The sequence below is a fragment of the Cydia amplana genome, chromosome 5, assembly GCF_948474715.1.
Source record: "Cydia amplana chromosome 5, ilCydAmpl1.1, whole genome shotgun sequence".
In the NCBI taxonomy this organism is placed as follows: Eukaryota; Metazoa; Arthropoda; class Insecta; order Lepidoptera; family Tortricidae; genus Cydia; species Cydia amplana.
The window spans coordinates 11,722,573-12,010,930 of NC_086073.1; the positions used below are offsets into that span (position 1 = coordinate 11,722,573).

Here is a 288,358-nt window from a genome sequence, read left to right on the forward strand (position 1 = left end):
GAATTTCTAATTTTCTATAGGACGATATCCCTTCGCGCCTACATTTTTCAAATTTGCCGCCTTTTTCTACTGACAAGATTTGGTTGACCATCTATAACTAAAAATCAATGTGATGCAGAGAAGGCATAGCCCGATTCTTTGGATTTAATTAGAATAAGAATAATTTATTAAGAAAACCTTACTGCTAATGTTACATTATGCGTGAACTTTTACATATTACGTACATTGTTACGTGCGCCTGAACTAGGAATATAATCCTGTATCTGAGATACAGGATTATAAAGAGATAATATACTAATTTAATGATCAATATTAGCAAATTAAAATCATGAACAAGAGACATAAATAGGTATTGAGATATCTTACACTTTGTAACCAGGTCAATACCTGGTTGACACAGCAATCTGTGTCAGTATCTATAATATACAATCTATAAAGTAGGTCGATCGTGTTTATTTTTTTATTGCGTTGTTATTAGTTTACCTTTAAAATAGTTACGAGGCATGAATTACATTTTGATAGGTTTACGGTTAGTAGGGCAAATTAAACATAAGGTACCTATTGGTTAGTAAATAAAGCATTTATTGATGACAATTGTATACAAACATTAATTACTTAAGTATGAAAAACATTATCCATCTATACGTCGATCGCAAATGATAATATGTAACTACAAACCAGCTAGAACAAATAATGTTTTAGCATGTACTTAGAGCATATTTTAGCCCTCCCCATAATCAATAGAGTTGATGTAACGTCGTTCGGCCATTTTCCTGATGGGACAGTCAGGGTCCCCAGTTTTATGAGCATTGGGTTTTTTTTTTGAAGAGACTGCATGATGCGCATTTGGGATATTCTGCTTTAAGCGCACAATCCTTGTCCGAGTGCCCAGGATTACTGCAATGTCCACAGGTGAACTCTGGTTGTTTGCATGTTTTGGCAGCATGGCCGTAAAAATGGCACTTGAAGCACTTTGTAATAGTTGTGAAGTCTCTGACAGGACACGAAGACCAGTTGATGAAGGCTCAGGCTCGGTTCTGAGATATGAGGGCTCGTCGTATATAGGCTGGAACTTATATCACGTAGTTACAGGTCTCTGCATCTTTCTTACCCGACTTATGGTTTAATATGATAGACGCTAAGAAATTTTCCCGAGTTAGGTCTGGAAACTTGTCGGCTATATTCTGTTCGTATAAACAACTGTAGACCTCTTGTTCCCGTAGAGCCGATGGTACTCCTACTATTACGACTCTGGGCCTGCGCTTGAAGGGTTCATCGATGGTGAAATTCGGGGATGTGTTTTTAAATGTCAATTTCAATTTTTCTATGTCGTCCTTAGTGTCAGTGCTGATGATAACACCGCCATTTTTAACATTACGCAGCGCTCTTACGTGCAGTTTCATTTCTTCGGGATTAATAATTTTTTGTACTAGGTTTTTCGTTTCCTCGCTTGACTTCAACTGATCTTTAGGATAAATTGCGACTGAGCTCAAATTATTAGGACGAATTTCGTTTTTGTTACTGGTTTTCACCATATCGGCAAAAGAAAGTGCGTGTGTGGCCGGTCTGTTAGTGTTATCGATACTGTCCTTGAGGGCTCGGAAACTGTCTGATAGGTCTTGTTTTTCTTGAAGCGTCTGAAGAGTACAGTGGTTAACGAGTGCCTTTGCTTTAAGGCCTTGGTAAAGAACTGCCAAGTTTGCGGAACCGTGGGAAACCTTTCGGCAAAGATTGGGGATCCTGAGTTTTTGGTCGGAGTTTAATTTGCCTTCCGCCGATATGCTGCAGATTTCACTAAGAGATTTATCTATGGTGCTCATCCAGTTCTGAATCTCTGATGTTGGGACCGGGTCAAGGTATTTTGCGCTCGTTGGTTGTGCATTTTCATTTCCGGTATTCGGTGGCACTGGTGTTGATGGCGGGGAACGCTGAATTATGGAACTTCTGCCAAACGGGCTGTTATTAGCACTCATAATGAATAAAGTTGTTTAAACACTTTGACGTCATAACTACTTGCACTACACAAGCAAAGAACGTCGCATGACACAGTTTGTCAATGTCGAGGTCAATGCATATTGCACACGATTTTAATTTGTATATTATTTAATTATAATTTCAACACGTCTGTTCGCATCGATAGTCGGATGGATATTTTTTTTTCAGAAATTGTGACAAGAATGGCATATATTGGAAAATTTGGAAACAATTTAAAACAAGCCTTTGTGCTGTCAAATTTAATGTGATGTGGCTAATGTAAAATAGCCACAATAAAAAATATAGTTACACTCTAGCTGGCACACCCACTTTGTAAGTAGAAAAGGCGCGAGATTCAATTTTCTTACATAATAACATCAATAAATTGCTCTGATAATTAGCTTAAGATAATTTATAAGTACGTTACGATTCATAACTGCTTGTTGCTAGGCCTACATGAATAAAGTATATTTTGACTTTTGACTTTTATGGGAATGCAACCTTTCGCCTCAACATTTCTTTCAATATCAGTACTCTCGTCTATTACCGCGGTAGTCTGTTACCGCTTATAATTCCTCGTTAAAGCATAAAATTTCCTTTGACGGTTGTGCCATGGTTTACACGGCCAAGTAGGTGTCAAACTTGGCTTAGGGACACAATTCACTAATTATGCTAAAAAATATGCCAGATGCTAAATAGAAAATGTTGATGCCAAAGAGTGTGAAAATATGCCACATCTGGCATCAATTATGCCAAGTTGGCAACACTGTTGTCAACATGTCAAGCGGAAATGCGGAAATGTCAATTTATTCAGTTCAGTTCACGTTCTGAAGCAAGATACGCTAGCTATCCCATGCATACTCTTTGTAACAGAATGGGACGAGTAGCTAAAAAAAGTGGCAATCGTTCAAATACCTTTTAATTGTTTAAATTGACAGAGGGAATTTGGAGAGAATAATCTCATTATACTTTCTTTTATAAAATATAAATCACAATTAATAATAGTAATGTTTATATTTAATCGGCTTTTATCATACTAATAATAAATATGATTAAATGAAAGAACAAACTTATAAAAATGGCCACACCGCGGTGCGTTGTTTCTGTCTGTGACCATGTTTTGTCTATTGTATTGTAGAGACAAGACAACTTGTAACTTGTAATTTGTATTATTATGGCCACTGGCCTACGCACAGTATTTTTTATTTATTAATTTTATACAAACTAGAATGAATTTATTTGTGTGAATCGTGAATCAAGTTCTACAATCAAATGCTGCATAGCTTCTGAACAAAAATTCATTAGCATTAATTCAAGTTTTTCTTGAAAATTCCTGTTATAAATTCTTTACCATTCATGAATGAAATTTGATCTAGCAAAACACACAGATCGTGTTACTATGGATTATGAGAAGTGATTTGATACATATGAATGAAAGGAACTACAGGTGACTACAATTCATGATGGGAAGATTGTGTATTCTTCTTATTTTAAAAGTACTATGTTCACTAGTTGTTACTGAAACTTCACGTGTTACTGTTTTGCAAGGTGATTCTTTGCCTCACCATGGACGTTGCGAGCCGATTACAATTCCACTCTGTCAACAGATTCAATACAATCAAACGATATTTCCAAATTTGCTAAACCACGCGAATCAGAAGGATGCTGGAGCAGAAATTCATCAGTTCACCCCCTTGATAAAAGTGAATTGTTCACCGGATCTGAAGTTTTTCCTGTGTTCAATGTTTGCTCCTGTATGCACAATTCTAGATAAACCCATTCAGCCCTGCCGACACCTCTGTGAATCCGCAAGGCACAATTGTGATGAATTAATGGCTGATTTTGGATTCCCATGGCCCGATTACTTAGACTGCTCCAAGTTCCCAGTGGCAACAGATGAACACGTAATATGTGTGGGTGATAACAATGCTACACATGATTCTCGCAAGCCCACAGAGCACAAGCATCGCAAAGTTGACTATAAATCAAATATTGAAAGAGACCCAGCTAAGTTACCCGGCGCAAAGGATTATGGCTTTGTGTGCCCAGCCCAATTTGAAGTACCTAAAAGCTTTGATTTGGATTATTCCTTGATAGTTGGTGATAAGATTCAACCAGATTGTGGAGCCCCCTGTGATGGAATGTTTTTTAAACAAGATGCAAAGAAGTTTTCAAGGCTGTGGATCGGAATCTGGGCAACTTTGTGTGCATTGAGCTGTTTATTCACTGTGTTGACATTTTTGATTGATACTGATAGATTTCGCTATCCTGAAAGGCCTATTATTTTCTTGTCCGTTTGCTACTTGATGGTAGCCTGCAGCTACATCATGGGTTGGGGTGCTGGTGACAGTGTGAGCTGCCAGGGCCCATTCCCCTCCACACATGGTGGGTCAAGACTAGCCAACCCCATGCTTATTACTCAAGGAACCAAGCATGAACCATGCACCATCTTATTCATGGTTGTGTATTTCTTTAGTATGGCCTCCAGTATCTGGTGGGTGATATTGACCCTGACTTGGTTCTTAGCCGCTGGATTGAAATGGGGCCATGAAGCTATTGAAGCCAACTCACAGTACTTTCATTTGGCTGCTTGGGCTGTACCTGCAATCAAAACCATATCAATATTAGCAATGGGAAAAGTTGATGGTAAGTTTAACATAATTATTTTTGCACTAATTGTATTCATCTTTAATGTTCATGATACTAGCGGTTCCATGGCCTTTTGTCTGAAAATGTATGTTTCCTAAATATTTCACAGATATTTTCATAGAACAAAATGGAAAGTATTCCATAAACTATTATTACACATATATATATATATATATATATATATATATAATATATATATATATATATAATATATATATATATATATATATATTTTTTATATGTAATATATGTTTAGTATTTATGTATGTAGCATGTATTTTATTTTATAATAATATTTATGTATTTTATTTACTTTTGGACATTTAGGTTAGTTTACTTTTAAAGTGTTACTGTACATTCCGTAAGTTTGTCTATCTAATTTGAATTCTCCCCTCATCTACTCGAAGGTTAGCTGGAAGAGATCCCTTACAGGGATAAGTTCGCCTTTGTACCTTTATTTCTGTAAACATTATGTAAACCTGTGTTGTGTACAATAAAGTGATTACTACTACTACTACTACTATTATTTACCTTGTTCCAGAAATGTTGCACCTCCCTTATGAATGATAATAAAATTAATGGCTTTAAAATGTGTCTTATTAAGTTATGGTTTTTTTCTTTTTATAGGTGATGTCCTGTCTGGAGTTTGCTACGTAGGTATTTGGAATGCAGAAGCACTGCGAGGATTTGTTCTAGCTCCATTATGTGTGTATTTAGTCCTTGGTACTGTATTTCTACTGGCAGGGTTTGTCTCTCTATTTCGCATTCGAACAGTCATGAAACATGATGGCACCAAGACTGATAAACTCGAGAAGCTAATGATTCGGATTGGTGTTTTTGGTGTCCTATATACTGTGCCAGCTTTGATTGTGATTGCGTGTTTGTTTTATGAGCAAGCATATTTTGATAGCTGGATGGTGACCTGGCATAGGGATATGTGTTCTTCATCTCTGTATTCTATACCATGCCCTTTTACCCGCCAGGAGACTGAGCGGCCGAAATTTGAAATGTTCATGATAAAATATCTCATGACTATGATTGTTGGCATAACGTCTAGTTTTTGGATCTGGTCTAGTAAAACTTTAGTGTCATGGCGCCAATTTTTCGATAAAATTAAAGGTCGAAGAGTTGAAGCTTATGTGTGATAGATTAAATTTAGGAGTAAAATCGGTGTTGTTGCTTTTATAAATCAAGTTGGCAGCTAAGTGGCAGTTATTTCGTAACATAAGAAACAAGGCTGATATTTGTAAATACCTTTTTGTCTCGATTATGGAGATTATTTTTCATAATTATTTTTACTTTTTTAAGTTACTTTTTTTACAATACTTAAGTTAAGAATCATCAGTGTAATGTAATTAAAACGTATTTTACTATCATACCTGTTTTTATTTTATTCTTCTCCGGGGGAAGCCGTCCAACGAATAGCAGTAGTAAACAAATGGTTGGCATAAAAACACAAAGCGTGCAATGCTATTGTTAATGTGAACAATGAAAGACAGAAGGACCGAGCACAATCATACACCAACGACTACAATTCTTGGAACTGAAATTTGAGGATATAATTATAATTTAAAGCATTTTTAGGGTTCCGTAGCCAAATGGCAAAAAACGGAACCCTTATAGATTCGTCATGTCTGCTGTCTGTCTGTCTGTCCGTCTGTCTGTCCGTCCGTATGTCACAGCCACTTTTCTCCGAAACTATAAGAACTATACTGTTGAAACTTGGTAAGTAGATGTATTCTGTGAACCGCATTAAGATTTTCACACAAAAATAGAAAAAAAACAATAAATTTTTGGGGTTCCCCATACTTCGAACTGAAACTCAAAAAAATTTTTTTTTCATCAAACCCATACGTGTGGGGTATCTATGGATAGGTCTTCAAAAATGATATTGAGGTTTCTAATATCATTTTTTTCTAAACTGAATAGTTTGCGCGAGAGACACTTCCAAAGTGGTAAAATGTGTGTCCCCCCCCCCTGTAACTTCTAAAATAAGAGAATGATAAAACTAAAAAAAATATATGATGTACATTACCATGTAAACTTCCACCGAAAATTGGTTTGAACGAGATCTAGTAAGTAGTTTTTTTTATACGTCATAAATCGCCTAAGTAGGGAACCCTTCATGGGCGAGTCCGACTCGCACTTGGCCGCTTTTTTACACTAGCAAAAGGCAACCGAAACACAACAAACACTACTTTCCGTTAAAAAAACAATTGATGATATTGTGTATTGGGATTTTTTCGTAGGTACCTATCTTCAATATGTGACTTGAGTCCAATCACGAAATTCACGAACAACTACCCTCAATGAATTTATCGAAATAACCCCAATACACCTTACCTACCTATAGTCTTTAGAATGCTACAGCAAATACGAAACCCTTTATTGTTTCGCTATACATTGTCTGTTCGCGGCTTAGCTTTAGTGTCTCTGTCTATCAATGCTAAGCATTAATAAAAAAAATCTGATGAATTCAGTCAGAACCTCTTCCTTTCTCTGAGGTTGGATTAATTTCGACTACAAAGTAATTATTAATTTCGACTACAAAGTAATTACTAAGTATTTATTTGTGCGACAAGAGGGCAAAGTTAGATTTTGTGACGAGTGCTGATTTGGAATCGCGAGCAAGCGAAAGCTTCTAACTAAGAATCTTGAGTGTAGTGAGGGACTCTTAATAGCATACTACTTTTCCCCTCAACAATGGTACATATTAGAAGAAATGAATACAGTTCTGATTGAAATAAGTTGGCCTAAATCCATTCATAAATAATTTACGCAAAAACGAAGTCCATAGTCTTCCTCCAACTACCTATTATCTATTATTGTAGATTTGTTAGCAACATTTATAAATACAACAGCCAATACCTGGGTTACCAGCATTACATTATAAAGCTGGTCAAGCAGATCTTGTCATTAAAAAAAGGCGCGAAATTCAAATTTTCTATGGGACGATATCCCTTCGCGCCTACATTTTTCAAATTTGCCGCCTTTTTCTACGGACAAGATCTTCTTGGCCAGCTATAATAATCTTCCCAATCAGAGTACCCCACATTTCTAGTGGTCTTACCACTAGAGTAAATATAAAAAGCTGGAGGCACGATGGAAAGGCTGCTCATCCTACGGCACCGGAGCCGTCACGGAGTCCGAACGCTGAAGTCAAAGGCAAGTGAAGCTGCCTTAATTATACAGGTGCGAATTAAATATTGAATCTTAAAGAAAAGAGCTTATTCCCATCTTTAATGCCGGCAACGCACTTACAACCCCTCTAGTGGTGCGGGTGTCTATTAAGAGCGACGGCTTGCCATCAGGCGATTCGTCTTTTCGTTTGCCTCCTATATCATAAAAAAAATTGAACCTAGAACTCCTAGACAGTCCAGGGCCCAGCAGAGGGTCATGACTGTAATGGCAATTAGATAAAATGTTTACCACGACAAATCTGACGTGCTTCAGAAGCGCTGGAGCAAGAGTAAGGTTGGGTTATTTTGTCAGGGTTGGTCAGGGGCAAGAGAACCAGTATGATAAATCCATACAAGTGTTTCTCAATCAACATGATAGTGAACTTCACTACATAGTATAAACCAAAGTCGCTTCCCACTGTCTGTATGTATGCTTAGATCTTTAAAACTACGCAACGGATTTTGATGCGTTATTTTTTCAATAGATAGAGTGATTCAAGGGGAAGGTTTCTGTATTATTTGTTAAACCGTGCGAAGCCGGGCGTGTGGTTTAAACTAAATAAAACTTTGCTATGTTGACCTAAGGTTAAATCCATGGTTCAGCTTTACCAATTTACTAAAAAAGACCAATTGCTGTGTTATTTATAGAGGTTCCCATATAATAATTTCAGCCAAACATACACCAAAAACATTTTCATGTAAAATGTTGCCAAGACGAAACCATAAGGCTTGCACTGGCAAAAAGTTATGAAATCTCTTGTAGACCCAAGCTTCTAACTCTACAAGCCCTAACTTCTCAAACTCTACAAGGGCTACAAATTTCAAGTTTTAGAATTTTTTGTTGTTTGTTTACTAATACTATCTTACATACCAAATTTCAGCTTCCTAGGACTTCAGGAAGTAAGTTTTCATGATCATCAATCAGTCAGTGTCGAAATCGTGGTTTTTTAGATATTAATAAAATCTCAAGTATAAGAGCTATGGAATTGCAACTTTTTATGCTTAATAAGTCCACTATTGACATCACACCCTGAGAATTCTGTTTATCTAGTATAATCCAACCCCAAGTTATGATATCAAAAAAACGACAAGCGCTTCAAGAAAAGGTAGGTAGTGCACTTCGCTTTGCTCGTCTTTGGGGGCGCACAAATGGTTTTGTGTAATTAATTCTCCAGGTGGGTTTAAACCCCAAAAAAATTTGCAGAAGGGGCTCAAACAGAACAGAATTGTTTCTAGACTAAAAGGTAACAATATTATTGCATAACAGAAGATAAATAATACAACAAGTTTGCTTCTTACATTTACTTTTGAATTAATATAAAACATTAGATAAATAATTGATAATTAAACCTATCCTCCCAGTACAAGAGCACTTAACATTTCATCCATTCTCTCGCACAATTAAAGTAGAACTTAACATTAAGTTTACATATTATGCTCTGGTATATTTTCCCCAAATGTGAAGCATAAACACTGACGCGATGAAGAGAAGAGACATCACTAACACTGGAACTGGGCCACTGTAACAAAGACAAAAACACATTCTTAATATAAAACATACCTATTTTAGTTCTGCTTCCAGTGGGTATAATAGCAAAAAGTAGAACTGTTTGTACTAACAGTCTGAAGTATACTAGTATACCCTATGGTAGGTCTATAGTCTATACGCCTGAATGCTACATGACACACATCGTTAATAAATCTGTTGCATCCTAGATTTCCAAAGTTGAATCAATTTTTAATATTATTTTCTTATTTTTTGGACATGTCTTCATCAAGATTGTTTTTGGCATTTGGAAAGTTGAATATTTCTCACACCAAAATTTTCGTCATGTGAGGACCTACCTACAATGCAAATTTAGTTACAACTAATATTAAATGTATAGTCAGCAAATCTATTTGCTTAGTACCCCTAACCCCTGCAAACATGACATATTTATGCAGGGGTCTTAAGCTAATAGTTTTGTGACTGTAATAGCACTTACACTTTAACGCCAGGGGAATCATCAGTGTAGAATCGCCACATGCCACCGGAGCCAGCGCCTGTGGTGCGGCTCCTGGCTGCGGTGGTGGTCGTGGTCTTGCGTTGCCTCACAGTACCGCCAGTTGACGAACGAGGGGCAGCGGTCGCCTTGCTAGGGGATCGGCCTCCTGATCCAACATTCGTCGAGCTCGGGGATGGTGGCTACAACATGACACGGATAAATAATAACTATACCGTTATAATTATAAATGGTATTATATGAAAAAACACCATTAATATTTACCATTTTATTCTAGCTTCTGTGTATATCTCAATTCACAAAACGAAACTAGTTATCGTTCGACACAGATTGACGATTCACGAACTCTGGGTAGAACTTATTGGCCTTTCCAATGCGATTCCAATACTGTAGTAAACTGTTGGCACTTCTATTGCAACGCGTACAGTGAAAATGACACGTCGTCATCAATGTTGCCACTTTATGGAATTTTTTTAAGCTGGCCATACACACTAGGGTATGCCTGCACAGTTTTACCTGTACAGTTAAACTGCACAGGTAAACCCTAGCTGGGTGGAGCACATACACGGCAGCGGTAAACCTACACAAACTCTCAGTTGTGTAGCCATGGCACCGTCGTCAGCTGTGCTTGATGTTGACGCAGCACTATATTAACGTTATTGTTTTTAATTATAAAGCGCAAGAAAGACAAAAAATAACGACTTCGGGGTTGGTCCCATAAGTCGTTCAATATGAGTATGACCTACATTATCCACCCCTCAGAGTATGGTCAGACATATGGTACCAAATCACCATGTATCAAGTCTATGTATGTGTCTTCAAGTCTAAAAAAATTATACAAGAATAAAAAACATGTTTTATCATCAGGGGAATTAGGCAGGGCTCTGATTTATAAAGTTAATTTAACTCAACTAGCGTTTCATTCCGCTTACGAGTAACGAGACCGCGATCAACTGTGGCCTGCGCACTTGCGCAGGCAAACGCCACACACGCTCAGTTTTAACTGTACAGTTCAAGAGCACACAGGTAAAGCTGACCATACACGCTAGGGTATGCCTACACAGTTTTACCTGTACAGTTAAACTGCACAGGTAAACCCTAGCTGGGGGGAGCACACACACGGCAGCGGTAAACCTGCACAAACTCTCAGTTGTGTAACCATGGCACCGTCGTCAGCTGTGCTTGATGTTGACGCAGCACTCTATTAACGATATTGTTTTTAATTATAAAGCGCAAGAAAGACAAAAAATAACGACTTCGGGGTTGGTCCCATAATAAAAGTTGTTCAATATGAGTATGACCTACATTATCCATCCCTCAGAGTATGGTCAGACATAATATGGTACCAAATCACCATGTATTATACTTCAAGTCTAAAAAAAATATACAATAATAAAAACCATGTTTTATCATTCGGTCCAGGCAGGGCTCTAATTTATAAAGTTAATTTAACTCGACTTAGCGTTTCATTCCGTTTACGAGACCGCGATCAGGCGAACGCCACATACGCTCAGTTTTAACTGTACAGTTCAAGAGCACACAGGTAAAAAATATCTATTTTCATATTCGCGCAGGTCAACTGTGCAGTCGTAGAAAACTGCACAGTCGAATGCCACACACGCTCCTTTTTACCTGCGCAGTTGAACTGTACAGGTAAAACTGCGCAGGCGTACCCTAGTGTGTATGGCCAGCTTAAAAAATATCTATTTTCATATTCGCGCAGGTCAACTGTGCAGTCGTAGAAAACTGCACAGTCGAATGCCACACACGCTCCTGTTTACCTGCGCAGTTGAACTGTACAGGTAAAACTGCGCAGGCGTACCCTAGTGTGTATGGCCAGCTTTACAGACGAAAATAAGTCGCCTTATAAATTGCGCAACTGTGTAAAATATTCTCGAGCTACAAATTCAACTTGTGTGATTTAATATCACGCATTTAAGTGGCGCAAGCTACTAGCGCAAGTAAGATGCTCATGCTCTGAATTGCTCTCTCTGCTTCAGTTAAGGCGCTGGTGCGCATGATCCGCGCAAGTATTCCATATTAAAAGCCCCCTCCACACTCGCTTACCGCGGCGCACAGCCGCGATTCGCGCACGAGTGACATGGCAATTCATTTGACATTGACAGTAATTTTATTGACATTGACAATGACAATATATAATGGTGTGTGGCGAAGGAGCTAACCTATGCCGATGAAAGCAAATCGTGCAATGTTTTGTAGAATATTTAACATAGGACGAAAATTTTACTCTGGAATTGCTTTGTCTAAATCAAATATCATGAATACAGAACAGTGTTACTTTAGATATAATAAAAGCGAAGACAAAATTGATTTAACTTTTCTATTAAAAGTTAAGGAATCCGTGAGACAGTTCAATTTAAGCCGAAAACCATCAGAAAGCGTCGAAAATTTACTAACTCGCATAGGAGCAAACGTTCATAAAGTTGTAAGAAAAGGAAACAAAAAGAAAAGTACTAGTGAAACTGAAGAAATAAAAGTGAAAGTGTTTGATGGTGACAAGTGTTTACCTGAAAGTTTAACTTGCCTAGAATTATTTTCCTTGCCAGGGCCAGTGAAGTTTCAGATACAAGATCATATTTATGAGGCTGTGTTCAATGTGCCATGGATAGAAAGCTTGAGTTTGCCTCAAAGCATACTATCAGGGTTTGGAGTTTACCCAGAACACTTTTCTTTTCAAAACACTGATGTAAAGCAGTGTGTTTATAACTGGTACACTTGTAAAGCTGTTAATGACAAGGGAAATACTATAAGCGAGTTCCACTTGCAATGGGAGTTAGTAGGAACTGGTTATTGTTACATACCTACAGTTCAAGACATTGGAAAAAAACTAAAACTAGAATGTATTCCCAGTAAGTCCTTTAGATCTGTTAAAAAAATATATAGATGATGGTTGTTATTTGTACATTCAAATAAGTTTTTTATTTTTTTACAGAAAATGGCACAATCATAGGACCAGCTGTAGATGCTATTTCCAAAAATAATATTGAAGCTGGACCTGGTAGATGCCCATTTGAAACAAGGCATATGTTTACTAGAAATCTTCTATCAGACAAGAGGTGACTCTTAATTCTAGATGTGCTTATTGTTTGTTGTATAAACATGATCAATTGTGTGTAATTATTAATGTTTTGCAGCTTCCGTTGTGTCAGTTACAACATACTAGCAGACTTGTATTGTGACTCGGAATTTACTAGAACTGTGCTCCACCCTTATTGCCCACCATATGCTCTGCATATAGATTACAGAAAACAACTTATAATAAAGGAGTTATTAGGTAAGGATTTATTACAATGGCACTATTCTATTTTACAGATTTTAATTAATGAGCTCGATGAAGCTCAAAAATTTGGGAGAAAAAGAAAATAATGTTAAAATTTATTAATAACCAAAATAAATATTTTATACCTACAAAGGAAAAAGTGACCAAGGCCTCCAGTGCCCAGGGCTGGAACAAACCAGCATCCTCTGCAATTGCGGCAGGTGCCTATATACTGCTCGCTAATTTTATTTATGTTTACTTTCCAGGTTACAATGCAGACATTATATGCCTTCAAGAGGTGGACCAGAAAATATTTAAAACCGTTTTAGATCCACTGTTAGGAAATAATGGATTTAAAGGTTTATTTTATAAAAAGGGAAAAGAAGTTGCTGAAGGGTTGGCTTGCTTTTACAGAGATGGAAGATATGAGTATGTTCTCTTTGAAAAGATCAGTAATAAATAAATAGTATAGTTTGTTAATCTGAACACAAAGTCTGGAGCTTAATGATTGTAGTTGATGCCACTTCAATAACTATTGGGAATAAAATAAAATTGGGATACTATCTGTTTTAAAACTCTTGGAGAGCTCAAAATTGGAGCCTCAGATGATGAGGCCTACTTTTGCATGTAGATTATATGGTTTTATTATTTACATGTCTCTGATTTAATATAAACACTAATTCTTATTTTTAGGTTTTTGAGTGAGGAGCATATAGTACTTTCAGAGGCGCTCAAGTCAAACACAGATTTGAAACCTATCTGGGATGCTGTAAAACAAAACAGTAGGCTTGCAGAAAGAGTCTTAGATAGATCTACTGTGGCTAGTGTAACAATCTTAAGATCACTTGAGAACCCTAAAGAAATACTGCTAGTTGGCAACACTCATTTATACTTTCACCCTGATGCAGACCATATAAGACTTTTACAAGGAGGGATGGTTATTTATTGGTTAAAACAAATAAAGAAAAGGATGCATGATAAGGTAATACTAGGTTGACTGAGGCCATTAATCACTTCATTATTTATATTTAGTATTTTTTTTATTTCATGTTTTTTTCTTCAGTTTTCAGATCACAGGATGTCTTTAATATTGTGTGGGGACTTTAACAGTGTACCATCAAATGGTATTTACCAGTTGTATACTACCGGAAGTGCGCCTAGTTCCCTTCCTGATTGGAACTCAAGTATGTACTTACTGAAATGGTTCACTTCACTCTTCCCTCTGGTTTTAGTATTCGAAATTAAACTTACGTGTGACATATTTTAAACTAACACTCACTTGAATTTTTAGCCGCGCACGTTTCCGCAACTTGTGTCTATTTTAACGTGATACTTACCTACTATCTTAGGATTCTTAGGTCTGTAAATTTTAGGGCTACCCCAGATACATCTGTTGGGCTCAGAATCAATACGGGATGGTCCTGTCTTGGAGAAATTATGTCTTTTAAGTACGTAATTTGTACTTGCAGAGCCAGATGAAGCTGTTCTTGATCTAAATCTCCAACAAGACATTCTTCTGGGAAGTGCCTGTGGCACACCTCAATATACAAATTTCACAGCTGGTTTTGCGGATTGCTTAGACTACATTTATTATGAGAAAGCAAATATAGAAGTTGAACAGGTTTGTATTTGTAATTCTATTATGCTTTGTAACGTTCTCATAAGTTTTAAAGTCCTAAAGCCGCGTACTGGACGCACGCGACCGGCGGTTTGGGCAGCGGTGCAAACGTCGCCGCCCGTCACCGCCCCCGCCATCTTCTAGAACAAATTCATTCAAGTCTATACATTTAAATCGAATCGCTCGAACGTACCGCTCACGCCAGCCCGTTTGACTTAATCAAAATGACCAAGTGAACTGACTGAACTGAACCTGTGGGCCTACCGCGAACTACGTTCGACGTGTTGCCTCTCTATCGCACTTGTAAATTCGTACGTAAGTGTGACAGGGAGGCAACACGTCGAACGTGGTTCGCGGTAGGCCCTCGTTCCGGATTATGGCAGCGGGAGTAGCGGCAGAGACCATCGCACGGCCTGCTGCACGCTGCCTGCATCGCATGTCGGGTTGCGTCCAGCCTGAGGCACGTAGGTGTAGGTGAGCGCTTAGTAATCGGCGCTTACCATCAGGCGGGCCGCATGCTTGTTTGCCACCGACGTAGTATACAGGACGCGACTAGACAATGCAATCTCGCACCAAGATTGGCGATTCGAGATCTCGCACGAAAAATCTGAATCGAGATTGGGTGTTTCGAGATCTCGACCGAGATTTCACAAAGTAATTAATTTTGTTTGTTATTTTGATTAAAAATCTAAGAATTCCGTGTATACTGCTTATTTAGAGCCCCCTGTGCGTGAATCGCGGGCGAAGCCGCGAACGCGAGTGTGGAGGGGGCTTATGAACGACTGTACGTACCAGAGCGCACCAAGCTAGTGGTTCGGTACTTACGTCTGGTAGAACTTTTATAATGAACCCTATTGTCATTTCATTTCATTTATTCATGCTTTGTTTTTTCAGGTTGTTCCATTCCCCAGCGTGGAGGAACTACAAGCCCATACTGCTTTACCAAGCATAGTATTTCCATCAGATCACATTGCTTTGATTTCTGATCTACGATTTATCTCGTAACAATGTAAGATAATTTAATTTTATTTGAGTGTGTAGGTGCTATCTTAGAAGAAATTACTTTAATAATATAATTGTGTAAATAAACATTGTTGGAATATTTCGTCTTCGTTTGTTTCTGTGGTGAGGTCGCCACAGCTCCAAAAAATGCTTTTTTCACCACACTAACTGGTGAAGGGCTAGGGTCTCCCAAACTTATCGACGCGGAATCGGCAATGCCAATAGAAATGAAACTTTATGTCCACGCAATAAGAGCGAAATAGACGCCGACGCGTCGGCCGTCGACGGCCGAACGGAGCCGAACCGAACCTTACCTGTTTATGCTGTTTACTATCGGCTTTCGCCGAATCCGCGTCGATAAGTATGGGGAGACCCTAAGGCTCTCTTGATTGTTCAAAAACTGATAGAAAAGTTGCATATTATTCACATGTGAGCCAAAGTAATCAAATGCAAATTTTGAGCTGTTTTCTTATGTTTGCTGGTAGAATTGACTTTTAAATGATTTTCTTCAGGTTGGTGTGGTGAAAATTTTTGTGTTTTCGGGGGCAAATTTTGCTTTGAAACCCTCTGGCGCGGACGCGCGCAACGGATTTTAAAGCCCACACTCGTGCGTGAATCGCGGCGCGAAGCTGCGAACGCGAGTGTGTAGTCGGTGCCGCAACTCGCGCAATGTATTGAAAAACGTATGCGATTTGTTGCAAGGTCTATAGAGCCCTTTTAATGATACGGTTTTATTGGGTCTGTGCATAGATGTCATGGATGGAATGAATGGAATAATCTTTTGCGCATCTTGCTGACAGCGACTTCTTTGTCTATTTAACTTCGAATAACAAGTTTTATATAAAGTTTTTTTAGAGGAGTTTTCTAAATCAATAAGTTTAATATTTGGTGTCAGTATGTCTTATAATATATATTCTAAAACTAATTGTTACGTCCTGGGCAAAAGCTATCTGGGCAATACTTTCTTTGGTAAGCAATAATACATATGAATCTTGCGGTACATGTATGATGACCTAAATCAATTATTTACCGTTGGCGTTTCTTAACAGGTGGCACTAATCAAGTTGGAAAGGCCATACATATATCGACAAATTTGCGATTCCCGTTAGCAGCTGCTCTAAAGCTTCCGACTAATGTGGTGGACATCAATGCGGCTGAAATGGGCCGCTTTTCGCCACTGAGGGAACGAGACCTATCCGGTCCCGTCATTAATGCCTATGACAAGAAACAGGATTTCTCGCAAATTGATATAACAAGCCAACCCGACCCCCACATGAACAAGTATGATTGTCGTGGAGCTGTGAATCTTTGCTCTTCAATGCAGAGCAATGTGCCGAGCCCCTTCAGTGGAAACCACACACACTTGAATATGCCAGGCTCTCAGTGGGGACAGGGCTACAAATACTTGTCTGATCATCTCCATAGTGCTCATTATCTCACATTAAGGAATGAGTACCGGGACAAAGCCTTGAACTCAGGTATGGGTCATAAGATTACTTACTAATGCTTGATACTAACATCATCATCATGCTCTAAATGACTTGATATAGTTAATACATTCACTGCCAGCAACCCGCCAGATGGGCTCTCAGTTGGTAGACGCTTTATGTGTATACACATTAGGCCTTTCTTACTACCATAATCTTGTATTACTATCTAAATCTTGTATCAATATGTAATTCTATAACCAATGTTTGTGGGGCATTGTGCATACGAACATATTTTGAAACAGTTTAATGATGGAAAATATTTAAAGTTGTTTTAACACTGTTTGAACTTTTTCAAAGCATAGCTGTAATACTGGGAAGAAGAAACATGAGTACCGTTCCAAATCCACCAATGAGTGCCAAAGAAAAGTTGAAAAAAGCCGTCAAAGAATATGGGTCCACTGTGATAGTATTTCATGTCACAATCTCTCTGATGTCATTGGGGGGATGTTATCTCCTAGTATCTAGGTATGGTACTCTATTCTATGTGTTGACTTCATTTTTAAAACTTTTTTTTATTAATTTCATTTTAGAAGTCTTTTTTTCACTATCATAAAAAAGTCCTCTACAATATCACATATGCTGAAACTAATAGGCATATTGTATATGCGATATGTTTGTAATTGAATATTGAACAGGTGTTGCACCTATTTCCAAAACTCTTTGTGGACTTTATGGTATGGTAAACCTTTGCTTGGGCTAATTATTGTTTTTTCATATACTAATGCTATTTTATGTATCTCATTATTGAAAGAGCACCCATATTCATCCTTTGATAAAGATTCCATTTTCCCGACTAATTCTCTGGTAGTAATATACAGATACAGATAATATACAGATATCTGTATATTCATTTATAGTTAGTTAATTACAGAGATTTACTTAACATTTGTTATCAATGTTTTTTGTTTTTGCAGCGGCGTGGATCTAGTTGCAGTCCTGCAGAAGCTGAATATTGGAGAGGGAGTTTCAAAATTGGCATCATCAAATGCTGGAACTTTCGTTATAGCCTATGCTGTTCACAAAGTGTTTGCTCCAGTGAGGATGGCAATCACATTAACAGCCACACCATTTATTGTGAAATATTTAAGGAATATAGGATTAATAAAAAGACAAGTAAATTCTGGTGTTGGGAAGTAATATGGTATTTAGTATAAGAAAATGTAGCATTTTAATTGTTGGTATTAAATGGTATTATATAATAAGAGACTGTTAAACTCAAGATCATTCTAGAATATGACTCAGAATCAATATGTTATTGTGATTAACACATTTGGAATGTCATGGCGCAGTGTTGATCAATATGTAAATGAATTCAAATAACTGGTGGCATTGCAAGTGTCACTAAGCAGGTTGAGAAAAAACTACAATTTATATTTCTAACTTTTACAAATATAATAACTGAAAGTAAATAAATACATATTTATTTATCGCATTTGCACCCCATTGAGTTCTCTCATCTTAGTATAGTAAGTAACTATATGGCATCTTATTTTCTCGTTTGTCCCCCCTAAGGGATTATCCATAAATTACGTCACACGAATTTCTAGGTTTTTTACCCCTCCCCCCCTCCTTGTCACACTTGGTCACATTTTGCAAACCCCTCCCCCCTGGTGTGACGTCACATTTTAGGCAATTTTGTTTTCAACGAAATCGACAATATTAACTCGGCATTATTTTTTTAATAAAAAAATATTTTTGATATATAATTATTAGTAATTTTATAACACAACGAAAGTTACATCCAAAATCTCATTATTTTTAACTGTACAGCGAATAAAAAAATATAAATTAATTTTCGGTTACTGATGAAAGTGATGAAGTTAAAGTGACATCACAACGTTTGCGACTCCCCCCTCCCCCATGTCACATTTTCTTGACCCCCCCCCCCTCCCCCTAAACGTGTGACGTAATTAATGGATGACCCCTAAGGCCCTTTCTGATCTGTGGGTACATGACCAGTATAGTACGCAGCTAAGCATCCGCGCTAATCAGGTAGCAGTACCTACATACTATGTACTTATGTCACTCCGATTCCTTACTGCCAACTTTGAGGTTATGCTACTGCTGGGATTTTCGACTTTTTGAACTGAACCCTAATTCGGGTTATTCCCACTAGTTACCACCAAGTTGTTACCAGTGGTAACTACTGGGTTTTTTTTTACCACTGGTAACTACTGGGAAAAATAATTCCCAGTAGTTACCACTAAAGTTTTGTTAGAGTTATATGCTAATAAAATCAGTATTAAATAGTATAGTATAAATATAGAGTGATTTTGAATTACCTAATAAAATCACTTGAAAATAATGTAAATGGATTATTCAATTTATCCTTGCATATATTATAGTTTTTGTACTAGTACCGGTTAAACTGTTTCAATATTTTTGGTCACTTTTAAGGCAGTTTACTAAAACACGAATCGACTCATAATTATTTATTAAATCACGCTATATATGTACTATACTATTTTTAGACTGTTTTTATTAGTATTTAACTCTAACAAAATTTTGGTGGTAACTACTGGGAATAAAAATTCCCAGTAGTTACCACTGATAACAACTTGGTGGTAACTAGTGGGAATAACCCCCCTAATTCCCATAATTCAAAGCTCGCGCTGGCAGTGAATGTAAAAGATTTTGATGGTAACTGCTAGGAATTATTTCACTAATTTTTTACCACTCAGTACGCCGTGGTAACAGATGAGGGGTTATTCCCACTAGTTACCACCAAGTTGTTACCAGTGACTGACTGGGAAAAATAATTCCCAGTAGTTACCACCAAAATTTTGTTAAGAGTTAAATACTAATAAAAACTGTATAAATATAGACTAGTTCTGAATTACCCAATAAAAACTTGAAAAATAATCTAAATGGATTATTAAATTTATCCTTACATACATATATTATAGTTTTTGTGCTAGTACCGGTTAAACTGTTTCAATATTTTTGTCACTTTTAAGGCAGTTTACTAAAACACTAATCGACTTATAATTATTAATTAAATCACTCTATATTTATGCTATACTATTTGTACTGTTTTTTATTAGTATTTAACACTAACAAAATTTTGGTGGTAACTACTGGGAATTATTTTTTCCACTGCTAACAACTTGGTGGTAACTAGTGGGAATAACCCCAGATGAGAAATAAATCTCAGCTATAATCACTGCTAAGTAAGGGCGCTAAGCATGAAGAAATTCGTATATTCACCCGCCATTTCCTATCTCTATAGCACGTGCGCATATTGACCGCTGCGCCAGCAATACTCGTAATTACGCGCGTGCGATAGAGAAGGAAAGGAAATGGAGGGTCAATGTACGAATTTCTTCTTGCTTAGCCTTACTTTAACAGTAATTTGAAGTATTAGCGGGTTTTTGTAATTTATTCCGCTTGAAGTTACCCCAAACCATTTTACTAGTACTTTTACTTATAGGTACCTATCAATATTAATGATAATGTACCTACCCAATATATTATCACGCCAAGGACATGAAATAGGATAGACATTCAATAGAACTAATAAGTTATCACTAGCAACATTGTGAGCATATACCTATTTTAACATTTTCAGTTATTTTGTGGTTTCTGTCATCCGCACAGGGTCCTAACGCTACGATATTTTGACGTCAATAACCCAATTAAGATAATAAGTGTCAAACGTACATTCTTGTTTACACATAATGTCTACGTTTGATAATACACTTACACATAGGTATGTAACCGCAGTTATTGGCTTGAATGACTCGTATTTGTCAAACTGAGTGAACGCGTTAAGTTAAATTGAATTAATTTAAATCAAAAGCGTTATTGCGAAAATGTTATTTACCGGCGTGTTATTGATTTTGTTAATATCTGCAAGCGTTCTTAGTACCAACAGGTATGTACCTATATCGTATTACCTAAACACTTACTGTACTTACTTTTGTTGTTGTATTTTTTCTGTCTAAAATTATTAATATACCTACCTACCTAAGTAAATTCCAAAATGTACCTACTCTAGAAGTTCTGGAGCCATGACATACAGTAGGTACCTAAGCATGTTAAATAGAACCTTGTCACTTTTAAAAATTAAACGATCAGTCGTTTTAATTATAAAATAATAAAATCAAAAAACTACGTTTCACCTTTATCAAAGGAGGTTATGTACATAATGTTCAGCTTTATCTTCGCAGCTGTGCCTAAACATTTGTTTTTTGTTGGTCAGTCACATGCAAGCGCATATTTAAACAAATATTGCCAGGGGCCTATTCGACTTGTGAGAATGACATATCATGACATGGCTACCGCATCTGTTTGTTTATTGATTAGAGGTCGAGCTAAAATTACGGATGTAACTTCTGTAACAATACAATATTATGACACCAAGCTTTCTTGGTGATGGGGTCCGAAGCTATGGTTGAAACTCTATAATACAACAACATAGTCTGTGCGGAAAGAGAAGAGTCTTGGAACGTATGGAGCCCAATACATTCCACGACTCCTCTTTCCGAACAGACTATGTAATATCATTGTTTTCGGGCGCCATAAATCGTCTTCTACGAGTAGCAGGTAATATAGCTAGTTAGACGACGGCAATAAAACCTTATTTTGAAAATATTGTTTTATTTTATTTTAATAGCAATACGAACATCGTGAACGGTGAGCAATATATCTTCGACTTCACTGGATCGGACGGCGTGGACGGATGGCAGGAACAATCGGATACCGTGCGCTCTGTGGGAATGTCTAAAGCAGTTCTAGTCATGCACCAGAACACTGAATACAAACGAGCGATATTCTTCGCCCTGCTAAATCCTCAGACAAACGGAGCAGGGTTCGCTGGAGTGAGGGCTTTAAGGAAATATGATTTGACGGGGCACACCAAGTTGCAATTGCAGTGCCGAGCCCAGGGACAGTTCAACGGATTCAAAGTCGTCTTACGGCATAAAGACTTAAACAACGAGCCAAATTGTTCCTTTGAGCAGTATTTCCAAGTAAGTTATACAAAGAGCCAATAGAATGATTGTCACGCGTAAGAAGTCAAGTTTTCGATTAAACATTTAAATTAACAAGTATGTTACCCTGTTACGAGAAAGATAAGCCGGTTCGACCGGAATTCAACCGTAAGTAGATGGTCAGTAACACACAATAAAAAAAAATGAATGATGTACTTGTGGTATTCGGAATCACATAAAACTGACCACAATCTTATACCTTTAAACGAGCAATTCTTGTTTATTTATATATATATATATATATATATAATATATATCGGGGATCTCGGAAACGGCTCTAACGATTTCGATGCAATTTGTTATATGGGGGTTTTCGGGGGCGAAAAATCGATCTAGCTAGGTTTTATCTCTGGGGAAACGTGCATTTTTGAGTTTTTATGTTTTCCGAGCGAAGCTCGGTCTCCCAGATATTATAATCTACATTCAATTGATTGGACATTAGCTTCCAGAGTCTGAAAGCTAAAGCCCTTTTTGAGCCGACTTGAAGTTTTAACGGTTATTCCCGCTATTACTTACCCCCTGTCCGCTATACATACGACCGTGGTATTATAAAAATACTATTAATTCTGATTTGTTTTTTAACAGGCTTCAAAATATTCGAATAGGAGGTTCTCAAATCCGTGGAATGATTTTTAACTGATAAAACTTTTTTTTACAGGGTCCAAAGAATGAATTTGCTGTGCGTGATCTGCCCTTTTCAGAATTTAAAGCATACTATCGTGGCAAACGAGTTAGTAACGAGACCTTAGATATATCCCAAATAACTAGTATTGGTATTCAAATGTATGGAGGAGTGTACCAGCCTGTTAAACAAAAAGGTCCTGCAACTTTAGAGATAGATTGGATAAAGGCAGTGTAACAACTTTTAACTAAGAGTATAAATGATGAGCGATTGTAATGTAAATACATAATTTTTAATATGAATGTATGACTTAGTTCTTTCTCACACAGCGTCCCATTGTTTTAACTTAAAATAGCTTTTTATTATTATATAACTAACCCATATAACAAATTGACGGTTCGATTGCTCAATCTATCTGGTTTTGTACCTACTCAAACCTCGATTGGCCAATCAAATTGTAATTTCATATTTTTTTGGCACAGCAATAATAAGGCTAGCAGTTTTTTAAAATAGGCGGTATCTTTGTATAACGTAATGATAAAATTTAGTCGCCGAGATGTTACAAATACAAAAGCACGCTAATATTCATTAGCGCCAGTGAGGACCCCATCGATTAACATACAAAACGTCCATACTTGTACACTTTATTAACTATAATAACGTTGTCACCATAATAATAACAAAGTAGCAAATACTCTAGGTCGTCCACTAGTAAACGCTTATCGCGCTCGACTCGGCAGCAACAGCGTGAGCGCAGTCATAGCGTCGGGGAAAAGAGAATGATAGTTGACGAGCGGCACGTAGGCGGCCGTGATGACGCGGCCCGCGAACCAGCGGCCGTGCAGCGTGTTCACCGACGCCACCGCCGTGGCGATGGTGGGGCACTTGCAGTACACGTTGCCCTGTGGCGAGGCCTTGTCGACGTACACGTGGAGCACGCCGCCATGCTTGTTGCACTCGCTGATTACGTCGTCCCTGATTTCGATGTCCCAGTTAGGGTTGCTTTCGCTGTAATGAAAAAAAAAAAACAAATCTCATACTCGTCGCCGTTGTCACTACATAGTATCAAACAAAGTCGCTTCCCGCTGTCTGTCTGTCTCTATGTATGCTTAGATCTTTAAAACTACGCAACGGATTTTATGTACAATTTGTTAACCCGTGCGAAGCTGGGGCGGGTCGCTAGTAATATATATTACACGAATTACTGATTAATCAATGCGTAACACAATGTATAGGTACATAGAATGTACGCTGTGTACGTATACGTACCTATCATACAGACATAAGTAGCATGACTGTAATAAATAAATTTGATGATATATGCTTTTTTGTATGTAAATCAAATATGTATAACAAAATTACGTAGGGCACTTGACATATCCAGGCCTGTTGGCAGCGCAAATTAAAATTAAGTATGTATACTTGTCAACCAGATCTTGACAGTAGAAAAAGGCGGCAAATTTGAAAAATGTAGGCGCGAAGGGATGTCGTCCCATAGAAAAATTGAATTTCACGCCTTTTTTTACTGACAAGATTTGGTTGACCAGCTATATGTCATTATTTTTCGTCGATAGGACCATGCCGTCCATTAAACGTGCTTTATGGAGTCATAATTTTTGTGATTTAATATAAATTGTATTGAGGTAATTAAGAATTTACCCGGAAGGGTCAAACATGTTGTTGAGCATGAAACATTGGGTGGCAATGGGAGGCGCCACCTGGGGTTGTGGGGCCACTAGCGCCGAACCACTGCCCATGAGGACTGACGCTGCGGCTGGTGGAATCTGAAAATATAATCAGTTTTTTGGGTTCAATTATCGTGATTATTGTGATAACGTCAGAGTCAATAATGAATGCTATATTTTTTTTCATTTTTACCTCTCTGTACATATTAACCGTTTAAGTGCAGCCGTCGAATGAAGAAAGACGAGAATGCCACACTTGTTTACGAGTGAGAGAAGAGATAATAATTGCAAGTTACATGTTTATTTAAAAGCTTATATATTTATTATTATGTAAGTATGTATGTATAAACTATTGTAGAAACTGCAGTTGGCGTGCAGTTCCCATTTAAATTGCCTCCTGGTTGCGGTATTTCTGTACCGGCACCAAGTTACGATTCTCTAAGAATTAACATACCTGCAATCCGGTTCCTTCTGCCAATTTAAACATGAGTTGCAAACGACCTGTAGCGCCCAAATCAACTCCAGCTCTGTCCAGCTCATCGGCATCAAACCGCGTACTTGAGCCTCCGTCAGTGCGTTCGGTCACGTTTCCTACTTTCATGGGCCTTCCCGCTAACTCGAACCCATTTAACTGCTCCATAGCCTTTTTCGCATCTGCAGCATGATGGAACTGGAAAAAGATTTTGTTTTAAATTATAACTAGTAATAGTAGCCCTTATAACTTAAATTTAAATATCATAGACTGGAATCTAGAAGTACCAGCTTGACGATTTAATGTTCTCTTATCAACAAGGAACCCTTGTTTCGCCATGTCTGACTATCCGCGGCGATTAAATGAGAAACCTATTTTCAACATGTTGGCGTATTTTATCTATTGCCGTCATGAACATTGCTTACCGTCAAAAAGCCGTATCCTTTGCTTTTGCCACTTTCAGGGTCAGTCATGAGTTGGATATGATCTATTTTCCCAAAAGGTTCAAATATGCCTTTCAACATGTCTTCTGTGATGTTAAAGTGCAATGATCCAACATAAAGCCTGGTTGGCCCATTACTTGTCTTTGGTGCTAAGTTAGGCAGAGTGTTGCCTACTCTATTTTTTTCAGCTTGAGTATGTTGAACTATAATGGGAACGCCAAGCAGCTTTTGTCCTGTTAATCCAAGAGCCTGTAAGTTATCAATAAATTAGAATATTATTGATGTTTTCTTTACATTAAAATATATATTCATAACACCACCTTTTTGATGTCATATTGTAGTGCTTTTATTTTGATATCAATTATAAGTTACTATTTTGTCTGTAGATGGAAGAGGAAATAAGAATCATAATTAGATTGCATTACTTTGCTCAGAAGATACTGATATTATGTCTGTCTAGTCTTCTATCTATCTATCTAGTAGTTGTATCCCAAAATAGAGAATTAGTAAGTGAATATAAAATAGATAATCGCAAAAATAAATAATGTTCAAACATTGTTTCAGTACATTTAAATACTTACCAATGGCACAGATTCAGCATCTCTAAATTCGATATAAGCAATCCCTTTAAATCTTCTAGTTTTGTTACATGTAATGAGTCTCACATCTCTTACTTTACCAACAGAGGAGAAGAATTCCTCTAAGTCTTTAGCTCTGATTCTTTGAGATAGTTGCATACAAAATACAGTGCGTAAATCTCTTTCTTCCGGCGGCAATTCTTCAAGTTTTGGCTCTGTACCTCTAGATTTAGATCTGTATTCTCGTACATCTTTTTCTTTCTCTACAGATTTTTCTTTCTTGTGTGATTTCTCACGGCTGCGACCCCGATCTCGGTCTCGACTGCGCTCTCTGTCTTTGCTGCTGCGGCGCTTCTCTCGGTCGCGTTCGCGTTCACGGTCGCGATCCCTATCTCTGTCTCGCTCCTTGTCTTTGTGATTGCGATCTTTATCACGATCTTTATCGCGCTCTCTGTCACGATCTTTACGCCCACTGCGGTCCCTTTCACGATCCTTATCTCTCTTGTCTTCCCTGTCTTTTGAACGTCGAGAGTCCTTGTCGCGGGATCTTCTTCTATCTCTTGATCTGCTGCGCCTGTAAGCGCCATAGTTTGCATTAAACAGTGTATTTTCTTAGAATAAATTGCAATTATATTAATTTACTAAGGTTACTGGAAACTTCCAGCTCAGCTTGCAAATGAGGAGTAGGGGAAATACGGCAGCAGTCAAATCAACTCCCAAATATATTTAAAAAAAAAACCATCAAGTAAAACAGGTTTGAAAGTTTTTAACTATGTACTCATACACGGACGAAGTCACGCGCTAGAGCTGGTTAAGAGATAATCTACTACTTTTTTCACTATTCATTATTCCATTTATTTTTCACTAATAATACATATAATTTAAAATATGGAACTAAAGACAAATTTAATTAGCATGCATCCTTATCATTTATCTTCTGGACTCTTTAAATATAACAATACAGGGGTCCCTCCCAGAAGTCGTCGGCAACGTCAAGGGTCTGCTAGGCTTCCTGGTCGAGTTAGGTTGGCAAGAATAGTGCCGCGAACCCATCACGCAAAATAGGCGCAATAGTTAGCCGTCGAGTTGCGGAAACCAAGCCCGTGAGAACATATAACAATGTAGGAAATGACTACATGTCTCACCTTCGACTGCTCTCCCGGTCCTTATCTTTGTGCTTATCAGAGTACTTGTCCCGATGCTTTGATGAGGAATTGTTATCCTGTCACACAAAGCACAAGGTAGAAGCAGCGCCACAGCAACACACGCCGAGTGAATAAATAAAATTGCATTAGTTTAATTTGTAAAAACTTTGTTTTACCATTTCACCAGTGAAAACATGGCTGTCTTCACTAGCAAAATAGCTTAAGAGTTACTGGTATAAGTCTGCCTAAGTTGCTGGTGATAGAAGAGTTGCTTATGAAACAATCTGCTGTAGTCCGAGTCATGGTTGTTGCGATGCCCTCATCTAAACTTACCGTTTGATAAACCACTGACAAAGGATGCGCACAGCGCTAACATCACACAGGGATACTTCTGCAAAAGATTTATGTCCCATCAGCTTTCGTCTTGTTCATTACATCCATTTGGTAAAGATCATTTTCAGTACTGATTTATTTTATTTCCAACTGATTATATTTTTAAGGAATTGTACAATTTTAATAAAATAAAAAATAGTTAAGTGTATTGGATACCTCTCTGTCTGTTCAGGTCGGTGAAGTATGCTGGACTATTACCACAAAGTTCTATAAATACAAGAAATGATTCTCAAATGTAGTTTTGTCATAAGATTTAACCATTAACTGTTCAAAGATGTTGGAAAGCATTAAAATTCAAGGAAAATGGTAATAATAGGCATAATAACTTTCATAACAAAAACATCTTTGAACAGCACACCTAAGGGGATACTTGAAAAATGATTATAATAATGAGTTATAGTATCTATGGCTTCATTGTTCATGAAACATACATATCAAAGATATAGAAGTCTTCCATTAAAACAAGTATATTTATTTTGAATAGTATGAAGTCTTCATGTGAAGTGATAATAAGAAACAGTTTAAGTTCATATAATAAATAACACAATAAGAGCTGTATGCTAGATTGTATACATAAGTACAATAACTACACTAATACCAGAGGACACGCATCATTTTCAGTACTGTAACTAATATTCAATTATTGAAATATTGATATGTAATTTATCTAAAAACCCAAAGACTCCAAATAACATAGGACTAATGCTAATATCAAGTTTACTAATTCTGATATTAGATCTTAGTCTTTTGACATCTTGATTTATAGTAAAGCCATGATAGTTTATTAATTAGGTAACCATGCTTTTTCACACATCCCCAACAAAAAATTTGCTCTTGTCAACCCCTCAACAGGGTAGACGATGGTATTGTATCATATGCTGCTATCATAGGTTACAAATTTGTGTGTCATTTTAATGTGCAATTTCTTTTCATATTAATTTCTTATGTACAGAAAAAAAAACTTAAAAAACGTAATGTTACAAGGTTTTTATACCTAGTGGGTTAAGAACTTGAGGATATTGAGTACACATGTTAAAATCTAAACGTGTCCTATAGCATTGGTGATTAAAACTCAAGCACCCTTGTCAATGTTATCACCGAAAAGTAATACATCGTTACTAATGATAAATTCGGTATCTAAGAATAAGTCTAAAATATACCCAGGCACAAATGAAACTTACCGATTTATTATAAGGAGCTTCTAGCATAGCCTCCACGTCAAGATCTTCAGCCATTCTACAAATTGAAAAGATGGTATGTCAAATCAAAACAGAATGTTAGTTCCCGGACCGGGCGGGGCAGATTCACTGTTAATGTTAATTATATAAATAAAAAACCAAGCGTAGTCTTTTAGTACGTACTAAGCATAGAACATGGTATTAAGTTAACGTAACGATCAATCATTATGACAAAATGGCGGAGGGAACAAAACTTTTTTCGATGGGTATGTTAGAAAATATCAAGCAAATTCACAAGGCTAGGGAAAAAAACATACCTGAAGAGTTTGAACTAATACGTTATATCCAATAACACCTAAATCCTATTACAAATAGCAAGAATACACATCGAATTCACGTTTTGAATGATTTTGATTTTTACGCATACGCAATGGCGTTGCGATGCGAGTGCGAGTGAATGATTGATAATGAATGATTTGAATGAGATATGGTGTAGACCATAGACAATCAATTGAATGAATGTTGCCGATGCCGATTGTATAAAGGTCATGCTACACGGCTATGCGTCCAACCAATTTTCGAAGGTCCGACGGTCAAGAGGGAAGGCGTTCGCGGCTTCGCGCCGTGATTCACGCACATAGTCTGGAGGGGACTTTAGACAAATCGAAATCGACGCCACACTCGCGTTCGTGGGTTCGTAGCTTCGTGCACTAGTGTGAACGGGACTTAATACATCTAGTCTATGGTCTCCTACGTTTATTTATTATTCTGTGGTGGCTGTGGTCTTCTTGACTTTGATTGATTTGTAATTTTGTATAAAAATATTTCAATTATCTTTTTCCTCGTGCATTTTGTCCATTTGGACCATTTGTTTTGTCATCGTTGTATTACCAATTGAATTTTTTGGTTTGATATTATTTCGTCAATATGACTACAGCAGCCAGACCCACTTTTGATCCTGCCAGAGGGGGTACAGGCCGTGGTGAAAAAGATCTAAGTGCTATATCACGTCAATATTCCAGCAGAGACTTGCCAGGCCATACAAAACTTAAATACAGGTAACTATTGCTATGCTATGCGTTAAGTATTTGTCAAGAGCAATCGATGTCGGCAGTAGAGTAAATAAAAACATCATTCGTTTCTTTGGTTAAGTATTAGGTGGATTGTCTGGATTGATTACTTGGCCTAATTATATTGCACTTCAAAACCATATTAACATAGTAAGAAATTATATATGTACTGTTTTCAAAGTGCGGTGTAAGGGCAACCTTTATTTCGTGAAAGGTCTCCGGTGAGAGGCAGGTGAAAAGCAGTTCCTTCTGTATGATACGTGCATCCTCGCCCCAAAGTTTGCATTTCGTTTCGAAATAGTCGATAAAATTTTCAACTGCGGTATCGTCCGGGTTGAACTTGTCGCTCTTAAAGCCGCTGTAAACATTGTTTCTGTTACCGTTAGTGTTCGAAGAGCTGGGTGACTCCGTGCCGTTTGTCGTTGTTGGTGTGGGAGTCACAGCAGCTGTATTTTGCTGTTGATTGTAATATGTCTGAGATTTGTTTCTGTTGTGTAGCTTGCAATGCAAGGAATTTGTCAAATTGTTCACTGTTCATTTTGTGACGATTTTTTTTTAATCCTCGTCGCCACTGATGTAAATTAGTTATTTAAGCATTAATATTTATTTATATACGTTGACAATAATGTAAAGTCAAACATGACATATATAAAATCCAGTTGATGGTTCCCTATGATAAACTACGAAATGAGGTTGCAACAATTATTATGGGGAATTTTTATAAATTATTTCATATAATAGATAGATATGACATGAAAAAATTCTAGGGTTACTGTACTATGTAGGCTACAGTTTTATTATTAAGCAGGAAGTTGAAAATAAATAACTGGTTTATTACAGAGAGCAAGGTCAAGGCACAACTGATGAGCTGCGTTCCCGCGATTTCCGCAAGGATTTGGATGACCGAGAGAAAGATGGCAAAGCCCCTAGTGCTCGCAGACTAAATGAACCACCAGTTAAGCGCCCCAAAGTTGATCAAGTTCCCGCAGCCAGCCTGGATGCTGATGATCCTCTGGAGGGGGATTCATCAGACTCTGATGATTCCGATGATGATACTGCAGCACTGTTGGCAGAGCTGAACAAAATAAAAAAAGAGAGAGCAATAGATCAGGCCAAAAAGGTAAGTTATCATTGTGTAATATCTATCTGAATTTATTTCAAAATATGGTATTTACTATTTAAATAAAAAAGCTCCATGCAAATCACTTAGATGGAATTAAACTAAGGATCAATATCATGTAAATATGTTTAGTCTTTATATTGCTCCTTTTTTAATTTTGCCTTTGCTTTATTTCATATTTTTCATAGTGAAACTATTTCAGGAAGCTGAGCGGAAACAGGAGGAAGAAAGAATCCGCATGGAGAATATTTTGTCTGGAAATCCATTGTTAAACTACTCTGCAGCGGGCCAAAAGAATGACTTAAAGGTAAACATTATAATAAAATCTGAATCATAGTTAAATACGAGGGTGAATTGAAAAGTTTTGAGCCTGAGGTTGATAATGAAAATAAAAGGAAAAAATAATACTGTGATGTAAGACTTACATATTTTTTTATCATAATGCACTATCTTTTGTTTTTCTTCTGTCACAATTGCACATTTTGTGATCGAATTACTAAAAGAGGTTCGCGATTTCCTTTAGAATGGATAAAATTGAGCACCGTTCTGTCATGAAGTACTTACAAAAAGTCGCAAAGTGGCTAGGACCCCATGGCAAAAGGAAGGCGGGAAAACCCATAACAAGATGGTCCAGGGATATCATAGCCACAGCTGGAGAAAATTGGCTAATCAAGGCTAAAGACCGAGAAAGGTGGAAAGATATGGAGGAGGCCTATACCCGACAGGGGTCCTTAATATAGTAAAATAAACAACAATATTATTAGAAAACTTTTATTATGCAAACTATTTAAGGAAAAATAAAGGCTTAAATAAAAAATAAATAAATAACTTACAAAAAAGGGGTTAACGCCAAAGCAATTTTTTGAAGACATGAGCCAGACTTTAGGAGAATCCGCTCCATCATATGCCACTGTAAAACGATGGGTAGCAAATTTTAAACGCGGCAGAGAGGCAGTTGAAGATGAACCTAGGTGTGGTAGACCAATAACGGCTTCTACTGACGAAAATGTCAATATAATACTAGATATAATTATGAATGACAGGCGGTTGAAAGTAGTTACAACATCTGCATGAAGAAATTAAAACAAAAAGACCTGGTATGATAACTAAAAAAGTGTTGTTCCACCAAGACCTAGCTCCTGTAAAACTCCGGCGCGAACACGAGGTTTTCTGTGACTTTTAACGTAACTTATAGACCGCCGAAACGAAGGTGTAGCTATACGAGTTTCCAGCTTATTATTTGTCATTCCAAGGTCAAAACCTTTATGTGACTGGGTAACTAAGGAATCGCCAGTACGACGCTCAGACCGGCATGTTTGCACTTTAGTTCATGTATCTCCAAAACTAATGCAGATCCCATTCTCAAACTTTCCAGGTATTTTTGATGAACTATAAGCTACATTTCGAGGTAAAAATAAAAAAAATCATAACTACCGAACTTTATATAAATTCGATTTAAAATTTTCATTTCCGGTTTTTTGTATGAAAAAATTAAAAAAAAATCAAAATTGTTATAACTGCAAGAAAGAGCAATTAAAATTGTATACAAACCAATATTCGACTTATTTTTCAGTTTATTAAATAATAGCTGCATTAGCTTTTGAAAAATGCTCTCCTCAAATTTCGTCCATTTTTTAAATGCTTCAAAACCGGAAACGGTGCCGAATAAAAATAAAATAAAATAATGCGTATTTTTAAAACATCGAGTAGTATGATTATTCCAAATATCAGCAAATTCTATGACCTGACACTTTTTTCGCTGCCCGCTTGGCGTGAAATGCCCCCCCTTCTGATTATCATCTTTTCCCGAACCTAAAAAAAAACACTTGGCAGGACGGAAATTTTCGACGGATATTCAGGTACAAGAAGCTGTGACTGAATATTTCGATCACCTTGAAGATTATTTTTTTTTACAAGGAATAATGAAGTTAGAAGCAAGGTGGCAAACGTGTATAAGTAGATAGTTTTGGAGACTATGTAGAGAAATAAAATTGTTATAAAAACTCAAGTCTTTATTTTAAAGGTTAGGCTCAAAACTTTTTAATTCACCCTCGTATCTGTGTTTCCAGATTATGAAATCCATTTCATGTTTCCAGCATTAAATCTATTATAAAATGTTTGGTTCTGCATATATCGTAGATTCATAATAATATTAATAATACATCAGAAGCATCACTCATTCATCTCTACAGGGCCCGGGGGCTAGGGCAGCAAAGGCTGCAATTTGCCACTAGTTGTTACCAATTTTTCTTCCTGATTGTCACTAAGGCGCGTTAGAGGGGTGGAGCGCGCCAGTAGGGAGACAATCCTGACTTCGGACATACTCGGCTCTGTTCGGCACAGCATTGCTCCGAGCTATTATTAGGGGTGACACAACTTGACGTCACTTTGCGTGCACGACCACAGATAAGATAATGACTTGAGTTTTGTCAACCTTAAATAACCGAAGGGGATAGTGCCATAAGTTAGAAAGGGATATCATGATTCGATCCTGAATCGCTGTCAAACTTTGGTTTTGTAGGAAGTGTCCTTTCTGTACGGTAGTACCATTACTTATTCTGTGTCCACGCCAGACATACCAATTCCTTCCTTCCATGTAGGAAGCCGAAAGGGTAAACCCCTTTCTTAGACTCTAATAAATAATTGTTGTTATTAGATTTATTAAGCCATTGGATTTAATTTACTTGAATATTAGTTCTTCAACCCTTTTAGTTTTGATTACTGATTAAAATTTGGAAGAACATTTACTCACGTGAAATATACATGTCTTAAGGGCCCGTGAAGCTTTCGACGCTTGTTGCTGAAATGGCTAATTATTATCACTTAAGAAAAATTTTAAGTTCACACATGAATGTCACTAAAATTAGATGAACCTCAGTAGCTCCAACAAACTGAACAAAATGCTGGTGAGATGTTGAAATTCGTAGATATGTGCAACATGCGGCCAAACTATTGCTCCTCTTGCCTCAGCCCCTCGCTACGCTAGCCTACGCTCAAGATTCTATAAAAGAATCACGAGCGTTGCGAGTTCGCTTGTTCGGGACTCAAAAGTTAGAACTCACACCAAATACCAATTTTGCTGACTGCTGTCTTGTGGCATAAGTAACTACCGTCCTTCGTAGAAGTCACGACCGAAATCGGATTTCTTTCCGAAACTGAAGGTTCGGTTTGTTCTAGTTTCGACCGAAACCGTACATTCGGCCGAAACATGATTTTTATATGCTAAAACCTGCCGAAACCGAAACTTCGGTCGGATACCATTCGGACACTACTCATTACTAATAAAAACACATCTGGTTATATAAAACAAGGTTATTTGAGAGTGATGTATCCGAGTCTTACATTTATGTAACTTGTTATAATTTGATAAATATCTATTTTAACATTTCTATTAATATCTGTTCATTTCAGGTAAAGAGACGATGGGATGATGATGTAGTGTTTAAAAACTGTGCGCGCTCAGAACCTGAAAAGAAAGCCAATACTTTTATTAACGACTCTTTGAGATCAGAGTTCCACAAAAAGTTTATGGAGAAGTATGTTAAGTAAAATAACTCTGTAGTTGTAAATGTAATTAATTAATGATACGATAAGTAATAAATAATGATTGAAGTAACTAAAATGAGGCTTGACTTTATTCTTGCAAGTCTTCCCACACTTTACAAAAATGACTACGATACGCCAACCTCGGCAAGATTTACAAAACTTATTACTAGTTGGGCTCAATCAGTGCGCCTGAGCCGAGCTCCAATTAAGCATGTTACAAATCTCTGGATCTAATTATAACAGGTATTTTTTTGTAGTGAGTTGTGCATGTACCTTTGTTTGTATTCGGCATCTATTCTGGAGTGCGATTCCACACTGTTATTTGACAAGTCTTGACATCGCCGATATACCGCTAAATTCGTGTCAGTTTTTGTTCTTACCTGCTGTATTTTGAAGTCTTATCTACAAAGCCAGTGTAATTAATAAATAATAAACACTATATAATTGTAGCTAATTTAAAGCGCTAACTTAATAACAGTATAGAAATTATTTCTTCTAATTAAGTTTTATAAAATAGGTTAATAAAATAGGTATTAGGCATGCTCAAAATCATGCGTGCGTTCACAATGAATGTTACAGAGAGTGAGGTTGGGCTGAGCTGAGCGCAGCCGAGGGCCGCTCTTGGATTGTTTACGTTATTCATCATATTGAAAGTATGCGCCTAAAGCTCTGTTCACACTTCCTCCATTCGGTTGGCCCATACTCTGTTTGATGCAAAGAATACCTACGATGATAGCCTGATAGGTATAATACCTATACATAGTTGCACATTGCAAAGTACAAATACTTACAAAGGCACGAATGCACCGAGAGGCCTTATCATTGCGATAAACGTTGACATGCTATGGGTCAGAAATAGTACCTACCAGTGCCATTTGGCATATACTAATGACGATTGACGCATTGAAATTTAAAATATTCATATTGTTCAAACGTGCTCGCTCGCGCTAATCCGTAATCAAATATGTGCAGTAATATTTAATTCAATAGGGCATATATTGAATGCGAGCCCTTAAAAAAAGATCTTAGTTAATGTTTTGTTTTTGTCTCGTCGTGGAATCAATAGAAGTCGCAGACCGGTTTGTTATACTTAGGTACCGACTGTTGCTACAGAGGCTGGGCTCAGCTTACGCCAGTATACACGTAGCTTTAGTAGTGGGGAGAGTGGCGAGTGCGGCGGCCCACCTTGAGAGTGGGCAGGTTCAGCGGTTGATCCCGTCCGCGCCTCCGCGCTCCGCGCGCCGCACTCGGTCCTCTCGCGCCAGTCGAGCGCGCGCTTACGCATCATCATGGCCGGTACAGCGTGGCGATGTGTGTGTTTGACGTTGTTTATTGTGACGGCGGAGGCCGTTCTCTCGGGGTTGTATATCGACAACGGGATCGATCAGACCGTGATCCAGCATGCTATGACGCGGGACGAGCGGATGGTGGTGGAGCATGAGATCCTGGATCTGCTGGGGCTGGGCGAGCGGCCGCGGCGAACGCGCGCCTCGGCTCTGGACCGCTCGGCGCCCAGCTTCCTACTGGACGTGTACAAGCAGCTAGCTGAAGAGCATGAACAAGCGCGCCCCACGCGGAGCTCCGAGATGGCTCTCAGCGCCGACGAACATCATGCCATAGATGAAAGCGATCTCATAATGACGTTCCAGAGTAAAAGTAAGTATATCCTTCCATCTCGTTTAAGGAATTAACACTAATTTACCAACGGCGACTTGCGTAGGTAGACGCGAAGATTAGACACTTCGTTATATTTACAGCGTTTTGTATCCTTATATTTGCATAATTGTATGTTTAGCACTTTGTTATTGTAGCTACCTATTTTATAATTGATAGTGTATACGTAAGTACCTACCAGTTTATTAAGTTCCTTGCATTGATTGTGCCCTTATTTTGCAGTTTTTCAAAAGTTTTTAACGTACTAATTCTCAATGTAGCATTGATATGTTTTGGCATTCCTATAAAATCTCTGTAATAATTAATTGTTATGGTACCATCAAGTGCAGCTAAGGTGGTGGTAATAAAATCGTAGTCTGTGCGGAAAGAGAAGAGTCGTGGAATGTATGGGGCCCAATACATTCCACGACTCTTCTCTTTCCAAACAGACTCTATACACCTACCTACTTTTGAACAGAACCATACAGAACGAACAACTTATTCCAAACATCTCTGGAATACTTTTCGTTGAATAACATGACATAAGTGCCATCAACTTAACCCACAGTTAAGTCGGCGTTATCATTTAAAACATAATGAACCCAGGTAGTTAACGTCCAGGTAAAGGCATGACTCGGTAAATCGCATGCCGTCGTGATTCGATTGGACCTAACCTAACTGGAAACAGGGCGGTCCGGCGGTCCGGTGAAGGCCGGGCTCAACGAAAAAACTATTTTGTTTTATGATTAAGACGTCTACCCTGATGGATTATTATTAACAACATTTTCTGGGCACGTCTGCAGACAAGACTAGTATACCTATGTGTGACCTCTGAGTACGCATAACTGCTACGGAACTTAGGTTCAAGTTATCTTATATGTATATACCTATTCCGTATTTGAGACAGATTTATTAATTGTAGGTAAGTACCTATAATGTCATTCAATAGAACTTGCTAACTATGTAAACAAAAGTTACTAGTAAATTGACAGTCAAGTGTCAATTTTAGTATGGCGGTTTGTTTACATAGTTAGCAAGTTCTATTGAATGACATTTTAATAGTGTTGTTAGTTTTTATTGTTTAATAATTAGCTTCCAACTTCCTTTATGGGGTATGGGATAGTTCGGCCAGATACTATTATAATTGTAATCATTTAAATCAGACGGAGACTTATTATTTGCAAGTACATATATACTACATAGTATAGTCGATTCGAATTTTTGAGTTGTAATTCATGACATCACTTATAAGATGTTAATCATCATATGTTTTGCTGCCCTAATTACATATGAGATAGTTCACCACCCAAGGGCCAGTTGCACCAACCACACTTGACAGACTAATCAACATCACTCAGCAGAGAACTATGCAAATTCCTATACAATACAATTTTGCGAACGCTTTAACGGCAGCGGTGATAGACGGTTTGATGTATGCAACTACCTTAAGTACCTACACGAGTAATTATTTTAATTCGTTGGTAATTTGAACCTTGGTTTTTTGTGTTTGATTGGGCTGAATAAATATCAATACAATAGGCATCTTAAAAATAAACATCAAAATTTATTTTACTATTAACCGATTTTAAAAAGGAGGACTTAATCCAACTAATTTTGATTCGTTAGTTTTTCGTTTCGCAGTTAAACTATTTTTAGTTGACACTTATTATTTATAAGTATTGGTATCGTAAGTGCGTTCTTGAATTTTTAGTTTTCTGATTATATTACGTGTATACCAAAATATGCTAGTGTAATATTATTGTAGGTAATGCTAAATTATAAACAAATCGGTTTAGGTATCTACCTACCTAAACATCTGTTTTTGCCCGATCGTCTGAATTTCTGTTAATTTTTGTTGCCCGGCTAAGTAGGTACTAGTTTCTTTTACATAATACATTCTCGTCTTTTTTAGAAAGTCGGTTTTAAATGTTTTAATATACCTAGCCTAGGTCACCCCACCCAGGCCATAAAATCTAATCGATAAGATTTTGTGTAAGATATGTACTTTAATCATTAAAGTATCTTAAAAATAAATGAATTTGTAATCGAATTTTCAGTTATAGAATTTAAGGTAAATTTTTATTTGAGATAGGTATCGCTAATTGGCGGACAGTAATATACTAATCTCTCTCTATCACTCTTCCAGTTCCATATTAGTGCGATGAAGACATAGCGTTTCGTTCGCTACGGAGCGTAAATGATTGGCATCTTGGCTAGGCATCCTGTATGTATTAGTACTGTAGTAGGTAGTCGGGTAAATATACTAAGTAAATTATAGGTAAGTAGCTATAAGTATTTATAGCCAGTTAAATATACTAAGTAAATAATAGGTAAGTATTAGCTATAAGTATTTATAGCCTATACCTATATATCTATAAACAACTTTAGCTATAGAATGGATGTTTGTGTATCGGGTTTGCAATGTTTAGAACACAATCAGTTCAAGGAAAGCTTATCAGGTCGCTTCCCAGAATCTTTACTTGTATACACTTGTATAGGTACCTTTATTTATTTACAATCCACATTTTACAACAAGCATGATCTCAAAACTCTTTTACAAAACACGTTCAGCGATTACCTCAGTAGTTAGATAGGTATAGTATAGTTATTTATTTGACGCAATTATTATAATAAATCATGTTTAAATTTGGAATTCAAGGCGTGGTTAAGTAATTAATAAAGCAACAGTACGTACACGTGCATTGGGCTCGTGTTACACCCGCCGAACGACTCGAACGGACACCTGCTTCTGCCTCCTTACATTAGCATGCGAATAGCTTTTCCTATGAGCTATTCCACTAAATCTAAATTGTGTAGATAAGAACAAACAGCGTCGGTTGTTTACATTACATCCCAATATCGATACGTACCTATTACCTAATGTAGTTTCTAAAAGTGTTTGAATGCCGAGCCTCGGTTCAAAGTAGGGAATTGAGACAGGTTAGGCATTGCAATAGCAGTTATGCAAATATACATCGGTACCTATAGACCGATTGTGAATCTGAATGGAATATGTAATCATTATCGTCCAGACGTACATGTATAGTCTATAATGTCACACTACGAGTAGGTATAAGGTATACCTACTTACTGTAGGTACTCACTATCAAACTGCTAGTTCATAAGGAGTCGCCGGTACCCGGGCCATTTTATTCTAAGTTGTCCCCAACACTTTTTTTTCAAAATTGGGATATTTTATGTTATTTCCACTCAGAATCATGAGCTCTTTTGATTTTGATCCGAATAGGAGAAAAAAAGTGCCCCAAAATTTCCATACCCTACATTTTCTTTCTTCTTCCATATCTAGGTCCATTCCGTGACCCCCATACAAAGTCTATGAAAAATGGTAACGGTATGGGAACAAAACCTTGGGACACTTTTTTTCTCCTATTAGGATAGCTTGTGATTCTGAGTAGGTAGAAATAAAATAGACATTCACAAATTAAAAAAAAATTGTAGGAGACAACTTTAAATAAAATGGGCCACCTATGGTCAAACAAATCATGTCAGTAAAAAAAGGCGCGAAATTCATATTTTCTATGGGACGATATCCCTTCGCGTCTACATTTTTCAAATTTGCCGCCTTTTTATACTGTCAAGATCTGGTTGACCAAGTATACTTACTACATGATTTGCAAGACCGAAGTGGTCCCATAAGTAAGTGTTGCGTGAACAAAGTTATGTACGGAACACTAGAAATAATGGATTGTTTACGTCGAAATAGGTATGTACCTAAATCATTTTGTTTTCTAGAAATAATGGATTCCTTTACCTATAAGGAACAGTAAAGGCAGGTACCAATTTAGGTACCAATATAAGCTAGAAAGTGCTCTCTAAGGAAGCAAGTTTAACACCTTGACGTTTTTTGTTATTTTTAGAGCATCACTTGGGCGCGCTGCGGCATGAGCACGGCCGGCACGCGTGGTTCGAGGTGGCGGGCGCGCCGCCGTCCGCCGCGCTGCTCTCCGCCGAGTTGCGCTTACATCAAGCTCCGGCACACACCGATGACCCCACAGCTCTGTACACGGTGGTCGCGCATCGGGTCATCAGCGTCAACAGCTTGGGGTAGGTAACTTTCCTACTCCAACGACCTCGACATCTGATATTGACTTCGTCGAACTCCTTAAGTATATGATCTTCATGCCGACAATAAATACGACAGTGACAATTATGCATTATAAATAGGTAAAGTTACACTCACACTGTCGATTCTCCTGGCTTTGATATCCACTGGGTGTATTGTATAATAGATTCCTTTCATCACGGATGGACGTATGGATTTAAGATATTACGAAAACACGTGTCGCTTAGATTCGATCGGTTTATGTTTTCACCTTTACCAACCGCTCACATAAAATACCTCCACATAAATATTAATAAGAATTGCACGAACAAATGACAAACATTTTTTTTCACGTTGCAGAAATCTACAATTAGAGAAGGTAGCAGCAGTAAACACAAGCGCGTCTTCAGAGGGCTGGTTGGAACTGAACGTAACGGATGCGCTCAGCGCGTGGTTAACCGCCCCCGCCGACAACAGAGGGTTTTTCATTACCATCCACCCACACTCGCAGCCAGGTACACTATCATACGAGTATATCATTGTTACATGACTGACGCGGAAGGCAAGGGGTGCATTCAGCGCGTTGTTCGTCGCTCTCGCCGACACCCAGAGGGTTCTTCATTACCATCCACCCGCACACGCAGCTACCTAATCTATTTAGTCGCATGACTTCCTTGGAAGGTGAAGGGTGCACTCGTTGCGTTGTTCGTCGCTCTCGCCGACACCCAGAGGGTTCTTCATTACCATCCACTCGCACTCGCAGCCAGGTAGCCAGGCATGCTATGTAAGATAAGCACTGACTAAGAAAGTCACGGATATATTCGGCATGTTGTTCAATACTCGTAACTGCACACAAAGCTGCTGTGTCTGTGTTATTCAGGAATTATTAGTAAAACTTAGGTAGCCCATAAACCGGTTAAAATAATTTGCGAAAACTTGGAGAACTGCTAATTTAATAAAACAATGATATATAAAAACAAATTTCACCTAGGTATCACTAAAAATATTCGATTCCCAGTGAGGCTAAATAACTGTCGCTGTTTGAACTTCTAAATAAAACTAGGCCACAGTTAATTAACGTACCCTGTAAACTTCAGAACGTCACATGAAACCAGAGGAAATCGGGCTAGAGGAGCCTCGAGGAGCTATAGTGGAGGGCAAGCAGCCCTTCCTCGTGGCTTTCTTTAAGAGCGGGCCCAAGTTGAGCGCTGCAGACGCCAGCGGGCGGCGGAAGCGCGAGGCGCGGCGGTGGCGGAATACGGGCTCTTCGGAGAATTACCTGAGAAACCCTCTCACAGGTTAGTTGCCGATTTCTTGCTGGAGGTATGGGTATAGTCCGACAAGAAATTGTACAAAATGATTGAGGGTGCCACTTCCTACGTAACTGTCACATTTTTTACGTAAAATGCTTAAACACGGCAACAATTTAGTATGGAAATTTTTAGTTCCATTTTATTTAATTTCTACTATTTTATGTCGCACTATAATACCAAAAATATTTGTTGAATATCTTTCCCAATTAAATTATCACTAGCTATTTTACTAAAATGTTACTGTTATGGTATGCAGGCTAACGATTATGCCTACAAACAACAGAAATTATTTCAACAGTTTATTTTTTCACCGAAACGACAATATGCCATAACGAAAATCTGGCTCTGTACATATCTGTACTGATTATGTAAATTATTTAGTATTAATCCACTCCCGTAAGCACCCTTATATACTTACCATTAAAATTAAATAGAGTATACAGTCGATTTCATTTACCGATACGAAAAATTATAACGATAAAAATGGTATCTTCCCCGCTAACAACCTTAAAATTGATTCCAGACACATCACACTGGACAACTCGAAGTTGTGAAATTCAAACCCTGTACGTCAGTTTCAAGGATTTAGAATGGCAGGTAAGGATATATTTTCTTAATGATTAAATTGATTATGATGAGTGTTGTTACTGATGTTACTCAATCTGATTTGAGAAGTTGATGAATGTTCTTAGTTGTATGATCGTTACAAATCTCTTGACTCTTTTACCTGAGAAATGATGAGCTGAAGAATTACCAGGGTCATTTTATTTAAAGTTGTCCCCTACCCTTATTTTTAAAATTGGGATTGTTTATGTTATTTCTACTCAGAATCATGAGCTCTTTTGATCCTAATAGGAGAAAAAAAGTGTCCCAAAATTTCCATATATTTTTCGATCTTTCCATTCCGTGACCGCCATACAAAGTCTATGAAAAATGGTAACGGAATGGGAAAAAACCTTGGGACACTTTTTTTCTCCTATTAGGACAGAAAGAGCTCGTGATTCTGAGTAGAAATAACATAGAAAATCACAAAAAAAAATGTAGGGGACAACTTTAAATAAAACAAATTTTCTTGACCAAAGTTCCATCCGGTCACATTACATTAAGGCGCCCATAAAATACCTGGCCAACACCAGTACGGTTACCATCAGTTTGTCACTGACATAAACGCCGTCGAGAACGTAATTTACTTTCTATACATCTCGCTCGCACTCGCATATTAGTGCAAACGGGATGTATAGTAAGTAAATTACGTTCTCGACGGCGTTTATGTCAGTGACAAACTGATGGTAACTGTACAGCCGACTCCATACTAATCTATGAGTTTGTAGTTGGTGACTTTCATCTTTTCAAAATAACTTCTTGATCGTAGATAAATTCTCAATCGTAAAGAAATTACTAAATAGGTATATTTATACGTAAGCACAGTAAAGTATCCTTAAACTTATAAATTTACTATTAGCTGCCGCCCTTAACACCCCTAAACATTTGACAAACGATTAATTAAACACTTATACGCGTACAATATGATGGTGACGAATCGAAGAGAAAATATGGGTCACTTGGATTGAGACCGATATTAGCCCAATTATGAAGCTTATTGACTCGTCGGTCGGAGTACATATACCTACTTAGTAAAGTAAAGTATTTATTAATTGTAAACTGTGTACATAAGATGTCATAAACATGAGATGTCGAATCAACAGTTGCCCATTTCGAGCATACAATATGACCTTAAAACTACTAACTATACTAGCTTAATGACTAACTTATACTTAACAAACTGGTGATTCCAGAAAAAACTCATTTAGGTTGTAAAATACATTTTCAATTAACCAGTTTTTTAATTTAAATTTAAAGCGATTCCCCTCCAAACTCCAAAGTAAATTATATGTACTTATACGTATATACGTACATCAACAAAAGAACCCTTATTATGGCACTTAAGGTGACGGTAGAGGTGGGTAAATTTTCAGATTCTGTCAATTTACCCCATTTCACACACAAGCGCACTTCACGCACACTACCTCACTTTACTGGGACAGGTCACTGACCCATCAAGTTTTTTTTTAAGATAGCGTTTTGAGTTTAGTGGCCTCCTTTTAGGAAAAGCGTTCCATTGAAAGAAGAAAGAGAAACAATACATTTAATCTTGCTTTCCTTGTCTGTTCATGTCACACGTGACGTATTTAAATTCTAATAATTCATTTGGTTGTTGACAATTTTCTACATTATGGCTTTGTCGAGATACGCGTTTTCTAAAGTTAAACCGAATAAAACCAGATGTCATTAAGTCAGATGTAAAATTTTATTTACTACTCTATACGACTTTTCATAAGGCTCAAAATCAATTAAATGAGAATTTAAATAAATCAAGTTCCGGCAGGGTGCAAAATTTAATTAAGGCGGACAAAATAAAATTTGAAAATATATGGAAACAGTGTTGGCTAATGTACCCCTAATATCTTTACCGATTTACTTTTATGTGGTATATTCGCCTTTTGTTTCACTATTAAATTAATACAATTAAAATAAAAAATATTATACCGGTATTCCACCGGTATTATTTCAGTGCTGAAGCGATTATCTTCGATCGTAGCCTTGATAATGTAGGTGTTGATAGTTACTTACGGCGGTAGGAGCGGCAATGAACCCCGTGCAGAGTAGAACGTGAGGTGCGTTGGGATAAGTGCATATATCTACTTATAATTCTTTGGCTGGTTGGTAACCCTCTATATTTTATTTTTTGTTTTACTGTTATTAGGTTAAGGGAGTTTTAGGGAGTGAAAAAAAAATGATTTTCGTTTTATGCGCTCGCGTGATTGCCGATGGATTATAATTAGACAAAAGAACTTGTTTTCCACGCATCGAATGTAGATCCCTATGACACTTCCTCCAAGTCTTCTCCAATAATGTTTATACCGTATTTTAATTACCTACCTTAAATGTTACATTTCTAAATATTTTTTTTGTGCTATACATACTTCAAAAAAATCGCTGGAGGCCTAGCGGTAAGAGCGTGCGAATTGCAATTCCGGCTCGTACCAATGAGTTTTTCGGAACTTATGTACGAAATATCATTTGATATTTACCAGTCGCTTTTCGGTGAAGGAAAACATCGTGAGAAAACCGGACTAATCCCAATAAGAGCCTAGTTTACCCCCTATGGGTTGGAAGGTCAGATGGCAGTCGCTTTCATAAAAATTAGTGCCCACGCCAATTTATGGGATTAATTGCCAAGCGGACCCCAGGCTCCCATGAGCCGTGTCAAAATGCCGGGACAACGCGAGGAAGATGATGATGATGTGACACATACTTCCAAAAAAATCTACAAATATTTTACGTGACAACTGCTTATAAGTAAATATTATGTAGGTACACTTATAAAGTATAAAGTAGAAAATATCTTATAGGTACATAATATAAAAACCGATCATGTACGAGTAGGATTCACTATGGGTTCCACAGTTACACATTTTTATTGCATATTTTTTGTTTAAGACCAACTCACCTATTATAGGACATAGGTCTTCCATTAATCTTTTGGCGTTGAACTATTTTTTGTATATGTATTTATGTAATACAATTCTGAGTTAGGTTATGGTACATTTTTGCTCACCTACTTATAATTATATCTGATATGTCACATGATACCAAAAATCGCCGCAAAGTTAAAAGTTCATTTATTTACGTTACTCATCTTCGGATCACCGACTTACTACTTCCTTACTTGACATATGTGTACTAAATTTCAATTGAACTAGTCCAGTAGTTACGGTGAAAATTGGCTTTAACAAAATGGCAGACACACGAGTGATCTTATAAGGGAGATTATTTTCCTTGAGTGAATGGTATGCATTTACCCCAATGCACCTCACGTTCCACGCGGCGCGGCGTAATCTGGCCCCTATTTCACCACGGTGACAGGTACGACAAAAACATCACTGTTATTGACGCCATAGGCATCCATGGACTACAGTTACCGCTAACACTGATTTAAACTTTCACGATTTTTACACATTATTAAATTGTACAACGGAACCGCAAAACGTTCAAGCGGATAAACAAGACCAAGTGCGGGTAGTTCGAAAAACTCGCGCGGTTAGAAGATGCTGATGTCAACTTAAGCCAGTCTTCTCCGAGACCACGGGGACAACGCCGTCCTCGAAACGTCGGAGGTAAATCTTAAAACTTAGATACGCGATTAAGTCCCGTTGTACAATTTAATAATACAGTTACCGCTTACCATCGGGCGGGCCGTATTCGTGTTTGCCACCGTCATTGTACCTATTATTAAAAAAAAACTTTATTATATCGGATAAAACAGACATCTCTCTCGCGAAAAAATCTTGTGACAATTGTCACAAGATTTTTCAAAGAATTTTCGGTAAGTCTTGACAGGAAATGAGTTCTGTGTCGCAATTTCGATACAGTTGCCGTGTTTCTTGTGACAATTGTCATTAGCTTCGCAAAATAAGAATTTTTTAGTGGCAATATAATAAATAATAAAATAAAAATAAAAAATAAAATAAAAATAAAAAAATAAAAAAGCCTTTTATTTCAAGTCCAATTTGTTACACTCATTTCATTACAACAGTATAAGTTAGCATTTATTTATAAGTATTTATTTTAGGTATAATGTCAATTAGAATTATTTATTGTTATTGTTAAGTCAATTTTCACATATTATAAATATACAAAGTATTAATTATTTGTGGTGGACAAGAACCCCTCATCGGGTGAAGGCCTCCTCCAAGGACTTCCATCTATCCCTGTTTGTAGCTATATCTTTCCAGTTTATACCGGCTGTTTTATTTATGTCATCAGTCCAACGGCTGTTAGGTTTCCCGGAGCGTCGTTTGCCTGCAGGTCCTTTCCAGGTGGTAGCTTTCAAGGTCCAGCGCGAGTCTGACAGCCTGGCAACATGTCCAGCCCATCTCCATTTTTGTGTTTTGGCGTGTTCGAGAGCGTCTATTAGTTTTGTTACAGCTCTTATATTTATATGTGGTATTTTTTGAACTCTTTTTATGTTTAGCAGGCTTCTCTCCATCGCTCTCTGGCATGTAGTTATTTTTGATTTAATTTTTGCAGTGAACAGCCAGGTTTGACTTGCATAAGTCAGTGAAGGTAAAATACATATATCCATAACTTTTTTCTTGATTTTCATATTCATATTACTTTTCAGGATTTCCTTTAGGCTCCAGTATTTATTCCAAGCTATTTTTACTCGTCGGTCTACTTCTTCTTCGTTTCGTTGACTACTGAATGATATCTGCTTACCCAGGTAAATATAGCTGTCTACGTACTCTAGTAGCGTTCCATCGACGGTTATGTCCTTTTGAGTGCTATTGGTCATAAGTTTTGTTTTTTGAAAGTTCATTCTTAGGCCGACTTTTGCACTAGCTTCATGTAGAGTTTGTATCATGTATTCTAGCTGGGCGCAGTGTTCTGTCATTAATATGATATCGTCCGCGAAACGCAGATGGTTCAGATACTTACCATTCATGTATATTCCTATATTGTTCCAGTTGAGACTATTGATTACTGATTCGAGTACCGCTAAGAATAATTTTGGAGACAGCGGGTCACCCTGCCTGACGCCTCTGTCTATTTGTATGTCTGGTCCTAGTTTGTCTAATTGAACTCTACTGGTGCAATTTTCATAAATGTGTCTTATTATTCTTATGTATGTTGGATGTACATTGCACTGGTTCAGAGCGTCCCATATAGAGGAATGTGATATAGTGTCGAACGCTTTAGCGTAATCAATGAATGCTGTGTACAACGGTCTTCGGTATTCTTGATATTTTTCTATTACCTGCTCCAGTGTGTGGATATGGTCCATGGTTGAGTACCCGCTCCTAAATCCAGCTTGTTCGCATGGTTGGCACCTGTCAATTGCTTCGCTTATTCGGGATAGTATGATTGAAGAAAATAGTTTGTATGTGCATGACATTAGACTGATGGGCCTGTAGTTTCCTATGTCCATTGGGTTTCCTTTTTTATACAAAAGTATTATATTTGACTGCGTCCATTGTTTGGGTGCTGTTCCTGTTTTTAGGATGAGATTAAATAAATGTGCCAAGGGTGTCGCTAATAAGGGAGCAGCAGTTTTTAATATTTCATTTGTAATGTTATCCGGCCCAGGACTTTTTCCAGTTTTTAAGTTTTTAATACGTCTCATTATAACTATTTCATCTATTACTGGGACTTCACTTATGCTTGGAAGGTCTGTTTTTGGTGGTTCTTGCTCTTGACTACTGTATAACTTCCTGTAATAGGTTGTAGCAGTTTCAAGTATCTGATTTCGAGATAGTGCAGTATTGTTATCTGAAATTTGCAACTCCGGGATCCAGTTCTTATGTGTTCTGAGTTCTTTGTAGGCTTTTTTCACACTTCCGTCAGTGTAGATGTGGTTTTCAATTTTGGACTCTCTGTGCTTTTTATAGTCTTCTTTTATACTTTTACTTACTATTTTGTAAATGTCACTCAACTTTGATTTAATTTCTTTTGTTTTGGGTCTTATATTTTGGAGTTCCGTTCGCTTTGCTATTAGTTGCTTTGTGGTGTTAGATAATATGCCTTTCTGTGTGTTGTGGTTATTCTTTTGTGAATAGTTCAAACTTGTCTGGATGCAATTGATTAGCTTGTCATGATATGATTGTGTTAATTCGTCCGGCGCCAAAGTCATAAGTGGTTGTCTTTCTTCTTCGAGGCGTTTCAAGAAATCATTTTTTTCAATATCTGTCTGCAAGCTTTTTGTGGTCTTATTTCTGAAGTTGTGTCGGCTTTTTTTCGGCTGTTTCAGTAACCATGTTGCACGCACTAGTCTATGGTCTGACGAAAATTCAATTTTGTTGATAATTTCAATATTGGTTATACTTTGTTTTTGGTTTGTGAGAATAAAGTCAACCTCGTTTTTCGTCCTTCCATTTGGTGCGATCCATGTCCATTTTCGATTAGATTTTTTCATGAAATATGTGTTCATGATGGCTAGGTTTTTCTCAAGGCAGTAATCTATCAATAATTCACCTCGCTGGTTTCGTGAGCCGTAACCATGTTTACCTGTGATCCTATGCTCTTCTGGTTTCGGTTGTCCGACCTTAGCATTGAAATCGCCCATTATTATGACGTTTTTATCTGCCTGTTGGTATGCTCTTTCAACTATTTCATAGAAATTCTTCACTTGTTCGTCTGTGGCTTTTTCAGTTGGGGCATATACCTGTATAATAGAAAGATGGAAATTGTTAATCATTATTTTTAATAAGGCAACCCTCTCTGAAAATCCTTGAAAACTCACTATGTTGCGTTTCAATTTTTTTTTAATTATGAATCCTACTCCGTGTAGTCCTTGTGTCTGGCCTGTGTAGCATAGAATAAAATTGTTGTGTTCTTCAATTTCTGTTCCTAGTCGCCTGACTTCAGATAGGCCAATAATATCATAATTTATTAATTTTAGAGCTTCAGAAAGTTCTAGTAGCCTCTCATGAGATCTAAGAGTCCTAACATTGTATGTTCCTATATGCAGTACATTCTCTTTATTTCCGGTTGCTTGCTTAGAAGACAGTTCGGAGGTATTACCTTGAAGAAGGGATGTGCTCGCTCTTGTTGATTGAGTGGGTGTCCTTGGAGGGTGGTGGTCTAGCTCTCCCTCGGTGACCAGCCGTGGTGGGAGGCGGAGAGGGGTTCTTGTCACGCGTTTTTTGGTTCACTATTATGTTGATGTTGATTTTGATTCACTGGTGTTTGTGGTTTTAGCACTGATGTAGTATTTGGTACATTGGCTGAAGTTCCAGTGGTGCCAATGGGTGCCGTCATATAGTCTGTAATTATGTATTTATTTTTCTTTGGTGCTCGTGGATTAACTGGTGTAACCGGGATGTTTTCCTTGTCTAGAGTCTGATGATGTGGAGGCGAGTATATTGTGTTGATATTTCTTTTCTTCTGGCTATAGTTGATGTATTGCTCACTGTTTTGGCTTGATATGTTTTTATTTTTTGATATTATAAGCTTGTCTTGCCTAATTATTGCCTTGTTGCCCCTGTCTCGCTCTTTTTTGGCCTCTTCTTGGAGTTCTTTTCTCTTTTCAAGTACTTTTCTTGTGAAGTCTTCTTTAATGTAGTAGTTCGTACCTTCTAAGTTTTTCTTCTTTTGCAAAACTTGTATTTTTCTTCCAAGTGTAGTGAATGTGATGATAACAGGTCTGACGTTGTTTCCTTTCTTACCAAGTCTTCTAACGGATTCTATGTCTGTTTCGTAGCACTGCACTTGCATCGTATTATTTATAGTTCGTAACACAATTGTTTCCAAGTCAAAATAGCTTCTTTCTTTCTCTTCTAGGCCAAACAGAACAATATTTCTCTGTCTCAGCCGGCGTTCTATTTGTTCAATTTGGTTCTCTTGAAGTTCCAATTTGTTTTCCAGATTAGTTTGTTTTTGTTCGATTAAACCTAGTCTTGCATCTAGTTTGTCTAAAACTTGTTTCGCAATAGTGTCACCCAGAGACTTCATTTCTTCACTTTGTTTAAACTGGTGTTCTTGTATCGACTTAAGCAGTTCTTTCATTTCCTCCATGGTTGAGATTGAGTGGCAATATAATGGAGTTTATTTATTTATTAAAATGTTGGTGGCAAACAAGCACATCGCCCGTCCGATGGTAAGCGGTTACCGTAGCCTATGGAGGCCTGTGACGTCAGCAACAGTGATGTCGACAACTGTCGCACCTGTCACCGTGGTCGTGGTGAAATAGGGGCCAGTAAGTACCTAATAATCGCAGTGGTCTTAAGTGTCACAGACCCTACTGGCGCTTAAGTCCTTTATGACAATTTCTGCCTATTTTAAATTGTTCAAAAAAAAAGAAACCGAATAATTATATCGGACTACCGAATTTTCACGAGAATCAGTTGAGAAATGTGATATGCAAAGGAGAAGAATTCGGACATACGAAAGCATTTTTGCCCAAGTTGAAACGGAGACCTTCGCCAACGCTCGGTCAATGATGGTTTAGGTACAGCTAGCTGCAGAGAAAAGGTACCACCCCTGCATACAATATCTATATATATCTATCTGGTCGTACCTTTTCTCTGCAGCTGACTGTACACCTATAAAAATGGTTGTCCCTGCTGTAATTTTATACCGGTACCGTACTTTGTATTTCAACCGGTATAGTTTTACCTTCAAAACGAACCGGTATTGATAAATAATAACGGTACCATACCGCTTATACCGTAAAGAAAGCATGATGCAGTCTCTGCTTTGCACAATTATTGTGTGGACAAAATTCTTATAATCACCGAAACATACATACCTACGCACATAATGTCATTGAAATAAAACATTGTTATTTTATAGTAAATTTATATAATACTCGATATATACACATAACAATAACCAGACCGCAGCGGTATTAGCCTGTAAGCTTCATCTCTTGTCTCCAAATCCGCAAAAACTAGTTAGTACTAAATGCTGGTCTTGCTGTTATTTTATTCTTGAAGATTATGGCTTGTTTCTTGATTATTGAGAACAGCACGTAATCGCACACATATAGACGGAACGAACGGCAACAAAGTAGGTGTAGACAGACAGGTCAGACAGGTGTTGGTTCAGGTATTAAACGAATTACGCTTCGTATTAATAGGTAAGTAATATTTAAATGAATATATAATATTCTCTAACGTAAATACAAGATTACAATTGACATCAAATGTCATTGACGTACAGAAGTCATATACTTTTTTTTAATGACGCAAAATTGATACCAGCATAATGAAAATCAATCCCAATCAGTAAAACGAGTCTTTAAACTTTTTTCATTTTAAGCGGGTTTTGAAGGAACAAGTTACTTAAATTCAATTGTAATCGTATTGTTTTAGGATAGTTTACTGCTGTTTTCGATCGTTACGACCTGTAAATAACAACAAATCAAATTTTAAATAAATTTATTTACCCTATTTTTTGAAATACAATTTATCTACTGGTATACATTTTCGTATGCGTATATGATGAAATGTCTAAATAATGTCAAAAACGAGCTAAGACGACGTACACGTCTGCTTCGATCCAAGGCCAGCGGCCATCTGACTCGAAGAAGAATTTTGAGTGATGTCGTCAATGTATGGAAATTGTACGAAAGTTTACATTTGGGATTGAATTTCTGTGTTGTATTTGTGAGTAAAAATATAAGTAGATAATAATTTGCTACTTTAGTTATCTAGCTTTCAAAATCACACAACAACTCAATTACTGTTAAAGGCAAAACTGTAATGCGTGTTGCTCAAACGGAACTCCATATTTTGATTTTTGGATACTTTTAGTGTCGATTTGTAGAGAATTACAGCAAATAAAAAATATTATGCCGTGAAGAGCCGGTACACGGCTTCTTCGTGAACAAATTTACGTATAATTTAATGCAGTTATTAAACATTTCTTGAACAAATTGATTGCACAAAGTGAGCTCTAAATCGAAAACGTCATATACCGTCCCCTTAAGGCTTGTTGTTTTAATTTAATTTAATTTAATTTTTGATAATATTTTAGTAAACGCGACATTTTGTAACGTATTTTCTTTTGACATGCATGAACTATGTCAATACAAATAATTTTCACATGCCATAAGGCCGAACATATCATGGGTCAATATGTATACTTAATAACATCTACTGTACCATATGTTTTCGTGAATAAACTTTCATTTCATTTCATTTCATTTCATTTCATTTATATATCACTCATGAAATAGGGTAGTGATACTACATACCTACTAATCTAATAGGTAATGAAATTATGTATGGGCTCCATTACATTCCACGACTCTTCTCTTTCCGCACAGACTCTACTCTTTGTTAAACGTGAACACGATTTGTTAACTATGGAGTTTTTTAAGGGAACGCATTTTGTAACGTCATGTGACACAACAAGTCACCTCGTTTTAATGAGTTACTACCTAGTTGATTTTAAAACCTACTGTTGATTTTAAAATATTTGAAAGTGCAATTACATGTTTAATCTCGATTTTTCAATGTTTCCGCAAATTCGTTTTCGCGACCGCTGTGAAATATGTAGGTAATTGAATTTAGAGGAACTTTTGTGTCGAGTGGCGAATCAGAGTTTTATGAGAAAATGGCCCTACGGAAAGGGGTTTAACACTTCAATGCAATAAGGCAAAAGGTTAGCTACCGTAATGTTTACCTATAGTAATTTACGATTAATTGAGTAACAATATCTGTAAATAAAGATAGGTAACTATTATTTAGGCTGTTTTAAAAGTAATTTACATACATCTAATAGCTATAACTTGTTTTTTTTTTAAATTCATCTACGTAATAACAATAACGGATGGCTTCTTATCGATCAGGTATTTATTTTTCATAGTAAATATGGTATGTGCTAAATTGACATATTATGTAGAGCAATAATATATGTTGTTTGATTCTAGGATTGGATTATCGCGCCCGATGGTTACGGTGCTTTCTATTGCAGTGGAGAGTGCAACTTCCCCCTAAACGCACACAAAAACGCCACTAACCACGCCATAGTGCAGACATTGGTACACCTGTTGAACCCCACACAGGTCAGTATAAAGGGAACAGAAAAGCAGTTGATTTAGACTTGTACATTTTATTTACCTAATTAGGGACGCAGCGCCGCTTTAATTCAGATAAAGAAATAAATACATATAACTATTTCATTATAACAATTAGCTTCATCTCCGTTTGTGTTTGCGTAAGTAAAACTTACAACTGTAATTTCGGAATTGTATATCCAGTTACCCACCCCACCTTTTTCCTACCTTTTATGAAACTTTAATGATTTAAAGGTTGGTATTTTCCTAACATTCCAGGTACCGAAACCGTCGTGTGCGCCGATCAAGCTTTCGCCTATATCTGTTCTGTATTATACGGATGATGCCAACGTGATCCTGCGCAAGTACAAGAATATGGTCGTAAAGAGTTGTGGCTGCCATTAAAACTCTTTAAAAGTGTATTGCACATACAACATTTTCTTAATGCCTTGCGTTCTATTCGCATCGCCATTGTATGGCAAGGGTCGTTGAAAGGGTCCGAAGTAGTCTGTCGATTTGAAACTAGCCCCGAACGGCTTATCCTTTGTCTATTGTTAAGTGAAACCGCACGTGCTTCTACCTGCCTAAAAAAATAGATGGGCCGTTTTTACCGGTTATTGAATTACTACTCTATGGAGATTGCAATAAGGTTCAAAATTAACAAATGGAAAAATAATTTGTCATTTCTTGTGTGGCAGGGACCACCCAAGAACTACGGTTACTGAGTGCCGGCTTACACTTTTTTCGCAGGTGCGGTTTTACTTAACACAATATACAAAGGATTAGCCGTTCGGGGCCAGCTTCCAATCTACGGACTATACCTATAGTCAATCAGAAACGCTTTTCGTCTTCCTTAGAACTTTATGTTGAAATCGAGGCAAATTCGACTTACTGTAATGACATGGATAAATGTTGCTATTTATTAATCGAACAAGCCTGATTTTTTTAATATTGAACCAATTACGTTTGTCAGACAGCTTTGTCCATTTCACATGAGTGATGGACCTAAAATTAACGTTCTTTTTTCGATCCAAATGCAAATATGTGTATTGGAGGATCGACGCATATTAAAATTACCCAAGTCGTCTTTTGGTAGGTACACTGAATTGACAATAAAACTAGTAATTAGCTAAGCAATTTTTTTTAAGGTTACGTACCGACGCGTGACATTTCGAACCCTATTAATAAGCTTGCGCTGTCCGCCTGTTTGTTAGCAGAACATAAGTTATAGGCAGGCAGTTAATTATTTTTCAGATTGTGTATGTATGGATGCTGTAAATAAATTATATGAGTAAAATAAAATTTAAAATTGAGGGTTCACAACGATTTTCTGGTGTTTTTAAAGACATAATATTTGGCGGGCTTTAGCTTACTTCCGTGATAGGCAGACAGAATTTACACAGAACATTTATTTTTGTTGCGTGTTAATGTTACGTGTGAAAATAACAGCAAGTTTAGGTTTACTTGAATAATATTGATATGTATGCGACACATATGCGAAGACAAAAATGTCCTTACTGCGTAAAAGGGTACAAAGGGTAGGTACGTGGCACTAAATTAATATGCTGAAGTACGCCCAAGTTAGGCTTAGAGAGACTTAAAATATGCGTGGATGATAGTATCCTACAGGGTATGATAATAGTGCCAAATGACTTTCAAGCCTAAAATTTAAATTCAACTTTTAATCTAATAGTAGGTAGGTAATTAATTATTAGGTAATATGGTAAGTTAATAAACTTATTTACGTGCCAACCAATTGAAGTCATTTATTTAATAATGTTTTAGGTAGCTCCTATGTAGCAGTAAGTTAATTGTATTTTTCATAGATTTGCAATAAAATGTCTTCCTGGAAATATTGTTTTTATTTTAGGGTTCCTTACCTACCCAGTAAGTGCAGTGAGTATGCACTTTTGTCTCGGGCGATGGCGCTTGGCACGTTTGTTCCTTAGGTCAAACAAAGCTGATTTAGCCATCTTTATTACTAATTCTGTGCCCCACAAAAAGAAGGGGAAAAAAGGGTCGGTTCCCCAGGTCCAATCTATGCTAATTTTATTCCTTCATGCTCTTAGCAACTAGGGCAAGTTTAAATACATTTTCGTATAATTCAGGAACGAAGAATTCACTTTTGAAATAATTGTTATACCTTTTCATACAAAACCGACCCGAACCGGTTACTGAACCGGTGAGCTCTATCTCAAGCTCTGTCTTCACTTTCCATGAGGTGTGACTAGGGCCAATCGCCGACCAATTGGACAAGTTGGGTAATAATCCAATCGTCTTTAATAGCCTTAATTTAAATAGATTCTGTTTAATATTCACAGAATCGAAGTAAAATTTAAAACTAATATTATTTGGTTTATAATCTGAAATAGATATCATACACTAAAGAAAAATGACCAAGTCCACCGGTGGCCGAGGCGGGAATCGAACCCGGCCGGGTGCCACGGCGGTACCCTTAATTTGTCTGTAATAACTAAAATAAATAATAATAGTTATTGCATATATGGGAAGGTCAAACAAATTACAGTGAAACCTGGTTAAGTGGGAAACCTCTATAGCTGGGACTCATGGTGCGGCCCCGACACTTTAGCACTGAATTACCTCTGTTAGTGAGATAAAACTAACCTCTATAACTGGGATTAGTTGTTGTGATTTTATAGTCACATTTACCTCTATAATTGAGACAGAGAGTATATTTAACCTCTTTTACTGAGACTAGAGTCAGACCAAGAAAAGTCTGCAGCGATTTTGATAGCCCACGCAGTGCAAGTGTCATTTTAAACGTCAAACTTCTATGAATTTATGACTTCTATATATCTAGAACCGGTTACAACACAAGAGGTATTCAATATTGTCACTAAACAAAAAAAGTGTTGGATTTGACGAAATACCTACCACCTTGCTAAAAGCATGCGCATCCGAAATGACTATACCCTTAACGAAGATAATCAATCAATCTTTCGAAAAAGGAATATTTCCTGACAAATTAAAACAGTCTAAAGTAAAACCTATTCTTAAACCCGGAGGAAATGCTACAAATCCTGAAAAATATAGACCAATAGCGTTGCTGTCATCACTGTCAAAAATATTTGAAAAGTGTATGACAAATAGGCTATACAAATTTTTAGAAAAATATAGTATATTCGATAAAAACCAACACGGATTTAGGAAGCAGCATTCGACCACACTCGCAGTATTTAAATATGTCCAAGAGGCTCTACAGAACATAAATGAAAAAAAAAATACTCAGTAGGATTATTTCTCGATATGACAAAAGCATACGATAAAGTATCGCACCAAATCCTCCTAGGAAAACTCTATGGCATCGGTATCAGGGGAAATGCATACAATTGGATCAAATCCTACTTACAGGATCGGTCACAATATGTACAGATAGATCACTACAACGAAAACACTGGGGAAATACAAGCCGTGGTATCCAAAACGCGTCGCGTAGCAACATCGATACCACAAGGGAGTGTAATTAATGTATTCTCTTCTTAGCATATATAAATGATCTGCCAAAAGAACTAGACACTACATGTATAATGTTCGCAGACGACATTTCAGTGCTTATTAACTGCGTAGAAAATGAGGAATGTCACAAAAAACTAGAAAATTACGCTAACACAATTTTCGAATGGCTGCAAGATCATAAATTAGAAATCAACATAAACAAAACTAAGATCGTCCAATTTAAACCATATCAAAAAAAAGAACTAGAAATAGACTTCAAGCTAAATAACCAGACTATTGAACAAGTTGACCAGTTCAAACTTCTGGGCATAACCATCGATAGTGGAATGGATTGGAAACCACACGTACAAAATATAAAGAATAAGCTATCTACATTCATATATGCTCTTAGTGTACTCAAAACTAATACAAATTTAGAGGCATCGTTATCAGCATATTACGCATACGCCTAATCGTGGCTACGATATGGACTTATCCTATGGGGAGAGAGCACTGATGCACACGATCTCTTTCTTCTACAGAAAAGATGCGTCCGGATTTTAGTAAATATTCGAAGGAGAGAAACTACTAGGCCACACTTTTTAAAACATAACCTCCTGACACTGCCTTCCCTCTACATTTTGGAAGCAATCATGTTCGTTAGGAAACATTATAATTTATTCGTGCAAAAGAAAGAGATTAGTAATAATTACAATTCGAGGACAGGGTATCAGTTAGCGTTGCCAAAAGCGAACCTTGTTATGTTCAAAAAAAGTCCATATTACCGATGTGCCCAAATTTATAATAAAATACCCCCACATATCTTAAAACAAAATAACAATACCAGGTTCAAAAATATAATAATGAAAATATTAATACAGAAATGTTACTACTCAGTTGACGAGTTTTATAGAGATAATGAATTTGACATCACATTTAATAATTGACCTTAGTCTGCATTGTTTCGCTATTTTGTTTTTATGTAAATTTATAAAAATTATAGAATAGATTTGTTGATATGTAATTTTCTAAATGATGAATTTTGCGGATTATTTTTATTTTTAAGGTTTTATCCAGATTACTATACAAATACGATGTTTTAAATATGGCATTTTTAAGATTGTGCGTAATTATATAATATTCTAGTGTAAATATACTATGTACATACATCCTTGCTTTGCCCTAGGGGCCCATGTGAAACTGTTTATGATAATATTGTGTAACATCTATATTACCATGGTCGCAATAAAGTATTATGATTATGATTATGACTTAAATAACACTTGCACTGCGGGGGCTATCAAAATCGCTGCAGACTTTTCTTGGTCTAACTCTATTTATAAGATTACATTTTCCTGTTTAAACAGACATAAAAATTATTTAGGGACAAGGATTATTTTACCTTACTTATTTTTAAAGATAAGTAATACCTTATTAACCACCTCTATAACTGAAATAATATATATCCTCTATTCTCACCTCTATTATTGGGACCCTCTGTAAATGAGACAGAAATTTATTTGTACCTGGCTAACTGAGAGCCTGGGTAAGTGGAATACCTCTTCAAATCTGCTCGTCCCTTGAAGTCTCACTTATCCAGGTTTCACTGTATAAGATTATAAGTACCCCTCTTTTTGGCTACGCTTCTTATTGCTAAATTTTATTTTACCGTTCGTTTCAACAACTTATATAGAAGTTGTTGTATAAGTAAAATGGTTTTTTTAAACCAACAAATTTAAGAGCAACCAAAATGAATCAACTTATAAGTATGTAATAAAAACAGTTTTTGTTTATAGGTTGTACGAGTACGTACTTACTCTTATGATGAGCGCAGCACTTACATATAAACATTGATTCGATAAAAAAGTAGATTTAAATATAACTTCTGCGTCATCATTTTCCACTGTCGTGTTTGTTATCGGCTGCTGATAAAAACTCCTGAATCGATGTCTTTATAGTAATCGGATAATCTTAAGTTGACTCAATGTTGTGAACGTGAAATTGTGTCGATGAATAATTTGATTTAGTGCCGTCAAAAATTGCTCAGTCCATTGTTATTCGCTTCCCCGAACCGCGTGGTTTTTGTTAAGTTTGAAAGCACAAAAGCGGTGGGTGTTTTGCGAGGCAGACACGAAAAGGTCGGTCGCGCTGTTAGTTCAAGGGCGTAACAGCCTCCAGTGTTGGTCAGAGGCATCCCGCCGACACTGCTCCGGGCCACTCCAGTTTACGCCGCCGCCGCCGCCGTGCCGCGCTCGCAACGCGTCGCTCCTCGCCCGGCAAACTCGATTTATAATATAAACAATGCCCACGAATACGATCGACACCAACCACCTGTTGTGAACTATATTCTTTAAAATATTTTTAAGGATTGCAGACACAAAAATGTGGCTCTCCATTATGTGTTTATACGCATTAATAAGTGCAAAACCTGTTTCAAGTGAATTAACGCTATTTCATAAGTGTTGTCCTGAGAATCAAAGCCTCGTGAAAATTACTAATGTAAATGAATCTTCAATTTTCCAGTGTGAAAGTCGTGAATCCACTAATTTAAAATATGAAATATCTACCTCACCATTAATTATCTCTGATGATATAGAAGTAAGTTACGGCATGCCTGCTGAATGTGAAGAAGAAGATATAGAGGAACTTAAAACGGAGGGCATGGTAGTGTCAACTTCCCAAAACAATTCATGTTATGATAGAATAGTTTTAGAAATACGAGATGGCGAATTAATAAGCAACATTCCAAAAACAGTACTTTTAAAATGTAATTTTAATGAAACTGAAAACACGACAGAATCTGTGTTACATATCGACCGCATTAGAAAATGTTGTCCAGAAAATCATGCTTATGACACCATCAATAATGTTTGTACACGTATTAATGAAGATATTGATGAGAAATGGTTAGTAAGAGAAATTAAAAGCGCAGACCCTCGTATTTTTGAAGTTGACACTGGAATTCACTGTAAAATGACACAGTTTTCGATAGACTTGATGTCTGAAGAATTTTCTTTGCATATTTATGGCAGCAGTCTGTTTGCTTTAAGAAAAACGATGACCAAAGAACAACGTGTAGGAGAAGGAGAATGGTGTATGGATCGTAGAAAAGATAACACTGGTTTAGTTGCTAGAGTTTGTGCTAACGATGCAACGCTCTTCGGGGCATACCCTATCAGAAAGTGTTGTCCAGTAGGCGAGCACTATAAAGTCCGAGACTGCAAATCTACGAGGAGCGAATGTGTGCCTAATACCGATCACGCAATAACATTCAATATGTCAATATATCTGGATCCTTTGAGAGAAGAGTATAAAGATTTTCCTGGTAAGTAAATTTCTTTCGCTGTATCATTATCGTAATGTTGTGTTGTCGCTGAAGGCCCACCACGGATACCGAAGTTCGCAAATTGCGGGCATCTTTCTCTTTTAATCCATTAAGGCGTAATTAGCGTTACAGAGAATTATGCCCACTATTTGCGAACTTCGGTGTTCGCGGTAGGACAGAGGGCCTAGAGGGTAAATTCCTTAAAATGTCTAAGATATCTTAGACATTTTAAGGAATTTACTTACTATGACATCTTTTTATCTTTTGCCTCGGCGTTTTTCGGGTGGCATCGTAAAGTAGCCCGGTATCTATAGGGTGTCCCAAGAAGTAGTGATATACTGAAGCTGGGAGGTAGAGGACCTAGAGGGCTATCTGAATCACCCCCATGTATGTTCCGCGATTTTTCGTATTTTCGGAGTTATGATTTTTTTAAATTTTTCACCTATCGCCGAGTACGATGAGATTTTTATTAATGGTGACGTGAATTATTGCGGTAGATGCTTGATTTTTTTTGTGTGCTACGCTGATAGATAGGCCAATTCAGTATGGTAACATTTACTATCGTTAGATCTCTGAATGGAATTAAAAAAAAATTTAATGCCAAGAAAGATAAAATTACCCAGTATGTTTTATTTTTCTAAGCGCCCTTGAAGTTGTGTACATACTGGGTAATTTTATCTTTCTTGGCATAATTTTTTTTTAATTCCATTCAAAGATCTAACGATAGTAAATGTTACCATACTGAATTGGCCTATCTATCAGCGTAGCACACAAAATTATTGCGATAATTCACGTCACCATAAATAAAAATCTCATCGTACTCGGCGATAGGTGAAAAATAAAAAAAAATCATAACTCCGAAAATACGAAAAATCGCGGAATATACATGGGGGTGATTCAGATAGCCCTCTAGGTCCTCTACCTCCCAGCTTCAGTATATCACTACTTCTTGGGACACCCTGTATATATTATATACCTTCCAAGAAACCTCTACTACTTAATTTTATTTATTGTTGGAGAAGTCCAGGAAACATGTCAGGCCCAGAAAAACAAGAAAAAAAAATACGACATCTATTCTAATATGCCTACAACGCCTACAATAATACAAGATATAAATAAACTAGCTTATCAATGAAATAAAACTAAATTAAAACTAGTACAAAATAAAATTAAAATACACCTAAGAAATTGGGCCCCTCTGGAATGGTGCCGAGCTGCATGGCTTCTAAGCCCCTTCGTTTGATATTTTCGATTTTTTGAATAATTATAAGAGTTTGTTTTTCCATCTTATACTTATAATTATCAAAAGTATATGCTACTTTTGATAATTATAAGTATAAGATTTCTATAATGTTTTTTAAATACTTAACATATTTAAATAAATATTAACCCTGTATATATTTATATTTAAATAAATATATACAGTGGTACTACGAAACTAAATTAATAACTGGCTTAAATCTAAAATAGGTCCTTGAGGCATTGTACCAAGGATGCTGGCGGCATTTCCTCGCTGAATCGCAATGCTGATACGTAGTGCGAGGAACCCGCCAGGTTTTCGGTTACCAGTTATATTCTACAATGTTAATATCCAAAGCGGAAAAAATGGACTACGATTGTATGGAGAAGCGGTCATCCCCTTTTCTCTTAAACAGTCATTAAATTAACAAGAAACAGTCAAAGGTAACTTTGCATCGACTAAAGTGAACTTACAGAAGTTAGATAAACCTCAATTTTCACGGAAGTTTTGTATTAATTATGATTATCACACTTTGTCCAACTCTACTCAAATTTATCTTTATTAATCATAAATAAAACAAATGTAAGTAATAGTAAACGTCGGTATTTTTAAAGTAAAATTAATTTACAGCTTGATTTTAAATTAACGTTTGACTTATTATAGCTTTCTTAAAAAAACACATTACTCCCAAGGGAGTAAAATGGGCTATTACTCCCGCTAAACCTGCGTGAAATACACAACATCGCAACATCGCAACCCTAAAAAAGTAAAAATGCCAAAGTTAATTTTTTTACTATATTTTAATGTATTTTAATTAATGAAATCTATTATCAATTAACTAATTTTGTGTTTTATCCATTAATCGTGCTTAGTTAATTAAATTGTAATGTCTAGTCATTACCAAGTGTCGTTACACTTGGTAATGACTAGGCATATACTTATGCCTCCAATGGAGCATCAAATATTTTTGCACGGCTGCCCACAGTCATATATTTTTGCTGGTGACTGTACTTAATAAAACATTTTTTGCTATTGGCTATTATTATTAGTTACTTACGAAATATGTACTAAAAAAGGGGACCTTAGAAGTTATTTTCTCCCTTTAATATCTTTATTAATATTGATCCTAGCGAAAAAAAGTAGCATTTATTGTGTATGAAATCTCAAATAGATTATTTACGTAAAAAAAACCGACCTTAAAACAAATTATACGTGACTTTCGCTAAGTGATTATACGTGAATTGGGCGTAACAGGTTGCTAGGCAGAGTGATAAAAAATCAAGATCTTAAAATCTTAATGAAATTGTGAGTAAAATGCCCAATAAATCGTTTTTTTTTTAATACAACTGAAAATTGAAACGAGGCGTAGGTTTCAGTGCTATAAAATCATTAAATTACCACTTCTAAATATCTTGCATTACGAGTAGGTATACGTATACCTACAGTCAGTAGCAGAAGTTGCTAAGCGGGCCGTGATCAAAATGAGCTTGACGCGACTTTATTGTTAAGAATAAGAGTTTGTTGAGAAGAAGAGCGTGTCAAGGTAATTTTGAACACCTCGTCCGCTTAGCAACTTCTGCTGCTGACTGTATATTATAATATCTTACTCATGTTTTAAAATCATTATCTACTATAACCCAGTACGCCATAAATCACCATATTGTTTTTCTCTTCTCTTTCATTAGATTTGCTGGGAATTCGTACATCCATCTTATGTCAGATAGGGAAATATGTGACCAATAAAGAAAATTGGCAGGACCAGCACAGCTTGAACCTGGACGGTACTATGCGACAAATAGGAAACAGGGCGCAAGACAATTATTGCGTAGAGGAGTTCGACAGACGACACTGCCACGATGACAACCCTATCGAGGTCGCGGCTGTTTTTTGCTTCTTAGGGGCGGCTGAAATTGAGAAAAACTTCTACTTGTCATTTGTGGTAAGATACCTTTATATATGTCACCGTAAAATTGTAAACACTCATCATATTATAATCTCGCTAGTTACATTATAAACTGACGGTAGGGAGATTATAATCTAACCTAACCTAACCTACGTTAGATTATAAACTAACGGGTTCACAATCTTACGGTGTCATATACAGGATGTCCCAAGAAGTAGTGATACAACTGATCACAACTTCAAGGGCGCTTAAAAAAAATAAAACATACTGGGTAATTTTATCTTTCTTGGCATTCATTTTTTTTTAAATTCCATTCAAAGATCTAACGATAGTAAATGTTACCATACTGAATTGGCCTATCTATCAGCTTAGCACACAAAAAAAATCAAGCATCTACCGCAATAATTCACGTCACCATAAATAAAAATCTCATCGTACTCGGCGATAGGTGAAAAATTAAAAAAAATTCATAACTCCAAAAATACGAAAAATCGCGGAACATACATGGGGGTGATTCAGATAGCCCTCTAGGTCCTCTACCTCCCAGCTTCAGTATATCACTACTTCTTGGGACACCTTGTATATATATATATATATTATACAAGTTTCGTGGTCAAGCAGATCTTGTCAGTAGAAAAAGGCGGCAAATTTGAAAAAAGTAGGCGCGAAGGGATATCGTCCCATAGAAAATTTGAATTTAGCGACTTTTTTTACTGACAAGATTTGCTTGACCAGCTATAATATATACCTATAATTCTACAATTTCGTGGACATGTATTTTGTGTAGATGCAAGTAGCATTGTACCGTACTACACAAGATCCAATGATTCGTAATGTGCTTGGCTGGAGCTTTTTTTATCAACTGTGTTACTGAATACTTTTTCCTCATTCTGTTCAAGTTTTTATATAGACGTGAAGTAGGTATCTGATTTACGTATCTTAAGCAGCGTCGTAGATTTAAGTTGGCGTTATTTTTTTCTTACTCTCCTTCTTATTCTTATATATTCAATTAAAAACACTGAACAACACATAATAAAATTGTATTGTGTGTTGTTAATTGTTTTTAATTTAAAGATATTGCGCATATTTGTGGGAAAATGGTAACTGCAAGAAACAATAACCTCGTAAAATTCAAATAAATGGAACGAATATATCGAATTTGTGGATTTTGAGAATGATGTCCGAGAGTTTACTTGTCTAAAGGCAATATATATATACTTACACCAAAAAATATAACTATTTATTAACCAACTTGAATAAACGATTTTTTAAGGCTCAGGCTCATTTCATTTGGCATACGATAGAGAAAATGGTGTAAAAATATTTCGAAGAACTATACCTATATACTAAATTATTACCCAATTTTAATGTATGCAAATAAATGAAATAAAAAAGAATGATGTAATTTTTTATATACCTATATTATAGTTGTTCTTAGTATTTTTTGTTTAGTATCCTAAAGTAAAACAGAACTTTATCAGCTTGATGAAATAGGAAATTTAAAAAAAAAACATTGAGTAGGGGAGACTGGGAAAACATGAGCTTAGTGGAAACTTGGTCCCCTAAATTGAAGTCCTACAGGGCTACCACCATTTTGGCACTGACATAAACGCCATCGAGAACGTAATTTACTTTCTATGCATCTCGCTCGTACTCGCGTATCAGTGCAAACGAGATGTATAGAAAGTAAATTACGTTCTCGACAGCGTATATGTCAGTTTTGACACTGTCAGTGACTCATGGTACGGGCTCTAGTAATATTGAATTTAAAATGGGTTTAAAATAACAGTTCTAACTCTACTGCGTTGTTAAAATTAGAATATTATAGCGATTGGTTTTTTTAGGGCAATAATTTTATTTTTCACATATTGTCAATTAATTACGTTTTCATAATTGGTGACCAACTCTTTCCTAGGATCTAGTCTCCCCAGTCTCTCGCACCTAGGTGCATGGATGAATACAATTTAACTTGGTATCTTTAGATTCTGATTCATAAAGGGTGATTATTAGTTCGCCGGACGATATCAGCCTGTCAGTTGTTCGGAGCTGTCAACTTTTGCGTTTAACTGACAGGCCGATATCGTCCGGCGGACTGGTAATCAGTGGGCCCCTTAAGAGGTTATTTATTAATGCAATTTACCAACAGCTGATTACCATATCCGCGGTGTGCTTGGGTCTGACATTTGTGGTGTATGCCTCGCTGCCAGAGCTGCGCAATCTACACGGACGCACCCTCATCTGCCACTCCGGCACCATGCTGCTGGCATTCTCCTTCCTCGCCAGGGTTCAATACGACAAGGTGGAGAACCATCTTTGTGTCTTATTTGGTAAGTTGATGTGCTGATTCATAATATAATTAATGGATAACATATCATAGTACCTAGTACTTTTTAATTTTCTTTTCCTGACAGTTTATAATGATGTCATTGGTGAAACGAAAGTTGTCAGCGGTTTTTACAGCAGGGCTTTTAAAGTGAAGTGACGAGTATTACGTACGTGTGTTAAGATATTATTAATGAAATAATTAATCAAATTAACTACCTAGTGTGTAAATTCAATACGGGCGAATATTTAAATGGGGTGGTTAGCTTAGGACCTAAGAAATATAATAAGATAAATATTGCTTAGAAATACAATGAAAATATTAACCATGCAAAATAATTCGGCCCGCAATGTAAAGCAGCACACAAGTTACGAGAAACGAGCTTTTTATATAAAAAAGCTCGTATCTCATTATGTCATGTTATATGTTATGTCTTGTATTATATACAATATCTGGGTGAGCTCGCTCGGAAAACATATATAAACTCGAAAATGCCCGTTTTCCCAGAGATAAGACCTAGCTAGATCGATTTTTCGGCCCCAAAAACCCCCATATAGCAAATTTCATAGAAATCGTTAGAGCCGTTTCCGAGATCCCCGAAATATATATATATATATATATATATATATAAATATATAAATAAACAAGAATTGCTCGTTTAAAGGTATTAGATAGATAGATTAGATTTTCAAAAAATAATTACGGGGTCATAATTAAGAGTAACTTAAAAAAAAACTTCTTAATTAAGTAATGATTATTAATTACACGGATAAATTCTACATGTGGTTTAATTTATTGACCGTATTGGATTTTCTACATACAGTAAACCGGGGTGACTTTGAAATGCAGGGGCGACTTTGAAATTTCAGTTTTTTAGCCGTAACGTTACATATTTTTATTCGGAATTTTTAGTAGTAGGTAAATAAGAATGTATAATAATCTAACTTGTTACACAAACAGTTCGTGAAAACAATGAATAATGCTAATTTAGTGGCCGTTTTAAAACTATCAAAGTATCCCCAAAATTTCCTAAAGTCACCCCGTTTTATGTACTGTATTGTATAGACACATCACGGATGTTCGTGGTAGAGTAATAGCATACTTCCTTTTCAATTTATATAGTTGTATTGTATAAATAACACCTTAAACAAATTTTCCATCCGATTAATAAAAATAGAGAAATTAAGAATCTTACAATAATTCTTAAAAAGCCTTTCAAGTCTGGTAATATGTGTGTTTAACAAGCTAGGTCGTTAATTAATCATTTTGGGAAGTATCGGGCTCATTTAGACGGTGCGAGAACTCGCATGCGGGACGTTTGTAAATTGACGACGCCGTTTGTAAACGGCGGATTCTTACAAAATGCTTGCGACACATATACAAAGTAAGGAGGTATACTATAATGATTAATACGGAAAGCAGGATGGATCGATCGTAAATATAAGTCGTCGACCGTGTTAAGTATAACTAATTTATTGATCATTGTTCTAACAAATGCATTTAGAATAGTTCTACTAACTTCTAATGAAGCATTTCATTTACAGTGACGTACATGAGCTAATTTATTCGGAATATCATGTACACTTCTTTGCTAAAGCAAAGCCGAAAATTACATATCTAATATGTATAGCTAAGTAGGAGCATGCAAAAAATAACTCACACTTACCTCATCCGGCGTGTTCAACAATCATTCATAACGTTCTAGTTCGTAGCTTCATGGAAAAAACAAACAGGATCTGTTAATAGTTCAAGGGCTCGTATAATATAATATTAGTTTATGGATATATAGCAGGGTGCCTATGTGTGTAAGTGGAATCCCCAGCTGTTTTTTTGTTTATAATACTCTTCTGATAGAGTTTTGGTTTTCGATCATACGTCAATAATGCAAAAAATACTTATTCGAATTAATACAATGTCTAGCTTCATAAATGTCATATATAAGTACATAAGTATATAAGTACTCGTTTGTATAATTAATTCGTGGAAATAATCTCTAACGGTATGGAAAAAACCGTTTAAGTGCGAGTCGGACTCGCGTTCCAAGGGTTCCGTAGGTACATTATCCAATTTTTAATAATGTATTTTTTTATGTGGAACATGACATTTCGTCTTTAAAAACGTCTTTACTATTAAGACGAATAATCGATCTATGAATTCTATAATGATAATATTATTGATATTCGATGATCGAAAAATGGGACTAATGTATAAGTAAGTGTACACTTTCAATCAAAAAAATATTTTTGAGAAATGGTGGAGATCAACATAAAAAAACACAACCGAATTGAGAACCTCCTCCTTCTGAAATTTAATATAAACATATTAAAAGTTTATTCACTTATTCAGATAACAAGCCAAGATTCAGATAACAAGGGCGCGTTTACACATTAAGATACTAAACCAAAGTACCTACTCAATAATCAAAACCTAATTGTTAGGTATAAAAATGATTCAATGTAGTTTTCACACCTCCTATTCGGAAAAGAGCTTTTTCTTCCCTGCTAGGAGGGATCAAAGTGACACTTTTCCTCCATGCTAGGAAGGATCAAAGTAACACTTTTCTGTTCAAGCACACTATTTTTATATTTTTTTGTACATAATTTTTTTTGCTTAAACAATCTGTTTAAGCATCAGATTGTGTCAACACTAAGATTTTTTTATTTTCCTCATAGTTGGTGTGAAAAGCAGTATTTGGCACACGGTATCAAAATTATTTCGTCTTGGGCGTTAACACTTGAATCCCTCATTACGCTCAGGATTCTACTTTAGAATCCCTCATTGCGTTTGGGATTCTATTGTAGAATCCATCGCTTCATTCAGGATTCGATGTACCTACGCCCTTGACGGAAATATATCATTTTGATCCCTTGCGACACAAACTACTATTATATATGTACGTAATATATGTAGAATCGTTACTGACAAATACCAAGCCTTTAACAAACGACTATGTGCACAAGTGGGCGTTTTTTTTTAAGTTGTCCCCTACACTTTTTTTTTAAATTTGGGATTTATTATGTTATTTCTACTCAGAATCACGAGCTCTTTCTATCCTAATAGGAGAAAAAAAGTGTCCCAAAATTTCCATACATTTTTCGATCTTTCCATTCCGCGACCGCCATACAAAGTCTATGAAAAATGGTGACGGAATGGAAATAAAAACCTTAGGAGACTTTTTTTTCTCCTATTAGGATAGAAAGAGCTCGTGATTCTGAGTAGAACTAACATAAAAAATCGCAAATTTGAAAAAAAAGTGTAGGGGACAACTTAAAAAAAAACGCCCAAGTATGATTTGATTTTTGTTCAGGTTACATGATCTACTTCGGCTTCGTGGCTGCGTTCGCTTGGCTAAACGTCATGTGTTTGGACATCTGGTGGACATTTGGGTAAGTCAATGTTTATATTTTATATCATATGCGAGAACTTTGTATAGACTGTTTTTTTTTGTTAGGCTCGATTTTATAAAAATCGTTACTTATACCTTATTTTGTTAAGTACAGTCACGTAGAGTTAACCAATAACCATGTTGGTACCTACAGCATCTTATTCGAACCTTTAAAAACTACAAACGTGGATAGCCGCTTTATAAATGGATTTCATCTAGTTTCATATGACAGCAAATTCATAAGAATTAATTACAATTCATGTTGAAATTGATAGTGAAGTTCTTAATATTGATACCTGTACCTACCCTACCCAGTGACTCACACTTCTCGTATCTCGATCTTTACGAATTTAAACCGAAATGTTTCTAGTCATTAAATAAATAAACTGCATGCGTAGGTGGTTTCCTAAGCAATTGTGAAAATAAGATAAATACGTTAATATGAGTAGGTAAGTTACGTTACTTTCCAAGTATATTTGCATTCGTTCTTAAAAACCTAAAGAAATCGGCCTAATAATGATAATACTGATAATTTCACTATTAAAATGGTTTGAAACTGGCGATGTTGGTCGTGGAGTAGGTACCTATATCTAGAAAAGTGTGCATGCGTGTAGTAGGTATATATGCGTGTAGTTAATACTCTTTAATAATAAAAAACCGGCCAAGTGCGAGTCGGGCTCGCGCACGGAGGGTTCCGCACCATCAACAAAAAATAGAGCAAAACAAGCAAAAAAACGGTCACCCATCCAAGTACTGACCCCACCCGACGTTGCTTAACTTCGGTCAAAAATCACGTTCGTTGTATGGGAGCCCCACTTAAATCTTTATTTTATTCTGTTTTTAGTATTTGTTGTTATAGCGGCAACAGAAATACATCATCTGTGAAAATTTCAACTGTCTAGCTATTCACGGTTCGTGAGATACAGCCTGGTGACAGACGGACGGACGGACGGACGGACAGCGGAGTCTTAGTAATAGGGTCCCGTTTTTACCCTTTGGGTACGGAACCCTAAAAAACGACTACACAAAATAGTTCACTAAAATTGATTGGGACCACAATGCATCTCATAAGAATTACAATTAACTAAAAGACGTAGGTACCTAATTTACTTGTCGTTAAGGAGTTCCTTTCTGGTCTTCAACAGCAATTTCATCTCATTAAATATTAAATATCGCTTTTTGAATTAAAATTCTTGAATTGCTGACGAAAAAAAAACACTGTAAGTATGTAATATATGCCTATATGATCTGAGAAGTTCCCTCGATTTTTCATGGATCCCGTCACCAGAATTATATGTTTACAAGAATAAATACGTATGATACCAATCTGTAAGTCAAACAAGAAAATAATTCTCCAAATCGGTTGAGAAATGATGCAGTTCTGAGGCTTACCTTATGTTTCTTAAAACATTAAAAGAATCATGTTGCGACGACGAAAAATATATGTAAATATGTATTTTAAATATGGTCTCATGTCAGTGATGTTTTTTCTTTATGAGAATATATGTCTTTAAACCTTTAAACCTTAAAAACTAGTGGATCTGTGGGCTGTGCCCCTCGCGAAGCCCTATGGCTCCGCCATTTTGAAAAAATCCAATAAACGAATTAACAAAAAAAAAAAAACATAGAACCTGCTTACAAAATTTCATGAGAATAGGTTGATAGTTGCGACCTGGGGCCACGAAACTTTACAAGTGTACAATTCGACAATATTGTTAAATTGTAAACAAAAATATGTACCACAATAATTTTACATATGTCACATGTACAATTCTACAACTTACAAATATTTTGCATCTCAGGACCCGTAACATAAAACATAGAGGGTATGTCAAGATAACATACATAATTGTGGCAAATGTAAAATTGTATTTATTAGAATTTAGTTTTTCGACAAATATGTAATAATATAGTGACATTTGTAGAATTGAATTTATTACAGTTTGACAAATAAGTATTAATATTCCTCACTTGAGGGTATCTCATTTATATCGTTAAAAATACCTTACGAGCAGAAATAGCATAGCATATCTTTTTACGTTGTCATTAAAATTGGTTGAAAATGTTTATGCAGGATAAAATTACAGTTTTAAATTTAATTTTGGAACAAGAAAATATTATTCGGGAAGTTTAGTAGTAAATTGACTCACGATGATAAAAATAAGAAATGGAAAGAAATAGCAAGTCAATTGAAAAGTTTAGATAGGTATAAAAAGTACTGCGGTAGAATGGATCTACAATCATTGTATCATGCTCTTGACACACGCCGAGAGAATTGTCAACTTGTATTTACATTTCCACAAATATGTATAACACAAATTGTCAATTTTCCGGAAAATTGCTTGTAAATTGTAATATTTTGTGATACGGGTAATTGTACATTTGTCGCGACTATTTACATATTTATATAAATTTTCCATTACTTTTTTTATCATTTGTAAATTTTATGATATGCCCAGTTATACGAAATACATATTTGTAACTTGTCACTTGTAAATTGTAATTGTAAGTTTCGTGGTATAGGCCACTGTAGAGAAGAACAACCAGGAACCAGTTTGCCTGAGTCAAAACGGAGACCTTCGTTAACGCTTCGGTAAATAATGACTAATATATACATGATCCGTACTGTCTGAGTAAAAATACATATTCAATCTGTAAGAGGCGTAATAGCAGACTTTGAAGTTTCCATTAAATAAAAATATGTTCGGTGTGATGTGACTAATGTTCGTCTCGGCATATCGAATAAACACCAAGGCAGTGGGAGGCATGTTTTCTTACGTTTTCAACATATAATATATTTATTTCTGAATTGGCTCGATGAAACCCGCATGCCTTGTTATAAATCTATGTTAGTCAAATCTTTGTCGCAATGGTGATAAACGCAACTCGAGTTTTGCAAGTATTACTGGTATCAATCTGTTTACTTTACAAAACTATTTGCTCTCTACGTCCGGAGTGTTTGCGCGACGGCTCGGCTCATCCTTTACTTAAAACAATATGAACATAATCCACTTTGAATGATTGTATTTACAATTTTTCTTTATGTAGGTACCGTTAATTTTGACCTGTTTGATCTGTTTTGTTTTAAGACAGAGGTAACAACAGGCAGTCTTATCGCTAAAGATATAATAAAAAAAATTTAAAGAAGATAATTATTTTGGTACTTAATTATTTTTATTTAAATGATAATTTTACTTTTAATGATAAATGTAAAATTTGGATTTGATTTGTAATGTTGTACGATTAGTATTTTCTTCGCGTTTGTGTGGTGAAAAATGATGGGTGTTCACTAGGTAGTAAAGTTTGTTTAACCCTTTAACATTGCCTTGAAACCCTCCCAACGCTCTAGATTCAATTTTTCAGACCGTGGTTTTAATTTGGAATATTTTGCTTACTCGGGTATCAAATTGATAGTCACTATCAATATGAGCACAAATATGTAGTTAAACTACAACTTTTCCCGCTTGTAAAGCAGTAGTAGTTTGTGTTACAAGGGATCAAAATGATATATTTCCGTCAAGGGCGTACATTGAATCCTGAATGAAGCGATGGATTCTACAATAGAATCACGAACGTAGTGAGGGATTCTAAAGTAGAATCCTCAGCGTAATAAGGGATTCAAGTGTTAACGCCCAAGACGAAATAATTTTGATACCGTGTGAGTCGTGTGACACATACCTATGCTTTTCACATCAACTATGAGGAAAATAAAAAAATCTTAGCGTTGACACAATCTGATGCTTAAACAGATTATTTAAGCTAAAAAAATAATGTGCAAAAAAATGTAAAAATAGTGTGCTAGAACAGAAAAGTGTTACTTTGATCCCTCCTAGCAGGGAGGAAAAGTGCCACTTTGATCCCTCCTAGCAGGGAAGAAAAGGCTCTTTTTCGAATAGGTGGTGTGAAAAAGAGCATTTCATTGATGGTCCTATTCGTAGTGCTCACTTCGAGGATTATAACATACCGAGGCGAGGGACTGGATAGTGGAGAGACTTTTTTAACATGCCTATTCAGCAATGAAAACGTTACGAAAATGGAAGAGTCAAAGGAATTATTAATAAAATTAATCAAAAAGCAGTGCCGCAACATACACGCTCGTCCTTCGTGCCTTAGGCACATTTGCCGCATGGTTGCAATTATCCCGACTGACCTTGACCTTATATCCTTACTGGAGACATTCATTTAAGAAAAATATTAAATAATCATCGTCGATCGTGAAATGCGCTAGAGCATGAAATTCCCGGATGTACAGGGTGGCCAAATAAGAGGTATACACTTTATTTTTGAAATTTTATTCTATAAAACATAAAAAATATTAAGTATTCCATGTTAAATATAATATGTAGGGTCAGCAATTACACATGGAAAATAATGTCAGACAAATATCCACCTCTAGCAGCATTGCAGATGCGAACCCTTTTCTTCGCGTTTTTCATCACTTTTTCACACATTTGTGGCGTTATCTCAGCGACAGTGTTTCGAATATTTTGTTTTAATTGCTGAAGGTTCGTTGGCCTATTAGCATAGACACGTCCCTTTAGATAGCCCCACCGAAAAAAGTCAGGAGCTGTTAAATCAGGCGATCTTCGGGGCCAGTCAATGTCACCGTTTCTCGAAATTAATCGACCGGGAAACGTTATTTTTAATGTTTCTATTGTTTTTAATGATTAAAACACGTTGTTCCGTCGCAAAGCGCTCCATAATAAATTTGCCGTATCTACACAAACTAATGTTCATGCAATAACTGTCATATTTACCGCCAAAATAAAATGGCGGCAAAAAAAAGTTGTATACCTCTAAGTTGGCGACCCTGTATCATGAAGCGCCGCCATTTCATGATATGCCTAAAGCTTGTCCAAGCATATCACGATAAGTCCTTATAAATAATAAATAAAACGGCAGATCGATATATAAGAGTAACGTATACGTCGATAATCGAATTTAATTTCGTCTATTTCGTCTACATGGGACAGCCGGGACAGGTACACATGAGTGTGCCATTTCTCCGTTGTCTCCCCGCACCTATCTGATCTAATTTGGGGTAAACATTTGTATGTGTTGACTTAATAGCACCGATAACATTATTAGCTAGCACTATCTAGAAAAATATTGTGTTTTATCTTTAATTATATTTTTTGTTGGTTTTGTTTCGAATATAATATATGTATTTTCCTATTTTAGAACTCTTCACATAAATGTTTAGTAATATTACCTCAATTCTTGATTTAAAAAGGTATAATTCTTTCATTATTATCAGTCTGTATTTAGTTAAACTATTTAAGTAGAAAACTATTTCCCTAGAGTAGTGTTGGTAAGAATGGTAAGTCTGGCGTATTCTTTTAATTACTTACACATAGAATGACACGGTGTAAAATGACAGTAATGGTAAATAAGTACCAGCTATTTTAGAATAGAACGACACCATCAATAAACATCTCATTAAATTCACGCCCGCATGCGTCAGTTTTATTTTTGTACCTATTTCTGAATATAATTTGTAAGTGGATTAAATAGATATCAGTAATTTGCACAGGTAAGTACCTACCTAAGTGATGGTTTCGCTAATTTAAACGGACAAGGCCATGACATAACATAAATGTAACAATGTCTAAATTGACTTTTAATGAAAATCAAATTACCAGTATAAGTTGCGCTTCGTAGTTAATAGAGTCATCGTAGGCCAGTAAGGCGAGGCCCTAATTAGACCTCCCATATACCAGTCTCAGTGGGGCACGAACGTGTGAGTTGTGTCAGTTTGGTCAGACGCGTCAGTTTTGTATTGCGTTAGTTAATGTTATGTAGGTACGTACGTGTTTTCACAATATCCATTAAAGGTTGGGCATTACGGACTCACTATAGTAGTTTATGCAACAGTGATATAATAAGGGTTCTTAAAATTCAAGGGTCGAAGTTACAAAACGAGACGTAGTCGAGTTTTGTAAAAAAAGACCCGAGAATTTTAAGAACCAATTATGAGCTGTTGCATACATTACTTTTTCTATGACAGCTGCAGCAAAAAAAAAAATTATTAAAAAAAAAGAGTTATTATTAAAAAAAAAGAGTTATTATTTAAAAAAAATTGAGTTATTATTTAAAAAAAAAGAGTTATTATTGTAAATGAAAACATACCTCTTTCAATCAAGATGATCGGAACTTGTATCTTTAAAAAAAATAAAGCAGTTGTATTATACTCATAAGATGACTGCTAGCAGTCATCTTATGAGCCTATAGACAAATCATTCAAATGACATTGCTTTAGATATCACTGTCAGTCATTTAATTGACACATTTAAGTGCTGGAGTAGAAAAAATATCTTATTTAATTAGTAACATGTCACTTTTCCGTTTGTGTATTACATATTGAAATTAATTGTTTACAATAAAAAGTTGGTCAAGTAAAAGTCGCAGTTGCTTATCGAGATTTCGTAATTTTGCTTACTATCTTCTTCTTCAACCTAGCGTTTTCCCGGCCTAGCGATAGCGCCAGGGTCCGCTTTCCTGCTTAGTCTTCTCCACTTTGCCCGGTCTTCGGCATCCTCATGTGTGAGATTGTTCTCTTGCATGTCCGGTGTCACGACGTCCAGCCAGCGCTTCTTAGGCCTACCGCGGCCGCGTGATCTAGGGCCTTGGACAGTGAGATTCAGGCATCTATTTCCGACGTAGTCTACCGGTCTGCGGCGTATATGGCCATACCATCGGAGGCGACTTTCCTGCAGCTTATCCGCTACGTCACGGATTCCGAGGCTGCCACGGATGTGTAATTTTGCTTACTATATTTTATTTAAATCTTCAACTGTTGGCCTAGCGGTAAGAGCGTGCGACTTGCAATCCGGAGGTCACGGGTTCGAACCCTGCCTCGTACCAATGAGTTTTTCGGAACTTATGTACGAAATATCATTTGATTTTACCAGTCGCTTTTCGGTGAAGGAAAACATCGTGAGGAAACCGGACTAATCCCAATACGGGCCTAGTTTACCCTCTGCGTTGGAAGGTCAGATGGCAGACGCTTTCGTAAAAATTAGTGCCCACGCCAATTACTGGGATTAGTTGCCAAGCGGACCCCAGGCTTCCATGAGCCGTGGCAAAATGCCGGGACAACGCGAGGAAGAAGAAGAAGAATACCCCTGTTGAAGTTTTTTTTTATGTTTTATGGTCCATAAGTAATAAATGGTATATGATGGCATACTTAAATAGGTACACGACATTCATAGCTATTTTAAAAACCTATCAAATATTTTCTGTATAGGTTTTCAAACGTTTTTTAAAATAAATCCGATGTTTGACTATCATCAACGATTAAAGGATTACTCACGCTAGACCAGGCCGGGCCCGGGCCGAGGCACCCGACATGTAATTTTTTCTATGACGAGTATGACGGCTGATCGGCGATCACGTGGTGCTTTCCATAGAAAACGAAGCGCCGGAAGCTCCGGCCCGGTCTAGCGTGACTACTGACTAGCGTGAGTCATCCTTAAAACTTAAACTAGAGTAATATTATGTAATGTATGGTTGTGCTTTGTTTGTCAACATACTTGTCCTTTGTTTTATCAAGAGTTTTATTGTTATCGCTTAATTACTGCCATTATCTGATAATACGTCACCGAAGTTTATCCGCTATTAGCGGCTCAATCCGCCGTGACCTGAACAGTAATGGGAAGCAGTAAAATGTTATTAATGGTGTCGTATTCCTCATACATACCTAAATGTTTTTGCCGTGTTAATGGTTAGTGAAAGGAATTAATTTCTATGTTATATAGATTTATATAGATGGGTCATTCTCAAAAACATACTTACCTCTGCCCGCGACTTGCGTAACAGTTGTAAAACAGACAAAGCTATACCCGCTATGTACCCGCTTTGTAGTTGTACTCCCGTTGCTAATTTCATAAGCCTATTTCTCCATTCTGGAATGAAATAGTACATTATTGTCGAGGCTCGGAAGTAGGTACTTGCTGGCTGAGGATTCGTTTTAAACGGACGACCTTGGGAGTCCGTTTAATTGAATCCGAAGCCAGCAAGTAGCCTTCCAGCCGAGTCATATATAGTGCTTTTCTCAAAAATGGTGCAAGAAATAGAAATTATTTTTTATCGGAGCAACGGTCTAATTATCACAAAAAAAAGTAAAACCATTAAAAATATTTGCTTTGCCGCCTTTAAAAAAAAGAAGTGTATTTTTCTACTGAAAATACGCCAACCTATTTGAGACACCTAAATAGTCGCGGTACCAACATTAAAATAATAAGAGCTGATCATCTGTTTGGCTGTTTAATTGGACCTATGCCTTCATTTGATATGGTCATTTGAACTTTTAAAAAGTTTGGAACTCGTTAAATAATGGAATTTGTATGCAACATTGCAGTCCCGATATCGAGACTGCAATGTTTTTAACTTTTTAATTTTTTGACTGACCATAAACTACGCACTTCGCGACCAATTTTTTAACCGGCAACGTCGACTTTGCCGTCCATTTTTGAGAAAAGTACCTTTAGGTACCCTATACCACTTTTCAGATTATAATCTGCATGTAATGCCAAATGTCATCCAAATTCACGAATAAGAACCCCGAAAAGGTTAATGTAAAAAATAACTTTGATTTTTGAAACGTTTTCAAAAAAGGAGGAGGTAATCAATTCGACCGTATTTTGGCACCGACTTCAGTTGCTAGCGCATACAAAACGGGATGATTTTTTTATCCCTTTTGATTTTTTTAAAGATTAATTTTATTATTTTATTGGTACACTATATATATTTAACGGAAATAAACAGTTTTTTCTTAACCCTTGTTCACTCGGCAATTTCATTTAGGACAGTCAACTAGAAAATTACTTACAGTTTGAGTGAGCCAGCATATTTGGTTAGCAACCCAATGGTTGCCACCGATTGTGATCTCAAATAATATAAAGTACAAGAGTGTAAGTAAACTTTGTCAAGTTAAAAAACAACACTTACCTAATATATGTATACGCGAATAAATTATTTGACGCTTAGCGAGCATTAAATGTAATTGCAATCAGTCAAAGAAATAGAATTTCTTAGCAGCTTTAAAATATTACTCAACTCACTGGCTTCAATTCAAGACCTAAGAGCGGATTATGACTACTTAAATTTCATAAGTCTGTATAAATAATTAGATAAATAACGACGAAATTACGATAATAATCCCCAAGTCCAAGTTTATGTCAATAAATTTGAATGTTTTGACGTGACTTGGAGATAATCACTTCCTAGAGCGGTTACACAACTCTACATTTGGAGCCTCCAAAAGAGATGAGATGCGTACTATCAGAAAGGTTATCTTAATTTCCTTGAACTAGTGTTTTTGAAATAGTACAACACATTTATTGTATAATGAGTGTTATAAAATGAATATAAAACTAAAATTAACTACAACTAATAACTAAAGCTAAAAAAAATAAAAATACCTATCAAAATTTTGCGCCCTTGGTAAGGTGCCCATCACGCAGGCAGCGTTCCCGCGCTGGATTGCTATGGCCAATCTTTGCGCGAGAAAATGGTCCTTAAATGTAATGGTCCTTCGAACCGGATCTACAACCGTAACTTAAAGATTAAGATTAAAGATTATTTATTTACACAACATATTCCACATTATACAGAGCTGCATGGTTCCTATACTAGGCTTTGCCAAATCAAAAGAAAATGTTACAAATTACATAATAGCCTAAAAAGTAAACTCTTTCTGTAGGTACGCATTTGTATTTTTCTTTGTCTGCAGGAATGTCCGCACCGTGCATCCACTGCGTAAGTCCGGAGCGGACCGTCGCCGGTTCCTATGGTATTCCTTGTATGCGTGGAGCTTCGCTATCGTTCTGACGCTGACCATGTTCCTGCTGGACAAGTATCCCGTGGCTGGAGTCTTGGATGCGGACATCGGACGGCACTTTTGCTGGTTTGGGACAAGTAAGCCTTTAAGCAAAACTTCTGTCATAAGTTAGGTACTTAGGTGTATTTATTTTACATACCTAACAAAAAACAGTATCTATTTTCAGTTTTATGATATATTTAAAGTTAAAGATTTTACTTGGTAAGAATACTTAATTCTAAAATATATGTATAGGTAGAACAGAGTCGTAGCTTAGTAGCAGATCTCCGTTACAGAGTGCTTGGGATAATCATTTTTGATTGTTACTTTTTCAGTACAAAATTCTAACTCGGACTGGCCACACTACATTTTCTTCGTGATCCCTATGGGTCTGGTGACGTGCATAAACTTCGTGCTGTGGGTGCTGACGGCGCGACACTGCGCGCGCGTCAGGTCCGAGGTGCATCGGCTGCAGGCGGGCTCCGTCGGCGACCGCGCCAAGCGCCGTTTTCGCGATGATAGAGCCAAGTCAGTATACAGAGCTGAACTTATGTCACCTCTAATGGAATATTATGCCATTTATGCCCAGTTTTTTGCAACGCAAAAATATTCGTACACGTTTGCAAGAAATATAATTAATCATATAATAGAAATATCATTTATTTACAAACAATATATATACAGTGGTATTACTAAAAGAAATTAAAAACTAGCTTAAATCTAAAATAGGCCCTTGAGGCATTGTACCAAGGATGCTGGCGACATTTCCTATGATATAATATATTAGGACTTACAGTGTAGTGAATAATCCTTTACCCAATGATATTAGGGATATAACTATAGATAGGTTATACTCATACATAAGGAGCATAAAAATACTCTTCCAATAAGCGTATTTTTAAGTGCTTCAATTTTGGAACGCCTATCATAACCTATATCTGAGGGCCTACCGCGAACCACGTTCGACGTGTTACCTCCCTGTCACACTTACGTACGAATTTACAAGTGCGACAGAGAGGCAACACGTCGAACGTGGTTCGCGGTAGGCGCTCTGGAGTTATAATATCATTGCCTTTACCATCGTATTTTCACGGAAACGCACGAACGTGTTTTGCTATTTCAGTCAGTCTCGGTACAAAAAGTACTGAGGTTGACTGAAGTAGACTGACAAATACGAACGTTTTCGAGAAAATACGATGGCAAAGAATAGTTCACACTTGAAATTATATAAGTAAAAAGTCATGACGTTCCATATTAAGATTTAGGTGATACGTTGTTACAGATACATATTGACTGGAAAACTGTGGGTTGTGATGGGCGCCGGCTGGTTGGTCGAGATGCTGTCAACCCTAACCACGAACCCGAGGTGGTTATGGGAAATCATCGATCATATTAATGAGCTCCAGGGAGTCTTCATATTCTTCATCCTCATCATGAAGCCGAAGCTTTATTATTTGATCAGGAAGAGATTAGGTAAGGGTCGTCGAATTAAAAGGGCTGATAGCAATGGTCACTTACGTCTAAGGCAATCCATGATATGCCACAAGTTTAGTGCACAGAAACAGTTTGCAATCTTTCTAAGATCTCAGTCTGCACCAGTAGGTAATTGTTCTTATGCCTCTTAAGAGACCCGTTTCTTAGCATTTTATTGTAACCACCGATAAAAGTGAAAGCCTTATTTAACATCTTTTATTAGAAAAAACCTTTCGCTTGTATTAAAAGTTGATATACATTTTCTTAAATCTACGAATCATGGGTCCTACCTGGGTGATTATTGTGTTGTGATAAATTAATATAATATAGTTAGAAAATTTATTATGATTAAAGTTGAAAAAAAAAGCCAGGTTTGGAATATTTCCAGATTATCTGAATGTATTGGTTTAGCGATATTCTATCTGGCTATCAAAATATTGTCGATGATATGATTGATACCAACGTAGTTACTTAGGTATTCGGCGCTGATTTCAAGTGCCTTAATCGACAAATGAGTCGGATATGTAAGTGTACATACGCGGTGAATATACTGGTTATGCTTAATTATAAAACAGAGTATATTGTTTTTCAGGTTGCTCTCGGATACCGATTGATACAAGTATATATTGAATTTATTGTCGATTTCCTTATTTCATTTTCGTTACGTTAATAACGCTAGCTTGTAACTAAGGATTCAAGTAATATGTTGCTATAAAAAACTAACGCGGTTTCTTTGACTCCCATAAAATTATTGCTTAGAATTCAGAAAATCAAAGCGTCCAAGGGCATGTCGGGCAAGCTCAGTGTTCGGTTCTGTAATTGCTTGTGCGTCAAATTAGGCGGACTTAGAAAGATTTTTTTTGTTAAAAGAGATCTCTGTAGAAACGATTTTAAGAAAGTCTACCCAGTATCAGGGATGAATGCTTTATTTATGTCAAATTAACACTATTTGAAATAGAATAATTATTATTGTGTGATTAAGTTGCCGTGAGATGGTCAAGTTATTTACCTGTGCTGTGCCTGCATTACTAGTACCTATACACTTAGTTATACATACCTACCTACATTAGATCTCGGGCAATAAACAAAGTCGATACCTTTATTTTTATGGGAGTCAATATAGGCCCATATCCTAATAGCAGCTTACGCTTTTTTGTACTTGGAATACTAATTGAATAGGCTAATCTATTAATACTTCAGCACCACCAAAGATACATTGATTGAGTAGTATAGCGCCATCTGTTTTGGATGTCAAACTAAGGAGCACATTTATTTCTTACACTTTACCTACCTCTTTATTACAATCAATTCTCTTTGGCACCACTAAAAACTTTAATTATGTGCTATTCACATGTCTAATTTGCATAACTGTTGTTGTGTATTTACCACCTGAGATTACATCATCATTCTCTAACCGCCACTAATATTAACAGGACTGGAGAAACCCGCCGCGTTGAAAAACGGCACCTCGTCTTCCGGTCGCACGTCTTCCACCTTCCTCTCACGGACCATCAGCACTGATGAGCGCACTAACTTGAGGACTTCACTGCCCGAATGTGCTAAAAAAGCCTAGTTTGCCACACTCACCGATGTGTAAATTATGAACATAAGTATTTTTGCGCATATTAACTTGACTGCTGTTTACGAGTGAGTACATACATATAACAGAGATGATATCTGCCAGACAGTAGAAATCTGAATTGTATTTGTATGTCGAGCCGGCACCGGCACACTTCTGCCTCCTTTGAAGTTAAAATCAAATTTAATGTACAAAGTATCTCTGCCTGGTTGTCTGGCATACAATGTTAAGCGGCTCTAATGTTTACGTATGTCTTTAATCTGTGTGTATTTACTTATACATTTCAGTATATGATTTCTATGATTATTTGTGATATTTAGTAAGTATCTACTAGCTTTGGTCTGCAATTTTGCGCGCATATCGTAGGGTGGGTCATACCCATATTTTCGTTCGAATATTTTCTTTTCCATGAGTTAGAACATTGATTGGTAAAACAAATATCCGCTATAGGGATATTATGGATGTTGACATTGTTGACTGACAATTAATTAATCATCTTACAAGGATCGTAGCGTCATGAAAATTGGCAGCTGTATGTAGTTCTGATGACAATACAATAATATGGTACTGTCGAACTGATCTGATGATGGGGACTGGAGGTGGCCATAGGAACTCTGTGATGAAACAACGCAACCTATTTAATTGTGTTAGGGATTTTTAGAATTGTCTCGATGAGTATTAGTTGTCTGTCGTAAGAAAAGTACAGTCAGCGATAAAAGCTTGTACCAAAAATGAAATTTTTGCCAAAAACTTATTCAAATGAATAACATTTTCTTTGCGCAGTTCATTCAGATTTATTTCATAGAAATTGTGTCCATATTTAATTTTTCTGTAATTTTTAGGCGATATTCAGTTGCAACCAGAAATGAAGCTCCATAATTTTCGGAAAGAGTTGTTCCGCTTTTGTTATTTATTTGCGAGTGAATGAACTAAGACTAAGTAATATGTACTTCTGCATTTATCTTTAATTCTACTGATTGAAATAACCAGACAAATTATAATCAAACCTGTACATCTTCGTTCAATTTGAATTCTAGACGTAAAACGGACTAAGCATTTCACGTCTTGCGGCTTTGTAATACGTAGGTACCTACTTTGGACGGATAGGTACCTACCTAAGGTAAGTATGATAAAAATAACGTAGTTCTACTTAAACAAATATAAAAGATGCACCTGGGTACAAACTATAAAAATCATAATTAAAGAAGTTAAAAAACCCCGCCTTATACAGTAAGTATAAATAATTAAATACATTTTAGAGCCAAAATCCTCCATTTTACAAGTTTTTATTTAACTTGCCCTGTTAGTAGGTAATGTATGTTAGTTAGTGTGGGTCAAATCTTGGATGCTAAATTTGACCCTCTTCCCTATTTCCGATTAAGCTGAAATTTTGCATAAACATGTAAATCGGATGACATGGAGGTGATCTGATGATAGAAACAAGAAGTGGCTATGAGAACTCTGTGATAATGCAACGCAAACTGTGTTTGGGGTTGTTAGAATTGTCTTGATGAGTATTAGTTGCCTGTGGAAAGAAAAATACAGTCAGCTATTTAGATTTTTACCAAAATCATATTCAGTATTTTAATTTAAAAACTATATAACTAGGCAACTCCACAACTAAGTTGAAACTATTTAATTAAATGTCATATTACTTATGTTGAATATGTTGAAATCCGTCAATCGGCGTAGGCCGTGCTAAAGAATTAAACAAACATACTCGTACTTACATATGTGCGACAAACGTAACCCTCCTGCGGCGCGACGGACTGGTAAAAATAGCTATAACATTTTGAGCTATAAGTATTTAAATGAAACTTTTGCGTAGGTTTATGTACCTATCTAAGTATAGTTCAGTTTAGTAAATGTACGTTAAGTTACCCGTTTAATAATTATGGGTTTGACTATAGTTTGCCACAACTGCTTAGGCAGATTTTTGTATTTATAAAATCTAGGTATAACTTTAGCATTTACTCTAGTCATAATTTAAGTAGTTCACATGTAAGTGATTGTCATCTAGTAATTAACGTAATGGACCCTATAATGGACGTGGAACCGGTAATGGGACATAAAACCACAAATCCTCTAAAATAAGTATGTAAAAGTAGTTTATAAACACTGGCAATATTTTACCATAAATAAGAGTCATAGAGCTGTTTAAGTTTGACTTTTTATTAATTTCGGTTAATTTTTAAGAAATTGGCGCCAACCCAAAAGTTGTCGTGTCACTGGAAAAAATAACCAGTAAGAATTCTTAACAACTTCGCTAAGAGAGGTGAGTTCATATATTAAATTGTAATTAATTATAACTTGGTGTAAACTAGAATGTGTTTTGTTAATTGCATTTACCATGAGATAAGGTATACAACACATTATGTTGTGACTCTAGAGATGTATAAAAAATAGTAGTATTTTGCCCAATCCCATTATAGGAGCTGTAAAACTGCATACCTCCTATGATGGGATAATTTACATAATGATGCTTGCCATGGCGTAATTTCATGTTTAAACAATACAGAAGTATAATGTAGTTACTCGTACGAACTATGTCAGGAGGTCTTCTCGGACTTCGGATAAATTAATATCGTTTTTACAAAATTTTATTTAACTTGCCCTGTTAGTTTGTATACAGGGTGGATTTTCTTTTTGGGTCAGTGAGGGTAGCTACCAGATCCCGTGCTGCGACGAGAAAACGGTCTAAGAAAACCTTCCCTCGATTTCAAATTAATGAAGATTGGCTTTTACAGATTTTGGAAAAAACATACAGGGTGCGAGAAAAAGGTAATTTTTGACAATCTTTTTTTTGATGCCAATCGATCCCATTCCTATTGAGGTTCAAAAGCTTGTATGGAGCTAAAAAAAAATCCGGCTAGAAAAGCCACAAATCGAGGAAAACTTTTCCCATACAATTTGTATGAAAATCAAAACTTTTATTTTTCACATGCTATTTTTCTATGACAATTGATTCCATTCTTATCTAGTATCAATAGTTTCTTTGGGGTCAACTTACGATAATGTACTAAAAAGCCACAAATTAATAAAAACTTTTTCCATTGACCCCAAAAAAACTATTGATACTGGATAGGAATGGAATCGATTGGCATACAAAAATAGCATGTGAAAAATATAAGTATTCATTTTCATACAAATTGTATGGGAAATGTTTTCCTCGATTTGTGGCTTTTCTAGCCGGAATTTTTTTTTGTTCCATACAAGCTTTTGATCCTCAATAGGAGTGGGATCGATTGGCATCAAAAAAAAAGTTTGTCAAAATTACCTTTTCCTCGCACCCTGTATGTTTTTTCCAAAATCTGTAAAAGCCAATCTTCATTAATTTGAAATCGAGGGAAGGTCTTCTAAGACCGTTTTCTCGTAGCAGCACGGGATCTGGTAGCTGCCCTCACTGACCCAAAAAGAAAATCCATCCTGTATTAGTTAGTGTGGTTCAAATCTTGGAAATGGCATTTGAGCCACTTTCGGATTTCCGATTGAGTTGAAATTTTGGATACGTATGCAAATCGGATGACAATGCAATCGGGTGACAAAAATGACTAATAACTAGTTTTTTGCCAAAAACTTATTCCCTATTCCAATATCTTATACTGATAGGGTATGCCCATTATAGGGGGCCCATTACTGGATCCACGTCCATTACCGGGGTTCCATTACTGGAGCTTTGGTGTCCATGACTGGAGAAAAAAACCATACTTTTAATTAGTAATTATGTGGAAACTAACTGCAGTATCTTTGATACAACACGCCTGAAACATGAAAGAAGGATAGGATATTCATCTTTTAACAAGCTAAGCGGTAGAACTTTTACATGTATCAGGGAAATATCACAAATACTCCAAATTTCCTCTTAAATATCCCATAACTGGTGCCGTTACTATATATGTATTGAATTAATGTGTTTAGTTTAGACCTTAATAGGTAGAACTTGTGTTGTTAGTTATGTTATATATAATATAAAACGTTATGAGCTACGCAGCTGCAATTCAAAATAACAAAACTTATACACAGTGCTCGAAAACATTGCCCCATCACGTATGAAAACAGTATGTTACACCAGTTAAAAGTTCAAATTGGTTTTTAAATTACACAAATTTATTTAGCTTCAAAGCTTGTAACTGAAATATGAATGACTTCCTGGTGATTTTCAGTAGAAAGTGAGTGATTTTGATGGATTTGGAGTACTTCCTTAATTCCCATGACAATTCAACAGTCGGAAGTTAGCAAACGGAACTCCTCGATGGAAAAACACAAACACATCGAGTTTAGGTTCTTTAGTATGGCCTCGAGGAGTACTTATTACCTACTTAATAGTCATACAAATGAGAAGAAGTACAGTCAGCAATAAAATTGTGTGTTTATAAAATAAAAGTAACTTGTTCAATGTCACATATAGTTGTTGAGAGTGGTGGGGTAGAAAAGTTTTAATCCTTTTCCAGGCCGCACCAATCTACAAGGTTTTCCCACAAAAATCTTACCTATATATTCCAATTAATCCGGCTTTGATTATTCATTTGAAGACAAGACACATTTCCCGAAAGTGCAATCTAATTTGAATCTTAAAACGAAACGCTAAAGTTGAAATTCTATCGCGCGATGTGGACGATAAATCGTACTATGCCTGGAAAAGGGTTAAGGCTTGACAGTAATGTTCAGATATCTATCTGTGGACACCGCGCTCATATTTTGCTTTTAAATACTTATCTCTTTTACAACATTTTATGGCAATGGTTGATGCATGAAGTCGCGCGAGTGGCGGCAAGACTAGACGTCTTATTTATACTTCACGCATCGAATGACAGTTCCTCCAAGTCGCTTTTGAATAGGCTTAATTAAAAAAAAATGGAAGGAATATGTTTTACTGCATTTTTATTACTTAACCCTTTAACAGGCTGAGAGTTCAAAAATGACAACAGAATGTCATTCTTACTCATCGAAAATAGAACACATGTTTGAAGTGCCGTATGTGGGAAATATGTATCCCTTAGCCTGGCAAAGGGTTAAATGTTACATTTCTAAATAAATGTGTTATACTTCCAAAAAATGTCTACAAACTTTTTACGTGACAGCTGCTCCATATACTTACAAATGAACTGCCACAGCGATCTTCATTGGACGCGCGACGTATATCTTTCTAGTCATGACTCATGATTATGACATTAAATTTACATTAATTTATAGTTGTTATTATATTCTATCATCTAGCACAGTTTGTTAGAAAAATGTAGTAATACATTATAGTCATTATACTAACATGGTAAGTAGATGGCCTCTTATATGAATGGTTTACATATTTAGCATTAAAACATTTAAAACATGACATTCTTATAACATTATTTGCCTGTGGTATGTTGTTGTCGTATCGTTTAAGGAAGCAGCTAAATGTATGTTTTGTAATTTAAATTCTTTCAAAACTATGATTAACAAGAGGGATCCAGGAAAATATAACTAATAACAACAAGTGACGAGAGTGAGAAAGTTTATCCATCTGGGAGCATAGTGGTTAAGTTCAATAACTATACCGCACTATTATAATATGTAATTAGGCCACAATAAAGCTTTAGCTAGAATAAAAATGATTTTATTACTCCTTTAAACTGAGTCTAAAGGTGAGTGTATGTATAATATGAAGGGTAAACGGAAAGAACATGTCACTTTAGTAACATTTTGACTCTAATCTCATTTTCCGGAAAAAGTGACTAAAAAGACAGGTTCTTTCCGTGTATCCTTCATATAGACAAAGCAACAAAGCTGACTCCTGAAAAAGGTGGCTTTAAGAACAAATACAAAAAAACATACCCAGTTTCATGCTCGGATAATTTACCACCTTATCTACCATAAAAATAAAACTAAAAACTGTTTTCCATAAATATATTTCTAATTAGTTATTATCACTGTAATTTTTCCGTAGGTGTAACAGTTTAAATAATACTTACCTACAAAAACAAATAATACGAATTATATAAATAAGTACAATATGGTCCCATAACAATTTATAATTGGTATTGCCATAAATCTTCTATTCTATATCACTATAATTTAAAGAGTACCTACGCTACGACACGTATTAGTACCAAATGCATTAAAATAATTATGACTTTAATGGAGTTTATTTACAAGTCGGTTTTTGTAGCCATTTCTCAAATCACATTTTAATACTCACTAAATTATACATTATATGTTTTAAGAGCGTGATGAAATATTTCTACACTTAAATGTACATAGGTATTCAAATTGTGTTTCTATATTCTTTTTCATCTACAATACAGTTATGAATACCTACTGTGAAAATAGGTACTTCTACATTGGCACCTACACAGGTGGTTACATTTTTAATAGTCTACCTATACTTGATGCTATGTAATAATAAATAGGTAATATTATAACTACTTTATTCTTAAACTAAATAAACAGAGAGTTACAGTACTTGATGTCTTTAAACATTGTTAAAAGCGAGGTCTACATTTAAAAAATACATAAATATCCTTATCTTGTTACAAAAATAAAGAATTTACACACTTTTAAATATATGTATAGATATGACTCACACAACTAACTATCCATATACGTATGATAACTTCAAAAATAGTTGCAATAAAAATCTCTTTATGTTTTATCTTATAAAATATACAACATGAATTATTGTTTTTGTTTACAAGTAACGAATTAAAGGAATAATTACTTGATGATATAACAAGTGTAAATTCCAAAAATATGTTTCGTAGATACCTATATCACCATGCTTTGGGTATTTCCAGTCCTTACCAATCTCTGCTAGCGGTAAAACTGGCGACGTCGGAGTGGTAAACACTGCAAAATAATCCATCGTTATACAAATATACATTTCATCACTAAATGTGACCTCCGATATCGATCGTTCGAAAAAGTAGCAAAGTCAAGTAGCTATTTAGAGAGCGAGTCGATCGGTCATGTGCGGTTGTTGGGCTGGACGGTGATGGGCGCGGGCGCGGGCGTGCTGGCGGCCGCGGGCGCGGGGGCGGCGGGCGAGGCGGGCGCGGGCGCCGGCGGCTCCGGCGACTCCGGCGCGTCGGCCTCCGCGTCGCGCTCCGCCAGTTCTTCCTCGTCGATGATGGAAATGTCACGGATCGACGGACGGTGCGATCGTCGCCAGCCTGTTGAACGATTAAAAACGTAGTGTTCGAAGTTAAACAAACTTGTAAAAAAAGCCCGAAGGATATAATATCGCATCCTTTTAAAATACAATATAGACGAATAGACAGAGGAATAGCTGAGGACTTATATTGAAATACCCCGAAGGAGATATCGCATCCTTTTATAAAATACATATTGACGAATAGAAATAGGTAAGTAGGTATTAGACTATGATTGCAAGGAATGGCCGTGCACTTGGTATACCTAACAAAACAGAATGTCAGGAGCGGCTTACCTTCTAATACAGGCGGTTTCGTGGTCTTGGTGAGTAGTCGAGGGCCAGTGAGTGTGATGACGATCGCGCCGAGAGGAGCGGTGATCACGATCGACAGAATGCAGATATTCAGGACGATTTCCGCGTATGCCACCAAATCGGCATCGATAGGTGTACCCGCCAGTTCCGCCATCTTTTTTACAGAGTCCATAGCAACTGGTCCGAGCGCAGCCTGTTAAAGACAAACATATTTTGGATCTTACATTACTTTATTTTCCAGAATTTTAACTATTATTAATATTATTTATGTAAGGACCCACTCAAATGATTGAAAACGAGATTTTAGCGCTACCTACAGAGTCCAATTGTAAACCTGAGATCCAGTAATTATTAAGAACTTCAAAAAATATGTAGTATAAATAGGTATGTTGAGTTGACGTTGTACCTGTACGGTGGCTTTGGCCATCCAAGAAAGACCGACGAATATTTTTTCTTTCATGTTGAGGTTACTTCTCACAGCGCAGATGCTAGTAAGTATGGCGCGAAGAATCATGCATCCAACTAAAATGCCTCCACCGACGAACACCAAGTCCAGTTTCAGTTCTGCGATCTGTAAATTTATTAACGAAATTTGAGTATCTAATTACTATTACTAATCAGCGCGTTTGTTTTAGAAGTTAATTTGATGATTTCCTTTTAGCTTTATATCATAGCGATTGCGTTAGTTAGAGTTGAGTTAAAGATTTTAAATTAATGAACATATATGGGAGTATACATAAATATTTATTATATTACGAGTACATGTCAATATGAGAGAATTACACATCAAAGTAACTTAAAAAACCATACGATCTAAACTAACTAATGATAAAAGAAATCTTAAAAAATAAAATGCAAATTACTCTTAGACTCTAATAGGAGTATTGGGAGTGAATATCCACTCCCTAGAACCAGTGCCGGCCCGAGCCCTTGATCAGGGTAGAGCGAAATCGGGTTTTGGCGCCCTTCGTTGAAGTTTTCAAGCGTATTTTGAGCCCCCGCCACACTCGAGTCTTTTTACCCTCTCCCCAACTAGGTGACAACCCGTAGTATATATGCCAAGACAACGCCCCCCCCTCCCTCTATCTTACACGTTTAGTGGAGTCAATATAAAGTTAAAGTTACATTAATTGCACAGTCAAATGTTTCTACACGGGTGAATTATATATCATATTGACTACCCGGCTGCGAATTAACAACTTGATATCTGTTCCCGTTTTTGAGAAATAACATTTTTTTTATTTTATATTTTATACTACCTAAACAGTAATTTCACACTAGAGATTTTTTGAAGAATGGGCTATGAAGCTTACACGACTACACGGTCAGAATTTCTCCCGACAATAATATTAATTATAGATTTAATGAAAAAAACAATAACTTTGTAAGTTTTTCATGACCGAGAATATCCCACACTGAGAGAAAAGTTTACTATTGTGGTTAATAGTATTTGTTTCGATCATGTTTAATTTATCTGCCTGAGGAACTGCTATATTCGCAGAATAGCAGCATGATATTGGAAACAAACAGCTAATAATGTTCTACACAATTAATGGACATTTCTAGTTTTTTGACAGTAACTGTACAAGTTATTGAAGAATAACATACTTATTTTTCTCGCAATTATTAAATCAATTTCCAGCATAAAAAGTCAATGAAGTATGCTGTATTTCCAGGCTTCCACAGAGGCCAAGACAAACTTTGTTTAAGATGTCAAAAAGATATCATTTTGTTATCATTCGCCCAACCGTCTCGCTCGCACCAATACATATTTCATCTAGTACGAGTGAAATACACGCGCGAATTATATAAAATGACATCTTTTATAACAAAGTTCGAATTAGCATCAAGGTATATTAGGAAAATATACCTTATGACTTATGGCATTGCGTTAAGGTTTAATAATTCAATGCATAAAGTGTCTGTGTTTATGTGAAAAATGATAGGTGTCAATTTTTATATCTATTCACAAAACGTTTAGAATACAGGATGCACAGTCAGATATAAATAGACCCTTGAAGTCTTACAACTATCTATGATACTGGATCTCAAGCTTATTTGGTTAGTAAGTACCGTCCACCAAGTTATACTTCGAATAGCCACCCGGACAAATTCCAAAGCTAATTTCGAATTTTAAAATTTGACAATTCACGAGAAGAGTAACGTAACGTCAAAGGATATGTTTGTCCCTTTTCAACGATCCTGTCATCCGATGCTTGAGTAGAGTGAAACTAAAAGAAGCAAATGTCAGCAATTCGTAACGCTTAGTTTTTGTTAGCGTTAGCGCATCGCGACATGAGAACTAGTATGAGCCTGGCCCTCGATTACGTATAATTGCAAGGAAACTTGGGATCAAGTTATCTTAGTCAATTTAGAGCAGTTGGAATTCAACTCATTGTGAAATTTTTGAACGTTTTCAAATAATTTGTTGGATTAAGTAGTAAAAGTGTTACAGTGTGTTATATATTTGTGATCTACTCACAAGGCCCTTTCATTTGGTACCCCACATGGTATGTTTAAAAGAAAAATGGTAAAAACTTTGCGTCATAGCAACTACCCTCACCACTTTCGCGCTTGTCATCTCATATATTTGTGTTCAGGATATTATACTGAATGCACTGATACCAAATATACTCATATCCGAGACGACATGAGCGTAAATTTTTCTAGAAGACTTTTCGAGAAAAGGCCAGGCTACAATATCTTTACAGGTTGATTGATACTGAGTGTATTAACACCATGTTCACCCATATCCAAGACGATATGAACGAAAAGTAACCTAAAGCCACCCTACCAACATTTTCGTAACAATGAGAGATTATTTCTTGGAAATAATGTTGTAATATAAACTCCTTGTAGAGCACCTACCTGCGAAGAGATCGTGCTGTCAAAGTTGTTAATGATTTAATATAATATTGTTAATTAACTAAAGTTTTATTAATGCATCATTTCATTTTATACACCGCGGGATTTAATAACCCGAAAGATTTAAACCACGTATTTTTGACGACAGTACGAGTAAATAATGTTATATCAACATGGGTCCAATTATATATTTTAATTAAACTACTATTTCAGTACAAATTAAATCATATTAATTTACCGCTTCTTTGTGAACAAACCTTTATTCAGAGAGTGAGCGAGTTTAATTAATCTCAAGTAGAGAAACAGAGAGCGAGCATGACATATCATGAATCACTCCGATATCATACGATGCACGGCGAATGCAGTGACATGTGTTCCATGACAAGAATTGCCAAGTTATGTCTAGGATCATGTTTACGTTGAAATTATTTCAATTGATTGGCACCTCAAAATACCACAAATTGTATCAAAACTTTATTAATTACTACAACAGTAGGTACAGTGCAGTTATTATTGTTGAAACTTTGCGATAAAATCTTTTCCTTTGAGTGAGGTAACCAAAGCCATTAACCATGATTATATCCGAAAGAAATCATGCCTCTTATTGTTTTAACTCATACTACAGCTGGAAAGGGATGATTACTTGAATGACCTTTTGTTAAAATATCGATCATGCTTATCAGTACGTATTTTAAATTCTCGATGTGTTGATTTATACCGAGTAAAGTAAAATAAACAACTATGTTAAACAATTACGCTTTTTTATTAATTTAATGAATTAGGTTTTCGAAGTGTGTACCACCGTTTTCAGCACAAAGATTTAATTTTAAACGGATTTCATTATTTAGGTTTACAAAAGTGTTCTTTATTTCTTCGGAAGCCGTTCGAATTTTTATTAATAATTCTTCTCCAGAGTTCACTGGTGTTGAGTATTCCTTCCTTATCTTTCAGAGTTCCCCATAGAAAAAAACCAATGGCGTTAAGTCGGGTGACCGGGCGGGCCAGGTTAGGACGTTGCTTCCACGGCCAATCCACCTCTCAGGGTATTGTTCGTCTAGCCAATTTACGAACTTCTAGGCTGAAGTGGGTCCGTCGTGCCGGAAGCACATAGTTCTTCGGGTTTCCAAATCCGTACACAAAGTGAATATCCGCTAAATGAATTTTATTTATTACAGTCAATCAAATTTAAAGATGTTATCTTGCGCATATCTTGTGTGACATATGAAATATGTCATTTTATTGACATCAATTTCGTCATTTTCGTCAAACTATCAGCCAGTTATCGTAAAGGTAAATAGTTTGTACTCTCGTGATTGAGAACAGAACAAAATTTCGGTAGTGAAACCTTTTTGTAGGATATCAAACTTAATTAAGTGAAACTGGCTAATAACCATGTAGTTAGTGCGTCTGCGTGTAAAATTAGTTGGTGGCTACGTCACGCATAAGGGTGTGTTAGAATTGAGATTTTTTTACTTGTGATTTGTTTTAAATAATTAATATCTCTTAAATTAAGGGTTTTTGGACTATGTGTTATATAACTTTATATACTCTAATTAGGCTCTAAAATCGTTGGTTTAAATCTTTCGGGTTATTAAATCCCGCGGTGTATATGTCGCAGGGAAATGATCAAAACAGAGATTTGAACAAATCTCTAAGGGATATGATCAAATCACGCAGGATGTTAAAATGGCGAATCCATATCATCATTTCCCTAGAAAAATTCAGTCATTTGACCAAATCACTGACTCTGTTTAGTGAAAAGACAAAATCGGCCAATAAACGAGAAACGCTTTTTCATTTCACTAGATTTGTTTAGGAATTTGACAAAATCCCTAACCACGACAGTAAGTTGACGAAACGAACTCAAAAAGTCAACTAGTTTTATCATTTCGCTAAACAGGTTTAGTGAAATGATAAAGTCTCAACTGGAAGATGGTATATGGTGAATTGATTAAATCTCTGAACGGTTTAGTGAAATGACGAAAGCAAGTACAGAATAAAACAGTTTACTCTACAGTTAAGCGATTTGATCAAATCTCTGACTAGATTAAGTGAAATGGTAAAATAAAATGTCAATACTACTGTAGGTATCAAAGTTGTTTATTATTTTAATCGAATACAAGAATAGGTGATTGTAAACTGAAACATTATATTTAATTAATTATTAAGAGGGTTTGTCTTTTTAATTACTATAATTATACCATACTTTCTTACTACAATAGACAATGGTAAAGTTACCTTCTGATGGTAAAGTTGCCAGTTTTGACGGTAATGAAAAACGAAGCTACAAGTGCGTCAAACGTAATTTTAATTGAGTACTTTCCTCTACTTCAAATTAATTATTTCACACCGTGCACGAAACAAAGCACCAGATAATTATTAGAAAAACATAGACAGCAGTTTAAAATAACTGCTGTAACATACCTACTTTCTATTTAATAAATTAGTTCAGAGATTTAATCAAATCACCATATACCATCTTCCAGTTGAGACTTTATCATTTCACTAAACCTGTTTAGCGAAATGATAAAACTAGTTGACTTTTTGAGTTCGTTTCGTCAACTTACTGTTGTGGTTAGGGATTTTGTCAAATTCCTAAACAAATCTAGTGAAATGAAAAAGCGTTTCGCGTTTATAGGCCGATTTTGTCTTTTCACTAAACAGAGTCAGTGATTTGGTCAAATGACTGATTTTTTCTAGGGAAATGATGATATGGATTCGCCATTTTAACATCCTGCGTGATTTGATCATATCCCTTAGAGATTTGTTCAAATCTCTGTTTTGATCATTTCCCTGCGACATATATAATCCTATTACCCTTTGAATGACCTTTTTCACGTTTTCTACAGCAATGCAGTCGACTGCAGCAATTTTGAAGCGCGACATTGCTACCGACTGCATTACTGTGGTAAATGTCAAAATCGAAGTTCCTGTCTGGATTTTGGCGTCCATTAAAAATAAATAATCAAAGGAGGCCATCGATCAAATAGGCCGGAGGACAAGCCATCGTTAACTGGTAGAGAATGCCTTATGGCATTAAGTCCGCCTCTTGTACTATAAGGTTTTTCTTTTGTGCAATAAAGATTAACCACTTTATTCATAAACTTTACGGGCCTGATTTAGTTCAATTATGTTTATCCCTTACTTACAAATACATAAGTTAAAGTGACAGATAAGGACAAACGATTATTACTATTATTAGCTAATTGAGGTTTGTAGCGCGTTTATGAATAACGGGGGTTAAAGAAATAAAATAAATACAGATGATGACAGTAATTATATACGCATTTTATTACGGAAAAAGATTTAATATTGGGTGTAAATGAAACGGGAATTGGAAATATAAAATAAAATGATATTATATTATTCATTTCCGTAAGTCAAACCATCATCTTTATTAGCATTGACATAACGCTCAACTTCGCACAAACCGTATGGTTTTTCACTAAGGAGTGATATATTCTCTTTACGCTAAACTTTATGGTGGGTAGACAAGTCTGTATACTTGTTTGGAACTAACTGCCACAGTCTGTCATAGCCATGTCATAGCCTCATAGCTGATATATGTGACGTAAAGGAGATACCGCAATGCATGCATGCATTGCGCGTTTTATAGGAGCTTGGCCTGAGGTGTGTTAAGTAAGCGCGCAACGCATACCGATGAAACTGGGTAAGATAGTCATGGGAGAATTAACGGTCGACCGGATCGCGAACTCTCGGCTGTTGAAGCGGAACAATCGTCTGCCGCGAACATTGAAGTGAGACGGAGATATGGAAGTCGATAAAACGTTCTCTACAGTGAATCAGTACCCGCCATTTAGGGTAATTTAAATAGCTTGGATGATTTAATAATGGTTTTATTCCATACAATATTACATATACGTGGGAGATTTTTTGTTGTTACACTAACATGAGAAAGAGATTTGAGAAAGTGAAAAACAAACCCACTGTCCATTTTCTCGAAGCAACGAAAACATTTTCAAAACAAAAATGGTTAATAGTAATTAAATGGATTAATTTACGTGAGAGATTTTTTTGTAGGATATAGTAAATATACAGAGCTTAATTAACATGTAATTGTTATGTACACATAGTTGTTATTTTTATATAAAAAAATATTTTTAATAAAGAAAATTATTGGGAGCTGGTTTTGGTGTCAAGCTGGGAGAAAATATAAATACATAATGAGTATATGTTTGAGAACTGCATATTAAAAAATCTCGAGTGTCGGATTCATGTTTTGATATATTTTTTCTATTTTAATAATAGTTTGGATTTATTAAAACCATGTGACATATTTTGTGGAGATTTTTTTAAAAATATAGTATTTGCAACATAGGTTATCACATCTCAAAAAATCTCTAGTGTGAGAATTCATGTAGAGCTCTCATACATTATGAACTGTGCTGACCCGCCTAGTTGTAATTAATAAATTAAGTTTAAAAAAGAATAATTTACGGTAAATAAATACTGGGCGCGGTATTTGAAAAAGCGCGAGATTTCCTAGAGGATATTGTCTCCCTACCCTAGCCCACTAGTCTACCTTTTCTTTTAGGTTCGAAGGGCAGGGCAGTCAGAGCCCTAACAGTATTTCAAAGTTTTTGAAATATGATAGCCGAGGAATCGGTAGGATAGGTTTCGTCACAGAGAAGAAGTAAACATCTGAATAACATACGACAACTTGAGCGCCAGTAATGGAGAACAGCATGGGCTCGAAGAGCATCCAGAATATTTCAAAGGCGGTCGCCACAGGGTTGTCTTCCATCTCCCACCCCTGCTCCGACCAGTTCTTGCCGGCGAAGAAGGCAAAAGCGATTACCGCTAGGGGTCCTGCAATTTAACGAAGATATTACGTTAACACAACAAGTCGATTAAAATAGTTATTTACGATACAAGTGCGGAAAAGAGGAAATTCGAAACGAGTGGCGATAAATTAAAACACGACCTAAGGGAGTGTTTTAAATCGACATGAGTTGCGAATTACCTATTCGCACACGTATCGTACAATGTTTTACAGTACATATGCCCCTTTAAATATTTGATATAGCAAGGAAAAGTGCTTATTTACGCACTAGTGCGGGCAAGTAGTATATGTACTGTAAATAAATTTTTTGCTTTAAATTAAAGTTACATACAAATATTATTTTGTGCATTAACCTTAGCTTATCTTGCCAAACCAATCAATGTATAATTATCTTTAGGTACACAACATTATTATTAAGGCTTCATTTGAAGAAACACATTCCTTGAAGTTTTCTGTATTTATCTAAAAAAGTACGGATCTGTGCCTCGCCAAACAGTTCTGAACTAATAATTTTTTAAGTAAAATATCTGTCCTTCTTGACACTATTTGTGACGCCCGGATGCCCTTTCGACTGAATGGTAAAATTTATAAAACCGTCATGAGACCTGTCGTCATGTATGGATCAGAGTGTTGGGCCCTAAAGGTGAAGGATGAAAAGAGATTGCATGTGATGAAGATGACAATCTTGAGATGGATGTGTGGCGTGACAAGAATGGATAAAATAAGAAATGAATATGTAAGAGGAAGCCTGAAAGTTGCACCCAAAACTGAAAAGCTAAGATCATATCGTCGATCGTGGTACGGGCATGTGATACTGAGTGAAGAAGGTCATGTGACGCGGAAGGTATAAAAATTTAGGTGGAGGGATGTAAAACCAAGGAAAAAGTGGATGGATTGTGTGAGAGATGATATGAAAAGAAAGCAGGTGAATGACGAGATGACGACCGACACGACAGAGAGATATGGAGGAAAAAAATACGCTGCGCGACCGCAAATGATGGGAAAAGGGCAAGCCAATGATGATTTGTCCTTCTGACGAAATACTGACCTGCGCCACCCCATCCGATTTCTTCCGAACCAATCACCGAGACTATCCCGCCCGCTAACAACATCAGCACTCGAAGAGGCACGGCAAAGGCGTCGTTTTTTTCCGGCACTACCTTCACCAGGTAGCCGCAAGCTCCACCGAACACGATTCCAAGAATTATACTCAAGGGACCCTGGAAAGTAAAACACATATTAATGGCATAAAATTTTATCAAAGTTTATGTGATACGATTATTGCTAGTATACTTCGAATAGGCGATTGAAGGTTTATGTTATGGGTTATGGGCGAGAACAGAAGAACATTGTCACATAGGTACCAACTTAATTCAAACTTCGATGATGGTATAATATACCTGTACTATATAATTATTAGCTGTCGTTACAAAATATACGTAAATAATGTTGAACATGCGAATAGTTAATAAATTAGTCCTGTACGGATATGATGGTCGTTCTTGTCTACGTGACAGCGTGATAAAACGGTGCCCGTCACTTTCTTTCCCACGGTGTTAAACAGTGACAGTTATTTTATCACGTGGATAAAGATGGATAAAGCTATCCATAATAGGCTGGCTGAAGTGATACGTACTTGGATAATATTCATAGTCATGGAGGAACTAGAGAACATGATGGAGGAGACAATTCCGAACACGGCTACACTGGCAGCGTCATCGACTCCGGACACGGCGAGGACCAAAGTCGGGATGCCCTTAGATACTCCGTAACCTTTGTTTCTGAGTCTGAATAGGCAAGGCACAATGACGGCGGGTGACACGGCGGCTACTACCGATCCTAAAAGGAATGCTGTAAGAGAAACATCAGTCTATGAAAATAAGATTTTTAGTTTGATTTTATGTAACAGTGGATTCATTCTATGTACATATAATATGTTACAGGCAAAACCCGATTTTAGGACAAACTAGTTTTTCCTAGGCCAAACCAACCAAGAATAGGCCAATCCAGTTTATCCTGAAGTGTACTTATTGATATTAAGCTCAACCAGTTCAGCCTCAGGTTATACTAGTTTCTCCTAGGACGAACCAGTTTAGCCTAGTCTGTACCGGTTTTATCCTATCGCATAAAGATGAACTGGTTTGGCCTAGGAAAAAAATAGTTTGTCCTAAAATCGGGTTTGGCCGATAACATAAATAAAAAATATTAACAGTACATTTTAATCTGACAATTTAGTACCTTAATCTTATCTCTTTGCAATAAGGATCACTGAAGGAACACAAGTATCGATGATACAAATTATCACAAACGTAGGTAGTGGTTATAATTATTCTCTTTGATTATCACCGCCATGCCGGGAGTTAAGTTTTAAGGTAATAAGTAGGTACATATGGTAATATCAAAAACCTTCAAAGGTTTACATTTGGTTGAGAATGTTAACCTAAACAAAACTATAATTGTATAAATGCATGAAATTCCATTGAGAATTTGCTTAGGTTCATGTATTATTTGTAATGTAAAATCGATTGTATATCGAATATATTATTCATATGCAACAACTATCAATGATGTGAATGTGATGGTTGCTTTTATTGACTTTAGATCAAAGTATTTAAAACATTTTTTCTCTTTTTTACAAGTCCAGATAAGCGTGAGGCACGCCCTTGTATATTATGTATATGTTAAGCATGTACTTAAATTATTTTTTATTGTAAATCAATGAGTCAAGTAAACGATGCTTGTTTATGACTATAGGTACCTACATCTACATAATTACATATAACCCTTCAATTAGAAATCAAGTCTTTATATGGACTCTGACTGAAAGTAATAACTACAGCGTTTACACAAGGTCACTTACTGAGAAAAATCACTCAAGCCAATTCAACATTGGCATCGTTTAAATATAAATAATCCTATTATATTTTAAAGAGCCAGTCCATTTACTTAAATGTAACAATTCATGTTTTCAAATTTGGCTTAATGTCGTGTAAAAGATCTACGTAGTTTTTACAGTCGTGCAAATATTAGGTAGGTACTTAAGATTATTAGAAGTAATCATGACCGACGTACCCCAATCCCAAGGTAGCCCCAGCAAGAAGTGCACCAACACTGCACACAGAACACACTCGAAGGTCCACGGTACCAAGGCTAGTTTAATTACAGTAAAGAAGAACTTTTTCATGGCAACGGGGTCCAAATCCAGGCCGGCTCGTGTTAAAATTATCGTTAAAGCTATTTTCCTGCAATAAATGAACATGGGATAAGTTCTAATAATTTGTCTTTCAATATGTATTTTGTAGATAAATTTGATTGCTAATTCTGCCAGCGTAAATAATGGCTATGCAATATGGACAAAGATAAAGAAAACGCTACTTTCTGAAACTGCGTGATAGTATTTAAGAGACGAGTGCTCTATCTAAATAAAATGATGGTTACTGACGCGATAAGCAGGACCATATAAGATACGCCTGCCTAGTCAATATATTTTTGCACTGGAATGATTACCAATTTGATTACATAATGTTACGAATGCAGCAAAAAGATTGTTGTTTGCTAAGACTATTAACACTAATAGCAGGTAAGAAACATTTAACGAACCTTATATACGAGCAGACTTTTTGGTAATCTTCATCAAAGTGGACAAAACCAACATTTTTCATAATGATTCCTACGATGAGCATTCCTATGAGCGCCGGGAGCGTGGTTATCTTGACCATCAGCCAGCCGCCGAAGTAGGCCGCTATGGTGAGCACTGTCAGCGTGAACAGCTGCCCGCCGGGCGCTACGGTGTCGCCCATGATGATCCATACACCCGCCCACACCAATATACCTGCACAAAAACACTTATATTACCACCTACAAATACCCCACTTTCATACAGCTTTCTAAGTACATACTTAAGTATTAATCGATTCATAAAAATCGTAAATGTTTAATTTACCAATGATGAATACTGATAAGGTCTGCGCGAACTGCCGGTAAGATGGACATAGCGGATATGGACATATCTTCTGCCAATGAGGAGGTTCCCACGAGGGAATGCCGGAGTCTTCTTGATGGCACTTTGCACAACAAGCGTACCACCACGACCTAAAAGCAATCATAACGTTGTAGCCTAGAATCAAAACTGAGTGAGTGAGTATGAGTCACTGTTAACATTCACCGTGAAAATACGCATGCTCACCTTTCTATGTGTTCACTTTGCTGGGATAATGCTTTTTTGGAATAAATAGAGGATGTCGTTGAATATTTCTTGTATTTTCCTTCGATGTGCGTTGGGCGATCTGAGGAGCAGACACAAGCGTTACTCGAGACTAAAGCGAATACAGTGATGGCAATCGATACAGTTAATATAGTATTGTCGTATTGTTCATGTCATGTGAACCGTCAAGTGTCGTCAAAGACATCTGCTCGTTCCTACACCCGCAGTCGTTATTAACTCCAGTAATTCTCCGTTACTCGGAACCCGTTGTTTATTTTAAGAACGATTAAAACTTAGCATGTAAGCCTGTCTGTTCACTCAACTTTCGATTAAGTAATCGGATCCATTCAGTGAGATTTACGAGTATTATACATACAGGTTGTACCTGGCCTTTGGACATTTTGGACAGGTTTTGACTTGACTAGGGATTATATGAATAATACTGTACAAAATACTTAGGTAAATATTTAATAGCGTTCATATGGATTTGATTTGTATTGTTTTACAGTTAGAATTTTGTGGTGAAAAAGTTTGTCTCGTTAGGTAGCAAAGTTTGTTTAACCGGCCTTGTTCCTTGAAATCTTTGTAACATTCAAGATTCCAATTTTAAATTAAAAGCAAATAACGAATTAACACTTTGAACTAATATTGATCAGTTGATCACCGAGTAAGTTTAAGAATCCAAAATTGAACCACGAGCGTTACAGACACGAGAGTTACGGGCGAGGGAAATAGGGTGACTGCGATAGTTATTGGCCACTACAATCCGCGGTATTCGGAAAACAAGATCCGTTCTAGAAAAGAGAACGATACGACATGTATACTAGATACCTGATGGTAGTTTAGATTTCAACTAGATATCTTTTGCAGCTCAATTCGGGAAACCAATGTCACTTTAACGTTAAATTATCATAGTAAGATCGTTTCAAAATCGTATTGAGATCTAAAAATACATAACGAGACGTTTTAGACATTGTGGAAAACGGTCAAGAGTATCTCCAGAATCGCGGAAATGTCAAATTTGACAGGCTAGATCTTAAAAACATCGTTGTCGTATCAAGGTGATGACTAATAGATATCTAATAGATATCTAGTTCAAAATCCGAATCGGACCCATAGTAATTGGCCTTTCCTTACAAATCAGTAAGAAACAAGCGAAAAGAAGTCTTACTATTAAGAGTGGCCAATAACTATAGCAATCACCCTACTAGCTGTAAAACATTACAAATCGAATCAAAATGAAAACTAGGTATTAAATATTTATCATTCAAAGTCATCACTTGGAATTCTAGTTTATCAGCCAACATGAGGAAACAACTCAAAACTTGCATCCAATTACTTTACCACCGTTATCCACCAGGGTTGGAATTGCCATGCTAACAAATGCTTTTAAGATTTGGTTTGGCACCGACTTTAAACATAACAGTGCTAGCGCATATGAAGGGTACACGGAAAGAACATGTCTAGTCACTGACAACATTTTGAGTAATCGCTGTTTGAAAGGAACGATGTATTTAATTAACCATACTATTTTCGTGTGTGTCATAGGTGTTTTTAAAGTGAGAAAAAAGTAGTTTTATTTATAATTACAGAGGTAACAGAAGCTGTAACTAGTGATGTGCCGTTCCCGGGAATAATCCCTAGGTGGGAATATTCCTGGGCATATTCCCAGAAATATTCCCACACGAAGGGAACATTGGGGAATTTTGAAATTGTTAATGTTTACATATACATACATACATATAATCACGCCTATTTCCCGGAGGGGTAGGCAGAGACCACGGATTTCCACTTGCTACGATCCTGACATACCTCTTTCGCTTCCGTTACTTTCATAATATTCCTCATACACGCTCGCCGGTTTAGGGTGCTCTTGACCTGGCCTTTCTTCAGGATTTCCCCGATCTGATCGAAGAAAGTCCGCCGAGGTCTGCCCCTTCCAACTCCCTCTTCTACTTCTCCCTTATACACTCTCTTTGTCAGCCTTCTTTCACTCATTCTTTCCATGTGTCCAAACCATCTCAACATACCTTTCTCAATTTTTGTCACTACATCTTCGTTCAGTCCACACTTTTCCCTTATCACACTGTTCCTAATTCTATCTTGTAATCTCACACCACACACACTTCTCAACGCTCTCATTTCCACTGCATTCACTTGGCTCTGATGCCTCTTCTGCCATACCCAACTTTCGCTACCATACATGAGTGTAGGCACCAACACCCCTCTATGCACAGCCAACCGTGCTTTTTGCGACACCTTTTGGCTGCTCATAAAAGCGTTAAGTGCCCCATTCACGCGATTTCCAGCATTCACTCTCCTTTCAATGTCCTTATCATGCTTACCGTCCCTAGTGAACAAGGTTCCCAGATACACAAACTCTTTCACTTGTTGCACTCTTTCTTGACCAATCAAAATCTCACAGTTAGTCATATTTTCTTCCTTTTCAAATACCATTACTTTCGTCTTGCTTACATTAATTTTCATTCCTTTCCTTTCAAAAGACCCATGCATTCTAGTTACCATCTCCTGCAACTCCTCGCCCGATGACGCTAGTAGTACCAGGTCATCAGCGTAAAGAAGACATTTGATTTGATTTTGATTTGATTTGATTTAATGTTTACATATTGTGTTATAGGGGATTCTATCAAAACGTTATCCATTTAACTATTAACTGAGACATTAGACAGTGTAACTCACACAGGCAACTAAATTCCCAATGTTTCCGGGAATATTCCCAATATTTCCTGGGAGCATTCCTAATGTTCCCGGGAATATGCCCATAGTTTTTGGAAAAATTGAAAATAAAAACAAATTTTAGAAAATCATCACAGTTTAATTAAAAATCACAGTAAATTGACTAAATATTTTTTCTAGGAACATTTTTTATTATCTGTGATATCAGACACAGTAGAGTCCTGGTTTGGCTCTTGATATGGAATGTGAGAATGTGAAGAACCGCTAGGTTCACCATGCGATTCACTTGCAGCACTGCTGGACTTATTTTTTCCACGGTTTTTAAAGAAACACTGAACGTCACATGGTGTTTTGGCACATTTGCCTAAATGGCAGGCGAATTTCGTAGCATTTTTAAATAAATACACAGTATTGCAATATTTGTAACAAAACGTGACTTTGTTGTTAACTGTATGAGTAGTAAAATGTTCAAACACTTTACTTTTCGGCCTCATGACTTATGCACATCTACGCACGTGTTGATAGAACCAGATACGTTCGAAGACTGAGTAAGTGCACCATGGTGTATCTTTTTAGAAGAAGGGATACCAATATATTGAAAGAAAGAGATAGAAACATGAACTCTCAAATAACAAATAAACAAATATTGCACATAAAAAGCACCGCGAAAAAGATAAACGATTGTGTGATTTAAAAAAAGCTTAAAATTTAGTATTTAAAACATGTATAATTTATGTATCTAGAATAAAGACGAGGTTTTTTTGTGAACGTCATTTTATTTTTCAGGGTATTATACATATTTTAACAAACTTTAATTTAAAATTTGATTTACCCAATCTGAATTGTAATATTCCCTTGATTTGGGAATATTCCCGGAAACAAAGGAATATTCCCGGGAATATTCCCGTTGGGAATAATCCCGTTCCCGGGAAAATTCCCACGGCTCATCACTAGCTGTAACTAATAGTTCATTGACAGCTCTACATTTTGAGATTAAAGTCTCATTTTCCAAAAAAAAGTGACTAGACATGTTTTTCCGTGTACACTTCATAATAATATTTTATTTTATCCCTTTTAAAGCCGCTTTATTTTAAGGCTTATTGAAGAATAAAAAGAGCCTTTCCGAACTAGTATGGTGAAATAATATAATATTAAATCGTTCCACAAAATAATCCTAGTTACATGTTATTGAAGTCTTTGTTCAGAGGCTACGGTCGGCCATTATACGTATTGTTTCCGCTGTTTGTTATGTTCAGCTTCATTGGATATGGGTTTGTAGAAATTGATTTTATTTTTATGTTCTAAAATGTCGGACTTGTGACACATTTAATATTTGCCCATTTCTATTAAAATATACATCAATTCAGATGTATAAAGTGTTTCATTTAAGTGATATTATGTTTTTTTAATGAAGATGTCGTAAGAATTATTTCAAATTTTCGTTATTTTTTCAAATACATATCATTTATAACAAACACAGGAAATCCTAGTTCAGGCATTTGTATTTGTTATTGTTACAAAATAAAAATCAATGTATAAATCAATCAATCAATGTGTTGACATTTTAATGTTCTATTAGCGGTTATTATTTAAAATATTTAAATGCATAAATAAAAATTATTAAAAAATGTATTCAACAATGTCTCAATAGTGTACAAACTGTTTTAGAAATTCTTATTACTTATGATTAATATGAATGTTATGAATATGATTAATATGAATGTTAATAGCATATTAGGCATTGACAGTCGACTCCACAAACTTCTTTACAAGCCCACTTTCAAAAATATTTTTACACCCCTTCATAACACTGACAATAAGGTCGTGTAAATATATTTTACAGTACATATGGGGCTACTTTTCCGCACTAGTGCGTAAAATTGCACTTTTCGTGCGTATGTCGAAACATTAAAGTGCCATATGTACTGTAAAACGTTGTTCGATACACGTGCGAATAGGTAATTCGCAACTCGTGTCGATTTAAAACACTCCCTTCGGTCGTGTTTTAATTTATCGCCACTCGTTTCGAATTTCCTCTTTTTCGCACTTGTATCGAAAATAACTATTACACTACATATGGGGCTACTTTTCCGCACTAGTGCGTAAAATAGCACTTTTCGTGCGTATGTCGAAACTTTAAAGTGCCATATGTACTGTAAAACGTTGTTCGATACACGTGCGAATAGGTAATTCGCAACTGGTGTCGATTTAAAACACTCCCTTCGGGCGTGTTTTAATTTATCGCCACTCGTTTCGAATTTCCTCTTTTTCGCACTTGTATCGAAAATAACTATTTGGAATGTTGGTCTGTGAAGATGTTTGACTCGACGACGTAGGTACATTTCGTGTTCGTGTCATATAACTTTTAGAAGTCAGGTAAGTCCTAACTTGTTCATCTCTCTCTGTCTCTGCCTTTCACGTTAGCGTGTATAAAAATTACACCCAAAGATGCAATAATTTAGCTTAATTATTTGGCATCTGATAAAATGATTAAAGGCAGTAAGTAATTATAATTAAAAAAACAAATAACTTACCCCAAGATGTATCCATGTCTCCTGCCATAGCATTGTGGAGGTTGCTCTTTCGCCGCGATGGCCCCTCCGCTTGACTTGACACGCGGCCATTCCTTTAGAAAAGATACTTTTAATTAATAATTTTGTTTGAAAATGACAAGATAAAATGAAATCTGACGCATTTATTCTTCTAACATTTAGATAGTTCATATGTATGTATCTGGGGGCACGGCAGTGTCCCCGCCAAGTCGAGCAAAACAAAGAGGCACAGCCGTACCATCCTTTTCTCGAAGCGATATTTATAGGCAGGTAAAACAAGTTTTCGTAGGCGTGTTTTTAGGGTTCCGTAGCCAAATGGCAAAAAACGGAACCCTTATAGATTCGTCATGTCTGTCTGTCTGTCTGTCTGTCCGTCTGTCTGTCCGTCTGTCTGTCCGTCCGTATGTCACAGCCACTTTTCTCCGAAACTATAAGAACTATACTGTTGAAACTTGGTAAGTAGATGTATTCTGTGAACCGCATTAAGATTTTCACACAAAAATAGAAAAAAAAAAACAATTAATTTTTGGGGTTCCCCATACTTTGAACTGAAACTCAAAATTTTTTTTCATCAAACCCATACGTGTGGGGTATCTATGGATAGGTCTTCAAAAATGATATTGAGGTTCCTAATATCATTTTTTTCTAAACTGAATAGTTTGCGCGAGAGACACTTCCAAAGTGGTAAAATGTGTGTCCCCCCCCCCCTAACTTCTAAAATAAGAGAATGATAAAACTAAAAAAATATATGATGTACATTACCATGTAAACTTCCACCGAAAATTGGTTTGAACGAGATCTAGCAAGTAGTTTTTTTTTAATACGTCATAAATCGCCTAAATACGGAACCCTTCATGGGCGAGTCCGACTCGCACTTGGCCGCTTTTTTTTTAATGTAGGATTTGTAAAGGGCTTGTAGGGTTCTTGCTTGTTACTACAATTAATAATTATGCTGAAACTCCCAAAAGAAGCCCACGAATGTAAGTTTTTTCACATTAGTAGGTTAATCAGATTATTGACGACGGATAGTAATAATTAAATTAGTTCAATACGCTAGTGTTAATGTCCAAGTTGTAACTAAATACATCCAATATACTTAACATAGACATTAGGCACGTGCATAGTTAATCATAAATGAATTTATTTTGTATTTGTCGGAAAGTTGTATTATTCACTAGGTATCTAAAATTTCCCACGTAAAATACACGTGCGAATAGGGAATTCGCCACTCGTTGCGAATTTCCTACTTTTCGCACTTGTATTGTAAATAACTATTACAGTATATATGGTGCTACTTTCCCGCACTAGTGCGGGAATAAGCACTTTCCGTGCCTATGTACATGTACAGTAAAACGTTTTACCGGTTGTACGATACACTTGCGAATGGGTCATCGCAACTCGTATCACCACTCGTTGGGAATTCCTACTCTCCGCACTTGTGTCGTAAAAAAATAACTATTATTTATCGAGGGACAAAGAAGATACATATTAGCAAAAAGTGTATTTCTATAGAGTCGATTTAAGTTAACTCTGCAACGACTTTGACAGGACAAAGTGCAGAAGAAAAAAGTTCCCTAAAAATTAGACGTCCACCCTCTGCAAAGTTCGTGCAGAGATTGCTTGGTCTGACTCTAAGCCCTTGTAGGCAGCATGTAGGTCGTTGCAATAGGGTTTACGAATGGCCAGCTTCTAACAATTTTGCGAATATCGGTGTTCGGACCGGTTAACATTTCATGGAAACATTTTAATTTAGGGGTTCGGTATTATGGGAATCCTTTTTGATCGTCTGTTTATAAAATAATATAGTAAATGTATGACATAGGTATGATAAGTTAGGTGCCTCTAATCTATCTATATATATATATAAATGAACGTGTCCTGACTGACTGACTGACTCATGAACGCAGAGCGGAAACTACAAATGCTAGAAAGTTGAAAATTGGACACTAAGTTGCATTTATAAAATGTATAAGAGCTAAGAAGCGATTTTGAGAAATTCAACCCCTAAGGGGGTTAAAAAGGGGATGAAAGTTTGTATGGAGTACAAGTTTTATTTTGAGGTAGGAAATTGAAACTTCGTAAAAATATATAGGTATTATTAAAATACAAGAAAATGGATTTTAGCGATTTTGCAAATTCATCCCCTAAGGTGGTGAAAAAGGGGTTGAAAGTTTGTATGGAGATCGAAAAAAGTTTTGAGTGCGGGACTTGAAACTTTGTATATGGGCATATTAATAAAACACAGGAAAAGTGATTTCAGCGTTTTTAAAAATTCATCCCTTAACCTGTCAGATCCCAGTGGCTCCAATATGAGCCGGAATTGTATGGATTTGAGAGGTCCTGGGAAACGAGGGGTTAAAAGGGTTAAATAGGGGTTGAAAGTTTGTATAGAGATCAAACATTTTTATGTGTGCGGGATTTGAATCTTTGTATAAAGGCATATTATTAGAATACAAGAAAACTAATTTCGGCATTTTTGAAAATTCATCCCTCAAGTTGGTAAAAAAGGGGTTGAAAATTTGTATGGAGGTCAAACATTTATTTGAGTGCGGGACTTGAATCGTTGTATAAAGGCATATTATTAGAATACATGAAAAGTAATTTCAGTTTTTTTTTTTAAATTCATCCCTTAAAAGGTTTAAGAAGGGGTTGAAAGTTGGTAGAGAGTTCAAATTTTATTTAAAGCTAGGAACTTCAAACTTCGTGAATAGGTAGTTAGGTAGTAGGTTTTACTAAATAGTGGACTTGAAAATATGCTGGGGATTGAGAGGTATCGAGAACAATTTTATTCAGTTAGGGGCTTGAAACTTCGTAGCCAGGTTGTGTATAATAATTAACAAATGATTAACAGTCCCTACTGCTATCTTTTGCTGCATAATGTTCTAAGCTAATGTAGAATATATAACCACCAATATACAAACCCACGCGTACGAAGTCGCGGGCAACAGCTAGTCGAATATAAATTATAAAATTATTATTATTTATTTTTCAGCGGCCAGGCGAGATGATTTGTGATTTGCGTAATATACCTACTCGTATGTAGGAACTACATAAATAGGTATGAATTCTGACGTGGTACGAGTATCATCATTGCTCTTCTCATTCGTTTTTCGTTTATTTCTTATTTCGTATAAGATATACCTCTGAAGTTACCTTTTGACAACCGGCAATAAATGATTGTAAATTTAGAAGTCAATTTTTTTTTACAGTCTAGTAGGTAACATTCTGTAGATGAGGTAGTCCTATTATTTTTAACATATATATTCACTAGCTGTTGCCCGCCACTTCGTACGCGTGGATTTGTATATTGGTGGTTATATATTCTACATTACCTTAGAAGGCTTAGAACATTATGCAACAAAAAATAGCAGTAGGGACGGTTAATCATTTGTTAATTATTATACAACGCATGAGATTTGTCTTTCACGGCTACGAAGTTTCAAGCCCCTTACTGAATAAAATGAAATTACTTTTCTCGTATTCTAATAATATGTCATTATACAAAGATTCAAGTCCCGCACTTAAAAAAAATGTTGACCTCCATAAAAATTTTCAACCCCCTTTTTACCACCTTAAAGGATGAATTTTGAAAAACGCTGAAATTAGTTTTCTTCTCTTTTAATGAAATAACTTTTTACGAAGTTACAAATTCGTAGTTTAAAATAAAATTTAAACCCTATACAATCTTTCAACCCCTTTTTAACCCTTTTAAGTAATGAATTTTTAAAACGCTGAAATTAGTTTTCTTGTGTTCTAATAATATGGCTTTATACAAAGATTAAAGTCCCGCACTCTTAAAAATATTTGATCTCCGTACAAACTTTCAACCCCTTTTTACCACCTCGTGGGATGAAATGTTAAAAACGCTGAAATTAGTTTTTTTGTTTTTTTAAATTAATACCTTTTTGCGAAGTTTCAAGGTCCAAGCTTAAAATAAAATTTGCACCCCAAGACAAACTTTCATCCCCTTTTTAACCCTGTTAGGGGATGAATTATACAAAACGCTAAAATTACTTTTCCTGTCTTCTAATAATATCCCCAAATACAAAGATTCAAGTCGCGCGCTCGAAAAAATGTTTGATATCCAATTATCCATACAAACTTTCAACCCCTTTTTCACCACCTTGAGGGATGAATTTTCAAAAACGCTGAAATAAGTTTTCTTGTATTTTAATAATATGCCCCTGTACAAAAATTCAAGCCCCGCACTCACAAAAATGTTTGGTCTCCATACAAACTTTCAACCCCTTTTTCACCACCTTGAGATATGAATTTTCAAAAACGCTGAAATTAGTTTTTTTTCTTTTAAAATAATACCTTTTTACGAAGTTTCAAGTTCCTAGTTTAAAATAAAATTTGAACCCCATACAAACTTTCAACCCCTTTTTAACCCTGTTAGCGGATGAATTTTACAAAACACTGAAATAACTTTTCCTATCTTCTAATAATATACCCAAATACAAAGATTCAAGTCCCGCGCTCGAAAAAATGTTTGATATCCATACAAACTTTCAACCCCTTTTTCACCACCTTAGGGGATGAATTTTCAAAAACGCTGAAATTAGTTTTCTTGTATTTTAAAAATATATCTTTTTACGAAGTTTCAAGTTCCTAGCTTGAAATAAAATTTGAACCCTATACGAACTTTCAACCCTTTTTTAACCCTGTTAGGGGATGAATTTTACAAAACGCTGAAATTGATTTCCTGACTTCTAATAGTATCCCCAAATACAAAGATTCAAGTCCCGGGCTCGAAAAAAATGTTTGATATCCATACAAACTTTCAACCCCTCTTTCACCACCTTAGGGGATGAATTTTCAAAAACGCTGAAATTAGTTTTCTTGTATTTTAAATTAATACTTTTTTGCAAAGTTTCAAGTTCCTAGATTAAAATAAAATTTGCACTCCAAGACGAACTTTCATCCCCTTTTTAACCCCCTTAGGGGTTGAATTTCCAAAGACTTTGCAATTACTTTTTTTTGTAATCGGCTATTATGCCTTTCTAAGAAGTTTCAAAGCATCTGTAATGGATTTAAACTTTCAACCCCTTTTTAACCCTGTTAGGGGATGAATTTTACAAAACACTGAAATTACTTTTCCTGTCTTCTAATAATATCCCCAAATACAAAGATTCAAGTCCCGCGCTCGAAAACACGTTTGATATCCATACAAACTTTCAACCCCTTTTTCACCACCTTAGGGGATGAATTTTCAAAAACGCTGAAATTAGTTTCCTTGTATTTTAATAATATATCTCTTTACGTAGTTTCAAATTTCTAGCTTAAAATAAAACTTGAACTCCATACAAACTTTCATTCCCTTTTTAACCCCCTTAGGGGTTGAATTTCTCAAAATCGCTTCTTATCTCTTGTACACTTTATAAATGTAACCTGGTGTGCAAATTTCAACTTTCTATCTTTTGTAGTTTCGGCTCTGCGTTGATGAATCAGTCAGTCAGTCAGTCAGTCGGGACACTTGCATTTATATATATATAGACTAGCTGTTGCCCGCGACTTCGTACGCGTGGATTTGTATATTGGTGGTTATATATTCTACATTAGCTTAGAACATTATGCAGCAAAAGATCGCAGTAGGACGGTTAATCATTTGTTAATTATTAATATTACAACGCATGATACTTGTCTTTCACAACCTACGAAGCTTCAAGCCCCTAACTGAATAAAATTGTTCTCGTATAATCCCTCTCAACCAGAAGATTTTCATGTCCTCTATTTAATAAAACCTACTACTTAACTACCTATTTACGAAGTTTGAAGTTCCTAGCTTTAAATCAAATTTGAACCCTATACAAACTTTCAACCCCTTTTTAACCATTATAGGGGATGAATTTTTAAAAACGCTGAAATTACTTTTCTTGTATTTTAATAATATGCCCATATACAAAGTTTACAACGATTCAAGTCCCGCACTCAAATGAATGTTTGACCTCCATACAAATCTTCAACCCCTTTTTCACCACCATGGGTATGAATTATCAAAAACTCTGAAATTAGTTTTCTTCTCTTTTGATTAAATACCTTTTTACGAAGTTTCAAGTTTGTTTGCAACTTTACAAACTTTCAACCCCCTTTCGACCCTTTAAGAGATGAATTTTAAAAACGCTGAATTTACTTTTCTCGTATTTTAATAAAATGCCATTTTACAAAGATCCAAGCCCCGCACTCACAAAAATGTTTGATCTCCATACAAACTTTTTACCCTTTTTCACCACTTTGAGAGATGAATTTTCAAAAACGCTGAAATAAGTTTTCTTCTCTTTTAATAAAAGTTCCTAGCTTAAAATAAAATGTGAACCCCATAAAAACTTTCAACCCCTTTTTAACCCTTTTAAGGGATGTACTTTTAAAAACGCTGAAATGACTTTTCTTGTATTCTAATAAATGCCTCTGTACAAAAATTCAAGCCCCGCACTCACAAAAATATCTGATCTCCATACAAACTTTCAACCACTTTTTCACCACCTTCAGATATGAATTTTCAAAAACGCTGAAATTAGTTTTTTTTCAGTTTTAATTTAATACCTTTTTACGAAGTTTCAAGTTCATAGCTTAAAATAAGATTTGAAACCCGTACAAACTTTCAACCCCTTTTTAACCCTGTAAGGGGATGAATTTTACAAAACGCTAAAACTACTTTTCCTGTCTTCTAATAATATCCCCAAATCCAAAGATTCAAGTCCCGCGCTCGACAAAATGTTTGATATCAATACAAACTTTCAACCCCTTTTTCACCACCTTACAGGATGAATTTTCAAAAACGCTGAAATTAGTTTTCTTGTATTTTAATTTAATACCCTTTTACGAAGTTTCAAGTTCCTAGCTTAAAATAAAATTTGATACCCGTACAAATTTTCAACCCCTTTTTAACCCTGTTAGGGGATGAATTTTACAAAACGCTGAAATTACTTTTCCTGTCTTCTAATAATATCCCCAAATACAAAGACTCAAGTCCCGCGCTCGAAAAAATGTTTGATATCAATACAAACTTTCAACCCCTTTTTCACCATCTTAGGAGATGAATTTTCAAAAACGCTGAAATTAGTTTTCTTGCATATTAAAAATATATCTTTTTACGATGTTTCAAGTTCTTAGCTTAAAATAAAATTTGAACCCTATACGAATTTTCAACCCTTTTTTAACCCTGTTAGGGGATGAATTTTACAAAACGCTGAAATTACTTTTCCTGTCTTCTAATAATATCGCCAAATGCAAAGATTCAAGTCCCGCGCTCGAAAAAATATTTGATATCCATACAAACTTTCAACCCCTTTTTCACCACCTTAGGGGATGAATTTTCAAAAACGCTGAAATTAGTTTTCTTGTATTTTAATTTAACACCTTTTTGCAAAGTTTCAAGTTCCTAGATCAAAATAAAATTTGCACCCCAAGACGAACTTTCATCCCATTTTTAACCCCCTTAGTGGTTGAATTTCCAAAAACGTTGCAATTACTTTTTTTTTGTAATCGGCTATTATGCCTTTCTAAGAAGTTTCAAAGCATTTGTAATGGATTCAAACTTTCAACCCCTTTTTAACCCTGTTAGGGGATGAATTTTCAAAAACGCTGAAATTATTTTTCCTGTCTTATAATAATATCCCCATATACAAAGTTTCAAGTCCCACACTCACAAAAATATTTGATCTCCATACAAACTTTCAACCCCTTTTTCACCACCTTGGGGGATGAATTTTCAAAAACGATGAAATTAGTTTTCTTGTATTTTAATTTAATACCTTTCTGCAAAGTTTCAAGTTCCTAGATCAAAATAAAATTTGCACCCCAAGACGAACTTTCATCCCCTTTTTAACCCCCTTAGGGGTTGAATTTCCAAAAACGTTGCTATTACTTTTTTTTGTAATCGGCTATTATGCCTTTCTAAGAAGTTTCAAAGCATTTGTAATGGATTCAAACTTTCAACCCCTTTTTAACCCTGTTAGGGGATGAATTTTCAAAAACGCTGAAATTACTTTTCCTGTCTTATAATAGTATCCCCATATGCAAAGTTTCAAGTCCCACACTCACAAAAATATTTGATCACCATACAAACTTTTAACCCCTTTTTCACCACCTTGGGGGATGAATTTTCAAAAACGCTGAAATTAGTTTTCTTGTTTTTTAATATAATACATTTTTACAAAGTTTCAAATTCTTAGCTTAAAATAAAACTTGTTCCCCATACAACCTTTCATCCCCTTTTTAACCCCCTTAGGGGTTGAATTTTTCAAAATCGCTTCTTATCTCTTGTACACTTTATAAATGCAACCTAGTGTGCAAATTTCAACTTTCTATCTTTTGTAGTTTCGGCTCTGCGTTGATGAATCAGTCAGTCAGTCAGTCAGTCGGGACACTTGCATTTATATATATAGATATGCACACTATGAAAACATATTCAAGTTTTTCAGTATATTTTTCTATCTATGTAGTTTGAAAAATACTGATATTTTGAGCAAATGAGCAAGTAGGTAATTATAAAGTTCTCGGATTTATTCGCTATCAAGTTATTATATCGACCTTAGTACAGGCGTGTAGAGAGGAATGAGCTGGCCGCAATGATGGCGGAATGCCTGTTTTAGGCTTCCCGTAGATGAATTCGTTTTTCTGCGTGATGAAACAAAAACCAAACCAATTACAAAGAGAATACCCCTTCTAAAAACTCTGCCTGTGGCATGGACCCCAAGACACTGGCGGCGTTACCTCTCTATATCACAAATCGCAAGGGAAATACGTTGAGAGAGGTACGTGCCAGCCCTGGGGTCTCCTGTGGTGTCGACCAGCCGCACCCACAGTGCCCTCATGAATATTTTCATGTCTGCTGACCAGCCTAGTCAGACCAGGGACCCAAAGTCTCAACCGCGAGCGCCGCAAACTCATAGTCGTTGAGCAACGTCGAGTAGGTATTTGCGACGCTTGAGTACTGGGGCATGGTATTAAAATATATTGTTCTTCAGGGTGAAAGTATGTTGTTGAAACAGATATTTAGAGTCTCTATTTGTAGCAGATGACAGTTGATGGAAAAGTACAGTCAGCGATAAAAGCTTGTGTAGGAAATGAAACTGTATGCATCAATACCTACGATATTCAAATCGAGTTTCATTATATAAATGCAATAAATATATTTTGTTAAAATTTGTACACGGGATGGAAACCTGATTCCTACTGCAAAAATAGTATAAGTAATCGTGTACGGGGATCTTATGTTTTGCGATAGTCGCGGGTCGCGGCAGCAGCGGCAAGCCTCTGCGAGACGTCATGTGCTCGCTTGTGAATTGTTGATCCTATGTGGGTCACATTGGTCGCTACCAAGGCACTAAGTACTTTATACCTATGAACACGACCACACCATATACACCTTTAAGAAGCTTCAGTTATGGCTTAGATTATCTTTTGTCGCGCCATTATAAGTCGTAAATGTCATGGTTGTGCGAACGATTAATAGTTGCGTATTATTCGCATAATCGTTACAGGAAAATTCTTTTAAAATACATCAATTGAGATACCACATGAGTGATAAGACATTGACAGATTGTCATAGGAAAGTTTGATTACCAAGATTACGCAATAGTCAAACGCGTCTATGTTTTATTTTAATTGAACGTGCGTGCGAAACTTGGAGGATATAATCAAACGGAGACGCCATGTCTGTAATTTTCTGTACAAAACAGTCTGCCGATTTTTGCGGGGGAGGGGAACGTCAAATGTATGCGTAACGTAAAAATAGCCATGTCAGATAAACGTCAGTCCATACATTGTGTATGACCGTTGGCCGCCTATTTTCGACAGAGGGGAAAGCCTGTTAATGGCTACTCCGTTTAGTTGTATCCTCCAAGGTGCGAAACGATAAGGTACGATTTATGAAATGTAGGTTGTGAGTCATCATCATAAGCTGGACACAAGTCGTGATCGACGGGTAACATAGTACATAAATGAAATCTAGGTAAGCTTTACCCTACAACATTAGCCGTGCTTAAACTAGGTATATTTTAATTTCACATAAATAAGGCCATAACATAAAGCGTTTACAGTGGTTACGCGTGATATGGCACATACAATGGCGTAAGTATTCTACCTACAAAGTGAAATGCGCATTTTACATCTCTTTCCTTTTTTAACCGCGTCACATTTTTTTGATGGCCCAGTTCAAATTTACAGGCTACTTCGAGTTTTAGTTATTAGATCTCACTCCGATATGACACTGGCAGATCAGTATCATAGCGGAATGAGATCTATAATAAACAAAAACTCGAATTGATCTGTTATTTTTGAATCAAAGTAAGTGTCGTCCTACACGTGTTCAATGCATGCTCATTCAAGTCTTGGTATTTGGTTGTAATCCGAACCTAACAGAGCGCCTTAGTTGACCGCTTCGCTAGTAATACTAACACCTCCGATGTCACAATCTAGAAATCAAATTATACTTGTCCCTTGTGTTGCGTTTGACGGCCCGATTCGAACTTTAAGATACGCCAATTAATAGATCTAGAAACGATATGGATAAGACATGTCAGTGTCAAATGTGACGTTTCTTCAAAGAAAAACTTCACTTTTGACACGGACACATCTAATCCATATCGTTTCTAGATCTATTAATTGACGTATCTTAAATTAAAGTTCGAATCGGGCAGTGAGAAGTAAACGTTTTGTAAATATATACCTAGTTTTTGGCAGTTACCTAATTACAAAATCGAAATCATGATATTTACATACCTGGTCAGTTTCAACAGAATTTGGTTAACAACCAGAAATACGGAATTTAATTTATGAGCTCTGTGCAATTAAAGTATCTAGTTTTACACAACATTAGGTGGTTATCGTAGGTTAAGATTAACAATTGATTGCGTGTATAGGTATTCGTATTCAAAGGAAGTTAGTGTACGTCAGTAAACAAATAATTACCCCCTATTGTCATGTAATTAAAGCTTCATGTAATTAAATAATTTTGGGGAGTCCGAGCGTCGCCTGCAGAAGAGGGGCCTCGACCTCGGTCCGGGTCGTTCCTGGCGTAGAGGTTGTCCATCGCGGTTCAACGCGGAAACGTAGCAAGCGTGATGGGCACCTTTGAGTCGGGAGCTATGCAGGGTGGGTTGTTCAAGTAGTTATGTAGATTTTATAGTTTAGTTTAAGTAGGTTTAGTTTTATTTAGTAATAGTCGGTTTTGTATTATTATGTTAGAAGTATTTGAGTAAAATAATATTTTTTATATCTAGGTATGTATGTATGGTATATTATTATATTATATTTTGGTGTTGTTGTTAAAGTAGCACTGCCCATATTCTCTCTGCTTTGCCTAAAGGTTGACTGGTAGAGAATGCCTCATGGCATTAAGTCCGTATTTTATACTGTAAGGTTTTCTTTTGTGCAATAAAGGTCAAATACCTAAATAAATACAAGTAATGTCATCGTAACTCTAAACAACTTGATGTTTTGGTAATAAAATTAGTTTCAGATTACTATCGCAAATCGGATTTTCAACACTAGACCAAGTGATTGCGGTGTAGTATAATTACTAATCGAATTTCAGAAAGTTGTAATGTCAGTTATAATAATTATTATTTATGATAGGTATATGCAATCTGTACTTAATTATTTATTTATTTACAAACAGAACGTACCCCTAGTGTAAAATTCATTCGATATATCGTGACGAGCGTTCGCGTTTGCGTTATGTCTATTTCTGTATGGGATTTTGAACAGCGCGCCAAGCGGGACGTTTTGGAAACTCAAAATCCCATACAAAATGACAAAGCAAACGCGTACGTCACGTCACGCTATCAAATGAAATTTACACTAGGGGTACAGATAAGATAGTTAAGGGAAAAGAAAACGGGTAGGTGATCAGGTTCAATGGTAATTGAATTACAATACTTTTTCATAATAAATAAATACTACCCGTTTCTATGCTTTCTTGAATATCAAGCGTATTAAATGATAATCTATTAAATCAACAAAGGTATAAGTTAATTATTTTCATAATTTGTGTGATATAAATAATTAAATTTGTTTGTGGTTATAAAATGAAAAAGCTTATAAAACGCTTATTTTGGTAAAAATTATAAAACTTACCAATGCCGGTTAGTGAGAGCTTCTGTCTCAAGCGATGAATCGGATGGTAAGTAGCTGTCGTAGTGACAATTACTAAGGCTACTGTGAGACATCCTACATGGCACTCGGGGATTGTTCAATAGACGAGAGGTTAGCGGTAGTGTCGCGTGCGCGGAGGCATACTGTGGAGCCCAGCGCGCTTCATACCTATGGCGCAGCGAATGTGCATCTTATAAGCGAAGGTTCGGCTGCGGCTGAGCCGCCCACCGCGCCTCACCCCGGGCACGTGACTGCCGAGCGCAGCTGAATTTCACCGGCCGGCGGACCGGTCATTGGCCGACATGTAAAAAACTCACTTATGAACAACAGTGAGCCCTGTGCCATAGAAATTCGCGTTCGCAGCCCGCGGCTACAGCAGCGTTTATGCCGATACGAGGACGACGACTAAATACTTCGATTGTTGGCCGATACGCGGCGGAAGTCTGCTAGGTATATGTTGATACGAGAGTTCCAAACAACGCTCGTAAGTAGGTACCTACAGCAGAGGCTCCCGCGCCGCTTCGGCGAGGCACTCACTACCCACACCCGAGCACGTTCGCAACCTCGCGCCCTCTGACAGGACACGCGGTGTTTTAGTGCTATGAATCATGCGTTACGGTTACAATTCATTACTTGATATTTCTGATAGATTTTTACCGTAATGTGTACTCAATCGTTACAAACATCTTGTTAAACCTCTTTAGCTGTCAGAATATACAATATTCCATGCGGACTTGCGGAGGCGAGTAGTTATTAGGTATAAGATTTTTAATCCGAAAAGTCACTTTTATTCCAGGAAGTTAACATTACCCATTCGAATATTTTTAGGTCCATTCTACACTTATTAATTAAGTTATTAATAAAACAAACTTAACCTGCCAAATACTTGTTGTACGAGTACCTACATGAAAAAAAAACAAGAAAATTACATACAAATAGTCAACTAGGATCCCAGGGAGTTAAATCAATTGGTGTTTTGAGAAAGGGTAGATTTGGAACGCAAAATATCGTAAAACACCTACGTTTGCGAAATGAATGCAAAACAATATACTTACCTAAGTACCTACTTAATGTTAAGATTATTGTAATAAATGATAATTTAATTTTTAACAAGCAGAAACGTCTGCGACCGATGCTATTAAGCTTAGAATAAATTTAAAAGTGGAAAAATTACTGTCTTGGGTGAGATTTGAACTCACGGTACGGCCTCTGGATCGGTACTCCAGCGCCAAGACAGTATTTTTTTTCCACTTTTAAATAAATGATAAATCCCTTTTAGTAACAGCAAAAGAGGAAATGGGAGTGAGGAAGTAGATGTGTGAATTTCATCACGTGTTGAATATTATTTTAAATAGTTAATGAGTAAGGGTGTTTTTTTAGTCACCTGCAATAATTTACGGGGTAAATATACAGGTTATACTATTCGACAACCCCGAAATCGCGATTAAAAAAATGGACTCTCCCATACTCGTACATTTTGGCTGGCTGATGTTGTTACCTATTTTGTATGGGAGAGTAATTTTTTTGTACGCGATTTCGGGGTTAGTCCTATAATAAAATTTGCCCAGTATGATATGATCTATATACGTATTCACCCCGTAAATTATGGCAGTTGACTAAATTTACACCCTGTATATTTTACGGCGTGGTTTACATTTCATGGAGACATAATTCGATTTTAAACATAATGATGTTATCTCACTATCATTGTATAAGTGCGAGCGAGAATCCCAATCGTTGCTTATCATGAACAAGAACAGTGGCAGTTGGCACAACTCAAAATGAAATGCATTTAATATTCTACCTTTTACTGGTAAGATTTAAAATCAAAAGACATTTCATTTTGTTTTGTGCCACTATGCATGATAAGCAACGCAATGTCTTATCAAACCAATATCATATTTTTGAAATCTGAATATGCCGAAAGTAATATATTTATCGCATACGTTAAACAAATACATAGGTGTAATAATGCTTGAATACCGATATTAGTAATAAATCAATACTCTCCATGACGAAATAACTAAAGTGTCCGTGACGAAATAGACTGAATAGAGCGTGTGGAGTTTTTTTGTTATTACAATTTTGCTTTGTACGAATATTCACTTGACAATTATCACGCTTGAAATCATGTGACTCTGATACACAAAAAAACTGGTCATGATAAATGCAGGATTTGAGTTCTCATTCCTTGCTTACTCGTACATTTGCCTCGGAAAAAACCAGTGTAATTATGACCGCGAGATCCATGGCTTAGTACGTGATATATACTTTCAGTTTCACTGGTTACTGGTGAGCTCATTTATCTATTCATCGCCAGCTAGCGATCGGAATACGTGTAAAACAAGATCATGTAGTTGAAGTACTTACCTACCAAACCAGATATAAATAGATGATGCTCTGGTACCCGTTAAGAGAGAAGGGGACGGTCGCTTCTCGATACAAACGTAGTCCCCATTTTCCTCTCTGGATATTGACATTATGGAAAATATTTTTACATAATTAGATGTGCCCCTACGTTTAACTTAAAACCGGCCAAGTGCGAGTCGGACTCGCGTTCCAAGGATTCCGTACATTAAGTCCGACTCACGCTTGACTGCACATTTCTAATAGGTTTTCCTGTCATCTATAGGTAAAGAACTATTTAGTGTATTTTTTTTTCAAAATTTTAGACCCAATAGTTTCGGAGATAAGAGGGGGATTTATCCTAAAATGATAAAAAAAATATATTTGAGATTCTTAAAATGAGCTCTTTCATTTGATATGTAACACGATATAGTTTGAAAAACTTTATTTTTTTATTTTCTCATTTACCCCCCAAAAATGGCCATTTTTGGGGGGTAAATGAGAAAATCCATATTTAAAATTCATTTATTTACGTTACACTTCCATCTTCGGGTGACAAACTTACATATGTGTGCCAAATTTCAACTTGGTCCAGTAGTTTCGGAGAAAATAGGCTGTGACAGACGGACGGACAGACACACGAGTGATCCTATTAGGGTTCCGTTTTTTCGTTTTGAGGTACGGAACCCTAAAAATCAAACGTAAGGGCATAGCTGTGATATATTGATATACCTACTACAAATTAGATAGGAAAATGAGGACTATATACGTTTGTATCAAAAAGCAATTTCGCGCCTCCTCCGGGTCCTCCACTTTCGTTTCGACTTAATGCACTTGATTAGTAATGGCTTATTATTAACCGGGCAACTAAAATATTAAACAGTTACTTTCATTGGCAATATAATAATATAATTTGGCTGTGCATTAATATTTTAACGCCAAAAAAATTATTTTAGCCTCAAATATAAGCATCATATTATTAAAAAAACTGGCAGCAAAATCAAGCCACCTAAAAAAATAATAGGGAACTTAAAGTGATAGGTTGGCGTCTAAAATAATAAATTGGCAACTAATATTGTAAAGCGATCATAAAATTTAGTTGTCATCTAGTTGTTCACACCTACCTAAGTAATCAACTAATTATAACTGAGCATATTGTTTCAGCTAGGTAGTATTTTAACACGAAAGCAGTTAAATTGAATGAATATTGGTCACTTTTTACACAAAACACCTCAAATTAATTTACCAATACCAAAATACGTTAAAGTCGAAATTTCTAATCATGAAACGCCTAATGGCCATTATACCATTAGATCTTTAAATTTTTAATTAATAATTTCAATAGTTATCACTGTGTTCTGCTAGAGTCAACAGATAGGTGTGACGACGAGCGAAGCGAGGAGGAGCGTTTTAGGTTGACCGTGTAATGACCAACCATAATATTTTAAAAGAACTTCATTTTTTAATTAATAGATAGCCGTTTTTCTTTTAAAATGTGCTTCATAAATGGTCTCCAATATATTAATTCAGTTGCCAAATAAATACTTGGTACCTGCCTAAAAATAATCAAAAACTGTAACGGCATTAAAATACAACTCATATTGATATATTTTAAGACTCCGTTTTTGTTGCCAAACTATTAATTTTAGTAGCCATTTCAATTTTTTTTTAATACCCAAATTCGATTAATTAGTTGACCAGTTAAATACGTGCCATTAGTAATTCGACGTAAAAATTCAGATAGATTAAACAAAGTAGGTAAAAGGTGTTCGTACCATATACCATATGGCCTAGTGGGTAGTGACCCTGCCTATTTATGAAGCCGATGGTCCTGGGTTCGAATCCCGGTAAGGGCATTTATTTGTATACCTAATGAGCACAGATATTTGTCCCTGAGTCATGGATGTTTTTCTATGTGTTTAAGTATTTGTATTATATGTATCGTTGTCTGAGTACCCACAAAAAAAGCCTTCTTGAGCTTACCGTGGGACTTAGTCAATTTGTGTAAGAATGTCCCTATCCCAAATAATATTTATTTATATTTATTTTATTTGTTCATTTATATAGGTACATAGATGAGTATACAATAGATGAGTATATATTATAATTTATAAAATATAAAAAATAAGTAAGTATTTAATGGTATTTGATGGTGATGTTATTAATTTAATAATGAGTCTCAGTGTAACAAAATTCGTGTTTTTAAATATTGGCATGCGCCTGCTTTACTATCTTCCGCATTTTCATTAGGCAAAGCTTTGAATGACTTGCGGCGCGGAAAGTAGGCGCTTGAAGCAGGTGTAGCTAGGCGTCACAAACCCGGTTTCATCGAAATCGCAATACCCGGTTTTACTGTTTCACTAAAACCGAAAAACCGGTTTTCTAAAATACGCACGCCGCACGGTTTTGTGACCCTAAGTTGTAGCTGTAATCAGATTTTTAGAAGGAATCGTAAACCAGGGGACCTAGCCAAGTTGACAATCGTACGCAGGAAACTGAACGCTAAGTTAAACTAAGTAAATAATAATAATATTTTCAGCAAACGATTGTATTCTTGGTCAGCCCGTATCAGTGGTGTATATTGTCATTGCCCGTCCTAAAGAAAAGAAAGTTTCTATGCAAAAGGTGTTTGTTATCTCTGCAGCTCACTGTAATTAATTGATTGATGATCTGAAGTATTTTTTACCTTAATTACCTATGGCTTCATTTTAGTTTAATTGTAGGATGTGCTTCCGGTACTTGCTTTAATGTAGGTAAAAAAATTAATAAAGTTTTATACTAAATCTGTACCTCTATTAGGAAGACCCGGGTTTTTCTAAATCAGCACCGGGAGCATTCAATCACGTCATTGTACTAAATTAATTACTTTAGGTATTAGGCATCTATAACATTTTATTATTTTGAGAGACAAGGAAAAAAATCGTAAATAAATACGTTTGTTACCATCGATTTACAGAAGAATCTCCAACAAAATAATCGAGACGTGCAATGTCTTGCTATGTGGACATTGCTACAATAAACAAAATCATTTACTCTCTGAACAATCATTGAGTCATTGTAGTAACCTTAATACATAATGAGATGTCCGTATTGAGAAATAAATATAAACATGTGTCACTATCATAATATGACTAAATTAAATTACTTATACCTAGATAAACCTTATGTGAACGCGGCATAGTATTTTCATATTTTGAATACAAATAGCACGCCCAGATGATTAAACCCTCGATTCCAGCCGTGGTATTATGTTGAATAAAGGTTGTTTTAGTGTTGGGAGAGGTCTCCTTTAAGTGGTCCTTAGGTTACCCAAGGTAGATAGTCACGTGATGTGTGCAAGAGACGGATGACTAATTTACTGCGAACGATGCACGAGTTGCTAGTGAAAGGTACGCTATACATACGCGTAGGTATATTGTTATACTCTTTGGGTACGCTATTATAAAGACGCCAAGAATGTACTGGGTGCGTATCTCTCTTATTGATTAAAGGGGCCCACTGATTACCAGTCCGCCGGACGATATCGGCCTGTCAGTTGTTCGGAACTGTCAACTTTTTGTTCTACCTGACAGGCCAATATCGTCCGGCGAACTGGTAATCAGTGGGCTCCTTAACGCAACGGCGGACTAAAACGTACCGTATCCCTACGCCTCCTGCGAGACATTACCTAGAATCTAGATATAAGGTACCAAAATGAAGTAATGAACTATATAACCTGTGAAGTTCTTGGTTTTGATTGATCAACGTTAATGTGAAGCCTTGAAATGTGATACATTTGTCATTAAATTAAATTGTTTAAAAGTGATCCATAAACGTTTCGTCAAATTTCTATATAAGTACTTTGTACTTGTAGTAAAAAAATGCCACACTTTGTCGATTGATACCATGAAAATTATTTATATAATGAAAATTACAAATATATTACAACACATAATAACTATAATAAGACATTAGGTATTTTAAACATGACATTTAGTTCTTTTGTTCACTTGTATTATTTTTATCTTTATTTGACATTTTAATGACATACCTAACAGTTACAAATCATTTACGTTGACATCGACTTTAATGTTAACTTGGTTTATATTCAATTGTTTGGCATGTTTTTTCCTTGTACATGACGATCCTTATTGGGAGACACAATTAATCTTATTATTTTTTATTTTGATTTATAATGTAATTTTGACGATCATGATGAGAAGATAAACATAATTTTGACGAATATAGTGTAATTTTCATCTTGAAATAAAGAAATCTAAATCTAAAGAAATCTATCAGAATAGTAATATAATGAAAATTACAAATATAATACAACACATAATAAGACATTGGAGGGATTATTAGAGTAGTACATAATATCTTATTTATAGCCAGTGGTCGAAAACGGCTCAAACGATTTTGATGAGATTTACGGTCAATAAGGTACGAAGAAAATATATATCGATTTAGCTATAGTCAGTTTGAGAATGTCTACTGGCTGAAACAATCTAAAACTCGCTATACTTAAATAGGGTAATTCGCCAGTAACTGGCCAACCTAAACTAAAAATGAATTCTATTCAACTACATATAAACAGAATTCATTTTAGTATAACGTGGCTAGTTATTGAAGGCAGGCCAGTTATTGAAACCTTATACTAATAAAATGAAGTCTGTTTATAGGTGAATTCATTTTTAGTTTAGGGTGGCCAGTTATTGGCTGGTGGCCAGTTACGGGCGAATTAACCTACTCACATTTTTTCCAGAGTTTTCACGTAGGTACGCACACGCCTGTAGTTTTGATAAAAGCAATTTGGACACAAGTGAACTTGTAGCTCAATTAGATAATATAGTCTGTCAAACTAATTTGTCAGTAGAAAAAGGCGCGAAATTTAAATTTTTATATGGGACAATAACCCTTCGCGTCAACATTTTTTAAATTTGACCGAAATGGCTTGACAGACTATATATGGCAATGTTTTATAGCTGTCACAAAGACATGTTGATGACAGGTAAGTGGAATGAGACCTCCTAATACTTACACCATATTTAGAAAATATATTATTAGTTCAGACCAAGATTTTTAATTTTACAGAAAATTGACCACAGGTATAAAGTGTCATTCATTCTATAGAACTATGTAAACAAAAAAGCGGCCAAGTGCGAGTCGGACTCGCCCATGAAGGGTTCCGTATTTAGGCGATTTATGACGTATTAAAAAAAAACTACTTGCTAGATCTCGTTCAAACCAATTTTCGGTGGAAGTTTCCATGGTAATGTACATCATATATTTTTTTTAGTTTTATCATTCTCTTATTTTAGAAGTTAGGGGGGGGGGGACACACATTTTACCACTTTGGAAGTGTCTCTCGCGCAAACTATTCAGTTTAGAAAAAAATGATATTAGAAACCTCAATATCATTTTTGAAGACCTATCCATAGATACCCCACACGTATGGGTTTGATGAAAAAAAAAATTTTGAGTTTCAGTTCCAAGTATGGGGAACCCCAAAAATTTATTGTTTTTTTTCTATTTTTGTGTGAAAATCTTAATGCGGTTCACAGAATACATCTACTTAGCAAGTTTCAACAGTATAGTTCTTATAGTTTCGGAGAAAAGTGGCTGTGACATACGGACGGACAGACAGACGGACAGACAGACAGACAGACAGACAGACAGACAGACATGACGAATCTATAAGGGTTCCGTTTTTTGCCATTTGGCTACGGAACCCTAAAAAGTCACTAGTAAATTCATATTTAGTGACAGTTTCAATATGGCGGTTTATTAACATAGTTAGCAAGTTCCTTAGAACGACACTTTAGGCTTACTAATTATGAACGTCATCTTTATGATTTAAAGGTAATAACACAATCGGTTAATGGTCAAATAATTGAAGGGATGCGAAGGAATGAAATCTGCGGCGCTGCAAACCGCACTGCGCGCCGCAACACAAAATTTAGCGGTGCCGCGCTGCGATGTTGCGCTGCATAGTAGTAGTAAATTGTTAACCAAGGGATGAAAGGCACTCATTTCTGCCGATGTAGTAGTATTCGAAATGAAAAGTAGAGTGTTTAACTCGGGTGAAAGGCATCATTTCAGCCTCGGACTATAGGCGCTCTCACTGCGTTCGAAACTACCTCGGCAGAAATGAGTGCCTTTTATCCCTTGGTTAACAATCTACTATTACTATGCAGCGCGACATCGTACGCGGCGCCGCACGCCGCTCGGCGGCACCGCGCGCGGCGCTTCGCGTTGCTTTGCGGCACCGCGGGCGGCGCCGCAGCGCGGCACCGCTAAATTTTGCGGTGCGGCGGCGTCGCACCGCTGACATGTGACCGGGCCCAGAGAATCCTATTGTCTTTTTCTTACGCTAGTACTAGCACCCAAAAGAAAGAGTGGATCCCCTGGATGGTTCTCCTGTTTCTTACTGACTGACAAGTTATGTTTGCCAGACTATAAATGTTGACTTGCTATTGCATAGTCTGGCTACTGAAATATTACACAAATTTTTGGCGGGAAATTCAAAAAATCTTGGACTGGTCACACCAAAGAGTAAAGTAAGTATATAGGTAAAGAGAGCCCTCTTGGAGCATTTTATGGAAACTCATTTGAAAGCGCCATCTCCGATTCTCCGCCGAAACTAAGTATGTTTGTGTGCGTGCACAGCTACATATGCATCCATACGTGTACTTTCGTCCCACATAATATTAGGTCTACTTGAGCGGTTTACAAGTCCATTTTCTGTTTGGTTTCTTGTAACAAAAAACTTTAATTGTTTACAAGAAATCAAACAAAAATGTACTTGTAAACCGCCCAAGTAGACTTAACATTATGTGGAAAAGGTTAATGTTATCAATAATGGAATAAATAAAAAAACAGAATATTAAATTAAATATGTTTATTGCATACATGTTTTACATCACATTATCGCTAGGAAAGTACAATTTTAGGTAAACAATAGAAAAGAAAGCGAGTGTGGTGAAAAAGCTTTCACACACAAGAAAATACATGTTAAAAGAAAATTTGAATAATTTACTACGCACAATACAAGCACATAGTCTAGGCATTGTAGCAGATTTATCGATAGTGGCGTGCCTTATCAAAAGTAGGTACTTATTAGATACCTACCAGGAAATAAATTTACTCTAAAATAGCGTCCATATCGCACAAAATAACACAGAACTCAACGCACTTTCTGGAGGTTTTCACAACAGAGCATGGCAGGGCAGGGCAGGCATGTGTTTTCATTCGGGCTATTGGCAAGGTGCGCAGTCGGTGGAGGGGGAAGTGGCGCTGATCGTCACAAACACATGTAATATTATGGAATGTCCGCCATTAGTACTAGCGGCAGCCGCTTGAACTAATTTTACTCCATAAGATTTAACGTAGAAAGTCCGCCAAAATGAGGGCAGCACCAGTCGTGCACCTAGCGAATAATCTAATTTCCTCCAGCACCATAACAAAACCATAACGAAGAAAATGGCTCAACCATCACTAAAATATTTTTAATTTACGCACTTACTTTACTCTTTGATTTACGCTCTTCAAGTGACAGCTAAAAAATTGCATGTCTTGGCCATATACCTAGTACTATATACTTAGATGATATATACGCGTGCGCCCGTGAGGGACAGAACATACGCAATGCGACCAAATTAAAAACACGCTTTGACGTTCCTGACAACCTACCAAACACAACCTACGTAATTTGGTCGGGTTATTTCAAAAGCGCTTTCTCTGCTACTCATACTAAAAGTTTCATAAGTGCATCTGGTTCGGTCAACTGACTCCTCGTCCATTTCATCTATATATGATTGTACCTCTATGGTCTTGGCGGTTATGCAAGTGTTGCCAGTATAAACAAACAGCATAATCAAACAGCATAATTAAATCACATTTTAACAAAATTCTTATTTTTTCGCAAAATTAATTGAAAATTATAATAATTAAAAATATTAATTCGTACTTATTTTAATTTTAATATACTAAAATTATATGAATTTTATAGTGACATCTGGTGACGTAGTTTGTGTAGTCGGAAGTCAACTTTACGCAATAGTATGTTGTCGGGGGCAAAATATAGAAATCGCCTGCATCTTTACTGACGTTAACTACATTTCTAGTGTCCCCCCCCTGGGTCACACTTTGTGTAGTAGCAATTATATAATTTTCTTCTTCAAAATTATGGCTTCTGCCCAGTGGGGCAATTTTGCCAGTATCAAGGTCGTGGTAGCAAGGTCATACGTTTGAAATTGTACGGTTAGTATAATACAAGACAGTGTACGGTGGCTTCAATTGCTCTTCTTCTTTTTCTTATCCGTCTTACATATAGCACACCACCACATTAGTTTACTGTTTAATAAGCTATCGGTATTACGCTATTTACGCTTTAAACTATATTAATGAGCTAAAGACAAAGGAATTAAACGCGAAGCCAACCAGCAAGATGGCGCTCAAACCGGAAGTCCCTATATAATTTTAATACTAGAGAATATTTTTGATTTTTTGTGCACACGTAAGGTACCTAAGGAAATAAGTTAAATATATGTTGACGTGCACTCTAAGTCAGCTCACATAATTTCTACCACTATGTAAAGTACAGTCAAAGATAAACACATATGTTTACACTTTCTCACCATATACCATTGTAACAAGGCGAAAAATGAAATGTAGTGTAAATAAGACCTAGCTCGATACTACCGTAATTTTAATCCATCACCAAAAATTGTACTTATGTACTATGCTAAATGCTAAGTACCTATCAAAATATTTATAGAGCACCAACCTCCTAGTTGACATTTGTGTAGGACTTGTAAACATTGCAGTTTTTCGCTATACAACGCTATACGTCGACTTCGCACATTGTCGTAATTATTTACGAGCTTAAATACTAGTTTGCGGACCTCACTCAGTATAAACATTATTAATATTATTTAAATTAAACCCCTTATAAACCACAAACAATTTGAATTAATGACATACATTGACAACTGACTTTTAGCTTGTTTTTGAAGTGAAAACCAGTAATAACATATACTAATCTATGGTGAAAACTTCTTTAGTGGCGCTGGGCACTATTTGAGGTGGGGAAAATATGATAAACTCGAGACAGCGTAAGGCGATCACGTGACCGTAAGGGGCGTAAGGCGATCACGTGACCGTAAGGGGCGTAAGGTTTAGATGGCCACACATAATTTAGATGGCATTTCAATCAATAAAGAAAAACTCAATGTTATTTGACATTTATGTTGCGGACTCCTTTTCAAGACTCTTTACCTATGTTCAAATAATTTGACGTTGTCATGGCAGTATGTAAATAAACATGTCAATGAACATGTCAATGAAAAAGTTTTGTTAGTTGTAATTAATTACTTTTATTTGTAGCATAATTATTTTATGAAAAAGTGTGATCTTATTTGAGAATGATAATAATATATAATAAATAAATAGAATACCTCCGCTAAACGTATGTATCGTGTTACCGGGCGTAGGTAACATAGTGAGGTGAGTTTTCACTTCTATCGGCACTCCCGGAGTGCAACCGTTGTTGTTTTAATCATAGACAATTGGTGATACAACAAGGAAATATCTGTCAACAATTTTTGGCTAGACAGACTCTAGTAGATGTTAACGTTCTTTTTTATTTACTATATATAAATAATGGTTTTGTTTATGGTTGGTGTTAAATTACTGTCAATCGTGTCAATACGCAATACGCATCAAGATCAATATAGATTTTTCATGGCAATTACATATAAATTATTTAAAATATATAAATACAGGATGTCCCAAGAAGTAGTGATATACTGAAGCTGGGAGGTAGAGGACCTAGAGGGCTATCTGAATCACCCCCATGTATGTTCCGCGATTTTTCGTATTTTCGGAGTTATGATTTTTTTTAATTTTTCACCTATCGCCGAGTACGATGAGATTTTTATTTATGGTGACGTGAATTATTGCGGTAGATGCTTGATTCTTTTTGTGTACTAAGCTGATAGATAGGCCAATTCAGTATGGTAACATTTACTATCGTTAGATCTCTGAATGGAATTAAAAAAATAATAATGCCAAGAAAGATAAAATTACCCAGTATGTTTTATTTTTCTAAGCGCCCTTGAAGTTGTGAACATACTGGGTAATTTTATCTTTCTTGGCATTTTTTTTTTTTAAATTAAAAAAAATCATAACTCCGAAAATACGAAAAATCGCGGAACATACATGGGGGTGATTCAGATAGCCCTCTAGGTCCTCTACCTCCCAGCTTCAGTATATCACTACTTCTTGGGACACCCTGTATACCTAATATTGCAAATAAATAACTATTTTGTGTTATTATCTAAATCATGGAATCTAAAATAAAATAAAATAAAAAACCTTTTATGTCTTAAGATTTGACGAAGTGGTGCAATTAAAACTACCGAAATTAGAAAAATTGTGAGACAATTTTAAACAATACAAAAATAATGAATTTACGTAGAAATTATACAAAGATATTATAAGCAGTGCGAATTTTTAAATGACATCTTTAAGTGTGTGTGTATGTGGAACAGAAAATATGGCCGAATTAGGATGCCGGGCCTGCTTTGTGTATTACTTGTGTAAGTACCTATACCTAAAGATTATATAGTCTAATCCTTCAATAAGTGCGATGTAAAACTGTATTTTTGGTATGGTATTTGGAATCCTTGGAAGAATGTGAAACTAAGTTTTGCAAGCAAATAAAACTCGGACTTTTCTTTCGGAAAAAATTTCGGACTTTTTTAGATTTTGCAAACTTATAACTTTAGGATTTTTGTGTAAGATAAATTGTATTAAACAAAGTTATAGAAAATTTAATTACTTTTCATTTAAGGGCTCTAAAGGGTCAGTAAGTCCTATAGTTCTATAGTTATCACCAACACGGGTTTTGACTAGTACCTAATATCCCTATCACTACGCGTCTTTATTGTAGGTAGATTCTATAAGCGAATTTACAAATTGGCTTTCCAGACTTTAATTAGAATTAAGTTTTGGTCAATTTGGCATAGTATAGTTATCCTAGTCGTAAAATAAATAAAACTAGGATAACTATACTATGCCAAATTGACCAAAACTTAATTCTAATTAAAGTCTGGAAAGCCAATTTGTAAATTTATTTATTTATATAGTTATCCTAGTCGTAACCAAAATAGGTATATTCAATGTAAACATTATTAATTAAAATTACCATTACATTACATGTGTCATTGATAGCTGTTATGGCGTATCCATACCGTAAGAAATCAATCCTCATGGACAATATTAGCTAGGATTAAAAAGTGTGTTCGTGTTGTTGAATGGTATCAACCATACTCTAACAGCGCTCTGCTGCTATCGGGGAAGGCCGATAAAAGCTAATCGCTGCAGCCTAGCACCATGGTGAGCTCGAGCCTTTTTGCTGGCACACATAAACCATTTATTGTTTTATACCTTATTGTTTGTGTTTATTCGTGTTTGCAAATAAATAAAAGAATCTTCCTAATTATTGTAAGTAATTTTGCAATAACTTTGTTTATTACAAGTTACCTTAAAGCATTATCGTGTGCCGATATTTGACTGAAAATATGAGCAAAACTCAAAATTTCACTAAGAAGTAAAAAAACACATTTTTTGAAGCCTCATATCTCAAGAACTGTTAGACATACGGCGCTGCAGATAAGCTTTAACTGTTCTATATCTAATATTCTTTCAACATTACGAGCAAGCTATGACAAAGACCCCATAGATTTTTAATAAAACTGCAAATACTGAAAAAAGTCCGAATCTTTTGCAGTTTTTCTTAAACTACGCAGGAAGTACAACTTTATTTGCTTGCAAAACATAGTTTTACATTCCCCAAGTACTCCAAATAACATACGAAAAATACAGCTTTACATCACGCTTTGCGTTTTTGGGAGATTTTTATGTAAGATTTGACTGATTCAATCATCTATTTTATTAACCTATATAATTCAGGCCACGTGTCTATAAAATGAAGAAGATATATTATGATATGTTACGTTCTATTTACAAGTAGCTACGGCTTTTATCACTAAATGACGGAACTCTTGTAATTAATTTAAGTTGTTTAATAAAATAACTCAAATAGACGCAATAATCCCCCAAAAATCCTAAAACGTAATTATGAACGGAAACCGGACTTATTTTGACTAAAGTATAAAAAAAAATATGTTGTTACCTTTCGGATGGTACATTTTCTCTGTCTTTGCTATTTTCGTCTGCCATAATTGAGACTTTTCTCTTGTTGTCCGGGTTTGAATAGTGTGGGTTAGTCACGAGAGACGGCCGTAGCGGCAGCGGGGCTGCCTGCTGTTTGGGGCGCTCGGACACTGGCGGGGGAGGGTTAGCCTCTTGATTCTGTAGGTCGCTCAGGTCGAATGGATACTCTTTGATAGCAGTCATTCGGATGCTTGTTTTTCGAACCTGAAAGTGACAGTGAAAAAGTTATTAGCACACTTTCGACTACATTCTCCTATCTCCTATTGACTTATCTTCACAGTACCTACACCTGGGAATCACTCTCAAAAGAGTATGGGGCACTTATTATGGAACATATTTTTTGGAGTACTGAATTATTACTGAAACCTTTTGGGATTGTCAGCAATAGCCTATAATTTTAACTAGAAGTAAATTCAGTAATGCTTAGAGGCTGGGTCTACCATTAAACTAAGGCGGTTGGTAAAAAAACTACGTACACGGAGCGTAACATACATAGAAAATACGAACTTTAAGGAATTAAAATGTATAATATCTGGGTGACCGAGCTTCGCTCGGAAAACATAAAAACTCGAAAATGCGCGTTTTCCCAGAGATAAGACCTAGCTAGATCGATTTCTCGCCCCCGAAAACCCCCATATAGTAAATTACATCGAAATCGTTAGAGCCGTTTCCGAGATCCCCGAAATATATATATATAAATAAACAAGAATTGCTCGTTTAAAGGTATTAGATAAAACACCTTGACCATCGCGAGAAAAAGGGGCACCCCGGGGGGCGTAATTGAATTTCGAGCAATTTCGTCACTCGAAATTATTTGCAAAACGGCAAATTGATATTTTTAGAAATTGGGAATCTAGTGGTATTGACCACTTGCTGTGCACTCGTTTTCAATTTAATAAGTACAATTACAATGCCTAGAATTGGAGATATGTATAGGTATTAAAGGGAGCCACACGAAATCGAGCGCTCGAAATTCAACAATCTGCCCCCTGTAGGTGCGTTAGTTTTCGTCCAGCTCTAGATTTCGTTCATTTGACGAAATTTTAAACCTACATTGCACAAATTTGTATGGTTTGCAAGCCTTAATGTCAAAATAATATATCTACATAATAAAAACGATATTTCGCAAGTAGAAAGTAAAAAATCAAATATATTATTGGCTGATCTGTCAAGTGGACGAAAACCAGAGCATGGACGGAAACTAGCGCAATGACCCTATGTTAATTTCATGTTAAGTTTATATATAAATTTTGAAAATCGGAAACAGTGCATATTTTCTAGGCCATGATTAAAAACTTAAAAATAGAGCGCTGATTTTTTAATTTTTAAGTAAAACCTTCGTCATAATTTGGAAAAAAAAAACCGATAACCGTTTGTTGTGTTTGATCGGGTGTGGTTAGGGTGCAGTGAGTTCAGGTTTTTCTCCGAACGCAGCTCGCTGAGCACTGACCGGACGGCCGTGCGTGCCCGAGTTCGCGGATATCATATTAGTTATCGAATTGTTATTTTTAGTTTAAAAAGTCCGATCAAAAATAGATATTCTTCACATTGTTCTGAGAGCTGATATTAACATTTCATACAGTATCTCGATATGGCGATATATTCGGATGTGGCGAAACTATAAGGGTTCCTAGTTGACTACGGAACCATAAAAATGCAGTTGTTATCCCTAATTCCTGGCCTCAATAGAGATGAGATGTCTAATCGATTGTTCTGAGAGCTGACATTGATATTTCATGCAGTCTCTCGATAGGTTGGCGTCTCGACTGAACCAAGGATTGCAAAATAAGGATGCACCCTAGATTAACGAACTGATGACATTTATACAGGCTGTTTGGTTCATTGCTTGCCAAGTTAAAATGGCAGATAGGTTTGGTCCTTAGGTATCTTCTCAGGGCTCTAAACCCAATCGATCTGCCATTTTTATTTGGACTAAGATGAACCAAATACGATCTACTTATAAATAATTCTAAACTCCCCTCTAAGTTCTAACTTGTATATGGTATATTATTCGGTATATTATTATTATTATATATTATACCATACCTATAACTTTAACTATAGAATATAAGAAATTGGAATTTGGTTTTATTCTAAAGCGGATTGATAAGTACCTAAATAAAAAAATGTATTACTTTTTTAATAAATACTTACTTTATAACATTTTAGTCGAGTAGGTATTAAAAATAAGTAAGGTACTCATTTCATTAATATTTTTGAATGTTAAATCATAATTATTGACTAATTACATTAACTACAGTTTTACGCTATGTATTTTATTACGTTGGTTGACTACAATGTAAACATGTGAAGTACCTAAGTACCTATAAATTGTAGTCTCTGAACGTTGTATAGTGAAGTAAAGTAATAAAATTTTAGTTATTGTACAACAGCACTGTAGATAGTAATATACTTGGGAATGTTGTAAACCTATTTTTAACTTGTCCGATCCCGCGACCCGAAAACTAATTTTGTCGTTGTCTCCCAGTATGGCTCACATTTGAGCCGTGGGAGTTGAAATTTTGAATATGAACTTGGCTTACTACCGCTACCCGCACTATATGTGTACGAAATATGTACCTACCTTTGTCAGCAAAAATAAGCATCTCTTTAAAAAGGCAGCTGACCTGAACCAGCGTCCTCGTAGAGACCCTAACAGGCTCGTATTAGATGTTACTCCAAAACTAGCACTCTACAGTAAAAGCTGTCTCAAAATGTATGTTAAGTTTTTTAACAAATTGCCTGATCACCTTAAAGAGTTGAATACCAAAGCACTAAGACCAAGGCTCTATAAATGGCTACATGAAAAAACCTTGTATAATATTAATGAAATTTTAAATTGACGGTTCCTTTAATTAATTAAATTTCTTAGCATACATTTGAATTATGTTGTATATAACTGTCTATTTTGATTAATGTGTTGTATGTCCTAGAGTTTAAGGTGTAAATTTGCATGCTACTATGTAGTTAATCATGTGTTACCTAATAACAATAGCATAAGAACCACTGTACCATGTTTATTGCAAATAAATGAAATCTAAATCTAAATCTATAAATACGTGAACAGCTTTATTTATCACTATTAGGATAGTTAATATTTTTTGTACCCGATAATTCTGCTATATTATACGACTGAAAACCAAAATGATTACGCACATACAACATTCCCAAGAGCAAATAAAATTATGATAGGTACGCATAGGTTCTAAATGTTACGCATTTTAAAATAAAAGCAACGAGTGTACAACATACATTCCGGATTCCTTATGAATGTATCGTTTCAATCAAGTGTGATAAAATAAAAGCCTTCTCGATTTGTAAAACACATGAAGTTTCAGAGGTCTGTGTTGCACTGGACTGTCTCTTAATTCAAAGAGGAGGCCTATAATCCTTTGAGATCTTTGTTTTTGAATAAATATTACTACATTCTCCACAAAAACCTACCACATGTGAGAGACAAAAAAACGTATATGTAATTGTATTAGAACAAATTAAATTATTTTCAGAAAATATTTTAATTTATTTTTATTTATAGAATAGAATAGAATAGAATAAAATTTATTCAGGACGCTTATACAACAACATTTTACAAAAACATGTCACAAAAACGGTTTAAAACGTCACTGAAAAGGTTTCCACTCAGCTTGATGTCAAGGTATCTTATGAATACCTTGACGCTGGTCTTCCGTGGAAACCCTTCCAAAAATCAAGGAAATCTTGAAATCCTTCCAATCTTATTTCAAGTAGACACACTACTATATAAATTATAAACTTTAAATAAATGTCATATACTAAGAAAAAGTGACCAAGGCCTCCAGTGCCCCAGGCTGGAATCGAACCAGCGTCCTCTGCTATCGCGGCAGGTGCCTGTGCCATTCGACCACTGGGTCACAGGCATAGGTCGAATTTTTCCAAGTATATGCACTTCTTACTGAAGGCTTATGGCGCCCCCTGGCCACCTCTAAGGTAGAACAGTATGGTTCGACCTTTCTAACTGGTGATACCGAGTTCACGCCTTGGTCACTTTTTCTTAGTATATGACATTTATTTAAAGTTTGTATGTGTAATTATTTTTTAGTTATATATTTGGTTACTATGTATTTAATTAATGACTACTAATATTTTTACAAGGAACTTACTTGGATTTTACAAACTCATAACATTTTACAATCTGTATATAATCAGATAGTCATATTGTAACAACAGCTGTACATTTTTAGAGTATATAAATACTAAGTAAGTTTATACGATTTCAAAGTATGTAAAAACTTACTAAATAATTAATCATCATTTTTGCGAATTGCGAACTTATTTGTATTTAGTATATTTTAGGCACACAGGCGCATGTATTTAATGCGGATTCTTGTTTTGATTTTATTAATCGTATAAGATACATATTATTATATCATATCATCATAAATATTTACAAATTAATACGATTCATAAATCACCGTGTGTGATTATTATTTGTTGTTTGTTACGCACCTCATTCCATTTGTACCCATTTTTCAAATAGATTAGGTGTAAAATCCTTAATCACTACCCGCCGGTGTTGCGCGAACGCAATAGGTTTCAAAAAGCTGCGCGCGCCGCGGCCACGCGCGGTGTCCAGTTACAGACACAACTGTCTTGCGACTGAATTCGCATCACGCTTTCAGCCATGAAGCCTGAAGGCTTTGACTAAGTCATGACATGCCTTGACCGTCTCAGAAATAAATAATGTTTTATGTGCCTGCATAGTACGTTGTATATACAAGCTCGCTTATTACTTTTCGGTTTCGCTTGATTGATATACATTCTTTATCTAACAACTAATTGACACTACCTACTGATAAGTGTGTTTTACCAAACTTCTAAAACACTTATCAACTTTTTTCTGATATCATTGCTAAAAAAAAGAAATTAACGAATGGGATTTAGAGTAAATTTTACAAAAAATCGCGTTTGACATACCTACATAATTTTATTTCTTATCCCAATTTTCATTCCTGCCCACATTGTTCTGTTAGATATTTTGAGCCTAGAATTTTATTTCATAATCGAAGTTCCAAATTCATAACTGCTAAAATGACTCCGGGGGCTAGGAGAATCAATAAGAAAAGTTTAATTAATATTAGGGCCTGTTTACACATTCATTAGTGCTTAGTGTGAGTTTATATTACATTGGCTACTTGCGTTTATTAGCAAGCAAACTCGCTCTAAATACTACCTAATCAATCAGTAATTAATATGTATGTATGTATGTTAACCGGCCAGTAGAAATAATAATTAAGATATTGTAGCATTTAAAATAAACATCAAATACTTATTAAGCACTGCACGTTTTGGCCATAAACATAAATTGAAAAAAAAAACAATTATGCAATATATTAAAAATAACATAATTATTTTAAACATGTTTTAAGATAACTGGCCAAACTATTTTTAAATGTCACATCCACTATCACTTAATTAATGAATCGGCACCGGAATCGAAATGAATTTATAATTGCCCACCTAAATATATTTTAATAACAATGCATTTACCGAAGTCCGACAATGAATAATTAAACACTCAGATCACCATAAGCTCGGTATAGTCCAAAATCTCAAAGTACTGTGCAACGACATCTTATAAGTTGTTTCTTTTAACGATCGGCATTAAATTGAAAAAGTAAATGTATGAAGCTATTGACAGAAGTGGTTGTTGGGTAGCACTCCAGTAATTTATTTGCTTAAGTGGTCTCATCACAGTCATGTGATCGCTCACGAGGATCCGACCACGAGTCCCATCGGCTGCGTTGTGTTCATGCGCCCGCGCCGTCAATCGGCGCGCCACGCTTATCGCTCCACAACGACATTAATTGGATTGCTCACCCGAAGCTAGTTGTGACGGTTTACTTGTTGTGACACTCCAATTTAAACGTAAAAGGATAATGGCCCCTACAAGTTTCGGAACTCGAATACTTTGTTGTCTCTAAGAACTTATGAATAGAAATGTATGTAGTTAAAACATGTTTTTTAAAATTGTATATGTCGTAGGGAAATGATCAAAACAGAGATTTGAACAAATCTCTAAGGGATATGATCAAATCACGCAGGATGTTAAAATGGCGAATCCATATCATCATTTCCCTAGAAAAATTCAGTCATTTGACCAAATCACTGACTCTGTTTAGTGAAAAGACAAAATCGGCCAATAAACCCGAAACGCTTTTTCATTTCACTAGATTTGTTTAGGAATTTGACAAAATCCCTAACCACGACAGTAAGTTGACGAAACGAACTTAAAAAGTCAACTAGTTTTATCATTTCGCTAAACAGGTTTAGTGAAATGATAAAGTCTCAATTGGAAGATGGTATATGGTGATTTGATTAAATCTCTAAACGGTTTAGTGAAATGACGAAAGCAAGTACAGAATACAACAGTTTACTCTCTACAGTTAAGTTTGATCAAATCTCTGACTAGATTACTTAAGTGAAATGGTAAAATAAAATGTCAATAGTACTGTAGGTATCAAAGTTAATCGAATACAAGAATAGGTTGTAAACTGGAACATAATAATTAATTATTAAGAGGGATTGTCTTTTTAATTATTATAATTATACCATACTTTTTTATTACAATAGACTATGGTAAAGTTACCTTCTGATGGTAAAGTTGCCAGTTTTGACGGTAATGAAAAACGAAGCTACAAGTGCGTAAACGTAATTTTAATTGAGTACTTTCCTCTACTCCAAATTAATTATTTCACACCGTGCACGAAATAAAGCACCAGATAATTATCAGAAAAGCATAGACAGCAGTTATTTTAAACATAATTTCTATTTAATAAATCGGATTGAAATGTAATAAAGTATGTGAGTTGACCGTGACGTCACTATACAGGTTTTCATATAAATTCCATATTAGGAAATCGTTTTGACGGTTCCAAAAAAGTAGCTGATTTGACTAGTAGGAAAGTAGCCAATTATTTGTTAAAACATGTGTAGAGTGGCATCTTGAGTTACACATGACATTATTTTTTTACAGGCACATCTATTGGTTTTGCATTGTACTTTGGACTTTTCACAGGAACACTTCTTGAACCCCTGACCTCCAAATACAGATAACTTAGCTGCAATTTCACGTAGACTGCACTTCGTAGAGGGAACTGCTGCAGTAAATGACGTTGTGGTTGGCTGAAGTGCGTTTCTAGGCAGCCAGTCTTTTATGATGCCGACAGATGTACCGATTTGGTACAGATTATTTTTAATATTTAAAACAATCCCCGGTACATTACTTCCATCTAATGGACCTCTGTCTACCTTAGGGACGTCCACCAACACGCTTGATTTGATTAGCAACTCTTTGAATTTGTGCAGAGAAGTCTCTTTCATTTTTTCAGCCGATATTTTCAAAAATCAGTCTAGTCAGAGATTTCATCAAATCGCTTAACTGTAGAGAGAGAGAAACTGTTGTATTCTGTACTTGTTTTCGTCATTTCACTAAACCGTTCAAAGATTTAATCAAATCACCATATACCATCTTCCAGTTGAGACTTTATCATTTCACTACTCACGGCACGGTTCCATTTTTATCCACTATCACTAAGCCCGTCACTTTCGCACTTACATACTTGTTAGAACGTGACAGGCATGGTGATAAATGATAAAAATGCGACCGTGCTACTAGGGCTGTACGGATATGATGGTCGTTCTTGTCTACGTGACAGCGTGATAAAACGGTGTCCGTCACTTTCTTTCCCACGGTGTTAAACAGTGACAGTTATTTTATCACGTGGATAAAGATGGATAAAGCTATCCATAATAGGCTGGCTGTTTAGCGAAATGATAAAACTGGTTGACTTTTTAAGTTCGTTTCGTCAACTTACTGTCGTGGTTAGGGATTTTGTCAAATTCCTAAACAAATCTAGTGAAATGAAAAAGCGTTTCGCGTTTATTGGCCGATTTTGTCTTTTCACTAAACAGAGTCAGTAATTTGGTCAAATGACTGAATTTTTCTAGGGAAATGATGATATGGATTCGCCATTTTAACATCCTGCGTGATTTGATCCAGGGATGTTGCGGATGCCGATTTTTTGACATCCGCGGATACGGATGCGGATGCAGATTTTTAAAGGCTTACATCCGCGGATGCGGATGCGGATGCGGATGTCAAGATAGTACCATAAAAAACGTCAAATATTACATTTCAGTAATTTTTATTTCAAAAAACCGGCCAAGTGCGAGTCGGACTCGCATTCCAAGGGCTCCGTACAATAAGTCCCACTCACGCTTGACTGCTCATTTCTAATAGGTTTTTTGGTTAATGACTAAATTACCTAGCAGTCTAGCACTTACGTCGATGCTAAGATGTTCCTGTACCGACCTGTTCCACATCCGCATCCGCATTACATCCGCATCGATTTTATGCGGATGCGGATGCGGATGCGGATGTTGAAAATAATGCGGAAGTTCCGCGGTTGCGGATGCGGATGCGGATATTCGCAACATCCCTGATTTGATCATATCCCTTAGAGATTTGTTCAAATCTCTGTTTTGATCATTTCTCTGCGACATATATACCTAACCAATTTTCAGGAATCAACAGCACGAAGAACTAAATTAGTTTTATTTATTTATTTAACAATATATTTACACGGCATTACAGACTATATTAGACTATTTATGTCAGTCGGTGTGGACATATCTGTCTTAACCAAAAATTTCAAAACCCACGCGATGACTTTTGTTGAATCCGTAGGCAAGCTGATTACCTACCTACCTATCTATTCCTTAATATTTAAAAGGGGAGAAAAATATAACAATGTTTTCAAGCTAAATAAACAAAAGAACATGAACTCTGCTATTGTAACCTGATGGCGGCATATTGTTTTTAATTACAATATTTAGCCGCCAATGGAAGAATATATGGATCACTTTACATAAAATTACCTCAACCGTACATTTAGTTAATGGTTCAACGAGAATGCTAACCATTATTTACTTATGAGTACTATTTGTGTCTTCTTTGTTGTTAAATATGTACATGCTTTTACTGACTATGCAACAGTAGCTTTATTATTTATTACAAAAAAACACATTAAACACTTGAATGTATTTGCTTGACTTACCAATCTAGCCATCGAGTAACTACACCTACAGTGGAATCGTAGATTTTACAAGTCGGGGAAAGTCTAAATAACATTTTAGTGCAATTTAACACAGTTACTAACTTTTGTCTAGTTTGATATTGCAATCATTTATTTATTCCACTGGCTATTTTCTTTAATAAAAACCTCAAAAAACTGACTGCCTTTGCTTAAGTAGATAAATAAAGTTTCACCAAATGTGAAAAGGCAATAAGTACGCCAATAGCTTAATGTTTTATAAATTTAATTGATATTGTGTTTCTTTAAGGACAACTTTATTTACCTTCTTAACCGAAATGTACATACAAAGTACCTATTTTTAACTATACATATGTATAATATAGATATATTATTTTTAACTGGGTCCGGTGTGACTTTTATTATAAGATGAAGTTTTTTAATTAGATTTACCAGCACTAATGTTGATGACATTTGTCACATAATGTAAAATGGCTAAATTCTGAGAATGGACGTTAATTTTGTTAGGGTTACGTACCCAAAGGGCAAAAAACGGGACCCTATTACTAAGACTTCGCTGTCCGTCCGTTCGTCCGTCTGTCACCAGGCTGTATCTCATGAACCGCGATAGCTAGACAGTTGAAATTTTAAGGGGGGCTCCCATACAACAAACACGATTTTTTTGCTCTATTTTTTGTTGATGGTGCGGAACCCTCCGTGCGCGAGTCCGACTCGCACTTGGCCGGTTTTTTTAGGTTAACTACCACTGGGGGGACATGGGAGGCTGAGGCTGAGCTTGCATTACATAAAACTTTATTTACGTTATTTTTATACAAATTATACATGGTGAAAAGTATTACAGCTCTTATCGATGAAGCCTTTTGACTTTTGATATCGAGGCAAACATGCTCTAAGCAGGAAAAAACTGCCTTAACATATCCAAATTACACGTTTAGATTAATAGTTAGGTATGAAAAAAAAGAAAACTACTAGAAGCACAAGTACCTACAAGTCCTACAACACTGCAAAACTATAAGTACCTAACCAACCAATGACTTGACTAGGGCAGTGACTAGCACTGTGATGTCTACTCTACACGTAGTGATGAATAATTTATTTTATATTAAGTATTTGTTGTTATAGTGGCATAGAAAAATACAACCAGTGAAAAAAAATCTTCCATTCTATCAATGAGGATGAGCCGGTCTGGGAAGGAAATGATCATTAAGAAATAACTAGGAAGCATTAACTTCCTTAGCGGCTGTTTTATCCCTATAATTAGAAAAATTACAATTATCCATGTGATCCTTATTAAAACTACAAATTATCGGATTACGTTACCGGTCAAGTTGAGCCGGACTCACTCACGGAATCCGAAACTAGACACTTTACACAACTGCCTAAGCTACGAATGCATGCATGTTTAACTGCCCGATTCGAACTTTGAGATACGTCAATTAATCTTGAAACGATATGGATTAGATGTGTCAGTGTCGTGACATTTTTGTTTGAAGAAACGTCATATTTGACACTGACATATCTAATCCATATCGCTTCTAGATCTATTAATTGACGTATCTTAAAGTTTGAATTGTTGTGTAATGCTTAATATAATTATAAAAAAACTATCATACATTTGTTATAACGCCATTTGATATATTATTATACGTTATAATGTAATTTTTATTATACGTATCCTTTGTTTTATTGTGATTTCATCTAAACTGTCATTGATATAATGCCTATTGTAATATAATTTTTAATTAGTATAAATACATGTTTTATAATGACATTTGTTATAATATATATTTTTGTATAACATAATGCTTCATACAATTTTATCAAATATAAACACATTTTTTGTCATATTTCATTTAAGTGGTATCCAGACGAGAAAATTTTTCGCCAATCTGATGAAATTCTCCGATCGAATCAGCAGGCGGACACATAAATGCCAATTTTCATAGTAATTATCTATGGAATGCAAATTGGCCAATTATTTTCCTGATCAAATCGACTGATTTGATCAGTCCCGTCTGGACACCACTTTAATGATAACGTAAAGTTTTACAAACTTTTTAAGTCTTTATTATAGGGAGGTCGCAGTTCTAACCTAACCTAACCAATTTTTTCACGGTTTTCAATTTTGCGAGAGCCGCACTTCAAACTTATGACCAAAACCATTTTTTTGCTAGGTATTTTATTCTACGGAGGGTCAAAGTTCTAACCTAACCTAACACTCCTTTTGCTAATTAGTTATTCGTTTATGCGGAGTCGCAGTTCTAACCTAACCTAACCCATTTATATCATGCAACTATCATGCCACACAAATAATTATGTGATATCACTTGTTATAACAAATAATATGCTTTAGAGTATGTAATAATTATGGCAATGTATATTAGACGAAGTGTAAATATACCTTATGACCATTATACCAATAATAACATGATGTATATTGTTACTTAGGTATTGCGGTAGTATGCCATTTATTACGTTATTCAAAATAACGATATATCAAACTATAATATCTGAAAATTAATTATAAAATATGTAATGCACCCTTTGAATTGGGCCGTATAGCTCTATTATCTCAGCTCAGCTACTGCTTCAGAGCCCAGGGGCCGATACTCACGATCACCAGTCATACTTATTCATAGGGACTATTGTAATTTATAATTTTGGGATAACAATTAAAATAATTCTCCTTATTCCCAGATTGCAGTTTGGATAGATGAAATTCTGTCGGAGTCTGATCGGAATGCAGGCCAAGGTTAGTGTTGACTTTATTATATTTATACATTTGTTAGTGTACTTGTAAATATCAGTATTTTTCAGATTCGTATTTGACGTAACTTTCAGGGGCAATTCAAGCAAATATATACATATATCTATAGTATGATGCCCAAACATAGCGGTATTATTTTATTTATTATTCAAAAAGAGTCGTCAAACAATGGACAAGGTTGCTTACTCCCGCCGGAAAACTTCTTGAATTCATTAACGACGAACTTGCTTCTAAACCCAAGTTCGACTTGAATTGGAATTGGATACTGAATGACTGTAGGATAAAACTGGATAAACTAAAAAGTAATTTTTTCTGACTTGAAATAAATACCGGTATATACTGTAGCAAATTAATAAGTAAGATTCAGGAACACCTTGTATCCACATACATAATAATGACGATTGACTTTTAACGATTTTAGAAAAAGTACAGTCGGCGACAAATTTGAATTTAAAAAAACTTTTTAACGGTCTAATTGCCGCGACCCGTACAAAATGTAGGAAAAGAGTCGTGGCAAATATTATACGCAACCGCAATATATATTCTCAAAAATTACCCTTAGTATGAAAATAAGTTGAATTTCTCACATGCTCTTTTTTACGCCAATCAGTCCTCCTCTAGTGGAGAAATTATGAATGAATTCATTGTTAAATTCGCCATGCACTTGTACGGCTGATGGCACATATTACCTAATTAGTGTACCTATGCCTTATAATCCGGCTGTTTATGTTGTTTTGAATACGCATTCTTTTGACAGAAGGGACGTACAAAGAATATATCCTATAATAATTGATTTGCTGGCATAGCCACGCTTGCACAATAAAATATGAAACAGTGTTATTTGTCTCCTACTCATTCGCCGTTAGGTCTCATTAGTAATACTTTTAGGTACTAATTGTTTTATAAATACTTTCAAACATGATATTAACATTATTAACACCTAAGCATTAATTGATGTCATTATTAGTCGTGTGTTATGAACAACGTACTAATGTAGTAACATTTAATCGTTCAGCAGGGCGTTAATATCTCCCAGCCGTGGCCGTCAATAAACAATAGCGCATATTTGTGGGAGTAAATAAGCTTTAAAACCGAAAGGGTGTATGTCTTATGCAAGTCGTTTTGACATTCGACCAATTGATCCCAGGTATTGATGCGCTGGAGACATCATAAAGTCATTCGTGCGCCCAGCCTCTAACTGCGTCGTCACGACATTTTTATGTCAACATTGTCTGTGGATACAAGGTGTTACTGGATCGTACCTACTTAAAAATGTTCTATAGTATATACCTATACACCAGTATGTATTTTTAAGTCAGAAAAATTATACTAAATGCTTTAGAATCATAATATTATCTAAGGTGAAGAAACCTTAAGTGCATTAATTTATTTTTTATTCAGTATTTTATATTTGCTTCAAAGTTAAACATACCATGGAAACCATAAAAATATTCACTTCACATTCTCACCTAAAAGAACATGTGCAAATTTTATTGTGCTTTATCTCGTATTAAATAGACATCTATTAGATATCTTTTAGACATCACCAAGATACGATAACGATATGTTTAAGATCTAACCTATCAAATTTGACATTTCCGCGATTCTGGAGATAATCTTAAACAATTTCCACAATTTCCACGATTCGTTTTAAACAGACGACCTTGGGAGTCCGTTTAATTGAATCCGACGTTCTAATTTTCACAGATAAAAGTAAAAACATTAAAAAGATTTGCTTGCCGCCTTTAAAAAAAAGAAGTGTATTTTTCTGCTGAAAATACGCCAACGTATTTGAGATACCTACCTGAATAGTCGCGGTACCAACATTATAATAATAAGTGCTGATCATCTGTTTGGCTGTTTAATGGACCTATGCCTTCATTTGATATGGCCATTTAAAGTTTTAAAAAGTTTGGAACTCGTTAAATAATGGAATTTGTATGCAACATTGCAGTCCCGAAATCGAGACTGGAATGTTTTTAACTTTTTAATTTTTTGAATGACCATAAACTACGCACTTCGCGACCTATTTTTTAACCGGCAACGTCGACTTTGCCGTCCATTTTTGAGAAAATAGTTATTTGTACAACAAGAGATCAAAGTTTAATATTTCTTCGAGTGCTTATTTTGAGTCCCGTGCAAGCGAAAGATTCTATACTATACGTATTTAGAATCTTGAGCGTAGTAAGGGACTCAAAAGCGCACGAGATGTAAATAACTTTGATCTCGTGTAGTTCACAAAACTTTTCACCTCAGCAGTGAGAACATATTAGAGAACCCGAAAAATGTATTCCTTCTTCATCACTTACCTCTATTCACTCATGTTTTCTAAGATATACCAACAATTAAGTTTTCACCTCAGCAGCTCGAACAAGGGTACTTTGCTACTTAAAAACTCACTGTTTTTAAGTAGCAAAGTACCCTTGTTCGAGCTGCTGAGGTGAAAAGAATATTCTTGTTCAGCTTTAGGGAGGTATCTATATAGGGGCCGTAGCTTCAGAGTGTAAATATAACGGCTGTTAGTTAGATTATACGGTGTACCAGGTACGGTATCTAGACACACCCGGTCCACGCTAAACAGTAACCTGTGGACCAAAAACTGTAACAGTAAGTATATGTTACTTGTTAAATATGTTACTCGTACGTACTAGGGCTCGCGGTCGTGTCCGTGTTTCGTGTACACGTGTTCGGTACCCGTTTCCGAACTACACGTACACGGTTTTCTGACCCGTTCTACACGTGTAGTCGGGTACCCGTGTAATTAAGATCCGTGTATCCGTGTACCCGTGTACACGGTGAACGGAACATAAATACACGCGGGCCTAACCCGTCTTGGCGTGTAGCGGAGATTGAAGTAATGTATAGAGCTTTAAATAAAACAAAGATTCAGTATCAGGAGCTCCGACTGGAATCGAATCCGATCAGTTTTATCGGATTTTCAATGTTATTGATATGTATTATACTAATTTAATTAATTTTGTATTGCCTTTGTCATCATTTAAGATATGGGGATATTCATAAATTACGTCATTTCAAATTGGGGGGGGGGGGGGTCTGGACATCGGATGATGTAGAAGGAAACGGGGTCATTCGAAGCATGATTTTAGGGGGAGGGGGGTCAAAAAACGTCAAAAATCGATGACGTAATTTATGAACAGCCCCTATACAAAATAACTCGTTATTCAAGTAATAATTAGGTAGCTACACAAAAAACATGTACTTAAGGTTTAGTTCTTTATCGTCGTAGACGTAGAATAACATGCATAGATAAAATAAAGACCATACCGCACGTGATGAGATACTTTATAAATCTTAGGCACAGATATTATTCATTTCTTGCTGTCTTTGTCATTAGCAAAATGCTCTTTAGTGCCGCGTTGCAACAAAACAATGAGATAATTCTACCTGAATGATTAGTTTTTGTATTTTTTGCAGACATGTTAAGCTTGTTACAAAGAGATAACACCAAAAGCACCAATTCATATTGTAAAAACAACACGGTATATTGAATGAAACACCTGCACTTTGTTTATTGCATACCATATGGCCATTTTAAATACTTAATCCCTTTTTGTGATGAACTGTATGTATGAATTCTTGTACATTTTCTTCACGCTATTCAACATTTAGATAAAACAACACAGTGATAAATATTATCAGCACGATTGTAAATACACTGGAGCGGCGGCGAAATGATCGATCACGCTAATCGATGTAAGAGGGCTTTTAGGTTACCTAGTACCTACTTATGTTTGTAAAAAGGTCAGAGATGCGTGCTTATTGCCTTGTCTATCTTACGGTGCACAAACATGGTTCTTCACAAAGGACATAATAAAAACAAAAATACGTTCATATCAGCGAGCTATTGAACGAAGTAACCTAGGCATTAAGCTCAGTGATAGATGTAATAGCGAAAACATTCGCGAGAAAACTAAATTAATAGACGCAGGACAACACGCTCTACAGCTGAAATGGACATGGGCGAGACACGTAGCTCGCATCACAGACAGAAGAGGGACAAAACGGGTAACTGAATGGGCGGGCCCTATCGGGAAAAAAAGAGGCAAAGGGAGACCCAAAGACCGCTGGATTGACGAAATCCAAAGAATTGCTGGTAGAGACTGGAAGCTTAAAGCACAAGACAGAATAAAAAGGAAACAAATGGAGGAGGCCTTTACCCAAAGCGGGGCCATGTAAAGGAAAAACCGGCCAAGTGCGAGTCGGACTCGCGCACGGAGGGTTCCGCACCATCAACAAAAAATAGAGCAAAACAAGCAAAAAAACGGTCACCCATCCAAGTAATGACCCCGCCCGACGTTGCTTAACTTCGGTCAAAAATCACGTTTGTTGTATGGGAGCCCCACTTAAATCTTTATTTTATTCTGTTTTTAGTATTTGTTGTTATAGCGGCAACAGAAATACATCATCTGTGAAAATTTCAACTGTCTAGCTATCACGGTTCGTGAGATACAGACGGACGGAGGGACGGACGGACGGACGGACGGACGGACGGACAGACGGACGGACGGACGGACGGACAGACGGACGGACGGACGGACAGCGGAGTCTTAGTAATAGGGTCCCGTTTTTACCCTTTGGGTACGGAACCCTAAAAACGACTAAATGTAAATTTGCATGGAAATCAATGGCTATATTATTAGTATTATTATACTTATGTCTCGGGTCTTGATAGTATTATTATACTGGTTTGTTCAAGCATCAGAATTGCCCACCCTCGCGCTACAAAGGAAAATAATGGCATATCCGTTCGTGGTAGTTTCAGTAAGCATAACTAGCTACTTTTGTATTAGATTATCATTTAGGTTTACTTTCATTATCAAAAAACTACAATGAAGAAAACGAGCTATCAATCAAATCAACGGATACTAAGATACCTATTGTTAATTTTAATATTATTTAGAGTAAAGCTAAAAATATGAATTATTGAAACAAAGTGTACTTACCTACCTATTAGACATTACCAATCAATCCGGTAAAACTGCAAAGTAATCGAATTTTCCAATTCAATCGTATGTCTTCAAGCACGAATCTCCCCAACACGAGAGTGAAGGGTCGAACCCGCGGGTAAATAAGATCCGTGTACACGGGTACCCGTGTACACGGGTACACGAAATACACGGGTACACGGGTAAACGTTTCCGAATCCGGGCGGGTTCGTGTAGTTCGGGTTCTTAATACCGCCGGGCTTAAGAACACGGGTACCCGTGTCAGCGTGTAACACGTGTATCGGGAGCTCTAGTACGTACACTTTTGAAGCAGTTGGTTTTGACTAAGCGAATTTATCTATTTTTATTTCATTTCATTTATTTAACATTAAAAGTCATGTGCATTACAGAAGATGTTAGTAGAATGTAGTCAGTACATGACACCCGGGTAGGGCGCATAATGTTAGTACTTATGAGGTACCCAATTTCCTACTTATATATATATGTATTTTATTCTAGTGAGTATACCAATTACAATGCATGCATATCTAATTTAACTTAACACTTAAAATAATGTTCGAGAAATTAAATTCTGTATTAAATGTCATTTTCGGTTACCAAGGTTATTAATATTATACAAACACATATCTAGGTTTATTTTTAAATGTCAAAGTTAATAAGTACCTACTAATGGTTAATGCTTTGTGTCAATACGCAACTGGATCAAGGATTTAATGTCATTTTGTACTAAAATTATTTACATTATAAGGTCACAAAAGATGAAAGGGATCATATTGTTGATAGGTTATGTTGCCTTACGAATTAAATTCTAGCAAAGTATCATCATTTAGAAACTCGTTTATTGTGTAGTACGACTTTTCGATAAGTAGCTCTTTTAGTTTCCGTTTAAATAATTTATCGTCGGGCTCTTGTTTTAACTGTTCGGGTAGTTTGTTTACTATGGTGACGCATCGACAGTATGGACCATTTTTATACATAGCGAGTCTTGAAATTGGCAGGAGAAGTTGATTTTATTACGTCGGTTCGAGGTTACTTTTTGCAATGGGATCTACGCGAATCTATCGATTAATTTACTATACTTAAATATCGTATCGGTATAGAGTTAACATGAACGCCTCACTACAGGCAAATCAATGGGTAAGAAATGTATTAATCTGTGTACGAGTAGCACAGTATCACGTGTCTTGAGGATTCTTGTTGGTTCTTCATATATCATAAGTTTCATAACTTTCACAATTGGAGCGCTTCGAAGCTTTGATTATTTTTCGAGGGTTACCAATGTGAGCATGACTAACTGTTACTACTTCATTAAAGTGACCGAGTTTATTAAACATTTTGTTTATACAAGTTTATGCTTCCGATGGTTTCTTACATCAAAATACAGCAGTATTTTTTAGTTATTCGGTTTGACTTGTAACCGCAATTACGGTAATAAAGAATTCGAAAAGCTGTAACAATAACCTTATTTAAATAATAGCTGCCATTTTAGACTTAAATATTCTTTATTGTGTGGTTCTAATAATTTTATTAAAATCTATAGTTTTTATATTAGTCTTTGCCAGATTAGTTAACTGAAAAGCTGGTAGAAGAATAAGCAGGACAACTATGTCACAGTAATTAGTAAAAAATACGTCGAATGTCGAATAACAATGTCTGCAGAAAGATACAAACTTTGTCCTTATATGTATATGTAAAATAACGCGTTTTATTTAGGTAAGTTACAGACAATAAAATAAAATAAATGCGAAAAAATATTCTGTGAAAAAACAAATCTAATGCCTTTTTCAAGTAAAATAGATCTGCATTGTTTACCAGATTAAAAAAAAGAGTAAGCTATATACCTACTATGTACGCAAATACGATTACATATACGTGTCAAACGCTAGGATAATGATAATGTCAGTTTAACTATACATAATAAGCTTTACGATTAAACTACATCACACTCAATGTTATATGGATAGCATTTTAAATGTAACTGAAGTACCTACGCATGTTACATAAATGTGCCGAACATAGAAAACACTTACAGAAAATGTATACAACCGCCAAAGTAAACAAAACAAAACTGACCATTATGCAAGCACGTCGTTTTCTTCCTTAGTCACTGTCACTAGTAGAACTGTGGCCACTCTAAGTGGCTTTCTTTATCGTGCGTGTGCTACTGTTGTTATATTGATAATAACTATGATATTAAAAGGATAGTGCGCTGCACTGGCCGGCTCTACGTCCCTGCGTAAGTGGCTCCTACTCAACGTCACGCGTAGCCCGGCGACTATGTATGACAATGTCAATTAGAATACAACATCTCAGAACTGTAAATTATCGTATGAGTACTTCCAATCAATACCGCAAACATGTGATTAACACATTGCCGAACTCACCCAAGTTATAGCACTCGCAACAGTTTCTGACAATTTACCAGCATCTGACGTAAATAATATAAAATAACTAATAAGTTTTCTAGCACATTTTAAATACAGTGGGCTGGTAAAACTTGACAAATTTTAAACATGTATTTTTGACCGCATTTAGAGACTAAAATGTCATAAGTACAAAGTTTTCTGAAATCGGTCTTGTTTTAGAGATAATGACAGTTCTTGTATTAACTTTTGCGTCTGTAATAAATGTAATAACTTAGTGAAAACGCCTTTTTGGCTACGACGCTAACACTGTGACTTGCTTTAGACATACCTACTGACAGACATTCAAGTTTTAAAGGAAACTCGCAATTTTTATCTGGTAAAAAAAAAGACTTTAGGTACATAGGTACTGATTCGTAGTATTGTTTTTTCGCCCATAACGTGTAGTGCACAGAAAACGCAAAAAAAAGTATATGCATAATCCATAAGTATTAAGCGGTAAGCCGGAATTAATGTTTTTATGCCTAGATAATTGAGCAACAGAGGTCGAACAATTAATTCAAATTAAATAACATGACATAGAATCACATGATAGCAATAAGTGAGCAATGCCACTAATGCCTACGATTCCGCTAATACGAGTAATGCCTATTTGTTTTATAGAACTGTGACGTCAAAGAAATAAACGCAAAAATTGAGGATTGTGACGCAATGGAACGTAATGATTATTATAGATACGATGTAATGTGCACGCGTAAACTGTCTGGTAGGGCGGATTAATTCCAAATTCTATGTACGGTAATGACTGTTAAAATATATTAGGATCAAATCAATTAGGAGTAGGTAAAATAACCTACTCCTAATAAAACGATAATAGATTATTTTTATTAGCTTATATAGCCGGGTGATTGCTGATTGTCAATTAAGTCATTTTATTTCTTTAAAGGTAATTTTAAAAAGCCTATAACATAAAATGAGGCGTGAAATGTGGCAAAAAAGAATATCTAATCTAATAGCATAACCATAAGTATTAGCAAAATGAAAAATGGAAACCGTAATAGTACATTACGATACAAGTGCGAATTACATTTTCGCAATTGTACATATAACGTTTTACAGTACATATGGCCCTTTAAATTTTCGACATACGCACGTATTGTGGTAATTACCGCACAAGGGCGGTAAAGTAGCACTATATGTACAGTAATAGTACATTACCTACCTATGGAGGTGAATTCGTGAATGCTCCAGATCGCAGGTGTTTATAATATGCGATCTGGGGCTTTACGAATTACCGCCTGTGGTTTGTCTAAAGTTTTACGTCTTGCCTTGGCCAGGAATTGAGCTACGCGAGGAGAAAATCCCTATATATTACGCCTAGGGTGATGTAAAAAATATTACATCGCAGTAAGCGCGATTTTTTCATAACGCAGCATAAGCAGGAAATTTGACAAAAACACATTTTGCAGAGGGTTATTGGTCGTCCGTGATATCGTGGCATGTAACAAAAATGCATCATGTTATGGACTATCGTTAAAACAAGTAGAATTGTCCTTCAGTACGCAAGTCCTGTTTATCTACTTATGATGCGTGAGGCGTTATAATTTTTCCTCTCTAATTAATATTCCTGTACCGTGCTGATGTCACAGTCGCAGTGACGTTTTCAAGGTGATTAGAAATGTTAATACTTACGGATAATATTTTACAGTATAATATCAATAATCATAAAATTTAATATTCGAATTAGTATTTTTTATTGTATAAGTAAATCATTGATAAGCATTGTCAATTAAGTTGTTTAGATTTCGATATCGTATTTGTTATCGGTTGAACTTTTTTAAGAACATAGAAAAGTATAAGCGATATAGGGGGTTTTGTATTCAACACATTAATAGTAGTGAACTCTGCGTTGGCAGAAGATTTTCATCCACTTGAATCCTGATTTTTTGACTTTGCTTGATAGAAAAAAAACACGAACATAGGTCTAAAACGCACTTTAAAAATTTGCAATAATTTAGGCACAAACGCGTATACCTATTATGAAGTTTGCTTTTAAAATGCACAATTTTATTTTTGAGGTAACTCAGCAATTACAATTTCTTGTTAAAATTTAAAACAAATTAAAATCAAAAACATGATATCCGCGGTCCAGAGCACGCACATCCATCCATCTCGCTCACGCTTATGCTCGGTTAGAGGGAGAGAAGAATGCGAACCTACAACAGGGCCTTAAAATAACCCAATATGTAGACATGGTTATGGCAGTAAAGAGCCCTTTAAAAAATGGGTCACATACTTAGCATATATATTCGTGGAACTTAGTACCAGTATATAACATCTCTAGTAACAAACTATGCTAATAGACAGAATAACAAAAAAAAAAAACAACGGGTTGCACTCAGGGAGTGCCGGCAGAAGTGAAAACTCAATGACTAGTGCAAAATGCACTATGTATACAGTAGAATCCGCTTATAATGATATCGAAGGGAACTGACAAACACGTCATACTAACCGGATGTCATGTAAAGCATAGTTGTACAACTTCTTATTTTTGTTAAGTTTTCCAAATTAATTCAAATTCCTTTGTGAGAGATGAGTTTTATGAAACTTGTAACAAATATCAACTTGTCACTGAGAATCAAAACTAAAATACCTTACACGCCACGAACGCACCAAACGTCCTCGCAGCAGGGAAAGATGTGGTGACGGCCACCAAAACCAGCGAAGGTGTCAGTATAACCGGACATAATTTCATGGAAATAGGGTTTTTAGGTCATAGTAAGTGGTTTGTCACTATAAGCGAAGTTATCTTATCCGAATTTGTCACAGAGTTTTATATGAAAATCAAACTTCGCACAGTAATTACGTCATAGTAAGCGGTTGGTCAGTATAAGCGGAGTCATAATAAACGGATTCTACTGTAATTGAGGTTCACGCCATCTAGTGTTAACGTTAATTACTTGAAATGCAGCATAGCATGATGTGCTTGAGTTAGTACTCGAGTTATATTAATACCAGCTAGAGCGAAACTCACTAGATGGCATTTAAATCAATAAAGAAAAACTCAATGACATTAGGTACATGTAACAGTTTTTCATGTAATGTCATTGAGTTTTTCTTTATTGATTTAAATGCCATCTAAATGAGTGGCCATCTAAATCTTACGGTCACGTGATCGTCTTACGTTGTCTCGAGTTTAACATTTTTTCCCCGCCTCAAAAAGTGCACAGCGCCGCCAAAGAAGTTTTCACTGCAAAAATATCCGCACCCATTTGTATTGGTGATAAAATATATAGTAGCGGAATAATTCATTTAATTTAAAAATGCACAAACCGTTGTAATAAAACTGATGTTTCTCTAACTAATGTCACTTGCGTTATTTTAGTGTTTGTACTTGTTGATAAATTGATTGACCCAAGTCTTTGAGTATATAGCCTAAGGAGATGTGATAACGTAAACTCTTCGAACAAATTTTTTCACCACTTTTAGCGGGGGGCAAGGTAAACACCTACAGCACACCACCAAAAGATAAGTAACTCAACAGACACAGATTTTGCTGTTGCGACAAACGCACACTACAATAAAATTCAACACATCAAAAATTACACGCACACAGACAGAGTTTTCACATAACTATGCAGCATACATACGAACATAATAGTGATGGGTCACATCTGAAGAATGAGTCAAATCAGTTTGATGAATGAACTGAATTGTCTTATACTATTTATTATAAAATTGTAAAAGTGAAAATTCTGTACATTGAAGATATTAGGTAGCCAATAAAATGATTGTTTGTATGTATGGTTGTCTGTATTTATGTGTCTTTGTGTCTTAGCCCGCACGCACAGCTAAACTGTGGAATGAACTGTCGCCCGCGGGTTTTCCGGGTTTATAGAAAACTAGCTTTTTCCCGCGGCTTCGCACGCGCAGGAGAGTTATTTTAAATTTTGGACCCCCATTTCACCCCTTTAGGGGATGAATTTTGAAAAATCCTTTCTTAGTGGACCCCTAGACCTTATAAGGAACCTACTTGCCAAATTTGGACTTTCTAGTCCCAGCGGTTTGGGCTGGGCGTTGATTTAAGTCAGTCAGTCAGGTCTTTCACGTTTATATATATAGATTTGAATTTCGCGCCTTTTTTTTACTGACATTATTTGCTTGATCAGCTATATTAAATAAACTGCAGTGATTGAATGAATGAATGATTCATTCAATCATTCAAATGTTTAGTCGCTTTTTTGACTTTGTCACATCCCTTAAGACCGATTCGTCCCTGTACCACTGTATTCATGTTTACATTTTTCTGTCGTTTATGTATCGCAACGGTTTTTTCTTTAAATGGAGATTGTACTTCAATATACATTTAATAGTTAGTATAAATACTTATTTATGATAGGAAACGCAATCTTGCTGCGAATTTGAGCTATCAGATCACCTTTTACACGATAATACTGAACAAGTCACCATTTTTTAAGAGAAACGTCTCGATACACGGAACGATGCAAAATGGCGGTGAAGCGACTTCAAGTAGTTTTATATAACGTGTTTGAACAGTTGACCAATGTACTTTGCCGGAGGGGGTCGCCCGTGTATCACATCTCCTTAGGCTATATACTCAAAGACCCAAGTGGGTACTTTTCTATTCATCTACTTAAGTAGGTATTTGTTTCTCAAATATATCTTGTGAGATTCTAGTGATAAATGCGGAGGTCATCAAAACCCTTGAAGAGGGAAGTGCCCTTGATCAAACTTAAGAGGATACTGTCACATGATAGATAGGTAGTTATATCTCGTGTCCAGTCCATATCGGTAAGAACAATGCTTACGAGACAAAAGATCTCAAGAATCAGCTCTTATCTGTGTTTCTTATCCGAATAAAGTGTCTTATAGTATAGAAAAAAGAAAATAAGTTGCTGTTTGTAATTACAACGTAGATTAGATTTTCACTCATTTCGTCATGGTCACTTCGTTGTAAATAGGTAGTTTGAATATCATAAAAACTCGCGAAGTGAATAACTACTTTGATATTCACAATAAAATCAAAACCTATATGTAGGTACGGGTAAAATAGTAAATTTTTAAATAGAAATTTGGGTAGGTAATTCAATATCTTTAGAATTTATGGTAATATTGAAAATCGGGGTCAGACTGAACAGAGTCCATTTTCGAAAATATAGAACGAAATAAAGTAAAAACAATACACTCCTTTTTGGGGCAGTACGGCAGTAGTGTAAAAAATAGGCCTTACGTCTTAACAAAAAAAAAATATAAAAATCGGATCAATAAACTTTTTGAAGATGGAAATCTCACCGCGACACAAGTGTAAGTGAGGTATACGTTCACTTATATAACTTTGGTACCTACCTACCCTGTTGTCGGCTTAACCGATACGAGAAATGTAGGACATAGTAGTGTAGAGGCAAACAGTGTAGAGTTGTCAAGTGAGAATCAACAAATATTATTAATTCTATTAGAATTTGACATATAAACATTTAGCTAAAAAATATTGTAAATTAAATACAATTTATGAAAGGATAATATTTTTTCTGTCCTGCTGCATTCATTGTGGCAAGAACTTTTAAATCATCGATCAATCAAAATGTTTTTGGCTATTTTGGAGACCATTCCAATTTTTTTAATTAAGTAACAATACAATACAATACCTAAGTACAATAAAAATCCTCTATATTGAACAATCTCAACAAAACATAAACACAATGATTACCATGGCAATTTTTTCCAAATTTTGTAAATAATAACCAACGTTAAGATAATTTTTGGCGTAGCAGTAAAGGATCAGGTAGCCCGAATCAAAATCAGAAACCTTACTTAGAAGTTTCTTCATCATAATAATGAAGTAATTATAAACGTTAGCTTAATCGATAGAAGTATTTAATCAATGTTAATGAATAAAATGAAGGTTAATACTTTTATTCGATTTTTCCTGTTCTAAAATACCAATAGGGACTGAGAGTAAAATCTAATAAAGTCGCCATTAAATTCTGTAGTTATGAATAAAAAAAAGAAATAATTTGGTCACCCAGAGAAACATAACGCTATGCCACTTTCCATAGAGCAGTGTGTGTCAATAGTCATTTACCTAAGCGTAAGTGTGACGTGCTGTCCTACAGCCATATTCGAACTTTAAGATACGTCAAATACTAGATATTGAAACGATATGGGTTGGATATGTCAGTGTCAAACAAGTGTCAATAGTGACGTTTCTTCAAACAAACACGTCACTTTTGACACTGACATATCTTGGTGATGTCTAATAGATATCTATTTAAAAATCGGAATCGGGCCCCTATAAGATTTATTGCAGGTAGGTAAATCGCTCGTTAAAGGGGCCCACTGATTAACAGTCCGCCGGTCGATATCGGCATGTCAGTTAGAACAAAAATTTGACAGTTCCGAACAACTGACAGGCCGATACCGTCCGGCGGACTGTTAATCAGTGGGCCCCTTAAGAGGACAGTGGCCAGGTCTCCAGACACACGTTACACGTACGTAGTCCCCAATATTCTCCTTGATATTGACATTCAGGAAAACATTTTACACAGTTGAATATACCTTACCTTACCTTCGCTTGACTTTTTAGATTTTTTGATTATTACTCTCTTTATTTCTCTTCGAACTTAATAATTATTATAATTGTTAAAGCGAAAAACAAATTCCATACAAATTTTATAATTTTCATAACTTTAATAATAATTTTAAAATAATAATAGAATCAAGCGAAGGGGCATGGTTGTGGTACTTGTGGTTAATATACATCATTTTTTTTTAACTGTACTCGATATAATAAATAGTATTTAAGGTTCCGTACGTAGTCAACTAGGAACCCTCGTAGTTTTGCTATGTCCATCTGTCTATCAGCGTGTGTGTCGGTTTGTCAGATGCATATTATGCTCACAATAAGCTACAACGACATAATAATGAAAGTCACAATTATTTATAAAACATAAGCAAAGGCCCATTCGGCTACGATTGAAAACAGAGCAGAGTACAAAAATTTTACATAAACAGGTATTAAATTGCTAAAATGAATTAAAGAAAGCAAAGACCCATTCGGCTACGATTGAAAATAGAGTACCTACAAACATTTTACATAAACAGGTATTAAATTGCTAAAATGAATTAAAGAAAGCAAATGCCCATTCGGCTACGATTGAAAACAGAGTACAAACATTTTACATAAACAGGTATTAAATTGCTAAAATGAATTAAAGAAAGCAAAGGTCCATTCGGCTACGGTTGAAAACAGAGTACAAACATTTTACATATACAGGTATTAAATTGCTAAAATGAATTAAAGAAAATGATATTAAAAGGTTAAAAAGGTAAATACTATTATGAATAAAAAATTAAAGAAAAGGTGTTATTATTTTTGCAGTACATATTCTTACAGACCCGACAGTTCGTATACAAAAAATAAATAATAGCGACTAGTAACCTCAGTAATGAATTAATTAAAAATAAATGTATAATAATAAACCTTCAGATTACATTTACGAGTAGCTATTACTGCCTTGTAAAGAATGCATATGATATCCAAAACAACCGAAATTTGACTTCGTTAACTATTTTGGTCTAAACGCCTTTATTCCACGATGCATGGACTAAAAAGCAAAATACCTATTAAACAGATAAAAGCATAGTTGTTGTAGTAGATAGCTCACTTACCGTTAGTGGACGTTCCAATGTTTTGTTTTATCGATCACATCCATATAAACCTACGTGCCGCGCAAGCCACAGTGTGGATATTATTTGCGTTTTCGACTATATAACAGCAGTTGAAGTCGTAAATGACATTTTTAATGCGAAATACAATAAAACCGTCACAACACAATAAAGGCAGTATCTCAACTATCGCTGATTGTGATAGCGCGATCACCGACAGTGGTGGGTATCGAGGATGGTCTAGTCACGCGGATCAAGTGGCCACCGTTTCTCTTGATAGGGGATAAGGGCAAGATGAGAGCGCCACGCGGCTGCGGACGGCGGCGACTGGCGATATTGCGGCGGTTGACGGCTGCGGAATCTGACTTGTCTGTCATATACGTGACCAACCGACTAAGGGCATTTAACAATAATTCACGTAACTATTCATTCGTCGACCTCCAATTTTTTTTTTCATAAAACACGTGTTTTAACACTCTTCTACTCAAATATGGAACGGCTACCGATCGTGGAAATGACGTCAAGCATGTAGCAAATAAGGGATTCTCTTTGTTTCGTTAATTATACCGATAGCGTTAATGAACCACCGCCACGGGACTGAATCCGCCAATTTATGTTTAAAACAAATCCGATGCTCAGTCAGAGCGTTTGTTGGAGGAAATTTGTTTCTTTGCAACTTTTCCGTCTTATTTTATTTACCGAGTCACGTGCTCACGTGAAATTCATAATACTGACAAAAGTCATGAACAGTAAAAAGGTTATGGTAAATAAGAGAAAAAATTCCATAGAATACACACTTATTTCAAGAAGTCCTTGGCCCTAAATTGTTTGCAATGTATAAATGGAACTTGTTGAGTCTCTATTGCGCTAGGTCAAATTGGAAAGATTACCTGATAGTCAAATTACCTACTGTTGTTCAAAAGTGGACAATGAGTAGGTATATATACCTATAGATATACATATGTATAATATTATTGACATCACGAGTGTTTAGAACGACACCAATGTGACATGAATCCGAGGAACATATGTGGCTTTCCATTACAAAGGGGTCCTTATGCTTCAAGTGCAACAAGGATCTTTTCATCTGAAATTCCAACAGAAGATCTAAAAAAATGCTCCTTATTGCACGAGAAGCATAAGGACCCTTCTCTAATGGAAAGTCACATATAATGAAGAGACATTTCAGGGATATGAAATTCCGTAACTTGGAAATGAGGCGACGCCGTCTACGATAAAATAATAACGTGCGCTCAAGTTCTTATGGGTATTTAAAACCACATAGTTAGCAACGATTTCATGCAGTACATCTGTTCTAGTTGATTTACCAATACAACTGACTTAGTTAATATCCTTACGTATGTTATAGTCGGTTACCTATATCCTACCAGTTCAAAAACCCCGGCTCGTACCCAGGGCCGGATTAACCCTAAGGCAGAGTAGGCAACTGCCTATGGGCCCCGCCTCGGCTAGGGGGCCCCGCCTCGGCTAGGGGGGCCCGGCAGCCCCGCGCGCGCCAAAAAAAAATGTGTTTCATATGGCCAAAATTCATAAATATTTTTTTATGGTACCTACTTATACCTAATCTCCAATATCAGTTTCTCAGACACACAATCATCAAATGATTATGTAAATTATGTTATTTTATAGCTTTTAAAGTCTGTAAATCGAGCTCTAATTTCAGGCTCCCGAGGGCCTAAATCCTCATTAATGAAACTTCGGCCCTCCGAGTAACTCTTGTATGACACATATATTATTATTGAGTAACATTTGACGATTGGTTCGTATCAGAGCGCTGCTTTCTTACAGCTCGACCTTCGGCGTCGCTTTTTAACAAATTTAAACATTGATTTCAGAAGCTTAGCCTTTTGCCTCGCATGAAAGCTCACAAGTTATAAGTACGCTTCGGGCTTGTCAAGTACGTGAAGATTGCTGAGCTCGACCTTCAGCCTCACTTTTTACCTCAATTTTTGGTTCGTCTACCAAATCTCTTCTTCAGCTTAGCCTTTGGCCTCGCTGCGCCAAGCTCGGCCTGCGGCCTCGCTTTTTAATACAATGGACATTGGTTGGCGTCTGTGATCTAGCTGAGCTTATCCTGAAGCACGGCTTTGACCTCGCATGAAAGCTCGCCTAACTGGGTAATTTCGGATTTTTAGGCTTTTTTAACACGCTTTCACAATTTTTTCACAAAAAATGTCTCGCTCGCTGCGCTCGCGTTTTTAATGCTTTTTCCGATTTAGCCTGTACTTACTGTTTGACTGGTTAATTAATAATCATTTAAACACATGTAAAATATTTATTATTAGGTTAATTTTAATAATGTGGCTCGTATGGTCGGACAGTCGCTGTTCAGCCTCGCAAAATATTTAACTACCTACTTATTGAGAAAAAAAGAGCTCTCCCTACACTGGACGCAAGGAGGAATCGGCAAAAACTAATATAAAAAACCTTTATGTCCACGCAAGAGCGAAAAAGACATCGTTCGGCATGTTCGGATCGGCTCAACCGACACCTGAAGGTTGAAATTAAAACCGCAAACTTACTTCCCTGTACTGAACAACTGAACTTATGTATGCAGAATTAACTGTAAGGGGGCCCCGAGCATTGCACTGCCTAGGGGCCCCGACATGCTTAATCCGGCCCTGCTCGTACCAATGAGTTTTTCGGAACTTATGTACGAAATATCATTCCTGGGATTAGTTGCCAAGCGGACCCCAGACTCCCATGAGCCGTGGCAAAATGCCGGGACAACGCGAGGAAGATGATGACCTATATCCTACCAGTTTTTAATTACTTTTTAGGCATTATGTGTTTGAATATACATACATATAAAAATTCAGTATCTTGGTCACATTATGTATGAAGATGACTATTATGGTTTTAAAATAACTTAGTCAAAATGTGTTTCCTCGAAGGGACTGTCTTCGGTATGATAGGTATTGCTAACTGTAGGTTTAAATATCAAATATTTATCACCAGACACCGAAATCACCGATAAAATACTGTCGTTTAAATCGTACCTATACCAGAAACCCAATAGTACTCGTACGATTTAAACGACTAACAGGCGTATTCGAATTTTAAGTTATCCTATCTGTTTCCGAAAGGGGTCCCGTTGTTTCCCATAAAATTTTAAGTCATAATGTATTGTTTGTCATATTATCATTAGTCATAAAACTGAAACCGTTTAGGTTAGGTTTGTTTTATGTCAATCCTGAAAAATGACGAGTTTCTGAACCAAATGAATTAAGACTAGGGAAAATTCGGGCAAACAATAGAGTATGGCTTCAAATTATTTGGAAAACAAGAGACCCGTTTCCGAAATGATACTGATCTGTTAGTGTCAAAAGTGACGTTTGTTGAAGAAATGTCACTTTTGACCCTGACGGATCAGTATCCTATCGGAACTTATATAGATCATAAGTTATGTTATGTTATTATAGCTGGTCAAGCAGATCTTGTCAGTAGAAAAAGGCGGCAAATTTGAAAATAGTAGGCGCGAATGGTTATCGTCCCATAGAAAATTTGAATTCGCGCCTTTACTTACTGGCAAGATTTGCTTGACGAGCTATACAAACCCACATAAAAACTTAGATAAAATAAGACGGAAATAGTTATTTTCGATACAAGTGCGAAAAAGTGGTAATTCGAAACGAGTGGCGATAAATTAAAACACGACCGTAGGGAGTGTTTTAAATCGACACGAGTTGCGAATTACCTATTCGCACGTGTATCGAACAACGTTTTACAGTACATATGGCACTTTAAAGATTTGACATGCGCACGAAAAGTGCTATTTTACGCACTAGTGCGGAAAAGTAGCCCCATATGTACTGTAAATCATATTTTATCTCTCTTTCATTTGTTTTTGGCCCTATGCCATTTCTGGTCAGATTATCGAGGGTAATTTTTGGTGCTGACATTGGAGCATTGTATGGTGCCTCACGTATAAATAATTAGGTCGTTTAATGGGATATCTAGACGGGGTATGATCTAACTGGCGGTACAATATAGCCGATGCTCCCCTATCTATTTGAATTGGAATAAGTGATTTTATTGACAGCAACGTTAAAAAAAAAACAAGCAAGCAAGCAAGTATGTAAAAAAAAAATAGTATTTTTGTTCTTTTTTTTCTTATGCCAATTCATGTTCCAGGTGTTGTTCCATGTTCGTGGTTTCATGAGTTCCAGGAGGTTTTAATTGAACTAAAATAATAGAGGCTAAAAACACACATTAATTTTAAATAATTCAAAGTTACGCACATTCAATCGGATACATCACTTAACTCGTGTTACATTGTTAGTATAAATACACAGTAAAATATTTGTCAAACTAGTAGGTACATATATCATGGTTGCTGCCACTCGGCAGTTTGTTTGGTGTCAAGTAGGAAAATGACGAAAACTACGTGACAAGGAAATGAGTTTGAGTCGTTATGTATCGTCACGATCGAGTTGTACATGTTATGGATTATACCGGCTGTCACATGTTTACCTTATCTGCTGACAATTTGTATGATACTGGTAAATTCTGATATACTATAGGATAATCCAATAGAAAAACTACGAGTATATCTTACTTAAACCTTCGGTAGGTATGTATACTAAATTTCAAGTGGTTGTAAGCACTTAACCATTGCTGATATATAAGTATGTAGGTAATTGTAAATATGTTGGAATGTTTATTACTCAATCATCTAAATAAAACCCTACCCTAGCATTCAGATATATAGGGCGGCCACTAAGAGTGGCCAATTAATATGGAGGGGCCAATAGCAGTCATCACCTTAATATTGATTCGGAAATCATTATGTATATAAGGAGGTGAAAGTCGTCATGTTTTTTTCAAAGGATTTCAGATGGTATTAGATTTTGGGTGAGAATGAGATTCATGCTAGTTTTGACCCCGTTTGTAAACCACTAACCAGATGCGGTACCTACTAAATAGCATAAGTAAATACTTGGTAATAAGAAGGTTGGTATACGTTCAATTTATATTCTGTTGTCATGATTCTCACTGCTAACGACCAGTTACTAAAATCTTATGCAAATAATGCTAGTTTAATAACATCTGACAAGTAGTGTTGGTGGCTGTATTTTATTAACCGACTTCCAAATCTAAAAGGAGGAGGTTATCAATTCGGTTGTATGTTTTTTTTTATTTTTATTTTTTTTTTATTTTTTTTATGTTTGTTACTCCTTATCTCCGTCATTGCTGGACCGATTTTGAATTTTTTTTTGATTGCATGTATATGCTTACAGATTGGTCCCGTTTTTGCCAAAACCCAGTTCTGATGATGGGATCCATGAGGAATCGAGGGAACTCCCCAAATCTTAAAGGCATACATATAGTGATTTTTGTATTTTTATCAACAAATCAAGCATATACATTCAAAAAAGTGACATTTGATGAAGTGGAACTGCTGATGATGATCAGAACGGAACTCTTCAACGACGCATAGTACACGTTTGACGATTTGTCCTCTTCGTTATGTTTGTTAAGCAAGTTAAGTTTTTAAGTCACATTTTTATCAAGCTCGAGTTCTGATGATGGGATCCATGAGGAATCGAGGGAACTCCTCAAATCTTAAAGGCATGCATATAGAGATTTTTGTATTTTCATCAGAAAATCGAGCATTTTCATTAAAAACTGTCGCATTTGATGCAGTGGAACTGCTGATGATGATCAGAACAGAACTCTTCAACGACGCATAGTTCACGTTTGGCGATTTGTCCTCTTCGTTATGTTTGTTAAGCAAGTTAAGTTTTTAAGCAACATTTTTGTCAAGCTCGAGTTCTGATGATTCCCATCATGTGGCCACGAGGAATCGAGGGAACTCCTCCAATCTTAAAGGCATGCGTATAGAGATTTTTGTATTTTCATCAGAAAATCGAGCATTTTCATTAAAAACTGTCTCATTTGATGAAGTGGAACTGCTGATGATGATCATAACGGAACTCTTCAACGACGCATAGCTCGCATTTGGCAATTTGTCCTTTTCGTTATGTTTGTTAAGCAAGTTAGGTTTTTAGGCACATTTATGTCAATCTCAAGTCCTGAACATGGGATCCATGAGGAATAGGGGAACTTCTAAAATCTTAAAGGCATACGTATAGAATTTTATATATTTTCATCAGAAAATCAAGCATTTACATTACAAACTGTGGCATTTGATGAAGTGGAACTGCTGATGATGATCAGAACAGAACTCTTCAACGACGCATAGTACACGTTTTGTGATTTTGAATTTCGATTTTGACTTGGACTGGGCCCCGGACTCCGGACTCGGACCCGTACTCGGACTCGGACCCGGACTCGGATCCGGACATGGACCCGGACCTTGTCCCGGAAAATCACTATGGTACCTAAACTAAATATACCACTATGATTACCATAAAATGTATACATATTACCAAATAAAGTATAAGCGCCGTTAAGTGGGTCCAGGCTAGTAGTTAGAGAAGTCGGTTTTTTTCTATTAAAAATTATTTGTCTCGATTAGTCTTGGTACGTTTCGTTAGGTATTTACGTATTGTCAATAAGTAGTCGGACATGCGTTTCTTTGCTGATAGTATGTACAGATCTATTGCAGATATGGTACTTTTTGTACCGGTACTGACTGAAATAGCAAGAGACGTTCGTACGTTTCCGTGAAAATACGATGGAAAATAATTATGCACTACAACTGTAAACATTATTTCGAAGTATATGAACAAACAGACAAATCTACTGACAAAATTGCCAGTAAATCTATATTTATTAGGGCGGTCCTTATATGGCAAAAAAAATTTTTTTTCGATTTCTTTACGGGGCACCATTTCATATGATTATTTAACATGAAAATCGCTAAGTATATTTTTTTCATATTTATTGTACGAAAATTAGGGGTCGCTACCGCAGCTTGAAGTTTGTGAAATAAAATTAAACACACGTGTTACATTAAAAATCGGATATATTTAAAAGAAACTCTTTCAAGTAGTAACAATTGCAATTACTTTCTCTAAATCAGATATTCTTACAAACTACACAATCTAGTATCCGTTACACAACAATAACACAATGAGAAAATTATGATTAAAGGGTGGATTTTTTGGCGTTGGGGTACTTTTTTCGGAATTGTTTTACAATTAAAAGCAAATACTGTTTTTGGTCTTCATTAGTTGTTAGGAGCTTGTTGTACTCCTCCATCAATGCCACTCCTCGTTCAGCGATGTCATTTACTACCCGCATCGATTGTACAATTTTTTTTTCAGCTTTAAATTCTTCGTCGTCTTCCCAATTTACAACATCTTTGCTCAAAAATCCTGATGATAAGCCAAGTATTTGGAAGAACCTTAAAGAGTTGCTTGTCACAAAGTCTTCTATATTTTTTTCCATGATATGTTTTGCATCTAGACTTATTCTCTTAGGACAATAGTCCAGCCCATCTTTTAGTGCAATGACCATTTTTTTCTTGATTTCAATCGAAAGTTTGTCGTCGAAAAATGCAAATGGAACAAGTTCTTCACTTAAATACCATAAATGACCTAAAACCTTCTTCAACGCAACGTTAGCCATCGCTAGATTAATATTTTTAAAGGTTATTAGGTCTTTCAGCAGTTGTAAATCATTTCGCGGTGCATATTGCCCAGCAGGTGCTTCGAACCAATACTTCACGTATATGACGACAGTCAAAGTACAAATACGTTTTATCGCTTTTTCTTCTCTTTTAGTCATTTTAAATTGATGCCGAAACATAAATAATTTTAAACAGTACATAGCTTTTGCCATCCAGCGAGCACGGTGAAGTCCAGCAGGCGTTCTGAATGAAACTCCACTCTCAGGTATTCCTCCCAAATAAATTATTGTGATATTTAATAGCTCTCTGTAATCGTCACGCGGTTGGTATTCACGCAATTGATCCTGTCCGAAAGAAATCATTTTTGAAGATATATCTTCAACGTGTTTGGCTGACTCGGGATCAGAAATAACCGTCTTGTAATCCTTACAATCAATATTGGTCCAATCCTTTTTGAACCTTTTGAATATCAAAATTTCTGGGCCACTAGATGGACCAAGTGCCTGATTTGTGATGGCTTCTAACATAATTTCCATTATGTGATGTCGACAGGCGAGCCAAATCATATCTCTTTCCATTTTTTGTTCCAAAATAACGCAGCATCCGTTTCGCAGTCCAGTGTTTACTGCCGTTGTGTCAAAACATAAACATTTAATTTTGTCACTTAACCCCCATGACTGTACGGTTTCATGAACAGCAGAGGCACACGCTTTCCGCTATGTTTTCATTAATCAAAACCTTTCTACCTCGCTTTTGTGGTGGCGGTGCTGGAAGTGTTAAAGGCCCTGCTTCCTGGTTCATGTCAGGTGTTGGCGTAGTATTTTCACTGCTAGATGAAGATGAAAACTTATTTATTCCTCGCAGAGCATTAATTCTTTGTTCTTCGCGTTTTCGGCGTTTTTGAAGGTTTTCGTCTTTCTTTAAGTTCAAAGCCTCTCTCTGCAAACTTTCTTTGTCCACAGTGGTCATAAAACCTGCCCGATTTACTCGTTGTTGCAATAAGAATTGTTTGTCTTCTTCGATGGTCATCATATTTAAGGCATTCGCGTGCGCAATATCGAACAATTGGTCTATTTGTTTTTGCCACTTTTGTTCTTTATCGGCTGTTACAGCGGAGCGTTTTGAAACATTTTCTTTATTTTTTTTAAGTTTCTGCACTCTTTAAAGTGATATTCAATTTTGTCTATTACATGCTTCTTTAATCTTGTCGGTATTGCAGCTTTTTGCCATATAGCCAAGACATAATTGGCAGTGTCCGTCGCAGAACGTCTTACAGTTCTTTTCTCGTCGATTTTAAAGTAAAAAAACAAACTAAGCACTTCACGTATTGAGGGTAATTTTGTTTGCTTCAAATTTGGTGTTAACTGTCCTATAAGCCAGACGTTAGATGTATTTCGCGTTGACACGCGTACGCCACTACTTGTAGACGCCATTACGACACTTCAGAACGATACGCTTGAAAATTACGTGCACACTGTCAGAAGAACGAAAATGGACTGAAGAGCGTCCCGTGCGCTCGAGTCACAGGGGTGTGATAGGGGGGCGGGGGGTGCGTCAGTGTTTTGCTAGTAGGTTCCAGCACTAGATAATCATTTAACAAGTAAAAAATTAACAATGAAACCGCTTGAATAACTAGTCGGCTTGATTCATAACATTGTTATTTTTTACATATTTTTCAAAACTTTGACCTTCGGTAGCGACCTCTAAAACTAGTTAAAAAAATTAAATAAAAATAACGTGGAATTAACTCACACTAAATAACTATTTAAAGAGGTGCCCCGTTCACTTTTCAAAAAATGAGAAATAAGGACCACCCTAATATTTATTCAGGTCCCAGGTGCCAGGTATCTATATATACCTGAGCTGCAAGTGCAAAGTAATATACTGGGCAGTATAAGATTATTAGGGCTTATTGTGCAAATATGTTTATATTACGTAATTAAATCATTTATTCTGGAACACTTTCATTATAGGTAGGTACAGGAAATTACAAACTTATGACTAAAGATAAAAATTAAGGATATGCTAGGTTCAATAGGTACCCGGGTAAATGTGCCTAGCACGCTGCTGGCGTTGAAATATTACGTACGTATGTACAGGTAAATTCCAATATCCCAAAGGTTTTTGACAAATCTCACAATAGAAAATATTACGAGGTCCTCGGAACGTTACGTAAAAGTTATTAGGATACTATACCTAAAGCTTTATCGCTCTTGAGTTATTCTTATTTAAGATTCACACATTGGAAAGGTTTAAAATAGTAGATTGTACAACAAGGGCATAAGGTGGCCCATTTTCACCCGAGGCAATTTTTTGTAGACCAAAATAGTAGACGAGGGTAAAAATGGACATTTATGCCCTTGTTGTACACTCTGATTTTCACTTCGATTGCGAGGAAAATATACATACAAAAATATCCAATATTTTAGGTTATTTTCCCGTATTTATTCAAGACTAAAGAAAATTTTATTCGGGCCGGTCGGGGGCGCGAGGCACGCCGGGCGGGAGCGCGCCGGTCGGGCGCGGGCGCGCCGGTAAGGCTGGCAGTTTGTATAGCAGATTTTGGACTTTATTGCTAGGTCAATAAGGGTCGCAATAGATGATTTTACTTTATGCTCTAGAACATAATAAGCAACTTTATGTCGTCTACGCACGACATAAAGGTGCACTTTTTGAGCATGAGAAGTGAAAAAACTATTATAGTACAATGGGCTATTTACTTAGAAACGGTGATTATCTATCATTTGGAACTATCTCGAGAAATAAGATAAGTGAATCATGTGATGTGATCTGTGAGGATATCTTTCTATAGCATCATGAGACACCTGTGAATCACGAATACAGCACCTGCATCAACATACAGTATACAAATAGATTACACCGCTTCGCAAAATGTAACTAAGTACTTAAATTATTTGTTGATGTGGCTGTGAAAACATCTGTTGTAATGACTTTGCTCTCGAACTTTGCAAAAACATTTTAAGTGCTTAACGGGTCTGTGGAAATAATAATTTTATAACAAATTAACAAATTTACCGAGGTAGCTGAGCGGGATGATCGCCCCGTGCCCCCAGTAGCCTGCAGGTGCAATTTGACAGCTTCCACCCCAGACCGCTTGGCACGCGTCCGAGCACCTGAGTTTTCTGTATTCGCTGAACGTTTGTCCCCTCGAACATCCGGCTTCTTTCCACGGCTCTCTGAACTCACTCCATTGTATTGTTTTGATCCTTGCACTTCTTGCTTAGTCCCTTTTAGCTCTTGTTTTGCTCCCCGAGAGTCGTACTTTAATCGACGATCTCTCGTCTTCATTGTTAGATTATTTGAAAATATATAACAGATCCATTCAAATATCTCGTGATATATTTACTTACAGTAAATATAGAAAAATGTCATGAGAATAAAAGTACTTCTTGGCTGTTACAGATAAGATTTGCGTCGAAGGTGACTGGGAAGTGATAAAAAATAACACAGAAGTTGCTGCTTGTAGTACGTGACTCTGTAGGGTCTTTATGTTAGCACCTCGACGCGGTCACGTTAAGGCCTTCAACCGAAGTTAGGCCGTGTAGGTACCTCAGCGCAGGCGGCTGCGAGGTGGTCGCGAGTGCTCACACGCACGGTACGGCGGCTCGAGGGCGGAAGGCTCCGTGCCACTGTCACGAAGGAACCGCGTTTCAGTAGATCCAGTGTTTACACGAGCACTATTTACGGTTGCAGGTCGGTTGAGACTCTGTGTGATACACGCGAGTGTGCAATCGAGCGTCGGGGTCCGATCGGACTGCCGCGCGCGCGCTCCGTAAGCGGCACGCGGCTGCCATCGCTTCGTACTCGCATTAATTGAAGGAATCTTGTGATAGAAGAAGTACATATGATTCACTGTGTCAAGATCATTAACACTAATGTTTAGTTATTAGAACATTGTGCACATGCCTAGGTCAGTCCTGGTTACACAGGTGTAACTGTATTTTATTTATGGCAATTCATATAGAGTTGGGGTTCAAAAAGTTATCTACTTACATTAGACTAAAATTTCCATAATAAATACATACATATGTATATATATGTGTGTATGAGAAAAGAGATAATATGGTGATACATTACAAAAAATACCAAAAAATCAATACTTACGATAAAATAATTACATAAAATTGAATTATAATACATATATTATTAAGATAATAAAATCCAATAAAATTTAACATATTATAAGTAAGTAATAAATATGTCAAAAAAATTGCCATTGCCATTAATTTTATTACTAGTTATTATTTTAAAAAATATGTATGATTTATTAACATGGAACAAAGAAGGCGTGCGAGCTTTATTAATTATAATATGTATAATGTCATACACAATGTCTACAATTTAAGTTATTGTGTATACTGTATGTGTTTTAATAGGTATCCCCATATAGCACAAGTCGGATTCTCCCAGATACTTACTTACCTAATCTGAAGTAGGCTTTTGGAACACTTGGAATTATCACGCATACGGCGCATGAAGGAATCGGTAATACACAATTGTGAAATATCGCACTGAAACCGTCAAATCTAGTATTCGCAAACTCGCTTCAGCCATACAATAATGTGGCAGTGTCATTAACAAGCAGAAACTGTTGTTGTGTTGGCCACGCAGGGCGTTGTGGGCCTTCACTACATAGTATAAAATAAGTTTTTGGCAAAAATTTCATTTTTGGTACAAGCTTTTATCGCTGACTGTACTTTTCTTACGACAGACAACTAATACTCATCGAGACCATTCTAAAAACCCCTAACAAAATTAGGTTGCGTTGTTTCATCACAGAGTTCCTATGGCCACCTCCTGTCTCCATCATCAGATCAGCTCGATGGTACCATGATATTGCATTGTCACCCGACTTACATGTGTATGCAAAATTTCAGCTCAATCGGAAACCGGGAAGTGGATCAAAAACTTGCAAGATTCCATTACATAGTTACATACAGACCTAGTAAAAGCGTGTTAACAAAGTCGCTTCCCGCTGTCTGTCTGTCCTTATGTATGCTTAGATCTTTTAAAGTACGCAACGGATTTTCATGCGGTTTTTTGTGATTCAAGAGAAAGGTGTACCTATGTATAAATTTGTTAACCCGTGCGAAGCCGGGGCGGGTCGTTACTTTTAGTATATTTCTTCAACAGGCTATATAGAAGGAAAAGAGTTTACATAATTCTGCATGCTTTTTTTATGATATAGGAGGCAAACGAGCAGACGGATCACCTGATGGTAAGCGATTACCGCCGCCCATGGACACCCGCAACACCAGAAGGGTTGCAAGCACAGAACAACGGCTATCGCGCGCAGTTAGTATCGGAACCGGTGTCGCCGCTCGTTCCTCTCCACATTTACTAACACTCGCGCTACGGTAGTAAAAACTTGTGTGCCTGGTGAATGGATACGCCTCCTTTAGACAAATTTGATGTCTGGCTTCTTAATCTGAACGATATTGTGGCGCAAAAGGCATGTTTACGTTTTTCGGTCAGCGCGGGCGAGTACTAGCATGCGAGCGTTTGCTCATAACCGGCGGCGACACGTACCCTGCTCGCATCGCCATTCTACTTGTTCTGTGGTTGCAAGCGCGTTGCCGGCATTTAAGATGGGAGTACGCTCTTTTCTTGAAGGTTTGAAGGTCGTATTGGTCCGGAAATACCGCAGGCGACAGTTCATTCCACAGTTTGGCTGTGCGAGGCAGGAAGTTTCTGGAGAAACGCACAATGCTTCCAAAATTGTGACACTCAGGGTGGATTTGATCTTAGGTTTAACCGTGCCATATACTTTCTAGCGGTGACATGGTATCGTACGTGATTCAAACTCACATCAAAAAAAAATACGGGAAAGTACGAAATTGTACGCTAAATAAAATAAATGTACTAGGTACACGTACTTACGAGAAATCATATACAACTTTCAATTTACTTTAGGGCGCTATCTATTTCATTATGTAGCGGTCGAGTTTTCAACTGTCTTGTGAATCAAAAATATATATATCTGACTGGTAGGTATACTGGTAGGTATACTATACATGTAAGTTACTCTATGATCTACTCGACGATCTAATCCCATCTCCTATGACGGCTATGACTTCTCAGATATGATTAGAAACAAGGTAGGTACCTACAAGTGTTACAACCGAATACAACGTATTATTGTTTAATACTGTTAAATTTATTAAATTTAAATAAGGCTCTTTTTGTTGCCTTAGGATTTCCGACACGTTTGGATGCCGTCTTTACCCAGCAAAATTTTACATAATGAGATCAATACAGTATGAATTTTTATATCAAAAAGTACTTTGTGTCAACTTCATTCTGCAGGATTTACCTACTATAGGTAGGTAGGTACCCCGGTGGAGTAAGAGTTAGGTACATATATATTTAACTAGGTAAATCTTATTTTCCTCCTTTACTTTGTGTAAGGTCTACACGAGTCAATTTTGAGTTTTTAACGTTCGGAAACCTATATATTCCCTAGACTGCAAGCCGACTGCAAGTTCTTTGGGAACTGCACGCCGACTGCACGCCAACTGCAACGTCGGCTTGCAGTTCTCATACAAGTTGCAGTCGGGTTACAGTCCATCTGTACCGGCCCTAACGTTCAGCATTCATATGCACAGTTTTAGAAAATTATATCATCTTACCCCGCCCGCCACCATTCCAACTTCCTCCAGTCTTTTTGCTAATAAATGCTTTCCACAAAAAAATATTAACATGACCAGTTAATTGAACCATTAATGAGTTTATTCCAAAAAAACTTCTCTTCGAGTATTGCTTTTTATATCATATAAAGGTAAGAATCCCTCCATTATGCGTGGCCCGACACGCCCTTGGCCGGTTTTTTTTATGACATCGCGACAAATACCCTCTCTCATAAATGAATGACAACGCGTTGTTTCAAAGCTAGCTATTTGATTCGAGTAAGGAAGGTACTAATTCGTTCTTTCTAATTTTTACCCGAATTAATACCTAGATGGCGTTGATTTCTACTGCAGTGCCATCCTTGGCGCTATGTAGTTATGCAAGGCTGATGTAGATGGCGTTGTTTTCAATATTTTACTGGCAATTATAAGGTAGAGTCTGTTCGGAAAGAGAAGAGTCGTGGAATGTATTGGCCCCCATACATTCCACGACTCTTCTCTTTCCGCGCAGACTCTAGTATGTGCCTAATTGCCTATGCACGTCATTCCGCCTGTGGCATCTTAGAAAAAAATGTCGCATTACAGTAAACATCCCAAACTAATTACTGATTTATATCAGAATGAATTGAGGTGACAACGTAGGTAACTACTGTGTTTACCTCAAAATAATTTCTTGTTTCGTGAAATCTTGCTATTCGCCAGCCTTGCTCTTATACTCCTAATATGCTCGCTCAAATGTTATGTTATGAACTTTTCATACATACTATATGGTCCAAAGTTTCAAAGTTTTTATTGTATATAAGAATCAGGTTACATTGCAGGTCGAAAATACAATTACACATTCGTTACACTGAGACTTTACCTTTTCAGGTGCACATACATTTGCAACATATATATTTATATATAATACCTAAATACTACAAATACTTATGAGTAACTTAAATAGTCATTAACACTGTAAAAACATTTTTCAATGAGCCACATTTTTGTGTTTGACTTGAGTAGTTTGAAATCCAATAATCTTTAAAACGATCAGGTAACTTATTATAAATTGTGATACACATAATATAGGCGTTTTTTTGCAGTGAGTGACAAGTTTACATACTCGTATGGCTTAGGCAATCTGTGTTTGTATTTAGGTCTAGTTATAGATATTTATATTTGTGGACGAAAACAGAAACTTCATAAATATAGAGACTGGGAAAAGTAAGAATGTTATGTTTTATAAAATATGGACGGCATGAATTTCTAGGATGAACTGAAAATATGGCTTTAATGCAGCGCTTTTGAACAATTAATACATTATGTTTATCAGTGCAGTATTCCCAGATTATTATGCAATACCTTAAAATTGAATGTACATATCCATGATATGCTATTAACGATGCTTGAATGGAAACAGTTTGACTCAGTCTTCTCAGAGCAAATACATTGGAACATAATGTATCTACGTGATCTCTCCAGCTTAGTTGATTGTCAATAAAAATGCCTAAAAATCGTGCAAGCTGTACTTCTTTGATGGAAATATCTTCATATTGTATGTCTAACTGTAGTGCGTTGCCTTTATTAGTATGGAATTGAATGTTTTGTCTAGGTTTATTTTTAAGTTATTTCTTTCTAACCATTTAATTGTTAGAGCTAGAGTATTGTTTAGGTTGTCATTATAAGTCGAAAAATCTCTACATTTCACAATAATTGATGTGTCATCTGCAAACAATAGACTATCATGTGGCAGGCTTTTGGGCATATCATTAATGTAAATTATAAATAGAAGAGGGCCCAAAATACTGCCTTGAGGCACTCCATAATGATTGTTGATGAAGGATGATCTATAATTATTTAGAGATTTAGTTACCGGACAGTATCTGATAGTCTCTACACATTGGGTTCTATTACTAATATACATTTTTATCCATCCTAGAGCTGGACCACGTATGCCGGATTTGTACAATTTTACCAACAAACGCTTATGATATACATAATCTAAAGCTTTGCTCATGTCTAATAGTAATACAGTGACAGGAATCTTATTATCTACCGCATCTAGTACATTTTTTATTTACTAGTTTAAAAGTGGCTAAGGAAGTACATTTTGATTTACGAAAACATGGGTTTCGATCGGTATATCGGTTTGTTGATCGGATATTATATTGTATTTGTCAAGAAAACTTGTCCACCCATCCATGTTCATGCAGATTTTCGCCTTAATATACATATAAATTACAAGTACTTACGATCAGCTACAATTTACAATGTAGCCTTTAAACATAATAATTTGTATGTTTTCCTATATCAAGTTCATATTGTGCTACTAGGTACCTACATATAACATCCCAAACACACACAGCTTATCAGTACAATAGAAATGGAAGTATAAAGTCAACGGTTTCATTAGTTGCCATAAATAAAACTAGATAAGTGCAAAGTAAATGATTTATTGCTATCAGGTTAATAAATAAAGACAACATACTTATATAGGTAATGTAGGTGAGTCGTATTATACCTATTACCAATAGGCTAGGAACATTTATTAGAAAATCACACGTTTAATTTTAAAACCGTTTTCAATTTATTTCAATGCATTAAGGTGAAGAAACATAGGTACGGTCAGCCAAGAAAGTGGTCTACCACTTTTCGACTCTATCAATCAGATGATAGAGTCGAAAAGTGGTAAACCACTTTTTTGGCTGACTGTACCTTGACTGCAGGTTTATGTTATGTCAATAGATAGCCCCTGCAATGGGCATTTAATTATACCTATTTACCCAATAGTGACCTTGATAATGATTATTAGAAAACAGTATAAACTAATAAGTATTCTGTACAAAAGTGCAAATATTTGCCTACGTGCTTATAATAATGTTTACCTTCATGACTAAATAAATCCTTACGTCTAATAAGTAGCAGATACTTCCTACATTACCTAAGAATCAAGACTTTGGTATATTTTATATTTATATTCTAAATTGTTTACTTATGCTACCTCCTGTCTCAGCTGGTTAACGTATTTTGGAGAATTTATAAAATTAATTGATAATAATACATGGAGTATATATATATATAGGTATAAATAATAGGTACAAACATACACAAACTAACACATCAGTTGCTAGCGCATATAAAAGGGATAATATATTATTTAACCCTTTTTGAAGTTGTTTTTTTTATGATAGGCGAGAAATGTGAATGTTGAAATCAATATATAAGTCATATATGGCTCCAGAATGTTTAAACTATAATTTTACACGTACATTTTGTTAATTCATACATAGTAAACATAATAATTCCTTCCTTTCTTAGTAGGTATCTAATAAGGCCGCGTAGCCAACATGCCAATCGCTAACGCTCCGTAGCGAACGAAACGCAACTGTCACTGTCACACTAATATGGAAGAGTGACAGAGAGACACGAAGCGATTTGATGGCGAAGTGCAAGCGATTGTCACCTTGGCTAGGCCGCAAGTTCTATCTATCAATTTTTTTAACAAAATTTTGGTGTAGGGGAAGCTGTTTTACCTCGGACAGTTTTTTCTTTTATGAATTTTAGAAAAAAAACTAATGGCTGTAGAATTATTGTTTATCCGAATCTTATAAGATACATTAATAAACTATCTATTACGATATAAAACTTAAAGATCAGTTTATTTATTTAGATGGCATTCGTTGACGAAAAAAAAGGGAAAAGTGTCCAAGGAACAACACCCCTGATGTACCTTGGTCATTTCCCGCTGTACCTCGGACATGATAATTTTAATTAACTAATTTATAATTTAATCATAGAAAAAATATTTATGTATGAAAACACAGATATTTTTAGCATATTTACGCCATTGAATAGATTTTTCTAGTACAATTACCTTCGAAAAATATACTTAGCAATGGTATTTTTTTTATTTTTACTAAAACATTTTATGCATTGTTTCTAAAATTGATTACTTGGTAACTTATAACGCATATAACTAATAATTATAAATACGGCAAATATGAAACCTTAAGTTAAAAAAATATATTTTCAGTAAGTAGCAAGTACGGGCCAAGGTACAACCTATTTTCGTTGTCCGAGGTACAACAAAGCAACTTTTTGGACAAGTAAGCTTGGTAATTAGCAATTGAGATTAGGCTGAAATGATCCTACCGTCGAGTACCTAATTAACTTAAGTTTAACTTATTATATTAAGTTTTACTCAGTGGCGGATTTCCCATAAGGCACAGTAGGCTCGAGCCTAGGGCGGCGAGATATTAGGGGCGGCAAATTGTGACAAAAAATTCGCTGATTATAACAAGAAATAATTCAAAATTAGGCACCGAATTCTCAAAAAAAGGTACCCATAGAGGGAAATGCTTGGAAGTCTTGGAACACAATTTTGGACTTCGTAACTTTGTTTGAACTAGTTAGGAGGTGAACATATCAAAAGTCCCCGGCCGTAGCCTTTGCTGAGCCGGGGGAAAAGGGGGGTTTGAAGGTCCCATTTTTTGGTTTTTCGCTTATATCTCGGAAACTATGCGTTCTAACGACAAACATGATCACTATACAAAATGAAACCTGATTAAATTTGCTACAAGTTTTACTCAGTCAAGTTTTTCGATATCTTGAGGGCCCTCTACACTTGTGCGCGAATCGCGTCGCGAAGCCCCGAACGCGAGTGTGGCGTCGATTTCGCAGTGGCTCTTGAAATATTGCATTAAATTTTCTTCAATAATATTGACGAGGAAAAAGGAACCCGAAAATTTTTAACAGTTTATTACTGATCATATTAAATGACTAAAATGTCCTTTCAACTTCTCTGGAATTCGCTGGAGGCCAAAATAAGGAAAAAAAATGTTATATGAGTGTTTATAGGTGAATTTTGGCAAAAAAAAAAGATTTTCTTATGTTTCTTTTTAGATTTTTTGAATGTTTTTGTACATAAAAACTAGTGTTATTGGTAAAACTGTCACTTAAAATGAATAAGTATTTGCTTTTTTTCGTAAACCCTATTTTTTTTGCAAATCGTTACTACTTTCTGACATTTATCAATAAGGATAATATGTAGACTACGTCGCATAGTGGCAACATCGCCACCGTAAATGCATTCTAGATGTTTTGTTTTTTAATTGGTAATAATTCTGAAACTAGGCGAGTTCTAGAAAAGTTTATAGGACATTTAGTCTTTAAATTAAATATGATCAGCGGCGATATCATGGTCGCATTTTTATCACTTGTCATGTTATGCGTCACTTTCGCACTTACATACTTGTTAGAACGTGACAGGCATGATATCATAAAAAACCGACCATCTTAGCCCTACAGGAATACACTGTTAAAATCTGATAGGTTGTACGTAGTTGTACCGTAAATATTTACATATTATGTATTGAAGGACATTTAATGCAAAATTACAGAGAGCGGATTTCTCAAAAACTAAACAAAATACCTATCGAAAAACTCGACTGACTCGACTGTATAAAACTTGTAGCAAATTTAATTAGCTTTGATTTTGTATAATGAATTTGTCACAAGGACGCATAGTTACTGAGATATAATAAGCAAAAACCCAAAAAATGGGACCTTCAACCAAACCCTCCTCCCCCTCTCAAGGGGACTTTTGATATGTTCACCTCCTAACGAGAAAGGGGCGGCTACAAGGCCTGGAGCCTAGGGCGGCAAAGATTGCAAATCCGCCACTGGTTTTACTATCTATTAGCAAAACATGAAATAATCATCCTTTATGTAAAGTTCGAAATACTGACTTTTCATAACACAATTTTTTTTTTCAGTTCTAAGTATGGGGAACCCCCAAAATTTATTGTTTTTTTTCTATTTTTGTGTGAAAATCTTAATGCGGTTCACACACAATTTATATTTTAATTTTTTTCTTGAGTTACCAGCCCCTCTGAAGTTTCGTTGATAGCTTGTTTTTTATACTTAATAATAACGTTTCAAATAATATAAATGAAATATTTCAATAACCGTGGCAATGTGGAAATATTGCCATCTGTCCGAGGTAAAACCATGTCCAAGGTACAACAGTTTCCCCTACCGAATACATATATGCATTATTTAATCCAAGCACAAACAAATCAACCAAGAGATTCAATTATTCTATCTGTTTATAAATATTTAAATTAAAATGTCAATTCCATTACTTGGAATTGTCGTATCTGTACATATAAAACAACCCAAGACTATATCAATGTACTTACTTACTGCACATCTCGAGAACTATTCCAAAGTCATAATATAAAACGTAAACAATATTAGTACTTATAAAGAGTAGATACGATACTTTTTACTGTAACAACTATATGTACCATGGTTTCGCAATAAAGAATTCTATTTTTACGAGTAGTCTTTAGAATTATGCTAAGTTTTTATCGTCACAGGATTTCTTTGGTATTTTAAGTAATTTTGGCCCTACATGGTTTGTAAGTAGGTACCCTATGGGGGTGGTGATGACTATGGCTTGAACGAGGAGTCGCAGGATGTTTACTGCGCACGCCAAATCGTTGTCGTAATCCGGGTGGGGCCCCCGCGAGATGACCGCCGCTAGAGCCGTTGGCGCCAATACAGCCTGGAAGCAGTTCGTTGGATAAAATTAGATTCCGTCTATGCTAAGTCAGCACACCAAATCCTAGGTTAAGAGGCTAACGCAAAGTTGCAAATGTCATAAAAAAAAACTCTGAAACTAAACTACAACTACCTACTACTATGTAAGTACCTAAATACATGCTTATCTAGTATGTATGTAATTAGATAGCATACTAGTTTTACACCTATCTTCGCCCGCATAGCCGAAGTCCAGTCCCAGCCTGTGTCATTTCGGGGTCAGCGGGTAGATAAAAAAACTACACTTAGTCCACATTATGAATATGCATGTCTTCATAAACTGATCAAAATATTAAAACCTACCTCGACTATGGATTTGGGTACCCAGGTGCAGCAAACGAAGAGTCTTTCCTTGAGGGTCATGTCCCAGCAGACGAGCGCTGCCGTTGTTAGTCTCACAGTCAAACATATCAGTAGAATTGCTAACCCAATTAACATAACATCCCACAGATCGTTATCAATCTGGAAAAAATAACATGTAGCTTAGTCTATTTAATGTAATTAATTTTCTTCATTTTTTTTACACGAGATCTAAGCGGTATACTGTGTTATCGGTGCGGATTTCAAAAAATACCTATATCATCTTTAGATATTTGCCGTGAAAAGTCAAAACATAGGCAGATAGACTAGTAGATTTCGTATCTATAATTGTATGTACCTACTACATACATTTTCTTGACAAAGAGCAAAAATAACCGTGGCCTTGTTTTCTCCGTGTACGTTTACGCCTACGTAACCTCTGAACGTTTGATTATTATGAAATATTGAGATATATTAGCCTTTTATAATCACATAAGGTGCAGGAGGGCAATTTAGACTGCAGGGTAATTTAAACTAATCGAACTATCTTCCATGTTTTACATTATTAACTAGAGTGCCATATACCTATGTCCAGATAGCGAAAAAGACGTGTTGTGTGCGACTCTAGTTAATAATATAAAACATGGAAAATATTTCGATTAGTTTAAATGGTCCCGCAATCTAAATTACCCCCTTGCACCTTAACCAATTTTGAAAATGCCAAAAACTGACGTTAAAAAGTTCTTTTCGTTTTCTGAAATATTCAAGGAAAAGTCGTCAACGAAACAAAAAAAACCTTCATTTGTTTCCAGTTTTCCACATTATACAAACAGAACAAAACAAAACGCACGCGTGGGTAATAAAACAATAACCGGTGTGGTTTTTCGTTCATTCAATTCTTCGATTGTTCATTCATTGCTTTGTGTGTCAATGTTGTGAACGGGTGGCTTACTTGCGTGATTGCCGTGATTGGTGCTTATTACGCGCGGCGGCGCTCAATTAGCTGTGGTCGCTTGTTCAATAACGTTTTCTCGATATGACCTTTGCCGAGCTATCTTTAATAAAGATTATTCCTATACATTCGAAGATGATATGCGGAAACACTCAATTCAAATTTAATAAATAATTAAACAAAAATGTTTTCATAATTGAACTATATGCAGTTACGTGTCTCTTAAATGTCATATTACTTTATTTGTTAACGACTTTACTAAAATGGCCTTTGTTTTGTAAAAAATAAAAAAAATAAGAGTCCAAAAAATACAGAGGCGGTTAAACGGAGTCTTCAATAAACTAGCAGTTTTTTAACCGATTAATATATCCATTCCATTAGAGAAAAGGGTCCTTATACTTCATGTGCATAAGGACCCTTCTTTGATGGAAAGCCACATATATTTTCCATATAAAAAGTTGGTGGTTGTTTTGTTTGCTGTTGTGACCTACCATAAAAATATTTAAAAAGATGATTCCAAGTAATAAATTAAACAGATAATTTTGAGTGGCTCTAACACCTTGAATACCTATTATGTACGTTAGAAATTCCTTGAAAAGTTCTCTATTATGCACCTGAGCATGTCAGACACACTACTTCGAGGAGCCTGGAAACTGCAGATGCTGCATGAATTTAAAAATACCGGTTAAACCATTTTATATTCATATCAGACAAACACCAAAGTTTACCGGAGACCACGGATGCTGCAAAGTGTGGAAAGCTTTGGGAACTAATAACGAAGTCAAATTTATTTCGCAAAAAAAAGAACTCGAGCTATGTGCGTTGTAGGGTAACACCCACAAAAAGTACTCAATCCGAAACGTCCTTGTCCAATTTAGGAACATTCCTTGAAATTTTTTGCACATTTCGTTCAATTTATATTTGTGTAGGTACTAGAGTACTATGAGTGAGTTCGGACGAATGCTGCTATTGATTTATCGTATTTGTAAAACGAGTTATAAAAATAAATGTTGTACACAACGGATATTTGCTGAATTGAGGACCATTTCGTTCGTGTCGTTTCGTTTGTCTACCTTTCGTGTTGAGTTGTTATGCGATGTCCCAAGGTGCGAAAATGTGTTTGTTAGAAAACCTGTCTAATGTCTATGCTATGTTTGATGATAGTTGCCGTCATAGTAGGGCAGGGTCATAGATATAATATTTTTAAAGATAAAGTCTAAGATATCTGTCACCGTAGCCACACACACAGACAAATTGTATGTAGGTTTAAAGATCTTTATTTCTCATAAGAATACATAATGTATGTAAGTATGTACGATTAACAATGAGGAACCAGAGGCATGTCCACCCACGTCGATAAAGTCATATCGATAAACTATACGGCCTTTTTACAATTTAAATTTTACTTCAAAGGATTTTAACTATCTAAAATGAACAGATAACCATTATAACACAACTTTATATAAAGAGTGTAAATCCAATACGGGCGTTAAATTAAACCAGATATAATTAATCCTTGTAATCATGAATTTAGACGTTTTTTTTTAAGTTACTTAGGTACTCTTAATTATGACCCCGTTGTAACTATTTGAATTATTGTCTAAAGGAGGCATGGAACGCCACATATATAAAAGTTACATTAAAACCAAATAAAATATGTTTTTCGCAATAATTGATTTTATTTATATTATAAAGTATTCATTATCCATTAGCATTTCCAGGACGTTTATTTTTAGTGAAGATATCGAAGCTTCAGTCGCTATTCCGTTCCGCTGTGTACACAGCTTGCCCACCACCAAAATTGCCCATCACTACGGTTTGAGTATTAAATTTTGTACTTAGGACCGACAACGTTGGGGCATTGGGTAGGATTTATTTTTATTTACACACATATCATATACCTTCTACGAGTATGATGCGTTCAAAAACCGAAAATTACGGCCAGCATAAAGATAATGTTTTGTTTAAATTCGATTTTACAATAACATAAATTCAGATTTGACCTTTATCCCAACATGTCGTGAAGACGTTTTATTCGAATGAAACAGTTTTGACAAATCTCGCATGTTCCTCGGTATCGGATGATGTGGCTGTTGAGGCCGACTAGTTTGTGTCTGAAAAACAAAAAACTATAATTGCGTGAAAAAATTTTTCATTTACCGTCATGTGACCTTTAGTTTGAATTGTCGCAAAAAATAGTTTGTTTTGTTATTTACGTATAGAAATTAACTACCTATTGCACCACTTTGTGTAAAATATGAGATCATTACCGTTTGATCAATCAGTGTAAAAGTGAGCGGTATTTTAGAGAAGCTTCCTGATATCCGCGACGGAGCAACGGTGACGCAATGCCGGTCGTAACATGCGGTTCCTGAACACATCATAGGTTATAGATAAGTAGTACCTATAGACAAAGCAGTGTATTAATTTTGTAGCAGTATTATTATGTAGCAGTCACATAAACTGTTTACTGAAACTTACCACAAAGAAAGTGCCCGTGTATGCAAACACAGCAGGCTCACAGGCAGCCCAAAACACCCGGTAGGCTGTAGACGCGGGGTTGTTGTTTAGTTTCCACCCGTCTCGCGCCCAGAACATCGCGGCTGTTACGTTGCAGGCTAACACAGCGACTCCAGCTGAACATTCAAAACAAACATTATTTATAACTTGACTGCAATTCAGTGAACGTAGTTATGCTGAATGATGTAGATATTTGTGACGTATTAATCGCACTAGTGCGGTAAAGTAGCACCATATGTAATGTAAAATATATGTAGTTATAATATTACCGCTACAATATTAATTTAAGTATTGATTGTAATATAATAAAGTGCGTAATGAAACAACATACATATCAAATTATAAACATTCGATGTTTTGATTTATTATTTGGATGTAGGTAGAAAAACAAACTAGGTACGGTATATTACAGGAGCACAGAAGCCTTTGGTAACTTTTTATTTAGTAGGTATATGACATCTAAATCAGCTTTTGATGACTTCATAATAAATTGTGAAATTGATCCGAATTTAGTTCTATTAAAACTAGTTTTCACTGATTGAGTACAAGCGAGCTACACTGATTTTCAAATATATATTCCTTACATTCTCATTGTCAAAATTTTACGAAAAATCTAGCGATTCAAGAAGTACATACCGGTTCCAGCCCATCCTAAGCGCACGAGGATAAAGTTGGCGAAGAGTCCACCGACCAGCACAATGAGAACCCGGAGCTCCGCGACGTAATAGTCGCGCGAGTGTGGTGCTAGCCCTGCCAGCATGCCCCACGCTACTCCCAGTATCACGCCTACGAACAGGGTCGATCCAGCCTGATAACAACAATATAAGACAACTGATTTTACTGGCTACTGGCTAGTTAGGCATATTTTATTTTTGCAATACTGATTCATTTCACTAAGTTCCCATATCACATTTTATAATATTTTAAGTTGTTAACATTTCACTATTCTTGTATATAAGTTACAACTTAATCCCTAGGTACATACATTAAAACAGTCCTAAAAGTTAACTTTTAGAAATAAAATCTGAAAGGTAAATAAATAGGTACCTATACAAAGGAATCAAGTCTAAGAATTTTGTATATGAACCAACCACAACCGACGGACTGATCAATATAACTCAGCAGATAGTTATGAAATACCCCAATATTCAAGCAGACGTAATAAAAATTACAGAAAGTTTGGTAATTAAAATAATTTTGCATGGAAATTTATATGAAATGTGATGTGACCAGTTCCCATTGCTCTTTAGGCGGGGGAAGAAAAAATTTTGCTTGCATTAATTCGTACAGTTTCGAAAGCTTTTTCTAATCAATATTTAGGGTTTACAGATGCCCACGATACGATTATCTCCAGTACCGTAATTGAGCTCTTCATGAAATTAATGACCCTAGGGTCAATATCTAGAACACTATACAGACTAAGTCATACAGTCGGGATAATGTATCAATTATATGTCTTAAGTTAGTTCATGATTAATAACAAAGAAATCCCGAGAGTTTCCTGTGAGCTGTGTACAGTAAGCTCAATCTATAGTTTTTTCTTAAATAATCGATATAAATGTAACTTAAAAATTCCTACACAATTCGAAAATTTGATGATTAGGTCATAATATTAATCTCAATTGATATGGAAATTTGCACCACTCGGATACCGTGAGATCTATTTATTATGATTTTTTATTTTTTATTTTATGCTTAAAAAATATGTTTCTTCATCCTACACTCGAAAATTTTATATTTCTACAATTATCTGTTTATTTAACACGTGTTATCAAAAAAAATATTGGAATAATAACAAGTGCTTTGCGAGAAATCAAAATAAATAACAAATAATTTGAGACCAATACTTTTAAAATTGCTACGCTCAAAATAGCTACGTTCAAAAAGCCAATATTAATAAAAAAAACGTCACCTTTCTCACTTGTTTGACCCTGACATATCCCATCCATACAAGTGTCAAGAGTGACGTTCCTTCAAAAACGTCACTTTTGTCACTTGTTTGACACTGCCATAGCCCATCCATACATGTCAAAAGTGACGTTTCTTCAAAAACGTCACTTTTGTCACTTGTTTGACACTGACATAGTCCATCCATACAAGTGTCAAGAGTGACGTTTCTAAAAAAACGTCACTTTTGTCACTTGTTTGACACTGCCATAGCCCATCCATACATGTCAAAAGTGACGTTTCTTCAAAAACGTCACTTTTGTCACTTGATTGACACTGACATAGCCCATCCATACAAGTGTCAAGAGTGACGTTTCTAAAAAAACGTTACTTTAGTCACTTGTTTGACACTGACATATCCCATCCATACAAGTATCAATAGTGACATTTCATAAAAAACGTCACTTTTGTCACTTGTTTGACAACGACATATATCCCATCCATACAAGTGTCAAAAGTGACGTTTCTTAAAAAAAAAGTCACATTTCTCACTTGTTTGACCCTGACATATCCCATCCATACAAGTGTCAAGAGTGACGTTTCTTCAAAAACGTCACTCTTGTCACTTGTTTGACACTGACATAGCCCATCCATACAAGTGTCAAGAGTAACGTTTCTAAAAAAAAACGTCACTTTAGTCACTTGTTTGACACTGACATATCCCATCCATACAAGTGTCAATAGTGACGTTTCATAAAAAACGTCACTTTTGTCACTTGTTTGACACCGACAATCCCATCCATACAAGTGTATTAGTGACGTTTCTTAAAAAAAATTCAGCTTTCTCACTTGTTTGACCCTGACATATCCCATCCATACAAGTGTCAAGAGTGACGTTTCTTAAAAAAACGTCACATTTTCACTTGTTTGACCCTGACATATCCCATCCATACAAGTGTCAAGAGTGACGTTTCTTCAAAAACGTCACTTTTGTCACTTGCTTGACACTAACATAGCCCATCCATACATGCCAAAAGTGACGTTTCTTTAAAAAAAGTCACTTTTGTCACTGACATATCCCATCCATACAAGTGCCAAGAGTGACGTTCCTACAAAAACGTCACTTTTGTCACTTGTTTGACACTGACATAGCCCATCCATACAAGTGTCAAGAGTAACGTTTCTAAAAAAAACGTCACTTTAGTCACTTGTTTGACACTGACATATCCCATCCATACAAGTGTCAATAGTGACGTTTCATAAAAAACGTCACTTTTGTCACTTGTTTGACACCGACAATCCCATCCATACAAGTGTATTAGTGACGTTTCTTAAAAAAAATTCAGCTTTCTCACTTGTTTGACCCTGACATATCCCATCCATACAAGTGTCAAGAGTGACGTTTCTTAAAAAAACGTCACATTTTCACTTGTTTGACCCTGACATATCCCATCCATACAAGTGTCAAGAGTGACGTTTCTTCAAAAACGTCACTTTTGTCACTTGCTTGACACTAACATAGCCCATCCATACATGTCAAAAGTGACGTTTCTTTAAAAAAAAGTCACTTTTGTCACTTATTTGACACTGACATATCCCATCCATACACACTTGTATCTTGTGTCTTGACACTTCAAGAGTGACGTTTCTTAAAAAAACGTCACATTTTCACTTGTTTGACCCTGACATATCCCATCCATACAAGTGTCAATAGTGACGTTTCATAAAAAACGTCACTCTTGTCACTTGTTTGACACTGACATAGCCCATCCATATATGTCAAAAGTGACGTTTCTTTAAAAAAAGTCACTTTTGTCACTGACATATCCCATCCATACAAGTGCCAAGAGTGACGTTCCTACAAAAACGTCACTTTTGTCACTTGTTTGACACTGACATAGCCCATCCATACAAGTGTCAAGAGTAAGGTTTCTAAAAAAAAACGTCACTTTAGTCACTTGTTTGACACTGACATATCCCATCCATACAAGTGTCAATAGTGACGTTTCATAAAAAACGTCACTTTTGTCACTTGTTTGACACCGACAATCCCATCCATACAAGTGTATTAGTGACGTTTCTTAAAAAACTTTCAGCTTTCTCACTTGTTTGACCCTGACATATCCCATCCAACAAGTGTCAAGAGTGACGTTTCTTCAAAAACGTCACTCTTGTCACTTGTTTGACACTAACATAGCCCATCCATACATGTCAAAAGTGACGTTTCTTTAAAAAAAAGTCACCTTTGTCACTTTTTTGACACTGACATATCCCATCCATACAAGTGTCAAGAGTGACGTGTCTTAAAAAAACGTCACATTTTCACTTGTTTGACCCTGACATATCCCATCCATACAAGTGTCAATAGTGACGTTTCATAAAAAACGTCACTCTTGTCACTTGTTTGACACTGACATAGCCCATCCATATATGTCAAAAGTGACGTTTCTTTAAAAAAAGTCACTTTTGTCACTGACATATCCCATCCATACAAGTGCCAAGAGTGACGTTCCTACAAAAACGTCACTTTTGTCACTTGTTTGACACTGACATAGCCCATCCATACATGTCAAAAGTGACGTTTCTTTAAAAAAAGACACTTTTGTCACTTGTTTGACACTGACATATCCCATCCATACATGTAAAAGTGACGTTTCTTTAAAAAAAAAGTCACTTTTGTCACTTGTTTGACACCTATATATCCCATCCATACAAGTGTCAATAGTGGCGTTTCGTAAAAAACGTCACTTTTGTCACTTGTTTGACACTGACATATCCCATCCATACAAGTGTCAAGAGTGACGTTTATTCAAAAACGCCACTTTTGTCACTTGTTTGACACTGACATAGCCCATCCATACTTGTCAAAAGTGACGTTTCTTTAAAAAAAAAGTCACTTTTGTCACTTGTTTGACACTGACATATCCCATCCAGACAAGTGTCAAGAGTGACGTTTCTTAAAAACACGTCACCTTTCTCACTTGTTTGACCCTGATATATCCCATCCATACAAGTGTCAAGTGACGTTTCTAAAAAACGTCACTTTAGTCACTTGTTTGACACCGACATATCCCATCCATACAAGTGTCAAAAGTGACGTTTTTATTTGAAGAAACGTCACTTTTGACAGTTCATGAACGACCAAAAATCGTGATGTTAAATAAAATTATCAGTTTCGTACGGTAGTCCCCACGCTAGCCCAATGCGGATTGGGGACTTCACATACACCTTTGAATTTCTTCGCGGTACGGTAGACTTTTTAAACTTAGGTCAGCTAAACGTGGGACACATGTCGTTACAAGTTTCGCAATTTATACATTTTAAACTTAGGTCAACTGGACGTAGGAAAAAAGGTCGTTAGTATTTTCGTGCACTAGCAGACATTTAATTGCTGGTGACTGTACGCGTACGCTCGTATAAAACGCTACTCTGTAACCGCCCTAAGATACCTTCATCCTATCCAATCCGTTGCTTTGCGGCCGTGCGGCCTTGAGGTATCGCCATCGCTTCCCCTCCCGCCCCGCGCCGATCATTTAAATAATTTAACGATAGCCATTTTTACAATTGTGACAAAAGCTCATTGTATTAATAGGAGATTCTTTGACGTTGTGATAACATTAATTACAGGCTGTATGGTGCATTAAAAAAATATACTGTAGAATTAATGCGCGTGGGGTAAAATACGTTATAATTGTTTAAAAAATAGTAAAAATAAAAACCCCTGGTTTTTTATTTTATTAGATTGAGTAGAATAATTGGCGTAACAATATAGTGGAAAATCACCAAGTGTTTAATTAATGTTGTATTGTAATTATTTATTTCAAACATTTTTATTGCTCGTGACGTATGCACCACTAAAAAAGTGGTGCATATTTTACTTACAGTGTAAAATATTTAGTTATGCCTTTTGAACAAAAAATCGCTACTGTAGAATTTGATGTTTACATCTTTTTAAAAACTAAATTTTTAAATTTTTTTTTTCCAAAAATCTCAATACATTTTTTAGAGATTACTTTACACATACATTCACAAAATAGTGTTCTATTATATTCCAAACACAAATATACTGTAGGATATAATGTGATGCTCTCGAACAATTTAAAGTTTAGTAACCGGCCTACTTGTGTTATTAAACTTAGTGCTGATTTTGAGATTGTAACAGGTGAAGACCAGAAACGGTATAAAATAATACTTTCAATTTATTACTTAAATTATTTTCCTGGAATTGCATTCAACTGCAGAGTGGAGACGAGGGAGAATTATTATTCGTAGACCAACCGACACAGTTCGTTTAACGCTGCGGCTTACCGCTTACCGCCTGCAGTTATAAAACGGCTTAAAATAAATAGTCTATCGATTCGACTTGTCTGTAGAACCTATACTGTAGATATATTTTTAAAACGTCACTGGCATGCAAGTTTTATGTTGTAAATCGGCAGAAAAAATGCGTGTTCCATGAGTAGCATTCATAGTCACTGTTGGCGACTGGCTGGCGCGCGACCTCCTTCGAACATATATTATTTGTAAAACCTTTTGATTTATAATTGTCAGGTTAGTCTGCCTGTCACCGTGATAATATCAACATCTTTGTGCTTTATTTATTAATTAAAATAATTTATTATATAACGTGTTTCCATCATCTCATCATCTCATAATACAGTCCACCCCATTAGCTATCATTTTGGTCCTTCGAGCCGGATTTAGCCACGAATAACGAATGTGCTTCGGCATTGCCTGGTAGTTCGAACATACAAACAACAGGCGACATTGCAACCAGCGTGGCACAACCTAAGCCCGCTGCCGAACGCCCAAATGCTCGAACTAGCTCACTTACGCTCGCACAAGGCGATGTCAAGGCACCAACTGAAAGCGCTTCTAGTGTTCACAGTAAGCAATCACATACCATGCGCACACAGTCAACGCGCTCTTCAGCGACCGTCCGCGCGCAGAAGCTAGCTTTTGAAGCGGACCTCATGCAGCGTCAAGTGGAGCGCGAGCGCGAACTTGCTCGTCAACAAGAAGATCGCGAGCGCAAGCTCGCAAATCTCGAGTTCGAGGCGGAACAGATAGAGCTGCAAGCAAGAATCGCCGCTCTGGAAGCTTCAGATAAGTCAGCCAAATCTCGTAGTTCGTATTTTTCTGATCGAGATGCCGAAAGGCGCACTACAACTTGGGTATCTGAACAGAATGCTAACATGACTACAGCAACTCATGGAAATATGCCTGGTGAGGCACCGGTTGTCACCTCGAGCGACGCTCCAGGACTTCATTTTCAGCCGGCCGCCACCGCCAACTCGGTATATTTCAACGTGCCAAATGTCAAACTAGCAACTCTTTTGAAACCTACCCAAGCCGCCTTAACTTATAACTACGACACAGTGGCACCACGACTACCAGTATCATCTGAACATTCCTCCTCGGACCCCATTACAAAACTCTCCCAAGCGATAAACGCACTCTCACACAGGCCAAAGAAGCCCGAGCTAATTACGTTCTCGGGTGAGACTTCACAATGGATGGCTTTTAAAAGTAGTTATGAAAGAACAAAATCCAATTTTTCAGCTGCAGAGAACTTAGATCGTTTGAACCATGCAGTCCGCGGTCAAGCGTACCAGTCCGTCGCGTCGCTCATGTGGACCTGCGGTTCGCCCGACGACATCGTGAAGGTCTTGGAGCAGACGTACGCCCGTCCGGAACTTCTGGTCGCCCGCGAGGTCGCCGACCTCCGCAACAGTCCAAAGCTAAGTTCTCCTCAAGATTTAAATGGTTTAGCAAATAAATTGCGTAATTTCATTACAACGCTCACATTACTCAAACAAAACGAGTACTTATCGTCTCCAGAGCTCCTTCGGTGCATTTTAGTTAAAATGAGTGAGCACACTAGATCTCGCTTTACAGACTACGCATCGGCTCACGCGCTAGAGCAACAAAGTCTAACAAAACTTGAATTGTTGTCACAATTTCTCTTAGCCGAGGCTGACAAACAATTAAAATATAATTTTGTTGCTGACAGTACGATTAAGACGCCGACGCCACCAATGCATTCAAATGTGCCACGTAATGCTCCGAAGTTCCCGTTAAAAAAGGAAACAATACATGCTACGGTATCTAGCGGGAATACATCTGAGCATTGCGCATATTGTAAACAAGGATCTCACAAGATAAAAACATGTAAGAGTTTTTTAAAGCTCACATTTGACGACAGATGGCGCTGGGTCCGAGAAACTAAAGTGTGTTACCGTTGTCTCAAGTCGAACCCACACACGTGGAACAATTGCCGCGCGAAACGTTGCGGTGTCGACGGATGCCCTAGACGTCATAACGCGCTCCTCCACGGCACAGGGACATCCGACGCCAATCTCGGCGCAGCTCCAAGCGGTCAGAGCATCTGTCTTCAAACTTCCTCTGTCAACCCTAAATGTCCTGTCAACATAAATACTGAAATCGAACCTTCCGACAAAATTGCGAATACTACTGATTGTTCAATTAATGCAACAGGATCCTCCCCATCGACTTCACGCCCACGTCCCCGCGGCTTGCTGAAAGTGGTTCCGGTCATAGTCGAGGGTCCTGACGGCGCGTTCGAGACAACAGCGATGCTAGATGACGGCAGCGTGTCATCTCTCATTGACGCCGAAGTGGCAAAACGCATCGGCGCGAAGCCAACCTGCTCGGAGCGTCTTCACATTGAAGGTGTTTGTAATATGAAAGCGGAACTTGACGTAAGTTATGTTGACTTTTATATACGCGGTCGCAACCGACCCGATCGCTACCTAATCGAACACGCGCGAGCCGTGGAACCCCTAGGGCTTCGCGCACGATATCCAGACACGATTAATATCACGGATTACGATCATCTGTCAGGTGTAGCAAACGAACTTGCACATGACGGTACTTATCCCACCGTCCTAATCGGCGCGCCTGATTGGTATATATCCATAAGTCGCGAAGTGCGGTGCGGAAAAAAGAACGACCCTGTTGCCTCCAAAACCTTATTAGGCTGGGTACTCCATGGCGCACACTCTTTGTCGTCGAAGCCTTTTGAATTTATCCATCACGTCACGGAAGATTTGGATACACTTATAAAATGCCAATACGACATCGACGCCTTGGGCATCACAAAAAAGGCCCCACGTCAGAACAACGAGGATCAACGGGCCGTAGACATCATGGAATCATCCGCTCATCAACTTGACGATGGCCATTTTGAAGTTGGCCTGCCGTGGAAGGAGGGGCTATCGAAAATCATACCAGATAGCTACCCACAGGCACTCTCACGCTTCAAGGCCCTCGAACGACAGATGTCAAAGGACCCAGCGTTTGCAGCAGCTTTTCAACAATTTATAAACGACATAATCAGTAAGGGCTATGCCGAAGAGTGTGATTCGAAGACTTACCACCATCGACCCGCACCAAATGCCTCTTGTGTCAACCCAGATGGCTCCATTCGCTGGTACCTGCCTATCTTTGGCGTATATCATCCTCAGAAGAAGAAGCTGAGAGCAGTCCATGACGCGGCTGCCACAACAAAAGGCGTAAGCCTCAATAGTCTGCTTCTGCAAGGTCCTGACCTATTGTCTCCCCTACTCGACATCCTGTTCCGTTTTAGAGAAGGTGCGGTAGCCTTGAATGGCGATATCAGGGAGATGTTCCCCCAGATTAAGATTACCGCAAGGGATAGGGATGCTCAACGTTTTCTCTGGCGTGACAAGAACGGCGACCTCAAGGAATACCGCATGTCTTCAATGATTTTTGGCGCAGTTTCGAGTCCTTTCATCGCCCTCTATATCAAAAACAAAAACGCGAAGAGGCACGAAGTCGACTATGCCGCCGCCTGCAAAGCAATTATTGACGACCACTATATGGACGACTACCTTGGGAGCCACACAAACGTTGCTGACGCAGCTCAACTAGCCGTCGACGTTGTCACTGTGCACAAGAATTGTGGTTTCGAGATGCGAGCGTGGACGTCTAACCATCCAGAGGCACTCTCTCTTGTCCCGAAAGAACTTCGTAGTGACGCAACTTCTGATGTTTACCTGCCTCCCAGTAGTGACGTCGGCGTCTTGGGTGTTAAATGGAACCCACGCCAAGATTTCCTAGGGTTTCGCGCCGTACCCCAGATACCAACCAGCACTTTGACAAAACGCATTCTTTTATCGAACGTCATGAAAGTTTATGACCCTCTTGGTTTATTAATGCCGGTCGTCATCTGGGGTCGCATTTTGATCCAAAGATTATGGCGGGCAGGCGTTGGCTGGGACACGGACTTACCTGAAATGTACGTAAGCGAATCCAAAGACTGGTTCGCACAGTTGCAGGTTGCGGCCAATATAAAAATCCCTCGCTGGTACATGGTCAGGTCAGACGTGTCGGACGTCCAGCTGCACGTAATCGCCGACGGTGGCGAACAAGCCTACGCCTGCGTCGCCTATTGGCGTTTCACTTACAGCGATGACTCTGTATCGGCAGCCCTCATCGGTAGTAAGGCCCGAGTCTGTCCTTTGAAACCGGTTTCCATCCCAAGAATAGAACTACAAGCCGCACTCATCGCGTCGCGTTTTGCGCAAACAATTTTGCAAGCTCACCGTTTTGAGCCCTCCGCAACCATTTTCTGGACGGACTCAACTACTGTTCTAAAGTGGATCCGGAGTGACGCTCGCGCGTTTAAACCTTTCGTGGCACACAGGTTGGGAGAGATATTGGAAACCACCAATCCATCCGATTGGAGGTGGATCCCTACCTCTCTCAACGTCGCTGACGATGCGACAAAACCAAAAAGAATTGACTTTTCCGCAACTCATCGGTGGTTCACCGGCCCACAGTTCCTTGTTGAACAGTCTTGCACTTGGCCGACCGAGCGCGTCACTGACGAGGGAGAGATCTCATCAGACCCTGAGTTAAAATCTAATCTGATGGTTCTGCTCCTCGACACCCCACTCTCGAATTCGTTACCTGACCCAACGCGTTTTAGTTCCTGGCTACGTTTACTACGTGCCACAGCCCGTCTTCTCCAGGGCGCACGCCTTTTCCGGCTTAAACTGTCTCGACCAATAGATCAAAATTCCAAACTCTACATTGACAACACCACGTCTCCCCACCAGCTTCACGCGTCAGACATGATAGAAGCGGAGAAGATGTTGGTCCGTCAAGCTCAAGCAGAGAGTTTCCCTGAAGAATTAACGAATTTACGATCTTCGAAGCCAGTGCCCAAGAATAGTCGAATTAATAAATTGGCGCCTACACTTGATGGAGAAGGCCTAATGCGACAAAACACGCGCATAAGTTCAGCACCGGGAGTGAACGACGAGATGAAATCACCCATGATTCTCGACGGCCGCCACTACATTTCACGACTCTTGATCCTCCACGAACATATCAAAGCCGCACATCAGTTTAATGAGCTCGTCCTAAATGAACTTCGGCAAAGATATTCGATCTTAAGAGCCAGAGGAACCATCCGTAGCGTAGCAAGCGCTTGCTTGAAGTGCAAGAGATGGAACACGAAACCTATCCAACCTCAAATCGGCAACTTACCACCAGAACGTCTTGATCACCACAAAAGACCTTTCACTCACGTAGGCCTTGATTATTTCGGCCCGATCCTGGTGACGTTATATCGACGGAGCGAGAAACGATATATCGCCTTATATACGTGCCTCACAACCAGAGCGCTTCACCTCGAAGTCGTGAATTCACTCACTGCAGACAGCGCTATAATGAGCCTCAGACGTTTCATTGCTCGCCGAGGATCGCCCACCACCATATTTTCCGACAACGGGACTAACTTCGTTGGCTCTTCTCGCGAACTGCGCTCCCTACATGACAACTCGGTCGTAGAGTACGCCACCAATCACAAAATCGACTGGCGCTTCATTCCACCGGCATCCCCGTTCATGGGCGGCGCATGGGAGCGACTTGTGCGGACAGTGAAAGCAGCCCTCAGATCTTGCCTAACAAATCAACCACTGAAGGAAGAGGTCTTGACAACACTCCTACTCGAGGCTGAATCGATAGTGAATTCCAGGCCACTTACATACGTCCCGTCTTCCCCAGATGCACCAGAGGCGCTAACGCCATTCCATTTTATCCTCGGCTCCTCATCAGTCGTTCCATGGACCACGTCGCTGACAGACGCAGACCTATCCCGACGATGTGACTGGCGGAGAACCCTGCGCTTAGCAGATCAGTTTTGGGCACGATGGCTACGGGAGTACCTACCGATGCTACGTACAAGGGGACCCAACAACAACTCGCTGAACCTTAGTGAGGGTGACGTGGTGCTAATCGCCGATCCTGCCCTTCCTCGTGGTTTGTGGCCACTAGGAAGGGTAGCAAAGGTCTACCTAGGACCCGACGGAGCGGTCCGCGTGGCAGACGTCCACACCAGAGGGGGCATGCTGCGCAGACCGGCCCGGAAACTTATCCTGATGGAGGCCGCGCCTCAGCCAGTAGCCACCAGTGGTTAGTGTTCCACTGGGGGTCCGGTATGTTGGCGACTGGCTGGCGCGCGACCTCCTTCGAACATATATTATTTGTAAAACCTTTTGATTTATAATTGTCAGGTTAGTCTGCCTGTCACCGTGATAATATCAACATCTTTGTGCTTTATTTATTAATTAAAATAATTTATTATATAACGTGTTTCCATCATCTCATCATCTCATAATACAGTCCACCCCATTAGCTATCAGTCACATCATTGTAAACGAATGAGGAATGAGTTGCTTGCCAATGCCGGGATATCCCAGAGGAATACAGAAGGCAGTGGTGTGCATATAAAGCCCTTGCAAGCCTTGGAGGATATAATCAAACGGAGACGCCATGTCTGTAATTTTCTGTACAAAACAGTCTGCCGATTTTTGCGGGGGAGGGGAACGTCAAATGTATGCGTAACGTAAAAATAGCCATGTCAGATATACGTCAGTCCATACATTGTGTATGACCGTTGGCCGCCTATTTTCGACAGAGGGGAAAGCCTGTTAATGGCTACTCCGTTTAGTTGTATCCTCCAAGTTGCAAGCCTATGAGGCACGTCTTGCCTTGTCGCACACGACTTTGTACGTCACGTTGCGCTTTATAAATGAAATTGCACAAGACAAAGCAAGATGTGCTGTGCAGGAGTTACAAGAATCTGTGCCATTGTCATCAACATAGCGTACAATACCTTGATATATTTATACAGTTCGTTTTCTCCCGTGAATATAAAGCTGAAGATGAGTCCGTAGACGCCGACGCTGAGCGCGGTGTCGGCACCGCCCGCGGTGCACACCAGCTGCGCCCAGTTGCGAGACGAGCCGCGGGCGGCGGTTAGTCTCGCGACGCCCGGCATCACCACCGCCCAAGACAACGAACAGTATACTGAACCGAGTAGGAAACCTGGGAAATTGTTTACTTAAATAATAATTAAAGACAACGAAACTGAAAATGGTTGAAAATGGGCCCCTTTGCATATAATTTGCCTTTTAGTTGCATTTTCCTAGTCCTAATCTTCATTGTATTTCACATGTATTTCTGTACACTAAATAGCTTACTGCTAATACTAATTTGTAAACAAAGTTACCTGCTTTCCTTTGATTTGAGTGTATTACTGAATTATTATGTAACTCTTAACGATGTATGTATTTAGGATTCTTCTGACTTCAATTTTTTATACTAAATATAGCACGTGTAATACGTGTATACATATAGAGATTTCTTAGATAAAATACAAAAAAAGTAACAAGCTACATGTCATTGTTTTTAAACATGGAAAAACAATAAAGGTACGATTTTTTTATGCTATGTACCTACTACAAAACTCAATAAATCAATTTAACAGTAACAATTTAACAAACATAGAAAAACAAACTGGATCCTGAAAATTCATTCATTACGCTACTACAATTTGATTGTCTGTGCAGAATTCAACGGGCTATTTGCTGGCGACAGTTTAAAATCCACAAAACAAATTGAAGGAAGACTTAAATGTGAAAATAATAAACGAACCGAGCATTGAATGCTGTTTCCACATTGAGGTTTTGTTTGTAAATCGGGCCTGTAATTGAGGCAGCAACGACAGGTATGAGTTAAACGTGTGCGCTTTAGATACGTTATTCGCAACGCTTATCGAGCGTCAAGCCACAACGTAAACGTAATCTCTGATTTCAAATTGTTATCACAGCGCTAGATATCAAGTTAAACAGGGAGGAACTAGCAGTTAAGACTAAGTTTCTTGTGAATTAGGTAGTAGAAGTCAGTCCTGAGTACAAAGAGCGAGCGCAAAGCGAGCCTGAATGCCAGCGCTTCTGCCGCCTTCAATAATGCACGCCATGCGGTGAAAATGCATTCAAACCCCTTGCAATACGAGTCCCGCTACAGATTTTATTGAATTGGCTTTGTACCGCACACTACGCTCCCCATTGTGTTCTGCGGCCGTGACAAATTTTATTTTATTACTCTGGGTATATGGAGTGTGACATTCACTAACGATCGCAAATCGGAACTTTATATTGGTAATTTTGCACAGGCGGAATGTTGATTATTAAATAATAATATTCACCTACATGGTTTATCTGATTCTGTTTGTAGGTACCTCATCAACATCATTTTCCTCGCGTTTATCCGGCATTTTAGCCACATCTTCTGGGAGCCTGGGTCCGCTTTACAACTAATCCCAAGAATTGGAGTAAGCACTAGTTTTTACGAAAGCGACTTGTTAGTCCGATTTCCTCACGATATGTTCCTTCATCGAAAAGCCTGTAGGTACCTATTTGTGTTAATAGTATTTATGTTTTTTTATGATTATGTCTGTGTATAAATATATGATAATTATACATCATATTTTATACTTGTAATTGTGTTGTTAATACCAACAATATAACAAGATGTTAGATGTTGCACCGCCTACAACTTATTTGCTTTGCCTGAAGGTTGACTGGTAGCTAGAGCACGCCTTCTAGCTTTGCGTTTACCTTTGGTACGACATTTTTTTCCTTTCCAGTGCCCCAGGCTGGAATCTAACCAGTGTCCTCTGCTACAGGCACCTGCCGCGATAGCAGAGGACGCTGGTTCGATTCCAGCCTGGAGCACTGGAGGCCTTGGTCACTTTTTCTTAGTATATGACATTTATTTAAAGTTTATAATTTATATAGTAGTGTATCTACTTGATATAAAAACAAATTAAAATATTTTCTGAAAATAATTTAATTTGTTCTAATACATTTTTTTCTTTTGACCATAAAAAATAAATAAATATTATCTTGACTGAATCAAGCCGATAAAGAATTCTAAATTTGACTAAGAATGTTAAAAGAATTGTAAATCATTAAACAACAAATTTATTTAATTGGTGCAGATTACCTTGAGAAAGGTAACGCTACGCGCATGTAACACCTCTGGAGTTGCAGGCGTCCATACGCTAAGGTGACAGCTTATACCATCAAGCGGACCGTATGCTTGTTTGCCATCGACGTATAAAAAAACAGACTTACCCCAAATCCACGGGAAGTTTAGCAGGAAGTGGGAACACGTCGCCACGGCCACCACCTCCACGAGCCACGGCACGCCGCCGAGCGTCGCCACCCGCTGCCAGTTGCTTCTCATGTAGTCCACATTCCATCCCAGTGAACCTTTCCCAAGAACCACTACTGGATATATTTTCCTGCAGCATACATTATAAGTTATTTTATTTTCGATAGGGCCACAATATTTTACGCCTATATACGCTTAGGGGCTGTTCATAAATTCCGTCATCTATTTTTGACGATTTTTGACCCCCCCCCCCTAAAATCATCCAATAATCATGCTTCGAATGACCCCGTTTCCTCCTACGTCATGCTACCATCATCCGATTTCCAGACCCCCGCCCCCCTAGGTAGTTTCCTTTTCTACCGTAGGTAATTAGAACCGAACCAAAACAAACAATATTTACTTTTAGGTCTTACGAATTTGAGTAACACTTAGGTACGAATTTAACTCGAAGGTCTCGCGTTAATTACTGGCAGTCGTTATTATTTGAATTTGGCGACATACAATCTGTGGTGGCTGAGTAGATCAATAAAAGAGAACATAAGATCAATTGAAACTAATAACGCACCAACTCTACACATTTACAAATAGACGGCAAAGGTTAGATGCACTTCCATTGCAAGCACTTTTTCTCTATCTGAATAACTACAGTGCGACAATTGCTTTTATATCATTACCATAGAGAAAAAAATACATAGAGTGCTCACTCCATACATCAGTTTTAGTACCAAAAAGACTATTAGCATCTAGCATCGAGTAGCGGAACTTTCAGTACTGCTACTTGACAATAGATGTAGCACCGACCGGAATGTCTTATGCTGTTGAGATAAGACTTTCCGGTCGGTGCTACATCTATTGTCAAGTAGCAGTACTGATAGTTCCGCTACTCGATGCTAGATGTAGACACTGAAATTAATAGTCTGAACTGATGTATGGAGTGAGCCCTCTATGTATTTTTTTCTCTATGTCATTACCCACTCGTATATATTTCTAATGCATTTATTTATCTTACCAATTACACAAAATATAAGCAATGTATTATAAGTCTCCTATAAGGGTTTTTGCCACACTAAATAACCACTGTTCTTTGCTCTTCGGTGCTCATCGTAACTATAAATACAATATTCGTAAAATATAATTACACAAGAATAAACTGAGACATTATGACTAATGACTAACTAACCTTAAAAATCCATCTATTTCAATGTAGTCGCGCATATCAAGAAAACCGATATTTTGAGCAAGGATGCCAGTGAACAGGGCAGCCAACATGCCAGGCATAGTTGTAAGGGCTTGAAGGGCTTGTCCACTGCCCCAGGCTACTGCTGCCACGAGGCCAATCCGGAACCACTTCCCGCTCCACCCCCAGCCATCGCCCCACTGGCTCCAGGCCAGACCCCATGCCATCAACCCTGTAAACAGTGCCATGTCATTAACACCATAAGACAGTAAGCATTTATAAGGGACAATGATCTACACCGTGTTTTTTAGTCCATTAATTTTAAGGGTGCATTTCTGAGCTAAAATTAAGTTACTTTCTCAAAGAAACCGGTGTTCTAATTGACTCAATTTTGGAGATAATTACCCGTGTTACGTCACCGCTATTAATTAATTTTTACGAAAAATAAAAAATAAATTGAAAATAACTTCATTTTCCTTTTCCATGTACAAAACAGCCATACCCCGAAGTTAACCGAGTTTAAAAAAAACACCGTGTAGGTATATTAATGAATATAAAAACGAGCAACACTATGTAACCGAATAAAATGTAAATGTAAGGAATAAATACTAAGCTTAAGAAATAAAATAATTAGTACTAGTTATTTATGATAAACACATACACAGGTAACTAGGTAAATATTAAATTAAGTCTATAAAAGACATCGGCTAGGATGGAAAATATCTTTATTGCAATTCTGTTAGTTGAAAGTTACCAATTAAAGTCAATTTAATACATGTATTATAATAAGGCAAAATCACTTCGAAAAGTACCGAACTATTATTTTAATATACACGCTAATAGCAAAAATAGAAATTTGACGTTTGCGGGCGTAAATTGTATAAGATTACCGAGTTCTCATATAAAAATACTTAACTAATACTTAATATGAAATTGTCATTACTTACCAAGTATTATTAAAGTTAAGAATTGAATACATAATGATGCTGTTGTTGGCTGGTCAGTATTTGATTTGGTTTCCACAGTTTCTACACTGTCATTTTTATTAATTTTCTCTGAATTTATAATTGGTGGAAATTGCGGCCCACTGAAAACAAAATACATTAACAATAAATAAATACAATTCATAGTTAAATGAAATTCATAGTTAAATATAACTCTTGACGTCGCCCCTTAGTTAGCTAGAAACCATAACTTTTCAAAAACTATGTGGTACCAATCAAGAAAATTCTTACTATGAGTGGCTTGAACTCGAAGCATCGCCTTCCCTTGGCCTGGATGCCATTATTACTAATAATCGCTTGTCTTCATTCATCAGTTTTAATTGCTCGGAGTTATCTCGCTATCAAACAATCACTTAACTAGCCATTTGGGACCGTATTGAAAACAGGTAGAATGGTACATATACTTACTCACGTTTTAACTTCCTCATTCAGGCATACTGTGTATATACCGTTATCGATGACTGCTACTGTCTCCTTATCTGGAGTAATTAAGTTATTATCAAATCTGAGCGCGTCATTGTACATCACAGCATCTTTGAATCAGTAGCCTGTTAAGAACGTAAATTGTCCTCGCGTTCATAGAAGCTCTTTCATTTGCATAATTTGCGCATTTTGATAACAATTTATAGTACATAACATTATTTAAAGAACTTATGCCTGATGGATTTATGTAGATTTTCCAACAATTAATCTTTGGAAATTTAGTTATCTCTTACTTTTCCACAGAGGGTTTTAATATATTCAGTAATTTTATATTTACCAAACTTTACATGCAAATGAAACCCCCGAGAATGAACTGTCTCGAAAACATCTCCAAGGTCATATTTTTTATAAATTAAATGTACTTATATTAAATAACTTTGAAGATTATTAAATTATACAACGGGACTTAATCGCGTATCTAAGTTTTAAGATTTACCTCCGACGTTTCGAGGACGGCGTTGTCCCCGTGGTCTCGGAGAAGACCTTTGGACCTTTGGGTGGAACTTTGAAGATTCCTTGTGTTTTAACGAGGAAAAAAAAATATTGAAATAATATACCTACAGCTATTTTTCAAGGCGAAAATAACGAATAACTTATTTTTCATGTTTTCTTCATACAATCTGGCGCGCGTGGCCGGTGACGTCACAGATCAGCGGTGCACATCGTCACATCTTTTTTAACAGTTTGGAAATTTCGGGGGTAGCAGGTTTATACGATCATTTTAATTTTAGGGGAAGTAGAATTGGTACATGTTACTATTTCAACGAAAATGTTTCCTCTTATGACTGCAGATAATATACAAGTAATACGAGCCGCAAAAATACAATAATAATTACAAGCGTGAACGCTCTTAAATAAGTTATATATGGACTTAGGTAGAAAAATCCTTGTGATTGCACAGTAAAAATGTGAAAGTTGTTCTGAACTGTTTAATGTAGGTAAGCGTTGTTTCTTGGTCCGGTGTAACGAGGATATGCATGTGGTCCTCTTTTATTTTGGAATTTACTCGTAATGTCAATAACGTAAGTGACGTAGTGCATGCTGAGGTGATTTTTTCAAGATGATTATAAAAATATGTGACTTTATCAGGTGTAAGGGAGCTTGTGGACGCTTTATATATGTCGCCGCACGATCCTAAAAGCAGTATTTTTGCATAATCACGAGGGGTACGCGAGCGCGGATTATCTCGTGCGTAATGGTTTGTTGAAAAATACGACCCGCACGGGTAAATTGGTAGAATTGGATATCCACAGTGTCCACAACTCTGGGAAACATTTACTACCCAGTGTCATATAACAGAGACTCGCCAAAAAGATAAACACGAACAAAACGGTAATATTGTTCTAATAAAATCTTGACTTCGTAATAAACAAAACATGAAACAAATGGCAGCATTGTAGAATGCCGCATGTAAAAGTCCTTACATGAAAGTGTTTTAAATTTGCTGATGCCAAGTTGTGGAATTACCACCTCTCCGTGAGCCTATTACACACACAACACGTGCATAAACACATACACGCATTATCGCGAGCATCCCTAATTATGACTTATTATTATATTTATTATGTTGTATGTTATAATTAACTTTTGTAATATCAAATTATCTTAGGTGTCGCTGAGATTAATTAAGTCACGGCAATTATATTTTCTGTCGCCAAAATTTTGATTTGATACTAATTTGTATGCCTTCATATAATCTCTATACCCATATATTTGGCATCACGGTCTCCAAATTTGAATAACCAAATTCATGCAAATGTGTATCCTCAATAATACTTTGATCCTGTGAATGTGTTGTTGTGCCATACTATTCTCCGGCCATTTAGTTTGGGACTGGGTATTTCGGCCCAGCACACGCTGAGGCATTATTTTATCTGGAATTAATCTTTCGTATGCTCCTGTCAAAAATTTGTCATTTATGTATCAATCATAATAAATACATGTTTAAGTTGAATAGATATGGGAGCAGATCTGCTCCTAAGCATACCAAAGGATAATAAACGTTTTTTTTCCTACTGTGTAACTTGTACTTTCATTTCATGTTGTTATTATGTGGCGAGAAAGGATTTACAAATGTTACTATGATGTCACTGTAAATGTTATATAGACTTGTGAAAGAACCTAAGGTCTACTCTACATTTTTATTAAAGGTTTGTAGTGTTTCTAATATAAGTAAAGGCTATACCTACCTATTTCTTTCATAAAACTTATATTAATATTAACTTTTATTAAATTTTAATTTCAATTAAATTACACTGTATTGTAAACAAAATTTTTTTCCTCGTCGTTTTAGTTGTATTGTTACGACTGTAGCCGCAATATATAATTGTATACAGGGTGGTCCAAACCTTGACGTCCAAAAATTTTTTTTAGATTCCTCACGTCGTGGGCTATCAGTATATACCCCATGTATGTTAGCCGATTTTTCGTAGGTTTCGAGTTATGATTTTTTTTAACTTTTAACTTTTGTTATGAAATTCCGGGGTTCCCATACAGGGTGGCTAAAAAATAACTACATTCCCGTTGCCAAGGAGGTTTTGGGATTTACTTAATTTTATCTGTGGTAGAACACGGTGTTTTTTTTAATTGAAAATACATCACTATACATTTTCTATACCGCTCGTCAAAACTACTCGATTAAATAATCTTTATAGGAACGTGCATGCTTATAATGATGAACACTGGCCACTTATAAAATAAAAATTAAATTAATTGGACAAATTGGATTGCTTTCCTGTAATCCATTATTAATCTAATACCTTTAAACGAGCAATTCTTGTTTATTTATTTATTTATTTATTTATATACATATATATATATAACTAAATAATAATAAATAAATAAATATTATAGGACATTTTTACACAAATTGACTAAGCCCCACGGTAAGCTCAAGAAGGCTTGTGTTGTGGGTACTCAGACAACGATATATATAATATACAAATACTTAAATACATAGAAAACAACCATGACTCAGGAACAAATATCTGTGCTCATCACACAAATAAATGCCCTTACTGGGATTCGAACCCAGGACCGCGGCTTCACAGGCAGGGTCACTACCCACTAGGCCAGGCCGGTCGTCAAACGTCTTATCTCTGGGAAAACGCGCATTTTCGAGTTTTTTTATGTTTTCCGAGCGAAGCTCGGTCACCCAGATATTTAATGATTATATCCAATAAATATTCGAAGTTCATGTGAATAACAGGCACAGAGGCACTTTTTTTTTTAATTTTAATTTTATAAGTGGCCAGTGTTCATCATTATAAACATGCTCGTTTCTATAAAGATTTTTTAATCGAGTAGTTTTGACGAGCGGGTATAGAAAATGTATAGTGATGTATTTTCAATTAAAAAAAACACCGTGTTCTACCACTGATAAAATTAAGTAAATGCCTTTATTTTGTAACATATTAAAGAGGCTAGCATTGGTGAAAAATTTGGAGGTGTCGCTGACGTGAAAGTAATAATTTTTTTTTTTTTAAAGTAATTGTATTTTTTTTTGTATGACAACATATCCTATAATTAATGCCATATAATTGTCTTTACTATATGCACATTATACGTGACGCACGTCGAAATCGGCTGGCTAGAAAAAAAATATTGAAAAATATCATATTTCGTTTTTTATTTTATTTTTTAAACTACAAATTTTTGGGGGCTCAAATTTTGCATACTTGTTACCAATACAAAGCCGAAACATCATCGAAAAAAAAAATACAAGCCAAAACTCGCTGGGGGCAGATTCACTTAGCTTATCCTGCCATGGCCTTTTATAATTTAAATTTCATATCTCATCTTGTAGGTTACATGTTTGATGTTTGTATTTTTTATATAATTATACTATGATTCTAACAAGAATTATGAATAAAGGGAATAATATAAATAAATTAGTATTGCTTACCACGAGGCATTTTCTTGTATATTACAATTAAAACACTTTTTTTAAACTAATACATAGTATTGAACTATAGTAAATAAATCAAATAAAGTATTAACTTTTTGAAAGAACATGGTACTATGTTCGAGATCGGTGTACGAGAGGTGATTTGACACTCGAGCACAAGACAACGACTGCGCATGGCGTTCCGGCGACAGGAGTGTCGTGGACCGAATCAGTAAGTAATTGTTATATCCCGCCTCTGCCTTAGTTTTTGCCTTATTAAATTGTACAACGGGACTTAATCGCGTATGTTAGTTTTAAGATTTACCTCCGACGTTTCAAGGAGGGCGTTGTCCCCGTCGGTGAGTCTTCTCCGAGACCATGGGGACAACACCATCCTCGAAACGTCGGAGGTAAATCTTAAAACTTACATACGCGATTAAGTCCCGTTGTACAATTTAATAATGTGTAAAAATCGTGAAAGTTTAAATCAGTGTTAGTTTTTGCCTAATTGAAAGTACAACACTTACACTATACTACATATAGTAGAGTACTCTAACAACAGTTTGTTCCCCAAAACTGAAAAGTAAGTACTTATAGTGTTGGCTAATAAAGAAACATATAGGAGGTATCTAATTTCGATGGGAAGATAAAAAACATAACTTGAATACGGCTACAGCTTGTACGAGCTTAACTTACTAAAAATACCTCAGATCATAGAAAAATACTAAGCTCTAATTTATAATTTATTAGACCATTGCCACCGTGACCAAATGTTGTAGTCAATACTGGAGAAGCGGGTTTCCTATCTTATTTACGACAAATTCTGCCGTAGGACAAAATTAAATAATATAACAAGTAGTTACGACATATGTATCTACAAGTATCTAACAAGGGAACCTTAAAAGGAAAGTAGGTACATACTTAATCCTTTTAAAATTAAATCGGTAGTCAATGGGTACTAACATTTTAATTAAGTTAAAAATCCAATTTACATTTGTTACTCGTATGTATATTGTATAACTAAATAAATTTGAAACTGGGTACTAAAATATAGGTAATATGTAGGTACTTAATGTTTATAAAATATACAAAATTTACAAATTAAAACTGAGTATAATGTACACATTATAAAATGGAAATAAATGTTTACTTTTATCAGGTCCTGTAAATCACAGAAAGATAGACAAATATAGATAGATACTCTAACCTTATTATTTTGTCTGCGAATGGTTTTGTAATTCTATCCTGTTATTGTAAACTTTGCACTTATTCAATAAAAAATACATGCCTTAACAGAGGTGGTAAAAAGGTAAAAAAATGCTTTTTCACTTTTTATGATCGTAAGGTTCAATGTATGTATGTAACTATGTATTACTTTTAGTTACTATGTAGGTGGGAAATAAAATGTATATTTAATTAATCACAATTATAAGTAGCCTGGTTTGTGCGAATTTAAGAAAAAGTGTATGTTTTTTTTTTGCGTAAATACCCGCTTTTGCGTTATAATATTAACTGACTGTTGATTTAAGAAAATATAAAAATGTCCGAAAAGAAATCGTCAGACCGTCACAGAGGTAGTATAGGTACCAGACTATTTTTTTTGTTTGAAAAACTGGGTAAATTAATATAATTTTTTTTATTCTATGGTCTCCGTGTTTCTGAGTAATAAACAACCAAATAGTTAATTTGATGAGAAATAGTAATTGGTACAGTTTATCTTGAAAACCTTTTTATTTTGTGTAACAAAACAAGCATCTAGCTTAATTTTACAATCTTAGTCACAGAATTTCGCCATATGAATGAAAAAGTTGTAACAATGGGGTAAAACAGTTCTTTAATAGTGACCTTGTTTTATATTCAGTCCTAGTAAATGACACGTCTATGGTTGATAATTAAAAGAAGAGGTATTTCTTGTAATGAGATCCGAGGACCGAAACGGCGTCAGGGATTGTCTGCTGGATGTAACTCTGTAACAACGGATAAGTAATTTTAATACCTTTACAACAATTTGACAATGTTATACAATGGAGTATTTTATACTCCCTTGTGCTCTTAATAACTTTTTATTTTATTCTGTCTTACAACAATCGTATTACTAGTTATACTGACATGATTTCTTAGTAAAAAAACTGACAAAAGCGTATTACGTCAAAATCCATAGACTGAATGTTTCATTATAGAATAAGTGTACTATATTTATTGTTGTAGAGTTTGATAGATAGGTACATTATTCAGTTAAAAATAAAAGATACCCTCAGGAGCAACCCTCGAGTCCTTTGAGAGTAGAATTGGTCCTAAGAGAGTCGTGAGCCCTGACCCTAAAGTCGACGTTATTAGTATTGCAATAATGATGATATTTGAATGTTGCTCCGCAATCTTCTTGTCTTGGGCGCTGCTATCCTCCCATAGAGAATCTGTAGCCACGCGAACCAATACAGCCTGAAAAAATATTATCGTTCAGGGCATATCATTATTTACAATAATATATTTGAATCTGAGTTTTAGCAGCCTGTAGGCACGGAAACGGAAGAATACAACGAGTTTTTACGGCCGATTGCCGTATACTTTGTATTATTGATAACTAAATACGGAAATCAATAAGTGATTCTGACACATACCTACTATTAACTGTAAGTAGACGTAAAAAACCTTTGGAAATGGTTATGCTGTATTGGTGTTTTACACAATTTCTAACATGTTTTTGTTTCTCTTAAAACATACGGGTTTTAAGTGAAGTATGAAAAAAATATCTACAGATTAAATAAGCAAAGAACATAAAAATTCACCTTAAAATATCTAAAGAAAAATGTCAAAACTAAATATGAATAGAATCATGTACCGTCTTTAAAGATGCAAATAATCTTAATTACCTTATATCGCTAGAGAAATATGCATTAGGTAACTTGGGTTTATTGGTTATGTCATGGCGCACTACCGCACTAGTAATAAAGGACTTATAAAGGACTTTTTAAACACTGGTGCAAGTAAGAATAAGAATAGTTTTTTTAAAGTAAGTACCTATTACAAACAATAGTATTTACCAGCGACCTACACTATTCAATATCAAATGCATCATAAAATTGTTAACTGCATAACTGCCAATTAGTAAGTCTTACCTAAAATAACGGTGTACATTTCATGGTACTGTAGAATCCCCTCATAGAATGATAAAAAATGGATTCGCAAATTTATTATCATAGGTGGAGAAAAAGTCTCGTATATGTAGTGTGTTTTGCAGATTTAAAATAGTAGTTTATGCAACAGTGATATAATAAGGGTTCTTAAAATTCAAGGGTCGAAGTTACAAAACGAGACGTAGTCGAGTTTTGTAAAAAAAGACCCGAGAATTTTAAGAACCAATTATGAGCTGTTGCATACATTACTTTTTCTATGACAGCTGCAGCAAAAAAAAAAAAAAAAAAAAAGTTATTATTAAAAAAAAGAGTTATTATTAAAAAAAAAAAGTTATTATTTAAAAAAAATTGAGTTATTATTTAAAAAAAAAAAGAGTTATTATTGTAAATGAAAACATACCTCTTTCAATCAAGATGATCGGAACTTGTATCTTTAAAAAAAATAAAGCAGTTGTATTATACTCATAAGATGACTGCTAGCAGTCATCTTATGAGCCTATAGACAAAGCATTCAAATGACATTGCTTTAGATATCACTGTCAGTCATTTAATTGACACATTTAAGTGCTGGAGTAGAAAAAATATATATTTAAACAGTAGCATTATATTAGGTATAACATTTTAATTTTTGGTGATACCTTGTCATTGGAGCAACACATAATCTATCTATTTAACCTTTTCCACGCCGTGTCAAACACAAAAGCTGTCGCTCAGACGCCACATCATTGAAGTGTCAAAACTGAAGTTGAACTTTATGTATATGCACGTAGGTTGATGTTACTCTGTGGTCTGTGACCGATTAATCGGTCTTTGACGTTGAACCTACGGTGCGGATATATCGGTCATTGGCGTCCAAAAGGTTAAACCGATATTGAGTTATCTAATACAACGTCTTAATTTCAAAGATAATTAGTAACTTTGGAACTTAAAAACTTGATCGAATATTTTGTGACCAAAATAGAAAGACGTGTTTCGATATGAATATAAATTTGTCTAAGCAAAATACAGATATAAGTAGTGCAGAGCTGTTACTGGCAACGTTTCACCACAAGTAAATCAGTATAACTATGTCTCAGGCCTCTACTGCCGCATAGTTGTTATGGATTTAAAGGCCAAATATACTATGGACGTACTTGCAGATGAGCATAAAACGTTTTGTAAATGGCTGAGCTGTGAGTAAGAAGCGAGTGCCGCATTTAGGGTAACGCGACGATAACGCCGAGGCGCTGCCTTAAGTCTGTATTACTCGACCCTGCGCAATGCGGTTGAAGTTACGCGTCCTCATCTTTAATACACTTAAGTTATACTTGAGGCCTTTTATACAAAATTTGTTTAAATAGTATAAGCGACATAATGAAAGATTCTGTTTGCTTACTAAAAGTACTTACTTTTTGAATTTAAATACCTATTAAATGAAAACAAAGATATATGTTTTATGAGCTGAATCTTATTACTTTTTTTATGTACTTAACTCTTACTGTCTCATCCATATAAAATTCTTTACGTCCAAATAAATCATGAATTTTATATTATACTCGACTATATCATTATACATTAAAATTAAAACAGTCAATTTGAAAAACGGCCCATAATGGACATGGCACCAATAATGAGACGTAAGCCAAAAATCGTGCAAAATAAGTTAAGTATTTAACATGAGTTTTTAAACGCGCAGCATTGTATCATAATATTCATAAACAAGAATCATATAGCGGCTTAAGTTTGGCGTTGCTTGTTTTTTTCTGTAGATACATGCAGAAAAAAATCCAGCATTACTATATTAAGAGAAAATGCGACAACCAGTGTAATAGTTTGATTTGCTAATATTGATACCCGAGCAAGCGAAAGATTCCAAATTGGAACAATCAAGAGAGCCCTTACCAGCTGGTGTGGTGAAAAAATATTTTCTATAATGTCAATACACAGGGAGGAAAATGGGTACCTACTACGTTTATATGGAGAAGCGCTCGTCCACTATCGTCTGAATAGAAACGGCGCCATACTCTCTGTGTCAGGAGAAAAGTTAGGTGTCATTCATTAAATACGTCGAAAGCATAAAAGACGAACAGGACATTTAGGACATTCAAATTTTCATCGCATAAAGCGGTAGAAATTTTACGTGATGTGAAAAATCAAAAATGTCTCATGATTGGTACCGTTACTTTAGGTAAGTTTTTATTCGTCCTTATGAATACTATAAATTCACTATCTAGTAAAAAACGTGTCCAAGGAAACTTCCTACCATATGAAAAATTAGGAAACTTGGTCAAAAAGGGGTAAACCCGGCAGCAGGAAGTTAGAAGTGAATTAAATTGAAGTCCGTTGGCCGTTTGGCGGTTTATCCCGCACTAGTTAATGAAAAAGATCGCTTAAAAGTTATATTAGGACGGTGACAAGGCTGGCGCGGCGGCGGCGGGAGCAGGCGGGGCATCACTTGACTATGATTAATGACTTTCACATGTAACTAACGGACCGTTTACCATGCAAATATTGGCCGATCGATTTCCTGAAAACACCCGATTATTGTTAAATATTTATAGGAACATTATGCCGTCATGTTTTAGAAGGAAAGTGAAAGCAACTATACTTTTTGTGTCTAATAGGTATATTATACCATAGCCGTTTTTAAAAGGATCGACAACATTTTTGATATTTTAATCATTCTTGCACTGATACTAAACTCCAAAAATATATTTACACGCACGTCTCTAAGTCGCTGACAAAAAGGTCATATAATTATGTTTCTGGGACTTTGGCTTGTAAAGATGTTTGTGAATTCGACGACCATACGGACTTTGTACTTCCCTTTAAAGGATCATGCCGAATTTGGCCTACGATTCGATAAGCATGCTATATATACGATAAATTTAATAAGATTTCTTAGAATGTCATACATATACCTATTAGATTCCAACGGACACTTCTTAGTAACGAAAATAAGTTAAAGAGATAATTAAACCAAATCAACACATCCCACATTACATAGAATGAATTACATTTTATAAATGGACGTCTAGAGCCAAAAAAAAAGTATGGCAGCAAAATACTTTTCTACGACGTTCCTGTTGATGGTTATTACCATCACGCTCACTTCAGTAAATAAACAGAGGTCAGGGGTGTTGACTAATAGGAATTGTAGTTTTATTTCATCGCATCGGACTTATATAAATCCACCTTAAACTAAAGAAACTTTACAACTTGAAAATCGTACTGATATCAAATAGAGCAAAATGTGTGTACAAAATAGATCAAACATGAGAAAGCATAGATTCCGTATATCACTTAATTCGTAAAACACAACAAAGAAATGCTCAACGTAATTACATATTTCAACATAATACAGTAAGTATGCGGGTGGAGCGACTATTAATAAGTGCGATACGTGATAGTAATATTAATGAATATATCACCTCAACGATGGCTTTGGGTATCCAAGTGACCGCCACGAATAGGCTCTCCTTCAGTGACAGCTCTCCGGCAAGGGCTACCAGGAATGCCGTCAGCAACCGCAAGAAAAGGGCCAAGAAGATGCAGGCAACTATTCGCCCGAATTCTTCTAAGGTTATTTGTGATACCTGCATCAAATATCATAATAAAATTAGATCAACCGCAAACTAGTTTAAGTAGGTTTGTTGAAATAACATCGTATTTTATTATGACCACCTTTGAAAATACGAAAATAGTAAAAACAAGGCACGAAAATAACTCAACCTAATGTATTGATTAATGATTTTCACACATGGAGCGGAAATGTGAACCATTAAGAGCAAAGAAAGGCAACGCTACATCACAAGATTCACAAGCTTTCGAGATGTGGTTGTGGTGTTTGAAGTGTTGGTACTTGTCGGTATTTGTTCTTATTGCTGGAAAAACCATGTTTTAAAAATACAGATATGCTGTCTATAATCTACGAGTCACTTTTCTTGGGCTGCTTCAGCCGTTTATGGGAAGATGAGATGAAAGCTAGAAAGTTTAATCGTTATTGTAAATACTAAACTAATGTAAATACTAAACAATGCATAAAGTTAGGCACAAAAGTATAATGTAGGTATCTCTAGAGCCGTCAAAACATACAATTAATTATTTGTGATTTTTCTGTTTTGTGCTGCCATCGAATAGGATCCAATAGATGGTGGTGATTACAGATTAAATACACACAACACCAAATTCTTGTTTTTTGTTAGTGGATATAGTCTTTGTTTACGTAGGCATCTATGTGGATATTCAAATACCCCTATGTTGCTATCAAAAAGGATACTAGGACAAATAATGTGTTAACACCCGACCCGGGTGCTTTTTTTACTTTGTCTCCGGATAGTCATTGATAGGATACGACAAGACAGATTGTAAAAACGATATATATCGCAAAACCCCATACTACAGGCGTCTCTATTAATTAAGGATTCGTATAAAATTGCCATTTCACTGAAAAATCTATAATAATCAGCAAGATACTAGAAATTAAAACCGGCTTTGCAATCTTTATTTGAAGCTATACATATTAAAACTCGGCCAAGTGCTAGTCGGACTCGCTTCCCGATTATTCCATACCATCACACTTTTATTAGTTGTTGTGCAGTTTCATTTTTTTATCATAATTATGACGCGTTTTTATGTTTAACAGTCATACTGTACGATATGCCAAACCAAATTTACAATATAATAAACAATGACTGAAATGTAATGATGTGATATATTTTTAGAATCGGCTCAGAAAGCCCCTTCGTTTAATACCACACACGATAGGTTTAAATTTTTTTTTATTCCATACAAAAAAGGCGTCATAAAGCCTCTCCTTTTTTTGGTGCTTCGAGTCAATTTGATTCAAATGTCCTAAAGATCAATCGTACCGATTTTCATAGCAGCATTTTACTGAATTTCGCGGTGTACCGCTATCACAAAAATAAGTTAAATGTTTCCTTTTGTTTTTCATTAATTTTTATTTTTTTTGTTATAGCCAGTAGATAGAAAAACACGCTCTGAGATAATTTTACTATCTATATCTGTTCTTGAGATAGAGCTCGCTGACAGGAAGACAGAAAGATGGACGGACTGACGTCATCGTAAGGTTAGTAATAGAAATCCGATTGCCAACCTTCGGGTACGGAACCCTATAAATGACAAACACCAAGAGCGTTAATCTATCTAGGGGATATTTATAATTAGAAAATATTTAATTATTAAAGAATATTATTACCTCTAAATAGTAGCCACTGAGAGTGAAGAGCATTGGCTCGAGGATTCGCCAGAGGAGCTTGTATACTTCTGATACGGGGTTGTTGTTGATTGGCCAGCCGCGCCGATCCCACCGTGTTGCGGCGGTGACGGCACATACCATGATAGCCACTCCAGCTACAGAATATTTAAAAGACTGAAATTTTCTTCTAATAATTCTAAAGCTGATATCGTCGGTGCGTACAAAAAAATCGCCATGTATTTTTTAGCTACTTTACAGGAGACAAAAAAAAAACTGTTTATTTTCCTGTTTGTAATATATTTGTATGTATTTTTTTTCTGGTATGTAATCATCTGGTATATGATATGTAATCATCCTTAACACAAAAAAAGCTTTGTATTTTGTTTAAACGAACGTGTGATGCTTGTACTAGTTCCTAAACTTTGCTCGAAGTGCTAAGTCATCACTCGATCTCATGCATTTAAATTTCAATATCTATTAAAAATTACTCGTTAAGGCTTGGCGACTAGATTTGCAAGAAAAACACTGCAGCGCCACATACAATAGCAATAGCAAATACATTTCTCAATATGCATGTGTCTTGTTAATTATATTAATTAAAATAATTAATCAAACTGCAATAATTGCTAAAGGAAATTCCCTTGAAATAGATCTAAAAAAAAACTAACGTAAGGTCAATGAGGGCATTTCCATCATAGTTTTTTATAAGTTCACTTTGGCTGGTCATAACTACGATGATATTTATTTTTTAATAAACCTGATGGCTGTAATAGATTAAGCATTTATTTAGCTATATAAAGGTACTCATATTAAATTGCTAGTACTGCTGGTTATTTAAATATGATTTTTTTTTAAAGACATGTCAGTTGACGGATTTTTCCTAGGATTTGGGGCATTTCCGTCAACCAACGATTTTTCTTGGATCATGAGGTACAAACATATACGTCAAGTGAACAAATACCACTATACTCTTAATCGAAACTAAACCTTAGCGAACTCAATTTAAAGTTCATTTTAGATTTTATTGCCAAATATATTTTTTTGGGGCAATTCCGTCCTATTTTTAAATTCAGGGGTAATGAACATTTTTAAAAACTTTAAAAATAATATTTACTTTTTAATTTTAAATAATACAGCACAGATATAGGTTGATCTACGAAAGCTACGACGAATTTATATGATAAATTTTACAATTCAGTAAGAATATCGCATCACCTCTCATGAATATGAGTTACACTTAAGTGAGTCAAATCAAAAAAGGTTGGCAATATATGAAATAGGGAAATTCCGGCACATGACGATTTTTCCCTTTTCGTAATTGACGGATTTGTCCACTCGCTAATTTTGTAAACACAAATTTTAACCACCCATAGTTTCTCACCAATTGATTATAACGTAAAATGGATAAAGAGACCGATAAATATACATATCGAACAATATAATAAACATACTCATTAAGACCAAACTTACATCGTCTCATCCCAACTTCACAAAACAGAGCAGCATACTCAGCTCGATATCGAGTTCGGAGCGCACCTGAACTTTTAATAGCGTTTTTTTTTTCATTTACTGGCGACTAAGCGCTATCTGTTTTTGACTACTGGTATTAAATATGCTCTCTGCTTTATCGATCGAGTCAGCAAGTGCATACTGTTGTTAGAATAGCCACAAATGTTGTTGGACGGATTTGCCCCGCTGACGGATTTGGCTACCCTGATCTTACACCAAAGTTTCATAATTTTATTTAACCTATTAAAGTACATTGAGGACTAAGTAAAGTAAAAAAACTTTTTGAAGTGAAAACTTCTTTAGCGGCGTTGTGCACTTTTTGAGGTGGGGAAAAAATGTTAAACTCGCGAGAGCGACGTGACCGTAAGACGGACACGTGACCTGATCGAAAAACTGTTACATGTAATGTCATTGAGTTATTCTTTATTGATTTAAATGCCATCTAGCGAGTTTCGCTCTAACTGGTATTAATATAACTCGAGTGCTAACAGTGATGTGCTTAGGAGTTTCAAGCAATGCGACGAAATAACGCTAGATGGCGTTAACCTCAATTCAATTATACTGCATTTTGCACTAGTCATTGAGTTTTCACTTCTGCCGGCACTCCCTGAGTGCAACCCGTTGTTTTTTTTAATGGTTTTTAGTATCTGAACTTCCTGTACATGCAGTATCTTACCAAAACATCGGCAAAGAGTTCATTCTACAGCCAGAGCAAATCAATAAATTTGCGCGTTCGAAATGTTAAGATCGTGTTGCGTCTAGGCACAGGGTTGAGAGAGAAGAAAAGTACCTATGAGGCAAAGAGAAAGTCGAAGAGAGTTATAATCTAACTAGCAACCAAACCGTTATAGTATTTTTATGTAACCGTTGTTTAAGAGGGGTCAAAAAAGGCGAGTGGCGTGAGTAACAATTTGAGGCGGAGCCGAAAATTGTTAATAAAGACGCCACGAGTATTTTTTGACTCAGTTAAACAACGTTGCATACAATACTTTTTCTACGACCAAGCACTTTGAAAAAAATATTTCTCATTCAACAAAAATAATACTTTAAACAAGTGGAATCATATAGGACATATATGTAGGTAAACAAACCAAAAGTATACAGCTAAGATACGCGACCCGACCACCGCGCCCCGCGCCCCACGACCGGTTGGTCAGCGACACCTTCTTGTAGCTCATGAGGCCCTGGTACTTGCTCTTAGTTAAATTACAATTTTGGACAGTTTTTTTCTCGATTTTGGCCACAGTAGCCTATGGAGACTAACAAGCAACGCTAAGCGGTGTTCGTAGTCTATGGATCTTGCTATATTACGGGTGTCACATGCGCGTTTCTGACTTCTGAAGCAATTTTATTGTTTCTACTAGTTAGTACTCATATGTCAGAGATGACAATTAAAATTAGGTTGGTAACATTTCATACAATATTTTTTAAGTGGTGATTACACGAAGTATCGTAAAAGTACCAAAAAGATACTGCGTGTATGCACAAATACTTTTCTGGGGAATAGACTAAAGACTTGTCTTGACAACTATAAGATAGGGGTTTAAAGGTGTGTGCACGACCCTTTAAATGACAAATAAAAGTACGGTAGTAGAAAAAAACTATTAACCAAATTTTTACTCCGAAGCTCCATTTCATAAGCGTAATGTTGCAAGCCTAGCTATGAATCCTTTGTCTTCATCTGTCATTTTGTCTCGTGTATTTGTATGAAAGGGATAAAACACAATTTAACTAATTCAGTCTCGTAAAGTTTTATGAATAAGGGGGTTAGTCTGTACTTAGTCTGTCAGTAATTTTTTTTTATTGTCAATAAATGGTATCATAATTTTGCATTATTCCCTATCTCTAGACTTAAGTATAGGTATGCCCATTTTTTTTATTACCACGTCGGTGGCAAACACGCATACGGCCCGCCTGATGGTAAGCAGTCAACGTAGCCTATGGACGCCTGCAAGTCCATGGATTTTTTTTATTGCAATAAAAATAAGTAAAAATGGCATTCTCTACCAGTAAACCATAGGGCGAAACAGAGATCATCGAACGTGTACTCGCTGTGCATCTCGATGTACTGAAGTAAACCATAAAATAAAGGCTTTGTTTATAATGTTCCACTTTTTACCGATCTTTTTACGAATTTTATGTCATATAGTTTTTATTATTCCTTTCTAGCCCATATCAGTACATACTTAGAAGGGTATCTAATACATTTAAGTAGATAGTAACTTGGAGCGGCCTTTTCTTTTTATTTCTAGAAAGATGATTGCGACGTCGGTATCCTTTTAGCCCTCGGGCGCAAGGAAAGTGGTTAGATGCAGTTATCTTGCGGATTACGTAGGTGTATACTATAACTATACAGGATGGAACCAGTACCTATAATAGCCGCAAATAATTGAAACAACTTAGAAAATGCACGCTGTTAAGAAATAAAATGGGGATTCATCCGTCTCATAGATTCGGAGGAAAAAAATAAAATAGTTTTGGGGTTTATCGGATATTGCGGACCCCCAGGGGGTCGGAGGGGGTTGAAATGTTGTGCAAGTATTAGCTTCTTAAAAGGCATCGTTTAATTATAGCTTCGAACTTAAAGCTCTGGGGGCAATTTTTCAAAGGCACATACACCCTTTAAAGGGCCATAGGTACCTACTGTAAAACGTTGTACGATACACGTGCGAATAGGCACTCTCTCCCTTCGGCCGTGTCATTTTAAAGTGAGAGCGTCAATTCGATTCTATGCCGGTGGCTATGTTCTTGTAACTCTTAAAAAAATATTCAAATGTGTGGGCCGTTACGGCATACATACATGCAGTGTTGGCCGAAAGTTAATTGCAATTGACCATTAACCAGTACAAATTGAACCGTAAACCGTAACGGACGGTCACAGTTTACGGCTCAATTTATAATGGAAAATGGACAAAAATTGACAATTGCGTTAACGTTTCGGCCAACACTGCATACATGCACATACATGTATCATCTCACTACGCGTTTGGCTTATCCTGCATTTTTTTCTTGGGCGGAACGAGGTTATTAACGCTTCATTCCTGGCGTACCTAATACTCTTGATTGAATTCGATTGAAATGAAGGCTGACTAATTATTAAAGTGGCTCTTCGTCTTCGTGCGATACTTAGCACGATTGTCTTTATGTAACAATTTTAACGGTTTACAACGCCACTATATTTTTATGTAAGTTATGAATATGATATTTTACTAAAATTGAGGGAGTAAATAAATTAACAAAAAAAAACAACGGGTTGCACTCAGGGAGTGCTGGCAGAAGTGAAAACTCAATCACTATTGCAAAATGTCTGCATCACTATGTATAATTGAGGTTAACGCCATCTAGCGTTATTCTGTCGCATTACTTGAAACCCCTAAGCACATCACTGTTAGTACTCGAGTTATATTAATACACTGAAGTAACAGCTTTTCGATCAGGTCACGTGTCCGTCTTACGGTTACGTGACACCTGTTACGAGTTTAACATTTTTTCCCCATCACAAAAAGTGGACAGCGCCGCTAAAGAAGTTTTCACTTCAATAAAATACACAACAAATAAAATTATTTTATTAAATATTTTTATCCGGCCTTCACCACTGAAGGACTTCGTCACTTTTTAGGGTTCCGTACCCAAAGGGTAAAAACGGGACCCTATTACTAAGACTCCGCTGTCCGTCCGTCCGTCCGTCCGTCCGTCCGTCTGTCACCAGGCTGTATCTCACGAACCGTGATAGTTAGACAGTTGACATTTTCACAGATGATGTATTTCTGTTGCCGCTATAACAACAAATACTAAAAACAGAATAAAATAAAGATTTAAGTGGGGCTCCCATACAACAAACGTGATTTTTGACCGGAGTTAAGCAACGTCGGGCGGGGTCAGTACTTGGATGGGTGACCGTTTTTTGCTTGTTTTGCTCTATTTTTTGTTGATGGTGCGGAACCCTCCGTGCGCGAGTCCGACTCGCACTTGGCCGGTTTTTTTGTTTAATATAAGATCTATTTCAGTTTATAAGAAATAAAGTGGTAAGCATAGAATAAGAATAGACAAGAACAACTGTCAATCTTCAAAAGTGCGACCAAAAATGAAATGCAAGTGTGTGCGTAAATTGTCTATGTGAGATCAAAAATAGTGATGTCATGTTACAACATATTAATAATCTGTCGGTGTTTGATTGCTTTATCGACTACTTTTTCAAATGTATTATTTTAAACGTTAAAATTCTACGACATTATGATGTATAAAATAAACTAGAGATGCCCCGAATAGTGGTTTTGGCCGAATAACGAATACCGAATATTCGGCCCCTCTCTCGGCCGAATACCGAATATTCGGCATGACATGCGAACATTTTGAGTCACAATTATTATGAAACCTGATCGCTAACAAAGCTCAACGTTAGATGACCAGCTAAGATATATTTTTGTTGAAAAGCATTAATGAATAGAGTCAAACAAAACAGACTCATGATAAAAATGAAATGTTTTTTAATCAAGAAATGCTCAAAAAAGGGTCCTCGTATTTACCAACTTTCCAAGAACACATTATAAATATTCCTACATAGTTTTTGGTTATTTTTATTGTGCAATTTTTCTTTTTAAGTAGGTGCAACAGATATTCGGTATTCGGCCGAATAGTAAGCAACATTCGGCCTAATACCGAATATTCGGCAAAGTGTCCGAATAGGCCGAATACCGAATAGTAGCCGAATATTCGCGGCATCTCTAAAAATAACACCTGCCCTAGTAGCACGGTCGCATTTTTATCGTTTATCACCATGTCTGTCACGTTCTAACAAGTATGTAAATGCGAAAGTGACGGGCATAGTGATAGTCGATAAAAATGGAACCGTGCTGAGCCCGCTGCACTGCGTGCGCTATCAAAATCGTTACAGCCTTATCTTAGTCTAACTCTTACTGTGTTGGAAAGTGAAGTTTAAATTTACTGCTAAACACCTGCACCTTCAAAATGGTATAACAATCGTTATTATTTGAAGTCGGTTATAAAGGTTAATATCTTAGTTATGTCTTGTGAAGAAATGATTACATAGCTTTTAATATACCGACAAGTTATTGATACTGTCATCTGAACATTTTGTCAAGCCCTAGCGTAAAGTAACAGTTTATGTTTTTACACAATATATTTTAAATTATTGAGTAATATGATAAAATATTAGCACACAAAGGAAGAAAAACTTATAATCAACTGTATAAACCGGCTTCTTACACTTTTTATGCTGTTAATTTGACAAAATATCGTTAAGAAAATTTCGCTCGGAATATCATTATTCCTCTGAAATGAGTATTTGCTAGGTTTATTTGGCCCCGTGATACTGAAATCCGGTACACTACAAGACACTATCTTCATTGTATTACTTTATCAAATAGTTTTCTTCCGAATTTGTGTATATTTTTCAAATTGAAAATTACGGTGATACGCTCTTGGCCGTCCGCGGCCGTCGTCAAACTCAAAAATGGTCACGCTTTCTCATTTGTAGTCTAACTCTTTCGCACTCGTGCGATGTTCATATACGTGATGGCTTCCCTTTCGCACACTTCAGCTGTCTGTCAAGCGCGAGCGCGAAAATGACAAGTCTGTGGTGGTAAGGGTAAGGTATTCGAATTTGGATATTTGCTCTGTAGATGGCTGATGTCATTATCACTGAATTGTCAGCCGTCAACTTTGAGTTACCGCATAATAAACGGAACCCCAAAGTGCCATCTACATTTACTGTTAAATTCAGAGCACGAATTTGTTTTAGCCTTTACAAATCTATTACAATTCAAATTATTCTTGGAATACTTAGATATTTAATTTAATTTATTTTATATTTTTTAGTACTTATGTAATGTTTGACGATCATGATAAGAAGATAAGTAAATATAATTTTGACATTGAGGCAAATTTATAGTGTAATTTTTATCGTTAATTAAAGAAATCTAATCTAATCTATTCGATTTTACGGATAATTTATACAATAGGGTCAATAGGCGAGTGTAAGACCTAATGATCTGTATCGACTGTGGAATAAAATAGCGAGTGTTTTTCTTTTAATTTTAGTCGGTTCGATGCCCGGTCGAGAATTTAAAAAATCTTTGAATGCAGTTACCTATGTTTCCTTTAAAAAATTACAGTATGTTTCTTTTTACGCAAAATGAGCTAACTTAAGGTTTGAAGGCACTTTCCCTCCAGGGCCCATTATTTTTTACATCCTGTATAGAAACTAAATATGTTATGGTTTAAATTGGTCTCTTAACAAAAATGGTGGATCGTATACATATACGTAATGCACACGAACAACTTTGCCCTGCCTCTCTCATAAGAGTTATTAAGTCGGATAATATATGAATATCCGCAGATACTTACACGTGCCGCCCCATCCAATATATCCTCCAACGTAGCTGAGTAGAAGACCTCCGGTGAAAATTAACAAACTACGGATGGTTGGTGCGTAAACATCTTTCTGGTCCGGCAGCCAATCCACCAGAATACCCCAAAATACGCCTAGTACTATACCAACTAATATGGCTAGCAGCGCCTGAAACAAAGAAAAATTCTTAACGATAAAATGCAAAACGTTTATTTTATTTGTAAGGTAAATGTACGTCCAACTGGCTCTTATGCAATTGCAGTAAAGTTTGAAAATTAATTCAGAAATTGTTAAAATAATAAAAACCTACATGCATGCCAATTTTTATGCTTTCTTCCGAATGGGACTATACTTTAGAAAGTTAGGGAAATGAGCTGGTCTTATTCATTCATTTCTTATTTAAATCATTGAGTTACTTATAAATTCCTTTCATTTTATACATCACCTTTACAACTCTGTATGCCAGAGGGGATGCGACGAATATGGCACTATTTATGACGCCAAAAACTCCTTCAGTGACGGCGGTGTCCAGTCCACCCGCATTGGCCACGAGACTCGCCACCTGGTTCTTAGTACCTAAGCCTCGCCCGTGAAATGCCATGGCAGTGGGTACTATTACAGCTGGAGATACAGACGATAATATGGCACCTAGGTGGAGACCTAGAAGAGAGCATTCGATTTAATTTGATCTGTGTTTTTTTTTTAAATAAATATTGCCTATAATCGATTGACGAATCTATCCGACTTCTGAGAAAGTCTTAAAAATCATTCACACCGAGGTTAAAATTATTGTGCGCAATATGCCACTGTAGGCATTTAATATTACTTTTTGTTAAACTTTTAAGTAGGTACTGATTACTACGACAATGGAATGGTCGCATAGGGACTACCCTATGCGACCATTCCAGATTGAGCACAGCACACAATTAATTCTCTAAAAGTAAAAACGACTACGTAAACTATCATCTCAAGTTTGAAGGTTGCCCTTATATGAATTAGTTTTAACACAGGATAATTTGTCGTATATATTTAGATACATACAAAATATAGTAGAAGTATTAAGTAGCTAAATTGTTTGTATTTCCTTTACACGCGAACTCACCCCAATACCAAGGATATTTGAGAAGCACATGGGCAAAGACGGCCGTAGACAAACACTCTACGATCCAGGGCAGGGTTGCCAATGAGAAAACTTTTACCGAATTATATTTAATATATTCCCAGTTCCAGCTGAGAGGCCCCTTCGACAAGATAATCACGGGATAAATCCGCCTGAAACAAAAGAATCTCCTGAAGCACTCTTACTCTAGCAGCATAAACCCCGAAAATTGATTCCTACCGGCGGTTATCGAGATCCCAATTAATTGTTTAAGCATTCGAGAAAATAAAACCTGTTCTATTGTTTTATGGGGAAATGAAAAGTACTTTTGTTGATTAGAATTTTAATTAGCGCTCTTAAGTACCTATTCCCTAAAGTGGAATTGTTTTCCTGCCGTAAATAAATCCGAAGAAAATATAATTGGGTAGGTATGAATAAAAATGTCGGGATGAGTAAGCTTACTGTGTACAAATTGTGATTATATTCAAAGTCCATTAATAAGTTTATCATTTTCATTCTTATGTAGGTACGTATGTATTCCTTCAACCTAGGCGAACCCTACACGTCAATAAATATTGTGATAATTATCATGATATTTATTATGTATCTTGGGCCGGATAACAGCACACCCTACACCATCAATACGGATCGCGTCAGTACGAAGCGTTCTTTGTACGAGGCAGGTACGCGATAATTATCAAACGCGACACTACGCGCAAGATAAATATCACGATCCAGGATCTAGGATCAGATCACAAGCATTTCCAGAAATCCAGCGAAATATTGTGATCCGTCAATACACTACCCTACACGTCAATAAATATCGTAATCCGTCAATTTGACGGATCACAATATGGATCTTGCGTGTAGGGTTCACCTTACCTTAAATGATAATCCAATGCATCCGCGGCAGGATTTTGTAAATAGTTCTCCGTTCCCAAGTTTCTATACAATGCGCCGATTAATGTCATTCCTACGACGGGGTTCAGGGTGGTGTATCTCTCCAGAGTGTGGCCAGTGATGTACCCCGCCGCCACCACGCTAGCCATCTTGAACAGATACCCGCTAGGGAGCACGGCATCTCGCAATAAAAACCACGAGCTCCCCCACAATGTCACTCCTGAAATATTTCATTTAGTATACATTCTACTCACGCCGTCACTGGAGATATTTTTGCTACAAAAAATTCTGGATGTTTCTGTTATTGCACTAGGTTTATTCCAACATTCCTACAGGGGACAAAAAACGATCACTAATTATTACATTACATTACATACTGATTGTATTTCCATATGTTTTATAGTTCATTATAAGAAGTTGATTGTCTGTTGATCCTAATCTAATCTCGTCTGATCAATCACGGTTTTATATTATACTAATATTTATATAAATTTGCTACATCATTATAATAATGTACCTAATATTTTTTCAGCGTATCAGACGTATGAAATCAATTACAAATACGAAATAAATCGGCCACGAGCATGTCGGGCCATGCTGAGTGTAGAGTTCCGTAGTTACAATTCTGTCAGAATAAGCTAACCCAAAAATTGGTTGTTGGATACTTACTCGTATTCGGTTTAAAAGACCTATCAAACGATACCCCACACCAATGGCTTAAAATGAAAAAAAAAAAAAAAGATGTACGTACCCTAAAAAATTTTTTTTTTCAAGTTTTTATTTTACCTGTCGGTCGCCATGCATGATGTATGTAACCATGAGAAATTGCAGCTAGAAAGCACTAACGATCACAGACCAAAGCCGCGGAAGGACGGAAATTATAAGGGTTCCTAGTTGACTACGCAACTCTAAAAAAAGGCATGGCATATTGCTTTCAACTGTTATACATTTTATGACAAAAGTCTTCTGTTACAAAAAACATTGAAATATGTAAAGTACTTACCGCATATAAAAACACCCAGGTATTGTTTCAGCTCCGTAACAGAAGGGGCCGCATTGACTAGCATCCCAGAGCCTCCTTTACTTGCATTGTTAATATGCCCACTCCTATGTAAGTACTTATATTATATAACATTATACAAATAAATAAATTATACAATGTCTAGTTACATCAAGATACACCACAAGAAATTACACTAAACGGGAACCTAATTAAATAAACGATAATAAATATTTGAGAAATATGATTAGTGTATAATTATCATTTTTGCAATCGTAAGGAATTAAATCTGTTAATACTATTTAATACATTTGTAAATATAATACAAATTAATACTTACTCACGTTTTGGAGCGTTCCATCTCAAAACATGTCGCGTTATTACTCCGCGTTACATTGACGTTTCGTTTGCCTGCAAGTTATTCTTTTTATTTGATGTAGTAAATATATATCTAAGACATCTCAACATTGACGCATAACAAAATGATTATTTGCATGAAAGAGTTGTTTATGTATGTTCTAGTTAATAGTTAGTACATAATGCTAAGGAACCCGATTCAGATTTAACATTTTGTTACCGTTTTGATCTTATTTTGATACGATCTTGAAGATCGCGCACTTATTGGTGCGACATGCGAAATGAAGTGAAAGTCGTGTGTAAGTTGCGCGCCAATCACCAAGACGATCGTCAAGGTCGTACCAAAACCAGTTCAAAAACATAACAAGTTCTTAAATCTGAATCGGGCTCCAGGTCTCATAATTTGAAGGTTGTATGGGTCAATTTATATTATGAGCATTAATTTCACAAACAGCTACTTATTATCGGTGTAGGTTTATGTAGGAACCGGAAATTACTTGTGCATATTCATTTTATTTTTTTATCTTTTGTTGTCTAACTTAGCGTTGGCTTTTATGAAAATTGAACATTCCAGAAACACTTCGGGTAAGTTCTTGTGATACAGAATATAGATTCTGAAATTATAATCGCACCCCTATTAGACGTACTTTACGCCATTAACTAAAGCGGGTCTAATGGCATTCGTTAGCAGATGTGCATAACGCCAAAGATCTTGCAAACTTGTGCCTCCTGCTCTACTCGTGAGGGTTTGAGAACCTGCTCTTTATGAATCACCAATTTACCAAAAGTCAAGAAACTTTTGATTACTAGCTAGTTCATCATTCATCAAGAAATAGGTATCTATCTATCTAATACCTTTAAACGAGCAATTCTTGTTTATTTATATATATATATATATATATAATAGGATCTCGGAAACGGCTCTAACGATTTTGATGAAATTTGCTATATGGGGGTTTTCGGGGGCGAAAAATCGATCTAGCTAGGTGTTATCTCTGGGAAAACGCGCATTTTCGAGTTTTTATATGTTTTCCGAGCGAAGCTCGGTCACCCAGATATTGTCGTGTTATGTGTAACATGTGAACAAATAAAATATGCCTTAATCATATCGACATCTATTGACAGTTTTCACTGAGGGCGTCCCAAATTCACATAAAGTGGTCATATTATTTATGTATTTGTAAGCCACCGTTCATTAAAAATAAAATTCTAAATTTTTCTCATTTGTTTGAGTTTAATTGGTTGTTCACATTTTGCAAACTAATGCTATGCACCAATAAGGGCACTAAAATATACTTAACAAAAGATACGCTTCAAACACACACGATATTAGTGGCTTTATGAAAATGCTTTAACTTAAATCCCTTCAGTGGAAGATGCCAATTATTTTACAGCTCTTAGTCGCAATAAATAAGTACGTAAAAGAGATACTTGCCAGTTTTACGACTATCGCCACTCATCTTTCCATAGCTTAAATACGAACCGTTTCGTACATACGCTATCACTTTTGCTTCACACACACTAATAAGTACTAAATAGTATAATACTTATTAATCACTCAAGATCACAACAACTCAACTCAGTATAGTCCGTCTCTAAGCGGTCAGTATAACCGTGTGATCTCGTTTAACGTCCTTCTAATAATAAATTTCGTCGCATGCGCACTGTGTTCAATTGCCATAATTGAAAATACATTAATCACTTGATGTCGAAGTCATCAAGTGAGGCAATACAATTGAAGTAGTTTTGAAAACAGCAAAGAAAGTTATTCAACATGAAGTGTAACGACACGGAAGGCGCAAGGTTCATATATGATGTTGCCTTGTATGACACATTAATGCAACACTGCCCACATAACATAGCTAACTGTGCCTTTACAATTTTTACTTAAGTGCCTATTTCTTTTTAAAACGTTTAATGTTGCTTTTATATCATTGTTCGATTTCAACTTTTACCGATATATAGTATGCCGTAGGTATTTTCATAGTTAAAACTAGTTTTCCGTAAGGCCTCGGTTAAAATTAGTTTTCAATAGACGATGCACATAATTAACATAAAAAAGCTTGTTTTTCTCTAGTCTGTTCTAGTGGAAACGCGATTTCCCTAGTCAGAACTAGTTTTAACTGAAATTAATTTATTTTGAATAATTAGTGAAATTTTTCACTAACTAAATATTTAGTTTTCACCAAGGCACTTTGCGAAAACTGGTTTTAACTAGGGAAAATGCGTTTGAATTTAAAACGCGGTGCGGTTTTTACGGTTACATATATACTTAGGGTCATAAATGTCACAATATTTTAATTACATGTATAATTTACTTATTTGAATTGTCTATATATATAACCGGTCTATTTATGAATAATAATAATCTTCAATTCAATAAAACTAATATTATAAACGCGAAATAAACTCTGTCTGTCTGCTTGTCGGTCTGTTACCACTTCACGCTTAAACCGCCGAACTGATTTAGATCAAATTTGGTCAGGAGATTAAATGAGGCCCAGGGACGGACATAGGGTAGACAATCATCATTATTCCATGCAGACGAAGTCGCGGGCAGAAACAAGTTATTAATAAAAAATGTAACACTGATGATTACTTGAAATAAATAGGCACTCTCTAGAAGTAACATTTATAGTGTTAGCATTCATTCCATGCCTTATTTTGTGTAATTTAGCTAGGTATCAATTTGTCCTGTTCAACGTAGGTAGGTAAGTCGAGCAATAAGGCTTCTTGTACAAATTTCATTACTTTAATGGTTTTGTGCAATTATACCTAACGATGGCGGCTTATATGTATAAACACAGACGCTACGAGTATTAGGCGGTAATGCTACTCCAATAGAAACACATTTTCGAAAAATATGTCTGCGGGCTAGTTGGCGTGGCAATTAGACGCAACCACAGACATATTCTCAGGGAATGACCCAGATAATGTTTTATGGCCATTAGTGAAATATTATAAGATGGCATTTAATCACAAAAAATACAACAAATCCAGACAGTTTACTCCGTAGTTTCGCTAAACTTAACCTTAGCCCAGGTTATGGCTCCTCTACACGATGGGCCAACGCCGGCCACTCCAAGGGACGCAGCCATGCGGTAGAATGAGATAGCAATATCACTTGCTCCCTCTAACGCATAAATGCGTCCCTTGGAGTGGCCTGCGTTGGCCCATCGTGTAGAGGAGCCATTAGAATTGTCTACTTGGCACCACTTCAGTATATGTATGTATTATTAGTTTTCAGCGACAAGCGTCTGTTTAAAAATAGTACGATCTCTCAATTTAAATGTTTGTTCTTTTTAACTGAATTTGTGCTTGTTAACAGATTCAAATCACAACTTGGAAGGAAGTATAAATTTAAAAGTGCAAGAGGCAAATTCGAACTTACATTTTGATTACAAAACATGTAATGCCATTTTGTTATTATTCTCGATATCATTCACAACTGACAATAACAATATAAATCCCTGACAATCTATCATGTGTAATTTTAAGTTGTATATTGTGAGATAAATAAATCATACCATATCATATCATATCATTATCGTATCATTTTTATATCGGAATGTAAGTTCGAATCGGCCTCCAATTCGCAATCGACTCTGCTAGTTATTAAAATGCTCGTCGGATTTCTGAACTTTTGTAGTCAACCAATTGATTCCTAGATCCTTGTCGCTTTAACTACTAGAACAGTTATATGACATACATCACTCAATAACCACTGTCGTAGAAGATAAACAAATTGGATAATTATGACAAGGTTCAATAGTAGCCTAGGAATCATCATATTGATTATTCATAAAAAATAACTTCTGAAAAAAACGTACTTATATCATAATGATACCACAATAATTATATATATGTATATTTGTATTTAGTTTATTTTCTTAGAGTAGGAAAAGTTTAACGATTAAACTGTTGCATATTCTAACTATAAACGAACGTAGGTACTATAAACTTGTGGATACGGTACATTCAATGCAAACAGTTGTAAGCTAGGCAGAGAACCTAGATATCTCATAAAGCGATATGCCATTTCGCTCTGTATTAATGGATATTTGTTCGCCAAGGGTAAAAGATAGCTTTCAGCAGTGCAACAACTTGGCGGTCTCTAGGTGCACCAGCAAAAGGAAGTCATTCCGGCAGTAAACAATAACGCACGGTCGGAAGCGTCTTTCACGCTACACCGGCTTCAACCAAGTTGGCAAACGCGAGCCTCTAAAGAGCGGGCAATTTGCGCTGTAACACCGCCGGATACTGGCTGCTCATTAACTATGAACGCCGTCATCAAGATGCTTCTTCAGCAGAAAAAACGGCGTTTAACAGTAGCACTCTCCTCGAATAAACGCTCCGGCTGCGAGGTGCTTTTGAACGCCCACCGCTACAAAGTGCATATAAATTGCACTGCGAAATTGAAGCAGAGATATGAAAAGGGACGCCGGGGTAAACTTTTGAAAGACAAGCTATGGGCACTTTAGAATCCGCAAGCACTTTAAACGGAATAAAAAGAAAGGCCGAGATGTAACTAGTTATTACTTTTTTCTAAAGCATTTTAGAGTGAAAATAATAATCATGAATTACAAAAAGATAAACTGTTGTATTGACCAATACTTAGTTCAAGAATTAAAACGTGGAGTGGAAGTAAGTATGTATGTATATTATATAAGTAATAGGCATATTAGAATACTGGATAAAATGTTTTATTAAATTCATATTTTAGCATACTTTCTTTATTCCAAGTATCGCATAAATTGTGTGTGAACACATTGTATACATTGTGTAGGTACACAAATGTATGTATATTACATATTATAAGAAGGCCTCTGAAATCATTTATGAGCTGTCAGAGTCGCTGTAGGGAATGTTTAATCATATCCTCATGAAACAAGACGTACAATTCCAGTTCCCTTGCATAACATCGCAAGGATGTACCGGCAAGTACAAAAATTTTAATACTTTGTGCTGAATAACATAATTTATGTCAACCGACAATCCGGTGTCATCTTTGAACGAATTCTGATTGATCAAAAGTACCCTAAGTGTCCTCCGGCTGGTATTTACATAGGCGACCAAGCGGAGCACATGAAATGTTATTGATTTCGAAAGTAGTTTGCCTGTAGGTGTAGGTACTTTGTGAATCTTTTGTAAGCCTTGTTGAGGTGCGTGCTCTATGTTCAACGAGCGATGATATCCTGTGATATCGAAAAACTTTGAGTGTTTACCTGACTTGTGAGTTTATTTATTTTGCTTTGGCCTGGTTAATAAGTATTAAATAAGTAGGTATAAGGACTCTAAAATAATCACGGATTGATTAATGTAAAAACTGGACACGACGCGCGTAATATTTAAATAGTATAAGTAGGTAGTTGTCAAGTTGTTAATAAAGTACATAGTTTTTAACAACTTAGCTAGTAATCATGCCTAACAATTACCTATGTGTTGTTTGCGCAACGGCTTTTACGTCCATTATAACTACCTGTTAATGGCGGGCTGCGGGTCATCTTTAAATGTTTAAAGAATGTGCCGTACGGGGTGCGCGAGTCGCAGGGTCGGTGGGAACGGAACCGCCAATTAAAGGTGCGTTCGGCGGTCGCTCATTGTTTCCGCTCTTGTGTTGCGTCGAGTAGGTACACAAAATAGCCTGGAAATGTTCATATATCTTATCGGAGGATATTTAAGACGATTGTGGAGGGCCCGCGCGAAATCACCTTTACATCCAAACGTAGGCCTCATTTTCCTCTCTGGATATTATCATTATTGAAAATGTTTTGACGTAATTTGTTGTATATCAACCACAATTATGCCCCTACGTTTGATTATTTTCGAATTTCTAATTATTATAATAGACGCATTTCAAAATTAATATACATCAAATTATGTAAAATATTTACAAGAATGTCAATATCCAGAGAGGAAAATGGGGACTATGTTTGTATGTAGAAGCGGCCGTGTGACTGCTTAAAAAATCGTAATATTTCATAAAATAATTTGATTTGTTCCCTAGTTGTATGAATTAAAATATTATTACATGAAAGGTATTTCTAATGTACACTCCGAAAGCTCTTAAATCAAAACTATGCAAATTAGGCGCCACAGTGTTTTGCTGAGTTAAAGAAATGCAAAGTGTTGAGGGGCAAAATTTGAGGCTACGCTATAAACATTAACATCGGTTGGTTTCACCTGACGCGGCTTCGCCCGATTTAACTTTGGTTCAATCCCGAATAATAAGTTGCTAAATAATGTCAGTCGTATTATATTCCACTTTTGATATATACTTCTTGTATTCATGTAGGTACTTACGTCCTATCCATCCCTTCCCCCAACCCTTCTCCCCATTCCTTACTATTTGAAATAATAACAAGAAAAATCTTCTTAAAAACATTTATGCTTAGGTACAACGTAAAGCAAATTGGCAAAGCATGGTAAACTAATTCACGTAATCTGTCCATTTTTTTTACTTCATAGTATATATGTCCAGAATGAACATAACTTTAAACCCGAGCTATAAATGTTAACATAAGTACAGTTAATGTATTTTTAATGTTCACAAATACACATATTTGAGACGAGTTTACCTACGTAAAGTAAGTTAAGGGGTGGAAAGCTAAAAAAGTGTGTTCATTCTCACTGCGATAAAGCATTACTTGACAGAAAATAGGTAAATAGCGACCAGCGGTATTGCAGTGAATTCAGTCGAATAAATAGTTACCGAAATTTTCAAGTAAACCTAAATTTGATCACCAAATATATTATATTTAACCGCAAACATGTCAAAGTGAATAGGTAAATAAAGGACCGACTTCCAAATCTTTATTCCCTCCCATTTCTATCAAAGATAATAACTAAATATACATATGTTATTCGATATTTGTGTGAACCAAATATACCTTGGCTGTATTAATTTGAAATGTTTCGTAATGTGAACGTACCTTTCGGGGTTATAGTTCGAATATGAATAGAGGCATTTCTATTATAGCTTATAAATATTCGCAGAAATCCTTCAGGGTATCGGCGACTCGCAGGACCGCCAGGGGTTAGGTAAAAGGCATTCATATCAAAGCCTCATCATTTTTCACATTCTTTGTTAGATGAAAACTATTTGGAAGAGGTGTACTTACCTTTAATTAATGCCTACAGTTCATATTTAATACTAAAATACTTTTCAAATAAAAAGATTACCAACAAGTGTTGACACATTCCCTACCTAGGTACTAATATTATTTATAAATGCGAAAGTAAACTCTGTCTGTCTGTTACACTTAAACTGAACCGATTTTGATGAAATTTGTTATAGAGATAAGTAATTGAGGCCGGAAAGGAAATGGGATAGTTTTTATCAATCATCATCATCATGCCACGCGGACGGAGTCGCGGGCAGAAGGTAGTAGAACATATGTGTGTCATTATAATAAAAGAAATATACTTTACTACTTTTGTAATTTATTGATAACGTTGACGTATATACGTGTGCTTACATAATAAGAATATCATATTAACGAAAAAATGGTCAAATAAAAAAGGGAAACTATTGATGGTGGACAATGGTCGTTAATCTAAGTGAAGTTTACGATATTTTGGATCAGGCCGGCTGTAAATCGTGGCGCTCGGAACGTGCCGTCTACAGTCGCAGCATCCGAACCGGCAAACATACTAAATTCGTAGATTATTCAGAGCTCGCTTTCGCGTAACGTAAGCAAACGCTGGCCTTTTTAGAACAGAATGTAAGGAACAGGTTGACTTTCGAATTGGTACTAGCTTAGAAAATACCGAACAATAATATACGAACATTTTTTATTTTTTGTACATACTATCTTATCGGAAGGTAATGTACGGATCTGATTATAAGATTTATAAGTAATATCAATGTGATTTTCTTTTCTTAAAAGATTTACGTGTCACTAAGATTTGTATCGTTGAAATAATCTACTTAAACGTTAACTAGCAATTAAGAATTATTCTAAATTAACCTAAGTATATTTAGCAGTAACACTTATTCAAGCGTTTGTAGTTCAAAGATAAATGTTTCTTTAGGTCATATCACCAATTAGTTCTAATTAAAACCAACTAAGTATCGTTTTAGCAAGACACTAAATTGACTGTGACAGTTAGAGTAATAAAGTGTCCGATTAATGATGATGTCGTCATACATATCATGTGCGTGATTATTTAGGTACCTTTTTCTTTATTTTCGGACCAAATATTTTTAAATATTTACTTTATCATTCTATGAAAATAGTTTTTTAAAGGCACCTATTTTATTAGACTTTTTAGAAAGCCATCGGCATTGCACACCATAGAATACTTATACGATTTATTCATTATATTCTTAAAAAATACACGCCAACATTAGAAAATAAATTATTATCGACATAACATTTGTCAATGTCGAAGAAATACATAACAGTAGGTATAAAAAGTTTTATCAATAAGCCATTTTCTGAGTTTTTGAGTAAAAGCAAAAAGGAGAGTTTAGGTGAACGATAATATTTTTAATAAAATATTGTTTTAAGTAGGTATACCTACCGGAAAAGATAAAATTAGAAAAAAATTGAGATAAATTCTAATGCAGTTTGTTTTCAATGTTTAATACGGTCATCGTCATAGGTAACTCGCCTAAAACTACTTAATTTGAAATTCAAGGTCAAAAGTAATTAAATTCTAACAAGTCTCAAACAGCGGTCTAAACCAAGTCCCACCACGCCTAAGAGCCTTCACTCTAATTTTAGAATAAGTGCTATCTAACTTGCAAGCTGTTTGAAACCCGCAGTGCAGCTAAATAAGTAAATACGTGGGCTACAATTCAACTTTATAAACCAGACTTAAAAGTTTAACCGTAGCATTGTGACGGCATAAGTATGAAGAGTTATTTACATTTATTATGATATAAGCTGGTGAGTATCCGGTACCTATTACTTACCATGCCAATATTGCGTTTATTGATTTCCTTTAATGTGGTCGATATAAAATTCACTTATAATAGTCAAGATATCGAGAGCCAACGAATCACGTGTCATTTTGTTTTTTATGCTCTTGTATATTTTTATTAGGTACTTTTTCGAAGAGGATTATGTGCCTATACCAACGTATATAATAATAATTCAAACGAATTCGTACAGTTGTGAAACTGTATGCTAACTAGTCATAAAAGAAAACACAATAAAATATGTTTCGCCATACCATCTCGTAAAGGCTTTCTTTATTTTTCATAAACTGATGAATTGTTACATAGAAGAGGGCATAAAGCCGGGCCGGCTTGATTCGGTTGTGGCTGATCGTCACAGTAAGTAGATAGATCAGTACTTATTAAAAAGTGGCATCTAAAAAAATCAATACTGACATCCAGGTCAGCAGAAACTCTAAAGTAATACACGAATGTCGAGCCAAAAGCAACTAGTGTACTATTTTACTTTACATTGGAGTTTACTAAAACATAGCTCTTTTTGGCTACACTCCCGGTCCGTACACCAAAATATCTAAACTTACCAATGTATTTTTTCTACAATTATTTCAAGTTTATTGTAATATCACAGTTTTTGTTTAAACTGTAAGTAGTAACAGCGGCAATAGAAAAACGCGACACTCTTGCCCGTTAACAGATAGACAGACTGACGGATAGCGTTAGCTTATTGTTAGTAATAGGGTTCTTATTGACATCCTTCGAGTAAGGAACCCTAAAATTTACTTTATTGTTTAAACCTAGGTATAAGATGATTATAATAGGAATATTGTAAATTAATTACATGTAACAGATAAAGTTTTATAGAAGATATTGAAAAGTCTAATTTCTTCATGAAAAATTAAAACAGGTAAAATACCTAAATATACAATCCTCTTACAGCGAACGAAAGAAGGTAAAGGAATGGGTTCGAATTAAATGGACCTTTCCTAATTGGGCTTGCAATTTTGATGAGTCAAGCAGGCGGAGACCTTTAACGATAACACGTATTATGTATATTTATTTAGAAATACTCGTACAACTTGCTTGTACTGTACCGTGATATAAAAATAAATCTATAAAAACCAATAAGCGTGATTTTGTACGGTTCCATATTCAACTAGTGACCCATATAGTTTCGCCATACCTGGCTGTCTATCCGTCTGGGGCTTATTTCAGTACTTAACAGTTCTATTATTACATATTAATCATACCAAGAAAGTAGTAAAATAAAATCTAAAGAAAAATTACAGGGATCCCTTATACGTTACTTCGTAGGGAAGGCTCCTTTTCCATTTAAACTTTTCAACCAACAACAACATGACTCCTCGCAAGTTCTTCGAATACTAGCTTCTTACCTTTGTAGTCATATGTAACTGGATTCGACATCGAGATGCTGTTAAAAAGTTTCGTTCTATTGTAGTTCTCGTAATACATACTGGATGCGGGCAGTGCATCACGTTTAGCGAGATTAAAGCAGGAGGCGTGCTCGGTGAGAAGGACTTTCCTGGAAACCCATTAATTTTGTTCAACGCCTCACTACTTACAACGGGCGCTAAGCTGCTTGCCTTCCCGGGTTGGAAAAAGTGTAGGTATTCAGTAGCCGAAGTTGGATTACAGTTCAGCATAATAACTCACAATGTAGTGTCTGATGAAAGAATTACTACATACATACATACGTACATATACATATAATCAGTATAATCACGCCTATTTCCCGGAGGGGTAGGCAGAGACCACGGATTTCCACTTGCTATGATCCTGACATACCTCTTTCGCTTCCGTTACTTTAATATCATTCTTCATCAAATAATTCGCATAAAAACTTTAGTACGTAACACTCATTTTGCTAAATAGTACGGAGAATTGGTCCTATATGAGGATTTGGTGTCACGTTTGGTGGATGCAACCACGGGTGACCAAAGGGTTGGCCAGTATTTTTCCCAGAAAATTAGCATCGCCATTAAACGGGGAAATGCGGCCAGCCTGCTGGGCACACTGCCTGCTGGCGGCGAGTTAGAGGTTGTTTATTAGGGTGTCCCTTATTTTGCGGTTTTTAAAATTAACAACGCATACCCCCTAAATATAACGATACTACTCCAAAACACCCTATATTTTTTTTAGGATATCCCAGTAACAAGAACCCGTGCCGACTTACAACTGAAATTCCCATACAAATTACTATAGAGTAATTTGACCAGACGCTAATTTGATAATTTTTCATTGGTTTTGTGTTCGCATCGAGATTTTTTTGTTAAATAAAGTTTATAAATAAGGCAATATTATACAAAATCGATATGAAAAAAAAAAGTCATTTTCATACATTGTATGGGAAAATCTCATGAAAGTCGTCACGGGTTACAGTTACAGGAATGACCTGAATATTTTTTTACATCAGAGTGTTTTGAGATAAAAGAAACTGATTTAGGGGTATTCGTTATTTATTTCTGAAAGTCGTAAAATAAGGGACACCCTATTGTTTATATTTGTAGGGTTTTTTAATGTATACCTACTTTTAGAGTAAGTACTTAAATTGACGAAGGGTGTTGCATATTTTACCACTGTATTGTTTTGTGACGAAGCCTGTAGCTGATTGTGAGATTGTGTTCACCTGACAAAGCCTGCGTTGCGGATATAATTAATTATGGTTTCTGAATAAAACTTCTTACTGCGGAGAATTAAATGTTGTATATGTCTCTCTCTCTCTCTCTCTCTAAGTATAATATGTACATATATAAATATCTTATGGACACCACGTTACAATAAAATTACGATTACGGCTTTTCTCTTCATAAATTATATGTAGATAATTGTTAAGAGATTCGAAGAGGAAAATGCTTAGAAAAGATTACCATGATAAACATATGTATCTACATAATGTAGGGATTCATTTTTTGTCCCCTTTTAAAGCCATAATTCATAATTCATAATTTATTCATTGCTTTTATGGGTTTTACAAGATTTTATAGTATTTACATGTTCCAGCATAAACCCCGTTGGGGCACAGCAATATACATAAAGACTTAAAAACTAATACTTATAAAACTAGCACACACTAGCAATTAACATTATTAAGACTTATAATTAAGATACTCCTTTATATTGTAAAATGAGTTTTCAACCAAGAACTTTTTTAGTTTGTTAAAGAATGTTGAATCTTTCTCTATATGTTTTAGTTCTAACGGTATGTTGTTATATACTGTAACTGCCATATGGTAAGGACCGGAATTGACTATTTTTAGACTTGTGAAAGTGCTAGCTAATTTGTTTCTTTTCCGCAGATTTTGATTCCTTGGAAAGTTATCTCTTGTTCGCTCAAATAAATGTTTTTGTTTTTTAACTAATTTACACAATTCAAAAACGTACAGTGAAGTTAACGTTAATATTTTCATTTTTTTGAAATAAGGGAGGCAACTCTCCATGTCATTTATATTTGCTAGTATTCTTATACACTTTTTTTGTAGCAAGAACAACGACTCTACGTTCGTGCTATTCCCCCATAAAATGATACCATACGATAACCAAGAATGGGCATAGGCATAATAGGCATTAGTTGCAGCTTTTAAGTCTGTACATTTCTTCAACATGGAGAGGGCATATGTAAATTTGGATAATTTTATCGAGATTTTATCAACATGTGCCTTCCAATTTATGCAGGAGTCTATTTCGACACCTAGCAAAGCACCATACCACAACCAATCTATTTATTATCGTCCAACACAAGATGAAGCAGAGGTAATAAGATTATATTGATATTTAAGGCACCACTCACAGAAATAGTATGCAATAAAATTATAAGGCTACTTTGTATGCAGTTAATAGTTTTTAAGACACATAATGTAGGTAAAAAAGCAAGAATGGGAGGAAATTAAATGCAGCGAGTGTCAGGTTGTTGGCTTGTCTCGGAAAAATTAAATTCCTCTAAAACACTCCCCGTCTCGACGCCAAGTATTCCCCGCGTTTGCGGACTCAGCACGGTTCCATTTTTATCGATTATCACTATGCCCGTCACTTTCGCACTTACATACTTGTTAGAACGTGACAGGCATGGTGATAAACGATAAAATGCGACCGTGCTACTAGGGCTGGATGATAAGCCCGCAATCTTTGCATGCACTTAAGTTATCAAGTTTTTAATAGCTCAGGAGACGGTGTTCGTATTACATATAAAAATGAGCTTAGATACTGATCTAATCCAAAATAAGTAGGAATAATGTCACCACGATATTTCATAATTTGTGTGGGAAATCGATTCTTCCCGCCTACATTTTTCAAATTGCCGTCTTTTTGAACTGGTTAAGCTGGCTTGCTATAGTATGTAATACGCTGCACATAAAAACATAACAAGCACGATAAGAAACAACGTACGGTAGACAATCTAAGGATGCAAACTGAGCAATATTAATTTTCGCTACCTTAAGGTTGTCTGGAAGAGATAGAATAACTAAGACTAAATAGATAATTTGATTACTCCCGTTAAACCTGCGTGAAGTACCACGCTTTATAAGCAAGTGTGATGAAATAGATATTTTCGATACAAGTGCGAAAAAGAGGAAATTCGAAACGAGTGGCGATAAATTAAAACACGACCGATGGGATTGTTTTAAATCGACAGGAGTTGCGAATTACCTATTCGCACGTGTATCGAACAACGTTTTACAGTACATATGGCACTTTAAAGTTTCGACATACGCACGAAAAGTGCTATTTTACGCACTAGTGCGGAAAAGTAGCCCCATATGTACTGTAAACATATTTTTCAACTTTTTCTCATGCGAAAAAGATCGGTAACAATTCGTCGCATTTGTGAAACCACGAAATCAGCGCGTATCGTTAGTTTATCAATAGGCTATCATCAGGACAACTAAACGTATTGTGTGCTCCATGCCCTGACCGCAGAGCCAGTGAATCTGATGCTCGCGACTATACGCGCCTCCATTTATAAATAATAATTGAAACCGCAAAATGATGTTAACCATAGCGATTATATAAGTTTAATGCCAATGAAAACTGTCGATCGGTTGAGCCGTTTTTGAATTTTCGTAAAAAGTGCCATCTTTCCGAGCGATGGCGCCATGTCTTTGGCCTATTTGCGTGTAGATGGCGTCACTTTTTGATATTTAACAAATTTAACACATGTCAGTAAAAGAATAAGGATCAAAGTCAAATAGCGTTCTAAAAGTTTTAATCATCTGTCGAAAGATGGCAGTACATTTACTGTGAGTACAAATTTTACTATGACAATAACTCTCTATTACACTCTATTCTCTTTGCTAGTACTAAACTGAAATATCAATATCGCGAGTAGCTACCTCCTTATTCAGCCGTTTAAATCAGACAGGTTTATTGCTAATTTAATCTATTGGTTAATCCCGTTATGTGTACTCGTAGATGGTTAATTTGAACATATACCTACGCACCCACGTAGTTATAAATGTGTTGTACTCTAAACTGTGTTGTGTATCAACAGCAATCAGAACACTAAAAATAATGCGTCTAATAATAAAGCCATATTAATGACTAAGTACATAGCTATACTTCGTTTTTTTAGCATTAGAAATAAGGTAAACAATCTTGATGTGTCTTTTAATTGAAAAACACATTTTAAAAATAAGTTACGGTAAACATGTAACAATTATGAATCTATTACGATCTTTTATAGTCTTCTGCTTTCATAAGTAATAGTTATTGATTTTTAAAAAGTGTTTTTCAATTAAAAGACATGTCAAAATCGCTTACCTTCTTTCAAGTTCTTTCTAATGCTAAAAAAAACGAACTATAGGTAGTAGCAGTTAGGACTTGCTGTCATGGTATAATAATATACCCCGCCTGGTACTCTCTTTCGACTTGACCTTGACCACGTGACTGACACAAGCCTACGTCATCATGCGACAGCGCTATATGATAATATGCGATAGCGCTATATAAAGTGGCAATGTTATTGTGACGTAGGCTTGTGTCACTCTGGGAAGAGAAGACCATGTTTTATTAGACTATGCTTGCTGTAATGCAGCTGCAGTTCCCATCTGAACGACTGAACGTCACCTTTACTACATAATGCAGGCAATGGCACTTTCAATTTCCTTGATAAATTGTGTTGCTGTCGTTACCGAATTGCTGTCACAATTAAAACTTTCAATCCGTCACTCATTTTTTAAGGAAATGCTGCTGCAGTCGCCATCTAAATGTCACCTTTAGGCAGTGGCGGCCGGTAGCTATGTATTATGGGTGTTCACTCACAATAAAAAACAAAAACTAAACCTACACATTCAATTAACCGTCGCAAAGTACCTAGATGTCGGTTTCCGTCCACCCGGTCATTGAACTCTCTCATAGATTTTCGGTATTACGAATATCTTGACGACCGATAGACGCCAACTGCAGTTCATTTTACAAATGGATATAATGTTTTTATTTCAATTTTATGAAAAGATGTGCTATATTGTTAATAACACACCTGTTTCGCTCCAAACAAACTCACCGCACAGCCGCAGCCGTCGCTCGCGCCCGCGCCAAACACAAAACATATACTTAGATAACACGAAAAACAAAATAAGCTAGTTACTTTTATGACATTCACACAACACAACCACGGTGTTTTTGCATATTGATCTGATTTAAAAAATATATAAGTTTTTGTTTTTGACTAACATTGCTACGAAAGTTCAAGGTCGTCCATAATTTAACTCGAGTCGATTTTGTAAACTTTTTCACATTCTCACGTTAAATTCATTAATTTTTAAACACCTCACAACAAACAGATTATGTGCTTTAACTGTTTAAACTCTTGTTTCATTATTTAGACTGAAAAAAAGCCCAAATTGCATTCCCGCACATAATTTAAAATTGACTAAGGTCTGTTTAGAAACACGTGACAACATCAACATGGCGCGCGGGATGCGCGCGCAAGGTCAACCAGGCTCGGAGCGCCGCACCGATTTTGCCTCTTCCCTCATAGAAAATCTTCCGTTTCACGTGCGGACCCACAGTGAAACTTCTCTTTCGCTCTTATTGAATTTCCTATTGATCGAATGTACTAAATCTTTTTCCATAGGAGCGCAATCCAAAGCGCTCCGCTTCGCGCGTTACCTTTGATTTCTATGAAATTATAGGAGTACGCCGTGTAGGTAGTGGTGAGCTGTCTATAAACTTATAATGAATAAAGGTTATTATTTAATTGGTATTGAGTTTTTTACGATCGATCTTAAATAGTAATATATTAAATAGGTACCATAATTTCATTTTGATTATATATGGGAGTGCACCGCACAAGCGCACCTTAAGGCGGGCCGCGCCTGCCTTTAGGTTCTGTTTTATTATCTGTAGGGACGTAAAAGTATAATTTTAGATTTATTTAGGGTTAAAAGTTAAAACCCTTTAGTTTTAAGAAGGATGTAATTTAGTTTCTTTATTTACTTGAACTCTTAGGCTAGGTTATTTTATAATATGGCTATAAAAATAAAATACAAAAACACTCACAAAAACAATACAAAATACATATAAACATATTATAAAAAACCTAACCTAGGGTGCCGCCAGCAGCGGGGCAAGGCCCAAGCTGCCGGTGGTCAGGGCTGCAGAGAGAGGAACCGGCGGACTATCCGCGCCGTGTCCAAGATCACGTGTCATAATTTAGTTTTATTCTTACGTTTATTGGGTTTTAATAACAAAACTTCCGTGAGACACAGACATATTAAATATATTAAAAACGGGTGACTCGCGTATTTTAAGTCGAAAACGCTCGACATGTTTCACTCCGTACCGAGGTGCCTCATCAGGAGCTTCATAATAGGAGGAGGTTTATTGAGTTCATAAGTAATTTGTATGTTTGTCATGATGTTATTTCTTTATTCAAAATAAATACTAATAGAATTTAGAGATGCCAACATTACCTATTCTTAATTTTCGGGAACAAAAGAAATAACGTATTAGAACAAATTAAATTATTTTCAGACAATATTTTAATTTGTTTTTTATTTCAAGTAGACACACTACTATATAAATTATAAACTTTAAATAAATGTCATATACTAAGAAAAAGTGACCAAGGCCTCCAGTGCCCCAGGCTGGAATCGAACCAGCGTCCTCTGCTATCGCGGCAGGTGCCTGTGCCATTCGGCCACTGGGCCACAGCGGCATAGGTCGAATTTTTCCATGTATATGCTTCTTACTGAAAGCTTATGGCGCCCCCTGGCCACCTCTAAGGTAGAACAGTATGGTTCGACCTTTCTAACTGGATCATCTCAGGTGATACCGAGTTAGCCTGCCGCACCTGCACCTGCCGCGATAGCAGAGGACGCTGGTTCGATTCCAGCCTGGGGCACTGGAGGCCTTGGTCACTTTTTCTTAGTATATGACATTTATTTAAAGTTTAGAAGAAATAACGTTTGTTTTTTGCTCTTATATTGTAGGTAAATTAAGTGCCCCTAACAAAGGTTATTAATTTACTTAACTTCATTTAGGACTAGTATGTTAAAATAATTATGACTTAGTCACTAAAAGTAAACACCAACACGAGTAGATACCTAACTTACATACTTGATAATTAATTATAATTTCGTTAGATGAAATTTGAACTGTACATACTCGTATATTCATTGTACGTACTCGTATTTTAATAGTAAACACAGTACCTAAACTATAGAAGCGTTAATTTGCAAGTATATACCTAGTTAAACTTTGCGTTTTGCTATGCTCATCTACTTACAATCAACTCCGAATACAAACACAGTTCACCAGTAAAGGTACGATACGGAAATTACTTGGTTTAGTTTTACTTAGTTCCAAAGCTATTTGCGGGAAATTTGCTTTCACAGCGCAATTACCCGACGGTGATTTTCTTGGAGCGGTGATTAAACAAGCTGTTGGATACTAATTTTGTGGTAAGGGGATGAAAGGATACGCATTAAGATTCTGTGATTTTTGAGGACAACGCTAACGGCTTATACCTAACATTATAATTATAATAGACATTTGATAATGTAAACTCCGTATATCCACGATTTTAGTTTATTTATTAGTTTGTTTTTAACTTTTTACAGCCCCAATTAATGTAAACTTCAGTCGCATTTGCCGTAGTTACTACTTTTATGAACATTAGCGATTACATTAATTCCCATCGATTTACCGTCTTATCGGGTTCGACAAGCCATTCATTACGGGCGAGTGCGGGCTACGAGATCTGTCAGCAATTTGACGCAGCCACAAGAAATTAGGTTATGCAAATTGGATGGTTATTGAGCCTCCCGTGCTGTCATTCAAGTAAAGCCAATAGATATCACTGTTAGATAAATACACAATTTTCTTTGCGATAGCTGAAATTGGAGTACGCTTTATCGACAGATATTCGCAAGTTTTCTACAGATAAATTCGATTTTATTGTGTCTGTTTTTAATAATCATTTTTATGAAACTAATATTTCTTTATTTTCAAAACATAATAAATAACACCTTAAATAATAAAAACTTATCAAAAAAAATTGCCCTAACTTGTAGTCGCTCGGTACTCTCGGTAGGGTACCCAGAAGGCTGGCCGCATTGCCCCGCTGGATGGCAATGCTGATTCGCCAGCCCTCTTCTTATAAATATAGGTATTTTAACTTAATGTCAACATTAAACCCGACATGGTTGGGTTTAATTCATAGCTTGTATCAATCAAGTATGTAGATTCATTATTATTTTACAACAGCCGATTTAACAATTTACAATTTTCACCGTCTTAATGTCTTTCATACAATACGTTAGCATGAGTAATTTGAATGGAATTTAATTAGTATGGTATAATTAAGTTCCTTCTGCTCGAAGCGCTTGTTTAAAACTCACCCTAACAGAAAGCACTTTCCTATATAAACACTTCCCCTGTTGTTTATGGATCAGATAATTATTAGTTCGGAGCTTAATAATGTAATGTGCGCTGTCCTTGACTACGTAAAGACTAAACCTTTCAGCTTTGTCTGCACAAGTTTACCACCCATGGCTCAGATTGCAGGTGAACAAGTTCCCTAATCACCCTAACTGAGTTGTTTCCTGGTGAGAATTCTACGGCAGTAATAGCGCTAGTGGAAGCAAACTTCAAATAAAGAGGAGTGGCAGCTGGCACTGGAGAATGAAATTGGAAAGTAGTTTCATTAATATGTATGTATGTATGTCACTTTATTTCACTTAAATATTATTACACGAAAAAAATACAATAAGTAATATCAAATTCAAGGAATCGAGTGGTTCTTTATCAACCGATTTGCTCATTTCCCACAATTTGGCCAGGAAAGAATTTACTTAAGTATGTTATTAGTATTATTACTGTCTGATAGGACATTACATATCCAGCTCATTTCGCCACAGTCTGATAAATAAGACAAAGATCTGATTTGGATCCTAGATCCTATGTAAACCGTATTATGACAAATAAAATATTGATTGATTGATTGATTGATCGGTTTTTACAGCACATTTATAACTCCCGTAACTATGCCAACCTTACTCTGCGTGGTACAATTACTGTCGGTGGCGACACGAGCACGCTCGATTAAAAATTGCTGGCGGTTAAAAGGTTAATGACTCTTTTAAAATAGTTTATTTTATAAATTAAATATGAGAAGCAATTACATAATATCAAGAAAATAGTGTAAAGAAACTGCCTGTTCTCATTACGCCGGTTGTATGTAACATTGAAATATTTTGCCATAAAGTAACCGTTGGGTTCGCTTGAATGCTAAGTGCTCCATAAATGGGTTTATACAGAGATTGGAAACTACACTTTACGATTTAGAGTTACGGTTTTAATTTCAAGGCCTATATTTCCAGTTTGTTTTGTCAGCTCACATTTTACTATGTTCATTTCATCTAGTGCATTCCGTTCATATTAAATTATAACATTTTCATTTATTATAACATTAATAAAACATCTTAAACAATTTTTGGTATAATTTTAATAATACAATTTAAATAATAATTATAACGCCCAATTTTCTACCTAATATTATTGACTGTTTATTGCCCACCATCCAAGTACCTATATATCTACCTATAACGAAAAAATGCACAAAGAGTATTTTAGCACAGAGAAAGGTTTTTAGAGAGTAGAACCTTCTTTTTGATAACTAGTTTGTAGTTTGTAGTTTTAAATTTCTCAAGTCTACAACTAATTATTCATTGACACATGGCCGCGGAGAACCATTGTCCCCTGTACGGAACATATGTAGGCGCTGGCGCTGGCGGGCTTCGTCCATGTACCTACAAATACTCTTTATGTACTAAATAATATTTCCACCACCGGAGATGTGTTAGAATATAGTGAAACAACAGTGTATTGTTCCACTATAATGTGCGGAAATGCAATTTGTGGCTCATTGCATTCACAAGGCATTGTGATCAAAAGTAATGCTTAGAGCTCATACATGCAATGACTAGACACACTTCATACGTACAATACAATCATGGTTCCAAGTTACATCGCACGATGTCGTTAGTTTGAATTGTCGAATTACATACCTACTGCAACATAAGGTACCGTAAAATGGGGTGAGTAGGGTTCGCGGGAAGAGAGTTGGGTTATAAATAGGGAGAGAAGGGGGTGAGATGGATTTTTAAGGCTACTGCTACAAAAATAATGTATTCCAATTTAAAATGGAGCTATAATAATACTCATAATAAAAAAAAATCGATCCAACAATCTTCCATAATCACTTTTGTATGAAAACCCAACTCACCCCGTAGTCCCTCGTATTTGGGGTGAGTTGGGTTTTCATACAAAAGTGATTATGGAAGATTGTTGGATCGATTTTTTTTTACAACTAATTATTCATTGACACATGGCCGCGGAGAACCATTGTCCCCTGTACGGAACATATGTAGGCGCTGGCGCTGGCGGGCTTCGTCCATGTACCTACAAATACTCTTTATGTACTAAATAATATTTCCACCACCGGAGATGTGTTAGAATATAGTGAAACAACAGTGTATTGTTCCACTATAATGTGCGGAAATGCAATTTGTGGCTCATTGCATTCACAAGGCATTGTGATCAAAAGTAATGCTTAGAGCTCATACATGCAATGACTAGACACACTTCATACGTACAATACAATCATGGTTCCAAGTTACATCGCACGATGTCGTTAGTTTGAATTGTCGAATTACATACCTACTGCAACATAAGGTACCGTAAAATGGGGTGAGTAGGGTTCGCGGGAAGAGAGTTGGGTTATAAATAGGGAGAGAAGGGGGGTGAGATGGATTTTTAAGGCTACTGCTACAAAAATAATGTATTCCAATTTAAAATGGAGCTATAATAATACTCATAATAAAAAAAAATCGATCCAACAATCTTCCATAATCACTTTTGTATGAAAACCCAACTCACCCCAAATACGAGGGACTACGGGGTGAGGTGGGATTTCCTGTTTATCGTCAAAGTTATGAAATGGAACTACCCAAAATAAATTAATAACTAAAATAATAACGTCCGGGACACTTATTATATACACCATTGAGTTAGCATATGTTAAAATAAAATATTATCGAAGTTTGAATTTTAGGTTTGCACCTACTCACCCCATTTTACGGTAACTAGGTATCGGTATATTTCTAAACCGTGGACTATAAACTTAGACTTTGGATCGATTCTGTCCACCAAGTTGATTTAAGTATAGAATATAAGAATTCGGTTCCCTTTTGAACGATCTTTAATCATCTAAACCTGTACATTTCTAAATCAGATTATTAATCTTTAAAAATACATTATGTTAAAGTTTCTGATATTGCCAAATAAAAAGGGCGGCAAGTGACGTGGCAAGTTAAAAAAGCTCGTTAATTTTATGTGAAGGGTTATCTTATCTTATCGACAACAATTTCAACTGACAACAATTCGAGCATACGTAGGGCCCGATTCGGATTTTGAACTAGATATCTATTAGACATCACCAAGATACGACAACGATATTTTTAAGATCTAGCCTGTCAAATTTGACTTTTCCGCGATTCTGGAGATACTCTTGAACGATTTTCACAATGTGTAAAACGTCTCGTTATGTGTTTTTAGATCCCAAAATGATTTTGAAACGATCTTAAAACGATAAGTAATTTAACGTAAAAGTGACATTGGTTGCCCGAATTGAGCTGCAAAAGATATCTAGTTGAAATCTAAACTAGTTGGTATCTAGTACATATCGTATCGTTCTCTTCTCTAGGACGGATCTTGTTTTCCGAATACCGCGGTTAGTTCCTTTTACTTTTTAACTTGGGAACACGAAAACAGTACCTTAAGTTGCGATTTCAATCTTAATAAGTACATACACTATACAAATATTTGCGTAACTTATTATTCAAATTCAGGCACCTACGGGATACACATAGCGAATTTATGTAAAGTCATTCTAATCATCGCATCCTCTCAGCACACTACGCTGAAGGCGAACTGGCTGCATTCACAATATGCATTGCACTGGGATTCTCTATTCAACTCCGAAGTGCATTGGAAGAGCCAAGCTGCGTTATGTACGCAAACTTTCTGTCCCAAGGAGACTACATACAAAATTCGCAAGACCTTCTTGGGTCTAACGTTTATGAGAATATTGAGATACCTTTTTTTAAAGTAAATTTAAACGGTCTGTAGGCATAAACGAAGGTAAATCAGAATTATCCTAAATGTTCAATTATCTATTTAGATGGCACAAAATTAATTTTTGTGAACTATTTAGTGCTTTTTTCTTTCAATCATTTTAAACCATTTCTACGCGGGCTAAGTTATGGAAAAGGACATAATATTAAATATAACCTATTTGACTCGTGGGCGTATATTAAGTATTTATTTACTCGCTTATTATTAATGATTGATTAACTAACTACTAATCATTATGGTACATAATCATACAGATCGGGATGTTCTAAACTTCGTTACGTCTAACTACGGGCACGAATATTCTATGTGCATATACTGGGTGTGGCCTGTAACACGAGCAAAAAATTAAAACGTAGGCTGTACTCCTCAAACTGACGAACATTTGTGCAGTGGCTTTATTATTAATATCTGGGTGACCGAGCTTCGCTCGGATAACATATAAAAACTCGAATATGCGCGTTTTCCCAGAGATAAGACCTAGCTAGATCGATTTTTCGCCCCCGAAAACCCCCATATAGCAAATTTCATCGAAATCGTTAGAGCCGTTTCCGAGATCCCCGAAATATATATATAAATAAACAAGAATTGCTCGTTTAAAGGTATTAGATTCTTCGTCAAAAAATACATACCTATTAGTTTTATGAATTGTGAATTACCATTTCCATTTCTACTGAAGCTTTCCATAAAATATGGATTCAGTCGGGTTTAATCTAATTCGACTGCCCGTTATGAAAATGTCAAGAAACATCAGAGATGGTAAAAGGGTTGCCTAGACGGAAATGGCATTGGTATTTATTAACGTCCGCTCCCGTAACTAACTCACCGTGATATATTTTGGTCTAATCTTCGCTCTTTGCAAAATGATACTCCGTGCTTGAATAAGTTTTATTCCCTGTTTGTCCACCTACTTGTGTTATTGATCTGTCGCAGGTATTTTCGAGACGATACAGTGTGTAAATCTAATACGATCGAATGTTATACCAGAGGTAGATTTTTGTAGTATTGTATAATATATTAAAATGAAGTGAGAGCAGTTTATAAGTTACTCTTAATTGAGATCACGTAGGTACCGTAAAATGTGCCAACTTTACTCCAAAATTCGTGTTTTTTAAGTAGACCATCACCACTATCATGTTATATTTAAATGAGGTCGTATAAAAACTGTAGAGCACATTACCCAGAATGGAGCACCCTTTTTTAACAAGCTTTTATTAGGTCGACCTGTATGTAACTATGTAATGGAATCTAAGGTAACTAATTTTACCATCTTCGAAGGATCGTAGCGTCATAAAAATTGGCAGCTGTATGTAGTTCTGATGACAATACAATAATATGGTACTGTCGAACTGATCTGATGATGGAGACAGGAGGTGGCCATAGGAACTCTGTGACGAAACAACGCAACCTAATTGTGTTAGGGGTTTTTAGAATTGTCTCGATGAGTATTAGTTGTCTGTCGTAAGAAAAGTACAGTCAGCGATAAAAGCTTGAACCAAAAATTAAATTTTTGCCAAAAACTTATTTTTACTGAGCACCAATGTGACGTAAAAGTGCAATGCGGTTACTAAGACTTTCGTAAATACCTTACAATATAGCCTTCAACACCAATAAGATAAGATAAAATAAACTCTGTATAAGAAGTGGCTAACATTAAACTTCAGCAAAATCTTTAATCTTTCATATGTTATTCTTATATAATAAGGACATAGGAGGATTTTAAATACCTACTACTATTGTTATATTTAAATTGTGTCGCGTGAGCATATTTATTTTTCTTTCTAACAACAGCAGCCAGCCTATTATGGATAGCTTTATCCATCTTTATCCACGTGATAAAATAACTGTCACTGTTTAACACCGTGGGAAAGAAAGTGACGGACACCGTTTTATCACGCTGTCACGTAGACAAGAACGACCATCATATCCGTACTGGATGCCGAATGCCCAGGTGTTTAAGAATTTCATTTCATTTTGAAATCATTCAGCCGTGCATGTCGCTCGTTTTACAAATATATACCTACTGGTCGATCTAGAAGCGCTGTGCGATACAATACAATACAAAACAAATCCTCTTTATTGCACAGCCTCAATAAAAACATATTCTATTAGATACAATAAATAACAGATTTTGAAAGTTCGAATGCTACTCCAAGTCTGAAAAAAGTAATTTTAGCGAGCGCTTTAACCATTAGCTACTTTTTTGCTTTAAGATATCCGTCTAAAAAATGGATAATGGTTTAGAATAAGTATTTTTTTAAATACTACGACCTAAAGTTATTTGGGTTTTGTTTCATTTCATCGATCGGAATGAATGGTTAGGTAGGTATTATCAGTAATATACCTAATTGAGAACTTACGCTTATACCTACATATAATATATATTTCTCAGGTTCTTATTTAATACGAGGGCTGTTTGATAAGTACCCGTTTTCCAAATGTATTAATATCACGGGCCGAAAATATGTATACTATCATTTTAAACCATTTTTCAGAGGTGGGAAAATTAAAAAAAAAACAGCATTCTTTTGTTTTTTTCTCATTTGACAGCGATTCAGTGAAAGCGTGAACTTAAAATTGTGAAAATGGAGAAAGAGCAGTATCGGTCTGTAATTAGATTCTTGTTTTTGGAAGGAAAAACATGTGATGAAATAAAAGTAAGAATGCAGGCGGTTTACCATGAATGTGCTCCTTCTATGACAACCGTCAGATACTGGTTTAACGAGTTTAAGCGGGGGAGAACAACCGTCTTTGATGAGGATCGCCCAGGCCGCCCAATTGAGGTGACTACAGACGATATGGTTAAGAAAATTGAAAATATCGTTTTAGCCGACCGCCGAATTGAACTTCGAGAAATCGTTGATGCTGTAAATGTTCCAATCGAGCGAGTACAAAAGATATTAAAAGAAAAATTGGGTATGAAGACAGTATCGGCGAGGTGGGTGCCGCGTTTACTCACGGAGGAGCAAAAACGGAACCGACTGACTACTTCGGAGCAGTGTTTGGCTGTGTTCAAACGTAACCCGAAGGAGTTTCTGCGTCGTTTCGTGACTGTAGATGAAACGTGAGTCACCACCCCGGAAATGGAAGGGCAGTCGAAGCAGTGGATTTTACCGGGTGAACCTGCGCGAAAGATAGCAAAAATCGTCCCATCGGCTGGAAAGGTCATGGCGACCGTTTTTTGGGATTCGCAGGGTATTGTACATATTGAGTTCTTAGAAAAGGGGAAAACGATAACAGGGCAGTACTATGCCAATTTATTGGATGAATTTGACGCTGTGTTGAAGGACAAACGACCCCATTTAAAAAATAAAAAAGTACTGTTTCATCACGACAACGCACCAGCTCATTCGTCTAGAGTTGTGATGGCTAAATTAACACAATTACGCTACGCCCTATTGCCTCACCCCCCGTATTCTCCAGATTTGACCCCATGCGATTTATTTTTGTTTCCCAACCTGAAAAAATGGCTCGGTGGTATAAAAAAGCGAAATGACGAAGTCATTGCCGCCACAGAGGCCTATTTTAATGACTTTCCGAAATCATACTTTTTGTATGGTTTATTGAAGCTTGAATATAGGTGGAACAAGTGTATAGAGTTAAAAGGAGACTATGAAGAAAAATAAATGCATATAAACAAAAACAACTGATTATTTTTTTCATAAACGGGTACTTATCAAACAGCCCTCGTACTTGTATAAAACTCAATTTTATTTGAAATATTTAAAAATATATTGTGAAATTGAATTCGTAGAAAGGTGAGAGGGTACGTACGGAATTTAATTTCGGCCCGATGCGTCCGTAAAGTGCCTTCTTCGCCCCACCTGCCTCCGTACACCTGTTAACGTGTCACTACACGAAACTGTAATAACATTGTCAAACATGTATTTTATTTAATACCTCTACTAAGATCTAGGTTGTTAGCTTAGGCTGTGATCAATATCGTATTTACTACTATATATTGTGGAAAACAGTATGGTATTTTTATTTTATTGTTGTTTTTGAGAATTCGTTCGCTCTTTTGCAGGTGCAGGCATTCCTTAATCGTTGTTAACTTTACCTATACATATATACTACATCCGACTAATGGACTACTACTGAATACTAGACTACTTCTGATTGCAAACCGTGTCATAGGTAATCATAACTCATAAGCTCATAACATAACACTGCAGATTGAATGGAAATCCTGTTCAACATTTTGTATTGTAACATTTGCCAGTCTTTGTTTGATTTTAATTGTTACGATTACTAAAGGACTTAAGCGTCAGAAGCGTCTATGGACATCGATACTGCACTCTATAGGTGCAGTTATTCCAAATATCCCTTGGCGATCAAGTAACATGCAAATTCACATCGTATACATACCAGATATCAATAAACTTAAACTAGATACCTCGCCGTAACTACTACACGACTTAGATATGTGTGATATCAAACTATGAGGTACTATATATACATATCTAGTATTTGCCAAACTTAGTTATCTCTGCAACCTGTTCAAACATATTGAAATCCACTCTAGAGCTTAGCATCTTGCTTAAGGAGAAGCGTTGGCGTCGAACTGAAGCGTATAAAATTGGAAATACTATTTTCTAAACCTAAAAGCCTGTATCAGAAAGTTTCATACATCTGTGTCTGGGAATGGAGTTTTTAACTTCGCTATGATACACAAGTGCATCTAAGTTGTATGTTCCTTGGAACATTTATAGTTCTACAGTTTAACTGAGGCGATGTTAAGAAGTTCTTAGCTATAGACTGGTTAAAGACGTGGCTGTACTATGAAGCTGATCTATATTATGTTGAGTAAGCAACCGCTTGAAATAAGTGGTAGACTTACAGTAGCTAATGGTCCCGGTCACTGGAGGGCTTGGTCACTGTTTCTTTACCTCCAGTATAACTCTGACATACTTACCTATATTTCAGTTTTTATTATTCATGTACCTATATGTCCTACCTACCTATATACCTACTTATTATATCATACACTATAAACATTTTAAAAGGTAAGGCAAATAAAATCGGGACGGATGATTTAAGCAGCACCTGTACGAGAGGGACAATGTCTCTCGTGGTTTCTTCTTCTTCCTCACGATATCCCGGCATTTTGCCACGGCTCATGGAAGCCTGGGGTCCGCTTGGCAACTAATCCCAAGAATTGACGTAGGCTATAGTTTTTACGAAAGCGACTACCATCTGACCTTCCAACCCAGAGGGGAAACTAGGCCATATTGGGATTAGTCCGGTTTCCTCACGATCTTTTCCTTCACCGAAAAGCGACTAGTAAATATAAAATGATATTTCGTACATAAGTTCCGAAAAACTCATTGGTACGAGCTGGGGTTTGAACCCGCGACCTCCGGATCGCAAGTCGCATGCTCTTACCGCTAGGCCACCAGCGCTTGTCAATATACGAGTCCGACTCGCACTTGGCCGGTTTTATTTGAAGCACCCCATATTGTTGTATTCCCTCGAGGAAACCTCACTTGATTCATTTGATTCCAGAAAGTCACAGGAGGTGATTTGTGATTTGTGAGCCACGTTACTTTACTTTATGTAACCACCCATAGTACAAGCTTTGCTTAGTTTGGGGCTAGGTTGATCTGTGTAAGATGTCCCCCAATATTTATTTATTTTATTTATTTATGTCAAATTGGGAATTATGCAATAGAATTTCATTATGTAGGTACGTATATTGGTATTTTATTGCCAATTTGGACACTGTAACACCAAGTTATCTATAATTGAAATGTATCTTTAGTAAATAAATACTCAGATTCATTAGGTTACTTGTATATTTTAATTCGACCACCATTTCATTGAATTAGCTGCGAAAACAAAATGTATTGGAAGTTGGAATGGGCAGTAGCTACAATAAAATTGAAAAAATAGGGTACAGCGGGATTGGGAAGATCAACGATACCACAGGCGATAACCAACTCGATGGGGTGAACGAATAATCGTTCTCTAGGCCACCAGCGCTTGTCAATATATGTCTCTCGTGGTTGTAATATATGAACCAATGTTGGACCAGCATTTTCGACCGCATTTATGGCACCTGAAGCAATAAATACTGAGATAATACGATCATAGCGGAGTACCTAACATTGACTATTAAGTACTTACATACAATTAGATATACATATAGCAGTGAGTTCAAAGTACTCTTTGACGTTTATACAATATTATAGCAAATATGGTAGGGTGGAAAATCAAGTAGCCACATCACAACTGTAGTTCTGTTCAATAAATTAACATCCCTGGCTTGACGATGTATCTACTGACAATAAAAGGGAACGAATAGTTTTAGTCAAAAGCATGTACCAGTACCTGTTACAGGGGAATAACGACTGTCATTAATGAGGAATACGACACGATAAGGAATTTGCAATTGTATACAATTTCAAAGTTTTATATAGAAATACTTCCCTCGTTACATGAGCCATATGTATGCGTAATGAGCTGTGAGGAAATAAAAGTAAGGATAAGGCTTAACAACTGAAAGCGCCGACGCGATAAAACTGGACTGGATGCCTTCTTGAAGCAACAGTCAGTATAAATAAATAACATGACAGTCAGCGTTCCGACATCTATTCGTAATAATTTAAAAACCTTACTTGTAAAAAAATGTTTGCCTAATGTACCTATATCACCACCACATAGTCAATTTAATTAGATATTTTCTTAGTACAAACTTTATAAACATAATCTTTTAAAGTTCATGCGCGATGAAATGAAAACCGCATCAAAAATGGAAAAAATATTTACTTTTTCCACAGGCGCTTCTATTTAAAGCAAACTCCCCATTAAAATGGCGGTTGCAGTGACAAAGTAGATTAACTAACGAGATACTCAGATTAATATTTTCAGGCATAATTATGTTCCACTAACTAAAGCAGCGGGAAATAAGGTTCTAATTATTAAGCTCAGACTGCCGTGCCGTCTCTAATAGGGTCATTTGTTGCTGTCAGAAGAACCCGGGCAAGATATTGTCGAAGCTAGTGCACGTCGTTTAGAAACACGGATGCAACAGCGCTCACTGACTGGAAAAAATTACAGCAAAACGCTGGCTACACTAAACCCCACATCCCTGAAGCAGTGCTTGGATTATGGCCATCCCTGTCACATTGTTAGATTTCCCCGGCAAATTGCTCACTTGGTCGGTTATTTCATTTTGTTACTTAGAACAGCAGAGCTATGATAGGCGCCGTTTTTACGTGACTGGACTATAGGACAAGCCAGTCAATACCTATAAATTATTGTTAACGTTGGCTTTGAAAAAATACTTCCATGTTACCTACACTTCCACTTATAAGACAAGTAATAAACAAAATGCAGTTTAATTATTTTGTGATAAAATAGGTATCTTGAAGGATACAAATTATGCTATATTATATAATTATGTACCTACAGTATTTAGTTTCATGCGGCATAGCCATAAGAATATTTATTCATACACGGGTTCATAATATGAATAGGTAGGTACGTAATATTCGTAGCTTGCAAGAAGGCCCCTAAAGGCCACCGTTTAACCTAATCGTTATTGCCGGCAAGGAGGTTAGTTACTCAAACGATTATTGCTGTTACTAAAGCAACAAGTAAGTGGTTCTGCCTCTGGTGACGATGACCACTGCAGTAATTCCAATACTTAATATGATGTAATATATACGTAGGTATTGTAGTACGTAAATTGTGAGACGAAATAAATTGAGATGAAAGAAGCACCAATATAATATATGTATATATAGCTATGGACGCCTGCAGCTCCAGAAGAGCCACTTTCGCGTTGTCGACCCTTTCAAAACAATGTACATTCCTTTTTAGGGTTCCGTACCCAAAGGGTAAAAACGGGACCCTATTACTAAGACTCCGCTGTCCGTCCGTCCGTCCGTTCGTCTGTCACCAGGCTGTATCTCACGAACCATGATAGCTAGACAGTTGAGATTTTTCACGGATGATGTATTTCTGTTGCCGCTATAACAACAAATACTAAAAACAGAATAAAATAAAGATTTAAGTGGGGCTCCCATACAACAAACGTGATTTTTGACCGAAGTTAAGCAACGTCGGGCGGGGTCAGTACTTGGATGGGTGACCGTATTTTTGCTCTATTTTTTGTTGATGGTGCGGAACCCTCCGTGCGCGAGTCCGACTCGCACTTGGCCGGTTTTATTTGAAGCACCCCATATTGTTGTATTCCCTCGAGGAAACCTCACTTGACTCATTTGATTCCAGAAAATCACAGGAGGTGATTTGTGATTTGTGAGCCAGGTTACTTTACTTTATTTGGGGCTAGGTTGATCTGTGTAAGATGTCCCCCAATATTTATTTATTTTCTTTATAGTAAATATCAAATGATATTTCGTACATAAGTTCCGAAAAACTCATTGGTACGAGCTGGGGTTTGAACCCGCGACCTCCGGATCGCAAGTCGCATGCTCTTACCGCTAGGCCACCAGCGCTTGTCAATATACGAGTCCGACTCGCACTTGGCCGGTTTTATTTGAAGCACCCCATATTGTTGTATTCCCTCGAGGAAACCTCACTTGATTCATTTGATTCCAGAAAGTCACAGGAGGTGATTTGTGATTTGTGAGCCACGTTACTTTACTTTATGTAACCACCCATAGTACAAGCTTTGCTTAGTTTGGGGCTAGGTTGATCTGTGTAAGATGTCCCCCAATATTTATTTATTTTATTTATTTATGTCAAATTGGGAATTATGCAATAGAATTTCATTATGTAGGTACGTATATTGGTATTTTATTGCCAATTTGGACACTGTAACACCAAGTTATCTATAATTGAAATGTATCTTTAGTAAATAAATACTCAGATTCATTAGGTTACTTGTATATTTTAATTCGAACACCATTTCATTGAATTAGCTGCGAAAACAAAATGTATTGGAAGTTGGAATGGGCAGTAGCTACAATAAAATTGAAAAAATAGGGTACAGCGGGATTGGGAAGATCAACGATACCACAGGCGATAACCAACTCGATGGGGTGAACGAATAATCGTTTTACCTTTTTCTTTTACGATTATAGGCGATTGCTACCTTTAACATTTTATTTCTGCTCCACGGTACCTATGTAGGTATATTTAAAAGCTAAGGTCATAAGATAAGTGAGAAAATTTTAAATCTGATAATTTAGAAAACGTAAAACGTTTTATAACGTTTAACTGTATAGAGTTTGGCAAAGCTAGCACCGACTTGAACAGAACAAAGGTTTAGGCGGAGTATGTCACTTTCTTAGGAGGCCACATTCTGAGTACGTCACTTTCTGAGAACGCCACTTTCTGAGGACGTCACATTCGGGGTACGTCACTTTCTGAGTACGTCACTTTTTTAGCATGCACGTGCCACGTGCGCCTGCACGAACAATGGATACCAGCAATCATATTAGCTGTACGGCATACGGCCGGTTTTATGTATGACATGCTTGTTTTTTCAGTGGTTGTTGAAGGAAAATACGTTGACGTTCGAATTCAGACTGCAAAAGCAATAATGCAAATATTAAAAAAACAACCTGTATGGCATACATAAAAGCGGCCGTATGCCGTACAACTAATATGATTGCTGGTATCCATTGTTCGTGCAGTGTCATTATAAACATCATATTGGAGGTGCCATAGAAATGTATGATTGTAAACACCCAATTGTGTCGATTTTAATTAATGTGTTTCAATGGTCGTCGTTAATGGTCGTGCTAATGATAAGGTAAATAGAAATGTCGTAAAGGATTCAGTCATTCACTATTTCCTATTACGGATTTTATTTTCTACTTTCTATTCATTCTAAAAATAGGTACTATGTAGTTATTTTTTACAAATGATATAAAATATCGAAATCACCGAAAAAAATCCGATTTTTCTGTTCTACAAAACCGGAAAACCTGTTTTCTAAAAAACGCACAATAAAAATACGCATAAAAATATTACCTAATTGTGCTCATAGCGACTCACATCACTCACATATAACGGTATATTATAGCGTCCTCACATAATTCAGTGATGATCATGGTACATCAACTGTTTGCAACTCTATGACAATATAAACTCCAATAAACTTTTTCGAGATTATAACTTCTTGCGTTATGATAACTTGATAAGATACAAATATTATTTTTAGTACGTACATAGTTTCCGGTATAATCTTTACGCCCCTTACGCCTTATCTATGAAGCCTGACCTGGTTTTGGACCGAAACTACAAAGAAAACCGCAGCAAAATCTGTTTGGTCGTTTTGCCGTTACGCGGTAATGGGATATCATTTAAGTCTTTTATGTTAAATATTATTTTTCCGTGCAAATATTGTTTTAAATAATCCATTTACCAAGAATTATTTACCTACTTATTTATATGATACAATGTCAAACTACAGGTAGGTATCCATAATATATCATCTCATAGACAATCTACCATGCACAAGATTTCATAAACGTATATATATTTCACAACTCTTAACGGGCATAACTAACATAAATTTGGAACAATCTGCCCTTAGTCTGCAATTTTCACCTCTAAAAATATTATAAGTAGGTACATATTGTCAGACATCCCTATTACGGACAGGGTGCCACTTGGCGCGTAGCTTGAGTTCCGATTTGTGCACTGCTTGTCACTGACTACGACTAAATACTTACTGGATTACAGTTACTTAGATTAGATTCATAGGTTACTTTTTTCGTTTAAATGGGTAACGGCATTAATTTTTAATCTAGCAATATCAGATTTATTGAAGCCTGGGAACATCAATACAAGAATTAGAAGCTAAACACACTGTTTTAGAGATCCTGGTTACAACGGAAAAATATACAAAGAAATTAAAGACAAAAAAATTGGCCGAGAAGTGTTCACAGACTAAATCCTCTTGTACCAGATCTGCCGCTGATTGTAATAACTGTTTACCTTTAGATCCGACGTAATTGACGACGTGATTTCACTGGCCTTGATTGCGGATAACTGTAGGTCTGTCGAAAATTATGAAACAAAAATAGACTAAATTAGGTAAGATTATCTTTCTTATCTGTCCGGAGATGAAATTCTATAATTATATTTATTTGTCTTTATATATGCTGCAATTTACTGACTTCTTTGTATAAGTTCTAGCCTCATAATAATATTTTACTATTTTTATAACTGCGTTGTCATATTATAAAATCTCTACTTCGAGCAGCAGCGGGTACGTACATGCTTGGGGAATTTTAATTAATCATCATTTGAGATAATAAAGTTACGAAGCGCGTTGGAGTCAATCAATATTTCAAACAACTAATTAAGAGCGTTGCCTACTTTGATAATTGAGATTTTTCTCATAATTGGGGCTTAATTTATAAGGCTTGTTAAAAGTTCTGAGTCAGGTAAATTTGTAAGTATGATAAGTACTTATAATTATTGCCGTGTATAAATTTTCTTGGAGTTTGCATTTCCAAGGAGGATCCACATACGTGATACTCAAAATTTCACATATCCATTTTTAATTAGCTATTTTGTGAAATTATATTACGTAGAATTATTAAATTTAGGTATGTATACAAAATTAATTTTGCTAAATAATTTCATAATATACCTACTCTTGAATTCGTTAAAAGCTTACATAAAATATGCGGCCTTTCTCTTTCATTCCATTCACAAAGATTGAAACGAGAGACTTCAAAAAGTTATACATATAAAGCTGGCACGGCACCTCAACCCGAATGCTTTTAAAGAGCCATTTCGGCAGATAATGCAATTTGTTACAAGTCGTTAGCTCATTTACTTTTATTATTAGTGCCCATTAAGGACGCCATTGCTCTCTCGGAGCCACGTGAAACCGACTCGCTGCCGCGCACACTCCAACACTTCCATTCAACATCTGGTTATTTAAATTGCATATTTAAGCTAATTGAGATTATTACGTCTGCATCATTGAATTTGTCCCAAAGTAGATGGGAAAGCGCCGAGTTATTTATAAAACATAATATATAAATTCCCGCGATTCATATAATTCATTTCACTGCGTTTTTCCATGTTCGTTTCAAACAGGGACCGGAACCGGTTACCTTAACCGGGGTTTTTCATAGGGTTATTTTAGAAGTGGTTATAAAAACCCCTACCATAACGGTAACCGTCTGATAAGGTAACACTTTGATTCGGTAACCGTATCAGTTCGAGTTAACCCCTGTTACCGGTAACCGAAATAAAAACCCCGTCTATGCTGTTACCTCATAATAAGGTTTTGAACCAGTTCAAACGATTGTAAACTTTACGCAGACTTAAATTCAACTTATTATTGAATAACCGTGGTTGGCATGGGCGGTCTATGAAGCCTCCAGCACAAACAAGTTTTTTTGCCGGTAACTTCGCTTATTGTCAATTCAAACAATATTGCACTTTGAGTCCTTAAGCTAAAATTGAAAACAAGTGAGCGATTACAGTATTATTTTTAGAGCGACAGCCGCGGCGCAGCGCGGCCATTCCTTTGTTTATCTTTATACCTGTGTGTTCCTATTGTTTTTGTCAATTCTAGTTTAGAAATTTTTAGAAAAGGGGTTGCAAGTAAACAACATCCTATCCTAGTAATATCTGCTATTATTTAGATATATTTTATGCTACTTAGATTATTATTTTTATTTTCGGGTTCACACTTGATATGTACCTACAGATTAAAGACTGATTTAAAGAAAAATTTTCACCTAACTAGTAATTTTACTGGTACCTAGTTAGGTATAATTTATCTTAAGTGATTTAAAAAAAAAACACTTTGTGATAAAGATACATGCGCTAGCGGATTGTGGTAGATATTTTACCATTGTTAACAAATGACATATGTACTAGTTATTATGAGCTTATTTTATAATAAGCAATTAAAGTCTATTTTTTTATTCGGTAGACTAAAATGACATTTCATAGTATGAAATGAAATGACACATGATGTTCATACTACGAAATGTCATTTTAGTCTACCGAATAAAAAATAGACTAGTTTAAAATGTTTTCAGATGCGGTGAGTTGTATGAGCTAAGTCGTAATTTACCTTGTACCGCTTAATGCAGCGATCAGAAAATATATATCTATAGCAGTTATAAACTTATTTTAATATTACAAATCTTTCATTAATACCAGGGGGCTCAGCACGGTTCCATTTTTATCGACTATCACTATGCCCGTCACTTTCGCACTTACATACTTGTTAGAACGTGACAGGGATGGTGATAAACGATAAAAATGCGACCGTGCTACTAGGGCAGAATTCATTATACATATTCATTGGGTATCTATAACATTGGTAGGTGAAATAGTTTTGATTAAATTAAATAGATACATACATTACATACATACTTAGTAAGCAGTGTTGGGCATTCAAGAATAAAATCATTATTTAAATAAGAATTCCTAAGAATAAAATCATGTTGATTTTATTCCCGTCAAAATTATTCAAATAATTTTGATCGGAAATAATTCGTATGTGAAAAAATTGAATAAGAATCATCTCATTCTTAATCAAATAAATATAATCATGATTTTATATTCTAAATAATATTCCTGGATTAAACATGTAGTATGGGTGCCGTATAGGCGTTACGTATAGATAGAAGTAAAGTAGACAAGAAACTATTATGTTTCTTGACTAATTTATACCTGATTTTATGCAATAAAATCTTACAAATTTAATTTACTGCCGCATAGTCTTGGTATTGGACGATACCCGTATTTATTTTAATGTGATAACTAAATCATCAGGTACAATTCAGCTGCTCTGAACGGATGGTGGATAGCGAAACTCTTCAATGGCTCACTGTGCCTAAATTAATGTAAAAAATAAAAAACCGGCCAAGTGCGAGTCTGACTCGCGCAGGAAGGGTTCCGCACCATTACGCAAAAACCAGCAAATAAATCACGTTTGTTGTATGGGAGCCCCACTTAGATATTTATTATATGCTGTTTTTAGTATTTGTTGTAATAGCAGCAACAGAAATTAATTATTTGTGAAAATTTCAACTGCCTAGCTATCACGGTTCATGAGATACAGCCTGGTGACAGACAGACGGATAGAGGAGTCTTAGTAATAGGGTCCCGTTTATACCCTTTGGGTACGGAACCCTAAAAAAGATGTTTTTAAAGGTAGGATAAGGAATGGCTTGATATGGTGTATTCCTATTTCTCCCCGCCGGGCACAGATGGGAATAGGCGCTTCAGTTAAATCATTCCCATATGTCCCCGCCTCATGTATCGCGGCGATCACGTTGGGCAGGAACAAATGGGGAAAATACTCATGATTTTTTTCTGTTTTCGAATTATGTTTATAATTCGTTTTTTTTAGCATTAGAAAGAACTTGAAAGAAGGTAAGCGATTTTGACATGTCTTTTAATTGAAAAACACTTTTTAAAAACCATAACTATTACTTATGAAAGCAGAAGACTATAAAAGATCGTATTAGATTCATAATTGTTACATATTTACCGTAACTTATTTTTAAAATGTGCTTTTCAATTAAAAGAGACATCAAGATTGTTTTCTCCAATATGCTCGGAAATGTTCACCTTATTGTAGCAAAAATAGTACGGGAAGTTCTACGTTATTGTCAAACTCTAATTTAAAAAAATCAAACTATCGCTGTCCTGTTCTAGCGGACGGGAATGAAAAAAACACTACAGTAATGACTTATTACTGTAGTGTTTTTTACTTTTTAAAAATAAAAAACGCAAACAGCCAATTATTGTAGCCGCGAGCCGCGTCTACACGACCCGATCAGCTATCATTTCAAACTATAGGATAGAGTGAGATAGTAAGATAAACGACCTTACTTGTCTCGTTCTTACAAGACCGTTGTGCTCGTGTATGATCGTGCAAATACTGCTTAATAAAATCAAAGATTATTTTTATATTTTTTTAAGGATCTCATCCGTGTACATAAACAGAGACAGAGAGAATCATACTATCTTTGTCTTACACTAGTACTAGCACCCAAAAGAAAAGGATGGGTATAGTTTTCCTGGTTCTTACTGACTGACAAATTGGTTTGACCAACTATATTGCACAATTATATTGAATGGTACTGAATGGCAGAATAAGTTTGTGCCCTTAACTTAAAAAAAAAATATTTTAGAGGGAAATTGTTTTTGACATTTTTGATGTGAAGGTTCGATTTGAGTGATGCTTGCTGCTTAAATAATTATTATTTTACCTTATTTCCTCGCATGTTTGGAGAAAAGCACTATATATGCCTCGGCAGGAATAGCAATTCGTGGATTCGTCTTCTTCGAACGAATCGAAACTCATCCACGAATTGCCCTTTCCCGGCCTCTGCAATAATGTACTATTACCTTATTTCTAATGCTAAAAAAAACGAACTATAGTATGTGGTTTCAGTATCCGAGTTACTACCAAGACTTATGGTGTTTTTAAAAGCTCTTCTGATATTTAAAATTTGCATTTATTATTTAGACGGAAATTAACAGGTATATTTGACACAACGCTTGCCGCACGTGTTTAGCAAATGCTGACAAAGAATTCACCACGCCACGACTTAATCCTATTGTTATTGCCAATGAGTAATGAATGACGGTCTCAAGTGCAAACACGCCTGCAACTTTCTGCAAATCTATTTAATTATAGTGATAAGCGTAGGACTCTTTTCTTACCTGCAGTAATTTACTATCTCATTCACTTTCCGTAGGTGTGAAAGAGATAGCATACGTAAGACCTCAAGGCTGGTAGGAATAATAAACAAAATACATACTTAATACGCAAAGAAATATACATTGAACCATCATAATTATAATTTCGCAGTTTACTTTCTATGTAGCTTCATTATAAAATTATCATCACCGTTAAGGCTTCAAAAAATTCAAATCAATCCGACCATTGAAAAGAGGGGTGAAATTCATTTTACTATCTATATACATTGTACTACATATAATATGACGTATAATATGACCAAATAAATGCCATTTAACCTTGTTACCACTAACTCATGTATCTACAATTACATCAATTAGTCATGACACGGCAGAGTACTGATAACAATACTGTAGTGTAGTACAATAATAAGGCTTTATTGTTGTCACTATGACTCTCACCGCATTCTGCTTAATCCTAAATATCCTAATACAATAGAAAATACCACGACCTTTAAACATTCGGTGCACTTGCGTTGTAGCGCGTGCCAGCGGAGCGCAGCGTTTCGATTTAAATACGCATGTTGCTTCGCCCGTGTAGGTATATTTATTATCTTCATGTTATTAGGTACTAGGAAGTGCAAATAATTGACTTCATACATGAAAGATATTTTGCAGATTTTGTTCAATAGTCACCTTCAACAACACGAGAGTAATCTAGAGCAGAGTTGGGCAAAAAATAACTTGAATAAGAATAAGAATAAAAACAGAAATTTCATTCTTATTCCAATCGATTTGAATAAGAATAATTCTTGCACTCGTTATTTTAGAATAAATAGAAAGTGAATAAATCATGACACTTTTATTTTAAATGAAAAAGACAAAACGGAATATTTATTCCAGATGTAGGATTATACTAAATAACGTTTTATTCAATTAGAATGTTATTCTGAATTAATTTAACTTTTGTAGTTACATACTACTACTTTTAATTTTGTAAGTTTCTAAAATAAATAAAATAAATAAAACAAATAAAATAGATAAAATAAATGAAATAAATAAAAAAAAAAACAAATAAATTATATTATTGACATCTATTTTATTAGTATTGCATTTTAGTTTTTATATAATATTATAAGTATTAGTTTAATTTTAAAGTAGGTTTATTTTAATTTTAGTTTAGGTTTTAAATTTTTAATTTATAGATTTCATAGTTAGTTGTAATGTTTTTTTATTATTACCTTTTAAGTTAAATAAATGAACTTTATCCTAATAAAATAAATAAGATAAATAAAATAAACAAAATAAATAAAATAAATAAAATAAACAAAATGAATAAAATAAATAAAATAAACAAAATAAACAAAATAAATAAAATAAACAAAATAAACAAAATAAACAAAATAAATAAAATAAACAAAATAAATAAAATAAACAAAATAAATAAAATAAATAAAATAAATAAAATAAACAAAATAAATAACATAAATAAAATAAACAAAATAAACAAAATAAACAAAATAAACAAAATAAACAAAATAAACAAAATAAACAAAATAAACAAAATAAACAAAATAAACAAAATAAACAAAATAAACAAAATAAACAAAATAAACAAAATAAACAAAATAAACAAAATAAACAAAATAAACAAAATAAACAAAATAAACAAAATAAACAAAATAAACAAAATAAATAAAATAAATAAAATAAATAAAATAAATAAAATAAATAAAATAAATAAAATAAATAAAATAAATAAAATAAATAAAATAAATAAAATAAATAAAATAAATAAAATAAATAAAATAAATAAAATAAATAAAATAAATAAAATAAATAAAATAAATAAAATAAATAAAATAAATAAAATAAATAAAATAAATAAAATAAATAAAATAAATAAAATAAATAAAATAAATAAAATAAATAAAATAAATAAAATAAATAAAACAAATAAAACAAATAAAACAAATAAAACAAATAAAACAAATAAAACAAATAAAACAAATAAAACAAATAAAACAAATAAAACAAATAAAACAAATAAAACAAATAAAACAAATAAAACAAATAAAACAAATAAAACAAATAAAACAAATAAAACAAATAAAACAAATAAAACAAATAAAACAAATAAAACAAATAAAACAAATAAAACAAATAAAACAAATAAAATAAATAAATAAATAAATAAATAAAGTAAATAAAGTAAATAAAGTAAATAAAGTAAATAAAGTAAATAAAGTAAATAAAGTAAATAAAGTAAATAAAGTAAATAAAGTAAATAAAGTAAATAAAGTAAATAAAGTAAATAAAGTAAATAAAGTAAATAAAGTAAATAAAGTAAATAAAGTAAATAAAGTAAATAAAGTAAATAAAGTAAATAAAGTAAATAAAGTAAATAAAGTAAATAAAGTAAATAAAGTAAATAAAGTAAATAAAGTAAATAAAGTAAATAAAGTAAATAAAGTAAATAAAGTAAATAAAGTAAATTAAATACATAAAATAAAAATTAAAAAAAAATAAACAAAATAAATAAAATAATCAAAATAATCAAAATAAATTATATAAATAAAATTAACAAAATTAATGACAAATAAAATAAATGAAATAAGTAAAATAAACAAAATAAAAAAATAGACAAAATAAGTAAAATAAACAAAAACATTAAAATAAACAAAAACATTAAAATATGCAATTATAAAAAAAATATACAAAAATAACAAAATAAACTATTAGTTCTATTAATAAATTAACTTTTTCTTTTAGTAGGTATTTGACTGACGGCACATCACTAAATACGAATGTAGCAAACCAATAAGCAACCGATAATAAAGGTTACCATAACTGAATAAAAACCGGTTAAAAACCCCTAACAAAAACCCTAACGCGATGGGGTTTTGAGATTAACTCGGTTAAAGGTTAAGGTTACCGTTTCAATAAGCTTACCGTTACAATCAGGTAACAGTATGATAGGGTTACCGAATGATACGGTAACCGAATTGATTGGGTTACCGAATGGATAGGATTAAGCGTAAAGAGGGGTTTTCCGGTCCTTGGTTTCAAAAAATATTTCACATTAATCTTAAATGAACCTTATATTGACCAATTAGTTTTTTGTATTTATTTATAAGTAAGTAAGTTTTGACTATAATCTAAACAACAAGTGCTAGTTAAGTGAGTAGGTAATTAATTTTACATGGTATTTATAACATTTACTATTCCATTCGGGTTGTGTCTGAAATTATTATTGATTAATTCGTGTAATATCGTTCTTTTTTGTAAATACAAGCTTACATTTTATTAAAGTAAATATCATGACATTAATTTCATATGCTCTAGCACTTCCCTACATGTAAAATATAATCGATATTAAACTTTCGTTAGACATATTTTAAACTGACATACATTTTTTTTAAACATGTCGCCAATAGCGACTAAAAATTCAAGTGAGTGAAACCGTTGTCGTAAAAACAATGTAAAATATAATGACAATAGAAGCAAAACATACATACAAAGATAACGATTATGTTAATTGCGTCTACGAGTATAAACTCATTTTAAACACAAAAATCAGGGAGGTAACAGTGAAAAACGTTTCAACCTATAAAAAAGTGATTTCTTACATTTCTTCATAACGGCAAAGTTCAAGAAAAAGCAAATAATTGAGGTTTTATGACCGTCGTAATTTTTTTTTTGAATAATAGACAAAGAACTCCACCGCTGCGTTCCATCATAAAATCATAAGTATACCTATCTATGTACTTACGGTAATATTCATAAAAAAATTGATTGAAAAAGTAAATGCGGTTAAAATTTGGAATAAAGGAGGGGTGCAATGGAAATAGAAGGTACAAATGAGTGTTTACGAAAGCGTCGGCAACAAAAAAGACCGCGTAATTTCGGATTGGAGTGGCCATTACCCACGCCGACTGTGGAAAGAACGCTCGCAATTGCATTGAAAATGTCGCTTTTAATTTTTCAAAATGCAAAGCTTAAATTCGCATTTGTGGTGGGCACGATAGCTACCGGCCTAAAAGCTCCAGCGATGTAAGTCCTCGGTAGGCTTTGTTGCTAATACAAAGCCCTCGCTCACATACAGACGCTTTATGAAAAGTTTGTGTCATCATAGTTGCCGCAAGATAATGTTTGGCGTGCGGTGGCGTTATTTTAGAGACGTATTTGATTTATGGTGAGTTTCAATCAGTGATAGGAGACTATTACTTAGAGCAGCTAGAGGGTATGAGAAATTGGACAATTAGCTGCGTTGTAGATTCGATTGCAGATTTATCGCGTTACAGCGTAGCATTCCTCTCATGCGAGGCCGCTTCGAACGTGGCGAGTCTGAAGCTGCTTCTGCTTCACCGACCTGCTCCTTTATGCTCTTTGATATATTACGAACCGCCACACACCGACTTGGTAATATTACTACGATTTATCCGCACGTCGCAGACAATCCTACACCAGAAGATGTGTTGTCGACTCAGTGAGCGACCTAAGATTAATATTGCGGCGGTAATATGAGACGTGTAGTTTTTCTTTCTTCTGTGAATCATTTATTATATGTCGTTTACTTCTTAATAAATTATGGACGGTGTCAATGGATATAACAAACGGTTCTTAACCCGTCGTATGCGGCCTGTCAGATTTGATAATTGAAAAAGTGACCTTGACATTTAAAACAATAAATTTAAATTCCCACGCACGGCACGCACGGATCCATGTCTAAAGCATACGAAGGGTTAAAAGATATAAGGAGGTAGGTGTATGAAGGATTTTACTATTTTTTGATTAAAAGTGAAACAAACATCAGGCAGACGTATCTGGAGAGTGGAATATTGTGCTTTTATTCGACGTCTCCAGATTAAAAACTGGGGCGAGTCGCTACAATGAGAAACAGGGTGGGGCGGATTTAGCTATGGAAGGAGGGTAAAGTCACAATGCAAAGATGACGCTTGGATAGAGTCTCTCGACGAGGACACATCTTAGATACACTTAGCCACCGCCAAGTCGAACAACAATTTAATCAGGATTCAATGAAAACACATTTTGCTTTATTTGGAAACTAACACATTGAGTACCGGGAATCTCGTTTGGCGAGTTCAGTGTTCGTAGTCGCTTTCCTCTACAAACCGGAAAAACGCTGGGATCGGCTACAAGCGTAGCGCTCCGAAAACATTGGCAGTGAATGTGTTCTGAATTTACACAGCTCAATCTGTGTTGCAAATCAATTCATAAACGTTTTCTTCATATACTTTCTGTATACTTCTTACATTTCATATTTGCCTTTGAAGAACCAACAATTTTATTTACTGGAACAACATCACAAAACCGTTTCTTAACAATTCCCGAGCAATAAGGATGCCACGGGAGGCTCGTAACGTATGAAATGTGGTAATTTTAACAATATTTGAAAACATTGCGTCGGCGACACAAGAAATGTTTAAATTGCGGTTATTTGACGCTAACAGCCTCTAAATCCTAACCAAATGGACTCCAATAAAAGTTGCAAAAGAAGACGTTAATATTAGGTACATATGTGCACCGCGGAATTCATGCAGGTCACGTATTTAAGGAAACGTATACTATTGTTGTCGTTATGTTTTTATAGCCAATGAAATGGAACAAATGAGTTGTCATTTTATTTATTGCAAATTACCTAGAATGATAACTGCAGGCGTTTTAAGGGTGGCTTTATCCACGTGATAAAATAAGCGTTACTTACTTTTTAAAACCACGTGATTAAAAGAGACGGATACTGTCATTATCACCCTGTCACGTTCAAATATTTAGGACTATCATATCCGTACAGCCGGCCTAGCCAAGCTGACAATCGCTATCGCTTCGATAACGAAACGCTTTATGTCTCTCTATCACTCTTCCATATTAGTGCGACAGTGACAGTTGCGTTTCGATTGCTACGGAGCGATAGCGATTGGCACGTTGGCTACGTGGCCTGGCATGTGTATCTACGCTACTATGAAAACGCCTTTTCCTTAATTAAAACAACTTTTTCGAAACTCCTTTGAAAAAACTCGTTTTACTAGTTAGATAAACTTCAGAAACGACTTGGTCAAAACTACTTTGAACTGGGATTTTTCAGTCAACTAGCTTACGCACAGTACATTGGTGAAAAGTATTTTTTAACAATTGTTCAAGAAATAATTTTAATAACAATGAGTCCATAATTTAACGACAGTTTTAGTAATTAAATGAGAACTGCAGCTTACCAACACCAACTTTTCGTAGACAAAATTTGTCTACGATGCTATTTGATGCTATTTAATAGCATCTACCTTTGGCGCTAAACTTCATAATTGACTACATAAAGTCCCTAGAGTGATTTGTACAACACTCAACCGCAGTCATTCATACTAGGCCGAGATGACAAACAAGGCAACTCGACTAACCACACAACAATATTGTAGGGAAGTTGGCACATGGTACTCGCCCGTGCAAGTCTTGGCTGTCCTATTAGGCAAGCGCTCCACACTTGACTCGCGCTTGGTCCCCGCGACGTTCAAGTTTTGCATTTCGTTTTCGAGTTAGCGGAATTTGTGTGGCGCACGTTTGCATATTTCATGGTGCTTTGAGTTCTTTGTCGTCTTACTTAGATTCACTTACGCATATTCTAGAATCAAATAGGTTTAAATCCTAATTAAAAAGACACCAAAATCAAAACACGGAAATCATATTTTAGTAGATTTCATAAGTATATAATATTCTAGATGTTCTTGTGCATTCACAATAAGCCATGATAATTTCATCTTGTACATTTAATTTGAAGTTCATTGGACGACATAATCAGATTGCAGTGAAATTCCAGGAATATTGGTTTATAGAAAATATGTGGGAATACATGAGTACGTGCGACACAATGCCTGCAGCGCGGCAGTGCCAACTTAGCCGTGGATGTACTCGCACACGGCTGATTTATAGGACGGCGTCCGCCCATACAAGCAATTGAAATTGCCGGTTCTCTAAGACTTTTTTTGCTCTCGGAATAAAGTATTTCTTAAAATTTATAGTATACATGGCACTTTAAATAGTTATATATTTACGATACAAGTGCGAAAAATAGGAAATTCGCAACGAGTGACGAATTTAAAAATCGTTTTAAATCGACACGAATATGTTCCTAAATCTCATAGTTGGCTATATAGGTATGTACCTAAATCTCATAGGTATTAAAATATGTCGTAACAAAATCGATTATTTATTTCGTTTACGACACGAGTTAAATGGAGTTGCTGAGCTTAAGTTAAGCGTTTCTTACATTTACCCTTATACCGAATTAGTGCGTTTTCGACGCACGAGAGCGTAAGAGTAATATCAAAACGGATGCATCGACTCTTGAACTATCACTACACTGCAGTAAAACTGTCCGGTGCAACGGTAAATATTGTAACCGCTATGTTACAATGCCTATCTGTTGAAATAAATGCCGGTAGGTTTATTCCGATTGTAATAAGATGTTATGAATTTCACCTGATGACCGCAGCAACGTTACTTGTAGGTACTTTATAAATGTTTCTGCTGCAACGTTGACGCAGGCGAAATCAGTGTCGGCCCGAGCCCTTGATCAGGGTAGAGCGAAGTCGGGTTTTGGCGCCCTTCGTAGAAATTTTCAAGCTATCCACCCCCCTCCCCTGCCACACTCGCGTTTTTTAATTTTTTTTTTCATTTTCCATATTGGCGCCCCCCTTGCCATCCGGCGCCTAGAGCGGTCTCTCCACTCGCTCTACCTTAGAGCCGGCCCTGCTGTCAATCTCCTCGATATAACGAGTCATGGATTAAACATATCATTGCAGCAACAACATCAACGCATTTTGTTTGAAAAATATATTTTCAGTTAGGTACCAATTACAATCAATTTTTCACTGTTGCAATGAATAAATGTGTAACGTCAAGGTAATATAAGTCAGACTGTTAATAATATAGGTAGCGCTATGTTCATTAAACTTTAGCTTATTTAGTTGTAATATCTGTACAACTCGTCAAGCCCGCCCTTCATAAATCGACCTATTTCCACAGTTTTACGAGCGTTGTACGAGGCGACGATATATAATAAATAGGTATATAAATACTTAAATATCTAGAAAACATCCATAATTCAGGAACATATGTATGATGACACACAAATAAATGCCTTTACCGGGTTTCGAACCCGGAACTTCCATCTTCGTAGGCAGGGTCACTAGATCACTCCCGACTAGGCTACGGAGGCTGTTAAAATCATTCATGTTGCTACATCAGATTTTTATGATTGTTATATGTTGCTTCCAAATTCTACACGCTACGACGTGCTACGGCATAGACCGCATTGAATAGGTACACTTATTTGAGTAAGATTTAACTTATTATATTATTTATGTGCCATAAAGTGTAGACGATATGCGATTTGCGATACTGTATACGTCTAGCAAAACAACAGACTGAACAGAAAGAGTAATTAAATTGCTAAAGCACTCACTATAATAAACACTTTAACTCAATGTAAACATTCTTGTTTATTGGAAAGTGAATGAATATTTTATGAAATACTTTACAAGATATTCATTTTACGACATCGTTTAAAATGAGTGAAATGTCGTAACATTTGCATATTCTAAAAATATTTTGGAGCTTACAAGAAAGAACTGAACGCCACGCTTTGACACTAACGGCCCTCTAAATTCTCTCCGAATAGATTAAAAAGAAACCTCGTAATAGCAGTACGAAGCTTTGAACATTCCTTGGTGCACCATATTTTTTCTTAATGATTTTCAAGATATTAAGAGCGGTTACTTACATGGTTTAAAACTCGCACGTACACGGCCATCGGAAGGATATTTGTATTATGTTATTTAGTTATCGTGCGTCTCGCTCGCGCCAATACATGTACGGACAAGTACGATCAGTTAGATGTCATTCTGATATTAGTGTACATTCGAATTGGCCTGAAAAGCAAATTCGTAATGCTTTTCTAATAATAACCCTACCTACAAACTATTGCTACGTTCCAAAATTAAATTGGAATAGCACGATAACTGATTGAATATCAGTAACGTTTGAAATGGCGAAGTACCTACGAGCGAAATGCACGATATAATTATCGTAGTCACCGATATAATAACATGATTCAAACCGATATAATATCATTCAGGCGGTCTAGCATGAGTTCCTTTCTCGTGCGCGACTCCATACATTTAGCGCGACTTCAAGGTCTTCATGTATGGACTCGCGCGCGAGAACGCAGCTCATGCTAGACCGCCTGATGTCAGTCTACGTTTGAATTGGCCTGTTAACGCTGAATTCTGTCGCCGCTATAACAACATAAACACTATTACTTAGAATAGCCCAGAATATGCGCCCTGTTAATCGTAGTTAGCATTTATAGTGTAGCATTTCCATGCATTGTAAAATCGATATTTAACTCGATTGTTGTTATAGCCAAAAATATATAGAGAGTTACGCTAAGTCTGCACGCCAAGTGCTACGTCAAATATTGCGCGGTCAAACATTATCACTGCCAAGTCAGAACCAACGTAGCGTAGACAGGTACCTAGTGGACTCTAGTCGCATTTGGCCAGCTTTATGGAATTCAGTTACTTAAGCTTTAAGATTCTTATTGACACTTTACTTTTTAATTTCTGTACAACAAACAAGTGTTTGCATTCTTTGTGTGGCGACGACTATTCGATATATGACAAGTTTTATAACTTATAAGACTTATACTCGTAAGCATTCAAATACCTACTAACTAATAATTCTGTGACTCAAATTCTGTCGCTGTTAAATTGATATATTATTGACGTCACTATACTAGATATATAGAAATTATGTGTGTATTCTTACTCCTACTTACGTCATTTATGTTTAAAGTATGAAATATCATTCAAGTGACGAATTTTGAATAACTTAGATAAAAATATTGATCAGAATTATTTACGGTTGGTGTGGTAAATTCGGTAATCGCATTAGGCAGGAGGTGTCACGTCCCTGAGGCTAAGTGCACGGGATCGAGTTATGGCGTAGCCAGCCGGCATCACACGCGCCGCCGTTTGCCCGGGGCGGATTCCGCTATAAGGACATTTCAACCACTATCACTCAATACTTGAAGGTCGGTCTAGATTTGCTTCGTTCAAATATTATAATCCAACTTAATTACAAAATTTGCTTAGTTATTCATATTTCAGTAAAAACATATTTAATCTATGCTATTAAATATTAGGTTATAATGATTAGCACTTACCTAGAAAAGTCTGTCCAAATATGATTATTTTTTAACCCTTTCGATTTAATGCCATTTTAAGCTACCTACATAAGTTTGATTTTAGGTTGACGAGGGAAGCCGACTTGACAGCTACCGAGTACGACTAGGCCGCAGGGACGTGTTATGCCACTAGTCATGTATACTAAGCGAGTCAACTCCTAGATGTTATTCATATAAGTACTTGTTACTTTGTATTGATCGATTAAAAGCTAAATATTATAAGTATAATAAATATAAGTCTGAAAATTGGTTTGTTATAGTAAGGTTCAATTGAACAATATTTGTACACAAATTCAATTATTGTACTGTAATGCAAAGAATAGAACAACATAGATCCGAGCGCGTCGCGCCCGCGGCGTTGAAAGGCACAGACGAGACAATTAACTCGCAACTTCAACTCATTTTCCAACAATTAGTGCAAACTTCAATCACTAACTCGATGCTAAAATGGGACGTGTTTGACTTTGATATTTGATATTTTATTTATTTGTCTTTGATATTTTATAGTAGGTATCTTTGATTTAGTTTATATACAGTTTTATTATCATATCAAATGTTTTTTAGTTGGAACGAAATGAAATGGAACATTAGTTATTTGAATTATTATGATTTTATTTTGCTTGCTACGAAGCGCTGGTGGCCTAGCGGTAAGAGCGTGCGACTTGCAATCCGGAGGTCGCGGGTTCGAACCCCGGCTCGTACCAATGAGTTTTTCGGAACTTATGTACGAAATATCATTTGATATTTACCAGTCGCTTTTCGGTGAAGGAAAACATCGTGAGGAAACCGGACTAATCCCAATACGGGCCTAGTTTACCCTCTGGGTTGGAAGGTCAGATGGCAGTCGCTTTCGTAAAACTACGCCTACGCCAATTACTGGGATTAGTTGCCAAGCGGACCCCAGGCTCCCATGAGCCGTGGCAAAATGCCGGGACAACGCGAGGAAGATGATGATGATTTTATTTTGCTTCTGTTTAAAAAAAAACTTTATGGACATACAGTTATTATTGACTGTGAACCTACTGAACTAGCCTGGCGGCTATTGATATTATGTTAGTTTAGTATAGTGTATAATTAGTTTTGACAGTTGATATGTATAGGAGTAATATGCAACATGGAACCCACGAAAGTTCACTTGCGTTTATGCCACCGCCAGAGCAATCCTCGCTTTTACCTCCCACTTTACGTCACGGATTTCACACGTAGCTAAATTAAACATGTTATTAAAATAGTTAAATCATCAATACAGCGCTCTGACTAGAAAAGTAGACATTTTGCAGATGCTGCTTTGATTTACCAAGGATACGTATTATCAAAACAACCAAGTGGTCTTACAATGGAGTATGTTGGTCACTCATTTTACATCCATTCATTTTAAAGATAACACTACTATATATACCAGTCACATAAACTAGGTTTTATTTTATCTACGTTAGGGCGAAAAAACGAGAAAATCCATTTGCAAATAGAGCCTTAGCGCTCTCTCGAGTGTTGGTTCGCGTAGTGCTCTAGTTAACTAGGGAAATGTGACGCAATTTCGTCACGGCTACTTTGAGCGCGACCTCTGCCAATCTCTGGAATGGGGAATGTGTATGTAGGTAGGTTAATGATAGTTACGGCTAAAAACAGATACAGCAGTAGTCACAGAATTGTTTCACTTATTGGTCACAGTATTGTACTTATGTATTACCATTTAATAAATATTATCTGATCTCTTGTTTTAACAGTTACTTGGCCGAATTTATTAGATGTTATACAACTTTATTATTAGAGCCCGCAATCTCGTCGCGCTGGAATTAATAGGGTAATAGGTTCGGAAGTAACTAGACACCCTAATTTAAATACGTAAGTAATTATAATCTCTTCGAATAATTATAATTTTGTTAATGCTTTGAATACTTATATTATTCTATTATAAAAATTTTAAAAACCCCACAACGTTACTTCTTCTTCTTATGTAATGCATATCTCATGCATATGTTAGGACATAGTTGGAAATTTTGGAATACGCATCTACAGTTTGGAGTCCCCACTTCTTGGTGCACATTGATTCATTAGAAAGCATTTACAAAAATCTTAATCGTATGAAGTATGCATTTAAATATTTTACGCCCGAGTGTTTTGAGTTCTAAATAAGAGAAATGCAAAATGTATTTTTTGTAAGTAAAAATTATTAAATCACTTAATCTCGAAGATCTCCTCAGCAAGGTGTTATATTTTAGATGTCCTACGTAGGTATCGTACACAGTCCTTCGCTTTGCTATTTATCTTCCATTAGTCGCAAGAAATATGTTAACTACAAAATTTTAGCAAGAGCCTGCAATACTTACAACAGGAAATATTCACACATTGATTTGTTCCAGCATAATTAGGTATATAAATTTTTTTCCATCCTCAAATAAAATAAAAATAAAACATAAAATGGTAAATTTCGTTAACACAACAACTTTTAATATTTTACGCCGAGTCAGTTAGCGAAAGATTATTCACACATTTAAATTTTGATACCTACCAAATAATTTACTTGAAAAAAGAGGGGTGTTATATGTTTCACGCCAATGGCTGTCTGTCTGTGGCATCGTAGCTCTCCAATGGATGGGCCGATATCGATGCGGTTTTTTTACGTGAAAACGGGTTTTCTTGCGGTTGTTCATAGTTATGTTTCATAGAAGTCGATCCAGTAGCAAAAACATTATAAATAATTTAAAGTTTTTCATAAACGAATAGTAAAAGTCACTTGAGAATTAAATTAAATAATACATTGTAATAAATAGATGTACATATTCTGGTAGATTACGTGCCTAACGAAATGAAAGTCTTCTCTTGTTACAACATTACAAAATGACAACCTCATACGATATCTGGGTTATAAGGGAGACAGCAAGTTGCTCGTTCAAGCAGCGGGGTTCTGTTTATTAAACACACAACGTTAATGAAAACTAGGGAAGGTTAAATTAAATAATACATTGTAATAAATAGATGTACATATTCTGGTAGATTACGTGCCTAACGAAATGAAAGTCTTCTCTTGTTACAACATTACAAAATGACAACCTCATACGATATCTGGGTTATAAGGGAGACAGCAAGTTGCTCGTTCAAGCAGCGGGGTTCTGTTTATTAAACACACAACGTTAATGAAAACTAGGGAAGGTGAAATTCGGCCCAGCTTGCTAGGGACTTTTATGGATTTAATTTTTCAAACTCGCGTCTTATTTCTGGTACACATTATAAATTTAACCTGAAATACAAAATTCATCTTTCTAGCTATTGTAGTTTCGGCTCTCCGTTGATGAGTCAGTCAGTCATAAAATACGCAATAATATATTTTTATGGATAAACGTGTAGATTAAGAGTAGATTTAAATTAATTTTACAGTACATATGGTGCTACTTTACCGCCCTATTAAGGACAATTATGTGCCTATGTCAAAAATTGAAAGGGCTATATGTACTGTAAAACGTAGTACAATACACGTGCGAAAAGGTAATTCACAACTCGTGTTGATCAATATTAACACTCCCTTCGATCGTGTTTCAATTTGTCGCCACTCGTTACGAATTTTATACTTTTCGCACTTGTATCGTAATGTATAGTATTTTAGCTTTATGCAGCAAAAACTTGCACAGTTTTCATAAAGATTTATGATCAAAAGTTACAAAGAAATTAACCCCCATAAGTACTTAATGTGAACGTTAAATGGGTCTTTGTTGTTCACTGCACGCAATGCTCTTTCTCTTGGCTGACATGCAGTTTAAATTCTGTAATGTTTCTACTTTATGGTAGAGGAGATTGGAGCAAAATAGTCATTTTAAATATGCAATGTGCATTATTATACCTACTTATAATAATTCTGGAGTAAATTCTAATGACAAGAGATAGCGTAAATAGAATTTCATCTATTAGTTATTGAGTTTTATTTTGGTCAGAAAACATACCTACCTAGTTTAATTATTCGGATCCTGATAAAATTAAACTTATGTTTTTTACTGGTTACTGCCGTATGCGAACAATAAGATACGTCAAATGTTAGATATTGAAACGATATGGATATCGTTTCAATGTCTAATATTTGACGTATCTTATTGTTCGAATACGGCTGTTATACTTATTCTACTGGTTTAAATTTCCAACGAACTTAATATTTCGGAGTTAAACAAAGTGGACTGAGACTGAAAAAGAAAAATCCTAGGCAGGTTTAGGTTTTTACTACCTAACTTATACGATGTTCACGGTGATCTGTTAGTCCGGTGGGCCAAATTTCATCCAAAGTAATTTTTGAAGTCACTGGACCGGTTACCAAATTAATTCAAGATTAAAAAAGGAAACGTTTTGGGAGCGATTTTATATAAAAATTTGTGCTGAAAGCTTATGATTTCCGCAGGCTAATTCGGAAAATTCCGAGAAAATGTGCAGAGCGTAGATAGACTTTTTTTACGTATTTGGCATCATTCCCAAAACCGGACATTTACGAATCTCTGAATTTAAACTCAATCGGCTTAACGACTTTTATCTTGTGTATCATCTAGCGGTAGTTTATTGCCGTAGATTGCCTGTGCATCGGATACGGTGGCCGCAGTGAGAGGAAATTGCTGCGGGTAGGAATTCGTAAACCCTCTGTGGTCACTGTCGAAACCACTCTCAAGTGTGTAGCTTAATTAATATACACCTGTTGACCGTCACCTAATTAGACAAGCGTATTTCCTAAAAAAATAAATACACAAATTCAAATGTATAATACTCGTACCTATCAGTAGTTGAAATGCATAAATACCTACTCTTTATTCTGGTCGGTATTGGTTTAATTAGTCTTGATATACAGATGTTTTTAGGGTTCCGTAGCCAAATGGCAAAAAACGGAACCCTTATAGATTCGTCATGTCTGTCTGTCTGTCCGTATGTCACAGCCACTTTTTTCCGAAACTAAGGTAAGTAGATGTATTCTGTGAACCGCATTATATTTTCACACAAAAATAGAAAAAAAACAATAAATTTTGGGGTTCCCCATACTGTGAACTGAAACTAAAAAAAAATTTTTTCATCAAACCCATACGTGTGGGGTATCTATGGATAGGTCTTCAAAAATGATATTGAGGTTTCTAATATCATTTTTTTTCTAAACTGAATAGTTTGCGCGAGAGACACTTCCAAAGTGGTAAAATGTGTCCCCCCCCCCCCTGTAACTTCTAAAATAAGAGAATGATATAACTAAAAAAAAATATATGATGTACATTACCATGCAAACTTCCACCGAAAATTGGTTTGAACGAAATCTAGTAAGTAGTTTTTTTTTAATACGTCATAAATCCCCTGAATACGGAACCCTTCATGGGCGAGTCCGACTCGCACTTGGCCGCTTTTTTAATAATTTAGTTCATACAATTAATAGGTACTTCGGTTCAAAAGTATAAAGTACATCGGCTTAGAAACCACTTTCACTCCAGTTTGTAACAGATTAAGAAACAGATTCTATTATTGGTGGAAAGGACAATATGTTGAACAAATAAAAGCATTTGTAGCGGCCACTCTGCTGTCACCACAAATTGGATTGACTCTCCGGATAGAAATATACGTCCTTTCCCTGCGGTGCATTTGGAGCCGCGATTCCGAAGCGACACGGGAAAATGTTTTATTCAACCCTAACAAAATATTTCTACGACTCATTTGGTACATCTCTATTTATATCAATTACACGTGTACGTATCTACATATTTCCTGTATTATATGTAACCTAAGTATGTTAAGGTCTCGGAAAACTGTAATGAGTTATTTAGTATTTAGCTTAGACACAATGATTTGAGTTTAATAAAAAAATCGTTGCCGAGCGAGTCTTTTTATCACGTTTGCATACATTTATAGAACCTGACGATATTAATAACAGGTATATTCATCGTGTTTTATATGTATACTAAGTAGCTACTTTAAACTTCAACTTGTATTTAAAAAAGGAGAGAGAAAAGCATTATCGTCGGTTTGTCGTAGACGTCACAAATCGGAAATTGTGTGCACGAGCAATCAAATCCTACACAAACAAACAACCTCTTATTTTAAACGCATTTACCGCTTCTGTGCTTTCGGGTGTAAAAACAATCATATACTTACGTGGCATGCGTCATAGTCATTGTCAGTGTAAGTTATAACACAAGATTTAAAAAAAAATATAAGTATTCTATTTCGGAAGGCGGCCAAACTAAAAATGGAACTGTGCTGGTCACGTCTGCCGAATGCCGAATGAGTTTTGAGGTCAAAGTCACTAACGGAGTGGGTGCCCAAAAACTCGAATCGGGGATCGGGCAAACCCCGCCGACGCGAGAGCGGGATGAACTGGGCACCTTGAAGGAGTGGCCAGACACCGCACTGATAGCGATCAGTGGAGAAATTGAGGCAAGAAAACTAGCATTTTTAAATCTATGATATACCTAACTAACTTCGACTTTTTGTTTGCCTGTCTAAATATTTATATTAAAAAAAAAACATACAACCGAATTGATAACCTCCTCCTTTTAGATTTGGAAGTCGGTTAAAAATAGAATAGGTATGTCACAAAATTGTGTATTCGACAATTACAATAACGATCAATTCATACGACAGTGTACCTCTACCTACCTCCTCGTATAGACCCACCTCTGTATAGACTAACCTTAAGTTAGATAGATTAGATATTTCCAAACTGTGGTATACACCGTGTATAGTATCCGGTTAATTAGTTCGCTCCAATTACGGCATGCAGCAGTTGGCATGCTTTATATGTTTATTTGCACAACTGGAATAGCGGAAGTTCAAATAAATTGTAGCGTTGAAACAGTTGGCTCCTAAACCTCAGTAAATTGTTGACATAAACCGTTATGAGATATCTGCTTATACCGCACGCGCCCGCTCGATCCCTTGTTGTCGTCGTTTGCATCCGGAGCGTTCAGTCCGGATCGAGTTCGGATCTCGAGACGTAGTATTGTCTGCTCCAAACTACCGTAGTAAATAATAAGTGTAACCTACTCTGTCTACAAATGTCTTTCTCAGTAGAAATGTAGATCATCAATAGGTTGTGTTATGGCCGAGATTTAGGAAATTGTGGGCACCGTAATTCACCCTTAACTCTTAATAGACAGGCGACTAACTGGAACATTTACTTGCGGCCCGATGTGATTGTTAAGCACGTACTCAGTCCACCTTTACCAGCAACCTCCAGGGAAATATTTGTGTCTGATGGTTTCCCCACTTCATTTATTAAATGAAACCCTTGAAATAATTATCCCTCACAGGGATAAGTTCGCCTTTGTATATTGTATACTTTTAGAATAAATGTACGTATCTTAACCTGTCTTATGTACAATGAAGTGTTTACATACATATAATTATAATAATGAGATTAAGCGTGACTGGAAATAATTAATTATTTATTATACTTACTTAAATGTTAAAAATAATGTAATTTTATATTACAATTGGGCACCTTTGCGTCGGGGGCAGCCCGGGACGTGTTAAAGTAGGTATGTAGTTATTTTATACATATTTAGTTTATATATATATTCAAGTTTAGATACATTTAGGTTTAACACTGATTTAAACTTTCACGATTTTTACACATTCTGTGTCGACAGAGTAACATCCCTAGTGCGCAAAACGTTTAAGCGGATAAACAAGTACCTACAAGTGCGGGTATTTCGAAAAACTCGCGCGGCTAGAAGATGTTGATGTCAACTTTAGCCAGTCTTCTCCGAGACCACGGGGACAACGCCGTCCTCGAAACGTCGGAGGTAAATATTAAAACTTAAATACGCGATTAAGTCCCGTTTGTACAATTTAATAACATTTAGATTATGTGTTATTTCCGTTTTCAAGTAGTAAATATTTCCTATTAACGTTCAACGATAAAGAATATCTGAGAAAAAAAACATTCATGTCTTAAAGATAATCATTGCAGCTAAGCAGTATGGCAAACCCTTTGTTGCGTTGCGTAAAACAAATATCAGCCAAGAAAGCTTATAGAATAAACACGAGTACCTTTTTTGGAATCTTGCCTCAGCGCTCTTTAAATGAATACGTAAATAATGCTTTGTTTTACCTACTAAAGATAGTAAGTAGACAATGCAGTGCGCTTTGTCATACGTAAAGTGATCTTTATGATTTCAGAAAGAGAAAATTTAAATTTGGTCGCATTCCAAACGGAATCCTTGCCAACGCTCTCTCTTGAACGGATTTATGATCTCGGCCGAAGAGCTAGCTAAATGCTCAGGAAACAATGAAATAGGCGACTGCGATTCTCAGCCGCAGGTTGCGCCTAAAGCAATGCGTTCCTAGTCGCTTGGACAAATTATCTTCAGCTAAACGCGGTTGGATCTCTACCTATAAATGCGGTAAGCCTTTGGAGTTAATGGTTAAGTTATACTAGATTTTTAGATTTATTTATTTACTACGAATTTACACAAAACCCTTACAAATTAATTCAAATTATACACAAAAACCTTCCTCAAGAATCACTCTATTAATAGGTGAAAACCGTATGAAAATTTTTACAATAGTTTTTGAGTTTATCGCGAACATACAGACAGTGAGACGCGGCAGGGGACTTTGTTTTATATTATGTATTGATTTATTTATTGATCAAATAAGTAACACAGCATTACAGTATAAAACCAAGGCACTGTGAAACTACATAATAAAAGAAAATATCAGTAGACAAAGACATGTGAAAGGCTTTGAAAATCCCACTGATAGTGATAGTGCATGGTGACATTTTTAAATAAGTAATACGGGGAATAGCATTTTATTTTGTGTTATCTATGATTTCCTCTTATCGAGGTTTATTAGGTTACTAATTTTCCTCTTCATATCGTTACCCTAGTTCACAATCTTACTAATTACGGAGTTTTTTTTTAAATTGGTACCGTCATAGTGCACAGACATAAAGTTGTTATTACAATTAAATTTTCTGCGTAATTAGTACGACTGTGAACTTGGGTATCGATATACGAATTAGCTATAGGAGCAAGGAAATTAGTAATCTACCAACTTAGCACCGGGAGAGAAAAGAGTTACAGAACAATGATAACTTCTCTACCCTTCGGGGATACATATTACCCCTGATTATTGACAACGTTATAAAGTTAGCTAAATATGTACCTTTGGAACAGTATTTAGTTAAAATAAATAGAGACAACTGCTTTTTGGTGCTTTTTGTTATACCCAAGTTATGCCTGTAAAGTGCGAATCTCATATGACAAAAAACGTTAGTTAATACAATACATATATCCAAATAAGCCATAGATTAAGACACCACCCAAATGACCTGGCAGCAAAACTAACAGACAAGGAATATGAAAAAAGGCTAAAAAGAAAAGACATCTTCCCTCATACATAGACATCCCAACAATTTCAAAGCTTAATGAGTAGAAGCCCTCGCTGCAGGACTAGGGTTTGCAATCCGGATCCGAAATGTATGGGAATATCCGCGGATCCGGATCCAGAACCGGATAATTTCATACATTTCGGATCCGGATTGCAAACCCTATGCAGGACTCACTCGTCATGATATAAAACACTCAACCAATCTGCTTATAGTCTGACTGATTGCAGATATAACTAAGGCAAAAAAATAAAATAAGCCATAACGGTATATTTTTCATGACATAAAACAAAAAAAGTGAACAAGTATAAAATAAATTAATGCAAGTAGTATAAAATACAAATAATTGAAGTAATTTCCTCTCGAATATAATATTATCAAATTACAGATAAAGTGATATTCCAAAGATTCCTAAGAGATTCGGGTCGGAGGTACAATCACATAGTTTTCGGAGTATGATGATTAAGTACGTTCAGATACGTCACTAAATGGGCGTTTTCTAAAATAAATAGGTATCGAAAACCTGATTCTTTCAAATCTGGACATTCTTGGGCTCATTCGACTCAGAATCGACAGCATTCTCCATCCTTCCATTAAAAAAAGATGTCCCAAAATGTCCATTCCATTACGTCACGTTTTATTATGAGAAAATTTTTCACTTGTATGGACGTGACGTAGTGAAATGTACAATTTTCATACAAATTTTTGGGACAAGTTTTTTTATCATCAGGATTAAATATGCTAGTGATTCTGAGTTGAAAGAACCCAAAAACACCAGGATCTGTGAGAATCGGGTTTTCAATATTTATTTTAGAAAACGCCCAAATATTCCACACCATAAAATCATTTACCAAAAAAAATTCTGAAAAAGTCGGTATCATTGTAAATATCTGGTTACATTTTAGCATCCTTGTATTAAAATGTCTCTATTATTTATTTAGAATACATGGTCAGCCGCTATCAGCTAATCTCTTCCCGTAATCTACGCTCCCTACGGACGTGTTTTGGTCAACTGCCCGGAAACCGCCTCCCTATGTACAGTCGAGCTTATACATAATCATACAATGGTGCACCTTAGTCCATTGCAATAAGTATCTACATATAAAAATGTTTACTTGAATATATGCATTATTAATAACCTAGCTTCATAATGTCATATAAAACGTGAACTTATTTATCAGAATCTCAAATAATCAAATTAAAATGTCTCGTATTCTGATACTCTACCGCGTATTTTTTCCTTGTAATCACATTAATATTAATGAGGGCAAGGTAACCTGTTGCTGAATTCAGTTAGGTACTTCTTCTTACACAGTTTGACATTTTTCGATATTCCTCGAGTTCACTTAACCGGAGAGCCGAGAGCTTTATTATTTTCCGTCGTAGCGCCTATTCGCTTGCAGGCAGATCGGGCGCCGGGCAATTGAATTTATTTAGTGGGTTAATTATTAGGCAAAAGAACAATGATGTAAAGCAAAGTATCCATTTTCGACAGAGATTTATGTTGCAATTCCAGAAGGTGAGGGGAAACAAGCCATTACTGACGAAACATTGCGGGATTTGTCGACGCCGCCCGTCTGAATATTCATCTCTATCAATCAAGTTGCGTAAATAACATTGCGATGAGACAAAGGCCTCGTTATCGCTAAGGAGTTACGGCCTGACCCAGAATAATAACATAACTATTTCTCACTCCACTCACTCGTTCCTTTCGACTCTACGTTCTTTGGGTCGGAATTAACAACTGCTTGGGTTTCACTAGATAATGAGAGATGGATGAGCAGATGGGTTGCGTATTTAATTAATTTTGTATTGCTACCATAATATAAGTTACCTTCTCGGTAAAATGAGACCATACACACTATAATGAGTAGGTACGTATTACATATTATATACTAGTATATGTCACGTTAAACAGCTGGCTGTTATAGCTTTTTAAACACGGACTAAATAGCTGCCACTGTTCGTCTGTCCGTCTGTCAGTGGAATATCAGTTGATAGAATCAACATTAAATTAGAGATAACCTCAAAGAAAGAACGTGTATTTTCACCGGTTTTGAAAAAATAACCATGCTACAGGTAGCATAATAAAGTGTATGTTAGCTATTGCCAAATACGTAATTGATGAAATATTTGAAATTTACAATAAATATTGAATAATCTTTAATAGAAAAAAACCGACTTCTCTAACTACTAGCCTAACCCGACTTAACGGCGCTTATACTTTATTTGGTAATATGTATACATTTTATGGTAATCATAGTGTTTTTTTTAGTTTAGGTATCATAGTGGTTTTCCGGGTCAAGGTCCGGGTCCGGGTCCGAATCCGAGTCCGGGTCCAAGTCCGAGTACGGGTCCGAGTCCGCAGTCCGGGGCCCAGTCCAAGTCAAAATCGAAATTCAAAATCACAAAACGTGTACTATGCGTCGTTGAAGAGTTCTGTTCTGATCATCATCAGCAGTTCCACTTCATCAAATGCCACAGTTTTTAATGTAAATGCTTGATTTTCTGATGAAAATATATAAAATTCTATACATATGCCTTTAAGATTTGAGGAGTTCCCTCGATTCCTCATGGATCCCATCATCAGAACTCGAGCTTGACAAAAATGTGGCTTAAAAACTTAACTCGCTTAACAAACAAAACGAAGAGGACAAATCGCCTAACGTGAACTATGCGTCGTTGAAGAGTTCTGTTCTGATCATCATCAGCACAGTTCCACTGCATCAAATGCGACAGTTTTTAATGAAAATGCTTAATTTTTTGATGTAAATACAAAAATCTCTATACGCATGCCTTTAAGATTTGGGCAGTTCCCTCGATTCCTCATGAATCCCATCATCAGAACTCGAGCTTGACAAAAATGTGGATTAAAAACTTAACATGCTTAACAAACATAACGAAGAGGACAAATCGTCAAACGTGTACTATGCGTCGTTGAAAAGTTCCGTTCTGATCATCATCAGCAGTTCCACTTCATCAAATGTCACTTTTTTGAATGTATATGGTTGATTTGTTGATAAAAACACAAAAATCACTATATGTATTTACACAAAAATCACACACGCCTTTAAGATTTGAGGAGTTCCCTCGATTCCTCATGGATCCCATCATCAGAACTGGGTTTTGGCAAAAATGGGACCAATCTGTATGCATATACATGCAATCAAAAAAAGAATTTTCAAAATCGGTCCAGTAATGACGGAGATATGGAGTAACATAAAAAAAAACATACAACGGAATTGATAACCTCCTTTTAGATTTGGAAGTCGGTTAAAAAACTGGCCAAGAGCATGTTACAATGGGCTGCCTTGAACGTGGGCTATTAGATGGCTATTAGTAAGTAATACATAACATGCAAAAGCTTAACATCGCTTTCGAGATTTTTTTCATGTTTTCTATGGTTCAAAAGTAAGACACGATTTTTTATCCCAGACGAAACAGGAGCTGAGATTTAAATATTTTAGGTAAATATACCCGTCTCGCTAACGGAAGCGGCTCCTAAACTAGTGCGATAAGGACAAAGCGAAAAATCCTGCGTAAAAATCTAAAAAATCGAGGTTTCGTACTCGACTGTTTCCTCCTCCAAAACGTAACCAATCGTAACCAAATTTGGAAATCTAAATGATTATGAAATTATCTGTGTCGGACCGTTTTGCTTTTTTGGCTAATTGATATCAGTTTTGAATACCACGCCTCTCATTGCGGCATAGTCAATTAGGCCATTTTGGCCATTTTTGAAGGGCTCTAGCGCCTTAAAAAACAAAAATATCAAAAAAGCAAAACGGTCCGACACAGATATTGACAATATTAATCTGTGTTGAAAAAATCATTGCTCTAGCTTCAAAACCCACGGAGGAAACAGTCGAGTACGTTTGTATGGAGAAATGACCACTCCTGTTGGCTCTTAAATATCAATCAATAAATTCATCCCCACTTTACGCGTAACCAGGGGAGGTACCGTAAAATGTATATGTATGTAAACACTTTATTGTACATAATACAGGTTTAAGATATAATTAAACAGAAAGTATACAATGTAAAAAGGCGAATTTATCCCTATAAGGGATGTCTTCCAGTCAACCTTTTAGCAATGATATTTTGAACCTTTGAGCTTTGATTTTTTTTTACTACTTTGTCGGAATGATTCATGTATACTTATATATCCATGCTAAATTGCAGCTTTCTAGCACTAACAATCACGGAACAAAGCCTTGGAGCAAAAACAGACTGACAAAGTTAAACGGACGAATATGAAACTTAAAGGGTTCCTTAGTTCGCTTCGGAACCCTACAAATTAGACAATAATGTAGGTACAGTCGGTATCAGATATATCGGAGCGGCCAAGGTGTTCACAATATCTAAATACGCACTCTAACGCCCTGACAATAGAGGCGTGTTCAGATATTTGTGAGCGCCTTAGGCGCTCTGATATAGCTGATGGCGACTGTACTTACTAACTTTAATCAGTTCCTGAACATTGGCACAATTCGTACTACAAATTCAACACAAAGTTGGCCCAAGCGTGAATATTGAAAGCAAGTGTTTTTTACATGGAAAGACAATTATTTTCTGTTACAGTTCACTGGTTACAATACATATATTTATATTCTAATATATTTACATTTATTTGTATGAAAATACAATTACAAATATTTTACCGAGAAGTTTATAATACCTACAGATCGGCTTTACCCTCCATTAAACATTTGAAACATACTTTGTTTCACAGCGGTGTAATTGACACCACATTAATCCGTGTTGTGTATGCCCAGTTTATTTTTTTCCAGCAACGAAGGGGCGAGTGAACATTTTATTTATTATGCCCGCTATTGTAGATTTTTTAGCAAACTTCTTGATAAATAGCAGCACTGTTACCGAGGGGTAAAAGG

The 288,358-nt window shown here is 36.0% G+C and overlaps 11 protein-coding genes across 21 annotated transcripts; 6 read left to right on the plus strand and 5 right to left on the minus strand.

The window, feature by feature from the left end:
* Nucleotides 1-3,067: 3,067 nt before the first annotated feature.
* Nucleotides 3,068-5,997, plus strand: LOC134648041 (frizzled-7-B). The gene is made up of 2 exons (XM_063502476.1): nt 3,068-4,620; nt 5,251-5,997. The coding sequence occupies exons 1-2, from the start codon at nt 3,435-3,437 to the stop codon at nt 5,766-5,768; spliced, it is 1,704 nt and encodes a 567-aa protein (XP_063358546.1). The 5' UTR covers nt 3,068-3,434; the 3' UTR covers nt 5,769-5,997.
* A 3,092-nt stretch (nt 5,998-9,089) lies between these two features.
* Nucleotides 9,090-10,230, minus strand: LOC134648490 (protein transport protein Sec61 subunit beta). The gene is made up of 3 exons (XM_063503010.1): nt 10,070-10,230; nt 9,788-9,987; nt 9,090-9,322 (listed from the first exon to the last, which is right to left on the minus strand). The coding sequence occupies exons 1-3, from the start codon at nt 10,070-10,072 to the stop codon at nt 9,235-9,237; spliced, it is 291 nt and encodes a 96-aa protein (XP_063359080.1). The 5' UTR covers nt 10,073-10,230; the 3' UTR covers nt 9,090-9,234.
* A 1,756-nt stretch (nt 10,231-11,986) lies between these two features.
* On the plus strand, nt 11,987-15,725 carry LOC134648042 (2',5'-phosphodiesterase 12). Its single transcript, XM_063502477.1, has 8 exons — nt 11,987-12,675; nt 12,759-12,882; nt 12,961-13,100; nt 13,352-13,514; nt 13,779-14,067; nt 14,149-14,269; nt 14,555-14,706; nt 15,598-15,725. The coding sequence occupies exons 1-8, from the start codon at nt 11,991-11,993 to the stop codon at nt 15,706-15,708; spliced, it is 1,785 nt and encodes a 594-aa protein (XP_063358547.1). The 5' UTR covers nt 11,987-11,990; the 3' UTR covers nt 15,709-15,725.
* A 755-nt stretch (nt 15,726-16,480) lies between these two features.
* Nucleotides 16,481-18,615, plus strand: LOC134648043 (uncharacterized protein C18orf19 homolog A-like). Its single transcript, XM_063502478.1, has 4 exons — nt 16,481-16,674; nt 16,755-17,183; nt 17,498-17,660; nt 18,110-18,615. The coding sequence occupies exons 1-4, from the start codon at nt 16,602-16,604 to the stop codon at nt 18,330-18,332; spliced, it is 888 nt and encodes a 295-aa protein (XP_063358548.1). The 5' UTR covers nt 16,481-16,601; the 3' UTR covers nt 18,333-18,615.
* A 2,246-nt stretch (nt 18,616-20,861) lies between these two features.
* Nucleotides 20,862-23,101, plus strand: LOC134648491 (uncharacterized). 2 transcript variants are annotated; one of them, XM_063503012.1, is made up of 3 exons: nt 20,862-20,904; nt 21,811-22,165; nt 22,845-23,101. In XM_063503012.1, the coding sequence occupies exons 1-3, from the start codon at nt 20,873-20,875 to the stop codon at nt 23,043-23,045; spliced, it is 588 nt and encodes a 195-aa protein (XP_063359082.1). In that variant the 5' UTR covers nt 20,862-20,872; the 3' UTR covers nt 23,046-23,101. The 2 variants fall into 2 exon arrangements, with proteins under 2 accessions (XP_063359082.1, XP_063359081.1); XM_063503011.1 differs by lacking the exon at nt 20,862-20,904 and adding an exon at nt 20,917-21,069.
* A 335-nt stretch (nt 23,102-23,436) lies between these two features.
* Nucleotides 23,437-29,133, minus strand: LOC134648044 (RNA-binding protein 39). Its single transcript, XM_063502479.1, has 8 exons — nt 29,020-29,133; nt 28,706-28,760; nt 27,132-27,208; nt 25,990-26,560; nt 25,391-25,657; nt 24,948-25,163; nt 24,468-24,592; nt 23,437-23,816 (listed from the first exon to the last, which is right to left on the minus strand). Exons 2-8 carry the CDS (start codon nt 28,757-28,759, stop codon nt 23,528-23,530), a joined length of 1,599 nt encoding a protein of 532 aa, XP_063358549.1. The 5' UTR covers nt 28,760; nt 29,020-29,133; the 3' UTR covers nt 23,437-23,527.
* Nucleotides 29,134-29,518: 385 nt separating this feature from the next.
* Nucleotides 29,519-34,503, plus strand: LOC134648045 (protein CWC15 homolog). The gene is made up of 4 exons (XM_063502480.1): nt 29,519-29,760; nt 30,613-30,892; nt 31,095-31,199; nt 34,304-34,503. The coding sequence occupies exons 1-4, from the start codon at nt 29,630-29,632 to the stop codon at nt 34,439-34,441; spliced, it is 654 nt and encodes a 217-aa protein (XP_063358550.1). The 5' UTR covers nt 29,519-29,629; the 3' UTR covers nt 34,442-34,503.
* A 1,094-nt stretch (nt 34,504-35,597) lies between these two features.
* Nucleotides 35,598-81,590, plus strand: LOC134648050 (protein 60A-like). 2 transcript variants are annotated; one of them, XM_063502488.1, is made up of 9 exons: nt 35,598-36,094; nt 39,970-40,156; nt 40,515-40,669; nt 41,252-41,452; nt 41,991-42,064; nt 52,902-53,036; nt 53,307-53,359; nt 65,170-65,278; nt 68,582-68,666. In XM_063502488.1, the coding sequence occupies exons 1-9, from the start codon at nt 35,728-35,730 to the stop codon at nt 68,588-68,590; spliced, it is 1,290 nt and encodes a 429-aa protein (XP_063358558.1). In that variant the 5' UTR covers nt 35,598-35,727; the 3' UTR covers nt 68,591-68,666. The 2 variants fall into 2 exon arrangements, with proteins under 2 accessions (XP_063358558.1, XP_063358557.1); XM_063502487.1 differs by lacking the exons at nt 35,598-36,094; nt 39,970-40,156; nt 40,515-40,669; ... (2 more) ...; nt 52,902-53,036; nt 53,307-53,359 and adding exons at nt 58,488-59,808; nt 62,734-62,987; nt 78,393-78,577; ... (1 more) ...; nt 79,762-79,952; nt 81,386-81,590 and having other exon boundaries at nt 65,098-65,278; nt 68,582-68,660.
* Nucleotides 81,591-88,373: 6,783 nt separating this feature from the next.
* On the minus strand, nt 88,374-170,959 carry LOC134648070 (sodium/hydrogen exchanger 9B2-like). Of its 5 annotated transcripts, none has more exons than XM_063502514.1 (13): nt 170,225-170,959; nt 132,715-132,959; nt 106,074-106,165; nt 100,825-100,924; nt 100,582-100,730; nt 100,239-100,470; nt 99,711-99,880; nt 98,275-98,489; nt 97,687-97,858; nt 96,510-96,664; nt 89,376-89,540; nt 88,952-89,162; nt 88,374-88,676 (listed from the first exon to the last, which is right to left on the minus strand). In XM_063502514.1, the coding sequence occupies exons 1-13, from the start codon at nt 170,495-170,497 to the stop codon at nt 88,471-88,473; spliced, it is 2,385 nt and encodes a 794-aa protein (XP_063358584.1). In that variant the 5' UTR covers nt 170,498-170,959; the 3' UTR covers nt 88,374-88,470. The 5 variants fall into 5 exon arrangements, with proteins under 5 accessions (XP_063358584.1, XP_063358587.1, XP_063358586.1 ...); XM_063502517.1 differs by lacking the exon at nt 170,225-170,959 and adding an exon at nt 138,282-138,421 and having other exon boundaries at nt 88,377-88,676; XM_063502516.1 differs by lacking the exon at nt 170,225-170,959 and adding an exon at nt 137,241-137,403 and having other exon boundaries at nt 88,377-88,676.
* A 9,207-nt stretch (nt 170,960-180,166) lies between these two features.
* LOC134648071 (sodium/hydrogen exchanger 9B2-like) lies at nt 180,167-206,282 on the minus strand. 4 transcript variants are annotated; one of them, XM_063502521.1, is made up of 10 exons: nt 206,255-206,282; nt 202,181-202,251; nt 201,716-201,855; nt 200,772-201,000; nt 199,552-199,721; nt 197,247-197,458; nt 184,829-185,000; nt 184,154-184,308; nt 180,724-180,882; nt 180,167-180,385 (listed from the first exon to the last, which is right to left on the minus strand). In XM_063502521.1, the coding sequence occupies exons 2-10, from the start codon at nt 202,198-202,200 to the stop codon at nt 180,173-180,175; spliced, it is 1,470 nt and encodes a 489-aa protein (XP_063358591.1). In that variant the 5' UTR covers nt 202,201-202,251; nt 206,255-206,282; the 3' UTR covers nt 180,167-180,172. The 4 variants fall into 4 exon arrangements, with proteins under 4 accessions (XP_063358591.1, XP_063358592.1, XP_063358590.1 ...); XM_063502522.1 differs by lacking the exon at nt 206,255-206,282 and adding an exon at nt 206,160-206,225; XM_063502520.1 differs by lacking the exon at nt 206,255-206,282 and adding an exon at nt 206,160-206,224 and having other exon boundaries at nt 202,185-202,251.
* Nucleotides 206,283-208,008: 1,726 nt separating this feature from the next.
* Nucleotides 208,009-234,768, minus strand: LOC134648492 (sodium/hydrogen exchanger 9B2-like). Of its 2 annotated transcripts, XM_063503013.1 has the most exons (11): nt 234,628-234,768; nt 225,695-225,761; nt 225,354-225,457; nt 224,333-224,570; nt 223,454-223,623; nt 222,797-223,011; nt 222,348-222,519; nt 214,473-214,627; nt 212,686-212,850; nt 208,394-208,580; nt 208,009-208,108 (listed from the first exon to the last, which is right to left on the minus strand). In XM_063503013.1, exons 2-11 carry the CDS (start codon nt 225,709-225,711, stop codon nt 208,083-208,085), a joined length of 1,449 nt encoding a protein of 482 aa, XP_063359083.1. In that variant the 5' UTR covers nt 225,712-225,761; nt 234,628-234,768; the 3' UTR covers nt 208,009-208,082. The 2 variants fall into 2 exon arrangements, with proteins under 2 accessions (XP_063359083.1, XP_063359084.1); XM_063503014.1 differs by lacking the exon at nt 234,628-234,768 and having other exon boundaries at nt 225,691-225,761.
* Nucleotides 234,769-288,358: the final 53,590 nt, after the last annotated feature.

Coding starts and splice junctions, on each gene's coding strand:
- LOC134648492 (XM_063503013.1), bottom strand. Junction 223,624..224,332: donor GCATTGGATTATCATTTAAG/GTAAGGTGAACC, acceptor CTTTTGTTTCAG/GCGGATTTATCCCGTGATTA. Junction 212,851..214,472: donor TCAGTGGCTACTATTTAGAG/GTAATAATATTC, acceptor TATTTGATGCAG/GTATCACAAATAACCTTAGA.
- LOC134648491 (XM_063503011.1), top strand. CDS start 21,008: ATGTTATTTACCGGCGTGTTATTGATTTTGTTAATATCTGCAAGCGTT. Junction 21,070..21,810: donor AGCGTTCTTAGTACCAACAG/GTATGTACCTAT, acceptor TTATTTTAATAG/CAATACGAACATCGTGAACG. Junction 22,166..22,844: donor CCTTTGAGCAGTATTTCCAA/GTAAGTTATACA, acceptor TTTTTTTTACAG/GGTCCAAAGAATGAATTTGC.
- LOC134648041 (XM_063502476.1), top strand. CDS start 3,435: ATGATGGGAAGATTGTGTATTCTTCTTATTTTAAAAGTACTATGTTCA. Junction 4,621..5,250: donor AGCAATGGGAAAAGTTGATG/GTAAGTTTAACA, acceptor TTCTTTTTATAG/GTGATGTCCTGTCTGGAGTT.
- LOC134648490 (XM_063503010.1), bottom strand. Junction 9,323..9,787: donor GATTCCCCTGGCGTTAAAGT/GTAAGTGCTATT, acceptor TCTTTGTTACAG/TGGCCCAGTTCCAGTGTTAG.
- LOC134648050 (XM_063502487.1), top strand. CDS start 58,866: ATGTGGCTCTCCATTATGTGTTTATACGCATTAATAAGTGCAAAACCT. Junction 59,809..62,733: donor AGAGTATAAAGATTTTCCTG/GTAAGTAAATTT, acceptor CTCTTTCATTAG/ATTTGCTGGGAATTCGTACA. Junction 79,953..81,385: donor TTTGATCAGGAAGAGATTAG/GTAAGGGTCGTC, acceptor TAATATTAACAG/GACTGGAGAAACCCGCCGCG.
- LOC134648043 (XM_063502478.1), top strand. CDS start 16,602: ATGTCTTATAATATATATTCTAAAACTAATTGTTACGTCCTGGGCAAA. Junction 16,675..16,754: donor TCTGGGCAATACTTTCTTTG/GTAAGCAATAAT, acceptor GTTTCTTAACAG/GTGGCACTAATCAAGTTGGA. Junction 17,661..18,109: donor TGTTATCTCCTAGTATCTAG/GTATGGTACTCT, acceptor TTGTTTTTGCAG/CGGCGTGGATCTAGTTGCAG.
- LOC134648045 (XM_063502480.1), top strand. CDS start 29,630: ATGACTACAGCAGCCAGACCCACTTTTGATCCTGCCAGAGGGGGTACA. Junction 29,761..30,612: donor CATACAAAACTTAAATACAG/GTAACTATTGCT, acceptor GGTTTATTACAG/AGAGCAAGGTCAAGGCACAA. Junction 30,893..31,094: donor CAATAGATCAGGCCAAAAAG/GTAAGTTATCAT, acceptor AAACTATTTCAG/GAAGCTGAGCGGAAACAGGA.
- LOC134648070 (XM_063502514.1), bottom strand. CDS start 170,497: ATGAAGACGAGAGATCGTCGATTAAAGTACGACTCTCGGGGAGCAAAA. Junction 100,731..100,824: donor CAAAGTGAACACATAGAAAG/GTGAGCATGCGT, acceptor GATTGCTTTTAG/GTCGTGGTGGTACGCTTGTT. Junction 97,859..98,274: donor TGACTATGAATATTATCCAA/GTACGTATCACT, acceptor TTTACTTTCCAG/GGTCCCTTGAGTATAATTCT.
- LOC134648042 (XM_063502477.1), top strand. CDS start 11,991: ATGCCGATGAAAGCAAATCGTGCAATGTTTTGTAGAATATTTAACATA. Junction 13,101..13,351: donor TATAATAAAGGAGTTATTAG/GTAAGGATTTAT, acceptor TTTACTTTCCAG/GTTACAATGCAGACATTATA. Junction 13,515..13,778: donor TACAGAGATGGAAGATATGA/GTATGTTCTCTT, acceptor TCTTATTTTTAG/GTTTTTGAGTGAGGAGCATA.
- LOC134648044 (XM_063502479.1), bottom strand. CDS start 28,759: ATGGCTGAAGATCTTGACGTGGAGGCTATGCTAGAAGCTCCTTATAAT. Junction 27,209..28,705: donor AAGCTCCTTATAATAAATCG/GTAAGTTTCATT, acceptor TTTGTGTGACAG/GATAACAATTCCTCATCAAA. Junction 26,561..27,131: donor GACCGGGAGAGCAGTCGAAG/GTGAGACATGTA, acceptor TGGCGCTTACAG/GCGCAGCAGATCAAGAGATA.
- LOC134648071 (XM_063502519.1), bottom strand. CDS start 202,083: ATGAATGAAGACAAGCGATTATTAGTAATAATGGCATCCAGGCCAAGG. Junction 184,309..184,828: donor CTTAGGATGGGCTGGAACCG/GTATGTACTTCT, acceptor TTGAATGTTCAG/CTGGAGTCGCTGTGTTAGCC. Junction 180,386..180,723: donor TACCCAAATCCATAGTCGAG/GTAGGTTTTAAT, acceptor AACTGCTTCCAG/GCTGTATTGGCGCCAACGGC.